We start from the raw sequence: 288,358 nt of genomic DNA on the forward strand, positions 1-288,358 counted from the left end.
TTGCAGAGAAGGAGGACTGATGAGCAAAGGGGTCCATACCAGGCTGGTGAAACCCACAGAAACAGCTGACCTGAATAAGGGAGAGCTCTTGGTCCCCAGACTGATAGCTGGGAAACCAGCATGGGACTGATCCAGATCCCCTGAATGTGGGTATCAGTGAGGAAACCTTGGAAATCTATGGGGCCCTTTGCAGTGGATCAGTACTTATCCCTAGCATAGGGATGGGCTTTGGGAGCCCATCCCACATGGAGGGATACTCCCTGAGCCTAGTCACAAGGGAGTTGGCCTAGGCCCTATCCCAAAGAATATGACAGACTTTAGGTGAGGCCCTATAGAAGGCCTCACCCTCCCTGGGGAGTAGAAAGAGCATGAGATAGGTAGGGTGTTAGTTGGGGGGGGGGAGGGGAGGAGGGAAGGGAGAGGGATCTGGGGTTGACATGTAAAATAATTTTCTTTCTAACTAAAATAAAAAGTAAATGCAGAGAGAATTAGATATGGTGTTCAAGAATTAGGGCTGTTCTTGCAAAAATAAGAAGGGGAAGGTGCTTGGAATCTTGGGGCCCAAGGCCTGTAAATGACCTTGTTCAGGAGGAAGTACAGTGCAATGGCCTGAAGAAACATGGGTGCCAGGGGCCTCTCAGGGATGAAAGTCCTGGTTATGTCACAAGAAAGCCTTTGCTATTGGCTAATTTCAATAGTGTGTGACATATCTGAGAGAAACAAGGGATATGAAATCATGCTGGGGAAGCCTGAGCCATTCAGTTCGTGATGGTAGGGGCATGTGGCAGAGGTGGTTAAAGCATCATGCACCAGGAAACAGACAGCTAGGCTGGAACCTGAATCCAAATGTAACTTTCAAAGGCCAGCAATCAGTTATCAATTCTCCCAGGAAGCTCTCATCTCCTGGGAGTCTCACAATTCCTGAAGCAGCTAAGGAGAAGGATTCAAAACACGTTGCTGTAGGAGACATTTAAGATACAAAATATAACAGACACTAAATGCATCATACATGTTAGTGGAAGACGAGGGGAGTCTAAAATTCAGAGAAGAGGTGATGGGCATCAGCTGAGGCAGTGGCCAGAAGCAGTGTACAAGTCAATGTTGATGCAGCTGATTGTCTTCCTCCACAGACACTCAAGATCTCCTCAATGTCCCAAGGGAGCTGCATCATCTCGAGCTGCTACGAAACAGTGAACCCAAATGATGCAAGGAAGAAGCTGTAGGAGACATGGAGAGATAATGCCTGTACCACTCAGAAAGCTCCGTCTGTCAACCCCTGCAGTGCTTTCTGAGCTGCAGAAGGACCTTTTCTAACGCATGCCTATCCAAGGACTGATGGAGGCGGGGCCATATTTACTGCACAACCTCTTGCATGAGCCAAGACTTTGCTGTTCCTGCATGGTAATTTTGTTTGTCCTTCTCCCTATTCCATTTCCTTTATGTCCTGTTTCCAGCCTCTGGTTCTTAATGAATGTCCAGCACACAACCCTACACCCTGGTATCTTCTGGATAACCCATCATAGCCACAGACCCTGAATTTATCAGTTGTGTGAGCTAACCAAAAGTGGTTCTGCTGGTGTGGATCCTGACATCATCACTTGAACTACCACTACACCCTGTAAACTCTTGTTGAATGGCTATGGATGCAAGAAAGGAGGAGAATACACAGAATGACCTTGCTGTGTTGGGAGGCTTTATAGACCACAAAACAGATGGAACAGGGTTAAATATCTAAGGAGCCACAGATCTTTGCTTGAGTACTTCTTGCAATAGGAATTTGATCATTTTTATGTGATGCTTTCCAATATCAGATGTTTTTACAATCCAGTACATACAGGCAAATATCTACTAGATGATGCTCTTCACCGGGCATTTTCTATCCCTCTTTACTGTAAGTTAACTCCATTTGTGTATGGTCTTGCTTTTGGCAAGACATTTAGACTCTTGGTGTCTTAATTTTCTCAGCTATAAAATAGATATGGTAATAGAAGAAGTGATACATGCAAAGAGCTGAAAATAAGGTGTGCTCCTAAGCTGTTCCATGTTGTCATCATTGTGGCTTGTTACACTCTTCTGTTTAACACCACATCTAACAAAAATAATCTGTAACTTAAATGTGGTTTGGAGAAAACCAGATTATTAACATTATAATGTGATTAACACTGATAATATAAATAAACTCTCAATAGAGATGTTTTTTGTTATTTTAATCACATATACTTTTCCTCTAAAAGGCTTGCTTTATATAACCTATACGGTAATTTATAAATAAAATGGAGGTTTCTAAAGAAGTTAGGATTATCCAGAAGCATAGAAAAAGAAATGGGTAACCAAAGGGAGATGGCAAGACTACTGTAGACAGCAAGACCACATATCCTTGCAAGGGCCATTAATCGTATCCTCGGGTCTGTATCACACCTGAAAACCATGAGATCATCCTTTGACTGCCACCTAGATGAACTCTAAATGACATAGGATATATGGCTCTGAATTCCTTCTAAGCTTCCTCTAAGCATAGCCAAAGCTAAATTCTAGTTAAATACATGGGGGGCCTCATTTTTCTAGACACTTTTCACTGGTCTCAGTGATAGATCCACCCTGCTCTGGAGTTCTCAGTAGATGCCCTGGGACATGAAGCATCAGAAGTGGTTGAGATTCTTCAGGAATGTTCCAGCATCAAGAACTTGGATGCTAAGAGCCCCTGGAGGGCCAGAGCCTGGTGGACCCCATTCCTAACTCTCAAGGCTCTAAGAGAAGCTTGATGTTTTCTGAAGAATGTAGCTATTTTGTGAGATTTTCATTTATTTTGCAATGAAATTTCACCGTATAGCCCAGTTTGGCCAGGAACTTACAATTCTCTTGCCTCAGTTTTCCTATTACGGTAATTATAAGCCTGAATCACCATATCTTCTCTATTTCATATATTTTAAAAATCCATAAACTCTGAACCTACTATTTTACATTTTCAAACATCTGTGCTGTGTGCAGTGTGTGTATATGTGTATGTGCATCTGTGAAGGTGTGTGTGCAGTGTGTGTCTGTGTATATGCTCATTCTAACACTGTGTGGAGGTCAGAGAACAACATGCAGGCCTGGGTTTTCTCCCTCTACTGTATGGGTCCTGAACATTAGAGTTAGATCCTCAGGTTTGGCAGTGAGCACCTTCAGCTACCGAGCCCTTTCACTGGATCAAACTCAAGCTTGCTCCCAAACCTTTGTCCAAGATGGTACCTACACATTTAGTAGTAAGACAAACTGCATGGAACATTAACATGTGTATTTCAGGAAGTCCTCTATTTTTTAGAACATGAATTTGTTTTATTATGCTACAACTTCTAGAACCAATTTCTATAGCCAATTTTGCAACCATAAAACTTAACAATCATCTTAAGTAGTAACAACCACTTGTGTTTGGGTGAATGAAGTTATATTTTTCAGTTTTTTTCTTTGTGGTCTGCTGCACACACTGCACTGATTCAGCTCCTCTTATTTTCCCATAGTTTGTCACAAAGTTAGTCCCAGCCTGCCAGAGGACTCCAGCACCAGAGGCACCAGGCAGCTGGGAACAATTATGATCTCTTTGTGATAAGGACCTATGGTCCTGCCCAGCACCATGACAGACTGAGAAGAACAGGACCCTCACATAGGCCTAAGGCAGTCCTCCCAAGGCTCGGAGGAGAAAAACAGCCTCCCTGTCATATTGTGGCTCTGGCCAGAGGGCATTACTATGGTGAGCAAATGTATGGTGTGGTATGGGAGAGAGACAAAATGGTTCATGTTCTGTGGACAGAGGCAGATCTGAAGAGGTGAAAGAAGTGAAGAGCAGGCTGAGGTGTCACCTAGGGCCATGGTGATGTCTGGGCCTTAGCTCATGCAGGGGCCCATGTCTGGGTTCATGGCTCTGATGCAGCTGAGGTCTCTTTTCATGTCTGTGTCTCCTGATACCACCAAAGGTGGAGAGGATAAGGTTGTAACACTTGGCCCCTCACTAAATGAAGCACTCAGAAGAGAGGGTCCTACACCACACCTGGGCATCGCAATAGAGATGACCCTGTTCACAGGGGCATGGGTGAGCGAGTCCCATCTCCACCCACACACACCCACCTTGCCCCTCTCCAACTGCAGCAGGTGGGGGACCTGACCCCTTCACCAGCTGCAGCACTCAGGAAAGCAGACCCCGCCCCTTGCTGGGCAGCCCAGTAGAGCTGACCCGTGGCAGAGGCACAGGTGAGCTGGTGTTGATGGTGTGAGAGTGAAATAATTGGCTACACCCACCTTGTCGGCCATGAGGTGGAGAGGGTGAGGGAAAGAAGCCCTATTCCCCTTGCCCGTGCCACCTACAGTGGGCAAGGGAGCTGGCCCTCCCGCTTATCAGCTGCAGCGCTAGGGATAGTGGGCTCTGCACCTCTGCTGGGTAGCACAGCAGAACTGACCCTGTTGACAGGTGTACAGGTGAATCAGCCCATAACGTGAGCATGGGAGATATGGCCCCGCCCCTCATCTGCCAAATGGTGGTGTGGGCAGGGGAGAGATGCTCCCCCTCACCTCCCCACTCCACTCCCTGCCTTCAACACTTGTGATGGGTGGGAGAGCTGGCCCTGAGGTCATAAGAACAGGAGAGCTGTCCCTGCCCCTCACCAGCTGCAGCACTCAGGAGAATGGTCCCTCACCTCACCTGGGCAACACAGTAGAGCTGGCCTTAATAGACCTGGTGTGGGAATGCAGACCCTGAGGGTATGAAAGCAAGAGAATTGGCACCTCTCCCTGTTCATTGCTACAAGGGGTGAAGTAGCAATGCTGGAGAGCTCACCCTGGTGGTGAGGACAAGTAGAGATGGCAGGCTGACCAACGCTGCAACTACCCAGGCTCAGAACAAGGTTTATGAGTTGGTCCACCCCAACATCCATCCCATCTATGATCTGCAGAAACACACAAAGGGACCAGTCCTACAGACCCAAAGCTTCAGGATCTCCATGACACAGGGCAGCAACAAGTTATCCAAAAGGAGACCCAGTGAGGGCCCATCATCAATAGTGTAGCAGAAACCAGAGCCTTAAGCCAGACCAACGGCTCTTTGCAATGAACTTTTGCAAGTAAAGATATATAGACAAAAGGGATTACTGCATGACTCACTGTGTCACACTACACTTTCCATCATGAGATCTTTCTCCTTTTTTTCTTTAAATTTTATTTTATTCTGGGGGATTGCAAGGGCAGAGGGTGGATATAAAGGGACAGGAAAATGAATGGGATGAAGATGAATGATGTGAAAGACACAAAGAATAAATACAAAGAAAGTGAAGAAAAGAACATCTCTCCATTCCCCAAACCACACCCTACACGTCTTGAAAGTAGACAGGAGAAAATAATTCCAGCACTGAACAATTATGCTTAGATGCTGTTTTTACAAAGAACTGAGAGAAAAATGGCGGAGAAGGACCCTGACTTTCTGCTCTACTGTACTGTGCAAGCAATGGACAGGCTTCGGTTTCTTGATAACAGTGTGGAGAGATATGAGGCAGCCTTGCCATGCTGATTTAGATGCAGGCAGAGTGTCTTTCAAGATCAGAATACACAGAGACCTGCAGTTTGAAAAGTAATGAAATGCCCTTGCCTCAGACAAGGCTGTGGATTTATAGACCTTGCTGCAGGGTGTGCATAGAAGCAAAGCTTTCTCTATCCTTTTAGGCAGAGTGATCTTCTCCTCTTTCCTGGGCTGGCAACTGACTCCTTAGATGATTCTCCACCCATGTTAGGTCAATACAGGGATGTAAACAGTGCTTAGTTCTCAGTAAATGTCACTCTCCCCTCACCATGTCAAATGAGATACTATAATGTAGTGTCCCCAATTATATGAATGAGTCCTCAACTTCTTGGCTGGGTTGCTAACACTGGTCAAGACAGTGTTCCCTTAGTTTGGGATGAGTGACTGCTTAGAAAGAGTTATCACCTCACATGCTCAACCCAGTAGAATGACGGTAGAGGTTCAGAACCTGTTTCTCGGGTTTCAGAGCAGTCAGAACCAGAGAGGACACTTTAGTCCTGCAAACCTGCTCAGATTTCTGTGGGGGACAGTGGGAGCTTTTATTATTTGTTGTAGTGTGACCAAAGCAAAAGAGAAAGGGTGACTTTCATCTTCATGAGGATCTGGCTTCATGCTACCACACACAGGAGCATGAAGTGTCTAGAGAGGAGACTTCATATATAATGTTATTAGAGGTTTGAGGGGTCATGTTTATAAACTTGTCCCTATGCCAATGAATGAATCCTTCACTAGGGCTCTGTCCTTGTCACTGGAAAGATACAACTTGCTTTGGCTGTGACTTTTTGATCACTCAAATGCGGATGATCCAGCAGAAGACAGTGAGCAGGCCCTTCAGTTTGCTATGTGGATTGTAAATTCCCCAAAGTCACAGGTGATTGGAGAGTTTGTAGCAGCAAGTTATGTTCAAAGGACTCAGAAAACATCTCTATCAACATCATGGTTGAGTTATTATATTCACTTGAGACTAGTGATATCTATTAGGAACCAAGAGCAAGTCAGGGCAATAAATTCTTCCCTAACATTAATGCCAGTAATGTAGCCCTGGTCAGTGTAATTGAGTAAATGATATCAAAGGGTTTAGGGAATTCATTCACTTTGTTTGAGCCCAGGCTGTCCTCCCCCTGCAATGTGGAAAGGGTCCATTTGCTTCCATATTAAGGGGATATAGTGCTTAGATGGCAAATACTCAAAGTTCCCAAGGTGCAGATTCTCAAGGTCAAGTTCAGAAAAGGCCAGTCTCAAAGATATGATCACATGTTGCCTGAGAACAGGGATTCATTTTTAAAAGTGTGAGGTGAGTTTGCCTTGTGTGAGCAGTACAGAGTGCATTTATACAAATCTAGGTAGCATTTGTCTGTCACTCGACATGTCCTGATCCAGTTAAACATTGTCAACACAAGAGGGTGAGGCCACTTCTGGCTTCACATGATATATAATTTACAGCAGCCTTTCTTTTATAAGTACAAGGGCTACATCCTAAAATAAGTGGAATAGAGAGAAGAAATGAACCAGTGACATTGTACTCAGTTATGAAGAATTGTGCATTGTTCATGTCATAGGGTCTCTATTTATATGCAAATAACAGTATGACAAGTCATCTGACCACCCATCTCCTTCACCCACCCTACCCCTGTCACCAAACATGTGAGGAATATGTTGTGTTGTAACTCAGGGCTTAGAATGTGTACAAACTAAGTAGGTGGCAATTTTTCTACTGGATCACAGTCTTGTAGGACTAATAAAATATGCGCAGATCACCACCGATTAAAATGTTATGTGATGGTGAACTGCATACACCCAAAAGTTAAAGGGGAAGGATACACTTCAATGTCCAAATGTTGCCCTGGGTGGTAACAGCACCATCTACCTGAGGTCTTGTGCATGCTATAATTTTATCATAAATATGGCAACTTCTCTGATATTTATTTTTTTTACTAAAAATAACAGAATTTTACCAAGAATATTTACTTTAATTGTGACAAAAGTCTAGGAGTTTGGTGTTATGCTCTTTATTTCATACAAAAGAAATGAAGTTGCATTCTTGTGACCACTTAATTCTAAATGCAGCGTCATGCTCATTTGTGTACAAAGACTTGCCTTACCTGAGAGACAGGATCCAAGCACTCTGCTAGCCTGTGCTGTTGTTGGGAGAATTACATGACCACATGAAACATGGATTGGGGAACTCAAATTGAGAAATGTAGCTAGGTCAGTTTGAAATGGGCTGTCAGTGTAAAAAACACCAGGTTTCAAAGACTTGGTTTGACAAGAAAGAATATATAATATCACAATGATGTCATTTGTTATTAGGGTGAAATAATACTTCTGAATTATTAGTATAACTAAAACATATTGTTAAAAATTAATTTTACTTTTTTGGAACTTCCAGTTGAAGATACCAGGAAAATAAAAATACACACATACTTTATATCATATTTTCACAGAGAGCTAAGCTGATCTGTGTTGCATTCTAAAACATCTTCAACTTTTGTAAATAAACAGAACTGAGAAATTCATTTTCCCACCTGTAGTTGAAAATTGAAAAAGAAAGTGACAGACAACTTTTATGAATTCACTGTTTAGAAAACAATGATGGAACATGCTATTGCCAAATTCTCATCATTGTTTCTCTTTGCATGTTTGTTTTGGTGGAGTGTGCTTAGGAGGGAGAGGTACTCAAGAGCTTTTGTAATTCATTCATTGCTTTAAAAAGATATACACACAGAACTGAGGGTGGAACTCAATGACAGGTGGTCCAGCTTGCATGTAGACTGTTCAATACCCACCAAAACAAACACAGACTGTGGAAGCTCCTTGAACGTTGTTTTAGTTTTTAGTTTTCTGAGACAGGGTTTCTCTGTGGCCTGTGGCTTTGGAGGCTGTCCTGGAACTATCTCTGGTAGACCAGGCTGGCCTCGAACTCACAGAGATCCATCTGCTTCTGCCTCGTGAGTGCTGGGATTAAAGATGTGCAACACCAATGCCCAGTTTATGGAAACTCCTTGTTAATGGTTGCCAAAGAGACAGCTACTGCAGTTTATCAGATACTTAAGAGTCCTCTGCTTACCTTTGGAAAATATGGTGTTCAGAATTTTATAATGTTTCTAACACCTCCCACGCTTACATCTCTCCTGTAAACACCACAGGTGTAATTGGAATAGAGTTCCCACATTATTAGATCACTTGCTGATCCCCAAAGGTCCTCAAGTCTGTGTCCCCACGACCACCTTACAGCAGCCCACTGAGGTACTGTGTCTCCAGACTGCATCTGTACCACTTTCAAGAAAGGGAGATCAGCACGTTCAAAACCATGGCAGTTGTTTGAAATGAAACACCCCACTTAATTCAGTAAAATGTCACCCTATGCTATTGTTGATATCCCTTCGGAGACAGGAATGGGGACCAGTGGGACATATTCTATTGAGCACTGAGTTGGTCATTTTGTTTTCAGAAACAGCTTTAACCTCATTCCTACAGAAGACACCTTGAGGCTGAAGCACACTGGCAGAGCTTGCCCACCTATGCCAGCCAGTGCCTTTCTCTGTAGACTCTGCCTTATCTTATTTTTGAAATAACATTGACTGTATTAACAGCTTCTTAAAGGAAGGTTTTAATGTAGGTTTCAGCACAGGCATCAAGAGAGGCAGACTCATAGAGTGTTACAGGCCTTATAGCAGGCAGCATCTGGCTTATTGCCTGCTCGGATGTGAGATCAAATGGGGGTTTCTTTAATTTTATCATGGGGGTTCCCATATACCAGTTTTTGCTGATCAGATTATTTAATCTTGCTGGATTCTCCGTGTTCCACAATTTATTTTCTGTTCTTTCTCCACGAGTAATGTGGGTGAGGCATCCATGCTTGTTCCTACAAATTAAAGCAAACGAGATGTATCACCATGAATTTGTGTAAAGGACTGAATGGCTAGATGGTTTTCAATATCTCCTGTAATAATCATTTTGCTGATAAATAGGAACAGTAGATAGCGATCCATTTAGGTAAAACTTTCCTGAGACATTGCACTGAGTACTTCCCCTCTCTTACACATAACTCTTTCATTACTGGGGTTCCACTGCTTGGAAAAGTGTTCAAAAGCAAGTTGCAGCTGACATGGACCATTTGCTCTTACGTTAATTATTCTCAAAGGGAGAATGGGGATACAATATTTTTTCTGTATATAACACATATAACCACTCCTTTGCTCCCCACGTGTGCCAAGGAACACTGCTTTCTGTTTTTTTTTTTTTTGTTGTTGTTTCTTTTTTTTTTTTTTGTCTACTAATCCAGAGGAATGAGCAATATTTTCTGTCTGAATTTGGCAGGATGCCTTTATGTATCACCTAAGTAAGCGTCCTTTTTATACATGGATGTTTTCAAATATTTTAATCCTTCACACTGGCAGCCTGTCCAGTTTGATGGCATATGTGTTTTGTTTTCTTTTTTTAGTTAAGCATCAAAGCAAAATATTTCACTAGAGTTCCCTAATGCACACATTTCATGGAATGATTTGAAACAGTATTATCAAAGAAACATGATGTAGCGCGTTGTAATGAATGATATTTATGGTACAGGTGCGATGGAGCGCCTACCTAGACAGTAGGGTTTAAAAGACGCCTTGATTTAAGAAAATCGGGAGCACCTTGGAGCTGAAGTTGCTCATGTGAATGATGGTGGGTCTTCTCACCTTGTGCATATAGTGCCAGGACCCAGAAGCCCACACACCTTCTGCCTTTGATGAGCCCCTTCCAAGGAGGACTCACTTAGGAGCCTGACCTCACTAGGATGCACCATGAAATGCCCCTAATTTTATACTCAACTGAGGGATCAGAGGACTTCTTCTGAACCAAGGAGGGCAGCTGCAGCTTCTATTTGCTCTTTCTAGTCTCTTCACATCTGACACTGAGATAATTTGGGACGAAGATAGAATTACAGAAATTGATTGTGTGCTATTAGCATTATAACTCTAATTTTTCATAGAAAATGCATAAACTACCAAATTGTGGTAAATAATATTAGCCATAAAACTACATGTTCATAGTTCGTAGCATGTATATACACATGCATGAGGGTGAGTGTGTATTAAAATGATTTCATGTTGTTACATGATTAATTTCTCCTCAAATACCAAAGTTAACAAATATATAATTCTTAACTTCAAAACCAAAATAAAATAAAAATAATTTTTTGATTGTGAGTTCATATTTATATAACTTAGCAACTTTATTTGAAAACTGAACTGTCATTTCCCATAGAAATAATAACATTTGCTGTGGAAGATGTTCACATGGTGGATCAATTAACAGTAAAGGGATGTCTTCAAGGGCGTATGATTAACAGTCTAGATCCACATTGCTGTGGCCAGAACTCCCTTTGCTGGTTTACATGCATGCAACCTCACCATATTTCAGCCTTTAAAAATGATGGTAATAATGGTGCTCACCCCATAGGATTGTTTTGAAGATCATCTGCATTGACATATGCAAGTTCAAAAGTATATGTGGTAGATATTAATATAGCTTTTGTGTATGTATGAAATAGGCAGCAAACACTTAGAAATGCCCTAAGATTTGGTGACAGTCCATCTGTTAAAATTAGATAGCAATGCCACCAGGACATCACCATCTTCTTTTATTCTAACAAAAAGTGCTAACCAAATATGCTGGGAGTCCATGGCTAGTATCCATAGGCATCTGAATTCAACACTGGAAACAAATATTTTTGTGTAAAAAAACAAGCCATGGGTCAGAATTAGCCTATAGTACTTTCACTGTTTAAACCTGTATTTATAGAGATTATTCAAGCAGGAGCGACACCCTCTGAGTATCCGTGATTTATAATATTTAGAAATTTATCATTCTTTCCCTGGAAACTCTTTTACATTTATATCTGGAAAGACACAGAGAAAGCAGTTTTGCTCATGATCTGACATTTAAAAATGGAAGACAAACATGCTTGTGGATTAATTTAGACACCAAATAATAACCTGGAGGTAATTAAAGTAAAATTATGGAAGTTCCTCATTAAACAATACTAGAATGAGTCTCTAAATCCCATTTTAATCTTTCCTGTTGTGTAGATTACCCCACTGCAATAAAAAAATTTTCTAGTCTCTGCTTTTGTGTGTAAATTATATGTTCTTCTCTCTGTACTTCAAATGTTATCAGTAAAATCCTCGACCAGTTAAAATGATATTTCCCACGTAAATGCAAGTGTGTCTTAGATACAACAGAGCTTAATATTTAAAATAAAGAATTCTAATGTAACAATTAACACTAGAGTAATTTGTCATACTTTCATAACAAATCTGACTGCCTTCTTAGGAAAGAAATTGTCCATTATATAAAAGACCATTGCCTGAATGAGATAGACATTAAGAAAAATCTTAATCATCAACAGCTAAACATCTTACAGCCAATTATTATTTACAAGAACCAATATAGATTCTCCAGGATTCAGTATGATAGGTAACTGTTTAGAATTGTCCTATGTGTCTATAGCAAAGGAGGATAAATCCAGAAATTTACTTCTAATATTGCTTGAATAATAGTTATTGTGGTTCTATGACACATCATACCACTGACACTACTTGAATGAATGTTGTTGGATGAGGGGATGAAAGTCTTTCCCTTCTTAGCTATCCTCCTGCAGTCCTTGTCACTTGCAACAGACAGCTCACTGTCCATACCCATTAGTTGTCTGTAGACTTGCAGGGCACAGGGTCCCTACCTACCAAATCCCAACTTCACAACAATTAAATGCTTCCTAGGTGACACTTCAAACAAACATAGCTCATTCAGCACTATTCAATCTTTCTTTTACATCTCCCCATCTAGATCTTGATTTCCTTTGTATTTCTGTCAGACACCTGAGTGTGTCTGTTCTCATCTTTGTTGAAATCTTTCACTTTTTCCTACGTTCTGCTAGTCTGTGTATTTAAGAAAATGCACTTATTAGATCCCATGTTTCCTGATGGCAAACCAAATCTCACCATCCTAACCATTCTGTTAATCCTACTTTTTCTCATCTCTTTTCAAACTTTCCCAACAACTGTTGAAGAGTCTTATCCTACAGGGAGTGCTCTTTAAAGCATCATTCTGTAGTCTGGACTAGGCTGGTCCCTTATGTGGGCCTTTTGTAGAGAGTTTTGCCTTTGTCTATTCTGGGGCAAGAAACCAGCAAGAAGGAAGTGTGTCGGCACTGAGGATGTGCCCTCTTCTAGAACTTTTTAAGTCACATTCAGTAGCAGAGGCTCTATAATGAATCACCAAATCATACCCATTCTTAGGGCCTGCCTTGAGGTTTATTACAGTTGTGCTTCAGAGGGTGGCAAGCTGAGTGGTTGTGGTTTAGGGGCAATGTGAACCACTGGGAATGAGACATCAAGAAACACTTGCGAGGAGGCAAGGGGAGAGAGAGAGGTACAGGATGGTACTCAGTGGTTCTCCCTCGGGAGTGTGTCCCTTTACAGAAACCTACTTGGCTTTCCAAGATACTGTGAAGGAATTATTGTCAAAATAAAAGCCTAGAACAAGGCTGATTTCACATATTCCTTATCCAGAGTAGATAATATTTTAAATGTTTAAATGTGACATCTGGTCCTGATGTATTCTGCAGTCTGCGGTGAATTGTTTTCACTTTTACTTGTACTCTTTGTCTTTTAATTTCTTCCCTCTGCCCTTCTTTTTGCTCTCCCAGGATAACTACAAATGCTTTCCTTTCACATTCTTCTCTTCTGGTACTGTTCTCCTTCCATCTTCCTCCACAGTGAACAGTCCACAGTGAATCTGTACCTGGTAAACCTGCATTGCTGACCCAGCTGGTTCATATAACCTGACTAACCCAGGTTCGGAAAAAAAAAAAAAGGATTGCCCTTTTCTCAGAACCCCCAGGCTTCTGATGATTTGTCCCACATCCTGTTGTTGCTCCAGTGGTTATCCAAATCATCAATGGTCAGAATATGAAGCTAAATAATGATACTATATTATTTTCTTTTTAGGAAAGGCCAACACTGTGCTATGATCAACTGGGTTTTTAAAGATTTACTTTATATTTTTAATTATACCTATGTGTGTTGGTTTGTGTATAGGTTTGTGCACACCAATGCTAGTGCCTTCAGAAGCCAGAGGTGTCAGATTCTAGTAGGGCCAGAGGTACAGACAGTTGTGACCCACTGGATGTGAATGCTGGGAACTCAGATGCTCTGCAAAAGCTACATGCACTGGTAAACTCTGAGTCATTTCTTCAGGCCTGTACATAACAACTGGCTATACTGCAACCAAACATAACAACTGTTAACACTGCAACCAAACATAACCACTGTTAACACCACAACCATATATAACCACTGTTAACATTTCAACTAAGCACAACAATTGTTAACACTGCAACTAAAATTGACAACTATTATTAACAGTGCAACTAAATATAATAACTGTTAACACTGAAACTAAATGTGGCTGTTGTTAACATTGCAACCAAACATAACAACTGTTATCATTGCAACCAAGCATCACAACTGTTAACACTGCAACCAAACATAACCACTGTTAACACTGCAAACAAACATCACAACTGTTAACACTGCAACTAAAGACACGGGAAGATAAACTGTATAAATAAATGCTTTTATTTTAAGATATCTTTGCATAATTTAATTTTGTAATTTGTATTTCAATAATTTGCTACCACCTTTTAGTACAGGAAAATTGATATTTTTTTTCTTGATGCAAACAGCATGAGGCTTTATTGTTGTTTAACGAGCTAACCCATGTTAGCTCAGGTCTTTCATCTACCCACCATGGTGGATGTCTAGGAAAAGACAGTTCAAACTGTCTGCATAGAGATCTTATAGGGCAGCATAAGGGGAGTGTCTAGGGGTATGTACAGGCTCAGGATTGGTGTGCTCCAGGCTTGGAGGGTTTGCTCTGTGTTGATTGGTCAACTGGTTGTTATAGCCCATAGGCCCTCCCAGGGTGGTTGCTATGCTCTGCACATCATTGCTGTGGGCTTGTCCGTAAAGCACACCCAGAGCTGTAAAGCATAGTACCACCAGCTAACTTCTGATTGGTTCCTTGCCACGAGGCAGGCATCTGACCTCTTAGTGACTAAGACAAGGTCAGACAAGCACATGTTTGGCTGTTATGGCTGCTGAAATGGGGAGCTGGTCCATTCATTCCCCCATTTTTTTGGGGGGGGGGAATTCCAATCATGGAATTGCTGTCTCTCTAATGTCCCCATCAGGAAATGAGAGATATTTGCATCCCCATGCAAGGGAGTTCCTTTTGACTTAGCATTTTAACCAAGGAAAATAAGTGACGTATTCTTTCTCATGCTACTTCCTGCTGACTTTGGGATGAAGTTAGGGACCTAAGAAGGCTGAAATGCTAGTCAAAAGCAAAAAAAGGAATTTAGGCAATGGGGAATCCATCAGGGGCTGTTGGCAGATTCTGTTGCAGAGACAGGGGGTGTCCATATCAACTGGACTGGTTCACATCCACAGCAAGTCCAGGATTCGCAATCTACTTAGGAACAGCCTGAAGTCAGCAACTGATATTCAGATGTCTGCCAGAAGCAGAAACCTGTTTAAGATATGTTTAAACTAGGAACAGAAGTTAAAACTTATTTACTGAAGCCCACAGTGCAGAAAAAGCAGATATCTGGATATCTGTTCAAACAGCAGGAACATATTTATAATTTTGAGTCCTAGCAAAAATACAGATTTGGTCTAGAAGCATGTACATTTTTCTTCTGTCCAGAGAGCCAGGTATGGATTGGACAGAGGTGCCTTTGGCCTGATGAAAAGCCCTTTAAGTTTATACTTAGATGACAACCAAAATAAACCTAAAAACCTTGAGCTTGTTACTGAACAGAAGATAGTCACTATTTTATCAGCTAACATACTGATTATAGTCTTGTGGATCTGACTGTCTGATGCTGTCAATCTGACAACTATTAATATTCCAGAGATCTGAGAAGGGTATATTTTATCCGAATCTATTAAAAAGTGACAGAAGCCAGTTAGAAGCCAGTCCATATACAGTTAGCCATACCCAAGTCTCTCCATTATCGCTGGAGGCAGATGTCTCAAAGAAAAGCAATCTTCGCCAGGCCTATAAGGTGAGAGGTTTTTTTTTTTTTTTTCTCTCTCTCTGTGGAAGACAGACATGGAAAAGATTGACCTTGTTTTGTCTAGGCAAAGGGGGTGCAATCAATTTTCCAGTGTCCAGCAGCTTTGTCCACAGACTTGGCCAGGTCCTGGCGGGCAGCAGGTATCACATCTGAGCATCTAGCTCACTGGTCAGTGTCATCATTATCCAGGTGCAGGAACTGGGGTGCCTCATAATCTTCTTTAGAGACTTTGGGTCACTGTCAGGATCTGGCAGTCTGTCTGATATCATAAACTTTTAAAATAACATTTTAAATGCCATATTCTGCAGGTCTCTGAAGCACACAGGTGGCTAGGTAAGGTCTTATTTCTGTAATTTATTTTCAGCCTGACTAACTGGTTTTAACTTAGTAAAATATTTGAAACTTAGCACAGCTGAATTTAAAACTGCATAGAGTTACCTTATATTTCTTAAACAGTAGCTACATGTACATATTTTAGCTGCTTGCTTAAACTTAACTTCTTTCTGAGACAGGGATTTTCTCTGGCTTTGGAGCCTGTCCTGGAATTCGATCTGCCGACCAGGCTGGCCTTGAACTCACAAAGATCCACCCACCTCTACCTCCCGAGTGCTGGGATTAAAGGCATATGCCACTAACGCCCTAAACTTAATCTCTGAAAACATAAACTGTAATATCTTATAATAGATTAGATAATCCATTTCCCTGCATACCATGTGTGTAATATCTTATAATAGGTTTTATAAAACAAGAACTTTACATTGTCAGGCTTTGCTTAAAAATGATTCTAAATTGAAGCTCTTTAAGTATAAACATTAATGAAAAAGACATTTTAAAAATATAAACATTAAAAAAAACTGGTTTTAAAAAGAAATTTAAATTCCCTAAATGTCTTTCTGTAATATATAGAAGTATTAACAATTTAAATCTTAACTGAAAAACTTGTTTCTAAGATGGTACCTCTAATTTCCATGCGGTCATCTTTAGTCATGATGGCGGTTCAAGTATCTTTTTTTTTTAAACTTCAGCAAAATGGCTACCAGTTATTTTGTGCCATGTGGTTGGCTACAAAATGGCGGTGACCTGCACCATTTGTTTTAGCTGTATGCTTGTAACAGAACTTAGGTTATGCCAGGAAACAGAACATTTTAAAACAAGCATACATAAATTACTTGAGAAATAAACAGGACTTTTTAAACAGAATTAACTTAATATGCTTAAAATTTTAACTTATATCACCAATTTTTAAAATTTACTATTTGTAGACATGAGAAACCATAGCAAACAGTTTACATTTTTTTCTGACTTTTAACAACCTTTCCTTTGACCTTCAACTTGCTTTAATCCTTTATAACTTTCTATATACCTTTAGCTCATTTCTCTGATTTCCTTAGATATTCTTAGACAAATTTCTCTTTCCCTCTTTATTATTTTAGTCTCTTACATTTTCTCTCATGTTTCAGTCAACATAAAAACTCTTATCAAAGTCCTTTTTATAGTTTTTAATAACTTTAAGGCCATTTCTTTGGAACGTCCGGATCAGGCCAGATGGTTCACCCGCCACAGCTCCATGTGCTCAGGGCAGAGATCTGGGGGTGGGGTGCTGCTGGTAATCCCAGACCCTAGGCTAATGCAGGGGTGGGGAAAAGACCCCCTCCATTTCCCTGCATACCATGTGTGTAGAGCACAGAGAAGGCCAGGCAGCCAGGCAGATGGTGGCCTTGTAGCCACGTGCTCAGGGCAGGGAAACTCCTGCCACAAGCCAGGACCCACGGCAGGATGGCAGTTGGGGCAGAGACAGCCCCACTTCTCATGCCTCACAGACCGGCAGGTGAGGATAGAAAAACAGACTCACCTACTTCAGCCAGGCTCAGCTGTGAGGGCCACAGCAATGATTGGAGTTCAGAGTAGCAGTCTCAGGGGACTCCACCGCAGAGCACTCTAACCTGCGGTGCATGGCAGAAGAACTCCTGTACTGCGCCACATGCTCAGGGCAACAAGAAAAGACCCCTGACCCATGCATGCCACTTGCGTGGGCAGTAAGGACAGAAGGAGATGCTTCACAAACACACAGCACAAATGTGAAACTTGGACAGAACAAAATTAACATAATCAGCAGACCTGAAAACACAAAACTGACTCACCACTGAAAAGCAGGCAGAGAGGGTATGCGCTGCAACACATCAGATAACACAGATAGCAAACCTGCTGCTCAATTGCCCAGTCACCCAGCCCGTTCCAACCCTCAAGGCTTTACAGAAAACGTACAGAAACAAAGACTGGAAAAGAAAGTTACCTAGTGTGGCACTACCTGACTCAACAAAAGGGGGTGTCGTGGTGGATCCTGAATTGAAAGCCAAAGATGAAAACACAGAGATAGAATAGACAAAAAAGAACAGATGCCAACCTGATCCATCTTCACTGCTTATAAGGCAATGGTGCTGGGAAGACGGGCGGCAGAACCAGGTGGCTACAATTGCCACTAACTGAGGAGGGTCCAAGCGTCCTTGGCCCCCATCTGTACCTCCTGGGTGTCCTCAGGGTAGCAGTCTGTGATCCTCCGGGCACATTTGCCAATCACAGTTGAGGTAGAATCTGGAGACAGACACAAACAGCAAAAACAGAAGGACAGACACAACAGACAGTACAAACTGCACGGCAGACCAAATTACAGACACAGACATGGCACCAAACCAAAATTACAGAGCGGGAGGTAAGCGGAGTCGGGGGGCCAGTTGCCCCTCGGAGAAGCAACACTTTGTATCCTTCCCTTCCCCAGACACCTCGGACTTTCGTCCAGGGCAGGACCAAGAGACCCAGAGCATGTCTGCTTTTGGTGAACGTCTGCTTTCCCTATGGTCCAAATCAAATGACCCTCAAGACTTTCGTCCAGGGCGGGACTCATCAGAGTCTCAGGACATGTCTGTCTCCCCCTGAGGTCCAAATTACCAAATACAAGTCCTGCGCAGGCACAGATCAAATCCAAGTTTGGTATGGCAACAAACCAACAAAACAGCAAGAGACATAACAAGCAAACAGAGACATAACATTGAACATATAAGTTGCGAGCTGGATTGATTTTGCCTCCAAGATCGAATCCATTCAGGTAAGGGGTGGTTGCAAATCCAGGATGAGCCCCCAAATGTAAGAACCCCGGAAGCTCAGGCCTCCAGGATCTCAGCCCAGGACCCCAATCACCAGGCGGATTCGAAAGTTTTATGCAAACACCATGAGGCTTTATTGTTGTTTAAGGAGCTATGCCCATGTTAGCTCAGGTCTTTCATCCACCCACCATGGCAGATGGCTAGAAAAAGACAGAAAATTGATATTTTTAAAACCATTATTTACCATTATTTCCCTGATGTAAAGAAGATTGTTGTTCACTTTCCTTGGTACAATTATCATGGGATCCCTAAGACACCTAGCCAATTTTGTCTCTCTCCCCAAGAATATCATGGATTCCATATATCCAAATGTGATGTGTAATTAGTTAAAGAGGATTTAAATTTCCACAAGTCATTTTGGGGTATGCAAGTCTCATTGTAAGATCTTAACTCCAGTGTTGGTACTTCCAATTGTATTGAGATGCCACAGGATTGATTATGACTAACAGAATCTTACTGTGTTTTGTTGCATTATGGTATTACCAGCATCATGCTAGCCAGATAATAGCACTGTTGAGTTAATGGGAAGTTCCCAACCCAGACTTACAGATAATACTCCTTTTCCTAATTAAACAACTCATAGTCCATTTATAGGATGCCCTCCCTCAAGATTAAGGAGGAGCCATTATCACTTCTACCTCACCTCTGATGAGGTGTTTGTCTTCTATCCTCTTTGTACCTCTTTTTAAACTGTTTACCCATGGCATTTATCTCAATGTCCCATGAGTCTTTCTGTGTGCCTGACATCATCTTACCAGTGAAATAACTGACTCTGCTCAACAGACACTTGAAAAAGGACAATTGGTTCTGAAACAGATTGTCATCAACCACCCTGGGTGAAAAGGAAAGAGAACTCTAACTATTCAGGACAAAAGTGTTAGTGTCCTCTAAAAAAATAGAACTATTAGTTATGTGGTGTATAGAAGTTTAAAAATAGATTTACTGGGGGAGTTGGTCCTCGTGATTATGTTGTCTGAGAAGTGTCACAACTTCAATTCAGATTGAATTCACAGACCTGTCCACTAGGAGAACCAATGCTTTCATTCTCCATGCAAAGTCAAAGTCCTATGACATCAGTAGTTACAGATCCTGGAATCTAAAATCACGATGCCCAGCACAGCCAGGGTACAAGACCAGATAAAATAGGTGTTCCCTCTGTAGATAACAGGACATATCCACCTTCTCCTTTTCTCTGAGTTCACAGTAGATTATCTGGAGCCCATCTACACTGAAGGAGGAACATCATTTTTACTCAGTTCACTAACACAAATGTTGATCTCTTCCAGAAACTACACACAGAGGCACCTACAAATACTCTTTTACCACTATGTCCATGTCTCTTGGTCCAGTCAAGATAACACATAAGATTAGCCATCACCTTGACTGAGAATCGCATATATTTGGCTCAGGGCATTTAAGAGAGAAGTCCAAAAGATTTTTAATGTTAGTGAAATTCAAGTCCCAAGAAAGCACTGCAACTTCAAACTGAATCTTCTGAAAGTTGATCAACTAATTCAAACTTTAGTGATGTGGAGAGGTGGTGCAGGGTCAGAGCCTACTCACAACTTATCTTGGGCTATCTCTAGCCCCTTAAATAGTCATTGCTTGCCCTAATCTGTGTCAGGCCTAACATTTTGTGATTAAAAGATTAAAACTTTTTTAGAATTTATTAACACATCTCTATATCCACCACCCACAGGCTAAGAATGCTACCAGATAGCATCTGAGGACTGTAGCTGAGACTTTTTGGGGGGTTGGTAGTTACCCATTTCTCGGATGTTTCTACCAATGTATTTGAAAAGTATCTGGATTTACGACTTTTCTTTATTCTGTTAATATAAAGTCATAAAATGACTTCCATGTTGGATCATGGAATTTGGAGTCACCTAAATCTGTGTTCCTGGGCCATGTAATCACTCACATATGTCTCCAGAATAAAATCTCTGTGGTGGTTTGAAAGAAAATGGCCCTCAAAGGAAGTGTTACTGATGGGAAGTGTGGCCTTGTTGGAATAGGTATGGTCTTGTTTGAGGAAGTGTGTCACTATGGAGGCAGACTTTGAGGACTCATATATGCTCAAGCCACACCCAGTGAAACGTTCACTTCTTGTTGCTTTCCAATCAAAATATAGCCAGCACTACATTGCCTTCATGCCACCATATTGCACCATGATAATAATGGACTAAACCTCTGAAACTGTAAAACACCCCAATTAAATGTTTTTTTTCCTTTATAAGAGTTGTTATTATCATAGTATCTCTTCATAATAATAGAAACCTTAATCAAGACAACCTCTTTTCCCATTTGAGCTGTTTTTGCATTGACAGATATGGTACCCAACATGGGGTTCCAAGCATAATCCATTCTTCATAGGAGGAGTCACTTGGATGGATAAAAAGATAACAGCATGAATCCATTGAATCCAACCTATCTGGCATTATCGCCTTAGGTGGATTATAGTGAGTTCTTTGTGGGAATATCTTGGACCTTGGCTTAGTTGACAGGCCATTTGTTTCTTCTGATCTTGTTATTAAAGTATTTTATATGGTTGATACCTTTGGTTTTGTTTTATTTTCAAAATATTTGATTTAAGATTCTATTTTGACTGGATGGTGGTAGTGCACACCTTTAATCCTGACATCCAGAAAGCAGAGGCAGGTGGATCTCTGTGAGTTTGAGGCCAGCCTGGTCTACAAAGCTACACAGAGAAACTGTGTCTCAAAAACCAAAAAGTAAAAACAATTCTATTTTGTTCATATATTTTGGGTGCTGCCTTAGTTACTTTTCTACTGCTGTTACAAAACAAACAAAATAAATGACCAATCAAATTATAGAAGAGTTTGTTTTTAATTAATGGTTGCAGAGGGTTATAGTCCATGACTGTGGAAGAGAGGCAGCAGGCAGACATGTAGCTGGAGTAGTGACTCAGAACTCACATCATAAACTGTAAGTAGAAGGTAGAGCAAGCTAACTTGAAATGGTGTGAATCATTTAAAACCCCAAATTGTGCTCACAGTGACACACTTCCTCCAGGAAGATCATACCCCTTGGTCCTCCCCAAACAGCTACCAACTGAGGATCAAGTACTCAAATGCCTGAGAGTTCTGTAGGACATCTCATTCCCACATCTTGCTCTAGACATCTGATTTGTCTATTTGCTCGATTTCCCATCTCTAGATACATTTTAGATTTTACTTGGCTTGTCTGCAGCTTTTCTTTACTTCTTGCAGTTTGGAGGCATTTGGATTTCTGTTTGGGATTTATTTCTGCTGGAACATTTTGATTTATTATCACTTGATCTTTGTCTCTTGACATCCCTCCTCAGATACTTAATTGTGCATTTTTCTATATCTTTTCCTGCTTATTGACACCCTCCAGGCCTTTAGCTTGGGAATTATATGGTCACACAATCATGAAGACTCCAGAGATAGGAAGCATCAGTGACCCCAGCTTAACAGGGTAGATGTGTGAAGCAGAGCTCCCACACTTGCAATAGCTTCTATGGCAACACAACAAAATTACTCTGTTGCTCTATCAGAAAGAATTTTATTGGCTCATCCAAGATGACAGATGAGGGGTTTGATCATCCTGTTTCTTGAGCACCCTATGTTTCCATAAATGTGAAGGATAACACTAAGAACCAGTAGAAGAAGATGGTTTTGGGGTAAAAGCTAATAGAATAAATGACCCAAACAATATATAAATCTGATCTAAAACAAATATCCCTGGCTTGCATGAAGAAGCTTGAAATCTTCTAGGAGGAAGAAAAAAAACACAAACCAATGTTTCTAAACAGGGAAAAGTATTTGAAGATAAATTACCATCAGGTGCTCCAGCTAGCTTTATGCAAGGTAATTATGAACCTTCAATGTGCAAGTATATAGAAAAATGAGATCTAACCACCGATGGCTTGGATTTATGGTTCTTTCAATAGAAAATATTTGCTGTTTCCAAATTGGTATTTTTGTGTGCAAAACTAGAAGATCTAGGCAATAAAACAAAGATAATAAGTGGGTGGCCTGTTTCCATTAAAGTGTAAAATTATCTTAAATGGGAAAGAACAAAGAAATTATAAAAACCACTAGAACTACAAAACTAGTATAAGTTTTTAAAAGTTCATGTGAGTTAAAATAAATAAAATTAAAGAATGTTAAAGGTTCTGGATATTAATTGTGAGAGTAAGCCCCTACTCTTATTTCTTTCTTTCACCTTACCTTTTCATTCCCTTTCTCCTAATAGAGCAGAATTCTATATCAAAGGAAAATATTGTGACCAGAGAACCAAAGTCTCTCAAGCTTAGGGGAACCCCCCCCCCACAGACTGTGAAGAATGACCACGTGGTACTCTGTTTTCATCCCTGCACTGCTAGCACTCCCAGCAGCTAAAGCATTGCTGATGACTTTTCCTGCCTGTCCCTTCATTGATCTAGCCTGATAATCATGACTTGAATGTTATCTTGAGTCCTTTTACTTCTTCTTCTACTTCTCTCTCTCTCTCTCTCTCTCTCTCTCTCTCTCTCTCTCTCTTTTCAGAGAACCATTTAGTTTTTGTTCAATGCCATTGGCTGAAAACATAAATCCCCTAGGCTCATCCACACTCTGCTTCTGGTCTAAAGGACCAGTGCATGGCTTATCTGGACAATTTCACAGGAGCTGACATCCACATGTCCTAAGTGTGCCTCCTAAAGCTGCTTCTCTTCTTTTTTTATGATATTTTTTTCATTTTTTAATTTAAAATAGAAAAAAGATTGTTTTACATGTCAATACCAGTTCCTCCTCCCTCCCCTCCTCCCCTGCTCCCAACGAACACCCTATCCTATATCCTTTCTGCTCCCCAGGGAGGGTGAGGCCTTCCATGGGGGATCTTCAAAGTCTGTTATATCATTTGGAGCAGGGCCTAGGCCCTCCTCTGTGTGTGCAGGCTGAGAGAGTATCCCTCTGTGTGGAGAGGGCTCCCAAAGTCCATTCCTATGCTAGGGATAAGTACTGATCTATAACCAAAGGCCCAGTAGAATTCTGAGGCCTCCTCACTGATACCCACATTCATGGGGTCTGGATCAGTCCTATGCTGGTTTCCCAGCTATCAGTCTGGTGTCCACAAGCAACCCCTTGTTCAGGTCAGGTGTTTCTGTGGGTTTCACCAGGCTGGTCTTGACCCCTTTGCTCATCATTCCTCCCTCTCTGCAACTGGATTCCAGTTCGGTTCAGAGTTTAGCTGTGGGAGTCTGTTTCTACTTCCATCAGCTGCTGGATGAAGGCTCTAGGATGGCATATAAGTTGGTCATCAATCTCATTATCAGGGGAGGGCATTTAAGGCAGCCTCTCCACTGTTGCTTAGGTTGTTAGTTGGTGTCATCCTTGTAGATCTCTGGGCATTTCCCAAGTGCCTGTTCCCTTTAAAGCTATAATGGCTCCCTCAATTATGGTATCTCTTCTCTTGCTCTCCTCTATTCTTCCTCCTGCTCAACCTTCCTGCCCTCTCATGTCCTCCTCTATCCTCCTCTTCTTCCCTTCTCATTCTCCTAGCTCCCCCCGCAAGATCCCAATTTACTCAGGAGATCTTGTCCCTTTCCCAATGCATGTCTCTCTTAGGGTCCTCCTTGTTTACTAGCTTCTCTGGCAGTGTGGATTGTAGGCTGCTAATCCTTTGCTCTATGTCTAATATCCATATATGAGTGAGTACATGCCTGTAGGAAGCCGGTTCCTGCATTATAATGTTGCCTGAAGACACCAAGGTGTGAATTACTTCACAGGCGCTGGGTAATCTCCATTCCTTTGATCTCTGCCTATCCCGTGGCTCATTTTTGCCTGAGGAGCTGAAGCCATTCATAGGGTAATACGTCCCAGGCGGCTGGTCAGCCTTTTATATAGGGATGGTTTTCTTGGTTCAATGTCTCTGCTCAGTCTCTATTCAGTCTAATGCATTAAAGCTTGTCTGCAGAAGGATCCGAGTGTCCTGCGTGTATTTCTTGCTGGCGAGGAATACAGAGCGGGCGCGGGACACATGCCATGATTGTCTTTTTGTGACTGGGTTACCTCACTCAGGATGGTTTCTTCTAGTTCCATTCATTTGTCTGAGAATTTCAAGATTCCATTGTTTTCTTCCACTGAGTAGTACTCCATTGTGTAAATGTACCACATTTTCTCTATCCACTCTTCAGTTGAGGGACATCTACGTGGCTTCCAGGTTCTGACAATTACAAATAATGCTGCAATGAACATAGCTGAACAGATGTTCTTGTTGTACGAATGTGCTTCTTTTGGGCATATGTTTAGGAGTGGAATTGCTGGCTCTTGTGGAAGAGTGATTCCTATTTCCCTGAGGAATCACCATACTGATTTCCAAAGTGACTATATTAGTTGGCACTCCCACTAGCAGTGGAGGTGTGTTCCTCTTTCTCCGCATCCTCTCCAGCATAAACTGTCATTGGTATTTTTTATTTTAGCCATTCTGACAGGAGTAAGATGGTATCTCAGAGTTGTTTTGATTTGCATTTCCCTGATGGCTAAGGATGTTGAGCACTTTCTTATGTGTCTGTCAGCTATTTTATATTCCTCTATTGAGAATTCTCTATTTAGTTATGTACTCCACTTTTTAACTGGATTATTTGCTATTTTGGAAACTAGCTTCTTGAGTTCTTTGTAAATATTGGAGATCAGTCCTCTGTCAGATGTGGGGTTGGTAAATATATTTTCACAAAATGGTGGGATGCCATTTTGTCTTGCTGACTGTGTCCTTTGCCTTACAGAAGCTTCTCAGTTTCAGGAGGCCCCATTTATTAATTGTGGATCTCAGTGTCTGTGCTACTGATGTTATGTTCAGGAAGCAGTCTCCTGTTCCAATTCAAGGGTACTTCCCACTTTCCACTCTAATAGGTTCAGTGTGGTTGGATTTATGTTGAGGTCATTGATCTATTTGGACTTAAGTTTTGTGCATGGCGATAGACATGGGTCTATCTGCAGCATCCTACATGCCAGCATCCAGTTTTGCCAGAACCATTTGTTGAAGATGCTTTTTCACATTGTATAACTTTAGCTTCCTTATCAAAAATCAGGTGTTCGTAGCTATGAGGGTTAATATCAGGGTTTCAATTCAATTCCATTGTCTATTTTTGTGCCAATACCAAGCTGTTTTCAGGACTATAGTTCTATAACAGAACTTGAAGTCAGGGATGGTGATGCCTCCAGACGTTCCTTTATTGTATAGGTTTGCTTTGGCTATCCTGGGTCTTTTGTTTCTCCATATAAAGTTGAGTATTATTTGTTCTTTCAAGGTCTGTGAAGAATTGTGTTGGTATTTTGATGGGGATTGCATTGAATCTGTAAGTTGCTTTTGGCAAAATTGCCATTTTTACTATTTTAATCCTATATATCAAAGACCATGGGAGATCTTTCCATTTTCTAGTATCTTCTTTAATTTCTTTCTTTAGAGACTCCAAGTTCTTACTGTACTGGTCTTTCACTTTTTTGGTTAGCATTACCCCAAGATATTTTATGTTGTTTGTGGATATTTTGAAGGGTGAGGTTTCTCTGATTTTTTTCTCAGCCCATTTATCATCTGTATATAGTAGTACTACTGATTTTTATGTAGATTTTATTATTTCTTTTTATTTTATTAGTAAAAATTAGGAACAAGCTTGCTTCACATGTCAATCCTGTCTCCTTCTCCCTCTCCTCCCCCACAACATCCCACCTGCCCCTGATTTTTTTGAGTTAATCTTGTATCTTGCCACTTTACTGAAGTTGTTTATCAGTTGTAGGAGTTCCCTGGTAGAGTTTTTTGGGTCACTTATGTAGACGATCATATCATCTGCAAATAGTGAAAGCTTGACTTCTTCCTTTCCAATTTGTATCCCTTTGATCCCCTTTTCTTGTCTTATTGCTCTAGCTAGAACTTCAAGGACAATATTGAAGAGGTATGGAGAAAGTGGACAGCCTTGTCTTGTTCCTGATTTTAGAGGAATCGTTTTGAGTCTCTCTCCATTTAGCTTGATGTTGGCTGTTGGTTTACTGTATATCGCTTTTTTATTATGTTCATGTAGGTTCCTATTACCTGATCACTCTCCAGGACCTTTACCATGAAGGGGTGTTGGATTTTGTCACAGACTTTTTCAGCATCTAGTGAGATGATCCTGTGGTTTTTCTTTTGCAGTTTTTTTATATGGTGGATTACATAGATAGATTTTCGAAATTTGAACCAACCCTGCATCCCAGGGATGAAGCCTACTTCATCATGATTGATGATTTTTCTGATGTCTTCTTGGATTCAGTTTGCCAGTATTTTATTGTGTATTTTTGCATCAATGTTCATGAGGGATATTGTTCTGTAGTTCTCTTTCTTAGTTGTGTCTTTGTGTGGCTTGGGTACCAAGGTAATTGTAGCCCTGTAAGAAGAGCTTTTCAATGTATCTTCTGCTGCTATTGTGTGGAATAATTTAAAGTGTATTGGTATTAGCTCTTCTTTGAATTTCTGGTAGAATTCTGCACTTTATCCATCTGGCCCTGTTTTTTGTTTGTTTGTTTGTTTGTTTGTTTGTTTGTTTTGGGGGGGTTGGTGACTTTTGATGGCTGCTTCTATTTCATTAGATGTTATATGTCTGTTTAAATTGCTCATCTGTTCTTGATTCAATTTTGGTAAGTGAAATCTGTCCAGAAAATTGTCCATTTCCTTTAAATTTTCAAATTTTGTGGAATACAGTTTTTCAAAGTATGATCTGAAGATTCTCTAGATTTCTTCAGTGTCCATTGTTATGCCCCCCTTTTCATTTCTGATCTTGTTAATTTGCATGTTCTCTCTCTGCCTTTTTGTTAGTTTGGATAAAGGTTTGTCTATCTTGTTGATTTTCTAGAAGAACCTATTCTCTGTTACATTGATTCTTTGAATTGTTTTCTTTGTTTCAACCTTATTAATTTCTGCCCTCAGTTTGATCCTTTCCTGGCATCTACACCTCCGGGGTGAGTTTGCTTCTATTTGTTCTAGAGCTTTCTGTTGTGCTGTCAATTCTCTAGTGTGACTATCCTCTAGTTGCTTCATATGAGCTATGAACTTTCCAATTAGTACTGCTTTCAAAGTGTCCAATAAGTTTGGGTATGTTGTGTCTTTATTTTCATTGAATTCTAGGAAGTCTTTAATTTCTTTTTTTTTTTCTTTTTATTTCTTCCTTGAACCAGGAATGGTGCAATTGCGCATTGTTTGGTTTCCATGAGTTTGTAAGTTTTCTGCAATTTGTATTGTTGTTGAATTCTACCTTTAAAGCATGGTGGTCTGATAAGGCACAAGGGGTTATTCTAATTTTTGTACATGTTGAGGTTTTCTATGTTGCCAAGTATGTGGTCAAGTTTAGAGAAGGTTCCATGTGGTGCTGAAAAGAAATATATTCTTTTGTGTTTGGGTGGATTGTTCTATAGATGTCTGTTAATACCAATTGGGTCATAACTTCTGTTAGTTCCTTTATTTTTGTGAAGTTTTTGTCTAGTGGTGAGAGCGAGGTGGTGAAGTCTACCACTATAACTGTGTGAGGACTTATGTGTGATTTGAGTTTTAATAATGTTTCTTTTATGAATGTGGGTGCCTTTGTATTTGGGGTACAGATGTTCAGAACTGAAACTTCTCCCAGATGGATTTTTCCTGTGAGGAATATGAAATGACCTTCTTCATCTCTTTTGATTGATTTTAGTTTGAAATCTAATTTTTAGATACCAGGATAGCTACACCACCTCTTTTCTTGGGTCCAATTTATTGGAAAATCTTTTCCCAACCCTTTATTCTGAGGTAATGTCTGTCTTTGAAGTTGAGGTGTGTTTCTTGTATGCATCAGAAGGATGGATTCTGTCTTCATATCCATTCTATTTGCCTATGTCTTTTTATAGGTGAGTTAAGACCATTAATATTGAGGGAAATTAAGGACCACTGAGTGTTAATTCTTGCTTGTTTTGATTTGGTGGTGGTGGTGGTATTGTGTATGTATTTACCCTGCTTTTTCTTTTGGCTTTTGGTAAAGTGGGATTATCTATTTCCTATGTTTTTGTGAGTGTAGTTAACTTCCTTAGGTTGGAGTTTGCTCCCAGTACTTTCTGTAGGGCTGGGGTAGTGGCTATGTATTGTTTAAATGTGGTTTTGTCATGGAATACCTTGTTTTCTCCATCTATCCAGGACCTTCTGGGTTTCAGAGTTTCCATGGAGAAGTCAGGTGTAATTCTGATAGGTTTGCCTTTATATGTTACTTGGCCTTTTTCCTTAGGTGCTCTTAATATTCTTTCTTTATTCTGTTTGCTTGGTGTTTTAATTATTTTGTGATGAGGGGACTTCTTTTTGTTGTCCATTCTATTTGGTGTTCTGTAGGCTTCTTGTTCTTGCATTGGCATGTCTTTCTTTAGGTTGGGAAAGTTTTCTTATATGATTTTGTTGAATATGTTTTTTGCACCTTTGAGTTGGGTTCCTTCACCTTCTTCTATATCTAGTATTCTTATGTTTGGCCTTTTCACAGTGTCCCATATTTCCTGGGTATTTTATATTAGGGATTTTTTGGACTTAAGATTTTCTTTGGTTGATGAGTCTATTTCTCCTAGTGTATCTTCAGTGTCTGAGAATCTCTCTTCCATTTCTTATATTCTTTTGGTTATGCTTGCATCTATAGTTCCTGATCATTTACCCATCCTTAGACTGTGTGTGTGTGCGTGTGTGTGTGTGTTTGTGTGTGTGTGTGTGTGTGTGTGTGTGTGTGTGTGTTTTATTATCTCTATTTCAGCTTTCAAACCTTGCACTGTTTCAATTGTTTATTGCAATTTTTTGTTTGTCTTTTCTTCCATTTCTTTGAAGGATCTTCTAATTTCCTTGTAGGGTCTCTATCATCTTCATGAATTTGTTTTTAAGGTTGTTCTCTTCTGCTTCATTTGCATTGGTATGTTCAGGTCTTGTTGGTGTAGAGTCCCTAGTCTCTGGTGGTGTCATGTTGGTTTTTCTGTTGTTGAGTGTGTTCTTATATTGATGTCTTCCCATCTCTTCTTACAGTGGGTGCAGATGGTTTTTCTTCTTCTCCTAGTTTGTACGGGTCCAAGGTTCTCTACAGGTAGGTGCAAGAGGGTTTGATACTCTGATGGGTCTCAAGGTAGGTGCAGGTGGGTCTGAGGTACTCCCTTCTCCAGGTGGGTTGGAGTGTGAATAGCACAGCCACGTCAGCAGACTCATGGTTTCTTGGTTCTCAGGGGGCAAGTCGATCTGCCTGCAGTCCCCAGGACAGGATTTCCCATAGTGGGCAGGTGGAAGTTGGGCCCAAGGCAAGGGCGGAAGCTCACCTCTGCTCTGAGTGGTGGTGGGAGTAGCTCAGCAATCTCAGCAGACTCTGCTGCTTCTCTTCTTACCTTAACTTGGTGTTAAAGGTATACTCTGCTTCCTTGACTCCCTGCCTTTCTCCTCTTCATTCTGTAAATCTAGTTGTTTAGGAAGACGTACACTGCCAGCTTCCCTCTTTATGATGTTCTTAAGAAGAGCCTGACTTACATTACTTCTAAAGTAAAATTAGGTAAATTTAAATTCCATATGTTTTCACTTTATAAGAGGTAAAAACAAAGTATCTACCCATTCATTAGCAGTGACAATGTTGGGTAAATGGCTATGTGCAAAGGGCTCTGTTGCCTCATCTAAGACAAGCCATCATTGCCAGATCTATGAAGGGAACTGTCTTCCTAAATGACACTGAGCCTAACTGAATGATATTCCTATCTGCCTGAACCAAAAGCATACTTCGTTTCTTTCTTTCCTTTTTCTTTTAGATATAAAAGTAAGCATAGGAAGTTTAATTTCACCTCACTATAAATCAAAAGAGAAAAAGCAGAACAAAACAACTTTTGCCTAAAGTAACACTGAAAAAATTAAACAACCATTTTCATAAGGAAAAGTGTTTACCTCTCAGATACTTAGCTGTCAAGAATAGGAATAGCTATTGCTTGAAGTGTACATGAAAATACCTTGGTTTTGTTTGTTTTTTTCATTTTGTTTTCTTTTTTATTTAAATTAGAAACAATCTTACTTTATATTTCAGTCCCAGTACTCTCCCCCCTATCCTCCTATGTCCCCCAACAACTCCCATTCCAAACCTCTTCTGCTCCATAGAAAGGGGGACCATCAAAGTCTGTCACATCATTAGGGGCAGGGCCTACGCATCCCTCATGTGTCTAGGCTGAGAGAGTATCCCTCTATGGGGAATGGGCTCCCAATGTCCATTCGTATACTGTCGATAAATACTGTTCCACTTTCAGAGGACCCATAGACTGCCCAGGTCTCCTAACTGACACCCACATTCAGGGGGCCTGGTTCTGTCCTATGCTGGTTTCTGAGCTGTCAGACTAGGGTCCATGAGCTTCCCCCTTACTCAGGTCAGCAGTTTTTGTGTGTTTCCCCAGCATGGTAGAGAACCCTTTGCTCATGACTCTTCCCTCTCTGCAACTGAATTCCAAGTTTGGACCAGTGCTTAGCTGTGGGTCTCTGCTTCTGCTTCCATCAGCTACTGGATGAAGGCTCTACGATGGTGTATAAGGTAGTCATAAATCTCATTATAGGGAAAGAGCATTTAAGGTAGCCTCTCCACTATTGCTTAGATTCTTAGTTGGGGTCTTCCTTGTATATCTCTGGACATTTCCCTATGGGCAGATTTCTCCTTAAGTTTGTAATAGCTTCATCTATTAAGGTTTCTCTTTTCTTGCTCTCCTCTATTCTTCCCCTGACTCAATCTTCCTGGTCCCTCATGTCTTCCTCCCCTTCTCTTTCTCCTAACTCCCTCTCCCTTCCCCCCATGCTCCCAATTTGCTCAGGAGATCTTGTCCCTTTCCCCTTTTCTGGGTGAACATGTATGTCTCTCTTAGGGTCCTCCTTGTTTCCTAGCTTATCTGGAGTTATGAATTGTAAGCTTGTAATCCTTTGCAGTATGTCTAATATCCATATATGAGTGAGTACATACCATGTTTGTCTTTTCTGTGACTGGGTTACCTCACTCAGAATGGTTTCTTCTAGTTCCATCCATTTGTCTGAGAATTTCAAGATTCCATTGATTTTTTTTTCTGATCAGTAGTACTCCATTGTGTAAATGTACCACATTTTCTGTATCCATTCTTTGGTTGAGGGGCATCTAGGTTGCTTCCAGGTTCTGGCTATTACAAATAATGCTGCTATGAATATAGTTGAACAGGTGTCCTTGTTGTATGAATGTGAATCCTGTGGGAACATGCCTAAGAGTAGAACTGCTGGATCTTGTGGTACACTGATTCCCATTTTCCTGAGGAATCGCCACACTGATTTTCAAAGTGGCTGTACAAGTTTGCATTCCCACCAGCAGTGGAGGAATGTTCCCCTTTCTCCATGTCCTCTCCAGCATAAACTACCTTAGAGTTGTTTTGATTTGCATTGCCCTGATGGGTAAGATTGTTGAGCAATTACATAAGTGTCTTTTAGACACTTTAGATCACTCTATTGAGAATTATCTGTTTAGCTCTGTACCCCAGTTTTTAATTGAATTATTTGGTGAATTGGTGACAAGCTTCTTGAGTTCTTTGTATACTTTATATACTTTGGAAATCAGCCCTCTTTCAGATGTGGGGTTGATGAAGATGTTTTCCCATTCTGTGGTCTGCTTTTTTTGTCTTGCTGGCTGTGTCTTTTGCCTTAGAGAAGCTTTTTAGTTTCAGGAGATCCCATTTATTAATTTTCAATCTCAGCATCTATGCTACTGGTGTTATGTTTAGGAAGCGGTCTCCTGCACAAACTCATTTGAGGATGTAACCTAATTTCTCTTCTAAGAGGTTCAGTGTGGCTGGTTTTATGTTGAGGTCTTTGATCCATTTGTTAAGTTTTGTTCATGGTGATAGACATGGATCTATATGCAGTCCTCTACATGCCAGCATCAATTATGCCAGCACCATTTGCTGAAGATGCTTTCTTTTTTTATTGTACAATTTTAGCTTCTTTGTGAAATATCAGGTGATCTTGGGTAATATCACAATCTTCAATTCGATTCCATTGGTCTACCTGTCTATTTTTATGCCAATACCAAGCTGTTTTCAGTAATATAGCTCTATAATAGAGCTTGAAATCAGGGATATGATGCCTTCGGAAGTTCCATTATTATGCAGGGTTGTTTTGGCTATCTTGGGTTTTTGCTTTTCCATATAAAGTTGAGTATTGTTCTTTCAAGGTCTGTGAAGAATTGTGTTAAGATTTTGATGGGGATTGCATTGAATATGTAGATTGCTTTTGGCAAGATTGCCACTTTTACTATGTTGATCCTATGGCATATCCAAGAGCATCGGAGATCTTTCCATTTTCTGGTATCTTTAATTTCTTTTTTTAAACACTCAAAGTTCTTGTCATACAGGTCTTTCAGTTGTTTGGTTAGCATTACCCCAAATATTTTATGTTGCTTATGGCTATTGTAAAGGGTGATGTTTCTCTGATTCTTTCTCAGCCCATTTACCATGTGTATATAGTAGCACTACTGATTTATTTATTTATTTATTTTGGGTTTTGTTGAGACAGGGTTTCTGTATATTGTTTTGGAGACTGTCCTGGAACTTGCTCTTTAGACCAGGCTGGACTTCAACTCACAGAGATCTGCCTGCTTCTGCCTCCTGTGTGGTGGGATTAAAGATGTGTGCCACCAAAGCCTCATTGATTTTTTTTTTTTAGTTAATCTTATACCCTGTCCCTTTGCTGAAGGTGTTTATCAGCTGTAGGTGTTGCCTGGTAGAATTCTTTGGTCACTTATGTAAACTATCATATCATCTGCAAATAGTGAAAGTTTGACTTCTTCTTTTCCAATTTGTGTCCCCTTGATGTCCTTTTGTTGTCTAATTGCTCTAGCTAGAACTGCAAGTACAATATTGAAGAAATATGGAGAGAGTGGACAGCCTTGTTTTGTTCCTGATTGTTAAGGAATTGTGTTGAGTTTCTCTCCATTTAGTTTGATGTTGGCTGATGGTTTGCTGTATAAAGCTTTTATTATGTTTAGGTATGTTCCTGTTATTTCTGATCTCTCCAAGACCTTTACCATGAAGGGGTGTTGGATTTTGTCCAAAGCCTTTTCAGCATCTAGTGAGATGACCATGTTTTTTTTTTTTTTTTGATTGTTTATATGGTGGATTACATTGATGCATTTTTGTATGTTGAACATCACTGCATCCCTGGGATGAAGCCTACTTGATCATGGTGGATGATTTTTCTGATGTGTTACTGGATTTGATTTGCCAGTGTTTTATTGACTATTTTTGCATCAATGTTCGTAAGGGAGATTGGTCTGTGTTTCTTTATATTACTCTAACCAAACAGGTGAAAGACCTTCACCAACCCCACATCAGACAGACGGCTGATCTCCAGACTTTACAAAGATATCAAGAAGCTAGTCACCAAAACACCAGTTAATTCAATTAAAAAGTTTAGTGGGGTACAGAACTAAACAGAGAAATGCAAACTTTTACAATTATTTTGGAAATCAGTATGGTGGTTCCTCAGAAAAATGGGAACCAGTCTTCCTCAAGATCCAGCAGTTCTACTCTTAGGCATATACCCAAAGGATGCACATTCACACAGCAAGGACACCTGTTCACCTATATTCATTGCAACATTATTTGCAATAGCCAGAACCTGAAAGCAACCTAGATGCCCCCCAACCAAAGAATGGATACAGAAAATGTGGTACATTTACACAATGGAGTACTACTCAGTGGAAGAAAACAATGGAATCTTGAAATTCTCAGACAAATGGATGGAACTAGAATAAACAAACCATCCTGAGTGAGGTAACCCAGTCACAGAAAAGACAAACATGGTATGTACTCACTCATATATGGATATTAGACATAGAGCAAAGGATTACCAGCTTACAGTTCATACCTCCAGAGAAGCTAGGAAACAAGGAGGACCCTAAGAGAGACATACATGGTCACCCAGAGAATGGGAAAGGGATAATATCTTCTGTGCTAATTGGAAGCATGGGGGGGGGGGAGTGAGAGATTTTGGTATATAAAAAAAGGCTATTCCAAACTGGAAATGAATAAAAATAATATCAGAAGATTAAAGTATGTAGTAGAAAGATTGTAAAATTGAAATTTGATAAGTACATACTATAGTTTTAACTATGTTATTTATAATATAAACATTATTAAATGTTTAAGGCAAAAATGCAATACCCTGAGACAATTAATGCTTAATTAATTTGACTGTGGTAATATTTTATTTTAGTTTAGAAATGTTTACAAAATAGCTGGAAAAAGGCCTTTTAAATATGACAACTAAAATTCAAAGTTAGGGACAATAGTTTAAGGGAAATTCTTGAGTATAATGGAAATCAGGTAATCTCATGAGCTAAAGGGAGAAAGGCTTCTATGTAACACTGTTCTGACAGGAAGAAGAGAATTCATTTGGGTTTTCTGCCCCATGGCTGCACTACAGACCCCAAGAACTGTTAGATTCATGTTTCATGTCAAGCAGATGCCCACTTCACGTGAAAACATCTGTGTAGACCACCAAACTGTTGGCCATGTTCCTCTTGTGGTCCATTGATATTTGTGTTTCCAATAAATTAACTCTCATACTTTGTATTTCTTAAACACTTTTATAACCAGATATCTTTAAATTATTTGCAATTTTTAATATTCTACTTGTTATATCCCTTAGTGATAAAATAATGTTAATCTTGTTTTACTGATGCTACAAGCAAGACTATTATGTCCTTTCATCAATCATATTTTTCTGTTCTGTTTAGTTACCCAAAATCCTTTCATTACTAAAACCTAGCCCCCTGTACAAAAAATTCAAGTGTTTGCATTGTCTTTATGAAAAAATATTTTCTTACTGTTCAGTATAATTTGGATTTTAGTTTTAAAATAGACACAGTGGTTCTCAGCTTCCCTAACATTGACCCTTTAACACAGTGGTTTCAGACTCCCTAACATTGACCCTTTAGTATAGTGGTCATCAGCCTCCCTTATACTGTGATCCACTGTGCTAAAGGGTCTCCGAATTACGGAGGCTGAGAACCACTGTGTTAAAGAGTCACAGCTGAGGATTGCTTCCCTGTAACATGCAAAGATGCTTAACAGAATAACTTTAATTCCATGTACTCTAGCTACGGATACTTAAAAATATGTGTTAATCTTCTTATTCAAGTTATACAGAGTTAACAGTCTCTTATGACAAATTCATAATGATAATATCCACAACTGTAGTACTGGTGTTTCTTTATTAAATTAGTATTTAAATTATCCTAGAATAAAATATGTGAGTATTAGATTTTTAACTGAGCAATAATCCTATTTTGGTAATAAAAACAACGACACCACTACAGTGACACCTTTAGTTTCACTTCCATTTCTAACCATTAAAAGTAAAAAGTAATTTTTAGCTATGCTTACAAGGACTATAAAGTTCTAGTTTATGTCTTGATTCTATGCCTGTTGTAATAATTAGCATATATTAAAATGCATTCTTGTTAAAAGAACATTTAAAGGAATGCTATTCTGTTATATAAATTATTCTATCATATGGCTTTCTATTTACCTTTTCAACCTAAATCTGGTATAATGTCAATGAAATAAAACATCCCAAGTGCATATCAAAACATAAAAGCTCTGATTAACTGGAATATTGAAGATCAATCTTTACCAGCATTATAGCTAACAACATCACATGAGGTTATAGCTGCTATAACTAGATAAAAGAAAATGTAAAACCACAAGATGATAGATTTGTGTAAATACACCAAATATTAAGGAAGTAGTTCATAGTGTTCAAGTAACTATCTATATGGAAGGAGGTGTGTAGTAAACTGAGTTTTTTGTTTTATTTAAATTTTGGTTGTATAGCATACGTAATTCCTTCATCTGTTACTTCCTCTCCATTAGACCAAAGAGTATTCTTAATTATTTTTATTTTAAGTATAATTATCTTATTATATGCCATATGTAAATGTTACTGCAGATGCAGAGGACAAGAGAAATATGGTCAAATGCAGATCATGGTGCCTAATAGTTTTGAAATGATTCAGGAGTCTCTCAATGGCTTTACCAGCTATTCCCCTCTCCTAAAGACTGTGGTCTTGTCTCCTACTCAGCCTCATCTACATCAGATCCTGGGGATGAACATTCCTAGCCAGGTAAGACATTACAATACTTAATAATATTACTTAATAAGCATGTATCATGCACAAAATGTGATACTTGGCCAACCGGGAAACAGTGACCAGAAGTTTCTGGAAACAGCTGCACCTTCTGCTGAGCCTCCTGCAAGACCAATTGATTAGAGATGCAGTGGTTTAGAGAGTTAAAGCATTTGCAAATACAGAGGCAAGTAGCAGTTCACTTTGGACTGTCATTGGCCCCTTACAGCCATTCCTTGCCCATTTCTGTGACTGACAGTTAAAAAAATTTTTTGGAATGCATTAACTTAATCAAACTGTATTTCTCACCAATCAAAAGGCAAGAATACTACCAGATAGCATAGGTCTATAGCTGTGATTTTTCTATTGGGCTGTAACCCATCTCTCTGACATTTGCCAAAATGTATCTGAAAAGTATCTTGATTTGTGACTTTGTTTGTTCTGTTACTATAAAATGTTTATGAAATTGTTGCCTCACTGGAACATGGAATATTGATGTGACCTAAACCTGTGTCCCCAGGCCACCATCACTGATATTTATCTCTAGAATAAACCCTCATTCATCCCCTTTGAAACTAGGTCTACATTTTTGCATCTACGTCCCATACTCTTATGCTGTCACCAGTAATATCTATATTGCAGAAAATTGTCATCACTCCCCAAATAAACTGCATTCCTGTTAACAGTTACTATACATTCCCTCACATTCTCCAGCTCATGATTATCAGAGATCTTCCGTCTTTATGACTTGCTTATTCTGGACAGTTCATATCAATAGAATCCATAAATATATTATCATTTTATGCTTTCATCGTCTACTTAGCATACTTTCTAAGCCATTTATGCTGGAGCATTAGTTAGTTCTTCATTATTTTATTTTATTTATTAATGTGTATACACGCAGCTATTTCTGTGTGAGTGTACATGCACGTGGATGTGTAGGCACGCACCTATTTCTGTGTGAGCATGCATGCACATGTGTGTGATGGGAATTTGTGAACTCTAGAATGAGCTGCTAGGACTTGCACTCCAGTTCTTATCACTAAGCAGCAAGTGGCCTTAACAGCTGGACCATCTCTTTGTCCCTTCATCTTTTTTCATGCTTGGATATTATCACATATGAAAATGTCACATTTTACTTTTCAGTCTTAGACATTTTTGTTATGTTTACTACAAAAAATGCCCCTTATGAAAAATTCATGCACAAATGTTACAATGGATATGTTTTTTATTCCCTTGAGCATACACCTAGAAATGAAACTGTTGGTGATAGAATATTTCCCTGTATTTAAGCATAAACAACTGCAAAATTGTTTTCTAGAGTAGGTGTATCATTTTATATTGCTACAATTTCATTGACATTTGTTAACCCCTACTCCCTCCTTTACACTCCAGTGGCTATAAAACGGTATCTCATTGCTTTTTCTTACATGAGAATATTTTAATGCACTTTGTAACCATTTATAAATTATTGCAAGACGTGTTAAGATACTTTGTGTATTTAAAAATTCCATTGTTTTTATTAAGAGTTATCTATGTATAAATATAGATTATATAGATATATAAATCTCTAATTTGACATACAATTTGCTAGCACTCACTCCCATTTTATGAGTTTTCTTAATACTATCAATTGAAATACCAATTTAAAAATTTTGATAAAATGAATGTCATCTGAATTTCTCCTGGTATGTTTGGATCATACCTATGAAACATTGCCAGTACTCAAGTCTCAATGAGTCACAGCTATTTTCTTCTAATAATTTCTACCATCCCATTGTATATATAGATATTTCATTTTAAAATTAATCTTCTATTGGTGCAATGTGGAGATTCAGCTACATCCTCTTGTATATGAGTAACCAGCAAAATTTCCCCCACTGAGCTTGTGAAGCCCTCTTGTTGAGGATAAATACCGCATATACTGTGGACTTTATTCTGGACTGCAAATTGTAGTTCACTGAGCTCTCTGTCATGGGGTCAGTAACGTATTATCTCAGTGATTATAACTTTGTGCTTTTGAATATGTGAAATATGTCTTCTAATGTCTCCTTTTCTTGATTATTTTTGCTTTCCTTAGACCACTTCTATTTTTATGTGAATTTTAAGAGAAATTTGTCAATTTCTGTCTTAAAACGAAAGAAAAAATCATTCCTGTGAGATTTGGATAGGGATGTATTAGTTTTCTTAACCTGCTACATGAACAATATTAATTTTTCTGATCTATGTATACAAGCCCATTTCTACTTACAACTTTTACTAGGAGAATCAATGGTAGTAGGCAGTAGGAAGAATATGACCAAAAATACATTAGCATGTCTAAAAGTGTGAGAATAAAACTCATTTTATAAAATTAATACATGATTATTAAAATAAATATTTTAAAAAACATGTTAAATTTCTTTCAATAAGTTTTCTGTTTTCACTGTAAAATTTTAATTTTTCTTAAATTAATTCCTATTTATTCTTTTTGATACTATTATAAATACAAAACTGAAAGTATTCTTTATTTCCATATTTGCCGTATATATGATTGTGTGTGTGTGTGTGTGTGTGAGAGAGAGAGAGAGAGAGAGAGAGAGAGAGAGAGAGAGAGAGAGAGAGAGTGTAGCATAACTCTTATTAGTGCTAAAAGATTTGTGACTCATAAGGATTTTGTAAATGAGTTACCAGTTTCCTTTATTGTGCTGTCTTTGCTTTTGCTATCAGGATAATACTGACTTCACAGAATGAGATGGGGAATCTTCCCTATTTCCTATTTTTGGAAAGAGTTTGTGAAAAACCTCTCTTAATTCTTCTTTAAGCATTTGGTAGAATTCACCAATAAAGTTATCTGATCCATGGATTCTTATGTGTGAGGGAGATTCTAAATACAACCTAATCTCTTGTTAAAATTCTATGGACAAATATTGATTGATGAATTAACAGATTGAGTCAATATTTATACTTCATATTTCTAGAAATGTGTTGGCTTTATGTGTGTATCCAGCCTGTAAGTAGGCAACTGTTCCCAGTATTCCTTAAGAATCTTTTTTACTTCTGTAAGGGCAGTGGTAATGGCCTGCTCTCATTCCTTACCTTTGTAATTTGAGACTTCTCATTTTTGCCTGGTCAGCTGACCTAAAGTTCCATCAATCCTGCATTGATCTTTTCAGAGCTTTGGATGGAGATTCCGAAGGCTTCCAAAGCAAGTGGTACTCAGGCTCACTGTGGAATGGTGAGGGTATCCCATATCCTTCAGTCACAGCCAGCTTCACCTTTGGCTTCACTGGTGTTTCTTGCATGTACAGAAGCTTAAGAGACAACCTCAAGCTGGGCACTTAGGAGCAGCACTGCTTTTTTCTGTTCACCCACAGCCTTCTAGAAGTCCAGTATTCTCATGTGGAACTCTCATGCCAAAAGTTTTCTTATCAATCAATTTGGTCAGGCTTTTATTTGCTCTGACTTTTGCCATTTGCTTTGGGCACTCACAATACCCAACTGCCTTTGATTGTTTTCAGCAAGTACTTATTAGGAAAAGGTGCTTTGTTCTGGGAAAGCTTGGGATCATGTCAAATGCAGACCCTTTCTGGTGGAAAATTTGAGGAAACAATGGCAGAGATGAGGCAATTAACTAGTATTAAGGCTCAGGAACCCTGGGAGAACTCCATCTCCCAGGTGTCAGCAGTCTTTTGGCTTTCCTCAGGATTTCTGGCTGTTGTTACAGTTTTAAGATTGCTTCAGGGCTCAACAGCAAGAGTGTTGGCAGGAAAATTTGGAGCCACAGAGAACCTGTTCTGGATAAGATTTACTTGAAAAAATGCTCTCCAGGTTGCTATAAAGTCTGATTAATTTCCAGAGTTCAGAAAAAAAATAGTTTCTGGACGTTTTTGCAGGTTTTCATTCCTTCCAGAGGAAGGAGTTGGGGGTGAGTGTCATCTTTACCAGCTCGTTTCTACTTTTGTCCTCAACTCTTTTAATTCTGGTTGGAAATACCAGTCAACATGACCTTTCCTGGTTAATTAATCAGGTAAAACTCTACCTCAACCTTCTGTGCTTCCATTTTTCCTCCTTCCAGGAACCATTTAAATGCCTCCCGGATGTGACTTTTTCCTCCCACTCCTTATTCTCTCTGTTAGGGGAATGGGTACCCAAGGACACTGCCCAAGGCAAGTGCCCTTGTGACACCCATTCAGCATCAGTTGTAGCTTTGTATCTGTCTCCTCAGCCTCTGTCCCCCTTGGGGATCTGGCTGAGCTCCTTGCTGGACTTCTCTATGCCTAGGCAGGAAGTTGTCTCAGACTGTGGTCCTCACAGACTGTGTATCTCCACAGTCCCTCTGGTCCTCACAGACTATGTGTCTCCACAGTCCCTCTGGTCCTCAGCTGGTCCCTGAAAGTTTCAAGCTTTATGTCACACCTCCGATTCCTTATTTATCTTGGCTGTTTTTCACAGGCAAAGGCTTTGAGGCTGGATTCCAGAGAGCCTGGAATTGAGTGTGTGGGGATAGAGGATCCTGGGAAAGGCTGCAGGGGTGAAGCTACACAGCTCAGCCACTGACTAGACCTGCTGGACTGTTATCCCTTATTATGTCTTCTAGTAAGACATTTTAATAAAGTACTTCTTGATAGGAGAATTTTGAAAATTACCTTTACAAAAAAGAATAAATTAAACATATTTTAAAAACTTCCATTTTTGCCAAAGACAGGACAGACAGATGAGAGGACAGCCAACCATTAGACTATTACTGTTCCATGTGATCAGTTGAAAGCTGTAGGATTCTCTAGAACTCCAAAGGACAAACCTTTTATATGGTTAAGGAAACTAAAACCCAGAGACATACATATCCAAGGTCAGCTAATGGTATATGTGGAGTATAAGGCTGTGTTAGTGAGCAGTAGAGGCCTTTCCTATTTGAAAAAAGCATAGTTCTTGGCCATGGTAGTGCTTAACACAGCAAGTAGTCCATTTCTGTTGAACATTACAACATAACAGAATAGCTTACAAGGGAAGGATTGAAAGACCCCTGCCCATTAGCTCTCTCTCTCGCTCTAGCACACTCGGTGACATGCCCGCACGCGCGCGTACCCACACGCCCGGCCGCCGGCGCCCTCCCAAGCTGGTCCACCCCGGCAGGGCCCGTGTCCCCGGCCCGCCTGCCTGGCCACGGCGCCCCGGGGCTGGGCCGAGCGCGAGGAGCCCGAGAGGGCGCGAGAGGGGGCGAACGCCAGGGCAGGCTGGCCGGGGCCCCCCTGCCTCCCTCCCCCCCCCGCCCCCGCCCCCTGCCTGATGGGGAACGCTCTGTCCCAAGGTCAGCCATCTGGACGCGGAGGGAGGAACTGCCGGGTCTGTTGTACCCAAGATAAGATAGAGCCAAGGCAGCTTCGCCTGATTACCAGACCTTGAGAACATGCTAACTTGAAATAACTCTGTGCCTCATTTAAATTGTCCAATAGAATCCCTGTAACTATGCTTTTCGCTTCTGTACTGCGCTTTTTGCTATATAAGGACCCCTCTCCCTTAGCTGGGCGCGCTTGGCCTCACAGAAGCTAAGTCGCCCCGGGGTACCCGTGTATCCAATAAAGCCTCTTGCTTTTTGCATCCAAGTTCGTGGTCTCGCTGATTCCTGGGTACGGGTCTCCTTCTGCGAAAGTACCTCTTCTGGGGTCTTTCAGGATGTTTTATTTGAACTCCATGGTTCAGCCTAAGATTTAAGGGGCCTATACTAGATGGTGTTATGTCAATTTGCCACAACCTAAAGTCATTTGAGAGGGAAACTTAATTAAGAAAATGCTTTCAACAAAATGGGTGGAACTAGAAAAAAAGTCATCCTGAGTGAGGTAACCCAGGCCAAGAAAGAAAATTTGGTATGTACTCATTTATAATAGGAGATCAGCTGTAAAATAAAGGATAACTATGCTATAATCCACAGACCCAGAGAAATTAGGAAACAAAGACATAAGGTTTTTGTTTGTTTGTTTTTTTTTCCTAGTTCCATCCACTTGCCTGCAAATTTCATGATGTCATTGTTTATTTTTGGTTGTTTGTTTGTTTTTTACCACTGAGTAGTACTCCATTATGTAAATGTACCATATTTTCTTTATCCATTCTTCAGGTGAGGGGTGTCTAGGTTGTTTCCATGTTGTGGCTATTATGAATAATGCTACCAAGACTATTGTTGAGTAAGTATCCTTGTGGTGTGACTGAGTATCTTTTGGGTATATGGCCAAGAGTGGTATTGCTGGTCTTGAAGTAGATTGATTCCCAATTTTCTTAGAAACTGCCATACTATTACAGAATTGCTGTACAAGTCTGCACTCACATCAGCAGTGGAGGAGTATTCCACTGACTCAACATCCTCTTCAACATAAGCTGTCTTCAGTACTTTTGACCTTACCCATTCTGACAGGTGTAAGATGGTATCTGTTTTTGATTTGCATTTCCCTATAATTAAGGATATTGAGCATTTCCTTAAATGTCTTTCAGGGTTTTTAGATTCTTCTGATGAGAATTCTCTTTTTAGTTCTGCACCCTTTTTAATTGGATTATTTGTTATTATGATGTCTAATTTCTTGAGTTCTTTTTATATTTTGGAGATCAGCCCTCTGTCAGATGTGGGGTTGGTGAAGATCTTTTCCCATTCTGTAGGCTGATGTTTTGTGTTATTGACTGTGTCCTTTGCCTTACAGAAGCTTTCAGTTTCAGGAGGTCCCATTCATTGATTGTTGCTTTCAGTGTCTTTGCTACTGGTGTTATACTTAGGCAGTGGTCTCCTGTGCCAATGTGGTAAATCTACTTCCAACATTCTCTTCTGTTATGTTCAAGGTAATTGGATTTATGTTGAGGTTCTTGATCCACTTGGACTTGAGTATTGTACATGAAGATAGCTATGGATCTATTTGCAATCTTCTACACGTTGATATCCAGTTATGCCAGTGCCATTAGTAAATACACTTTGCTTTTTCCATTGTACTGTTTTGGCTTCTTTGCCAAAAAAATCAGGTGTTCATAACTGTGTGGATTAATGTCAGGGTCTTCAATTTGATTCTATTGGATGAAGTGTCTGTTTTTATGCCAATACCAAGCTGCTTTTATTACTATAGTTTTATAATAGAGTTTGACGTCTACTTTAAACTCTATTATAGGAGGATGGTGATGCCTCCAGAAGTTCCTTTATTATACAGGGTAGTTTTAGCTATTCTGGGTTTTTGTTTTTCCATGTGAAGCTGAGTATTGTTCCTTCAAGGTCTGTGAAGAATTATGTTGGGATTTTGATAGGGATTGCATTGAATATGTATATTGCTTTGATAAGACTGCCATTTTTATTATGTTGATCCTACCTATCCAAGTTCATGGGAGATCTTTCCATTTCTGATGTCTTCTTCAATTTCTTTCTTTAGAGACCTAAATTTATTTGGTGACACTGACATTACATATCCATCTCATATCAGACAGCTTCACTCCCTGAATGCAAAGATCATTAGGTCATAACAAAGGCCAGTGACTGCTAACTAAGTTCTTACAGTAGCCAATTTTTGAGTGAATACATAGTTATTTGTATCATAGTTCATGTTTTTAGTTATTATAAATAAGAATAAGCTTCTGTAAACTTAACCATGAGCAGAAGATGAAATAATTCTGCCCCATGCAAAGCTAAAACACAGATATGATCAGTGCATGCATCAATGATGCTTCTCCCAGAATCCATGTCTTTAACAAAAATCTCCCCATGTGTTGTTGGCCAGTGAGTCCCAAGAGACTCCCAAAGCATTGAGGTTATTGCCATTGCTCTTGGTCAGCCACCAGAACTAGACAGCACAGCCCTATTACTGAAGACACCATCCATTTTTGCTGAACACACAGATAAAACAAATGGAATGGAAGCTGAAAGCCTCCATCCTGATGTCTAGCAGTCAGTGCTCAAATGTGCTATGCAGGCTGCTGGAAGAGAAAAAGCATTAATGGCATGGATCATCTACCAGCTCTGGTCTCAGTGCATAACACTGGCCTATTAGGCAAGATGGTCTCCCTTCCTTGGAGGCAAAAAAGCAGTTTTGATTTGATTTGAGGCCCACTCCATGGAATCAAATGTATATCTAGTATGTAAACCAGGGGAAAACCCTATCCCTGGATATATCATAGACCCTAAGGCTGAACTTAGTAATATTAAGCTAAATAGGTATGAAGCCAACTGCCTTCTGTATTTATATCCATAGACAAGTACTGCCATCCACCTTGGCCAGAGGAGCTTCTTTTTTGCAGTGGCCAGCAGTTAATACAGAGACTCATAACTGCTCAGAATGCTGACAATGACTGGTTGTTGAGTGTTCAGCTCTAAATAGGCATATTAGTCAGGGTTCTCTAGAGTAAAAGATGTTATAGAAGGAATCTCTCTCTCTCTCTCTCTGTCTCTCTCTCTCTCCATATGTTTATGTATATATGTATGTGTCCATGTATGATGTATGTATGTATGTATGTATGTATGTATGTATGTATGTGTGTATGTCTGTATGTAGCCTTTAATAACAGTGAAAGTATGGACTTGCTAGTGAGAGTAAGAGTAAGCAAGCAAAGAAAGTAACTTCCTTCTTCCCTCTTCCGCATCCTTTATATAGACTTCCAGCAGAAAGTGTGGCCCAGATTAAAAGGCTGATATTCCCACCTCAAAGATCTGGATTAGAAGTGGGCCTTCCAATTTCAATTGATCCAGTTAATCAAATATCCCTCACAGTTGTGTCCAACTCTTCTTGAGAATAGCCATCACAATGTTGTTGTATTTCAGACTAATAAGTCACCTTTTAACTGGCACTTGGACTCATAGTTCTGATCCATGAACAATATTGCTGTTTCTATATTGTGTCAGAATAGCCAGCATAAGCACAACAGGAAATGGACTACAGTTCTGTTATTATCCAACAGGAAAGAAAATGTGTTTATAATTCCCCCATGGAAATCAAATTTCTCTTGCTGTTTAGGTTGGCAGGATGGTGGTATGACTTTTCTCTCTGTATTGAGGTAACATTGAAATAATGGAAATGAAGAGTTAAATAAACAGGAACATTCTTTCATGTCAATCAAAATAGAGACCAAGCTCACTTCTATTGCTAGTTGCATGAATTTCACATTATTCAAAGCATTTAATTTCTTTTCTTAACTATAAAATCCAAGGGTAAGATGCTGGGCTATACTTTTATTATGTAACTTCATTTGAGGAGTTATAGTCTCATGAATTTCCCTTTCTTCATTGTTAACTTAAAAGTTATATATGAAAAAAGTGATATGATGCTTCTATTTGTCTAAAAATATGACCTTAAATCTGTTTAGGCAAAATCTATCCCTTCAATCTAGTATCCAGACTCAGAAACTTTTTACTTTCATTTGCAGAGGCAGTTTTATAATAACTGTGTTCAGAGGCACATTTTGTTGCTTTTTCAGTTGGAAAATATACTCTAGATAACTAATGACCCAATCCACATTTCCCTTTGGCAACATAAATGAACTTAACAACAGAAGGGGCCAATCTAATAACAACATCCCCTTCAGTGGATCTTGCTAAGTGTCTCCATATGTGCTGTGTTTAAGACACTTATAGGAAGAATTTATCAAAACAGCCACTCCATAGGAGAGTTACAGTATGAAGATAAAACAAGGAATGGGTACTCAATGCTGACCCTGGATTATGGATTCTTTAGCTGAAAACTCTCTTCTTCCTGGGGAGGTGTCAATATTATCATTGGGTTTTTTTCTAGACATCCATTGGCTTCTCACTTCTTTTTTTTATTTTAAAACAATATTTTTTTCATTTTACATACCAATCCCAGTTCCCACTCTCTCCTCTTCTCCTGCTCTCCCTACCTTCCCCCCACCTCACCCCATCCAACCCTCAGAGAGGGTAAGACTTCCCATGGGGAGTCAACAAAGTCTGGCACATCTCTTTGAGGCAGGACCAAGGCCTTCCCCTCTATATCTAGGCTGAGCAAGGTATCCCTCAAAGAGAATGGGCTCCAAAAAGTCAGTTCAAGCACAGGATAAATCCTGGCCCCCCTGTCAGACTACCCTAGTGACACAACTGCCACCCACATTCAGAGGGCCTACTTTGGTCCTGTGCTGGTTCCCCTGCTGGCAGTGCAGAGTCAGTGAGCTAACACTAGTTCAGGTCAGCTGTTTCTGTGGGTATTTTCAAAATGGTCCTGGCCCCTTTATTCATATTATTGCTCTTTCCTCTCTTCACCTGAACTCTAGGAACTTGGGCCAGTGCTTAGCTGTGGATTCCTGCATATGCTTCCATCAGTTGCTGGATGAAGGTTCTATGATGATAATTCATGTAGTTATCAATCTGAGTATAGAAGAAGGCCAGTTCAGGCACCCTCTCCACTAATGCTTAGTTATCACTTAATAATCTCCAGAAGAACTTACGATTTCATATCTCCTCCTAGGGCCAGAGCACGACTCAAGTTGCATTTCTTTAGCAAGTAGATAGAGTCCTGGAGTTTCAATCCTTGGTTTTATAAGCTGCTGATTATGAGGAAGTAGTCCAGCCCCAGTGCCCTCTAATCCCATTATCTTACTATCTACTTAACAATATGGTTCATTGCATGGAACTAGAATTTTATAAATGCAGGAGATAAGGGACTCTGGTTGATTAGTCGCTTACATTATATGCTGGACTCTCATTCAGTGAACACAAAAGGAATTGGTTGATAAATACCATGCTAGATCCTGTAGGTACTATCAAAGTATGAAAGGTGAAAATTGGTGTCAGGTACAAATCTTTTATAGACCTATTAGTTTCTTTGGATTATCCCCCTCTTCCTGTCTATAAGTCTGTCTGTCTGTCTGTCTGTATCTACCTATCATCTATCTATCTATCTATCTATCTATCTATCTATCTATCTATCTATTTTCTATTTCATTTATTACCTACCTATCATCTTTGTATCTAGGCACCATCTCTCTACTAAACATGTCTGATGTTTATGAATTTTATTCATGGTCAAGATGATTTTGAAGAACATACTATCAAGAAAATGTTTTCTCCACCACAGTTCGCAGTTTTTCATTATTGATCAGATGACAATGTTGTGGTTTAAAGTACAGCCAAACACTATTTAGCTTTCACTCTAGCAGTGTTTTCGGAAAAGAAAGTAAAGATTTTTGCCCAACTTGTTCTGCCTTCACAGTGTTCTTGCATTTTATGTTTGCTGTATCCTTCAACTTCACATCTTGTGAATGACCTGATGGGGCTTGAAAGAGGTCTATAGTTTTCCCAATCTGTGCACCATTGTTCAGTGTGGTATAGGGAGGACTTACACCAAATAATAGAGCAAGACATTCTAGAACCTATATATGGATCTCTTCACATGGCTAGCTTCTTAAAGGTGACCACATGAAGGCTGCAGAAAAACTCAGTGATAAAGTGTTTGCCCAGACACCATGCTCAAGACTCTGGGTTTGATTCTTAGTACTTCAGAAAAACACACAGAAAACTTAATTATGTGATAAACCAGATGAATTAGAACAGGTCAACCTAGTTATATCTTTATTAGATTCAAAAAGTCTGAGAATGAAAGGAGCGGGTCAACTACAAATGATGGTTATAGTTTTTATTTGTTGATTTTTTTTATTTGTTCTAAGAATTGACTCCAGTACTGTCAGCATGCTAGGCAAGAGCACTAGCTACACTCCCAGCCCCTAATGGCTGTATTTAATACCATCTTTAATCATATAATGTTCATAAACAACACTAGATTATAAATGCCAAACAATTGGCAAATCTTTTTTTTTTTCTTTTGCTCTTCTGGATATTGACCATGAGCCATTTTTGGAGTTATCAGTTAAAATACGATGATTACTGCATGGATGTCTCTTTTGAGATTTTTTACTGCTGGTAGAAGAAAGAGAACACTGGCATAGTCTTTTCCAACTCTTGCTAGAATATCAGGACAAATGAAGGCATCTCAGTGAAATCTACAGGAACAAAGAAACCCTGTAAAGTTAGAGCCCAGATCAGCCTATTAACAATTCCTTGAGGTTGAAGGAATGTGGCTAGTGCTGGCTTTGCTCTCCTGGGGCCAATGCTACCAGGGCCATTGCTATTCAAATGTGGCCCACATCCATGCATTAGAAAAAAATGAATAAGAAATTTGTTTAATTCTGTCAAATATACATGTCAGGTTGGAAACGACTCTGGTTGAAAACACACAGATTTGCATTTGAGAAACAAGCCTTCTCTGTAGGCATTTTTTTTTTCTTCTTCTTCTTTTTTATCCAAAAGACTCAGCAAGGTGACAAAGCAGGAAGCTTAAGTGTAAAAATAAATATGGGTTGTTAGAAGGGACACATAAGTCTGTGGGACATGATTATTTTGTAAAATAGCAATTCCCTGAAAATTGAAATGTTATTGCCTAGAGTCCAGGAATAAAGAACAAATGTCATGCCTACTAACAAAATATCTTCGCTAAGATTTCTTTTCAAATCAGAATATGTGATTGCTAAAAGGAACTTTTCTTAAGAAATATTGACTTTAAAATGCTCCCAGTCCCAAAGGGGAAAGCTGGGGATCAAAACAAATATTTTCAGTTAGGTGGATGGATGGCCAGGCAGTTCTTTGATTTTCACAGTGAATGCTAACATTGAACCATCACTCTCAAGATCTCATTTTTAACAAGGAGCCCCACATAAAATTTAACAATGTGCCTACCACCATCATTATAAAATCTGAAAATAAAGTGTGTTAAAGTTCCAATTGGAATGCTCCCATCAGGCTCATGCGTTTAAAAGCTTAGTTCCAGGCCGGTAATGTTGTTTTGGTAGGCTTTAGAATTTTTGTGACTGTGGCCTAGCTAGCAGAGGTGAATCGCTGAGAGGTGGCCTTGCAGAGGACCATCAACTTCTGATAATGTTCTCTTCTTTACTTCCTTCCATGATGCAGCCCACCCGAAAGCTCTGAGGGCTACAAAGATCCTCTCCATGAACATTACTATTCTTCCCTGAAGTGAGATTATCAGCTGTGAACTGTGAGTCAAAATAACTCTTCCTTCCCATAGATTCCTCCGGTCAGATATTTGCTGAGACACAATGGGGGAAGTAGCCAATAGTGATAGAACCAACTAAATAAGAATAGCCACAACCTTGCTGTAAATAGTCATAATAGCCCATTTCAAACTCAACCTGATGTGACAGATTGCCGAGAACAGCCACACTGACACAAGTGAAGGCAAAGAACCTCTCCAGTATAGATCATATACAGTATATAAACTACCATAGAGCTATTAGAAAGAGGCGAGTTTAAGTACTTACACCTTTTTATATATTATCATAATGCTATGTGTCACTGTATAATTATATCTTAAATAATTTTGAAAAATGTCTATTTTTTTACACCTTAAAAAATCTGGACATTGATTAAGAATTAGCAGTTGATGTTTGTGAATTTACGTAGTCCAATTACAGCAGTTTATGGGAAAGAACTTCCAAACTAATTAGCACATTCCTGAATGAAATATTTCATTTCTAAAGCATGGAAATTTGAAAGTCCTTTAGTTAGCATATTCTGTTGTGTTTGCATACTGCTTTGTAGACATACTTACAACCCAATCCATTCAGCACTTCCATTAAGGTTTATAACATACATCTTTGACAAATGAGAGACACTGAGAAAATAGTTTATGGCACACACACATTCTTTTCCTCCTTCATTACTTTTAATTGGTATACAAGATAATGAGCTTTGTTTGATGTTTTCATATATCCCACTGTTCTTTTTCATAGTGATCCCAAATGCCCTCTCTTGTCACCTTTCCCTTCCCCTAGTGCCCATTTCCATCCAATTGATCCCATCTGCTTTCATGATCAATTGTGTTTAGTATTTGTGTAAATTTAATATCTAGATTCTATATATAAGAGAAACGTTGTTTGTTCTTTTATTACTCTGTACTCTTTGGGGGGTCTGCCACCCAGTTCCCAAATAAATCCTCACAGAGGCTTATTCTTACTTATGAATGTCTGGACTTATCTTGGATTATTTCTAGTCAGCTTTTTGTAACTTAAATCATCCCATCAATCTTTTACCTCTAGGTTTTTTCCTTTTATTACTTCTGTAATCTTACTTTCACTCGCACTCTGTAGCTGGCCCCTTCTTTTCTCACTCCTTTGTTGCTCTTTCTTTCAGATCCCTCTTTTTCTCCTTCTATTTATCTTCTCTGCCTGCCAGCCTTGCCTCTCCTTGCTATTGGCCATTCAATTCTTTATTAGACCAATCAGGTGTTTTACACAGGCAAAGTAACACAGCTTGGTTTAACAGAGTTAAACAAATGCAGCATGAAAGAATGCAACACATCTTTGCATAATTAAACAAATTTTCCACAGCATAAACAAATGTAACATACCTTAAAATAATATTCTACAGCAGAGAAGATGTGACATCATTGGGATTTGTCTTATTTCAATTAACATGATGATCTCTAGTTCCTTTATATTCTTGCAAATTGTGCAATTCTTTTCTTTGTTATTACTATATAAAATTCCATTTCAAATAATTTATTACTGAATATTAATAGTTCATTAATATAGTTCCTCCCTTGATGGTCATGCTTGCTCTTTTCCATACACACACACACACACTTACACACACATAAACTGACACACCCACTGATGCCCCAAGTTCCTCTGACTAAGGCTGCACCTACCTCCAACCTCATAGTTGATATAATATAAAAAGAAAATTTTATAGAGGCACAATACTGCTCTATTTCTCTTTCTGCTTGGTGTGTGTGTGTGTGTGTGTGTTGTGTGTGTGTGTGTGTGTGTGTTGTGTGAGAGAGAGAGAGAGAGAGAGAGAGAGAGAGAGAGAGAGAGAGAGAGAGAGAGAATAAATACCAAATAAACTTCTAAAAGATAAAGAATTTTTCTGTGAACTCCCAGAGCCTCTTATCTATCTTTGGAAAGCTTCCTAGCACATAGCACAACACAGTGTCTCTTTATTGACAATTTAATGAACTGTTCATTGGACAGCTATGGCAATTTCTACTCTGCTTCTTGCCCTCCTTACCAATCTGCACAGTATCACTGGCCTGAGAGAAAGAATCACCCCAAGGTCTGGTATTGCCAACATTTAGGATGCATCTAGTATACTGTAGCAGCTCGCTGAATATTTTTCAGATGAAAGGACATGCAGTCATCCATTAGAGTGATCATCCTAAGCCAGTTGTTGTTTATGCTAAAGGCCCATTTGAAAACATTTTTAATGGTTTCTCTACAGAGCAAAGGTCATCTTTGTTAAAGTGAAAGGAGTTTGTCCTAAGACACATCTGGACTTGAGTGATATAATATGGCTCTAAGTGGTCTCTGTTCAAACCCTCTCTAATCTACCCCAAGGCTGTGCCCTTGTAACTAAGCAACTGAGCCTTAGTCAATTCTATGCCGGAGGTCACCAAATTATGCTCAATACAACAAATACCAAACTGCACCAGGCAGGTAAACTTTGTATGCCATTCCCTATCTTCCTAGCAATTGAAACAGATATGTCACTCTATTTTTTTTTCAGATTTTTTATTTGAGTTAGAAACAAGATTTTTTTTACATGAGAATCCCAGTTCCCTCTCCCTCCCGTCCTCCCCCACCCCCCCAACTAAAACCCTACCTATCAAGGAGATATGTCACTCTATTTTAAGGGGAGGTATATTCTGAACCATATTTGGTCTAGAATGCTACTGAGTTCTAAAACTTCTTCAATCCTCATAGGGTTTGTTAGGTTTGAATAGACTCAGTGTTTCCTTTAACAATTAGCATCTAGAAGCCTCTGCCCTGGTATCATGTCTTCCACCTCTCTTCCTAGACCATCAGATCTCCTCGACATGCTCAGTAAACAGTCTCCCTGTAGTGTGAATTTTGCTCTCCTGCCTTCACACTGCTGTCCTGGCAGCACCTCAAAATAGATCCTTTTCTGTTATTTCAGACCCCTTACCTCACCCTCCAAGAGTTCCATCAATAAACAAATGACTATTGTAGGACCATAAAAAAAGACAAACCACTTTCACAATGCTAAATACTGATGGGACTCATTGTTCACTCTTAAGGGTTGTTGAAAAGCATGTTTTCTACTGTTTCTATATGACTCAATTGTCTTTGTAGGTAGACCATATTTTTTGCAAATAATATACCTCCTGTTTCTAAAATAAAGTGAGGCTGAAAATATGATACCCCAAATGCAGCTTATTACCTCAGAATAGTCCACTCTGCAGTAGCTTTTAGTCTTAAGATGGATATGAACCACTTGGCATTATGCATCTTCTGTATCTTTTTAGGACTCCACTACAACCCTTCTTTTTCTAGTAGCTTCACAGTGAATATTGTTTTATAAAGCCACTTCCCAAACACAAATATTCAATAACAAGAGTATTTTTTTCTTTTGTAAAAATTTGTTTAATTAGAAACAATCTTATTTTACATATCGATACCAGTTCCCCCCTCTCTCCCATCCTCCCGTGCCCCTCACTGACCTCCTATCCCACTCCCCAGGGAGGGTGATGCCTTCTATGGAGGATCATCAAAGTCTCTCACATCATTTGGGGGAAGGGTTAGGCCCTCCTCCATGTATCTGGGCTGAGAGTATCCCTCCATGGGACACTTGCTACTGTTTTCCTGTTCTAGCAATAGGAACTAGAGTCTTTTGAGCTAGGTAAATGCTCCACCCCAGCTAGAGTCTCACTAAACTTCCTAAGTTGGTCCTGAACTTGCTGTGTAGCTCGGACAAGCCTTGAATTTGCTGTTTTCCTGCCTCTGCCTCCTGGGTAGCTGGAATTATAGGCTTGGGCTAAACAGTTTTGTTAGGAGATAATTCTTATCTCAAATAATTTTCCTCTGTAATTTCCTTTCTGAAAATAGGAATTTTAATAATTCGTGTAGTAGATATAAACCCGAACTTTGAAGGGGTCGGCTGTAGTTCAGGATTTGGAAGATCAAATGAGCTTGGACTAACACATGGGCTTCTCCCATATTTTTCTAGAATAATACCTCACAGAAAATAGAAACAGCTGTGCAAATGAAACTTCAAATTAGATGCTACTAACAGCCACTAGCCCCAAAGACTCTAATCACAAATCCACTCTTTCCTTCTGTTGCTGAAAGCAAAAGCTACCTCTGAATCTCCAATAATGAACAAATACCCATCTGTCAAAAAAATTCCCTGCAAGGGCTAAAATATACTAGAAAAACATAACTGTATGTAGCACAAAAAATAAAAGACTCAGAGACTGACAGTGGGGTTCAAGCTTCAAGCTGAAGATCAGAGTAGCAAAACAGCCAAGCCAGTAAATCTTACCTCTACTCAACTGAAATGGCAATCCTGTCTCCACAAATCCTCAGAGGCAAAAAGCTCTGAATTCCTGTCTTCTTCTCTTTTTATTCATTTCTCCACCCAGCCATATCACTCCTGTCTCCATTTCCCTAACATTGGGATTAAAGGTTTGTGATCCCAAATGCTTGGATCAAAGGCATGAGCTCTATTACTCTTCACTCTTGTGTAGGTCAGAGTGGCTTTGAACTCAGAGAGATCCATCTGCCTGTCTCCTAAGTCCTGGGATGTGTCACCACTGTCTAGTTTCTATAGCTAACTAGTGTGGCTAGCTTTGTAAACTGATCTCCAGTGGCTTTATTAGATCATAAATAACAACTGTGGACATACATACATACATTTGTAGATAAACAGTGAAGGATGAGTGTATCACCACATAAAGTGTATCTTGAGAAACATATAACTTCTTGAGAATAAACACACAGATTCTGTCTATACCAACATACATGTATACAGGGTATGTTAACAGTTATTTTATGTTTTCATGGAGTGAATGCGGGAGGTCATGGAAGGTCAGAGAGCATCAGTTGTTCTCCTATACTGCTTTCCACCTTGTTTTTTGGAGGAGGATCTCTCGCTGAATGTGAAGCCTACTGTCTCACTGAGGATGTCTGTGTAGTGACCTGGGACCCCACCCTTCTCTCTCTCTAAAACCTGGGATTACAGTCTCACATGGTCACGTGCAGCTTTTACATAAGTGCTGGGGTTTTGAACTTCTGTTCTCTTGCTGTCACAGCAAGAGCTCTCACACTCTGAACCGTTCTTCCCATCTTGGGGGGTTGAATTTTTAGAAATATATGTCATCAAGCAGAGCAGAAACCAGTTTATTGCATCTGTTCCAGAAGCTTGTTCATCTTCTCTCAATATATAAAGTGGAGAGTGGTCAAGGAAGATACCCAATGTCAATCTCAGTCCTCTATGTGCACAGGTACACATGTGTAGATACACCTGCACACACTTGTACATGCACATGCATGTAAACACACGTAACCTATGTATATATCCCACACATGTATGTGATGTCAAAATAAATACTCAGTATTCCATCATATTGTTTTATAGCATTTCTTAAGCCATTATCTAATTACTGGATACTTAGGCTTTTTTTCTTTTGGCTGTTATAAAAATGTGACAGTGGAAGAATGTCTAAAGAAATGTGACATGGGTACCATGTGTACAAGGTGGATACTTTTTCAGCCATGAAGAATAAATTATATAATTTAATTATATAAGTGGATATATAATTGGATAGAACTGGAGATCATCATGATAAGCAAAATAGTCCGTTTTAATAAAGGAAATATTTTCTTTTGTATATGGAATGTGTGAGGGATATAAAGTACATAGAAATAAGTGAGGAGAAATGGAGACCTTTATGGATATGGGAAGGGAAATGGTGGGGGTGTCAAGGAAGTTCACAAAAGACCCTGAATATGATCAACATATGCTGTAGTTCATATATATGGAAATGTTACAATGAAGCCTCTTACTAAAACATGATTTATGTCAATAAAAACATGATAGTAAACTTTTTACACATAGCCCATCTTTCATCTCTGTTTACTTAAAATAAATTTCTAGACATGTTTCTGAACTAATATGCAAACATATTTAAAGTTTGGATTTTGTCTTAGTTAGGGAGTTCTAGTGCTGTGATAAAACATTATGACCACAAGTGATTCTGGGAAGGACAGGGTCCATTTCAGTTTACAACTTTCAGGCCTTACTCCTTCACTGAGGTAAGTCAGGGCCAGAGCTCAAGGTGGCAACCTGGAGACAGGAACTAAGTCAGACATGAAGAAGTGCTGCTTATTGGGTTGCTCCTTATGGTTGGCTCAGACTGCTTTTTTATACCATCCAGGACCATGGTATATCACTCACATTAATCTACAGTAAAACAAGATGCACCACAGGCTTGTCCACTGGTCAATCTGGTGGGGGCATTTTCTCAATTGAGGTTTCCTTCTTCCAAATGACAGTAGCCTGTGTCCCACTGACAAGAGAATAGCCAGTATTCTATATTAATAGATAGGTGCCTTATCTAGCCATCATCAGAGAGGCTTCCTTTGGCAGCAGATGGGAGGAGGTGCAGAGACCCACAGCCAGGCAGTATGTAGACAGAGAGTCTAAACCGGAAGTCTCTAGCAGGGCTCTCCTCTTGGAGCTCCAGGAACCCCAAGGAAGAGAGGGAGGAAAGACTATAGGAGTCAGAGGGGATGAAGGACACCAGGAGAACATAGTCCACTGAATCAACTAAGCGGGCTCATATGGACTCACAGAGACTGAACTGGCAACCCTGGGATCTGCATGGGTCTGTACTAGGTCCTTTGTGTATATGTTAAGGCTGTTAGCCTGTTGTTTTGTGTGACTCCTAACAGTGGGAGCGGGTGTGTCTCTGACTCTTTTGTCTGTTCTTGAGACTCTTCCTCCTCTTGGGTTGCCTTGTCCAGCATGGATATGAGGGCTCTGGCCTTGTCTTATTTTATCTTATATTGTCCTGTTCTGCTGTCATCTCTTGAAGGCCTACTTTATTCTGAAGGCAATGGAGAGGGGAGTGGATCTGGGGAAAAGGGAGGCGAGGTGTGGGGAGGCTGGCAAGAGCAGAGGGAGGGGAACTGTGGTCAGGATGTATTGTATGAGAGAAGAATCTATTTTCAAAATAATTTTTAAAAAGAGCAGCCAGCACAGATCTTTATGACAGATTTGTAGTTCCTTTCCAATCAACCATTGAAGGCAGAACTAATACTGGAATCTTTTTAACTTTTCCAAACTTGAATGTTGAAATTTTTATTTATTCTAATATTAGTTTATTTTATGCTTATGTAAAGTTGAACATTTTCATGTGCTTATGGGATATACCTATTTCATATTTTCTAAAGCCTCCATGAGATGGAACTGGTATATTTCATGCATATTATTCCACTTTTTATACACTTAAATTTTTGTCTTACTGGACATGATTCTTCATAAAATCTAAGACCTGTTACCAGTGTTTTTAGTAAAGATGAGAAATGTCTAGTCAGCAAGTTCCTCAAGACAGCCATCCAGCAATGACCCTGAAAACTATTTCATTGCCCTAACCCAGTAGTCAAGTCCCTGTCTCATCAGCCTCCCTTCTTTTCCATTACCTATCCCTGCAAGCCTGAGTTATGATTTGGATATGAAATCTCTCTCAACAGTTAATGATCTCCAGCTATTGGTAGTCTTTAAGGTGAGGCTTCTGTAGAGAAAGTTGGTCACTGCAGGCAGGCCTTGTGAGTTCTTCTTATGGTTTCTTGACTTGTGCACACAATGTGACCAGTCACCTTACACCCCTGATGCCATGTCTCCCCCAACCCCCATGATGGCCTATATTCTCTCAAGTCACAAAATAAGCCTTCTCTCCTTCAAGTTGCTTCTCATCAGGTATTTGATCACAGCAATGAGAAAAGTAACTACTGCATCCCTTTGCTGTTTTGAGGTTTGGAATGTCTGTTCTGCACACTCTGGGGACTTGAGAGCTGGGAACTGAAGAGACTAGAACCAGTGTTCTTTGTTTTGGGATCTAAAAATGAAATCTAATACATAACTGACCACATTTTAACTACTGTTTAAAGCCCCCTCCAAGGTTTCACTGTCTGTCTCTGTTTTAGAAATAAATGTACTATGTATAGCACATGGATGAGTCTCACATGGTATTGAATAAAAATAAGCTAATTATCTAACTGTAAATACTACATGCATTCAAGGTTCCATAAACAGAAATTTCCAAGTATGCAAAGCAGACACAGAGTGAGAGAAATGAAAAAAAATAGTGTTAACCTCTGGCTGGGGGTGAGGGGTATTACTTGGGGCAACATGAGAAAGCTTGCTTACTAACAGCAGTAATGTCTAATATAACAAGCCAAAGAAACATGCTATGATAGTGTGTTTCATCAATTTTCCTGGATTTAGAATAACCTAAGAATCAGATTCTAGGTATGTGTGTGAGGGCATCTCACCAGGGGTCAAGTGATGAAATGAATAAAGAACCACTCTGAATGTGAGTGCACCAACCCCAGAGTTGAGGTTATAGACCAAATAAAGGGGCAGACAAAAGAAAGTTTCATGAGCTCTGTCTCCCTCTGCTTCCTGAGAACAAATTGTAACCAGCCACCTACTATTTGCATGACCATATGTTCTGCCCCATGATGTACTGTATCCCTTAAAACTGTGAGCCCAGGTGCTTCCTATTGGGTATTTGGCTGCATCATCTAGAAAAGTAGCTAGTACATCTGCAGTAATATTAATCATTCCATGTGTTAATCTGGATAGAAAGTTCTGTAAGTTCAGCCAATGAAGCAAGTTTTCCTCAAGAAAATAAGAAGCCAGGACTAGGAAACTTCCATTTTTGTAATTATAACTTAATTTTTGCTGTTCAAAGACTTTGTACCTGAAAAAATAATTCTTATCCACTACATATGTAACTTCCTCCCACCCTCCAAAAATGGTGATAATCTTCTGTTATACTTTGGTTATCTTATATTAAACAAAAAAGGTTGTTCCAGCCTATGGAAATACTGCTGACATAGCAGAAAAGCAAGTCTATTAAATTTTATGATATATTATGAAGAAACCATTTTGAAAAGAACCCCCCACTCCCCAAAATAATGGATTTTTATTATAGTTTCTAATCGTGGATGTACCAAAGCAGAGAAGTCCTGATAAAATTTTATGTGGCTGTGGACTGCTGCTGTGTATTCTTCTTGGAATTATTTTAGTGCATACATGTCATAAGGCATTAAGAAAACAATTCTTTTTATCTATGACATATTAAAAAGTTATGTTTTTTAATGTGAGATTTTTTTTTCAGAATTTCACATCATGCATCCCAATCCCACTCATTTCCCAATTTCTCCATATCTGTCCTTTACCCTTGTAGCATCCCCCACAAAGAAAATTTAAAAACATAAAAATCCTTCCCCTATAATGAGATTGGTGTCTACCTTTTTGCCATTCCTAGAACCTTCATCCAGTAGCTGATGGAAGCAGAAACAGACACCTACAGTTAAGCACTAAACCATACTCCTGGAATTCAGTTGCAGAGAGGGAGGAGGGATGAGCAAAGGAGCCAAGACGGTGTTGGAGAAACCTGCAGAAGCAGTTGACCTGACCTAGTGAGAGCATGGAGACCCTAATGTGGAATGCAATTAATGCTGCTAGCAATGGAGTCAGAAATGGTTTGAAAAACAGATGGTTTAATAGGATGTACTCATACAACGGAGTCAGTCCTGTACAACCAGGCGGATGAGGGAACAGAAAGAGCTACATGCATGCTACCCTCTTATTTAAAGTCTTGCTATGGTCACTCTGACCATGCCCAAGTGTGCGTGGTCAGCATCACCTGTGCCAGCCCTCAAGCAGGCATGGCCAGCATTTCCCCCTACAAGACCCTAGTTGTAAAGCTGGGGAACCAGCATTGGATCAAACCAAGCCCTCTGAATGTGGGTGCCAGCTAGGAGGCAAGACAAACTATAGGACCTCTGACAGTGGAACCAGTGTTTATCCCTAAAGCACAAATGGACTTTGGGAGCCTATTCCCTATAGAGAGATACTATTGCAGCCCAGATACATGGAGGAGGGCCTAGGTCCTCTCCCAAATGATATGACAGACTTTGACGGTCCCCTATGGAGGGCCTCACTATCCCTGGGGAGGAGGTGGGGGGTGGGTTGGGGGGAACATGGGAAAATGGGAGGGAAAGGGAACAAGGATGGATATGTAAATATGAATGCCTCTAAAATAAAAAAATGTTAATTAAAAGAGAACAAAACACTTCGCTCCTGTCTTTCTCACCTCTTCACTACCTCTTCATTCATCTTAGTGGCATTGGGAGCTGCCATGTGTCATACAATATACCCTTTTTTTTTCAAACAGCTTTATTAGCAATTGTACATTGTAATGAGTTGTTGTTCTGGTTCAATGCCTCTGACTTTTGGTACATTATCTACATTGGACCCTCCTCTCAGCTATCCTGCTATTGCCCTAGAGTCATGAAGATTCTGCAGATTTCATTCCAGAGGGCCAGTTCCTTCATGTGCTCTAATAGTCCAAAGATGGGATAGACGCTGGGGTAGGCCAACTAAGAGCACTGGATGTGGGCCTGGGTAGTAGCTGAGTTGATCAGTGTGGACCTCTGCTGGTACTGTCCCCACTTAGGCAAGGGGCACAACCAGCTATTGGAGCCAACTCCCCCATGCCCATGGTGAAGGGTGGGGCCAGCTCTTTCTTGTGGGAGGCAGCTCTCCCATTGCAGCAGCCAGATCTTCCAGGAAAGGGCACCACAGCCCTTGGGTTTCAACATACATGGTTTGCATGGCCCCCAGTGGTAACATGGGCCAGAGGTTTCAATATCATAGACTCCAGGGGCAACAGTACCATGGACCAAGACATGGCCCTCAGCAGCAGCATCGGGCAACCCCATGACCCCTGCAAGGCAGCACAGGCCACACAGATCTGCATAGCCCTGGAATCAGCATGGATCTTGGACACAAACATGACTACAGGTGGTGTAGCCCATACTCTGGGCATCCATGTAGCAACACAGGCCATGGACATCAACACAGACCCAGCTGTGGTAGGGCTGTGGGAAGCCGTCTTTTGAGGGCTGCAGTTGAAGTCAGCCAGGCAGCCCACAGTTCGTGTCTGAGAGGGGGAGTGTGGACCAAAAAGGGCTAACTAAAGGAGTTAAAAGATGATACTGAGACATAGGATAGGTGTCAGGAGGGCCATTCCAATCATACTGAATGAACACTGAATGCTTTAGTTTATGTTTTAACATTCTTAAGTACCCAACCATAAGTGAGGACAATGGCATAAGACTTCTATTATCATGTATAAGGGGCAAAGAGACTTACTTCCCTTAATCCTCCTGGTATTTGGTAGCCACACATGCCATCTGGACTACAGGGTCAAGAGTAAACACACCTGAGCCCAAGTCTGCTGTTATTTAGAAATAAGACATCCACTACCAAGGCAAAAACATCCTGCAGCCACTAAGCTATAGACTTAAAGGCATAAGAACAGTTTTTAACTGTTGGAGTGGAGCCAATCTTTATGGGCCCCAACATAGGGCCATGGATGGTAGCCTGGGCCCAGATGTCATTGTGGACCTGGGTGGCAGAGCAGGCCATCCTCCTTCACTTCTTCAGTTACGTTTCTTTCCACAGCATATAAACTGCTCTGCTTCTCTTTCTCTCCCATTTCTCTCCCATATAGTTGCTCCTCATGATGGTTCCTACCCACTTGGTATTTTTCCTAGCCCAGGGCCTTGAGGCTCCAGGCAGTCTTGTGTCTTCCATTCATTCAGACTAAGCAGGGCTGGGTGGGCCTCAGAAGTTAGCAGTATCTAAATGCTTCTGTGAGGCCCTGTTCTGTGGTGTCTGGTTGCTGGGCATTGAGAATGCCAGTGGGGAATTGCTCCATTATTATGGTCACTGCTTTAAATGTCTAAGTGCAGACCTTGTCATCCACATCCCTCATTAAATCCCAAAGTAATTTCTGAATATAATGGAATTTTATGAGTGTAACTAACTTCCTTGCTTAAATCTTGTTTTGTCATGGAATGTCTTGTTTTCTCCATCTATAGTGTTGAAGGCTTTGATGGGTATAGTAGTCTGGGCTGGCATCCATGGTCTCTTAATGTTAGTAGAGTATTTATCCGGGACCTTCTGGCTTTCAGAGTTTCCATGGAGAAGTCAGGTGTACTTCTGATAGGTTTGCCTTTATATGTTACTTGGCCTGTTTCCTTTGCAGCTCTTAATGTTCTTTCTTTATTCTGTATGTTTGGTGTTTTGATTATTATGTGGCAAGGGGACTTTTTTATGGTCCAGTCTATTTGGTGTTCTGTAAGCTTCTTGTTCTTTCATAGGCATGCCCTTTATTCTGGGAAAGTTTTCTTCTCTGATTTTGTTTAATATGTTTTCTGTGCTTTTGAGCTGCAGTTCTTCTTCTTCTATACGTATTATTCTTAGGTTTGGTCTTTTCAATATGTCCCATATTTCCTGGATATTTTGTGTTAAGGATTTGTAGAACTTAACATTTTCTTTGGTTGACAAATCTATTTCCTCTAGTGTATCTTCAACACCCGAGATTCTCTCTTCCATCTCTTGTATTCTATTGATTTTGCTTGCATCTGTGGTTCCTGATCATTTACTCAGATTTTCTATTTCCAGCATTCCCTCAGTTTGTGTTTTCTTTATTGTCTCTATTTCAGTTTTCAAGTCTTAAACTGTTTGAATTGTCTCCTTCACATGTTTGATTGATGTTTTTCTTTGCTTTCCTTGCATTCTTTAAAATATTTGTTCATATCTTGCATTTTTTTGGTTTGTCTTTTCCTCCATTTCTTTAATGGAGTTTCTCATTTTCTCTTTAAGGGCCTCTATCATCTTCATAAAGTTATTTTTAGGGTCATTTTCTTCTGCTTCATCTGTGTTGGGATGTTTAGGTCTTGCTGGTTTAGAACCCCTAGACTCTGGTGGTGTCATATTACTCTTTATGTTGTTGAACATGTTCTTGTTGTCTACCCATCTCTTCTTCCAGTGGGTACAGGTGGGGCCTGTGATTCAGGGGATCTCTTTTCCTCCAATTGATGTAGGTGGGCCTGTGGCTTAGATGGTTGATCTTCTCCAAGTTGGGGCAGGGCTAAGGCTCCAATAGTGGGTGATGCAGAATTAGATGGTTTAGAGTGTGAGGGGGGCAGGAGAAGGTCCAGCAATCACTTCTCCTTGTGGGGGCAGGGCCAAGGCTCCAGTTGACACAGATGTGGCCCTGGATGGTTTGGAGCTATCCCCAGATCTGTGGGGATTCTGTGGATGGGACAGGGTGACACGCCATGGTCAAGGGGCTCCAACCAGGGGGCACTGGGAGTGGGCAGGAGAATGCCCAGCACTCACTTCTCCTGGTGGGGGCAGGGCTAAGGCTCTAATGGCAGCAGATGCAGTGCTAGCCGATTTTTGACTTCCCCCAAGTATCTCTGAATATAATGGAATTTTAATCAATAGTTCTTTGGGGAACTTTTGGAAACTGGCAAAGAATTCTCAGATCTATCCACAAATGTATCTGTGCAATTGATGGAGAATATCTACATAAAGAAACAAAAGGTAGGATACTAGTTGATCATATGCTAAAATAAGACATTAAAGTTACCAATCACTGTTTATTGAATGCCTGTTATGGTCAACTGGATGTTCCCATAGCAACAGTGTCTGTTATGAGTTTCAGTGAAGTGTGTGTGCGCGCGCGCGTGCGCGCGCGTGTGCACGCACATGCGTGCTCGTGCATGCATGTGCATATATATGTGTGTGTGTTTTCATGTTACCATAACTATCATTTAATCTATGGGGTTCAAAATAAAAGACAGAAGTATCATAAGACTAACAATGTCAAGATTGGGATATGGCAAGGGTTTGAGTGGGTTCCTTAAATTAACTGTGTGATGTTTTATTTGTACATAAAGTCATTTTATCTGAAAATTTTAAGATAAAAAGGAACAATGACATAATTTTGACATTTTGGACAATGATGGCTGAATTAACTAATGGCAATCTAAGTTGATGTTTTTGAAGTGATGAGCATATTTTCAATTGTAAGATGGTTTATTGAATTATATATTGTATTTTAACTGCTTTCCATGTGTGTGGAAGAGAAAGAGACTAGACAGAGAGAGAGAGAGAGAGAGAGAGAGAGAGAGAGAGAGAGAGAGAGAGAGAGAGAGAGAGAGTAAACTGTGATAGAAATGAGTAGTTTAGATCAGGTAACATCTATACATCTATGAGGGATTATGTTTGAGAAATTTCTTATCTAAGGCCACCAACTCAGCTTCACTTACAGAAGCTGTGAAGGCTGGATAGTTGCTTTCAGTGAAGGAATGTGCGCAGATCACAGGCCTTGTCAGTCATGTATGGAATTGAAAGTTAGTGATAGGAACCTAATCTAGTTGCTGGTGAGTCATGCGACTGTTAAAGATGTTCCTGTAGCGTTCAAATCCATAATATCATTTTGGGCACTATGTGTGGTCCAGGTGCTGCAATCCCCCCTGACACACACTCCTGTGTAAGTTTGGGTGCTACTCAATGCCCTATGATTACATTTTATTCCTGCTAAATCCAACCAGAGTTAATGTCTTGTAAACTAGAACCAGAATTAATACACATGTAAGGATAATTAAAAAGTTATTAAAATTAGGAAGTTATTTTAAAAATTCTATGAAATCCCATTTTAAGGAGTAGGGAAAGGACATTTACACAAAAAGATAAATTACATAAAAATTCTATATCTTCTATGTGGAATGGGCTTCCAAAGTCCATAGAGGGATACTCTCTCAGCCTAGACACATGGGGGAGGGCTTGGGCCCTGCTCCAAATGATATAACAGACTTTGAAGATTCCTCCATGGAAGGCCTCACTCTCCCTGGGAAGCAGAAAACAGATAGGATAGGGGGTAGGTGTGGGGCCAGAGGAGGAGGGGAGGGAGAGGGAACTGGGATTGATATATAAAACAAGCTTGTTTATAATTTAAATAAAAAAGAAAAAAATTCTACATTTTGTGGGATTAAGTAGTTTTCTTCCTCCTCTTCTCTCTAGACCTTCATCTTACTTTTATTTCTTCCTTGTGTTGTTCCTTCTTTTAAGAAATGTCCTTCTCTGATGTCCCTTTTATATAAATAGAATAAAACACCTCAATTGCCAGGCAAATATGAAGCAGCAGGAGAGCCTCCATATTGGAACTCACTGGTTTAGGGTTAGAAGACTATCAATTGTTCAAATGGTTAGATGCATGTCAGGCATTGTTCTAGGTACTGGCAAAAGGAGAATGAATGAAATCTTCAATTATTATGAAAAGTTAGCAAAACCCACAGAAATACACATGCATTGGGCACAGTCATAGATTGAATAGAAGGCCTATGGGCCTAGAACACTGGGGTACATGGGTAACACACTATAAAAATACTATCGGAGACGTAGAAAGTACTAGAACATTTGTAGTGTTATATACATTAGTTTAAGAAAATAAAAATAGCATACTTGTAGCTTTTTGAACATTTTCATTTGTGGGTCAGTGTTACTTATGATGAAAATGAAACAGATGATGTCTGGTTTAGGCCCGCCTAGGATCCTTAGGTGCTTGTTACAACACAGATGACTAGTCCCTGACTTCATGGTTTCTCACACAGTATTTCAGCATTTTTATTTCTACTAATTTTCCAGGTAACATGGATATTGATGGTCCAGGGACCTCCCTTGGGAACCATTGCTTGTGTGCAAGGCAAGTGGCTATGAGGAATGAAGGTAAGTTTTTTTTTAAATTGACATGGTGATATGAAATAAAGCTAGTGAAAGGACCAGCACGGTTAACTCTTAAAGTCAGACTTGTGCTGAGCCCAAGTAACTGTGAGTGCCTGCCTATATAGGACATCTTTATCAAGCACCACTGTCCATCAAGGCTCAGGTAACAGCAAGGAAGAGGAATCAAAAAGAAAATCAGAGCCAGAGGATGGAGAGGCATGAAGTGAAATAATATCTTCTGGACATGGCACTGCTAACATTCTCATGAATGACCAGCCTCACTATAGCTGTTGTCATCTGCATGAGACCTACATAAGATGAATCCACCCAATGAGTGGCTTCCAGATCCCCCATTCCTGATGTGCTATTGACAGTTGTCAACTGCTAGGAGAGGAGAATCATTCTTTTATGAGAGTGTGGCCATTGGTAGGCTTTCCATGTTCTAGTGGATGACTGACACACATACACTTGTTTGATTTAGTGAGTAATTTAGTGATACCCATACTCACTATTTAATATAGTGAGGAGTAAATCATGCAGACAAAAAGAAAGACACAAGGTTGGGAGGAGGGAGCTGGAGGGATGGATATATAATCATATTTCATTGAATACATGTATTAACTCAAGAATAAATAAATTTTTACAAATTTTGACTTTAATTACAAATGTAATGCCAATTACTGAGCCAGGGAGGACTGGGTGGGGATAGAAGGAATGGGATATGTTGGAAAGTTGATTTAAGAGATGAGATAACAGCATGGATACGAAAATCTGCATGTCATCTGTGCATGCAGGGACAAAACAAGAGCATGGTGTGGAAAGTGAGCTCCAGAGAAGCTCTGAAACACTCCACTATTGCCAGAGTTCTGACAAGAGAGGGCAAAGAAACCTGAGACGCAGTGACCACCACAGCCAGAGGCAGCAGGGGTACATGGCCAAACCATGCAAGCAGCGAAAGAGGTGGTCCAGGAATGAGGAGGTATGTTTCAGAAAGGTCTATTGCATCTGCTACCAGGAAGTCTGTGGCCAATATGATTAGGGTGGTGCCATGATCTGAGCAAAGCCAGCAGTGTGATTCTATTGGGTTGGGAAGCTCAAGAAACAAGAGAAGGCAGAGAAGTCAACCATCAGTCTTGCTGTGAATAAGAAGGATGGGGCAGGGGCTCATCAAACAAGGGACTTACTTTTCAGTGGTGCTTTTAACATTAATGATTTGTATCCCTTGTGAGCAGGTAGAAGACATTACTGGGTATTGATGCCAGGAGGAACCAAGTTCTTGAGTATGCGATTTGTAAGGAGTACCAGGTAGTCAGTTCATACTTTATAACAGGAGCAAGGAGAGGTAGCTTTGGCCTTCCATCAAGAGACATGCTTGTTCCATCTGCTAAGAAGCCAGGACATAAAATACAATAACCATCTGTATCTGTGTCATTCAAGGTGGGGAGCTGTCAGAATAAATTAGTCATTCAAAAGATAGATGACAAGAAGATATAATATTCATTAAATAGGGTAGACTAAGCTAAGATTCACACATTTCTAGTGATTTTAGGAAGCACCAGATAAACTTGATTTAATGTGCTATAAGAAGGGCACATTTTTAGTGGCACAGAGGAAAAATGAGTCCTTTATTGTGTTATATATTCATATGTATGCATATGAATATATATATATATATATATATATATTATATATATATATAATGATGGTAGAGGAATTGGCATAATTTGTTTCAAATTCATTCATCATAAGGAAGAATTTTATTTGTTTAAAAAGGTGCTACCATGTTTTATTTTCAAACTTTCTCATGATTTGTGATTTCATTAGTTAATCAGGGAACAGAATTTAAACATCTCATCAAGGTAGTGAAAATGGTGCACTTTAATTTAAAACATTACTCAATTTGGTATTCAGGATAAAGCAAATGGCCTGGGATTCAGACATTTTAATAAGTTCCATGTTTTTATACCATTAGCCATCTGCTTGCAGCAGACAGATTGAAACTCCAGCAATATGTGTACATCAAATATTCATGGAAACCAAATAAAAGTTATTCTTTAGAAAAAAATGCCAATGCCTCCAGAGAAGTGACAACAAGTTTTGTTCTCAGGTTATGTCTGGGGGGGGGGTTGTCCATCCTATGCTGTTTACTTTGTTGTGTATGCAACTGGCATATGGTGACTCTTTTTGATTGATGGACTCAAAATATCACCTGCCCTCTTCTATAGGAAACTGGTAAGAGCAATGGGGCACATTTACAGTTAAACCAATTTTTAATTCTTGAACTGACTGTGTCTTTCTTATTCCTTTGCTTTAGAACTTTCTGTGTGGCAGGTTCAGAGGTTCAGTTCTGATAGACAGGCAAAAACTGTGGTGTGTATTTAAACCTCTTGGATATGTAACAATCCATGCAGAATTGTTTTAAGAATAGTTTTCTTAGAAGTTTGCAGGTTTCTCAAGTTCATTTTGTATTGACAATTCTAGGAACATTCTCCATCCATTTTGTCCTTTCTGCTTTGCACTCTGACAGCAAAGGGGAGATGAGGGAGCTGACAAACACCCGAATATTGTAAGAGATTACAAACTACATTTGCATGCTGATTCTAATGGCTATCTAAGAGCAAGGGATACCTGCTGCTATTTTAGATTTGAGACATCGAACTGTTTGTGTTTTGTTAATTTTAGTATTAAATCCTTAAAATTAAAGACATTTTTTATTTCAGATAAATTGCCTTGTGTTGGTCTGTTTTGTTGTAGTTTGTTTGTTTGCCAAGCATTCAGTTAGGTAGTATTAATTGCTTATTTGGTTTTCGGAATGAGATTAAGCATTGGGTGGGCACCTATTCCTAGAAAACCACATGCTTAACTAATTCAAGAACTATCTCTGCAGACTCCTCCTGCCATCCTCTTTGTAGGGTACCAACTCTCTGTCTCCACAGCACTACAGTAATTGTTCAGTAAGTATTTACATAACATCTTGTGAGTCTAGTATGCAGCACAGCCAGAAATTACAACTGTAACCCTTTGAATGACACACGTGTTAATTTCCCAGTCACATGCCAGTGCTTGGTTAAGTGTTGATGCAGGTAAGCCTTGCTGAGCTTGATTCAGGTTTGTTCATACGCATCTCAACTTTCTTGGGGTCCCAGAGTTCTTGTTACCATGTGAGCAGATGCATACAGGGCAAGCAGAGCCTTGAGATACACTAAAGGTCTTCCCTGGAAAATCAGCTCTGCCACTGTCATCCTATTGGATAAACAGGTTAGTCACATGGGTCAGTAGAATGGCTGTTCACTCTCTCCTTGGAGTCCTCTTGAGGGAAGTCATCTATAAATCTGTTAGTTGTTCTTTCACAAACACTTACTCTGCACTGACATTTTGTAGGCTCCTAAGGAGTCAGTGCTTCCCAATAAATGGGTGTCTTCAGTTTTCTTGCCGACGAAACCACTGAATGCACTGTGCTCATTGAAGGTAATGTAGGTGGTAGTTAGCAGTTAGCTGTTTGAAATCAGGTAATCAATAAATTCTACTTTTCAATTTACTAACTTCATGATCTTTAAATACAGTTTTATTTTCCTTAAGCCAAGCTCCTGCAGGCTTCTGAGTGTGAGGGGAAGTAATTTAGAGTACACTCTCTCCTCGAAGCTGTTGCAATGGTCTCCATGGGCTGCTTGGCTTATCTACCTAAACTGTGGGTTCAAGTTTCCTCAACTGAAGGCACATGACCTTCACTCAAAGTGTTTTCAGGATAAATACTGAGACCCAGTCCTTCTCCTGCCCTGCAGTGCTGCTGTTAAACTGGCTGTGGTGAATAGGTCCTGTTTTTTGTTTTTGTTTTGCTTTGTCCTGTTTTCATTTTTACTTAGGGTTTTCATTTAAAATCTGTTAAAGACTAGTGTTTTTATATATCTACTCTGTTCAATTAAGCCAACAAATTTGATATCTACTTGGCATACAAGTTAACATTTACTTATTGATTTGTGCTTATATTTTGTTGTTGTTATTGTTTGTTTTTGGAGGGGATGTCTAGTAATACTTTAGTTATAAAAACAAGCAGAGGCTGGGTTTGGAACCCCAGTCAATCCCTGTTCTCAACAGCCTGTACTTATGTTTTTATGAACTAGGAACAGTAAGTTTGTAGGCAGACTGCTGTTCACATACACCAAAGGCCTCGAGCAGTACTACTGTGTGTTTGATGAGAAATTCCAACATCTAAGCATGCACCATATCTGAGAGTTCCCAGATACTTCTAGCAAAGAGGAAAGTATCATTTATTTTGTAAATGGTATTCTCTTAGAACATCCATTTCCAGTTTTCTAGCCATAACTTGGGGATTCCTGTGAAAACACAGTATATGATGTTCAGGTATAGAGATATCAGTCTTGAGCTGTAGCAACTTCAAAGAAATACTGAACTCTTTGTAAGATGGTCTCTATTCCCACTCTTGTTCTTGCTTATAATAGGGACTCTAACCGACCTCTACAAGCAGTCTGTCTATCCTTTATCCTCCCTGATCCAGGTACCACATGAAGCTTTATTGACATCTCAGAGCAGAATGCCTCCAAAATAGTTGGTATCTCAGATTTCACCACAGTGAAACTATCTAGCAAAACTTTCCTTTTTAGGATCTTGACAGTGGTACTTTCCTGTTTAGTGTATCTAATAAAGACATAGGTTTTTAACCCCTAGAGGCTTTTTATATAATGCAAACTTTAAATAGAAATGTAACCTGGAAACTTATGGTTCAAAGAAATGTTTGAAAGACTTAAGATTAGTTTGTTCCAACACTGCTGGTGTTAGGCTTTTCTACTACGAGCTTAAATTTTTTTCTTGAATAATGTGCTAGTAATGTGTGTCTGAAAGAGAGGGTCCTGTGTGAGACTCTGTAACTCTCCCCTTTCCTCATCAATGAATTTTACCATAGTGTCTAAATCTATTTAAAGTGTGTTGGCAGCAAAACAGGTAATTTTTAACTCCATGATATCTGTACACTAGGTTGTCTAAATTGAACCTGATAATACAACAGTGAACAAGACAGAGGCTTTTTGTTTTGGCTTTTAATTTGGTTCCATTGATCAATGTATTTGTCTTTATGCCAATACCAGGCTGTTTTTATTACCATAGCTCTTTGGTACAACTTCAAATCTGGAAGAGTGAGACCTCTACTAGTTCTTCTACTATTCAGGTTGTTTGAGCTATCCTGAGTTTTTTGTGTTTCCATATGAAGTTAATTTTTTTCAATTTCTGCAAAGAAGGGGTATTGGAAATTTTATGGGTATTGCATTCAATAGTTAGCTTGCTTTTTGTCAGCTAATATTATTCCCATCAATCCATGAGCATGAGAGAGCTTCCCGTCTTCTGATATCTCCTTCAACTTCTTTCTTCAACATCTTTTCTTCAACAACTCTTTCCCTTGCTTGGTTAGGAGTACTTCAAGGATTTTTGTTATTGTTTGTTTTTGATGATATTATGAAAGGTATGTCCTTGTATCTCCAGTCCCTCTAGCACTTCTATCATGAAGAGACGTTGAGTTTGTCAAAGGCCTTTTTTTGCATTTATATGATCTGTGGTTTTTGTCTTTCAGTCTGTGTATTTGGTGGATTACATTTATCAATTTACATATATTGAACTATCCCTGCATCTCTGGGATGAAATCAACTTGATTATGATAGATAATTTTTTGATGTGTTCTAGGATTCATTTTGCAGTTATTTTATTGAGAATTTTGCATCTACATTCATAAAGGATACTGGTCTATAATTTCCTTTTTTATTGTTGGGTCTTTGTGTGGTTTTGGCACTAGGGTAATAGTGGCCTCATAAAAAGAATTGCGAACTGGGCGTCTGTGGTGAATGCTTTTAATCCCAGCACTCGGGAGGCAGAGGCAGTCAGATCTCTGTGAGTTCGAGGCCAGCCTGGTCTTCAGAGCGAGTTCCAGGATAAGCTCCAAAGCTACACAAAGAAACCCTGTCTCGAAAAACCAAAAGAAAAAAAAAAACCCAAACAAACAAAATCAAACCCGAAAACAAAAAACAAAAAAGGATTGAGTAATGTTCCTTCAGTCTCTATTGTGTGGAATAATCTGAGGAGTACTAGCATTATTAACTCTTCTTTGAAGGTCTGGTAGAATTCTGGGCTGAATCCATCTGGCTCTGGGCTTTGTTTCAGTTGGGAGACTTTAAATTACTGCTTGTATTTTAGCAGAGGTTATGGGTCTATTTAAACTGTCTATTTAATCTTCATTTAAATTTGGTGGGTCACATATACCAAGTAGTTCATCCATTTTATCTAGATTTTCCTGTTTGGTAGAGTACAAGTTTTTAAAATGTCTTTATGATCTCTGGATTTTCTTGGTGTCTGTTGCGGTATTCTTCTTTTCATCTCTTATTTTACTCACTTGAATCTTCTCTCTGTGCCTTTTAGTTAATTTTGCTAAGAGTTTATCAATCTTACTGATTTTCTCAAAGAACCAATTCATTTCATTGATTCTTTGCTCTGCTTTTGTTTCTATTTCATTTTATTTTAACCTTGCATTTAGTAATTTCCTGAAATTTTGGCTGCTATTTATTTTTGCTGTTCTAGAACTTTAAGACGTACTTCTAATGTACTAACTTTCGATCTCTCCATTTTTTATTACTCAGGTAGGCACTTAGTGCTATGAACTTGCCCCATAGAACTGCATTGTGTCCCTTGGTTTGCTGACTAGCTTTATGTCAACTTGACACAATCTAGAGTTACCTGAACCTCTATTGAGTAAATGCCTCCATAAGATACAGCTGTAGGGCCCAGCCCACTGTGGGTAGTGACATTCATGAGTTGGTAGTCCTGGGTTCTATAAGAAAGCAGGCTGAGCAAGCCATGAGGGGCAAGGCAGTCAGCAGCAACCCTCCACAGCCTTAGCATTAGCTCCTCCCTCCAGGTTCCTGCCCTGTCAGTTTCTGTCCTGACTTCCCTCACTGATGGACCGTTACCTGGAAATATAAGGTTCCTACTTACACTTGAGGAGGAAACACATCCTTTCTTCCTCAAATCGCTTTGGTCATGGTATTTCATCACAACAATAGTAACTCTAGTTAGGTATGTTGTCTTTTCATTTTCATTTAATTCTAAAAGCTTTTTAATTTTCTTCTTGATTTCTGTCTTGTCCCATTTTTAATTCAGAAATGAGTTATTCAGTTTCTGTGAGTTTGTATACTTTGTGTTGTTCATAGCCAGCTTTAATTCATCCAGGATGCAGGGTGTTACTTCAATTTTCTTATCAGATAATGATCTTTTTAAAAGGCTGACAAATCAGTGGTGGCACAAACCTGTGAGCATTTAATCCCAGCACTTGAAAGGCAGAGGCAGGAGGATAGTTCAGATCTACAGAGAGAGTTCTAGGACAGCCAGGGCTATACAGAGAACTGCTATCTTGAAATGCCAAAAAAGTTTTTAAAAATAATAATAGAAGACTGACAAATATAAAGATGGAAGAACATGTGTCTTCCTTACCACTAGGGCTTATTGTTTTCTTATGTATTTTATGAAAGGAGACCTTTGAAATTTGTATTTTGTAGTTCCTGATCACCTGGTCCTGTTCAGGTAAGGGAATAGATGTATCTCAGGTATATTAACTTTGTTCTGGCAATGCTCTTATAGACAGTAACCTGCGAAGCGGTAACAGAAATGCCCAATGTAATTAGTGCTTTACATATTCCTAAATTGAGGTGATAATGTTTTTTAAAATTACTAAAGTTGTACGGTTCTACCATACAACTTTAGGAACCATAGGAACATATGTTTTTCAGCACACTTGCTAGAACTCATGCATTTAATGTGACTTACCCCAGAGTCGCTTTTGTGGGGGATAGCATAGTCATCCCTCCAAAGGTGTCATTTCTTAAAAGAGTTGGGAGCTCTGTTTTCAGAATGGTGCCAGGATAACAGCCTGAGAACTATCAATGTATCACTTGTTCTATAATTGTATCTCACTCTAAATTAAAACCATGATTCAGTCATTCACATATTCTCATTCTGTTGAATCTAATTTCTAATATGGATTTCAAGAGGTCCAGCTTCTAAATATGAAGTGCTCTGTAGAGGCTGTGATTTAGCCTCCTTGAGGTTCAATTACCATGTAAAGGACACTCTGACATGGAGACCAGGGCTCAGGAGGTCACCATACCACTGAGATTTGATCCTTTGGTAAAGATGGTTGGAAAGAAGAATAAGTACTGAGCAGCTCAGAGAAGCACAACCCGCTACACCAGGTGATCGCATGCAGTGTTTATTGAAGTTCAAAGGGCAAGTAAGTCTGGGAGCCAAGAGAAAATTCAGGGCCTACTGCAGTGCCAACTGCTGCTTGGAATCCCACCTGAGCTTCTTGGAGGCAAATGAAGTGACCTCAAGGCTGGGCAGACACAGGGTTCTGGCTTCCTGAGTGCCAGGCATCATCTCTAGCTGCCAGTAGCCTCCTTTGTTTCTTGGTGCTTTGTATATTTGGTTTTTCATGGAGACTTTGGCATATTGTGACATTTAACTATCCATTTATTTATTATTTTGAAGGGTTATTGTGTCTGAGGCATGCATATGGGTAGATCTTTTAATTATAAAAGTGAAGAAGGCAGAGTTTCTGCCTGTGAGTTTAAAGGAGAATAGGAAAGGCCACTGTCCCCACCTTCATGCATGATGGGAATTACAGGAGAAATCCTGTTTTCAATCTTCTCTTTTTTTTTCAGCTTTCTATAAATATTGTGCATTACTCACATACTAAAAACAAATAAATCTATGCCCTGAAGTCCCCATAATTTGTACGGGACAGTTTGCCCCTATGGAGGGAGACTCTAGAGTGGGCTGAGTGGTGGTCTTTGACCAAACAGTTCTTAACCATTCTATTGATCTTTTCCTTGGGCCCTGCTGAGCATGCAAATGAAATTTGCATCTGAACATAATTTCCAAAGGGAACATGAGTCTGAGGGACTGACCCCCTGATCTACATAGTTATTCACTGTCTTTAAACTAACACACTTAAACAGCACTACATGTAGTACTGCAGTTGGAGTTTTCCATCCTGCCCGCCAGTTCCCAAATAACCATCCAGAGACATATTATTAATTATGAATGATGAATGCTTGACTGACAACTCAGGCTTGTTACAGTGAACTTTCACATCTTAAATGAACCCATATTTCTTATCTAAGCCCTGCCACATGGCGGTATCATCTTTTAGCACAGCACAGTTCACCTTGTTTCTCTCCGTGTCCTCTCAAAACACCTCAGACTCCTTCCTTCTTCCCAGCATTCCTCTGCCTCAAAAATCCTGCCTAGCCATTAACAAGTCAGCTCTTTATTAATCAATGAGACTAATGCATTTTCATATTGTGCAAAAAGATAGTTCCTCAGCATAGTACTGTAGGCAGCACTCTTCTAAAAGTAGCAGCAGAGCAATTGAAACTGACTGACAAAAACAGGGAGAGGCATGGGTTTTGTTTTGTTTTGTTTTGAATCTCTTGCAGAACTGAAAACTGGACAGGTGACTATGACTGGACTCCACTCCTGTGCCCTGGATCAGCTTCACTCTTCTGGGAGGTCTCATCAGGCCTCCAGTTACCTCCTCCATCAAAGTGCAATCTACCCTGCTACTGAAGAGAAGGACTTGGACCTTTTGTGTGGTCGGGAGCATGGGCTTGCTCTGAGTCACAGGCACCCCATCAGGTTGTGATCAGATGGCAGGGAGCTGGATGGAATGACAGCAAATGGGTAGATCACCTTAGGAACTCCAGAAAATTAATGGTAGTGTCTCCCTGCAGAAGAGGAGAGGTGGACAACTTCACAGGAAAAACCAACAGTGTCCACAGACAAGACTTTGGAGGACACAGAGCCTTACCTGAAATTAATGTGCTTGGAAACAGGCAGCTTGTGATTTCTTCATGGAAAATAGAACAGAAACATGGGATCAGAAAAGGACAGTGGCACAGGAGCCTTGCTTTGGATCTTCCTTATGTGACAACCCATGGACATAGAGCCTGGTGTCTTTTGCAGCTGCCCACATCTGATACGGCAGTACCCTTTATTGTCAGCACATCCAGAGTACTAACTTCTAAGTAGCAACATGCCTCCTTGACAAAATGTTTCGGCATTTGTTTTGAGAGTAAGGAATAGTCATCAGAGAGGAAAATACTCTGAGCACATGTGAATCAAAACAGAAACTAAACCCCACCACAAGTGAGGATGCATCCTGGGACTCCCTGTGTTCAGATGTGTGCACACCCTTCTTGGATTCTCTGGTCCCTCCACCTATTCCTAGGTAGCTGGTTGGTTCACACTCCTTAGAACAAAGTCTTTTTCTTTTGTTTGGGCAGCAGTACTGTGTGTGTGTATGTGTGTGTGTGTGTGTGTTCCAGCTGCCATTACTCTGTCACATACTCTCCTCCAGCAAAAAAAAAAACAAAAAACAAAAAACAAAAAACAAAAAAAACAAAAAACTGCATCCATTTAAAACAGCATTTAACTTACTTTAAGTTAATAACTGCATTAACCTAATTAATTTAAAAATGAATTAACATTGCATTTCAGCATCAGTGTTTCCTCTAGGTGACATGACCAGGGCTAACAAAAAATCTTGGCCCACAGTTCTGTCGGGGAACTAAGTAAAAGGTACAGTGAGAGTTGAACATAGCAATGTAATCGGGTGGGTACCACTCCCTTGTGGAAGGAGGAAGATCACCAAGCTGGTGGCCATCATTCTCTTTTGTCCTTAGAATGCTTGCACTCTTCTGGGTTCTAGAGTATAAAGGAGGTGGAGACTTTTTAGTGGTACATATTGCATGTATGTGTGTGTGCATGTATGTGTGTGTGTTCATGTGTATGCATGTGTGTGAGGAAGCCAGGGATTGGCATTAGGTATCTCCCTTTATTGTATTACCTCTTATTTTTTTCAACCAGGGTCTCTCCCCGAACCCAGATCTCACAATTTGGCTATATTGTCTGTCCAGAAATCCCTTCTTCAACCCTAATTGTACTCCACTTGTCCTTCTCTCTCCCCAGTGTTATGATTGCAAGCATGTACCACCATGCCCTCCTTTTGGGGGTAAGTGCTAGACATCCAAATTCATGTTCTCATGCTTTGCACAGCAAGCACTTCACTGACTAAGCTATGTCCCTGGTCCCTAGTCCCTGGTATAGATTGTATGTTCTCACCCATGCTGAGGTGAGACTTTGGTTGATGCGTCTGCTTTTGAGTCACCCATGCCCTGTGTGTAACACTAGGACACTCATTGGCTGGCCAAGCCTGATTTGGATGGAAACATTTTTTTGCTCTGTTCTCTATCTGGGGTGAATAGATGCTTATGTTTCACATGGTGGCTATCTCACACAGAGATAGGAATCTAAATAACTTACTTAGGCAATTTTGAGGAAGGCAAGAGTAGGAACAGCCCAGTGAGTTGTGGTTTCTCCCCTTAGAAAAGGTGTGAAGGGTAAAAACTTTCTCTCCTGTGAGTAATATTCGCTCGAACACATCCTAGTAGGAGAGATTAAAATAAAGGAACAATAAAATTCCAACCAACTCAATTTACCATCTTGTATGTATCTATAATGGAGTGTAGATATACTTACAATTTGTGGCATACGGCCTGGTCTATACATGTTCAAACTGTTGGGAGTTACATAGCAGCCAATTGGGCTGTAAAGATACAGCCCAAACTCTGTCGTGGGGATTGGCTCCTCTGTCTCTGCAGACTCATCATGAACTGTGCTCTTTATCCACACATTTGTTCCATCCTGCTCTCATTCTGTCTCCTATGCTTTTGTTTTCACTTTTAATGAATCAATACTTGGACTATTGCTATTCTGTACTTTCCTCAACTCTCAGTCCAAGACACAAAGAACTCAGACATTGTATCACATAAGACCTCTGAACAGCCTCTGGTAACTGTGCTTAATGGAGAGACCAGACCATTGCTTTTTCTGGCTTATGATTGGCTGGTTGGTAGGGAACAGACCCTTGAGGGCCTCTGCAGGAGCCATAATCTGCTGTTCGGTTTGGACCCTACCTTCTGTGTTATCTACAGGATAATTCATTTTGTCTGTAAGGTCTCTGATGAAAATTTCATCAGTGTTCTTAAAATGCCAGCCCAGAAGGATGAAAGTGAAAATTAACATAGCAGGTTACTATCTCTCCTATTTATGCTTTCAATTCCCTGAATGCTACAGTAAACTTTCTCTTATATTACAAAAGTAGGAACACACACACACACACACACACACACACACACACACACACATACACACACACACACACACACACACATGCACACATGTTTGTATAGAAACATTCCGTACCCCTACCCCCTCAACACTTTGGGTATCAATACTTTGATATTTCCCACAGTGTTTACTTTCCAAGGGGCTCTAGAACACCAAATGATTTGCTTGGATGACCCCGAATCTCCTTAGTTTTTCTGGGCCAGGCTGTGGGTCTTCTTGTGGGTACAGGTTTCACTCAGTGTTCACTCCTGGCCCGTTTAACAGAAAACTGCTTGCCAGGGACTGAATGTGTTCCCTTAGAATTCATATGTTGAAGCCTTAATCCCAGCATGCTGGGATTGGAGATTTGGGGTGGGGTCTTTTGGAAGAACTAAGGGTTTGATGAAGTCACCACCAAGGTGAGACTTTTGTGATGGGATTTCAGAGGGAAGAAAGGGAAGTGGGAAATGGTGTCATTATATTACAATCATCATTTCAGGATGAGGCCGAAGACAATCACCTCAAAGCAAAGAAGTGATTCTCAGATACTGCCTTGCCAGCACCCTGATCTTGGACTTCCTGCCTCCAGAACTATAGGAAAGGATGTTTGCAGCTTAAGCCGTCATGTCTGGTACTTTGTAAAGCCCACACTGACCAAGACACTGCCTTTCCTTTGTTTCAGGTTGAGTACTATAAAACAACTCTACTACTGTGTCCTAAATTACTATCAACAGACTTGAAACGTTAGTGTCAATTATCTACTGGGCATAAACCAAATCAATGGCCATGAAAAGTTGTGATAAATAATACAATAACATGTTCTATTTCATCAATACAAGCTCAAAACTATACAATTGTCCCCCATACACATGGTCATAGAATCCCATGCTGATACTAAAATTTATGGATGTTTCTGCACACACACAGACACACACACACACTTATCTATCCTCCCATAGATTTTATGTTACTTCTACAATACAGAATAAATACTACGGGACATTGTATTATTACTGTTTAGGAATACTGGCAAGATATAGATTCTGTCCATATTCAAGATAAACACATTAAAAATATTTTCAATCCAAGCTTCACTGTATCTACAGATGAGGAATCTGTGGATATAGAGGACTGTGCAGTATGCAGGTAATTTTGCCTTTTCTCCCTGGCTCCACTTCTTTAATTTCCTAACATTCTCATTCCTGTAAGAAGGACGTGCCAAAAGCACCATGGACACCTTCATTGCTTTGACTGTTTCTTGTCTCCAGGCATCTGAAAGATGTGGAACCTAGGTCCAGGGAGGCCACCTAAGACCTTAATTAACTACACATGTGCACGTGTTTCTACACTCCATTGCAACCAAAACACAGTTAGAGCTATAGTTAGTTTGTGTAAATTAATAACAAAACAAGTGAAGGTGCTACAGAGTAGCAGAGAAGGGGAAGTTCCCCACATGAAACATGGTCCTGATGTTTGCATGGGTGGGTTTTCCATTGACTTGCCAGTGGGAAATTTAAGTAAGTAACTCTAGATTTAAACAACAATGTTCTGGCAGTAATGGAAGACATGCCACTAGGCTGTACACAATTGATTTTGAAGTGTTCTCTACCGGGAATAACTGCCGTCTGTGTACAGAGTTCACTGCCTGTGGACTGTAAGAGCAGTGTGTCTAGGAAAGAAGGTGGTTTGATCTGGGTCTCTGCAGACTTTAACTAGAACTGGAAGAGAGGAAGGAACAAGGAGCTCCAGGTGGTCAGATTCCCCTGAGCCTCTGTTTTCTCCAACTGCTACTCTGTCCTCTGATGCTTCACAGAGCCCAGGGCACTGGCAGGAAGGATAATTCTTTATTTCAGTGAGTAAGGGGTCCTGAAGCCACCTTTTTCAACAACTGGTGACCCCACCATAGAGGCCACACATTACATCCTTCTGAGAAATTGCAACCCCCTCAGGAAAGGTCTAGCAAGGAGGAAGAAGAAGTAAAGCCCCTCTGTGAATGGAAACTGAACCCTCAAGAAAGGACTAAAGGCTTCATTAACCCTCACAGAAGGACAGCTCACAGCCAGAACAAACGATAGCTCTGTCTCATAGATGGCAAATGGAATCCCAAGGAATTGTAGGAAAGCTTGATGGCTCCTAGGTGTATGAGACAATTGGTAGTTGAATCTTCCAGTCCACAAGTCAGCTCTTCTCAGTTGGGAGGAGAGGGGAATGAGCAGTGACCACTGGCTGTGAGTTGCTGTCCCTGGCTGGGAGCAGAGAGGAGTGACCACTAGCTGTGAGCTGTTGTCCCTGCCTGTGAGCAGAGAGGAGTGACCATGACCACTGGCTGTGAGCTGCTGTCCCTGGCTGGGTTGTTGAGTCTCAATCATATCTCAGAAATTCTACAACCAAGTTTGGCTCCCATCAAGGTTCTGGGTTTTTACTGGCTTATTTACGGATCTCCACTGCTTGGTGTATTCTTCAGGTGCTGCCTGCTGGTATTCTCTCTGTCTTGCCACTGAAACACTCAGCTCTGAGCCTAGGTAGATTTTTCAGGGACAACCCGGGACACAACTATAACCATGTTTCTGTGAGCAGCTACATATGTGTGTATGTAGTATATGCTACATGTTGTATGTATACTCTATTACTTTTAAAGATATGAAAATTGTGTCTATTTCAAGTCATTCCTTATTATCCATTATCTTTATTTAAAACCATCCTATATTATTTATTTTTCATTAACCCTATGGTATTAGTTAAACAAACAAAAAGATAATAAACAGTGGCAACAGCAGCCAGTAATAGTAGATGAACTGGATGGTGAGGACACGTGACTCTTCAACTCTCTTCTTTCTCTTTTCCAGTACTTAAATGTGGTGGCCTTCATTAGGATGGTCTTGGGACCTTGCTTGTGACAGGGTATGGCACTGGGTTGGCCTCCACTTCCACTTGCTCCCCAGTCTCTCAACTTCTGTTGTTCAGAGAACTGGATTATCTAAAGAGCTTCAGGCAGAAGGAGAAAGAGACACACTAAATTCCCCCAATGAGAACCCAGAGGATAGGCTTCAATGCATTTCACCCAGATTTCTGTCTTAGTGATGTTTGATGACAGAACACTGAGTTGCTTCACATAGACATTTATTCTTAAATAGTCAGGGGAGCTCGGCCCTCCTTATCCTGCTTCCCTCCCTAAAATTGGCCAGAGCCTGAATGGCTTTTCTGGATATTTCTACAGGGTACTTCCTTCATTTACTTTTTTCAGGGATGCCCTTAGTCCAATTCCCATTTTTTCCTGTTTTATCCTGTTTTCCTAAGAACTTATTGCCATCATATATCCTGTACATCTGACTGTCACAGTTTACTTCACCTTCTCTATGTCTCTATTGGAAACTAAAGTTCCCACAAAAAAAGCCACATACATGTTAACAATTCTACAATACTTTATGGCACTTCATAATCATCATGAATAGAATGTTTCTGATTCAGAACCAAATTATCTTCAGCTGTGTTTACTCTGCCCAGTAGCATTTCATTGGCCTTCTCTGTGTGTGAGCTGAATCCTTGGGACTCTCACATAAAAGCTTTCAGACTATAGTAATAGAGCACTGGTTAATATACTAATAGACTGCTAGTTAGTATAGTAATAGACCACTGGCTAGTATAGTAAAAGACCACTGATTTCCACCAACCCCAAAGCTAACAATGTTATCAGACAGCAACAGAAACAGCAGAGATTTCCCTGACTTGCTGTGATCTGCCTCTGGAGGTTTCTACTAATGCATTTGAAAATTTCTCTATATGTAAAACATTGAGGCAACCCGGATTTATGTTCCTGGGCTGTTGCCATTTCTATCTGGATCGATAATAAACCATCAATCATTCCCTTTAAAAGCGAGAGCTGTGTTTTATGTTAACACCATCAAGGCTCCCAGTGAAGAGGGTGCAGGGACTCTTCTGCCTAGTAGGCTCATTGCTATATCCATAAGCCTCAAAGCCAGGTCTGGAATTCAGTAACAACAAAAGAAAGGGAAATGGAATGGAGAGGCATGATTGTATGAGCAGTGGGTGGTGGTGGTAGTGGGGAACCATTGTTAATGGGAAGCCATTCCACAAACATTTCCCTGTCTCTTCCTCCCAGCTTAGGAACTCTAGAATGATCCTGTGTTCTATTTACCCCACATTTATTCACCTCACATCTACCTCCAACATGTGACAGGTGATCCTCTAAGGATGGGATATGCAGTAGTAGGAGGCAGTGCCTATCTCTGTGGAGGGTCTTTGGGTGGGCACATGCCTGTGTACAGAAAGAGGAAGTGAGGCAGAGCCATGCACTGCAGTAGCTGCCTTGTCTTCTCACCAGGCAAGATGCTTGACTGACATGATTTTCTTTTCTCTCCTCCCAACCTGTGTGGAAATAAAAGCAACTCACTCCTCAGCAAATGCAGAGAGCTTAAGAGAATATATACTGTACATTCATTTTCCTTTCCGTTTAAAATCAGCCTTTCTCTTGGTGGTCAAATACCTATTAGTGGATATCCTTTTTTTCTTTCTTTCTTTTTTTTTTTCAGGATTTTAATTTCTGAAGTATAGTGTAATGTGACCTGAAGCACATTTGTCTGAAGCAAATTCCTGAAGACTCCAACATATGTATGCATATGAATAGATAATCATTTAAGGGCAGAAAATACAAAAACCCATGCTAGCTATTAAACTGGCTTTAACAGGCATCAGGTGGTGTGTTAAATGTGGAGATCAACTGAGAATGTGAAACACTATCCAGATCTCAATTCACAGATTCTTCACACCCAAGAATTCTCAACAGATGGAAGCAGCCCATAAAACTAGAGCAAGGGTCTTCAGGGAAGCCAGCCGGTGGGCGCTACAGCAGATGCCTGAGCATTGAGCTGCCCTAAGAAATCTGAAACACTGGGCAAGATACACTGGGCCTTTGTCCAGAGCAAGCAGAGCAGCAACCCCAACACCCCTCCCCCACCCACAGACAGGAGCCGTGAACTCCCAGGCCACATGCAGCTGTCAGCACACCAGGAGAAAATAAAAGCTTTTAGTGAACTAGCTACCAGGCCTACGATGTTACCAAGGAGTGTGTTTCAGCATTTTCCTCCAAATTAAAATGTGCAGTAGCTCAAGTGACGGCCTTGAACTTGCCAGAGAAGAGTTTAGGGACAAGGATATCTTCGGGCTTGGGCTTGAGATGCACTCAACTCCCGTGGAACTCCTATGAACTGATGAACTCACATGGCTGATGTGATAATCAGAAAGAAAAAAAAACACTAGAAATAATTATGAGTCTACCAATACTTGAAAATTTGCTTCGAGAAGGCAAAGCATGCAAAGCCGTGCACTCTAGGAGGATGTAGTGAGCTCTCTTGCTTCCTCCAGTAAAACTCGATGTTGTCAACTGCAAGCCACTAGTGCAGTTGTATGCCACTGAGGGAACGATTGAATTCAAATATGGCTTGCTCCTCCCTCCTCAACCCTGTTATCAGAACTCCAGAGAACAGGAGGGTGAACCTATGGCTGACACGTCAGTGTGCAACCAGTGAAAGGGTAAATGGGAGGCTTCTGAGTCAGCTGCTGGGATAGTCTGCTGGGAGATGTCCAGCCGTTAGCATCCAGTAGCTCGCTGTGGAAGCCATTCCACAAACCTCCTGCTTTTTCTCCAGATTAGGAATCCAAGATTCTCATTATCTATTTATCTCACAACTTGCAACACATACCAGACAGTCTCCTAGGCCTGGGCCATACCATAATGAAAAACAGTGTCAATCTTCAAGGAAGGAGCTTTTGGGGAAATGAGGCAGGGTGATGCCTTGGCAGCAGCTATGGGTGAAGAGTGAAGACTATGAGGATACAGTAGGTAAGAGATGCCTAAAGTCTGGTAGACAGAGAAATCAGGCCTGAAAAATGACTCACGAGGACCAGTAGGCATCTATGGATGAAGTATTTTACAGAAACAAGGGTTAAAGTATAGGTAGTAACTTTTAAACTTCCCTAGATTTCTTAGAGTGTTTTCTTTATCTGTGAAATTTTATGACAGCTAGGGTTAAGCAATAGGTAACTTATCCTAATAAAAAAATTCTGAATCAAAGTAGCTGATATAGGTCTTTTTTTTGAGATAAGAAGCACTGGACAGAAATACAGATACTCCAGACTTACTATAATTTACATTACAAGCCCAAGTAAAATATGCAGTGTATGTATCATACTCCAACCTACGAACAGTCATATCTCAGCAACCCAGTGAATTTCAGAGCCCGACTCCAATGCCCAGACTTTTGAGAGGGCATGGAAGCAATCTGTTGCTAGCCTTTGGAAAAATCAAAATTCAAACAATTTCTACCAGATGTTTAGGTTATTGCTGTGTCAACATCATAAGGTAGAAGAATTGGATATCAAGGATCACCTGGAGCAGATTGCTCACAAACTGCTGCCATTTCTACATAACAGAATAGGCAGGCTTGGTGGTGCCCATTCTGCCTCCTTGGTGAGGTCAGAGCACCAGTCTCCCCCATCACAACTCCACTCACCAGTCTACCTGACCTTTGTAGCCACTTTGGGTTCCTTAACCTTATTTCTCTGACTCTGTTTTCCTTCTGTGCAATAAGCTGAACAATCAGTCGCTCCTGAAACCTCCAGAAGCTGCAGTCCTGATGTGATTAAACACAATGAATTGTTGTAAACTCCTCATTACCAGAAAGAATCACAAATCAGTACACAATAGTTTTTATCGTCTAAAAAATTTCTGCAATGCAACTTAACTGTCGAGGGTCAAAACTGGCTTCTGCCAGACTAGACTCAAAGATTCATTTTCATACATACAAATGAAGTCTTATGATATTTTTATTAACCTTCGTTTGTTTTCCTTTTTTTTTTTATTGGATGTGTGCCTTTGAGAAAAAGCTTAATTCTCAGATACTCTGTCAGCCAGTGGATTCTTATTTAATCTGAAAGTTCTTGAGAATGAGATCATGTGACTGACACTGATAGTTTTTTCACAACTGTGAGATGAATGGAGTGTTCAGGTAGTGAAAGACTCATTTTCATCCCCAAAGCACTGTGACTTAGTGAGTGCCTGGCTGCATCCCATCTGTCAGCTTCTGTCAATCAGAAAAGCTAATGAGTCTCTTTGGAGGTCCCTAGCATTCAAGAAGACTCATTTGCTAGAACGTATTTCCCTTTTCAACCAACACTTGATGGCAGCTAGGGCATGAAATGCCACACATTGCAGTGTCTGACTCCGACTGGGACTCATCCACCCCCTATTCACCAACATAGAATAAAAACAGGATTTTCATATGTGTTTTAATGCTTTAAACCTTGTACTGTCAGGAAACAGTCATCAGATGACCCTGCCCAAACAAAGGTGAGGGAATGGAGGTTACCTCTTAAGCAGATGATGGCTGGCAGATAGTGGAGGGAGGGGATGTAAAGACTGAGCCAATCTCTCCATGGCATTTGCTTCTGCAGGGTTTTGAATACCGCAATGGTGTGAATCCTTATGAAGGCAACTTAAGCAGAGGCACATATGCAGCCCCAAGGCAGGGGTCCTTACAATGTAGTGTGTGTCAGGCAGCCCTGCAGCAATGGCAGACCTCATAGCTATTTCCTGAGGTGATAAGTGGATGAGTTAGGTGAGATTAGTCCTCTTTAGTGAGTTAGGAACCCATTTGGCTTTAACTGGGACATTCTTGACCCCTTTAATCATTTCCCAGTGTATCTATCTGCTGGCCAGAACAGCACGCACAACCTCAAGGTTAGGAGAACAGAGAGATGCTGGTTCCTCAAACAACCAATGTGTTTCCTGACTGTAGATTTGTTGCTAGTTATCTCGGCTGTTTAGCCTTCCAAATGTCCTTGGTCCAAAAAAGACAGGATGCCACTTAAAAATATGTCAAGGAAGAATGCCTTGTCTCTCTGAACTCCGTGGCTGTATGCTACTCATATTGGAGCAGCTGAAGTTTTTTTTTCTGGATTTACAGGCTCCCATTTAGGTGAGGATGGAATTGCTGAAATCTGAGACATGTTTAACGTGTTTAATACCCTAGCAGTTTCAATGGCCAAATGAGCTGAAGGTCTATTCTGAGTTATACACAAACTCTTGCTCTGTCTTCTCTGTCTTGCCTAGTTTTAAAAAGAACTCAAAGACAAGTGGGGCTTGGATAGCAGTGTTGAGTTCAAGTCCATTCTAGAACTTGCTTTGCTAAAGACTTTAATCTGAAGTTCTTTACCGCTAAAGTGGGGCTAAACTTTGGGGCTCCCTGGGATTTCTAACATAGGTTATAAGTTAAATATGATGCAAGGGGTATATAATTAATTCAAAATCAGAAATTCTCTGAAATTTGAGGCCAACATGATGCTCAAAGTTTCCTATTTTGAGGCATTTAAGATTTCAGGTTTTTACATTATGATCCTCAGCTAGTGAAGTCCATGCAAATATCTCCAAATCTAAAAAGTTCAAAATTGTAAACACTCTGATCCCAGGCATTTTTTATAAAGGATCTTCAAATGAAGAAAAAGCACCCCACCCCTGCCCAGTGCTGCTGCAAAACAAACCCCACCAATACCAGTAAATATGTGTTAAGCATTAATTATATTCCCTGTGCTATTGTGGTCCACACTGTCAAATCTAGGTCTGTCACCCAAGATCTCTGTGTTTGTTAGGACAGTCTTTTTCCTCTCTCATAAGGAATATAGCTATCAGGAAGGTGTTGTTTAGGCTTGCACAGGCTGGGTTTGTGGCCAACAACAACATAAAAATCACAAGCTGGTAGCCTAAAGACTACCAAAATGTTACTGAATGTACTGTTGTCTTGAAAGAGCAAGAGACTGAGAGGGAACATTCCTCACAAAATGAACAACTACTTAGCCTCAGCAGCACATGGTTTAAAATCATAGCCACAAGTTTTTTGCATTCCTGTTAGCATCCGTCCTTGCAGGGGATACAGCCCAGTGGTAGAGCTTTTGTTTGGCATGTGCAAGATTATGTGTTCAAGTCATAGCATCATCAAATTAAAACAAAATGAAGTAAAACAACCCAAACCCAAAGCTTCATCCACAAAATACATCTCACTCTTCTCCTTATGTGGGCTGAGAGATCCAGTCCTCTAATGCTCTGATTGTGGCAGAGATGTAGGACTCAGGACAGGGCTCTCTCCTTGACTCACTCTTTACTCGTTCCCATTGCCGATGCCAGAGTAATGGTACTTTAATGGTGTACCATTAAAGACTCCCAGGCAACCCTAAGGATACGTGATGGCTATTCTTGATTGTCAACTTGACTGCATGTGGGCTGGGCACGCCTGTAAGAGATTTGTTTTCCTTAATTAAATCATTTGAAATGGAAAGACCCACTTCTAATCTGGATCTTTGAATTGGGAAGACCCACCTTTACTCCAGGTCTTTTAAGGTGGGATGATCCAACTTTAATATGGAAAACACTTTTTGCTGGCAGTCTATGAACATGAAAGTACATGGAAGAAAGAAACTTTCTCTTTGCCTACTCACTGTCACTAGCAAGTCCATTCTTCCACTAGTATTAGAAACTACATCTTTGGGATCCCAATAACAACAAGTGGCTGAGACATCCAGCTTTGTGAACTGAGCAACTACTGGATTTTTGGACATTCTGTTGGTAGATAGCCATTGTTGTATGAGCTGGACCACAGTCAGTAAGGTATTTTAATAAATACAGTGTGTGTGTGTGTGTGTGTGTGTGTGTGTGTGTATCTCTATATATGTACACACACATAACATGTACATATATATGTATATATACATATATTCATAATGAATATATATATACATATATTCATAAGAATAATATATATATTATATATATATATATATATATATATATATATATGATACGTTCTGTCCTTCTGGAGAATCTCAACTAATGCATGAAAGCATTTTCTCGTGAGAACTCGAGACCATTTGCCATGGTAGCCATATTAGAGGGTGCCTCCCTAGCCTGTGAATACTGATGCAACTTCAGCCACCACCATCTTGGCAGCAGCTTCATGAAACATCCTGTCAGGAACCATTTGGCTGAGCCAGTCCAGAGTTCTTGAAACATAGACAGAGGTAACCAGCTCTTATTGTTTTAAGTTACTGAGTTCTGGGACAATTACTATACCATGTGTTGTAAGTGCAGAAACAAATGTGATTAATGACAACTAACTTGTCTTTTGTAGGACCAGGGAGGCCTGGACATGTCTGATATCTAAGTAGATATCAAACATTCTCCCTGTGTGAAGAAGTTAGGATTTATCCTCTCAACAATCCACTCCATTAACTATCTATCAAGAGGGTGTTTGTTTTATAGAGGTGTGACAATGGAATGGGTGTGGCTGGCTGAGGGGAGGATCCCCTTTATAAAGTTTTAGAAATACTACTTCAGGTGAGATGGGGAAAGCCTGAACTAAGGCAACTGCACGACGATGGATATTTTAGGACTGTTTATAAGATTTGGTGGTGCAATCAATTACCTTATATTGTGAGTGCATGCCTACATAAAACCTCCAGGAGCTGGAAGAAGGCACATTTTGTAGAAATGTTTCCTGGGATTTCACATTAAACTTCTGAAAGAGTCTTTTATAGACACTTGCATTACAGAAAAGGAGGCTCTTCCATAGGAGCAAAAAGCCTCACATTGTCCTTTATAAAATGAGGTCAGGAGCTGATTTTTTAGGGATAAGTAGATACTGGAGGTTGCAAGCACAATCTGCAACTACACTAGCATAAGAAGTGAGATGCACTTGGCCAGGAAATGCCCAAATCCCCAAGGGTGGCTTCCTTAGGAAAATACATTTATTTTCAGTTTTTTATTAGCTCTCAAAATGGATCTGTAAATGCCAAGTCACCTATGTCTTAAAAAGCCACATTTCCAGAGAAGTTGTAAGGAAACACACTTTTGTTGTTAGTTTAGACAATTTCTTATTCTATTAATTTGAATATGTATCATCATCATTCACAGCTACATTCCCAAATGTTTCTTATGGAAAAGCAGGGTTCTAGTTTCAGGGAATATCAGTGAGAGCAGTAGGAAGAGTTCAAGAGCAGTAGGAAGATTCAAAGAACCAAATTTGCCTTTCAGGAGAATCATATTTATCAAAAATTAGTTTGACAATCATTTTTATAATGCTTTCTTAAATTATTAAATATAACCTTAACCTTAAATTTTCTTCAAATAGCTTGATTCAATAAATACTCTCTGAATACTCAGCATTCAAGTAAGAGGAGAAAGGACACAGCCCCTGAGGAGTAGTCTAAGTCCTCTGAGGCAGAGGCTGATGACCATGGTGGTTCTCGGTTGGCCACCTTGAAAGATGAGTAAGTGGGCAAATTCTTGGCCACACAGAGTGGTATCGATCTTCAGCCTGAACAAATGAAAACAGGGCTTATCATTTAGAAGACATGCTTCTGCAATAAGAACTCAAATATTTCACCAGAAGAATATTCTGGAAAATGTGAAAAGTCCTGATGTTTAAGGAAAGGCAAAAATAAAAAGTGTGAATAAAACAAGTGAAGAGGCAGCATATTTTAGGGAACACACAGTAATTATTTTAGCAAATGCACACTAAAGCAACATCAATTAAGACAAGTGCTGTTCAGAATCATTGCGATAGGGTGAGAGCAATTTAATGAAATAATGTTTCTTGAAGACGATAAAAAATGAGCTTCTGGCCCACAGCCCAAGTTAGGTATGTATGAAGAAAAAAAGTAAAGGACAAAGAGAAATCACCACAGGTAGAGCCTACATCAGAGCTATTTATTAGCATATCTTTTCTTCTTAGATTCCAGAACAACTGAAGTATGTACAAAGTCTTACAGCATTCACACCACTTAAAGGCTCCTAGTAGCTGATGAAGACCAAACTAAGGTGGTTCTGCCAAGAGCCTTGGGCCAGACCACTGCCTGGTGCCCTTTGCTTTCACTGCCAGTGCTTTGGCAGCTGGCTCCCAGTTCCTAAAATCACCTGGAGGGCAAGTTATTGGGGAAGAGGCAACAAGAGACAACAAGGTGGAAAGCTACAGTGTTTCTACAGTTTTCTACAGCTGTAACAAATACCCATAGCCTGAGAGAAGAATATGAGCCAGATGACAGAATCACTGCTGACTTGTGACTCTGCTTCACATAGACCACTGTGGAATGGGAGACTGTACTGACAGATGGTAATCTTACTTCCCTTCATGTCCTCAGTGCAAACCTGCAGAGGTACAACCAACCCGCCCCAAATAGGACAACTACAAAGGGAGCAAGGGAGAGAAACAACATGTGTTAGTAGTTCTTGGCCAAAAGCACAACAAAAACAAATAAGATCCCACGAAATAACTTTGTTAAACAGCATCTAGTATCAGCTTTAATCATCTTCAGGTGGTTCCTCCTGTCAGATTAATACTAGATATTTCTGAATTATCCCAGTTTGAACAGCATCAACAGTCTCCCCACCTTCCTCCCAATATTGAACCTCCTCCATTTGCTCATCGTGGGTTTTATCTGATTGTCTTTCCTGGGGTCAGTACTGCAAAAATACCATCAATATATACACTGAATTGGACACAAGGCAGCACTGTTGCCCCTTAATGCTCCACAAAGTGGCAAGAGAATGGCACCAAGTGGGCAAGGCCCACCACTTGATTCCATATAAACAACTCTAGCTTGGATCTGTTCTGTCAAGTCATTTTCTGGTAGCAGGTCCCATACATCTCCCCAGTGTTATGATCTCCCATGTAGGCAAAGTGGCTTTTTATTTCAAAAAGATTCTGTGTTCAAATTAAAAGCCAGTTGAAAGAATTTTTAATTAAGACACAATAGCGCAGGGTATAAAAACACAAGAACCACATAAATATTAAAGAAATTGAAAACTTTTTCCCCCTTGTAAACAGTTTTGATTAAGAGCAAGGCCCTAGTCAGTCAGATTCTGGCTGGAAACTTTTGGCAGATGAGTGTTCAGCAAGACTCTGCAGAGATGTGAGAAGGAAGCCAGGCCAGTTGCCATGTTGACAGGCATGCAACTTGAGAACATTGCACAACAAGCAACACAAAGAGTGGAGAAGCTCACAACACTTCAAGGAGACCTCACAACCTTCACAACTGTGTATGCACAGACAGACCCCCCCTCCCTCCTTTCTACCACTGTGCCTCTTACACATGGGACACCTTCTGTGACTCCCTAGCTTGTTTGATGCTATATAGCCACTTGATGATTCTAGCATTTCTTTCGATGGCAGAAATGCCATATGGTACCCGGTCATTGGCACTGTCATCATTTCTAAGGTCACTGTTACTGTCCTGAGACTGTTCACAGTCTGAGCTGATCATGCTTGCGCTGCGGAAGTTGAGGGATATGATGTCAGAATTAGCCCTTGCAAAGTTCTCCATGCCCAGGTTTTCTAGCTCTTCCGGGTCGAGTCCACAGTAGTTGAAGAACCTCTCCACATCTGCATCTACTCGAAAATACCTGTCACTCAAGTCTGACTTGGACCTCTGAAGGGAAGGTCTCCGGCTGACCCCACAGGCTGGTTCCACCTGGTCAGCCTCAGGGGACTTCATGGCAGCCACCTTGGGCTTAGGAGGCAGGGGAGGGGCAGAACTGCTGCAGGGGATGGCTTTAAGGGGCTTCACACTGGTCACTTTGCGGATGTCGGAGGAGCTGTGTGAGACGTGCAGGAAGGACTCTGCAGACTGCTCCAGCAGTCTCCTGCTCACATGGGAGCTACTCTCTTGCGGGCTGCCTCGCCCAGGCGTAGGGTACACCTTCAGAGACTCTGCAAAGGAGTGTCGGTGCAGGTCAGTGGTGTCCCTGTGAGGAGGCCAGTTTCGGGAGCTGTGCTTGTGGCCAGAGCCAGAGCTGGAGCCCTCGGAGCTGTTGATGATATTCTTGAGGATTTCAAGTTTGAGGGTCTCACGTTGCACACCGCTCTCGGTCTTGGCATGGTTGCCAAACACCTTAAGAGTGGGGCTGCCCAGTGTGCGCTTGGCTCCTGGGCACACTGGAGGCTTGGCCAGCACTGCCGGCTTCACCGGCTCCTGCTTGGCATTGATCACCTCCTGGCTCTTGACATACTTGGCCTTGTCAGCCTCCAGCCTCTCTACCGCACTGAGTCTCTTGGGGTTGGGCTCAGCCTGCCTGCGGAAGTAGTCGGGTCCTTTGTTCAGGATGCGGAGGGGTACCGCCGATGTGAAGGTGCCCGCGGGACTGACCGGCTTCACCATGCTACCTGTCTGTAGCGTCTCCGTGGGCATGGTGGGCGGTCTTTCCCCGGCAGCCGTGGTGGATGCTCTTCTGGGCGCCTCTGGCGGGCCTGAACAGACACATGTACACGAAGCACAAAGGGCAGACGAAGGATCCTGGAAGCAGTGTCAGCTGCAGCTGCTCCTCATCTCACAGCTCATTAACCGCCGCTGTGGCTTCAGCACACTTTTCTCCCCTTCCAGGCGGCCCCTGCACAAAAGGCCACAAGCCACAAGTTCCTTTTAATCGGCTTGGCTGCCTCCTTTCTTCTCCCTGAAGGCTGTGGGAGTCTCCTTCAGGTCTTTGTGCTCAACTGCAGGCAGAGCTGAAACACAAAACAACCAACCGCGGGTTAGGAGGGGCGGGTGACATCACGGCTCTAGCAACAGAAGAACCCGCAGTGCTTCCACCCCTGTGGTACCCCGCCCGCCAAGGGCCCCCCAAAGCTAATGAAGCCTGCAGCTGGCAATTCCCGGTTAACCGCGCAAGGAGGGCAACCCGGACCTCTCCTGGGGCCTGCAGCCAAATGTGGGCGTTCGCCAGAAAGAAAGGGGCTGAGGCTTCCCACGGAACTCTTCCAGCTGCCTCCCCATTGGTGAGAACCGCCTCCTGAACACGCCTGGCTGGCATCACTTAGAGTGAGACCCAGGAAATACTCGTGAATGGAGAACGGAGGGTTCAGCCAAGCCCTGTTCCGTTCTGTAGCTCATTATTAAATGCTAGGGGCTTCCTAGGACCTCCTTCAGCTTTAGTGGTGACATGAGCGATTTGAGCTGCTGCGTCCCTTTTGCAGTAAAGTACAACTTGTGACTGCTTATGGCCAATCTGTTAGTAAAACTTGGAGCAATCATTAATGATTCAAAAACTGGAAAGGTGGTGAGAGATGGGAATGGCAAGAAACACACAAACAAAAGCTACAACCTGTTTCAGTTTGCTTTCTTTAAGCAAGCAGTATGTTCAAAGCACTGTCCTGGAAACTAATAATTCATGTGAAGTTTATCTCATTACAATGCACTTCTTTTTTGAGTTAAAAATAACTGTTATAGAAATACTTGGATGGGAACCATAGGAGTGGAGAGCTAATAATGAAACATCTTGCTTCCTTTTGCTAGTAGGAGAGCCTGCTTTACCATCAATCGGTATTCCAAAACAGCCAGAGAATGACCTCATCAGCATTGTCACTGTAATGGGGAATATTAAGAGTGCAATACATGTACTAACTGACATGTTGAGTTACAAATGTGCACAATATATAAGGTGATGTTACAGAGTTTTTTTTTTTTTTTCTTTTGTGTGAGAAGATGATGACAGGAAGGAAATAACTGGTATTTCTCTTGATAATCTTCTCAAACACTTCATCTCTAAATAAAATCCATCCTCCTTTATTGGAGCCAATCTTGGTAATCTGCAGAGGGATTTGTTCTAATAAAAATGTGTTCCTATGCAATATTTGAGAAACCCCAAGGCGATGACTACATAATGGTTTTCCTTAATTGTGCAGTTCTATTTTGATGCCTCAATTTGGAGAAAAAAATAAAACAAAACACAATAACCAACCTCCTCCCATGAAAATTAAATGAGATTCTTTGAATGCAATTTGAAAAAAATTGCCTGAAGGAGCCCCAATTCCTTGAGTCTCTATGTTGACTAATCTACTACTCAGGGTCCATCTCACTGGGTAGGAGACCCAGGGGCTGTCTTGGAGAAAAGGCAGCATCTCATTACTCCACTGAGTGGACCTTGGAGCAATAGCAAGGCAGGGCTGGGAGGCAACCTCACAGTGATCAGCATAGGACATGGGAGAGAGGGATGGCCTCAGACAGCCTGAGTAGGCTGTCACTGCAGGCCTTAGAAATACTTTTCTCTGTAACCCCCTTCTTTCTAACTTTTAATGCTTAGACAAAAAAAGCTAGATACCTCCCCTCGCCCCCGCCCCCGCCAGAAGCTAGTGTTAGAACCCACAACCCACTTCCCCCAAAGGAGTCACAAAATTTAAAAAATCTAACTCCTCTAGAGATCGTTCTGAGAAGAGTGGGCCATAATTAAGTTCTCTGATCTACCTTGCCTGACTGTGGGTAGTAAGTCCTTATTCCAGAAGGGGGCGCTCACAGCCAGGAGGAAGGAGTAGTTCAGAAAGGGGGTGCTCACAGCCAGGAGCAAGCAGTATTTCAGAAAGGGGGTGCTCACAGCCAGGAGCAAGCAGTATTTCAGAAAGGGGGTGCTCACAGCCAGGAGGAAGGGGCATGATGTAGAGAGGTGTGCTGGGCTTCCTCATTCTGTTGCCATTAGGACACACGCCTTTAGTCTAATCATGTATATATTTTTTTCTTTTTTGGTTTTTCGAAACAGGGTTTCTCTGTGTAGCTTTGGAGCCTATCCTGGCACTCGCTCTGGAGACCAGGCTGGCCTGGAACTCACTGCAATCTGCCTGCCTCTGCCTCCCTAGTGCCGGGTTTATTAAAGGCATGTGCCACCAATGCCCAGCCCAATCATATATTTTAATCGGCTCTCTGTACATCATCCAGTCTAAGCATAAAAATGACAGTTCATCTTGGCTCTGACTTTTTAATCCAAAGGCTCTGGAATAATAGTAAACCTATGACCAAATGTCAGGTCTTCTGTTTGTCACCTATGCCCATGTGTGAAAGGATTATTCGTTTTAGTGCCATCACCACTGGTTACCTTTAACACTTTTATTTATTTATTTTGTTTTTTCTCCATTTTTCAATTTAAATTAGAAACAAGATTGTTTTACATGTCAATCCCAGTTCTCTTCTCCCTCCGGTCTTCCCCTACCAACCCCCCCACCCCCACTAAAACCCTGCCTATTACATATCCTTTCTGCTCCCCATGGATGGTGAGGCCTTCCATAGGGTGTCATCAGAGTCTATTGTATTCTTTGGGATAGGGCCTAGACCCACCCCTGTGTGTCTTGGCTCAGGGAGTATTCCTCTATGTGGAATGGGCTCCCAAAGTCCACACCTATGCTAGGGATAAGTACTGAACTACTACAGGAGGTCCCGTAGATTTCTGAGGTTTCCTCAATGAAACCCATGTTCCTGGGGTCTGGATCAGTCCCATGCTGGTATCCCAGCTATCACTCTGGGGAGTTGTTTCTGTGGGCCGTTAACATTTTTAAATGCCACTGTGTAGGTGAAAAATGCCAGAAAGTTGGGCAAAAGTGAAGAGGGCCTCAGAGCTGTGCCTAAGGATCAAAGTGACCCTCCCAAGGCATCCAAAGATGGACCCATTGGAGGGCAGTGGCTGAGTGCCTTTTCAGGGGAATGAGTTAGCTGGCTACAATTCCTATAATCCATTCCTGCTCTAAACCATTGTGGCTTAAGGAAAAAAGACAGGGACTCATTTTCAATTTCAAAATGGGATAACAGCCTATTGGTGACTGCCTTAACTCCTGCCTTTGCTGTTCTTAGGGAATTTTTCTCTGAGTAAGAGAAGGGGTGATCAGGTAACACTGACTGGCATTAGCATTCTTGCTGGCCCATGCTTTTCTTTGCTATCATCTCTTCCAGTCTCACTCTATTATGAACAACGGTACAAAATGTTCACATCATGGCCCAGCATTTCTGCATAATGAACTACCTATGAAAGCAGGCTTTGGTCGCCTCTGAAACTCCAAATAAACATCATTTGCTCTGAATTCACAAGACTGGGGAATACCAAAGCATCTTCTAGGAGCTTTCCCTAGGAGAGAAAAAAAAAATCTCCCTTCTGCTATTCTTATTGCTTTTTCTGCTCCTGAAACTGGCACCCTTTCAAAGGCTCTTTGGGCTTCCTAGACACTGCTAGACACTTATAAAGCCAGCATGAAAGGATTACATTCAAAAGTGATACCTTGTAACGGCTTCATATTCCCCTTTCTTTCCATTTCCACTTCCCTTTCTCCTTGGCCATTCCCAATTTCTGTAATAGTTTTTAAATCATAATGGGAGAAAATCAAAACAATCCTAGGGTCTTGTGGGAAGACTCCGGGCAAGGGGAAAACCAACATAAGTGTTTGGTACTCTAGGATAATAATAGGCATACTTGATGTCTGCTACCTGTGCTAGCCAACAGCTGGAAGTAATGTGGTGGTTGCTCTCCCTAAATCCTTAGCATCTGCTCCCATACTTTACATGGGGAGTTGCTGTTAGGGACACAGCTTAGGGAGAGATAAGCTGAACTTTTACAGTGTAGACCAGTCAATTGGAGAAGATGCAGCAGATACCCTGGGTCTGCATCTCAGTGTCATGCACCCTTGGTGGTGGTGGGGGATAGAATCCCAGGCGTATGCATGCAGAAGCACACCCTTTATCACTGGCTACACTCCCAACCACTGTACACTCTCAGACTCTGGCATATGGCTGAGGATGCAGGTCACAAACCCGCACTTCCACTTAAGTGGAAGGGAGGCACTTCCACTTAAGAATATGTTGTCTGCATTCTATCCCATGGAATGTGCATTGAGCCACCTGAAGGGCAAAAGACCAGGATAAAGAAACATGGTCGAGTTACACAGCAAAATAGCTGGCTACATCAAGACAGATGTGAGCTCCAAAGTTATTGTGGGTGGAGTAGGTCACGACGTACGATGGAGTCTGGTCTGGGTGGGAGGCCTCTGTGATGGAGACTGGTGGTGAGATGGAAGGAGATTCCTGGTTGCTGGCTCTGTCCTATTCTTGGGATAATGCATGAGAATGCCAGGTCTGACTCAGGAGATGTTATTGCCATAGAGTAGCAAGGAGGGAGCAGAGGAGGCCCACATCCAGTTGCATGTGTATTACAGAACACATATTCCTCCATCACAGCAAATGGGTAAAGCTACCTCAGGTTTTCAAAGCAAGTGTTCTGAATCCTTCTAATTTCACTTTGCCAGAAGCTGACAGGGCTAGGTACAGCCCTGGGCCCTCAGCTGATGTGAAGTATCTGGGAAGATTTACAACCTGGGGGGTTAGGGCTAGAAAATAACCTCCATGCACACGGTTCATCTGAAGACATACTAAAGTCAATATAATATGCCTGTAAGCCAGGCAAAGCATGCCTCTGTTCCCTGGAAGCCAAGCTGCTGAGGTGAGAGTGCCTGGTCCTAACAAGGAGCCCCAGTTCAGGGCTGCCCAAGAACATGGCTCTCTGTTGCTTAGGAACAAATCCAGAATTCTGGATAACATTCTGTCCTGTGAAGCACTGTAAGCCAAGCCTGCTCAGCTTAGTGGTTTCTTCTCCTTTATTTCGTACTTCTGGTAAATAAAAGAGAAATACTGTCTAAATTGTAAGTCGGAAAGAAAGCCACCAGAGAGAGCACAGCCCGTGGGAACTGAACACACCCACAGAGGTTTCCAAGTGTGAAAGTGGGTCACTCCTCCTGGGTGCTATGGCAGGGGCGGGGGGCGGGGCTTTAGAGAGCATGCCTTCCTATTCCACTCAAAATCTGCCTAGCAGCTCAGTCTTGACTTGTCTATGTATAGAAGCAAACATGTTGTGCTAGTGAGCTGGAAATGTCCTGTTCATTCAAGGGAGTACGTGGCAAAAGCAGCTGCTGGCCCTCTGAATTGAAGATTGTAGTTCTGATACTCTCACTTGTCCAGGTCTGATCCCACACTTTCCAGTGCACGTGTGCCTGCATCTACTGAACACACTGTCCAGTGCATGTGTGCCTCCTTATACTGAACACACTGTCCAGTGCATGTGTGCCTCCTTCTACTGAACACACTGTCCAGTGCATGTGTGACTGCATCCACCTATCACACACTGTCCAGTGCATGTGTGACTGCATCTGCCTATCATACACTGTCCAGTGCATGTGTGACTGCATCCACCTATCACACACTGTCCTGTGCATGTGTGCCTCCTTCTACTGAACACACTGTCCAGTGCATGTGTGCCTCCTTCTACTGAACACACTGTCCAGTGCATGTGTGACTGCATCCACCTATCACACACTGTCCAGTGCATGTGTGACTGCATCTGCCTATCATACACTGTCCAGTGCATGTGTGACTGCATCCACCTATCACACACTGTCCAGTGCATGTGTGATTGAATGTGCCACACGGTCTCTGGGCTGGAATCTCTGCCTTTGCATGTTGGTTCTGGCAAAGTTTTCTTTTTTTCCTCCCAACCTTTTTCTTTACATTCTGACTTTAAGCATAAAATTCCAACATGACTAGGGGAGCACTGGCCATATCTACATCCTGGAATGTCCTCATTTGAAAACACAGTCACATCAATTTTGTGCGACAATGTGACCTTCTGAATTCTTTTCCAAAGGAAGGAATGCACTCAAAAGTGTGAGTACTCACTGAAGTATGCACTGTGTTCAACCCAATGGCTCTTATCTGTTGACTGAGCAGTTATGTGGAAGACATCATGCAGAAAAGCCACACAGTAGGAAGAATCAGACTCACCCTATGAAGATTAATTATATAATGTGGTGGAAATGTCATCAGGCAGTAACAAACTGAGCTCATGGCACATTCAAGAAGTTTGAAAGACTGACCAATGAGAGTGACAGGGGACAGTGGGAAAGGGCTGCTGGGAGGAGGAATGGAAGGGTGTTAGGCTTTACAGATAGTAATGAGAGCTCACTAAAAAGAAGTGAAGCTATAAAAACACGGTCATGTTTGATTGTTTGTTTTAATGCCCTGGCCAGTATAGGGACAGTTTGAAGACTTAACAGGTACAACAGCAGAAGACACAGAACTGTTGGGGAGGGAGCACGGCTGTGGGGCTTGGAGAGTTTCCAGAGTGTCACTGGCTTGAGTGCTTAGTAAGAACTGCGTGGCCTTCAGCTTTCTGTGTTTCAGCCTTCCCATTCAAGAAAATGGGGTAATAAAACAGCTAGCTCTCCATATCTGTTGATTCTAAACCCAGAGATCCCTCGCCTGCATATGGAAAACCTCCACATCAACTTTCATAGAGTTCCCCAAACTACACCTGGAATATCCAACTCAACTTTCACAAAGCTTCCCAACCTACACCTGGAAAGTTGTCCATGCTTAGCACCTTGCTGAAGCAGTTGTGGTGCAGCAAGTCAGTCTTTGTCACAGGTTGTCTTGTGTCTGTTGTCCCATGCAGGTGATTCTACTAAGGCTGTGAACAAAATGTTCAGACTTGCTTTCCTGTTACCACCCCCCAAAGGACAGAGCATAGCTACTTATACATAGTTTACCTTCTGTTTGTCCATATTACTTTTCTGTTACCATGACAAAATATTTGACAGAAACAAATTAAGAGAGACAAGGTGTATTTTGCCTCACAGTTCCTGAGGGTTTCAGCCCATCATTGAGGGGTAGCAATGCACAGCAGCTCAATTTGTGATGGCATAAACACATGACAGAGATTGCTCACATGGCAACAGTCCAAGAAGCAGAAAAGATGCTAGAACCAGGGGATGAGGACAACCTTCTAAGTCCTGTCCCTAGTGATCTACTTCTGTTAGCCAGGCCTCCTGCCCTCTTAAAGGTCCCACAGTTTCCCCAAGTAGCATTACTAGCTGAGGAACACATGTTTAAAACCCAATCCTGTGTGGGATATGTGAGATTCCAAACATAACAGAGGTATTCTGTACAACTGAGGGATGATTTAAGTCTGTACAATCTGTGGCCAGCAAGCTGCATGTACCCTATGGTAGCTATTTATATAGCTCAACAAAAATGTATAAATTTACTTAAAACATATTAAGTTGTTTGTCATCTTTGTGTAACTTGTAGACCATAACATTGTGCCACAAAGTCAAGCTAGACATGCCCGATAGGAGGATGAGGGTAAATTTTATGCAAGTAATTCTTCCATCTTACGTAAGTGACTTGAACATCTGTACATTTTGGTATGTGAGGGGCATCCTGGAGCAGCTCCCCCATGAAAACCTAAAGAGGGGAGAAAAGGGAGGGAGAGAAAGGATGGGGGAAATGGATACATGGATGGACAGATGGACAGACAGACCAGTGGATGGATGGATGGATGGATAGATATCTGGGTTTTTGATAGGGTTTGTAAGAGCACACAGACATTTTCTGTTACAGTTAGATCTAGGATAAGAAGGTGGCAGTGTTCAAAGGTGTTTGTGATGCACACCAGAAGGGACCTTGATGCAGATGAACAGGGTGTGGATTCCAGGCTGGTTTCTAAGAAACACACACACTGCACTTTAACCCTCTCTACTTGCTTTCTCTGATGGCTTGTCACACACCATCCTGGCAGCCTATGCTTGTTCCCACATTTGCTCTCCACCCCTAACAGGCTTACAACGAACTTGTCCCTGTACACATATCACAGTTAACAATAACGTGGTTATAACAATTGCGGTGGAAGTGTACTAAGAAATCAAGCTTCCTATGTGGGAGTTAAAGGAGGCAGTGTTATCGCTTGTGAAAAGCATGTATTCATTTCAATGAATAAGATTAGCCACGTTTTTCACATCTTCCTTTTGCTTTCCCTTCCTAGTCCAAATGTGCTTTTATCCTGTGGCAGTAACATTTAAGGAATGCAAACATACGATGGGTGTGGTGACACATGCTTGTAATTCCAGCACTCGGGAGGTGGAGGAATGAGGACAAAGGAAGATGGAGCTTCTCAGTGCCTAGCTCCACAGCAAGTTCAAGGCTGCCCTGGGATGGGGGTGTAGAAAATGGATGCAAATGTGAAGGCAAAGAACAACAAAAGGGAAAGCAAACAGGAATGAAAGGTGTTTATGTATGTTATCAAAACCAACTGAATTTGCTCACTATAAACTGGGCAAAGGGAAAATTTTCAAACCAGGTGGAAAGTTAAGGCAAATGAACCTTCAGGACCTGCACTATTTCTGTTAGTGAATGATGTGTTTGCTCCTTTCTTATTACAGTGAAATCCCTCCTCATTTATAGTTCTAAAAGCCTTCTCTCTTGGTGTTGCCATCAGCAATCAGCTTCAAGCTCTACATAAACTAAAATCACCTTCTTTCAATACCACCATCACTTTGTAAATTCTTTGAAATTCCAAAGGCTTTCTAATAACATTGAAACCTTTGATGGCAGTCATTTTTAGCTTATTACTATCATCATCATTATTATTATTAACATTGTTGGTTGTAGTCAGTCTTCCAAACAAAGTACCTCTCTGGGGAGAAAGCTCAGTCAGTAAACTGGCAGCCACATAAACATAAGGACATGAGGTTCTTTGATCTGTAGCACTTTGGTAAAAACATAACAAACAGCCAGGGTCAGGGTGCTACCTACACCCTCAGCATCAGAGTGGGTTGGGAGATTCTCTAGAGCTTCCTGGTCAGCTAGCCTAGTCAAACAAATGACTAGCCCTCCATAAACATGCACATACATACTCGCACACATGTGTGCATATAGCCATGTGGATATCTACACACACAACAAAGGCCCCCAAATTCCCTGGCCTTAGATTTCTATTTGTTTACTCTAGTTATATTTTATTTTTTCATAACATGGGCAAACCACTTTCTCACAGTTTATTTTTATGCCACACCTCACATCTGGCTGTTTTTGACACACGAATTTTATATGACCAGAAGATGGAAAGCAAATGTTGAGACTAGTGTGTAGATGCCTGGAAGTCAATGCTCATCTGTCAATATTTTATAAATATGGATCAAGGAATGGAATATTTACTCTGATGGTTCATATATGGTAAGCCAAGGGACACAAAGATGTGCCATAAAATGTACCCTCTGAGTTAGGAGGCCTGGGCAGTCTATGGGACCTCTGACAGTGGAACCAGTATTTATCCCTAGTGCACAAATGGACTTTGGGAGCCCATTCCTCATGGAGAGCTACTCTTTCAGCCTAGATACACAGGGGAGGACCTAGGCCCTCCCTCAAATGATGTGACAGACTTTAATGATCCTCCATGAAAGGCCTCACCCTCCCAGGGGAATGGATGAGGGGGTGGGATGGGGGGAGATTGGTGGGAGATATGGGAGTATGGGAGGGAGAGGGAACTGGGATTGATTTGTAAAATAATATTGTTTCTAAATTAAAAAAAAAAAAAACACCTACCCTGTGGTTCTGCTCAGTGTGGGGGAATTATTTAGATGTGGAGTGTACACATAGGAAGAGTATCCTTAGTCTAAAAACCTGAACTGTCCCAAAACCTTAAGTTTCTTAAATGTGACGTGATACTACAAGTGGGAAATCCCACACCCAACAAGTGATTAGCATAAAATTCCCTCAGGCTATGGGTATATAAAGTATATAAACAAATCTCCAGTTTCGAGTAGATCTTATCCTCAAGCTATCTCATCATATACAGGCAAATATTCCCCCACCCCTAAAACAGCAGAAATCTTAGAAGTTTCTGGTACCAAGTGGCTGAAATAAGGGATTTCAACTGTACTAACTTACTGTCATTGCCTCTGTGTGCTGTTCTAACCTGAGATTGTCTGGAGAGAGTTTGCTACCCACAAAGTTCTCCCATGACATCAGGCAGGAGGAAAGCAAGATTCCTGGGTTGGGGGAGGGGTTGGGGAAGAGTGCCTCAGGAGACCAGTAAGGGAAGTCTAAAGTTCTCTGCTCAGAGCTAGGGTGTGCAGCAGTGGGGCCACACAGGGAGCCTGACAACTCCTTTGGGGCTCAGAAGCCTGGGAATTAGCTTGCAAAAAAACTAGAATGTGGGAGGTCAAAGTGGTAGACTCTAAAACCAACACACAGCAAGAGGAAGCTGCCTTTCCATAAGCACCAGGGGAAAGTATACTAGGGGAGAGGTGCAGCCTGGCCATCAGAGGCCTGCAGCGAGATTGCCAGAAGCTTGGAATGAGGAAACACTGAGTACCCATTAGTCACTGCAGACCCAGCTGCCTCCATCCAGAAAGCCAAGAGCTCTCAGAGAGAACCCGCTCTGATATGTGTCATGGCCAGGGATGCCACATCCCAGCAACAGGAACCCAGAGAAACCATGCCACTTTCCCTTAGACATGTTTTCCCTTTTTGTATGTGTCACACACCTCCACAGGATTTTCTCTGGATGTTAGAAGTATAAGAAAAAGGGGCCAGCTAAAGAAACACACCCTGGGCAAAGCCAAAGAAACACACTTTGGCCCTGCAACCAGAACCAAAGAAATTCACCCTGACCCTGAAACCAGTGCCAAAGAAACACACATTGTCTCTGGAATCAGAAACAGTGAAAGAAATACAACCTGGCCCTAAAATTAGAGCCAAGAGGCTAAAAAGGATCAGTGAAAGAAACACACTTTGGCCCTGAAACCAGAGCCAAATATGACCCTAAACCTGTGCAGAAAACCAACCAATCCCTGAGAAGGAGATCTAGCAATTCTGAGCTCAGGGGTTGAAATCTGACCAACCTCACCATGGAAATCTCCCTGGAAAACTCCACCCCCTAAGAATCCCTATATAAACCCTGTGCCCATTTTCCGGCTGCCTGGCTGTCCTCTGCCATCCTGGATGCAGGATGGCAGAGGACAGCCATTCTCTTGGAGTCTTGCCTCCCAATAAATCTCTTGAATGAGGTTTGGGTGAGACCTTCTTTCTCAGAGCAGAGATGACCTTGGGCAGAGTGGAGAGGAGCAGAGCTGTAACATTTTTCACTGAGGGAAAACTTCCCTGGTGAAGTGAATTTGTTACACTCCACTCTCCAGGGGACTGGAGCCTAACAGTAACAACTTTTCTGGGAAAGTCCTCTCTTGCAGGAGCAGAGATGATAGGGAAACCTTTCCCTGAAGCAAGGCTGTAAACTGCTTTGTTTACTGTGACCTGTGGTATTCCTTGGCTCCCAAGTGTCAGAATACTCACAAAGTGTCAGAATACCTTTCCATGGAGCCAAGCTGTAACACTCAGTATTCTGTGACTCCTGAGTGCCAGGATACTTTCCTTCCGAGCTGTAAGACTCAGCATTCTTTGGCTCCCAAGTGCCATAACCCATCCCTGTCCATCCCATCCAACCACCTCAAAATGCTTAAAAGAATTGACCCTAATGATGAAGGGAGAGGAACTCACAGGTGGGAAGGGAAGAATTCAGGTAAAGTGTCCTTTCCAGGAAAAGTTCTAGGCCCATTCTCAAGGTAGAGCTAGAAGAAGTAGAAGAGAACTACCCAGACACCAGGGTGGAGCTTTCACTGAGATAGGAAGGTAAGAGTAAGACCCCGTGACTGAAACTAAGCTGAGGACTCTAAATTATTTAAGAACTGCAAAGGCCATGTGTCCTGTCTGAGATATGATTCAGTGGGAGAAAGGAGAATTCAGAGGAGCATGGGAAAAAAATACATCTTGCATTTTACTCCTGTAGGGTTCAAGCCAGTAAACACTAGGCTCTCCCACATGTTTGAGTTGATGTTTGCATCAGGCTTCTGAGAACTGCCTATGGTTGCAGCCCCTGCTCTTGTCCTCACAGGCAGCAGTGTGAGGTCTAGAATCCAGCTGCCTTCACTAGTTGGCTTGGCCTGGCTATTCCTACCATGGAAATATGGGCAGGTACCAGTCCCTGAGTTTCTTAAGGCAACATGATGATCATGACTGGCCCAGCTCACAGGCTGAAGCTGGAATTCAGTAACAACAGTTCAAGTTGGCACCCCATGCATTCAGCCAGTGCAAGCCTATACTGACTGGTGTGCCTGTGTCCAAAACTTGTTATTTATCGTCACCTTCATTCTGCTTCATGCTTTATGACCACCTAATAATCCTTTTCTTCTTTCTTTCTTTAAACAAATATTACACACACACACACACACACACACACACACACACACACACACACTGAACTCAGGACCTCTGGAAGAGCAGCCAGTGCGCTTAACCTCTGAGCCATCTCTCCAGCCCTTCTTCTTTCTTAAAACAATTCCATTGCTCTCCCATGATGGAGTTAATACTACTTTTGTCAAACTGGATTGCCTGCAGTTTCTGCCTAAGGAGGTTACATGCATGCCCCCATTTTTTACTTGAGGTCTAAAGAAAATATGGGTTTTCAAATTTCAAAGCAAACAGTTATGTGAGCAAAATAGGCCAAAGCAAAAAATAGAGCCATTATTATATTATAATACAGATGGGCAGGGAACAGAGCAAGATGGATCTCACCTTTTGGTGGATTTTTATGCTTCTGTCCTTCTCCAAGGTGCTTTAGAGACCCTGTGCACATGCTTTAGTTTCATAACGAGTGAATCATCATTGAACAGTAATGTGCTCCTCTTTACACAGAAAAACAAGTGAAATTAAATCACAAACCAAAGTCACATTTCTGGTTCAACATTCTTCCTTAGTTTCAGCAAGGAATAGGTGGTTCTGAGGCTACCAACCTCTATTCAGGAGCTCTGCCTTTTTCCTAAGATCACAGAAACTGATGCTCTGTGTAACTGGTGCCAAAAGTCCCATGGAAACACAATGACAAAAATACTTAACTACAATGTGAGGTTATCAGAATTCCTAATGAACATTCACTCGCATAACCATCTTAACTAAAACACACACAAAACGATGCCACTGCAGACCAGTTTTGCTCTCTCACGTGAGCTCTCTAGAGCTCTGCCTTCACCTCTAAAACTGTGTGTAAGTCCATGAGTGACAAAAGTCCAAGGGCCTCTGCCCTCTGCCCTTAGTTATTGTGGGTCTGAGAGTGAGCTGGCTGCCCTCCACCTGGGCCAGGGAAAGCCACCGGCAGCAGTAACTAGGTGAATGCTCCAGAAACTGGAGAAGAACGCTGGTGCGAAGGCTTTGTTCCAGGCTTCTGAAGAAGCCTGTTGGGCCCCCTTTTGGGAAAAGTGTTGCCTCATGGCACACAGAGCCCAGACCAAGGTTCAGAGCTGCTTGGGTCTGGCAGATTTTGTCAGTGCTCCTTCCAACATTGACCTTATGTATCTACATTTTGCATATCATTGCTTTTTCCTTTCACTGTATAAATTTGTACTCCAAGGCTTACACACACACACACAAAAAGATTACTGCGGCAACAGATAAACAGAATACTTCTGCACAATAGTTCTATTTCTAGTGCACACAGCCTTTGGGCAAAAGAGAACATCTGCTCTGAAGTAACTATTAAAATCCATGTTACATGAATACGTGAAAACATTTAAAGTTGAAGGTCACAAAGTAAGGCAGCATTTTCTTTAGGGGGAATCTAGTCCTTCATGACTACACCAGGGACTTTCTGTATAATGATCATTAAAATTACCTGTTAATAATGAGCACATCTTCCCAAACACATGCGACATCCTATAAACGTACTGACGACTTCCAGGCGCTTTACCCTTCATCTGTTGATACAATAATCCTCATCTCACAATAGGATTACATCCCAATAAGCCCGTCAAAACACTGAAGGTATCCCATGGGGAAATGCACTCATCCACGTGCTACACTGAGCCTTTTTTCTTAGCCACATGGCACTGTAGAAAGCCAGCTGTGACCCTGAGACTGACTGGAAGCTGTGGCTTGCTTCTTGTTATTGAGAACCATGGGAAAGGCCTTCATGGCACTTTGCTAGTCCTTGGGAGATCAAAACTCTGTTCCGTGCTCAAGGTCTACTACATGCGTACCTCTTTTGCGTCATCCTATAGGCAACAATCAGTAAGTTAAACCATTGGCTAAGAGGGCCTGTGTTTCTGAAGCAGGTATCACTAACTCTAAATTTTGTCTGAAGACACTACAGAAATGGTCTATGATTCAGTGTCAGGAACTTGACTCATGTCAGAATAGGGATAGCCTGCTCTACCTGACAATGTCATACTGTTACTATGCTCCTAAAATCTGTCTACTAAAGCCCTCATCTTACTCTATAGTAGGTGCCCACTAAAATGCTCTCTGAGATGAATTAAAATGATAAATATTGGGCAGAGTAATTATCAAGTGAACCCTTTTATAGTTAAAGGGCCCAATGAGGACAATGGATAGAAAACTTGGAAAATAGGAATATTTATCAATTTGGAATGATACTTGAGATATGTGCCCCTGGTTAAGGATCATAGTACATTGGCACACAAATACACAGAAACCATTCACAACTTAGCAAACATTGGCATTGTGCTATGCTTAAGACAAAGTACAAATGGGAAGAAGGCTGTATGGCAGAACCACTGGGTTCATCTAAAACAATACTGACTACTTTGTCAATGAACACTAGGCTTATTCTTGGCTTTTGGCAGAGCAGCTGCTGGACCACCCAATCCTCTGCCTTGACTGTCCTCTGGAAACAGTTACATTTTTCTTTTTCCATTTCTAAGGATTCTGCCTCAATGGTGGGATAAAAATATCTTCAAAATAAGACTCATGACACCTAGTTCTCAGAGACTATTATTTTCATCTTTTAGCACCTAACATATTTTATATAAAATAATCTTTGGCTTAGAATGGTGCAGAGAGAACATCCAGCATGATTCCTACTCACATACTATTTGGGGTTCAAGTAGCTAGGTGCTCAGGAATGACTATCAAGTTCATTTCTGCTTGCCCAGGCCCTTCCAGCTCCTAGATCCTTGGGAACAGGCAGCAGATATCAGAATGATGGCTGCTATATCAATCAGCTTGATGTGTGGACAGAAGCATGGCCTTGGAGGGACTTAGGCTTTGTGTAGGGTACTGGATGAGGTCTACGGCCACACATTCTCTCCCTTCTATGGGCTCACCTGCTGTCCTCTTCCCCATTCTGCAACCCCCTTCATTCTGCTTTTCTCTGTAATACCTCACCCTCTTAAGCTGACAACCCACCAAACCTCTGGGAATCCCTTCTGTTGCTCTAGCGGCTGTCCTCTGGCCCAGGCAATCAATTTTGTCCCTGTTACGGAACAGTGATCCCAACTCTTGTCCCCAGCAGTCACCTGACACAAAGCACCCAGCACAGCACCCAGTGCTGATGGGAGCAGAGCCTGGAACCTTTGGGACAGATTGCTTTCTGGTGTGCTCAATTCCCTTAAGACAAACCAGTAAAAGTTTACATGGTGTCAGTTCAGATGGCTTTGATCCCTACTCTGCTGCAGAGAGAAAAATTAACAATGGGGTAAGGGGAGTGGGGATGGCAGAGCAAGCTCACTTGAGGCTCCCTAGGGATCCTGATCACTTAGATCCCTAGAGTCTAAATTAAAAGTAATCTGATAAATCCTTAAAATTAAAAAGTACAGATCTCTCTGGGAAGAGCTTGCACTAGACCTGAAAACAGAGGCCAGGTCACACAGCGCTTCTTCATGACAAGACACCACCAGCCTCTGTCTCATAAGTTTAACACTTTGGATTCCTATTTATTCAAGAAAAATGACTCCCAGAAATTGGGAGGGGGGCTGCGGTTTGCTTTGGAATAGCTACTCTCCTCCTGTAGTTTGTAGATTGGTTTTTGTGTATTGAGAGGGCGTTTTCTGTTGTGTTTTAAGAGAAAAGGGTATCTTTGCTCAGGGCAAGAGGTCAGAGCTGATGTTTAGTGCCTCTTTGTCTCTCCAGCTTTTGAGTCTGTTCACCATGGCCTCACAATAGAGAAACCCACTAGCAGCCAAGCAGCAGCTGCCTCTCACCTACCAGTACCATGCCAGGTAGGGCACAGGCTCTTTACTGTCCAGTCCTGGTCAGCATGATTCCTTGTACCACTTGGATGAGGAAGTAGAGGCACAAATGTTTGGGTAGCATTCTTGAAACTGCTGCATTGCTATGTTTCTGCACATCTCAGGTCTGGCTACATTCAAGCCTGTTCCCTGTGCTGCTCTGGGCTACCATGGGAACACTGGTGGTGACATAAGCTGCAAGCAAGGAAGGGAGAAAGAATGTGGCCAGTAGCCTTTTTACCAGTCTGTATGGTCTGGCAAAACAGTGAGGAGAAAGCCCTATTGAGCACTACTGCCTATGCCACAGGATAAAGTAGGGAAGGAAACTGGAGGCAGGGAGGCGCCCTGAAAACCTGGTGAGCAGTGCCATGAATAAAATGTAAAAACAAGCCCAACGACTCCAAAGGTAAAGACAATGCAATCTCTTTGTTTGAAGAGAATCTCCAAGGGGCTCTCAAAATCACAGCATCCTCCTCCATGAAAAATAAACACTCAGGTATCTTGCTAAAGCAATTAAAATATCTTCTGAGCAAAGGAAACAATAACAGAATCAGGACCTGACAGATAAAATCAGAGCATTCTAAGGAGTCCATCTTCCCAAGGCTGTTCCATGAGGAGCCAGGGGTGGCACAGACCATGTGCTGTCACATTAGTTAAGATACACAAACAGAGGAACTAGAAGGCAAGAAAACACTAGGAATGGGCTGTTGATTCAGAAAATATTGACTGACCCTCTGCTACATGGCAGGCAGGGGGAAAATGAATGACATATGGAGCTTACATGTATGGTGCAAATAAATATTGTATGTGGCATGATAGGAATGGATGTTGAATCAAGAAAGAAGAGCAGAGGTTTGACATGGTGGGAAGTGCTGTTAATGCCCACAGGAAGAGACGTGATAAAGAAACAAGTAACTGAGGAGGCTTGTTTCTTGAGTTTGGAGATAAAGGAAGAGCTAGAGGTAGGTAAGCAGAGCCAGAAGAGGGTATTTATTTCAAGATGGCAGACGTGAGTTATTATGTGCTGATGGGAATGATGCAGTAGAAAGGAGCACACAGGCTGCAGGAGAGACCTGAACACTGAAGGTGGGGGAATAAAAAAAAAATCAACTGCAAATTGAAACAGAGGGCCAGTGAGTTACAGGCATCATAAAATGGACGAGGACGTTAACTGTCTGTTGACACCAGGGATTCTGTTCTGAAGGAATTCACAGAAAGAGCAGTGTAGGTGTGTGCCATCCCTCAGAGCATTGAAGTGGCACAGAGAAGGAGTATGTGCAAAGGTTACAGGCTGAATGAAAAGTTGTAGGAAGGTTCTTAGAGGCAGGCAAGTCAACAGTTACTTAGTGTAGACTGTGAACTACAGAGGCAGAGCCTACTAGGCTTTGGAAGCTTTAGTTCTCCATCTGCTCTAAGTCTTCTGCCAAAAGCAAATGATCTGAATGAAAATTCTACCTACAGAACAGGGGAGGGGGAGATTACTTTTGCAGATTTAGAGTTTACCATTGGGGAATCTGAAATCCTATGCAAAAGGAGCTGAACACTCAGAGACTCAGCTGTGTGACCCCTGGCACTGTGGCAGGTGCTAGAGACACTCACATGAAAGGGACAGATGTTACCCCTTGTGCCATGGCATCGTGGGGCATCCTTACACATTTTAGGGAGCAGAGTGCACAATTAAAATTTGACAAGGTAAGAGTTCCTGGCTGGATTCTCACAGCAGTGTGGCCTGTGTCCATAAGGAGACATAGTGAAGATATGGAGGCTCTGATTTGGGCTTTCCCACTGATTGCCATGTGACCCTGAGTAATCATCAGTTCATACTTTAGGCTCCTTACTCTCAAAGGAGGATGGTGTGGGTGAACACATACTGGCTTCTGTTGCTGTGGGACACACAGAGGTTCTTGAGGTCACAGATAAGCACTGCAGAAACCAGGGATGATAGACACATAGGGTTGTCCATCCAAAGAGAGGGGAGAACAGACAGCTTTCTTCCACAGAAGGCTTGGAGAGGACACGATTAATAGCCTGGTGAACTTTGTGCTATATGTGTGGCTGAGACCATACCAGATCAGATCCTCTCCCAGATCCTTATCATGAGCTCATCAATCTATAGAATTCATCTTTATGGAAGGTACCACATGTAGTTAATCTATAGAACCCATCTTTATGGAAGGTGTCACATGTAGTCAATCTATAGAACCCAAGAACCCATCTTCATGGAAGGTGTCACATCTAGTCAATCTATAGAACTCATCTTTATGGAAGGGGTCACATGTGATCAATCTATAGAACTCATCTTTATGGAAGGGGTCACATGTGGTCAATCTATAGACCCATCTTTATGGAAGATATCCCATGTGGTCAATCTATAGAACACATCTTTATGGAAGATATCACATGTACTTTATTAAGCATTTCAATGTAGTCACATCTTAAACTTTAGTGGAGACTGAGTTTAGCACCAGAAAAATTTTCACCAAATTGTGCTGTGCTTAAATATGTCAGATCTCTGCTAGGAGATAAAGTAGGTGGCTGCAATCTGGAGGTCTCTGACAGCCTCTGATAATGTTAGGAGCTGATGTTCTCATACTTGACAGTGTTAAAATGATGTGTTATATTTACCTGTAACATGTCAGCTTACAATGGAGCTCATACTATCCACAATGCATTAAGAAACATTTAGCCAACAACTGCAGGCCAGAAACGAAGCCATTAATACCTCCAGTCAGGACCTAGTGCACTGATGCAGGAGGCCTCAGGCTCAGAACTGGGTAGTACATCCTCATCTCCAAGGGAATGCTCTGGGTAGCACAGTTTCCCTCCATTAGCTCTGAGGATCAGACTCCTCTGTGAAAGTCTTCTTTCTTTATTGACTACTAGTGGGAAGGCATTGGAGTTTTCCTTTCTGTGTAGAATCTTTGAAGATAGGTGGTAGTTTTTATACATTTATCCGTGTGACTTACTAAGGCACTCTGCATTACTCTTGAGTGTTATGTATAAAAAGCAAGGAGGCTGAGTCTTCCTGTGTTTACATCTGGAGAAACATTTTAGTAAATGAAGCTGGCATAACTATAGAGTCAATTACTCCACCACCAGCCACCAAATGAAATTTATCCCAGTGAGACAAAGAAAAGAACAATATCTAAAGATATTACTGCTTGGTTCAGAAAGTTTCTCAGTAAGAATATTTCCAGTCTGAGGACAAAGAACTGTCAATACACAGTTTCTTATTTTTCCATGGCAGCTTTTTCAAGTAGTATGACAGACAGCACAAAGTGACCTACTTCACAGCTAAGAAAGTCATTCTAAAGTCTGTCTCTTCACACACAGGGAAAAAGACAGACACTTCTCTAGTCATTCCTCTCTAACTGATGGGAAGGGCTCTTTCTGGCAAAACTCTTAAAAAAATAGTGTGTGTGTGTGTGTGTGTGTGTATGTGTATGTGTGTGTATGTGATTTTCTTCCCTGAAAAGCATTTATCAAATGTTCCTTTATGATAGGACCATTTGACATCCTTGGTTTAGCTCTCAAACAGTATCTAGCAGGGCTCTATGGAATGAAGGGATATACAGATTGCAATGATTTCTTTTTTCAGAGACTAGCTTTCTCTGGGTGAATAACTCACGTAAAAGTAAGACTGGTCCTAGTGTCCTCTAGTGATGTGTAGAAGGTCATGGCACAATGAATCACAGCAGATGTTGGCCTTAACAAACCATGCCTGGGCCCCATTATTCTCAAGTGACTGCAGAAGGTCATAGAACAATGAATCACAGCAGATGTTGGCGTTCACTGACCATGTCTGGGCCCCAGTATCCTCTAGTGATATGTGGAAGGTCATGGTACAATGAACCACAACAGATGTTGGCCTTCACTAACCATGTCTAGGCCCGGCATCCTCTAGTGGCCATGGAAGGTCATGGAACAATTAATCACAGCAGACATTGGCCTCCACTGACCAAATCTGGGCTTCAGTATCCTCTAGAAACTGCAAGGTCATGGAACAATGAACCACAGAAGGTAGTAGCCTTCATTGTCCATATCTGAATCCTGTTTCTTATCTTCTCTCTGTGACCTTGAACTAAGAAATTCTCTGGGTGTCTGCATTTGCCAGCTGCCACAGAAAACAGGAGCACTTTCTTCTAAGGTAGCTGGGGAGGTGACAGACAGGCTGGAAGCACTCAGCATATAACCTGACACACCAGCAGAGAAGTTATTTTTAATGGAAAGAAAGTCAAAGAACCTTGTGGGAAAACTACTTCACTGGTCAACCCAACAGTTGCAAAAGAATAAAACAAAGCAAAACAACAAGTACAATTAAGTTTTTCTTTTAAGGTGAAACACACCAAAATGAAATCCATTATTTATAAGTGAATCTTCCTAGAAGCTTGGGAGGTAGTACATTAAATTTGTTAATCTGTTTAAAGATAATGCTTATGTATGCTATGCTGCCTTCCAGCCCCTAATGTGATTTTTCTCTCAGTGTTTTTTGCTTTCTCATTATGTTTTACATATCTCCTTATATTGACATTTAGGGAGTTTATGTTTTAAAACATTATGAATGCAATTATACTCTTAATGTCCACCTTCCTGCACTTGCTGAACTACTTGCAAGCTGTAGGGACTTATATATAAAGTTTTGTAGTTTTTCTCCAAGTTTTCTATGTATACAATCTTTTCCGACAAGCTCAACAGCGCAGAATAAGCTATTATAAGAAAAGCAGGCTAATAACATGGAACCAGTTTAGATTCCCACCAGCAGATGAATGGATAAAGAAAACATGGGGTACATACACACTTGAGTTTTAGTTAGCCATACAGAAAAATGTAGTTTCCATGCTTGCATGCCAACACTTTACTGACTGAGACATCTACCCAGCAACACATCTATATAACCATATCTACCTACCTACCTACCTACCAATTTACCTCAACTTAGAAGTAGGAAGGAAGTTATTTGCAGGGAGGAAGGAAACCAGTGAAGGAGAGGGTGACAAGGGCAGGTACTGGGAGGTAAACACAAAGTGCAATGATGTATGAAGATAGCACAATGAAGCTCATTTGGATGCTATTTTAAAACAATTAAACTTGATTTTACAACTTCCTGCATAGACAGAGACATCCACACTGTATGGGACAGTGGAAGGACAGATACACAGATCACTAGAATAGTGTAAAGAACACAGAAACAGCCCCACGCCAGTACAACCCACTCACTCGTGTCAAAAGTGCAAAGAGAATACATTGGAGGAACAGACTGTTCAACAAACAGTGCTGGAGTAACTGGATTCTATAGGTCAAAACATGAACGACTGTTGACATCTCACACAGAAATTAACTCAGAGAAGCTAATTTTATACAGTCAATCGGAAAACTAAAAACCAAAAAAGAGGGGATCCAGGAGTCAGATTGAATGACACAGAAAATGTGATCCACATAGGAATGAAGAAAATGGATAAAACGCCCAAATCAGGAAGATGGAACTGTGATTATTAAATCACTCCAAAGCTCTAAAATGAAACTTTGTTGTTGTTGTTTGTGGGAAATCATTTCCTGTTACTATGAATCAGGATTTGGCATGGGGAGAAATGCATTTCGATCTAGTACTGAAGGCAAAGGTACTGCCATGTAACTGCTTATGCCTCACCTCAAGGTGGAGTATATGACAAGGTGGGCTTTGGAATAAGGGATCTGAACATTTGCTGTTCAAAAACACATTTCAGTGTAGCATGAGATTCACTGTGTTCTTTCAATGTTTCTGTTCCCAACAAGTATTTTCATATAGATGATTCCATGTTACCAAAGCAGTCCCAAGTTGCAGGCAGTTCTCATTGCAGACTTCCTCACTTGCTATTTAAGAATGTGTTGATAAGAGGTTAAACAAATCAAAGAAATAGGAAATTGCCCAGAACAGATCTCTTATCTATCAAACCTAGAAGACCAAATCACTTTTCTGATTAAATTTCCCAGTATTTTTCTAACCAATGTAGAATAAGAGTCAGTGACAGCATACTTAATATTTCTAACTTTCTTCATTTGTTCTGTGCCCTAATATTTATTTAATTATGTATTTATTTATGTAATACTTTGACTTTTTGAGACAGGGCCTCACTATCTAGCCTAGCCTTGCCCAGGACTGCCTCAGCAACCCAGACTGGTTTCAAGCTTGTAATCCTCCTGCCTCTGTTTCCTAACTGCCGGGATAACACTCACTAGGTCTTATATTTTTATTAAGTTATCATTTTAATAGAAATAGATGCAAAAGTAAAGAATACCCTGATAGTTAATGCTCCATTTACACATAAAGGTCTGTTCTAGTAACAATGACAAGCATTTTTTTGTTGTTAAAAATAACAAAAGAATTCTATTATTTCTTATATCTCCCACCCCTAATTCTCTCTGTAGGTTTAGAGTATATCTTACTATATGGACTAGAATGTTGGATTTAAGGACTATTAATAAAGCTAATGAAAATGTGCACTGAAAAATACATATACAATGCAGCATGAATCATATCTTAGTGGCCTATTTTATCTGTTTGTCTTTGAGACTAAAGTATTTCTGGTAAAGAGTGCACACAGGCTGAGAGTGGAAGCCAGAACTCATCATAACCATGACCTATGGCAGTCTCATAAACTCAGACAAACCAGGGCCTTGAGAGATCCATGCTGACCATCATAGCTTACTGCAGGATGACTAAGTCCCCAAAGAATCGGGCGTAAGGGTTTGGCCAACATACACAGTATCTCATTGGGAGAATAAGGGCCCAGCCCAACAACTGAATGAACAATAAGACCAACCTGGTTTTTCCCCTTGTTCCTCCACTAGTTTGACAAAAATAACCAGACTCTTCCCCAAAATACAAATGAAAATAGATGAAAAGGAAGTGACCTAAAGACAGGCAGGTGCAGAAGCAGAGAAGCTCCCTTCACACATCTCAGCCTCCTCTTTCTAGAATAAGAAACACGTTTCCCTCATAAATAGAACAAAACTGAGCCCCATGTCACAAACACTCTTAATTAACTTTCTGCTTTCATTCTGTCTTCTGAAGCGATTCTGCGGGGTGAGAACTGTATTTCAGAACCTACAATCACAACAGCTACGAGAATAAGTCTGGCACAACTGACAAATTTGTTCTCAGTTCCTATTTATAAAGCAGAAGCTGTGATAAGTCGAATGATTCCTGATTACTTTCTGTATATAAAGCAGTTAGCAGATCATGCTCGCTTGAGACAGAATTCAGCATCTTCTGCACAATGGGCACTGAAGGCTGTACACAGAATACAGTTAAGGAATTTGCCTGTCATTACTTGAATAACATACATAAAAAGTATTTTCTATAATGATACAAATGTTCCTTTTGGTTCAAAAATGACAGCATGGCTTTTGTGGTTTATCATTCCAGTCTCTAATCCCTTAAAATGAGAAGTTAATAATAAGAGCTGCAGAAAGAGCAAGGGAGATACAAAGAGGTGTTTTAGCCATCTGTCCTGTTGCTGTGACAAAACCTCTGACTGAAGTGACCTAAGGGAAGAAGAGAAGTGGTCACTTTGGCTCACAGTTTGAGAAAGGCACCTCAGCAAGCACGACCACCAGAGCTGGTCACACTGCACTCAGGAAACAGATGAACACTGTCTCCCACACTCCTCTCTCAATCTCCAGACCCCAGTGACACAAACCACAGAATCAACAGACCCCAAGGACACAAGCCATGGAGTCAATGGACCTCAGTGACACAACCCATGGAATTTGCAGACCCCAGTGACACAAACCATGGAATCAACGGACCCCAGTGACACAGACCCCAAAGACACAAGCCATAGAGTCAACAGATCCCAAGGACACAAGCCATGGAGTCAACAGAACCAAAGGGTGCTGCCAACTCAGAAACTACCCCACAGACAGGACCAGAGGTTTGTTTTCTAGATCATTCTAGATCTTGTAAATTTGGCAATCAATATTATCACAATAGGTGAGTGTGCTAGAACTAACCTAACAAAATACAGGTTAGGTGTCTGAAGGAGGTCATGGTGAAAAGTGAGAACATTTGCTTGGCACCATGTCCCAAAAATGCAGGTCTTGGAAGCAAGAAAGGAACAGAAAGGCCAGAAACAAAGCAGAGAACATGTAGCCTGTGAAGCTCCAAAAGCAGCCATGGTGGGCCCCAGAACCCATCCTACCACAGCTGTGAGTGAAGCCTTTCCTACAGCACTGAGGGATTCTGGGTGAAGGAATACACTGAAGGCAGTAGGCCAAGGGCATTGACACAGCTGTGGGACTGTGTTTGTTCATTGCTGAGTATGCCTAAGGCCAAGAGAAGAACATCAGACACAACAGGAAGAATTTTTTGTCCTCTGAGGAAACTGTCCCATCCTAGGAAGATAGTTTTAGAGGGATACCTGCTGAAGTTAGGAATACCAATGTAGAGAAAGCTGGCTCAGCATATGGTCTCATTTGGTACATACATATGACCATCAATAGCGTCCACCTCCATGCACCAAGATTCCTGACTGATTCGATTCTTAGGAACCTCTTTAAAGTGCTAAGGGACAGCTGATCTGAGCCTCTGACATGAAAGCCAGAGCCCAGATAATCACACAGAAGCAAAGAGGCCTATAGAAGATAAGATATTCAAAGGACATTTGAAGATAACTTCAAAAGACCTAGAAAATTTTCCAGAGAAATCAGTGGAGCTACTGAAGGCCCAAAATAAAACCAAATGATCTTAAAAACATAAAAAGTAAAAAAATGACTTTAGAAATTAAATATACCCTTCAAATAAAAGGACTCAAAATAACGTTTGAAGAAAAAGAAGAGTGTTTCTTGGGATAACATAACTGAAGTCAGAATATACGGAGGAAGGCCATCTAGCTGGTCCAATACTCAAGGAAGAAAACTGTTGGGAAGAAAGAATACTGACCTAGAGCAACTACTGGGAACCTAGAAATGCCTGTGAATGTACAGCCAGATTATCAAAAAGCTCAGAGTGAGGCAGGCCACTTTACAACTTCAGAATATCAGGGGCAAAACCTTAATTTCAGGAGAAAAACATCTCCACCCTGGACACAGAGGAATTGAGACAGCTCTGTTATTTTAAAATCAGCATTTGTGTCTTCAGAATTGTGAGAAATAATTTTTAAATGGAAGATGATGATTAAGTTATAGTTTTGTGCTCAGACAATCCTTCAAATGTGAGGATAGAATAAAGAGTCTTGCTGACAGAAAGATTCAAGAATAGACCACACAGAAAGCTTATGAGGGCACAGCTCAGTACAATGACAGAATAAGCCTAGAAAGAAGAGGCTTGGTGTCCAAGCAAGAGGGACTCTCACCCAGAAGAGCAGCCACAGGCAGGTCCAGCACTAGTTTGCGAGGCTGTAGCACCACAGCTGCTGAGGAAGGAGCCATGGAGTAGAGTGCGGCAGGATGAGGTAAAATGCACGAAGTATTACTCAGAGGCATGTGTCAGAGAGCTGTGTGGATGGGACTCTAGGTCAGAAAGCAAGACAAAGGACAGACTAGGATGTATTTACTCCAGACTGGGAAGCCCTGGACAGAAAGGAGCAATGACTCCCAGAATGTACAGCTCTGTCCTATTGATACAAGCTTAACTTCAAAGCAAGCTCGGAACAAAGATCTTACATTTGGTAAGCATTTCTGCTTCCTATCATATTCACCCAGCAACTCAAGTATAAAACCAACCCCAGATGAGTCAAAACATGACTATAGGTTTTGTATATATGCAGATTAATTCACAAATGATTTACAATACACAAATATTTACAAACATTTGTGAGTAAAGTATTTTCAGATGGGTACATTAGAGTCTGGGAAGTAAATGTTCACTAACACTCAAGTGCATTCCCCCTCTTTGATGAACTCTGCCAGGCTTCTGGACCCACATCAAAGGCGTTCTTATGCTACTGTATCAATGAGCATTTCAGATGCAGCCCTGGTTTACTTATGGACAAAGGAGATCATTGAACCCCTCTGACTCCCCTCATCCTGGTCTCATTAAGCCTCCTGTCACTTTCCTATTGCAGGACTGGCTTTTCTGTATGAACGTGACATCAACTGAATCATCTAAATTTCTTGTCTGTGACCTGCCCTAGAAGCCAAGAAAGCTTCACTGACCTATCAAGACACCCACTGTTCACCCCACAGCCCTGCTCAAATATCCAAATGTCCGAATACACAGCACATCTAGAGGAAAGAAAGACATGTGTGCTCCGTCCCCAACCTTCTTCACCTTGACTATCTCTGAAACTGACACCTCCTGGGGCACTCCATAGCACTACCAGACAAAGCCTCACCTTAGGTGCTGGCTATGAGGGAGAGCTGGGTCTCAGTGGATTCGGACTTCTGAGTCCGAATAACTGTTCTCTAGGTTCTAGGTGAAACCATTATAGCCATCCTTTTCTTCTCACCCTGGGAATTTCAAGGATCCCAGAGGCATGTACTTAAAGTGAAAGTAGTGTTAAGATACAGCACTTGGGCAACAAGTCACCATCTCAATGATGTAAGTTGGAAGTGCCACCGTGGAACTGTCTACCCGTCTGTCTGCATTGGAGGGGCAGTGACTTCTGAGGTGGAAACCAGAGATCTGTATGTGTGTGTTCCATTTAAGAAATTACACAGAACGTTTTCATTTCTTGAAATATCACAGGCATGCCTAAGCTGTCCTGCTTGGAACTGACATAAACGTCTTTTCAGCTAGTGGGGTTACTCTTATTTTCCCAATTGAGCATCACCATTATGCAGTCCACTGGACAGCTTATCAAGGAAAGAGGGACAATGCACATGAAAAAAGGTGACATATCATGACCAAAGCACTCTGAAAGAAGGCAGAGTTACGGAGGACAACGTACTTATGTATAAATGCAGTCTGGCTACTTTCTTAAGTGTGCTCTGGCCATCTGTCCTTCTTCACCCACCCATTTCCTTAGAGTTCATGTACCCTTTGTGAAGCTGTCCTTGTTTCCGTACAGTAGAAGACTTGCATCTGTGATATGGGTCCTGCTCACTTATTTGTAGTCAAGTTCAAGTCTTGACTGAAAGTATGAGCTACAAGTCGGTAAGGTCTTGCCTTAACCCTGACTCTGCTGTATCCTGCATACACGATCCTAAAAAAGGAGCCTAGGTCCTGCCTTCTGTAATGGTAAAGGAATGGTGACTGTGACTTGCCTTGCCAGATTGCTGGGGACATAAATGGAGGTAAGTATATATAACTGGCAGAGTGTCAGATAGAGGACAGAACCAACTAAGCTGGGAACGTTTGAATGGAGAAGTGAGAAGAGCTGTTGCCATTAATGTGCCATACAGTATAGCAATTCCAACAAGACTATAAGGGTTCAAAGAGAAGATAAACTACATTTAAAGAAATTTCTAAAAAAAACACTTGGTAATGATAAACAAGTAACTTTCAAGTTAGGCCTTGTCACAACAGGCAATTTATTCATCATGATGACAGAGTGATACCTGCCATCTGCTGGAGTCTAAATGTCTGCATCTCCCCTACCAACTATTGTCCCTAGCTGTGTGTGGTCTGAAGATGTGGGTGCTGTAGGCGAGTAGATCAGGATACTCCACCATCAGACAGGCTTTCTGCATTCACAAGAAGATGAAGAAACTGGAGTCTCCACCATCAGACAGGCTTTCTGCACACACAGGAGGTGAACAGACTGTGTCTCCTCTGTTGTGTGAGGACAAAGTTATGAAGCAGAGACATCAAGAGATACATCTGCTTGTCCATTTATCTTGGACTTTTCAGCCCCTAGAGCTACAATAAATAAACTTTAAATTAATTTCTCAGTTTATAAACTAAGTAGATAAACCAGGGAGGCGGGCACATGCCTGGAATCCCAGCACTTGAGAGGTAGAGGCAGGAGGTCCAGAAGCTAAAGGATAGCCTTGGCTGCATAATGAGATAAAGGCCAGCCTTGGCTACAGGAGACACGGTCTCATTGAAATAAAACAAAGCAAAACAAAATTAACTATCCAGTTTAAAAATTTTGTTATAGCAAGTGGGTTGAGAATGAAGTACAGGAATGCTTGTGCGCCGTGGATGCCCACCATCGACTGGCCAGTCAGTTTGAGCCAGTGGGCAGAAGGAACGGAAGTTACAGTGTGATTGTTCTTGGTTTCCAAAGGAGATCATTGCTCCAGCTTCACAGAAGTTTCATGAACAATGCTAATTTATAATGTTTAAAGGAATATATAAGAATAATGTCTGTAGGCAAGATTGAAATGAGAATCTAGAAGTGGAACTGGCACAATATGGTTGAGTAGACTTGTAAATTATCATGATTGTTACTTTGTGTTTCAGGCTCACAAAGGGGAACCATGTTTCATAGGCTGTACCAAACCAACATCTGGAGTATAGCCACAAAACAGAGGTGGTTCAAATACTTCTTCTACGGTTCAAAAGGGGATTTTTGGAGTTTGCAACCCACAAATAACTTGGGACATGTTAACTGATGTTGCTGCAAATCCTTGGCTGATTTAGGTAACAAGGGAATGGAGGAAAAAGAACAGATACACAGACACAGGTAAAGAACAGATGGGGTCCTGTGGGCCCACACTGATGGAGATGCAAAAACACAGTTTGTAAACTCAATGCATTTATTTTATACACCCAAATCAAGGAGTTGGAATTACTGAAACAGTTGAACAAGAAGGCAGGTCTGTTGTATACAGCTGAATGAAGAGGCGGGCCAATTGTATACAGTTTGATGAGGAGGCGGGTCTATTGTATACAGCTGGATGAGGAGGCAGTGTTAGTTGATCTCTCTAGGGCTCTTTATTGTGGGGCAATCTCAGCTGTATACATCTGGGAGGTGAAGTTGTGGTAGAAATGTTCTGCACATACTGTTGGCATCTGCACAAGGGGAGGGAAAGGCTTTGCTATTTCCCTGAGCCAGACCTGGTGATGGCTTTGCTATTCTCAGGAGGCATTCAGATTCTTGACATGGCCATGCTCACATTAATGACACACATTCTCTCAGAACTTCATCTGTTTCCCCACATTCCTGCTCCCTGAAGTACAGCACAAATCCACAGCCTCAGCTTCCATGAGAAACAGCATTGTAGAAGTGAGCACCAACAAGAAGCATTCTGGAGGAAGCCCCTCCTCACCACTAATCCAATAAGCATGGGACCAGCAAATGATCTCTTCTTTCTCAGGCAAAACAGACAGCGGGTTCCTGAGGGAAGAGTGCTTGAAATCTGAGTGCCCTGGAATTCAGCTGGTTTTCTCTCAGGGTATGTCTATCTGCAAATTAGTGCTTGTTCATTCTCTCTCTCTCTCTCTCTCTCTCTCTCTCTCTCTCTCTCTCTCTCTCTCTCTCTCTCTCTCCCCCTCTCCTCCCTTTCCTCCCCCACCCTCTCTTTCTCAGGAAACACAGGTTTTATTCAGGAGCCACTGCAATAAGGAAAAAGAGACTTCAGAACAGACCTGGATTCCATTCCAAATACGTCATGGTTCAGTAAGGGAGACTGACAGCAAAGTAGCAGAGTTGGAGCCAATGAGTCCAAACTACTGAGTGGACAGATCAGGGATGCAGGGCCTCAGGTTCAGTGGACCTTCTATAATTTCTACTGAAGACATTCCAGTTGAGGTAAGGAGGGACATCAAATAATGATAAATTGGATAATGGTCACACAGAGGATGTGGGTAATCTCTAAACTGAAGTAGCAAAGAATGTTGCTATCACAGTGATCCAGGTGCAAGATAAGGAAGGTGAGGTCATGGCTTTCGGTCTTTTGAGGCTTGTGGAAGCTGGCCGTCCTGGTAGTGGCAACTGGTGCTTCCAGTACAGAACATACTTCTATACAGATGTATAAACACCACATCACAGAGCCATGCTCATGGTGGAAACAGAAGGGCAGCAGAATAAACTAAGTCCTTTGGGATTATGGAAATGGTGTTATTACCGATAAAAACATTAGTGTCGAAAGATAAATATTTTCAAAACTTAAAGCTAATGGCATGCATAGACCCAGAATCTATCCATAGGCAAAGCTCTCACTCTATAATCTTTCAGATGTTTTAAGAAGCATTACACAATTACTTATAAGACAAAAGCCTTTTGGTATCAATGTTTAAAAATGATACATGTTGTTTTACATGTTTCTAAGTTTTAAATACATAAAATACATTTACTCTTTCAGGATTTGGAATGGAATTAACAGAAAAACTAAATCTACTAAGTTTAATGCAGAATAATCAAGGAAACAGCAAAATCTGACTTCTGGTTATAAATACAGATTATATTTACTAGTATACATATTCATGAGGTTCACATTACACAACGGTTGCAGAAATAACTCTTGGTACAGGGTGCTTCTTGTGAATCAGAACTGTCCATGGATATTAACATAGTAACTCCTACTATGTATGAAGTGAGGTCTACAAGGCAGGGATGCTGCATTTTATACATAAAGAAACCAAGGTCCCAAGATGTCAGGATGCTCAATGATTCATCCAAAACAATGCTGTTTTCTTTGCTATAGTTCAGAAGCCTCTCATGGTCAGCACAGAAGAAGATGAAGCACTGAAGGTGATGGTCTCCCTCCTCTGATTGCCACCCCTCCTCCTGGGCTGTTGTTCCCAGTCTTGGAGCTTACTCACAACAAAGGATTTGAGCACTGCTCAGCTTCCTCCTTTCTCAGTTTCCTCTCATCTGTTCTTAAATATTGACTTTCACACCATCTCACTGGGGACAGCACTTGAATCAAACCCTCTTTGTTCTGTATTTGCAGCTCACCAGAAAGTACCACATAGAATGGTACTAATTTACTTTGGATATCACAGCTTGCCTTCTGTTTTATCAGACCTAAGGAAACAATTTCACTTGGATTTTCTAATGGGCTCACCTGCTATTGATCCCCTCCCCCCCAACCCCACAAACACACCACTTAAAGGGTTCTGAAGACAACTGCACTAAAATGCTGTAAAATAAAACTGGCAAGAAGGAGAGACTCTTAGCTTCTGGCCATTCCAGGAGGTCTTGAGAGATGCCCTGTCTGGTCTTTTCAGCCATGCTTCCTTAGGGCTGACAGAAGCACAGAGACTTGCAATCCTGGTAGCATTGCTGTGAGCCTCCCAGTATGGAGAAGCTAGAGAATGTTTAGGGTAACAATTACTCCTAACACTCTGTCTCATTCTGTCTTTCAGCCTCTGGGGTTGAGAATGACAAACCTAAAGAGAAACATACTCTGGATAAGAAGATACAAAGTAGTTTAATTGCTGGTATCTGACTCCCTCATAGACAAACATGCAGGCCAAACACCAATGCCCATAAAAACAAAAGAGAGGAGAGGGAGGAAGAGAAAGAGGGAGAGAGGGAGAGAGGGAGAGAGGGAGAGAGGGAGAGTGAGAGTGAGAGGGAGAGGGAGAGGGAGAGGGAGAGGGAGAGGGAGAGGGACAGGGGAGGAGAGGGAGAGGGAGAGGGACAGGGAGAGGAGAGAGGGAGAGGGACAGGGAGAGGGAGAGGGAGAGGGAGAGGGAGAGGGGACTGACTACAGGCAATCTGAAGGAAGCAATCCCTTAATTGCAGTTCCTTTTCCCAGGTAGCCCTAGCTTGTGTTGAATTGATAAGCACCAGAACAAACAACTAACCAACACGGGGGGGGGGGGGGGGACACGACCATTGGTCATTTTCTGGAGATAAGAAATGTAGGAATTTTCATGCATTTATAGTCTCCCCTTCTTTGCACAGCTCAGTCAGTCTGTTGTGTTCTCTGCATTCCTGGAGTATATATAATACAGTGCATGGTGCAGGGTTTACAAGTATCTGTTAAATTAGTAAACCAAGTGACCCAGATTCAAAACTCTACCAAGAGGCTGTGTTATCATTCCAGCCTGGACCTTTATGACTTTTGAAGGCATAGTTCATGAACACTGTAGCATTTTGTCTCCTTTTACACTGTATGTGTGTGTGTGTGTGGGGGGGGTTCAGGAATGACGTTTACTCTGCTCTAAGGTATACTGGTGAAATACATTTCCTAAAGTACTCTGCAACAACTAGTGAATATATATATATATATATATATATATATATATATATGTAGAGAGAGAGAGAGAGAGAGAGAGAGAGGAGGGAGAGTGAGCATGGAAAATGGGGGTGAGAGATAAGTTACAAGATTGTAGGACTCTCTCTGTGTGTACACACCTGTGTGCTTATGCACAGAGTTAATTGTCTACAAAAGCAGTAAATGAGCATTATTCTTTTACTGGGAAAATGCACAGAAAGGGAATTTGTTTCTTTAGTTCTAAAAAATAATAAATGAGCTAGGAAGGTCATCTCTGAGAAACCAGACAGGGCTGGGCACCCCAGTGGGCTATGGAATATTTAGAGCACAATATTTATCAAATGAGTTACAGATTTTTGAGCTAAGTAGATTGGTCTAGAATTTATAGGGATTCCATTACAAGTTAAAAGAAAACTGTCTTAGTTAGGATTTCTATTGCTATAATTAAGCATTATGACCACAATGCAAGTTGGGGAGGAAAGGGTTTATTTCATCATGCAGCTCTCAGGTCACACTGCCACTTCAGCAGTTTCTCGGTTCTCTGTAACTCAGTTTCTCTTGTCTAATCAGACAGAAAATTCCTCATCTCCTAGGATTGTGAAGTGAATGAACACATGGGAATTGTATAGAATAGCCTCTCACTTATATGGCTAGTTCACCCTATTGGACATCCTACATGAAACCACTGTGTTTTTCTCTCCTACCCCTAGTCAGCAAATACAGGACTGGCCCTAATTCACTGAAGCCCAAGAAGATTAAGGTGAAAATTATAGGAATAAGCAACCCGTAATCTTTAGATAATTTTTGGTATACTGTATTGTCATAATTATTCTACTTTAACATATTGTTTTTAAACTCTTACCATGCCTGATTTATAAATTAGATTTATCATAGGCTTTTATTTATTTTTAAAAACAGCATTATAGGATTGGAGTTATCTGTGACTTAAGGCATCTGTTGAGTCAGACTGGTGGAAGGGGAGAGGGAGGAGACTACTCTATACCTAAATTACACAACTTGCTTAGATAAACAAGAAAAATATCTGTTTTGGTTTTGAGACAGCATTAAGTCCTGAATCGGATGCTTGAGTTGAAGGGGTACAAGCTTAGAGAGCACAGGGTTTCTGAAGCTACTGTGAGGCTGTGGTGCTGGAGGCCACAGGGGCCAGGGTGAGAATGCTAGCTACATTATATATAAACCACAATATATAAGGGAAGTTCTGATCTTCATAAAAGTATGCAATTCTTTCTGTGTCTTTACCATTATGGTTATTCGGTATAAATCTATTTGGCGCTTAAGTAACAGCCAGGATAGATTCTAAGAACAAGGCTTTTGGAATAATAGCATCCCTTCCCACAGATGTATTCTAGCAGGATGACTATGTCTGCCCCACATCATAGTTCTATGCTAGGAAAAACAGTCTCTCTGCACAAATACAGAGAGTTATTTGTGAGTTATTAGAGTTTTTCTCTTCTTAAGTGACAGGCCATGTTCATTAAAGGCCCAGAGGTCAGGCCAGAGTGAACTTATTATTAAGTGCTCAGATGACACTAATGACAGGGCACAGAGAGACACTCTCAAGCCCAGACTCTTAGAGTGACATGGACTATAAATGACCACAGGCTTCTTAAACAGGAGGTGACACTGAATGTCATTTGTGCTCCCTTCATTGCTTCCTAACATTTCAGCCAAGATGTCAACCTGAAACAACTACAGCTCAGAAATCCCATCAAAGACGGTCAGATAAATAGCCAGGATGCACTCTTTACTAACCAACCATTCCCTAGGTCCAGATTTACTCCTTGAGTGTTGTGCTCTGAATGTGACCTGCTAATATTTCCAGGTTGAAATCTAACCATTGGTGCAACAGCATTAGCAGATCTGGACTGCAGAAGGCCAGCATCCCAGGAAGGAAGAGCCTTAGAAAACTAAGTTATTTATGCATTGTGAAGAACCAGCAACACTGCCCATCTCTGAACCAGGAACTGCTCCCTCAACAGGTAGCAATCTACTCTCATCGTGACTTACTCCCACAGCATTCTGAAGTAGACTTCTGCTGTTGGCGCCACTTTGATTACGATCTTCAGTTACAGAAGCCCAGATGAACTGTTGCTGAATTTAACAGAAACCTTCAAAAACCCCCTGGAATCAAGAAGATGAATGCACCTGTGTGTGCATTTGGGAACACATTGCTAGAAATGGCTCCCAGATTTATGGGAATAAATAATGGGAGAGACTAAGTCAGGAGGAAGCCAGAGATGCATGCCAACAAGGTGCTGCTCACTAGGAGAATCTGGGACTCAGTGTGGCTAATCTTCAACACCACTCTGCACCATGAGAAAGCTACATGTCACCTCCCAGGGGATGAATACAGGTTATTGCTAGTGCTATCAACATAACCTCAAAGGCCACACTTTGATAACTTGGACATTGAGGGTTTCTCTTTTTAAAAGATGATAGTTTTCAAACAAAAATGAATTACAAGTTCACAGAAATAACGATGCTGCTGAAATAAAGATACTAAGTCTAAACTTGCATATGGTCATCCTAAATTGTACTAAGAGTTATGCAAGCAAGATTAAATTTTGTCACCAATGACTTGTGCTTGAAGTGTAACCAAGCCAAACTGTAAATATTCATGGGCAAACTTATTTAACTTCTGTCAATTAAGTAAGATGTGGCACGTGCCTAATACAATGTCAAACACAAAGTGGGTGCTAAGTGAATGGGTGAGAGAACACAGTACACTTCTCTCCATCCCTACCTGCTGTTGGAGAGAGGACCTTGTTGGCCACAGAGGGAGATTAAATCAAGCTTTAGCTAACCAATCCCTTTTATTTACAGGCTGAAACAATTCATTCAAATCAGAATTTCTGATGGAATCACTGAGAAGCAATTATGAACATGAATATGTAGATCCCATCAACTACAAATAAAACATCTGAGAAAAACTTCAGTACAGACCCTTTCTCACCTCTTTCCTGCACACAGCAGAGTTCAACAATATCTTACATAACATTTTCACTTTCTTAGGCATTCTGTGTCTAGGAATGATATGCACTCTACAGAAGGATGTGCAGGGATTATATACAAACAGTAGAGAATGTCATATAAAGGATGTGAGCACCTTTAGATTTTGAAGTCTGAGGGGTCCTGGAACCAGTTCTCAGTAGAGCTAGTTTCACACCTCTGCTTATTGATCATTTATACCACTGCATTATTTCAACAACATAAGCGTTTTAATATCTATTATTTAGATTCCTAGTGTTCTATATAAAATCCGGCTGCTAGTGATGGTCATTACTCTCATATCCAGAATTCCCAACACCTGTCAATCACACCTGCTTCTATCTCTCCACCTCAAAGCTACTGCTTCTAATCTAGTGAGTTAAAAAAAAAAGCCAGGTAATTAAAATGTTTAAATTCACATTAAAGATAAACAAATAACAATGCACTGTATGAAAGCTTAGTAGCGCAGAAATAAAGTTGACAGTTCCATGCTGGCTCTAAGCTCAGAATGACACATGGGAGCCGGGGCTGGCACTGCACTAACTAATATGCACATCTAGAAGATTGTTTTCTATTTGCAAGAAGGAACACTCAGAGTGGTAAATAATACAACACATAAAAGTTGGTTTATTAAGATGAATACATTCACATTATTCAAAAGCAGTATTTTCCTAACATGAAGTTGAAGAATTATTATAATCATATAACAATGTCCAATCAATCAGTTTATGGAATCATAAATGATGCTACACTGAGAACAATAGAAGTCCAAATAGAGCCCGAGGTAGCTCCATGCTGGGCTACTGCACTTTAGACTCTGTTCTCCTTAAATGCCCTTCATGTTCATTTTTGTTTCCCTTTCTATATCTCTCTTTAAGATATTGGACACAGTCTAACCTTGCTGTTTTAATAAGCTAATCGTTTTGAGTGTAATCACCTGTATTATTTACTTTTCTGTTGCTGTGATAAAACCCATGGCCAAATTTCAGGAAGAGACAGTTTATTTGGCTTATAGTTCTAAGGGATGAGTCTACCGTGGTTGGGAGACTTAGCAGCAAGCAGGCAGCATGGTAGCAGGAAGCTGAGGGCTCCCATGCCAGCTACAGGGTTGAAGCACCCAGAAAGAACTGGATGTGGAGTAAGACTACAAACACTCAGAGCCCAATCCAGTGACATGCTTTCACCTCTAAGGCCACACCTCCAAAATCTCCCCAAACAGTGCCACCAACTGAGGACCAAGTGTTCACACATGAGTCTATGGGAGACATTCTTACTCAAACTGTTACATAATTCCGTGGAAAATTTTCTCAAACAAAGAAAAAAATTAGTTCTCCTATTTTTTGCTCTGTTAACCTGCATTTGAAGGAAAAAGGAAGTCATGATATGTGACCAAAAATGAAGTTTAAATCAAGTTTAGAATTTTCCAGAATAAGAAGCAGACCTTCCCCCCTGGTTTCCAAATCTCAAGGATGAAATTTGTTTTTAATATTGTATTTCCCAGTGTGAATATAGATAACAACATGCTATAGATTTCAAAATTACTAGTAATTAATTTCAAATACTCTAGCCATACATGCACAAAGTTAGATATTTGAGGTAATAGGTACATTAACTGACTTGATTTAGTTATTGCACTGTTTTAGTGAATAATGCCACTTTGTACCTCAGACATTTAGGAGATCATAAATTGTCTATATATAATAACAAATAAATTATAAGAAAGAATACCACTAGGTAAGATAGCATTAATGTACAGATGCCTTTGCTTAAGTCCCAATGAAATGCTTACTGTACATAAAGCAGTGCAAGTCTTATTTTATATTTTTAACTATGGTGCCAACACTTACACATTCTATGTGACTTACACCCATCATTGATTTTCTTAAGACTTAAAGGTTTAAGAATCTTAACCAGTTTCCTTTTCACTCCGATAGAAAATGTATAATAACGTCATAAAGTCTCTCTATAAGCAGATATCCCCCCACATTCTAATCACAGAACTTAACAGTCTTCCAGTTTACAGCATGTTAAACCATAAATACACAGCACTAATTCCTACTCCCACCACAACGCCAGGGGTGATAGAGAACCATCTACCTTGGAGGGTTTCTTAAATAAATAATTCTGATCAATTCTTTTTTTTTTTTAAGATACCCAAAAGCAGAACAAATTTCCATTAGTTTCAAATCATAAATTATTTCTGTGAAGAGAAACTTCAGGTCTTTCTGGTGCTCATGTAGCCATTCTTGAGGGAATTCTGTTTCCCTGTGTTGCTCAGCAGGCAGCAGTGGAAGAGAAGCATAGGCACAGGAGGGCGTGGTGTCTACAGTTTCCCTGGGTCGCATCCCTGGGCTTCCAATAATTGCCCTGAATAAATCACAGTAAGTGTTTGCTGCAGGCTCCACTCACTCCCATAATGAGTTGACTGCATAAAAGGGCAGGTTAATGGCATGAAGACTGTAGGATGTTATTCAGTCTGAGAGTGAAAAACCAGGGCAGCCTGCCCTGCTGGCCTTGGCAAAGCCACAACATTGTGTCTCTGGTGGCACTGAGAATGCCTGATGGCCTGTCAGTGTCCTGGGCATCTTGCCACTGTCCAGGATTCCTAACCTCCTTTCAGGACAGCCCTCCTACAACTGCTGCAGTGGAGCTTGGGTGGGGAAGAGTGTGAGCCACCCCAGCCTCCAAACTGCCCTCCTACCCAACCATCTCATTCAGCTCGGGCCAGAGTTAGTGCAGCCTCTGGGCAGGATTAACACCTTAGAAAAGGAAATGTCATTTTCAGGGCCATTGTTAGGAACAGCTACTGTGTCTTTCTTAAAGACTAATAAGTGAATTAAGCCCTGGAGGCTTTAATAGTTCTATTTCCACAGACTCTTGCTATGGTCAAATTTGTGCAGCAGAAAATTATTCTTGTAAATATTATGTTAAATTTGTCAAATTGGAATTCAGTCCTTCTTGGTGCCTCTACTGTTAAGTACTTGGTAACTGACCTAATCATCTACTCATTCATTTGGTACTTTGACAAACAGTTATTTGCAGAGCAGGGACTGTGAGCCAAGTTTCAGACTTCATGTTAGGAGTGGTATGAAATGTTTTACATAAACGACACAGAGGTCGTCTAGTAGGAAAAGAAGAAAGTGAAGCAGGCTGCCCAGAGATGATATCTGCACACTTGAATGAGGAGTGCTGTACTAAAAACATACTGTTTGCTATTAGCTAGGTCCTCCATAACCCAACGTTCCCCATGAGTCTCTAATAGGAACTGAAAGGGTTAAGTGAGCTGACATGCTGTCTATACTCATGCCTAGTGGCCAACTTGCAGACAGAAGGCATTCTTTGCAGAAAAGAAGTTTTCATTTTAGCTGTAGTTCACTAAATGGTGAAATAGGAGGTGGGATAGGCACTCTGGGTGTGTGGAAACTTTTGAGCAACTTCAGGATCTATGGAAAATCAGATTAATGAGGGTGGGGAAGTCAGTGATGACGGATGGGGAGAGAACAGTGGGACTGATACACTCCTCACACCCTGAGGTGGGTATTTTGGGGTAAGAGCAGCAGCAATTTCAGGAAGGCCATTGTCCTCAGTATTACACAAAGTAGCATCTTGGATTCAGTTAGGCTAGGCCTCACGTTCTTTTGAGTCAAGTCTGAGGTTAAAGCTGTCCAGAAATGACATTAGCTTTCTGTGCACTTATTAGCATCCTGGAGATCTCTCATATCTACACCTGCAGCTCCTAGTTCCTCACTTTTCCTAGTCACCAAATTGCTCTTGGTTACAGAAGTGTGGACAAGCGGAATCTGAAAAGTGGAACAGGGTCATCTGGTCACCATGTCGTCCTCCTTCACTGTGAGCAGGGGATCTCCTAGTCATGACATCTGTGTCCCTCGATGTGAGTAGGGGATTTTCTAGTCACCATGTTTGCCTCCTCCACTGTGAGCAGGAAAACTTCTGGTCACCATGCCTGCGTCATTCACTGTGAGCAAGGGACCTTCTAGTCTCCATGTGTGCCCTCCATCACTGTGTTGCAGAGGGTCATCTAGTTTCCATGTCTCCTACCGTCACAGTGTTGGAGAGGATCTTCTAGTCATCAAATCTCTGTCTATCCTCCTTGAGGAGCTTCCTTACAGATCAACCCTTCCTCACAGGCATCTTCATTCAAGACTCAGAGAACATTTTGGAATACTTTTGAGGGTTTTATTTGGGTGGGAGAGGGTAAAGTTGGTGAATATACAATATATTTCACAAAACTAACTATAAGTTTATGTTTATAGGAGGACTGATACGGGGAAGACCAAAACCAGTGGACTGCCTTGTGGTGTTATTCCTGGGCTGGTGGTCCTGGGTGCTAATATAAGAAAGCAGTCAGAAAAAGTCATGAGGAACTTTCTCAGTAAGTCATGGCAGTAAGCAGCTCCCATCCATGGCCTCTGTATCAGTTCCTGCCTCCAGGTTCCTGCCCTGACTTTCTTCAATAATGAGTAGCAATGAGGAAGTTTAAGCCAAATAAACCCTTTCTTCCCCGACTTGCTTTTTGATCATGGTGTTTCATCAAAGCAACAGAAACCCTAACAAAGACAAGTCACAACATTCCCCATTCATAAGCAACCTATCTGGCTTTCATTAAGTCACTCTTGTAGGGCAAGAGTCTGTGGGGACAAGATCTAGAACACTGGCAAGCACCTATACACATGTGGTTCAAGTTTCACCCCCAGAAGCACCACTTTTTCTTATTCTGCTGCATCACCACTCCACACTGACCTGACTGTTGGCCAGTCTTCTCTTGTGTCTGTTTTTGCACAAGTTCACATGAGTCAACAGTAAGAGACAAATAGGCAACACAGCCATAGCACTCTCATTTGTGGGAGCTGAGCCCAAGATGACCACAGCCCCACCACTGATGGGGCTTCAAACCTCAAAGAACTGACATCACCACCCACTGCTGAGGATGGACACCCACTATCTACACACTAATTTATGGAAGAGCTAACTCTGAGGTTTATATTTTTTGTAAACAATTATCACTGAACTATGGTGTTGGAAAGCTGGTTTGTTGAACTAGAACATAGTAACTGGAAATCATACAGACTGGAATTCTGTAAGCAAAGAGTAATGATTAGGAGCAATTTAAATCCACTGGGCACATTGTTTTAATCCAACAAGCTGTAATAGAGTACTGTTGCTTTATTTATGATACTAAAGAAACCACCAACTTTTCAAGCTTTGCACAAATATTTGATATTGAAAAGGATATCTGGATATAGGAGAAGGAAAAAAGAATCATCTGAAAACTAACCCATTCTTTCATATTCAAAAAATTGGTAAAAAAAATGACACAGCAGGGAAGGTACCCATGAACTTAAACAGTTTATAATTAAAAAACAAACAAACAAACAAACCAAAAAAAAAAAAAACCAAAACAACTGGCTAGCTCAGTCAGTAGAGCATGAAACTCTTAACATCAGGGTCATGGGTTCAAGTTGGGCACCACATGTAGATAGAAGTTTCTGTCCCACCTGGTCCTGCCCAGTACCAAAGCCATTTAGTCCCAAACAAATATATAGAGGCTTGTATTAATTATAAACTGTTTGGCTGATGGCTCAGGCTTCGTATTTGCTAACTCTCTCTTAATTATTAACCCATTTTATTAATATGTGTATGTCCACATGGTCTTGGCTTACCAGTGATGCCTACACCCCTTTCTTCCTCAGCAGCTACATGGCATCTCTTCCTAGTAACTCACTCTCAGCATTCCTCCTCCCAGAGTTTTCCTAGTCTGGTAGCCCCACATATACTTCCTGTCTGGCTACATCCTGCTTGTCCATTGGCCAAAACAGCTTGATTCATCAACTAATGATTAATCAACCAATAAGAGAAACATATATTCACAGCATAAAGAATGATATCCCCCATCAGAGGTTGTGACAGCATGTGTGTGTAAAACCTGTGCAAGGCCAAGCAATACCAACTCCTAGCATGGCTACTGTGAGCTCCTAGGAAAAACATTAGTTTTCTATAGGATGGAGGCCCAATTAGTCAACTGTGCTCCACTGTAAGGCCACATACCCAAGAATGTTTGGGCAAAACAAAACAAACTGGCTTTGATGGGGGGGGATAAAGGACATAAAACTGGGTAGGAAGAGAAGTGGGGTTAAGTTGGAGTGAGTGAATATAATCCAAACACGTTGCATGAAATTTTCAAACAAAAACAAACCCCAAACCTGAGCATCAGCCCATAAAACTTTTGTTGCTATTTTTGGAAAAAAACAGGTAGTGTCCTTTTCTGCCATAATTCCACATTAGAAGCCAATGTGCACTTACCCAATTGTGTTTATTGACAGGTAAACCTTGCAAGATGAGTGCCATAGGATATGAGCACTCTGGGAAAAGATGTCTCCTCTTAGTTTTTTCAATAATTTACTTAGCCAACACACAACTTATGGCAGAAAAAGTGATTCAAAAGACAGTTTGAACTTCTATTAAGGCTGACTTCTCAGTGAGCAAGAAAACAGACAATTAGAGAATGAAAGAGAATGGGGAGGAAAGGGAGAGACAGAAGCTTGGGGACAGGAAGAAAGGACAAACTTCAAAGATAGACACTGAAGGAACAGTGCAGGGCTGGAAGAGGGGGGACAGGGGCTGTCTAAAGCAATGATGCTGGAGATGGACTTTCAAAGACCCAAGCTTCACCTGACCCTCCATCCACCTTCACATACAGTGTATGGAGAGCCAGGATTACAGACAGGGTGTGACGGAAAAAATGAGCCATTATGACAAGGTTTTGAACCTTTATAGCTCCAAGAAGTTAAAGTTTATTATCTAGGGATTTGCTGTCAGAGTTGATTGGCTGGAAAGGCCCAGGGTGTCTGCTATAGAAACAGATGCCACCTCCAAGCATTGCATTTATTAAGCAAACTGCACAACCTTCTCTGTTCACTCTAAGTCCTAATGATCATGAGAATCGGATATTCCCTTAACTGAAACAAGGATTTCTCATTGCTATGCAAAACTGTTTTAATTCAGCAGTTTTTAATTAGGAAGTATCACACTGTGTCCTACAGCACAAATGATGACACAACAGGCTTTCCAACAGCACAAATCTGATCTTGCTATAGGTTGTGCACTTCTCTCATGGTTTTGAAGGTCCTGGCCTGAGTGACTGCTCAATGTCCACCCTGGTTTCTGGCACACCTACCACATCTGGGGCTTTATGTGCAATACAAAGGTGGACATGTGCAGCCCCTGGGAATGAAAGACAGAAGAAGTTGAGAATATGGAGACATTGGCACCAGAAATAAAAAGAAAGAGGATGCCAGCAGGCAAGGAAAGGAAGAGGAGAAGGTGATGTAGGAGACAGACTCGGCTACCTGTTGCATGCTGTGAGCTACACTGTTAAACCTCACATGAAAATCAACTCATTAATAAAAAGAATTAACAGTAACATTTACCCAATAGATTCCTTCTCATGGTTAGGAATCTTATCACTGAGTCTATAGTTGTTACCATATTTAAAAGCATATTCTTAGTCAATGAATTAGAATATATTCTGAAGCAATAGTCATACATGGGGAACATATAATATTTTTTGAAAATCAAATTATAAAAAAATGAGTAAGTCCTGTAGCATTGTAATCAAAATCCTTATTGATCTTGTTTGTAGATTATATTTATTTGAAATTTGTAGTCAACATTGTTATCTTCCAATGCTTTTGCTCTCAAGCATAATTTTAGGTTGAATTTTTTCAAGTTCTGACAATTGTACCTTCTATTTCTTCACATGGTGCAGGGTGACTGGTTGAATGACACTGACACAGTGGTGGGTTTATTTGTAATCTGGCTCTTTTAGCAACTTCATTCAGCTTTCATGTAAATACACACTTAAAAAGTGTTGGTGAAGAAGTTAGAATTACTGAATTAGAAGATGCAGTGGTCTCGAAAATGACTAAAAGTAGCACTCACATTGGAGATTTTAAGTTTTAAATGTTGTCTGGAAAATAGCAGAAGTACCAGTTGGCCACTGCTGCAGCTCCAATTATGGCTCTGCTGTCTCCTGTGGGACTCAGAGGAACCTGTGTTCTGTGATTCTCTCTGAGAGGGTTGTTACTACCTCCTGGCTCCAGGTGCAGCCTGCAGCTTAAAGGAAACAGGCAGCGAGAGGTACAAACAGTGCTGAGAGGCAAGATGTACTTTGCTATTTAGAATCATGGCTGCTTGTTGGCTGGAAATATCAATCTACCACATTGAAATTACAGTGTACTATCACGTAATAAATTTTAACAATGTGTATATTAAATAACAACTGTCTATTACTGTGGCACTAAAAATGCCCAGAAGGGACATAGATCAGAGCTGAATTATGTATTAAGGAAGAATGGAGCAGACTGAGTAAATAAACTTGCTTTCCTAAATTTCAAAGACAAGTTTAAATACTGCCATTCATTCTACATTTAAACAATTTTATATCTGCATTAGTATCACTTTTAAACTACATTTTTAAATGTTTAGCTGCATCATAATTCATTATACCATTGAAGATTTCAGTTCACCTCCTGAGATATTTCTCCCACCTTTCAATTAAGAAATGAACTAGAGCCACGAAGTGGTTGCACATGCCTTTAATCCCAGCTCTGGGAGGCAGAGACAGGTGGATCTCTGTGAGTTCGAAGCCAGTCTGGTCTACAGAGAAAGTTTCAGGACAGCCAGGACAACACAGAGAAACACTGTCTTGGAAAACCAAAATCAAACCAAAACAAAACAAAAAAGAAGAAACTAGAATAGAAACACTGCAAACAAAACCTATTGTCAATGGGGAATCATATATGCTTTCCTGGAACTGACAGCGTGTATCCATAAGGCTGTTAGGATTTAAGTAAAAAATAATGCACAAACAGTAATGTTCAACTAAATAAAATTACATCCTTCCAGATGTTCTGACACCAATCCTAAAACAGTGGTGTGAGATGCTAGCCTTAGTCAGCTGCAACAATGGCAGAGCCCACCTGGCAACAGCAGGTTTGCCTTAGTGCTATTAGTTACATCACATTAGTATTGCCATTTTATGCTTTAGAAAAAAAAATAAAACCAGAGTCTGATTCTAGATGCATTTTAACTTATTCTAAAACTAGTATAGAGTTCATACTCCAGGTACAAGCCAGAAGGGTTTATAAAGTACTAAGGTGTTTCTATAGCAACCAGCTGCTTTGCAATAGTGAAATCTGTTCTCATAGTTCTTGTATCCCAGAGACCACACAGTGGGGAAAGAGATGCCTGAATTTTGGATTTTCAATCTTATAAAAATGTCAGTTGGGAAGCCGGCATTAGCATTTGAAAGTTGCCTAATCTTAAATGTGTCCCTATTCCTTGGTTTGCCTAAGACCATCAGGACATCAGCAATGCTTTCTTTGGGGTATTCTGGTGCTAAAGTGAGGCCCAAAATTCACCATAAATCATGCTATGACTTACAGATCATCTGACTGCAAACTTCTGTTGCTGAATCATGGAAAGGGGGGATGATGGGGCAAAGACTGGACCTTCACAACCCCACGTGTGCTGCAATGAATGACCATGGTCCCCCAGGAGATTCCTGTATGCTGAGGGTGAATGATTCATGGTCAATATCTTGTGGTGACTTGCACACCCTTCCATTCACACAAGGCAGGCGAGGCTATCCTTAGCTGGAAACAAAGGGAGACTGTCATATACCTCCTGAAGTGGGGAGGAGAAAGTCTTCATCGGGCATAGTTTTACAAAGAAATGGGTCCATTCTACTATGCTTCAAACAATTCCCACTGGGGACACACACAACAGCATACCTATGACACATGTTACTTTTTAGAGCAACACTGACATTTGGCCAGGGTATGATGAAATGATGAGTATGATTAGCAGATGGCCTCACTCAGAGGGGAAGTTAACTATGCCTGCAAAGACTTCTTCTTGAGAAGAAGACAGCACCACAGGGATAAGCCTGGCTCTAGTGTTCTGATGTGTCTGGAGGGGGCATAGTGAGGATTAATGAGAACATCTTGGAAATGTTTTACGAAGGATACATGTCATAATGATTGCTGTTATTTATCAGTATTACTAATATTAAAGCTTAGACAGTATCCATTCCATCCTCGGCTGTGTGTGTGTGGTGGGGGAAGGATGACACACATCTATCTTTACAAATGATAAAATGAAATTAATGAGGTGGCTCAAAGGAATGTTTGAAGAGAACAGACACCTTAAGCTTTGTTTAGAAAAAACTAGCAACCTGGAGGTGTGCTACCCAACTTTGTTGATGTATGAGAAGGATAGAAACCACATCATACATGTATAAAAGGCAAACTTTTCTACATGTGTCATAATGGCAAATCCTAGGTCTCTATCTCGTTGCCTCTGTTTCTCCCAGTGGTGGATCAATCTAAGCACCCTATGCATGCTTGGCTAACTCTAGCACTGAGTTGCATCTGGTCTTAGAAATTCTTCTAAAAGTTACCTTATGGTCTAGAGTAATCAAGAACTATCTAAACTATTCTAATAAATAACTCATTCTCTATAATATTTCTTAAAGCCTATATATAATAGACTAGGTATAATGTTTAGTTTTTCCCCAATGAATGTTGTCTTACTTAGGGTTTCTATCGCTGTGAAGCAACATCATGATCATGACAACTCTTATTTAAAACAAAAACAAAAACAAAAACATTGAATTGAGACTGGCTTACTGTTTCACAGGTTTGGTTCATTATCATCATGATGGGAAGCAAGGCAGCATGGATGTAGTAGGGTGCTGGAGAGGTAGCTGAGATTTCTACACCTTGATCCACAGGCAAAAGGAAGAGAACTGTTATAGTGGGTGTGGCTTGAGCATATATGAGACCTCAAAGCCTGCCTCAACAGTGACACACTTACTCCAGCAAGGACACAGTTACTGCAACAAGGCCACATCTCCTAATAGTGCCACTCACAATGGGCCAAGCTTTCAAACAAATGAGTCTATAGAGTCATGCCTATTTGAACCGCTACATTCAATCACCTAGGCCCCATAGATTTGTAGCCATATCATAATGCAAAATGCATTTAGTTCAACTTCAAAAGTCCCCATAACCTATCACAATCTCAACAATGTTTAAAGTCTAAAGTTCAAAGTCTCTTCTGAGATTCAAACAATTAACGATAACCCCCCTATAAAAATCAAAACAACAAAAAGATCACATACTTCCCACATAATGGGCCATGTATTACCATTCCAAAGTGGAGGAAAGGGATGATAGTGAGGAAATGTAGGACCAAAGCAAGACTGAAAACCAGACGGGGAAACTCCAAACCCTGCATCTCCATGTCTGATGCCAAAATGTTCTTCAGCATTCCAACTCCTTTCAGCTTTGTTGACTGCAATACACTATTTTCTCTTGGGCTGGTTACACTCCCTGATAGCAGCTTTCCTTGCCAGGTATCCTATGGTTTTGGAAACTCCAACATCTTGGGGTCTCCAATGCAATCCAGGCTTCACCTTCACAGCTTCATGCTTGTGTGGGGCTTCCACACAAGGACACCCCAGCTACATACTTGACCTTAGCTGGAACACGGCTTCCTCATTCATTTTTGCTTTTTGTTTTCAATGATTTTCTTCACTGCCTAAGCTTGATTGTCCTGAAACTGGACGTATAGTTCAGGCTGGCCACAAATTCAGAGATCTGCCAGCCTCTGCCTTCCCAGTGCTGGGATTAAAGATATGTACCACCACACCCAGTTCTAAACTTTTCTTTAATTCCTTTTCACAAGTTGGAAACTTAGCTGGGTAGGGATCTTGCCCTGAGGTCACTACTCCTTTTAATCCATTTCTTAATCAGTTTATCTCCTTGAACATAGGATATAGCACCATTCCATTTCCTGGTGACTCTTTTCTTCTTAAATTGTACATGTTGTATTTTTCCTTGTTCAGCTTGCTCCTTTTCATTATAAATCTTAGAGTTACCATTAATAACCACATAACAGAATCTACACAAGGGCATTTTGAGATTTCCTCTGCCAATTGAACTAATCCAAATCTCTTCACTTTAGCCTCAGATTCTTCAGACAAAGGCAAAAAGCCAGCCACATTCTTCACCAAACTATCTCAAGAACAATCTCAAGGCAACTGACATGGCCCATTAAGCAATGCTTAAAGCATTTCACTGTTTTCCTAACCCAAATCACCAAAGTACAAATTCCTCCAAACAAAACCATGTGTCAAGCTTATCACAACAATATCCCAGTCTCCAGTACCAACTTCTGTTTTAGTTAGGGTTACTATTGCTGTGAAAATATACCATGACAACCACATATCTTATAAAGAAAAACATTTAATTGGGTGGATTATCATCATGGTAGAAGGCAAGGTAGCATGGAGGCAGACAGGGTACTGGAGAGGTAGCTGAGAGTTCTACACTTTGATCCATAGGCAAGAGGTGTAGGTTGAGCACATATGAGACCTCAAAGCCTGCCTCCCCAGTGACACACTTCCTCCTACAAGGCAAAACCTATTCCAACAAGGCCATATCTCCTAAAGTGCCATTTACTATGAACCAAGCATTCACATACATAAGTCTATAGGGGCCATACCTATGCAAACCATCACAAGTGTCTTTTCAAAATGACATTAATTTGAGCCTTATTTTGTTTGTTGTCTATATATCATAGGAAATTGAATCCTAGAGCAAAATCATAGCCTCTAATATGAAAGAATGAAAAAGGAAAGAAACACCCTTCAGATACTCAGCAGAAGGTAATGCCTGTGAGTTCAGATTCCATTATAAATTGCCGTGGGAAGAAAGTCCACCAAAGCCCTCACAAATTTAGCTATAAAACTGAGTCAGTGAGACATGAAGACACTATTCCAGAAGCACAATGGAAGAAAGCAACCATCAAATAAAAACAGCCATCTACCTTTAGATCCCCAATGCAAACAACAAAGTTGAGAAAGAGCCCCAATTTCCTCAGTACTGTAGAAATAATAGCCTAGACACAGAAGGCCTTCAAGTGACTAAATACTTTATGATCCCTTTATACCAACATCTACCAACTCCAGTGGATGATGAAAGGAGGTGCCTATGATGGACAGGATTCAGACTCCATAGTAGATGTGAAATAAAAATCACTCAGCTATGAAGGTTTTCATTTCAGCTTCTCCTGTCCTTTGTTGGACCATTTGATTGTCATCCTAAAACTTCAGAGCCATACTGAGAGGTTTTACTGCTGCTAAGAGAATATTCATGGCACTGGTTTGTCATGCTGTCAGAGAAAGTATTCATGCACACAAGAGTATAAAACTGTTGTAAAGGCAAAACCACAATAGATTTACAATGGACCCTGGTTACAAGGCAGCTGATGAGCATCCAAAAGTCAGGGTTAGAAAATAAGGGGAATACAGGTAGCCTTTATAGTAAGAAAGTTGAATTCACACTTCAGAATTTCACTATGAAAGATGAACATTCTTGTCTAGAAATATTTTATTGGAGGCATTATAAACTAGATATATGACTCCAAATGTTATTTGGAACTGGGAATTTATCAAATTTGTCAAATAATGTCTATAGGTGTACTGGGGAGAAAGAAGATTATTTTTATATAGACTGGATGTACACATACATGCAATAAAGTGAGATTTAATGGAGAAACTAAATTATGATCATTCTTTAAACTTAATTAGGAAATGGATATAATCTGAGCATATTATATTGGGTTAAATTTTGACATAAAGTGTGCATTTCCTAAAATATATAAAATATCCTTAATTCAATTTTATCAGCATTTATTTGACATACCTCTGAGCCACTCAAGGTTTTAGGTACTGGGGACTAAGTACTAGGTATTAGAGAATGTTATCTCTGGACAAGTCATTTGACCTTACATTTTTGGAAAGTTACAAATTAATGTTATGAGCCAAATCATATTCTGCTCATAGCAACTGGCTCATGCCTGTATTAATTTCATTTTACCTTTGTGTTGGTTCTTAACAAGCTTAGGATGTTAACTTGGTGCTCAGTGAACTTCAAAAGTTTTTTTGTTGTTGTCCTTTTGTTTCTTCTGTAGAAGGTTTCTCTAGAACAGTAATTCTTAACCTGTAAATCCCAACCCCTTTGGGGGTCACATATCAGATATCCTGCATATCAGATATTTAAATTATGTCTAGTAATAGTAGCAAAATTAGTTATAACGCAGCAATGAAATGATTTTATGGTTGGTGGTCACCACAACATGAGGAAGTGTATTAAAGGGCCACAGTATTAGAAAGGTTGAGAACCACTGCTCTAGAACATAGATCACATGGAAAATCAGTATGTAAGACAGACTGATACAGAGCAGTTTGGGCTGGAGGAGCCCTGAATTTTACATTCAATCCCCTTACATTCCACTCTGGGAATCTGGGTCTTAAAAACAATAGTGGCATGTCATTTACCAGTTCTATTGATAAGCAGGTGCAGCTCTTGTTCCAGGTGTCTAGTTCTGGAACTGTGATGAACAGGAAAATAGATGGGCTTGCAGCTTAGGTTTTCTATTATGACCCATGCAACCCTAAAGGATACATTTCCCTGGGCTTCTACCACTTCATTTACAAAGAGGAGATGACAATTACCCATGCCTGCCACTTAAGACTCTTGAGTGAATGTGCTTTGTGAATGTATAAGCCCATGAACAAAGCACATTGCAGCAGCAGCTGGACTCCTGAAAGCTAGATGAACCCACCATAGACCTTGAGGACATGAGCATGGCCTCTCTGAGAACATATAACAAACATGCCTAAATTGGGACTGCTGATTTGCATATTGGCTTTTGTTTGTGTCCTGTCTTGGTACCCTATCAAAAAGGTCTGTCTGTTGATGGACACTTCCCACCTTGTTTGAGCATTGTTGCCACAGTACACCATGGTGGACTGTGGTAGAGAGGCTGTGTTTATCTCATGGTGACTGGGAAGCAAAGGAGAGAAAGGGAATGGACCCCATGCTAATGGCACTGCCCTCATAGTCTAGCCCCTTCACACTGGGCTCTTCTTCCTACAGGCTCCATCAGTACCCAGCCCATCACAGGCTGGGGAGCACACCTTCAATATGTGGGCCCTTAAAATCCAAACTAGAACATTTAATATCCAAACTATGGGAGTAGATATCTGCAACAACTTTCTTGGCTCAGAAAAACCTTCCTGAAATCTAATCTTACTAAACAACATGGGTTCCAAATCAGAAGAAAATGTTCACTTCCAGGAGTTGTAAAGCTGCTGACATCAGAAATCATCACTCCTTTGCTTCCTGACAAGGTGACTAAGAGGCACAGGTCTGCAACCAAACAAGGTGTGCTGAAACCTTAAATCTTGCCCCCTGATTACTCAGTATTGGTATTGTAAGAATTAAGTGAGCAAATACATATAACTAGCTCTTGACCATGTCTAGCCCCTGGGAACTGCCAATGGAGGCAAAGCAAAATAGAAACTCTAAAACTGTCCTTGTAATGCCTGGTAAGCCACTGCCACATGAAGCTGTTTGTCCATTTACATCCTATTCTCTATACTGGGAAACACAATACTGACATTTTCTCTTAAGGAATCCAACTCCACCAAGGCAAACAAGAGCTAAAGCCCAAAGGTGGCAGTTGTCAAGTATTTATTTCACCCACTGTGGCAGTGCCTCACAAGTTTGTGTTTCTTAAGTGCACAGTGGTCTTATTGACTTATGAGACCAAATGCCAATTCAAAGGTGACTTATCAGTTTGAACTATAACAACATGTGATTGCATTCTTGGTTGTCAACTTGATTACATCTGGAATTAACCAATACCCAAAACTGGCTGGGGATATGAGGGATTTTTTTTTTCTCAACTGGATCATTAGAAGTGGAGAGATCCATTTCTAATCTTCATCTTAGAGGTGGGAAGACACACCGTTAATCCTTATCTTTTGAGGTAGGAAGACAGTCTTTTAACTTTTAACCTGGCTCACATCTTCTGCTAAAGCCTATATAAAGGACATGGAGAAAGGAATCAAAATCTCTCTCTCTCTCTCTCTCTCTCTCTCTCTCTCTCTCTCTCTCTCTCTCTCTCTCTCTCTCTCTCTCTCTCTCCCCACTTCTCCCACCCTCACTAGCAAGTCGATTCCTCCTTCACTGGCACTAGAGCCCACTTTTTCTGGATTCCAGTATATACTGAAGACTAGCTGAGACATACAGCCTCATGGACTGAATAACCACTGGGTTCCTGGCAGCCACTGTTGATTAGCTGGATTATAGGCCACAACTCATTCTAATAAAGCCACCTTTGTGTGTGTGTGTGTGTGTGTGTGTGTGTGTGTGTGTGTGTGTGTGTGTGTGTGTGTATTAATCTGTAATTTCTGTTACTGTAGAAAATCCTGACTAATACAACACTCAGATAGTAGTTCAAAGCCAGGTTTCAACAGTCTTAAAAATAATAGTATCAACCAGATGCAAGTGTCAATCATCATAGAATACCCAGAAACACAACTGTGCATTTAAAATTAATAAGGCACACAGCTAACATGAATGTTAAGTATCATTCCAAGGGTACAATGGGAAACCCCAATAAGCTACAAATTTGGTTTGAAATGTCTTCAAGTGATCTCTTAATTTTCCCATTTGTTAAAGCAGATTTAAAGTGGCATACCCATAATCATTTTTCTGTATTGCACTTATCATCTCTTAATCAAATGCTTAATAACCAAAGGCTGCTAAAAATAAGAATGCTCTCAAAGGATCTAACTGAGGCAGGACACCTTGCCTGATACTCTTGTTGACTGCCCTTAAGAGCGTAAGTGATTACATTATGAAAATGACGCTGTTGTCAGATGAGGTAAACTGGAGTGGGTGCTACTGAATTTGAGTGGCCAGTGCCCAAGAACAGCCAGTAGGACAAACCACTGCTGGAAAACACAACAGCAGGTACATCACAGAGACATTGATTCTGGAGGGGGAGAAAAGCACACAGCCTTCAGATGGTTAATAGAAAAATATGTCAGGGATGTTCCTAGACAATTCCTCATACCTTCTAAAATCAGATGTACAGCCCCTTGGTCCAGAGTAAAACACATTTTTTTCTGAATTGCAAGATGATTGCAAAAGTCATATGTCAGTTTTTTAAGACTCTCATTGGCTAACTAAAAGGTGTCACTCTCTCTTCCTAAATAAAAACACATTTTTTGAATTAAAAAAATACACTATCAATTCTTGAACTAGAAGCAGGAAAAGAAGCCCTATCTATCTTTCCATCCCTGTTTTGATAGGTTCAGATCTCCATCTAACCCAGAGGTATAGCCAACACTGGACCCATGAAGCATGAGTTAACATACAACTGGGAGCCGAGAGGAGGTGTGAACACTGGGGAAGGCCATCCTTGAGCTTTGATGTGGGTACTTTTGAGATGGACCTCTCACAGTCTATATATAGAAGGCAGCTCTGGATCTTGGGCCAATCACTAATAATCCAGTATGAGTGGTGAGACCTTTCCATCTGAAGGAAACAGACAATTGAAGCTAAAAATCACAATTCTAGGAGAGCTGAATTCTGAACAAAAGTAATATTTGAATTCAGTTGAGTCTGCATTCCAAGCATCCCCTCATCTTCTCCCACTTTTCAGTACTGGAGATCAAACCCAGAGCCCTGCAAATAGTAGACAAGTGATATCCCCAGCCTTCCAAAGAGCATTTGTGACATTTGTGCTTTGATTGCTCCTTCATTTGACTTATTTAACGTTTAATCCCAAGTCCTAAAAATTGATTTTATTTTAAAATAAACTTGATTGTATGCATTTGGTATATACAACATGATGTTATAAGATACATATCATTACTAAAATGGTGACTGTCCCAGACCAAATAAAGGGATCCATCATCCTACAGTTACTAGTTTTTGTTTTCTTCCTGTGGGAAGGGCAGCTAAAACATACTTAATTAGCTAAATTCTTGGATGATATACTGCAATGAACTACAGCCCTCATAACTATACAATGATATTTGGTGTACAACCACCTATAGATAACACAAAGTTTCTGGATTTTTTTGTTGTTGTTTTTTGCCTTTTTTATCTCTGACTTCACTGTCCCCTTTCTTTCTGCACAAAGGGATTGGGTGACCAGGAAACCCTCCTTCACTGACATGTGAGCCCCAGATACTGGGTTTTACTCAAGCTGCTGCTGTCAGATTGAGGGAGGCAGTTGAGAAACACTGGCCTCTCTTTTCCTGTGTTAGTCCTAATGTCCCAGACACCTGAATACTCTTTACTGAGCCAGGTCCATAGATCAAGAGCTAAAACCAACTTGTTAATCATAATGTGTTTTTTATCTACCAGATGCTGCAGAAGAAATGAACTACAGTCAGATGCATCATGATAATGTCCTGTTATTCTCATACACTAACGGACTAGGCATGCACAATCTCTCAAGGTAGTACACAGGATGCTACCTTGAGCAGGTTCGAATGTAGGGCTAAGAAGCCTTTCCTAGTGGAGGGAAATATGAAGTGAGACTTTCCTCACAAAGAGGGCCTGACTCGGGTTCAGGTTCTACTTGTAGCTTTCTCTACTGTCAGGAGTCTCTATGATTTCCATAGGGAATGATGTTATTATCATCCACATTATACTTTCTACATTAGGTCCATGAAGATGCTATTCTAGCATGGCCACTTAAGAACTGCCAAATAAAGTTTCCATTCCAAGAATGGCTCCTGAGCTGCAAATGCAATCTGCTTCCATCCACTTCAACAGGATGGTATGTTAATAGGACACTGTGATGCTCAGGGATTCAAAAGTTGCCAGGACTTTTAGCCAAACCCGCAGGGTTAGAAGAAATTCATACATGCTTCCCTGCGTTCTCTGATGTGTTTGAGTCAATGTTTGTGGTCTTAATGGCAAATTTTGAAATGATCTTATTATATAATTTGAGATAAAGCATGAAAATGCTTAAAGGAAGTACTAATTTCAGCATTACTTATACACAGACAATGCTACAGCTAGAATTTGGGTTTCTAAAACCATGAGCTAAATAGACTCTCTCTACTCTTTAAGTAGCCTGTCTCAGGTACTCTGCTATAGGCAGAAAGATGACCAATAAGCATGTTTTATGTTAAGTTTTAAAGACAATTCTTGTATGATTTACAGATTTGCTAAATGGGTAGACATTCGTGGGTTCTGATAACACACAGGAACAAGTGTGCATGTGCTGATACTTGTACACACACACACACACACACACACACACAGAGAGAGAGAGAGAGAGAGAGAGAGAGAGAGAGAGAGAGAGAGAGAGAGAGAGCCAATCCTAAACTGCAGTGAGCCAGGCATACAGAGCATAGAAGAGTTAGAAACTGACTTGGGATAAGACTGGAGAAGTTAGGTAAGTGATGGCTCTATAACTTAAATTAATCAATACAAAGGTAACATTGTTGAAAAAGTTAGGAGCAGGAATATGAGACTACAAAAATTTCTGATTGGTAATTGGCAGGCTAAAGGTAGAAACAGGCACAGGGCTAAATCAGTAACAGCGTTTCTAGGAGGAAAGATGGTCACAGCACAGGCAGCCTAGGGGAGGGTCAGCAGGACCTGATGCCTGAAGGGATATCATGGAAGATCAGTCACCTACGAGGCTTCTTCTTTAAAGGCTTCACCACTGGCAGCCATAAGGAAAGTTGCCTGTCTGGTCAGGGTTGAAATGATAAAGTAGCTTTGAATGTGTCCTTCGGAGTTAGATCCATTGTCTTAGTTTCTTTATTGCTGTTCTGATAAAGTATCCTTCCAAAGCCACTTAAGGAGAAAGGATTTATTCTGCCTATCATAGTGGGGGAGTCAAGGGGCAGGGCATGAAGAAGCATGTCACACAGGATCTGCTGTCAAGAGCAGACAGCCATGCGTGCATGCTATTGCTTAGCTCCCCTTCTCTACTTTATATCCTCTAGTATCCCCTGCCTAGAGAAGGGTTTTCTCACATCAATTATCCTCATGAAGAAACTCTCTTTCAGGCATGCCCAGATGCCTACCTGCCAGGTGATTCTAGATTCTGGCAAGCTGACAATTAATACATTACCATTTCAAGACAGTGATGCCTGGAGAGTATAAAGACCAGGCATAGAAGCAGTAGTGTCTCCTCCGCTGACAAAGAGGAAATACTTTTGGGCTTTCTGCCACATCTTCAAAAATGGATTTCTTTATTTTTAAAGCAACTACTTTATTTTTAAAGAACTGAGTTTTTAACACATTTTCACCTTATGTTATCGAAGAGAAAGACCAGAGGGGGACTGGGGAGAAATTGGCTTTTGCACTTGTGTCTCCCTGTGCATTTCAGTACATAGAGCATTCTTCTACTACATACCTAGAAATGGCACTAGACACCCAGAGGTTTGGAAAAAATAAGCTTTGCATTGTTTTGGACCACAGCAGACACTGTATCTGCCCATTTTTTCTAATGTATATATGCTTACAGGCTCATCTCCCAGTTCTTAGCTTTATAGTCTCTTTCTTTCCTTTCTTGAATATATGGAATCATGCTAATATCAAACCAGATATTCCCATTTCTCTGTAACCTTTCCATTCTATTTTCTTCATTGCACAATTCCCACAACCAACGTTTCTGTTGTATGTATCACTCCTTTACTGTAGAGAAGTCAACTAACTGGTGTGAAGGTTAGAGAGGTCTGACATTAGAGCACTGGGTTTAATCACAAGGTTGCCCTTTGGTCTGAGGTTTGATCTCTTTGATCCCTGCTACAGTGTGAATTGGATGGTTGATGTTCTCCATAGGCCTGTGTGTCAAAGGCCTGATTCCCAGGGGATGATACTGCACAGTGACATGCCGGGTAGCAGGAAGTCAAGTCATTAGAGGAGTATACTTTAGGAGATGGTAGTAAGTCACCCTCTTCTTCCTCTTTTGCTTCTGAGTCATAAAGGGGCCATATTGCTTTGTCACATTACTACCAAATGACACTCTCACTTAAAAATAATGGATCTGCCAATCAGAGTCTGGAACCTCCAAGTTGTGAGCCAAAGTAAACCTTGTCTCTCTATATTATACTCCAGGCATCTTTTATATTGTTAAAAGGCTGGTGAACATAGCCCCTCCTCCCTCAACCTCACATGAAGATTCTAAGGCTTGCTTTTGGGGGCATGTATGAAGGACAGCTGCATATGAGTCACCTCCAGCACAGTGCTCATTTCCACACTGTGGGCTCAAATGCAGCCTGACCATCCTTTCTGTAGATTCCTGCAAAGGATCTAGTGACTACAATGACCATGATACTAATCACAATCTGTCTCTATGGAGATAACCCTGAATGACTGACATCGGTGTACACAAGGCAATAGAATTAGTGTTTTACTAGATTAACAAAAAAAAAAAGAGACTTGATTGGTCTTTTACTTGATTTTAAATGTATCAAATATCTTAATTGGTAACTTAGTAATTATAATCGATAGTTCTTGAACCTCACAAGAAATATATGCCAAGTCTTCAAAATGAGAGTTACATTTTCTATTTGGCAGGTCAATTTTCTTTTAAAGCACAGGCTATCTGTCATCTTGCTATCTCTTACAGAAGCCTCTCTAGAATAAACACCGAAAACCTAGCTGCTTTTCTAAGAGAATGCCCTATCTGTTCCCTCCTCTTAAAAGCTCTGGCTGGCCCGAAGGCACATGAGTCTCATTAGAGAAGCTGACTTGCCCTGGTTCCTGAGGAGATCTTGCTCAAGGTCAGCTGAGAGGGCCCAAGTGGTGCCCCACCTGACTGTGCTGGGGAACCTGAGCTCTGAGTCATGCTCTTGGAGAAGAGCTGCTCTGGGAAGAGAAAAGCCAGCGGTGCTGGTGTGAAAGGAAGCTGAGTCACCACTGGGAACACAGGGCTCTTTATGGAGGAAACTTTGAATCCAGAGAAAAAAGGGGGGTTGAGGAAAATGCACATGACTTTTGAGTGTGTACAAGTTCACGCCCAGTGACTTCTCAAGCATCTAGTAGGCATGATATGAAAGAATACCACCTACCACACACAAGGTTTTAAAAAGTTAACTTTTCAAGGAGAAACTGACTTTATCAGTTACTGAAATTTGATTAAGATAGCAAGAAATGAAAAACAAAGGGACCTTTAAGCATGCTTCCTGAAACTGCAACCTCATGAGGGCCTCTCGGTAACTGATGCCCTCAACTCTTTTAAAATGACTTAGGTCACATGCTCAGGGGTTCTCATGTTCTAGAAAAATTAAACTTAAAAAAAATGACAAAGAAAAGCCTATAAGATCATTTTATATCCTATTACTTTATGACTTCACCTCTCTAGTTTCTATGAACAGGGAATCATCTCAAACACCCAGTGTGTACTCTAAAACAATGTCATCCTAAATGCACTGTTGAAAACTGCTAGTGATGTGACTACATATGTACCCGTCACGCTGCCAACCCATACATAATGCAGGCACTTAGGTAAGAAAAAAGGTCAGTGAGGCTGAGATAAACAAGAAATCAGTAGCTTTGCATGCCATTTATGAGAACGCTGCAAAAGGTTATAAAGACAATTCTAAGTGATTTTTACACACTGACCTGACCCTATCGGAATTAACCAGAGGCAGGCTAAGTTCTGGTGCCTATAACACAGCTGATATGTGGAATCTTTCTAACCTTACACATACAGAATCTGTCTCAGTGGCTCCGATAAAATACCACACATTTATTTGGCCCGGGAAGGGAACTGACTGCTATCTTAGACAGCAAGAAGGGGCCAGGTCTGTGGTTTGGTTGACCTGTGGTATCTATCTGGTGCTCACTGTCCTGGTCCCTGGGCTGGAATTCTGGCTCTATCCTCACCACTCTGATTCTCACGATGATCATCAGCAAAGCTGTCCACATCAGCTCTCGGGATCCACCTCATCATCTCATGCCTGATCTCAGACAGTCTACTCATTCAGGAGCAGAGATGTTCACTTTATATGCTGTCTCCAAATCTAGGCACATAAACGGAGTCTTTTAAATACCTGGGAGGTGAGTGGAAAGTACCATTGTACATATCAACTGTAATTATTAGCACATATGCGGCAAAGATATGAAAAACCTTGGTGGTGGTACCTTGGTCCTGGTGGGGCTTATCTGTTTATTTAGAAGCTGAGAGCAAAATACTTGAAACCTCAGGCTCTTTGTCTTAATAGAATAATGACACAGGTCTCAGAGACAATCAATATCTGCTTCTTAGAATGGATCAAAGCAAAGCCATCACTTACCGAAAAGGCAATGAGTATTTTATGGAATGCAGGCGAAGCCAAGGAAAGCCTTCCTTGCTTAAAGTGCTCTCCGAAGCAGGAAATATCTGCAAACACAGGAAGAGAAGGCTACTGGTATTTTTATTTGGCAAAAATAGGGAGATTATTCAATGTATTTAACATCATAAAATAGTAATTCCATTAAAAATTAGTCAATATGTGTTTAAATACTAGATAGCAGACATGTAAGTAACACAAATGCATTCATTTTGTGTATTTTATTTATAGGACACCTCTACTCTTCAACTCCTGCTTTTATTTTGTTCTTAGAAGAGAGTTAACCACAATAACAATTTCAAGCCACAAGAACCATGTAAAGTGAGGTTAGAGAAATCACATGAGCATAACCTCAGGGCTGGCTGGGTCTCCCCATCCACAGAGCAGGAGACCCAGGCCCACTCCAGGGAGAGCCTGGGTAAGAACTGATCAGCAGCCTGTAGCAGAGATCCTGGTTGCCACAGTACTTCCATGCTACAAGTAATTTGTTCATTTTCTCATGCACTTACTAAATCATTCATCAGTCACTGGTTGAACATTTTCCAGGAGGCAAGTACTGTTTAAGGCTCTGGGCATTTAAGACTAAAATCTGATTTCTTGGAATTTACAACCCAGAGAGGAGTGACCAGGGAAGAAAGACAAAATAAAACAATAGATACTATCTCAGAACATCCTGCTGAGATGCATCCACTAATTAAAGCCTTATGGGAAGATGCTGGAAGACCTGGGGAAGCAAGTTCTAAGCAGAGGTAAAAGCTAAGGAAGGTCCTGAGGCCACCTAGCTGTGCAAGAAATCCAAAGGGCCAAAGGTGAGCGGATGTGAGGCAGGTGCACATGAGTGCCCAGTGTGTACGTGACACCGACAAGAAGTCGAAGAAAGGCAGAACCTTGGAGAATATTAACTTAGAAGATAGGCTGGGCAGGAGCAATCAGACACACCAGGCCTAAGATGAGAATAGCTTCCAGGGTCACCACGCCAGGGTGCTGCTGTCTGCCCAGGCCAGTGGAAACAAGGGGCAGTATTGTAGACTCAGCCTGTTGGGAAGCAGAGGCTGCTACCTCCATGGTTCCAAAAAAGCATAAAAGCTGGTTCGGGGAGGCTGGGGCAGGGGGTTGGTGCTAGAGGTTCCTTAACTGAAGGCCACAGGAAAGGTAAACAGGGTACCCATTCCATGTAGAGATTTTACACATAGTAAGATGTAGCAAAAATCCTTGGCCTTTAAAGAGATCCTCCCTTACCAATTCACCAAGACTTAAAGGATATCTAAATTTAAAGTACATGGCATTTTCAGAAATTATTTTCTACGTACGCCGGAAAAGCAGATGCCTTAGTCATGGCAAGGTGCAACGAGTGCTATAGTCCAAGGCCTGGTTTTACAAGCTTGTCATTACTAAGTATCTAGAAACTAAATTCCAAATTAAGAGTCTTTGGCACCCAAAAGCAGAAAGAGTATTTTATGGCAGTGTGAACACATCCAAAATTAATCACTGAATTATTCAGGATACAACAGTCATAAAAGTGTTTGGTGATTCTTCCTAGGTAAATTTCAAATTAGTGATACATCCTTAAAAATTTCAAGTCTACTGTGATGCAGACATATTAACAATGACGTTTTTGTTTTTTGTTTTTTGTTTTTCCAGGCAGCAATCACATATGAGTTCTGAGACAACCGAGGCAGAGAGTAACTGATAGTTTACATTTCTTATGTATCTAAAATAAGACACGATGATACTTCAAACCACACAGAGATCTGAGGCCACACACATGCCTTACTGGCATGAGTAGCACATGTGTGGAGAACACTAGGGAACATAGGTAGGCAGCATCTCTTCTGATTGCAAGCCCTTCTTGCCTTCTTCCTAAGGACCTGGTCCCTTACACTGGTATCACCAAATGCAAAGCCCAGGTGTGCTCTCATGCTCCCACTAGTAGTTACTTAAGGCCTGTTCCTCAGAAAACACTTCTTGCAGAAAGGACTAGTATTTTCATCTTTGTCAAAAAAACAAAAAACAAAATAAAAAACAAAACAAAACAAAACAAAAAAACAGTTAACAGAGTCTACCTCATGGTAAAAACCACAGAGTAAAATAATGAAAGAGGAATAAATCTATTAAAAATTTATTTTTTCAGATCCAGGGAACTTCAAAACTGAACTGGTCATCATCTGCAAATGACATCTCTCCCCATTCTTTTGGAATCACAGGTACCCAAGGGGCCAGTCACAAGCTCCCGACAGCCCTGCCTTGGAGTCCTGTGTCCAGCAGCCTACAATTCCCTTTGCTCTATTTTTGACAATTATTTTTTCAGAACCTGTTGAGTCCTGCTGTTTTGAAGTGTATCATAGTCTATGCTTTCTACATTCAGACTGGTTCCTATGTGTGTCATTGTAAGCCTCCAGAAGAGAGACAAAGTGTCAAATACTGAAAATGCTTTATCTGTTTTTGGTTTTGAGATACTAGGAATTGGACCCAGTGTCTCCTGCATAATAGCCAAGCACTCTACCAACTAAACTATGTCCCCAACCCCCGGAAATGTTTTCTTTCTTTCTTTCTTTCTTTCTTTCTTTCTTTCTTTCTTTCTTTCTTTCTTTCTTTTTCTGAGACAGGGTTTCTCTGTGTAACAGCCTTGCTGTCCTGGAACTCTCTTTGTAGACCAGACTGGCCTCGATCTCACTGAGATCTGCCTGCCTCTGCCTCTCAAGTGCTGGGATTAAAGGTGTGCACCACCACTGCCCAGCTGCTTTAATTCTTAAAATAGTATATTTCATACTCACACTGATAAACTTATTTTTGATTTGTCAGAATTAGTACTTTTCTTTCAATGACCTAGAATGAGAAGGAGAATGAACAAAATTTTACTGTGTCCAAAAAATCCATTTTTCTTTTTCTTTTCTCAGGATAGATTCTCCATAATGTATTAAGAACAAAAAGAGTTAAGTGATAAATTTGAAGATAAAAGTGCACATTGGGTTACTTTGCAAAAACATGAAGTTCTTTTAGTTTACTATTAATGTAGCCAGAATATGTTATTTGGCATCATTGGCCATCAGCAGGCAATAGTGATGTCCCTTCAATGCACAATGAACACATCATCCTTAAGGATGTAAGAAGTTGCTTCAGACATGGTGATTCCTGAAGAGCCAGCCTCAGCCCCTGAGAACAGACACCACTTTCTAGCTTTTCCGGTAGCATACAGCACTTGGGTGCAGCTCTCAGAAGGTGCCCTGTTCAGTTTTACAGGTGGAGAGTGCTTTGGCAGTAAATAAGGAAAAGACAACAGCAATCTATTTTTAAGGCAAACTCCTTAGCAAGGTACGGAGTATTCTAGGAGACTAAGAGCTTGGAAGGAAGGAGTTAGATCACATGATCCCAACCCTGAAAATAAATAATAGTTGCACATACCCAAAGATATCTGAGAATATTACAGAACTGCATCAGCAGTGCTTCCCTCCCCAGACAAGTGGCCAAGCCTAAGTTTTAAAAGGCAGCAAGGTTCTGTGTATGTCTGCAATAGAGTAATGTCAGGCCAAGAATGATGAGACAGAAGGGATATATAGATCTCCGAAGAAAACCCAAACCCTCCCGCCTAAAGCTGCCCTCTCTGAAACAGCCGGAGTGTACCAGGGTGGGCACTGCCCACATGAGATTGATGGTGCTTACACCAGGAGTAGAATGGCTGTGCGTTTGTTTCAACACCCAGAGTTGCTCAAGGCTGAAAACATTCCCCCCACTGCCTCAAGGCACAGAGACACAGTATAGCACTGCTTAAAGGCCATCAAACTCCACACAGTATAGCACTGCTTAAAGGCCATCAAACTCCATCATTCCAGTACCATCCAACGAACTTCCACAATGCTCCTACTTTCCTCTTGGAACTGCTAACCTAAATGCTGACAATGGATAATTTATTCTCTCTCAAACAGATCTGGGAGTGATGTATAGTTAGGAACCTGAATTGTTCCGCTACCTAAGACAACAGACTGACCCGCTTGAAGCAGGACACAGAACTGGGTGAGGGCAGTTATTTGCACAGACTATGTAAATTGCAACCTAGGCTTTTGGGGAGCAGGAAACAATCCCTGACAGTTGTCAGAACCTGCCTGATTCTCTGTCGATAGCAGACGCATGGTGGCAGCTGGCCAGCCCTGTGACTGGTGACTCAGGACAAGTTTCTGTAGAGTCTGTGGTCTGTTACGAAAGGACATCAGTTTCCAAGTTTAAGGACTCCAACGGAAGCAGGAGCTCTGAACCCACCACAAAGCTGCTGGTTTTGAGGATTTTGGGAGCCTCGGGCTTGCTAACTCTTTTGTCCTTCATAGTAGGCTACCTCCATTACAGAATTTAAGATTCTTTACTGCCTTGTCTGGAAAATAAACCACACAATCCTTAGTAGAAACAAATACGTTAGGCAGCAACCAGAGCGTGAGAACCCATCTCCCTACTGTGACATTTCAGCTGCAAGAGTGGCATCTTTTAAACAAAGCCAAGAGTCAGTAGTTGCTCAGGCGTGGCTGATAAACACCTATATGTGCCTATCTCTCAGAATGGGATCTGCTAATCCACCCTGTACTAAAGAAGCTTCATTAAAACTACAAAAGGTAACACAAAGAAAGCTATCCAAAATGAAGGCTGTGCACATCTGTAAAGAAACAATAGCACATTACTTCTCCAGCTAAGAGCCAGATAACAAGTCAGGAGCCTACTACCTTCTACTAATTTAAGTATGATCAGCTATATTCTCCTTAATTTTTAATTATTCAGGAGTCATGACTCAAAGTGAAGGCAACAGTCCAGACACACACCAACAAAGACACCTGGCTGGAAGCAACATCAGCTTCCCAAACAGAAGAGAACCAATAAGATCACTCCCAAGCACAGGCACCCTTGCATTCAGGTGAAAACAATGCTGCTTCCAGCACAGAGGGGCTGGTTACCAGGCAAGCAGTCTGCAAGACTGTGTGTTAGGACAGAACACAGGGGTACACACAGAGTCAACAAAGCAAGAGCAAATGAGACAGATGACACTATGAGCACGCTTCATTTCATGCATGATTGTGTTTCTCATAAGAGAGAAAGACTCAAGTAATTACCGTGAACTGAGACTCCTTCACTGACCTCCCCCTGCAGCTAGCTGCAAGGTCCTTATCCACCGAGTCTTTGCAACAAAGAACACCTGCTCTGTCGGGTCGTACTCCTTCTTTAATATAACCCACCAAACACCTTGCCTATGCTCTGCAAGAACACAGCACAGTGCTTCTGTATCTACATCCCTAATGCAGCATAAAGATTACTGTGGAAACCTATCGAACGGGTGAGCAGCAACGCCAGCCAATGAGGATGAGGCACATGCAGAGTCCAGCACATGCTCTCTGAGGCACAGGCTGTCACCAGCACTGAGCAGGCTGCTAATCTAATTATAGCTAGTTTGCTAGCACAGGAGCTACTGGAGCAAGGCACAGGAACAAATTAAATTTTAATAAATTAAACCTCACAGACACAATCATCTTGATTTTCTGTCATTTTTAAGGATTAATGTATCACCTCCTAAACCATAAGTGATTTTTAAAGTGCATTCTTATTTTCCCCCAATCTAGACAAACAAAGTGTTTAGATCAATACATAGTGCTACCTGCTGACTTATACTCAGACTCCAGCACTGAAGATCAGTCATCAATTTGGAGGCACAGACATATTAGTGAGAGAGCTAGAAATTCACGTCTCCCTTTATTTACCGTGGTTAGTAATTTGCCACTAATTGTTAAAAGCGTTAATCAATTTCTCCTCAATATATTTTAAATGCCATTCAAATTCCCAACCATGGTGGAAAAATGTCAATTAAGGTGTCAAAGATCATCATCTTGACTATAATGATTAATAATTCACAGTTCAAAGAGAGAAAGTGATCTTAAGTCACTGTAAAAGAAACAAACTAGATAAATTTACCTATCACACAATTTCATTGGAGTCAAATCCTATGAGAGGCAGCCTGGCACAGGGCAAAAAGCATGGCCTATAACACAACAGCAGGCTCCCTGGGCTTAAGTTCTAGATCTTCCATTTGCAGGCTGTATGATCTTTGGCAAGTATGTTGATGTCTCTGTGTCTGAGACATATTACAAGGAGTCAACTCGAAAGATTATTACCAGTGAGTTCTAAGCACTTAGCACATGAGGTCAAAATTAAGCAATCCTTTTATGGATCTATTTAGTCTGCCTGCCTTCCTTCCTTTCTCCCCCCTTTCCTACTTCCCTTCCCTGTATCAAGCCCCTAAACTCTTTACCATTGTCCAGCAATAAACGGCAATAATGCTAAGGCAGGCCTAAGTGACCACACAGAGCTCTCACAGGCACTCACTGGAATTAGAATCATTCTGCTACTCTTGTGTTGATATGGAGCATTCTTGGTTGTGTATAAAGGAACTAAAAGGGAATTTTTAGGTAAAATGTAACTGAATTTCATTTACGATTTATAGTACAGATTATAAGATACACATTTCAGAAGTATTTGGATTTGTAATGAGAAACTGAACTTTAGATGACAAATTTACATGAAGAAGGGGAAGAAAGAACGCAGCTAGCAAATGCAGTGTTAGCCCTGAGACTCACCCACCCATGCTTTCCCTGAGCATGGGTTTCCTTCTTCCAGACAGGTTCCTGACAGCTAAGCAGGTCTGCTCACCTTTAATTCCTGGACAACAGTATGTTCTACAAAGTCACCTTCCACTCCAAGGATGCAGTGAAAATCTCTACCGTCACACATTTCATTCTTTTGATTTTCAGTGAAAACTGTTACAAAAAGCTATCTTGGTCCACACGTTGCAATTTGCTCAGATATTCCTGAGAAACTGTTGAGAGCAACAGTAAACAAATACTGACCAAGAACACACAACTCTTTGGCAAAACAAACCAGTACAGGGAAAGGCTTCACCCATGCACCGCCAGGGAAAGCACAGACACTCAGGTTCCATATATTCACTCATGAGTGAGACTCAGCCAGGAATGCTGATATCCACAAGATGGAACTACAGGATGGAGAGAAGTGTGCCAAAGAAAGTAGCTGCTGTATGTGCTATGGGGAGGCATCACCATGAGAAATGATCAGACCCCATCACAGCTCAGACTCTATCACAGCCATCACTGGGCGAACTCTATCATGGCCATCACTGGGCAAACTCCAGAAGGGGCCAGGCTGGTGCCCTGGTCTCAAGCACAGCTCCTCACAGGCTGTGAGATACAGACTAGTAGCACATGTAAGAATCTATCTAGGAACTATCTAACAGCTTCTGCCTTCCTCTTCAGTTAACAGACTGCCCACTCAAAGCAGGCACTAAAGAGCTGTTTGATTAATTTGTTCCACGCTTATTTTGTTGAAGACTTTAAACAGTTCCAAGGAAAGGAAACAACTGTCCTTTCTTGGATCTTAACCTCCAACACATTCAGAATGGATATTTGTTTGAATCAGCCCAACAATTCATCAGTATTCTTTCATATGGCCACTCTGTGAGGGGAGCTGAGTTAATCTATAATCTACACACACACACACACACACACACACACACACACACACACACACACACACACAGAGAGAGAGAGAGAGAGAGAGAGAGAGAGAGAGAGAGAGAGAAGAGAGAGAGAGATGGAGAGAGGGAGGGAGGGAGGGAGGGGGATAAGCACTTGTCTGTGAATTTGAGTCAATTCATCCTCCATTTTGATACAGCATTCATTCACTGGGATTCCTTTCAAGCACCTATAATACTATAGGGTTTGAGGAATTTCCACCCAATGGATGAGGGAGATGGTCTTTGGATGACTAATGAATGAGTGAGCACTAGGACCCAGTAAACTGCAGTGTAGTGCAGGAGACTGAAGGAACCTGTACTGGGGACCATATCTCTGCTGACTAGGGGTGACCCCAAGGCAGTGGGAGGCTACAGAGGTTGCATGGTGCAGCAGAAAAAGAACCAAGAACAAACTGATGTGAGAAGAGTGAGTGGCTGAAGCCCTCGGGACGTATGGACGATAGGTTGATTCACTCTTGTAGATATTCCCTGCCTAATACTCCCAGGATCCTTGTCCTGTTTTTGTTGTTGTCTGCTTCTTCGACTTGACACAAGCTAGAGTTAACTGAAAAGAGGGAGCCACAATTGAAAAAAATTCATCCATAAGATTGGCCTGTAGGGAAGTTTGTGGAGTATTTTCTTAAGTAGTGTTTTATTCAGGAGGGCCCAGCCTTCTGTAGATGGTGCCACTCCTGGAGCGGTGGTGGCCAGGCAGCGTGAGGAAACCATGAAGAGCAAGCTAGTAAGCAGTGATCTCTGCAGCTCCTTCTCCAGTTTCTACCTACCTATCCTGCCTTGCCTTCCTTCAATGGACTGTGGTCCAGTATAAGTAAAAAAAGTAAGGCAAATTAATCCTTTCTTCCCCAAGTTGCTTTGGTCATGGTGTTTTAGTGCAGCAAAAGAAACCCTGACTGTGGAAATCCTCTAGCACAGATCACTGAGCTCCCCATGTGGCACAGAGTGGGAGATGGCATATCCCCCACTGTTGCCTTGGTGTGGGGCAGCAGCCAGCATGGAGTCCCAGGCTCACCCAGTTGTACCACTTTCCTCAAGTTCTGTTTTGGTTCTACAAACTTGGAGAATGAGGACTAGAAAGCAAGTGGCTTGATTTTTTAAGACTTTCCAGACAATTCCATTAGTTTTCAACCCTGGGAAAAATGTTAAGACTTACACTTAAGAACACTTTTGGTTAAAAGCCAGGGTTCTCAGTTCATGTTGATTTGGAATGTTCTTGTTCTCCCCAGCTAGGAAACTTCCCCAAATGGTGCCAGATGAATATTTTCCTTATCACTTCCATTGCAGTTAGGAGAACACGGGCTCAGGCTGGTTTAGACTGTGCTCTGACTCCAGATTCTACTTGTTCCCACATGGCCCCTCTCTTCACTAATACATTTATTCCTTAGGAGAGAGGTTTGAGGATTTATTCTAGGGCCTCTTCCAGTATGCTGGACAACTGCTGCACCCACAGGCACAATAATCATAGAGTACTAGATAACCTACCATAGAATCCTAATAATTATTTGTAATAATCTAGTAATAATAAGACATTATAGTTATTTTAAAAATTAGTATTTACTACGCGCCATAAAAGGTAGTAGGTGTCATACATTGTCACTCTGTCCTTAAGACACAGAATGCTTTGGATGCTCGCAGCATCTTCATTTAACTTCTGTGTGTCTAAAAGGATCTAGAACTGGGCAGCTAATATAGTGACCTTGAGAAATTTCTAGATGGGCAAATGTCTGAGCAGTGTGTGCACACTGTAATCCTAGCACTTGAGAGGCAGAGGCAAGACATTGCAAGTTTGAGGCCATTATGGACAACAAAGAGAGGTCAAGGTCAGTCTCATATACAGAACAAAATTCTTTCAAAAAGGAACCAATTAAACAAACAAACAAAACACTCACAAATTTTACGTGGGTTTGATGTGTCTCAGTTCCATGAAGGCTCCTGATTTTAGCCCTGTGCAGATTCAGCACCAACCTGCTTTTAATGCATCTCTGAATGTCTTATTCACCATTGAGGCATGAGTAATGCACACTGCTCCTTTAAGAGGATACTTCATGGGAGCTTTTGGGGCCTGCATACTCACATATTCACATAGGGTGTTTGAAGATTAGACTTCAATCAAAACAAGTCTATAATGACAGAACATCATTTTTTAATTTGTATGAGGACTTCCCAAAAGCTTTAGGGACTAGCAAAGCCAAAAGATCACTATCTGAAAAGGGCCATATAAAGAATTTCAAAGTTATACACTAAGTGCTTTAGGAGACATTGTACTGCTAGACTACAGTAGTATCGTTATGTATATCCCTGATTTCTTTTCTAGTTAATAACTTTACAGGTTGCCTAACTTCTGGCTCATGACAAAATGAAAACATCCATGGCAATTGATACAATACTGCTGGAAAAATAATGTCTAGAATTATATAATATAAATATCTTTCCCCTAGCCCCTCAACAGAACTGCTATGCTGTAAAGAATTTGATGTGTCTTGAAGTTCTAAAGCACATCCTTTTTTGAGTTAAATCCCAGCCCTGCCATGGGCACGGATGTGCACCTATCCACTGGAGCATGTAGTGGGAATTTGTTTCTGCCAGTAGTTTCAGAGTCTTAGGGCGTAGCTTCAGTGTGGGGGCATGATCCCTTATAAGGAAGAGGAAAGATGAGCACTCACACACTGAAAGGTAAAGCACCACAGTGGTCTTCTGCCCTTGGAGGCCAATGGTGCTGCGATACAGGATGATGGTCAGGTCTCAGACCATCACAGAGAGAGAGAGAGAGAGAGAGAGAGAGAGAGAGAGAGAGAGAGACACAGAGAGAGACAGAGAGAGACAGAGAGAGACCTTATAAGGTATCACAATTACACACCAAAGCTAAGCCCTAAGACTCTGAAACTATTCTATTGGTGGAAAGGAATTCCCACTATAGCAGGTTGTGACTCACCAGTGGCTATATCACTAAAGATGACTCCCTCTCCCACAGCAGCTCTGGGGCTGTTAACATCTTGGGGAGAGATCAGGGACACACAACCACCTCCTCCACCCATGACTGAACACTGGAGGCCCCAGTCGTGTGCAGGCTCTGTGTGGGTAACCACATGTGCTGAGTTCATGAGTGCAGTGGCTACACATTTCATGGCCCTCCCATCCAGCTTACATTATCCCTACCCCCTCTTCCACTAGGACAGCAATTTTACCAACATTCTAGTACGTACATGTATCTCTACGAATGTCTTAGTTAGGGTTTTTATTACTGTGAAGAGATACCATGACCAAGGCAACTCTCATGAAGTAACAGTTAATTGTGGGGGAGGGCCACTTTATAGTTTCTGAGGTTCAGTCCATTATCATCATGGCAGGGATCATGGTGGTGTGCAGGCAGACGTGCTGCTGGAGCTGAGAGTGCTACATCATGACTCAGAGGCAACAAACAGGAAGTCGACCCACTGTCATACTGAGTAAAGCTTGAAAAAAGAGATCTCAAAGCCTGCTCCCACAGGGACACACTTCCTCCAACACGGCCACACCTCTTAATAGTGCCACTTCCTTTGGGGGCCATTTTCTTTCAAACTGCCACAATGAATGTATACATAAAGGTCTGGCAAAAATGCAGCCTGTGAGTAGCTCTCATATCTATGTAGTAGCAATGATGGATGTGTCTGAATTGTTTCATTTTGTACTACATTATTAACAACATTAAGCATAAATGATTTATAAAATGGTAACCTCCCATTCAGAACCAATAAAACTATAGAAGGCAGCTTTGAGAATGAATAAATACAGACCCTTCTGCATGCCAAGCCTGAGCTCTAGCACTGCACTATACCAATGTCCCCTAGGTGGCAGGTCCTGTAGGCCCTGTGCCACCTCAGGCTGGTGATGAGGCTTGCTTTGATGGTCTTATCTGGCCCATCACCAGTCTACAAGTGGAGGGTGGCTTTTCTAAACAATTTGCAAGGACGACTTTAGGAACAGGACTTTAGGAACAGGAACCATTCCCAACTATCAGTCCAACAACCAGGCTGGGAACCAGACACTTGGCTCACAATGGCCTGCTGGCACTGGTGCAGTGCTCTCTGTTACTTCATCACTTAGCTTTCTACATACCCTCTCCTTTTACCTACAGAGATCTGCATACACTTGGATCATAGAGCCCACATTAAGTGTCAGGAGAATCCAACAAGTCTAAGTGACAGGGAAATGGAAAAGAATTTATTTGCATATAAAGTTAGAAATATTAGCATGAGCCAAGCTGGACAGGAACCTTGGTGAGCCACTGGGGCTTTACGGTTTATTACTAGTGTCCTAGGAATTGAATGTAGAATGATGGAAAGAAAGCCAATGGCATTACTGTGTTAGCTTACACTGACTACATTTTTACTTCCACAGTTTTGAAAACTGTGAATCATAGCTCAGTAACATTAGCAGATAATAGTTCTCTGTGTCTCAAATATCATAAAGCTATTTCATTTATGCATGCTTTATGGTTAATTTCACTGCTCCTATGAATCTTTTTAAGTTCTACAAAAGAAATAATGAGAAAATGGGACTTCCTTAACAGAAATTTTCCTTTAATCAAATCGAGCTGTGTTCCATCTATCTGGTCATCTTAGTCAGCATTACTAATGCTGTGATAAAACACCATGACCAAGAGCAACTACGGGAGGAAAAGGTTTATTTCTCTCACAGTTCTATATAACAACTCATCACCAAAAGTAGTAAGGGTTGGAACTCACACAGGGCAGGAACCTGGAGGCAGGAGCTGATGTGAAAACCATGGAGGGTTACAGCTTACTGGCTTTCTCATCATGGCTTGCTCAGCCTGCTTTCTTATAGAACCTAGGACCACCAGCCTAGGGATGGCACCACCCAGAATGGGCTGGGCCCTTCCACATCAATCACCAATTAAGAAAATGTCCTAAAGGCTTGCCTACAGCCTAATCTTATGAAGGCATTTTCTCAACTGAGGTTCCCTCCTCTCAGATGCCTCTAGTTTGTGTCAAGTTAACATAAAACTAGCCAGGCTTAATCCCAGCACTTGGGAGGCAGAGGCAAGTGGATCTCTGAGACTTCGAAACCAACTGGGTCTACAAGAGCTAGTTCCAGGACAAGCTCCAAAGCTATACAGGGAAACCCTGCCTCAAACAAACAAACAAACAAACACAACCCCCCAAACACCAAGAAGAACAAAAAACAAATAAACAAAAATTACCCAGTACAATGGATAAATATGTAATTACCTATAAAGCCAAAACAGTTTTTTTTTTTTCTACTGAAAATTACCACCGACAGTTAACTTCAGAATGCTGTGTTTCTCATGAACTATATCTGGGTCCCCTATGTCTCCCCTGTTTATACAAAATAATACAGGTCCTGTTCCAAGTTCCTTTTTTTTTAATTCTTTAATTACTACTCATATTTACATACCCATCCCCCCATTCTCTTGCCCTCCCATCCTCCCATGTTCCCTACCAACTCCCCCAACCCACCCCCCAACTCCTCCCCAGGGATAGTGAGGCCCTCCACGGGGGACCTTCAAAGTCCCTCATATCATTTGGGGGAGGGCTTAGGCCCTCTTTGCTGTATCTGGGCTGCAATAGTATCCCTCCATAGGGAATGGGCTCCCAAAGTCCATTTGTGCTCTAGGGATAAAGACTGGCTCCACTGTTAGAGATCCCATAGACTGTCTTGGCCTCCTAGCTGGCACCCATATTCAGAGGGCTTGGTTTGGTCCAATGTTGGTTCCCCAACTTTATGACTAGGGTCTCCATGCTATCAATAGGTCAGGTCCATTGTTTCTACGGGTTTCTCCAGCCCTGTCTTGGCTCCTTTGCTCCTGCCTCTCCTCCCTCTCCACAACTGGATTCCAGTAGTATAGTTCAGTGCTTAGCTGTGCGTACCTGTTTCTGCTTCGAACAGCTACTGGATAAAGCTCTAGGAATGATAACCAAGGTAGGCGTCAATCTCATTATAGGGGAAGGGCATCAATGGCATCCTCTCCACCACTGCCTGGCTTCTTAGATGGGGTCATCCCTATGAATCCACTAACATTTTCTCTGTGCCACACCTCTCTCCAAACCTGTACTATCTCCCTCTGTCAAGGCATCTCCTTTCTTGTCCTCCTCTATTCCTCTCCTGTCTCAGTCCTCTTGTTTTCCTCCCCCCTCCCTTTCTTCCCTTCCTACCTCCTTCCTCTCACCCACTACTCCCTCCCACTTTGGTCAGGGGTTCTTGTCCCCATCCCCTTCTTTGAGGGACTATGCAATCTTCTCTTGGGGTCCTGCTTGTTTCCTAGCTCCTCTGGCAGTGTGGATTTTAGACTGGTAATCCTTTGATCTATGTCTAAAAATCAAAAATGAGTGAGTACATACCATGTTTGTCTTTTTGTGATTGGGTTACCTCACTCAGGATGGTTTCTTCTAGTTCCATCCATTTGCCTGCGAATTTCAAGATTGTATTGTTTTTTTTTTTCCGCTGAGTAGTACTCCATTGTGTAAATGCACCACATTTTCTCTATCCATTCTTCAGTTGAGGGGCATCTAGGTTGCTTCCAGGTTCTGGCTATTACAAATAATGCTGCTATGAACATAGTTGAACATATGTCCTTATTAAATGAGTGTGCATTTTTTGGGTTCCATGACAAAACCAGATTTAAGCAATACATATCCACAAATCCAGCCCTACAGAAATTACTAGAAGGAAAACTCCAACCCAATGAAAATACCTACGCTCAAAAAACCATAGGCAATAGATAATCCCACTTTACCAAACACCAAAATAAAAAAGGGAGGAAATCCACACATAATAACACCAACAAAAACAAATCCAAAACAAACAAAAATCGACAATCAATGGTCATTAATATCACTGAATGTCAATGGTCTTAACTTGCCTATAAAAAGTTACAGGCTAACAGATATGAAGACAGAATCCATCCTTCTGCTGCATACAAGAAACATGTCTCAACTTCAAAGACAGACAGTAACTCAGAGTAAAGGGTTGGGAAAAAATTTTCCAATCAAATGATCCCAAGAAACAAGCTGGTGTAGCAATCCTAATACCTAACAAATTAGACTTGAAACTAAAATCAATCAAAAGAGATGAAGAAGGGCACTTTATACTCATCACAGGAAAAGTCCATCAAGATGAAGTCTCAATCCTGAACATCTATGCCCCAAATACAAAGGCATCCACATTCATAAAAGAAACATTACTAAAGCTCAAATCACACATAAAAACCTCACATACTTATAGTAGGAGACTTCAACACCCTGTTCTCACCACTAGATAGGACCACCAGACAGAAACTTAACAAAGAAACAAAAGACCTAACAGAAGTTATAACCCAATTGGGATTAACAGATATCTATAGAACATTCCATCCAAACACAAAAGAATATACTTTCTTCTCAGTGCCACATGGAACCTTCTCTAAAATTGACCACATACTCGGCAATGTAGCAAACCTACACAGATACAAAAAAATTGGAATAATCATTGTATTTTATCAGACCACCATGCTTTAAAGTTAGAATTCAACAACAACACAAATTGCAGAAACCCCAAGTTCCTTTCTAGCAAGGAAATAATTGTATTGGTTACATAATCCTGTTAAAAAGTGGCAGCAATAATTACAGTACCTTTTTCACTTCAGAACTGTTAGTCTTCTACAACATTCATCACTCAGTAATGTGAACAAGGAAAGTATTGTGTCCTTCAAGAATCATGAAGTTATATAAAAAGAGGTATTCTTTGGAAAGTATGAACCAGAAAACATTTTCTAAATAAAGAGGAAAATCTGTGTCATGTCTTTAAGGATCTCTCTTAGGTTAACAATATATACATTATGGACATAATAAAAGGGCAATTCCTTCAAACATTGTTGGGACAATCTGTGTGTCTCCTTTGACATCTCAAAGTCATCATTTGAGCTGTGGGTTGTCTCTGCGTAGGTAGGCACCTTTTCTAAGCACAGGATCCCCAGCAGAATCAATCCATGACAAAGACGAATTTTGCTGTTTTACTTTTCTAATGTGTGTGTGTGTTATACTAGCCTTGAAACAAGTTACTTGAAGGACACTATGTCACCTTATAAAATAAACATTCTTGGGCTTCTCTTTTACTTTATATTCAAAGTCAGATTGCAAGTGAATGCAAAGTATTTGATTACACCCTTCTCAAATGACTGTTCAAGGTCTCTCATAGCCAATGCCCTGCTCAGAGAGCTATTAATTCCACTGCAGAGAGGTCCCCTCAGAGGTGAGGCTTTCTGTTTCTCTTACATGGAAGACAGTGTGATGAACAGTTTTCATCAAAAAAATGTCCCAATCAAGCTCACAAAACTGACACTGTACTAATCGAATATAGGCTTCAAGTTAATATTGCAGAAACATTCTTTAGTGGGCAAGTGTCCAAGCACCTACCAGAACAATAGAGAAGTGACTCAGGGATTCAGAGGGCAGTGATAAGAACTGTCCATGTCACACCCTAATGATACCCCACATGCTATAGATCAGAAATATTTTTGTGGCTTTGTATATCCTCTCCAAATGGGTAAGCAGGAACTTAAGTTTATTTCTGTTTTTACAAATAGAGGCCATGTGATGTAAGTCCACGATTGACCATACAAAGAAGGTACCTGGTGTCCCCTACACTGAGAACATTAGACTGGGGACACTGGTTGTGTTAGTTTTGAGTTTCTGTAACAAAATATTGGAGATAAATCAACTTAGTAGGCGAGGGTTAACTTAGCTCACAGGTTCCAGGTTTCAGCCCATGACTATTCCTATGGCTTGGGTCTTATGGCAGCATATGACACCTTGACAGGGTATAAAGCACTGGGGAACTGTTCACCTCACAGTGAAGGGGGAGAGCTGGGATTCTAGTCTTCCCTCTGCAGCATGTTATCAAAGGAACTAAGCTCTCCCACTATACCTCTTTCAGGCTTCAGCTACTGTCTAGTAGCATTAAAGTAAGAACTAAATCTTAATGCGTGTGCCTTTAGAAGTATTGCTGATCTAAACAGGAACAATAGTTCATTTCACTGTATCTGCAGTGGTCAGACCCATCAGAGAGGATTTTGACTGCTCCAGGGAAGGTAAGAGATTAAGGGCCTTGCTCCTCCAGCAGAGCAGAGGAATGTGGTCTGGATCCATAGAGTAGGTGCTTCGGATCTTACATTTGGATGCCTGACATCACAGAGGCTGTGTTCTTACAGACCTATGCCTGACATCACAGAGCCTGTGTTCTCACAGACCTATGCCTGACATCACAGAGCCTGTCTTCTTACAGACCTATGCCTGACATCACAGAGGCTGTGTTATCACACACCTATGCCTGACATCAGAGCCTGTTCTTGCAGCCTATGCCTGACATCACAGAGGCTGTGTTCTCATTGGCCTATACCTGACATCACAGAGGCTTTGTTATCACAGACCTATGCCTGATATCACAGAGACTGTGTTCTCATGGGCATATGCCTGACCAGAGGCTGTGTTATCACAGGCCTAGACCTGACATCAGAGCCTGTGTTCTCACAAGCCTCCTTTCTTGTGAGGGACAGAGAAGGAAATCTTATTTTGATTTGCAATTGTCATTTTCTTAAAAATGCCCTCATTTCAGCAGTTATTACACATAATTTCTCCTTTTTCTTTTTGTAAAATCATTTATGCTCTCCCAAAATATGTTGTACACTCTGTGCCTTTTGGGAGGATGTATTTTACATGGAAAAAATTCTCCACTCCTAACCAAGGAAAGCAACACTAAAACAATGTTGATAATACTGGTCAGTTTAAGCATTCCTAAATTAGCTAGAATTTCCATAAATTTATCTACTATATCTTCCCATTTGATTTACTAGTGTGGGCTGCTCTGTAATCTGTGTTCATTCATGCCTTCACACACGTTTCCTATCGGTATAACTCTGACCTAAATCCAAGAGAAATGGAATGCACTGCACCATTTTTTTCATAACTGAACAAACTGAAGTCATTCAACTGCAAAACACACACTGCACCTGCAAAATTCAATGTCAGAACCATGCGTTAGTGATGGGTGCCATGTGGTGGTTTGAGCCACTAGGAGGAGTCCAGATGGGTGGTACAGGTATCTACACTAATAAGAAAGCATTCTTCTACCTGAGGAGGATAACCAAGCTGCCACATAAAAGACAAGAATCTGGACATTCAGCAGCACGTGTGCAATAGATTCCAAAAGACACATGCAGACAATTCAATGGCATTTTCAATACACAGCAAGAGAAGAACCAAATATCCATTTGGAGAAACAGTAAACTCTGATCCCTACTTCACACCAGAAATGGCCACCTGAGACAGACCCAACCTGAAAATCACCCTCATGGTTATTACTCAACACACATGAAAACATATATCCCACAAAGACTCATTCAGCAATATTTACAGTCACTTCTGGGAATGCTCAAGAAAAAACAATCAGAACAGCATTAATAGGAGCACAGCTACACACATGGTGGGATGTGCACACACTGGAAAACTGCTTTCAACAGGGAATACCTAGGAATCAGATATAAAAGATGATGCTCAAAGATACCATCCTGAACAAAAAGAGCTACCCCAGAGATGACTTGCTGTTTGCTTTCCTTTCCACACATTTAAAGGTAGATCCACTGACTTTTGCTGTCAGTGAAGGGAAATCACAGATTCCTGCTCAATGTCAAGGGGCAAGAGAGAGATGTTGCAGGTGTCTGTTCTGCAGCAGTTTCCTTCAAGATTAAACCATTCGTCTTGAAGGGAAGCTTCTTAAGACACAGGATGTCTACAGGGCGAGAGAGATGTGTAATAGTCACAGTGTGGCAATGACAGTGGGGACGGTATGAAAGTAGGGCTGGGTGAGAGGGGATCTGAAAATATCACATTGGAACATAACCTGACAACAAAGAATCACATCAGTTCAAAACGAGAGGAGTCTGAAAACTAGTTAGTTTATAGGAATAAATGTGGAGATCTCCACAGATGCAAACATAAACCTGTGTATACACCACATACATACATACATACAGACAGACAGATACACACACACACACACACACACACACACACACACACACACACACACACACACACACACAGGAAACAGAAAAATAACCAATTTTAGTCAAAGCCAATCCAACTTTCACTTTATGACATGAACATGTCACCTTGTACAGGAATCAAATACACATAATCACTTGCACATAAATCAAATACAACACCATAAGAATTTTAGTTTTAAATGTTATCAAGTTCTATGAACTGAAATCTAACTTTTTAAACTTTTCTGAGGTAGTGGTTATTAAACCTAGGGCCATGTACATGATTAGGCAAACACTTTACTCCTAAATTATATCCCCAACCTGCTCCTTACTTCTTATTTGAGACAAGGTACCAATAAGTTGCCTAAGGTGCCTTTGAAATCATTCTGTAGCTTAAGTTTCTTTTAACTTGCAATTCTTCTGTGTCTACTTTCTCAATATGTGGGATTACAAACCTGTTCTATCAGACCCAACAAAATATCAGTGTATCCTTAATCTGACCTGACATTTTTTTCTTTTTTAGGTTTTTCCACCATTTTTAAATTTTAAAATCTGCAGAAATTGAAAAAAATATTAGAAATCGAAGTAACAATGAATTATTATTTTAGAACTCATCCTGGGAGTTTTAAAAGCTAAAACATGAATTATTCCAAAATTATTTTATAACTAACAGTTTTAGCTTTTAAGAAGTTCTATGTTACAGGCCAAGGGTTAGACCACTTTTCATTAACAATCACACAGTAAATATTTTTCAAGTATTTATAGTATGAAAACAATTCCATTCAAGGCCTACATAGATGATCATATATGTGTGCCAATAAATTTTTACCTGTGTAACAGAAGACTGAATCTGTTCCCAGGGCCATAGCTTGGGAAACACTAATCTAGATGACACTAAAACATTATGTTGAATTCAGCAGTGGGGATAGATTGAAACTGAAATGTCAGAGAATAAACATAACTGGGCAACTGTTTGCCTTCACATGTACATTAGAGGCAGGAAGTCTCTGGCAGTTGCTAATTTTAGCCATCAGGAGATTCATAGTGTGCATCTTTTCCCACACAAAGCATGTGAGCTGGTGCTAACTTGGATCACAGCTGGAGACAGTACACATCCTGCATTTGACTCAAGAAGGCTACAGAAAGTGTTCCACTTGCAGAAGGATGGCTCATCTGCCTGGGATCAACTTTCAAAAGGCCCACTGCACACGGAAAAGAAAAAAATTCAGGTCTATCCCTTAAGAGCCCAATTCACTAGACCACAGGAAGGCACTTAAAATACCATGGTTTGAAAACCACACAAACTAATAAGGAGAGCAGAGGAAAATCAGGGCATGTCTTCCCCAAATGACACAAAAGGAGGCATGTTCACAAGCATAAGAAACAAAAACAAATCCGAAAACAAATTATAACATAATCTTTATATGAGGAACAGTCCCTGACATACACATAGCCACTGCACTGAATTGGCCCAATTATCCAAAACAAGGGCCCCTTGGAGAATTGCCCACCACTTTCTTTAGGCTGCTACCCACCGTGCACTGCAATACATACATCTATCCCAGACTCATTTTACCCTCATGATTAGAAATTCCAAACCTTTTATAGATGTTTTCTTTCATATTCTCAGCTTCATCCCACTGACACAAATAGCTCACGAGAACAGAACCCTGTCTCTTTCCTCTTGCCACATGGCCTTTAGAGCAGTGCTTGACAGAGCAAGTTATCAATAAATCCGTACGTAGGTCCACTAGGCATCTTTTCCACACAGCTTTGAGATCTAACAATTTTCATTCTTCTGGATGGTGGGATTTCTGTTACTGAATTTTGCTTAGTACAAAAGATGACATTAAATGTTGGCCTTCCCGAGACAACAGAGCAATAGTTTTATTTAAAATCCAAGTTCCACTGTGAACACGGAACATTTTAGTCAACTGTGTGGTAAGAATTCTACAATGAGTGTTTGAAAGCTAGCATTTTACTCTTACATAAAAACAGATGTCTCTACTCTCGGGTTCTCAAGGTTGAGACAATTTTTACTGTATTTTTTTTTAAATTAAAAATTATTTAAACAGTAGAAAGAACAGGAAGTAAAACCCAAACTTCCTTTGAATACAAATTTGCAGAAAATCAGAGGAATTTGATTAGGTGTGTGACTTCAACAAAGAGGCATAGGTGTCAAAAGAGGTGTACAGCCTGTCACTAGGGTGGAGGGCATCAGGGAGCCATTGGTCACCTCATATAAGCAAAATCACTTCCTTCCTTCCTTCCTTCCTTTTTTTCTTTCAAGAGGCAGAGAAGAAAGTGAGGCTAGATGACAGAGCATGAAATACAGCTCCTTGTAAAGTAGACATTTGGCATCTATGGACCACACATCTCTGGCTGACAACTTCTTTGAGGTGATTTCCAAGTATATGTGAGTAAAACAATACCCAGGAACCCACAAGAAGCTCCAAAGTGAATTCTCTCATGGCTGTCTGACGACACGCCCTGAAATCCCCTCCTGTGTTCTCTCCCAAGTGACTCAAAGACTACCCATGTCAGCAGGGTCCCTAGAAAGCAGCAAGACTTCTCTTCTTATGATATAGTTATTGTCTTTTTATCATCACTGATAATAACACTGTCATTACAATACATTAAATGTGCCAGCTATACTGGCACATTTACATTCCTGGCTGTTTTCTGCTTCTAGCCTTTTCCCACTTACCATCATTAGTTCCCACACCAATCAGTGTTTGACAAGTCTTTCTTGGATCACCAGCTCACACAAGCTCCCTGTAAGCCCATCTTGTCAAGTGCACTGTTCTCCCTAGGATGGATCCTGCCTGTTGACAATAAACCCAGGCTAACCCTTTCACCTGGTCCAGTTTGGGTTCAATGGTAACTGCACAGCTGCATGACAGACTCCAAGCCTTATCTGGCCACCGCTGACTCATGGGCAACCTACTAAAGTATACAGATCATGACTGAAAATAATAAGTTCGAGTCCCTCAGTCCTGTTAACTAACAATGACATGTACAGGAAGGGCTACTTTACCTTCCCACAGAAACAAATGAGCTTATGAAGAAAATAATGCCCATGATGAGCTGCCTCCAATACGTTTAAAGTATTACAGTTATGATGATTCAGTCAGTGATGATCACACAACACAGGGGACTCAACACCTAGAACCTCTGCAGTCACATAAAGCGGTAGTGCAGTGTAGTGATGTGTTTGTGGTGAAGTGCCGGTCATATGACAGCACAATACAGACAGTGATGGGCTGGGCACTATTCTTGATGAGAAATGACTGTCACTGGTGTATGCACTTTCCTTGCCAGTTCTGAAGATTAAATCTAGGGGCTCCCACATGCTAGGCAATTTCTCTAACACAGAACCATATTTCAGACCTTTAAAATAATCTTTTACCTGTTTACTTTAGAGACAAGCTTGCCCAGGCTGATCTCTAGACTGGAGTCACCTCTGCCTTAATGTTCTAGACTCAAGGAGATAATACGCTTTTTGCCATTAGGGTCTATTCCTACAGATATCTTTATCATGTACTCAATATATAGTTTCAAAAGGCAACTTCTGAACAGTCTGATGTGTTACTAGTAGTAGCCTCACATATCTGCTATCATTTGCTTATTGTAAGGCCATGTGACTATCAGCCTCACCATTTCCATATACTAAGCAGACAGCATGATGCAGACAGAATTACCCAAGGACAACCTTCTTTGAGCAAGTGAAGCATGGCTATGTGAGCACTGAAGTAAATTTAGCAATTCCCAAGCAGCTTACCTGAGCTTTCTGGGAAGGCAGAATTCTTAAGTGACTCTACAATTTCCCAGTCTCATGTGGGTACCCTGCAAAAAGCCCTGAGATGGTAACTACCAGGAGTTACATTGTAAGCCAACTGGCAGACAAAAAGACAGACAGCCCCAGGCTAATATCACAAGCCCTTTAAAACAGCTTTCTCTGGTTGCTCACATATAAGGAACCACAGAAATATTAGCTCTGGGGAGGAATGGACAAAGGATCTGCGGCTGGCTGTAGTGCTCCTGAAAAGGCCCACTGGACAGACCTGCAATTAGTTTCCTGTAGAAACTGAAAGCAGTCCCCCAGACATCAGGCAGAACTGGAGTCACAGCCCTGTCTACAACCTGAGCTTAGACAGATCCTTCACAGAGGCCTTCCCTGAGAACTTGTGCAACACTAGCAGCACAGGACCTAGCTGGCTGTAGTGGGCTCTGGTCCTCAGAACTATCTGGGGGGTATTGAACTAAAGAGCAGTAAGAACTAATGTGCTTCCCTGTATTCACAAAGGAATAAGACTATTCCCAATGTACTCGAAACACTGCTAACTGTCCCCACAGACCTGAGCACTCAACCAATGGCAGAAGAGAAAGTTCGAGTCACCATGAAGGAGGCACTGGGGTGATGGCTTTTTGCTTACTGACCTATGTTTTTATAGTGATAGTTTGAAAGACAATAATGGACAAGTGCTCAAACAGGAATTTGCCCTTTTGATATTATTTATTAATTTTATTTATTTATTTATTTATTTATTTATTAATTAATAGTTTATTAATGTTATTATCAATGACAGTAACAAAATAGAAGTTGTTACAAGTCAGTGGTAGAGAATGTTTTGTCCATTACATTTCTTCAGATAAATAATAACTACTAAAATACAGATATTTTTATATGTGAAATTACTGTTCTGTGTGTACTTTGTGGCAGACATTACAGAGCACAAACAAACCAGCACTTGTTCTCTGACAGCCACAGTCCATTAAAAAAGAGAGAGAGAGAAGTGTATTTGGATGGAAACAAGCAATCCCTATCAGTGCAATAGAGGTGATATTTAAGACACAAGGTAGTCATATAAGTCACAAGACTTCATGTGATAGTTCTGAGAGATTAGTTACAAAATGTGTATCTTCCCTCACCCATCCACTTGTCCATCCATCCATCTGTTCTTCCATCCATACAAATTCCATCCATAATTTTGTGTTTAACAGAAACATCTGATATTTCTGACATTCATGTGTGCTCAAGCATCCAAGTACATGTTGCTTGATAAGTAGCTTTCCAAAAGTTCATATCTACCTATGGAAGACAAGAAAGGCAACTGGCAATTTTAAATTTATGATTATGCCTCATATCCACAATGCAACATTCTAAATACCATGAAATTTTGTACAGCTATGCAAAGACAATGCAATGTTTTTTCACTAATCTCTAAAGTGTCCCATACCAGAAAGTCATATGAAAACCAAACCAAATCTTTACAAACACAGTATGGTACAAGAGCATTCTGGAACTTGAAAAATATAGCAAACAGTTTCATCCCTGATCCAGAAATGAGAATACCTGTATTCATTAGATAAGAAATTAAACAGAAAATGGCAAGTGTTAGAGTTCTAGAAAACAGAGACATTTATACATACACACAGAGATACATATATATGTAATATTTATCATACTGGTCTTGTTGGGAGGGAAAAATCTTAATACTTAATTGTTTAATTTTATTTTATGTTCATGAGTGTTTGCGTGCACACGTGTGCATGTGTGCATGTGTGCATGTGTGTGTGTGTGTGTGTGTGTGTGTGTGTGTGTGTGTGTGTGTGTACACACACGCACGAAGTGCGAACACACCCAGCACACCAGATGCATGCCTGGAGTCCAAGGAGATCAGGAGAGGGTATTGAGTCCTCTGGAGCAGGAGCTGTGTTGTAGGTTGTGAGCTGTGACATAGGTGCTGGCAATATTAACTGCTGAGAGTTATCTCCAGCTCCTAATGCCTATTGTTTTAGAAATGACCTTATTTCTAGTGAGAAATTTTCTTGTTATAAACCAGCTCTACTTTTCTTCTTTTAAACTCAAAGTTTTTATGTAGTGCTGGTTGTCCTGTAGATCTCAATGTAGACCAGTCTAGCTTTTATATCATAGTTTAGCCTGTGTCTGCTTCCCAAGTGCTGGGATGGAAGGTGTGCGTGATGCCTGGCTTACCCAAGTACTACTCAGCATCAATGTTTGAAAGGTCAAGAGAGGGCTCTTTACACAAACTGCTTTCTAATTCACTACTGAAAGTTATTCTCAAAAGAAACATCTTAAAGTCAGTCATCAGTGGCTCAGCATCTACTGTGTGCTAGACAACATCAAGGATGCAAAGCAGAGTTCCTGGACACTTTGGCCACAGCCACAGTGGATGCAGTGACCCCGCAAAAAAAAAACAAAACAAAACAAAACAAAAAAAACCAAAACCACACACAGCCATCAACCCCAATTAGTTATGGTTAGAATGAAAATGTGTCCTGTGCAAAACTAAGAAGCAGAGGCATGAGCTAGGTGTAATGGTCTGTGCCAACAGTCCCAGACACACATAGGCTAAGGCAGGACTCATGCTAAATAACAGTAAAGCACTACGAAGAAATATGTATTTACAAATAAGTAAAATGATATATTTTATATTACTTTTTAAGGAGGACTGGAGTTTGAGGCTAGCTCCACCCCAGTGATGGAAAACACTGTTGGGGATGAAGCAGATCACATCAGTGGGACCTACAATTCCAAGGACCACAATGGTGAAGACAAAGACAATTCTTTTTCAATAACAGATTACTAGCCTCCCCAACAGCCTCACAAAACCTTCCCTTGAGCCTTCTATTTCTATCCTCATAATATGAGCAGATGATTTTCCTAAAACAATATCTTTACAGATACTTTTGGGAGGATCTAATTAGATAGAACCACTGCAAGGCACCGTGGGTTGGACATCTCACTGCTGACCGAGTTTTCATAATGCTGATCTGTGTGTAAGCAGCCTAATGACAGAAGCAGTAAAAGGCTTCCTAGTCCCAATTTTCTGCAGCTCACAGAAACCATGGACTGAGAATCATGAAGCTTTCATGCCAGCAACTCTTCTAAGGAGTAGGAAGATTAAAAACAAAAGTCAATTCTTTTAATTCTCAAAGTGGTCACCGAGCACACCAACTCCTACAAAGGGAAGCTAGGTTTTTGAATTCCAAAATCTCATTATTCATTATGTGCATAAACAAGCCCATAAAGCCCTTCATGTTCTGTAATTAGCTAGTCACCAAAAAAAGCAACAATGTGTGAAGATAGGATCCTCTATTACCATGAGATAAAAAGTATGATGTGGTCTATAAAGAGGGAGATGAGAGAGAGAGACACAGACAGACAGACACACACACAGAGAGAGAGAGAGAGAGAGACTTAAAAAGAGAGACAGAGTGAGTTATAGAGGGATAGAGACACACAGAGACAGAGAGACCAAGAAAATATAATTACAGTCTGATGAACAGAGAGCCTCTGGCCAACAGCTGTGTATTAGTGAACCACAACTTGTTCCCATGGCCCCCAGGAAGCTGCATGATGAATGATGGTTGAACAGGAAATTACCATGGGCCCTTGCAAAGAAACAAAAATGGTAGATTCCAGACACAGCTCACAAATACCTCAGTAAATGAAATTACTCAACAATCCTCAACCCCATTATAACATACCCCCAAACACACAGCACATAGCTTCAGGCTTGGAACACGTAGCTTTCCCTGGTTAGGCTGGACTCCTTGAGTGGGTTTGCAATCAGAGGGAATAAGCTGGAATTCTCCAGCACACTGGCCCTGCTTTGAAAAACTGAAGAGGTTTTTATTCCTCCTCTACTGTCTCCAGTGTTTGCACAGGAATGATACCCACTGGTTTTTCATAATTTGACTTAATTAGGTTAGTCCTAAAATACAATATTTTTCGAAAACGTCCCTACTATCACCAATATTTTCTCTACATAACTCTTCTATCCAATTTTCTTCTGTTTGAAAGTTCATGATCATTATAGATGGCAACACCACCTCTAGAAACCTGTTATATACCCAAGTCTCTTGACTTCTACCCTGAAGTCCTTAGAAGTCTATATACTTACTATATGTAAAACTAACCAATGTCTGTAAAACCAAACACTCGCAGCTATCCAGGACAGTCACAGTAGATCATGACTCCACAATCACTGTACAGCTGAAGATCACAGTGGACATTAAATTAGACTTCAGTATTTAAACCTAGCCACTAGTGGCTGCCTGACTCGGAATCCATCACTCTTCCTAGGAAAATAGTGTGAGGAGGTAGTGCATGCTGACACTAGTACTGCTGGGATGGGTATGGGCACAGCTCAACAATAGAACAGCTGCTTAGCACAGGGCCTGGTTCCATACACTGCAGCACCAACAGAAAGAAGAAGAAAAAGAATGGAATGCTTCCTTCCTGGGGTGAGACCTGGACAAAGGTTTCCTTCTTTGGACCCCTGTAATATGAAAAAATAAATGACTCAGAGACTGATATTGGGGTTCAAGCTGAATATCAGAAAAACAAAGCCGCTGGCCACTGGCTTCTTACCTCTACCTCAGGCTGAATGGGTTGGTCCTGTCTTCAAGAGCTCTCACCAAACCTCAGACTGTAACTTCTCATCAGCTTGGCTGGAGTATGAATGCCTTGTATTGAGACCTGGCTTCTGTCTTATATACTTCCCTAATGTTGGGATTAAAGGTGTGAGCTATAATTCTCTTTTAGACTGATTCAGTCTTGTGTAGATTTGGGTGGCCTTGGACTCACAGAGATCCATCTACCTCTTATTCCTGAGTCCAAGGATTAAAGGTGTGTACCACTTCATCTTAGCTTTTAGCTGCTGAGATTAAAGGTGTGTGCCTGGCTTCTATAGCTTATGACATACTTTGTTTTTTAAATCCGCAGTCAAGCTTTAATAAATCATAAAAATCACTACAATCTCCCTTTTATCTAATATAAAAAGAAGGCTACATCTAACATAAAAAAACTATATACAGTAAGTACAATAAGTATATACAAGCAATAAATTTGTCAAGAATGTCTAGTCCATTTGCATTGACAAGTTCAGAGAAAATATCTAGTCCCCTTACATTTGACACATTCAGAGAAAATATCTAGTCTACTTATATTTGACAAGTTCAGAGAAAATATCTAGTCCATTTTCTGTTCCACCTGGTCCTATGGCCTTTTAGTCCCAAATAAACACAGTAAGGCTTATATTAATTATAAACTGCTTCTTTCTTTCTTTCTTTTTCTTTTTTTTTTTTTTTTTTTTTTTTTTTTTTGGTTTTGAGACAGGGTTTCTCTGTGTAGCTTTGGAGCCTATCCTGGCACTCGCTCTGGAGACCAGTCTGGCCTCGAACTCACAGAGATCCGCCTGCCTCTGCCTCCTGAGTGCTGGGATTAAAGGCGTGTGCCACCAACGCCCGGCTCATAAACTTATTGGCTAGCTCTCTCTTAGTTACTAACCCATTTCTATTAAACTATGTATTGCCACAAGGCTATGGCTTACTTGTAATGCTCCAGCATGTTACTTTGGCAGCTACATGGCATCTCCCTAGCGACTCTCTCTCCTTCTTCCCAGAATTCTCCTACTCTGGTAGCCCCACCTATATTCGCTGCCTGGCTACTGGCCACTCAGCATTTATTACTTAACCAACAAGAGAAACATGTATTCACAGCAAATAGGACATCCCCCATCACACCCCTGTTTTAAGTGAGCAAGAAAACATCTATATACATAGAGAGTACACCGATAGGGTCAAAGGCTTTCTGGTCATTTAGGTATATTCAGGGGAGATTGTACTGTAATGAGAATTCTTGATACATGCTTACACCCAGTAAAATACACAATATGTGGAACCAGGACTCAGACATTAATTTTTGATGATTAATGTCTGGATACCACTTAAAAACTCTGCATCTCATTATCATAGGCTGTAAAATGGGCACTTTTCAGAATGACCCAAGTTATACAAAGTATTTCTGAATGAATTATGATGACTTTATATTTCTATAGTTGCATATTAATATCTAGAAAAGAATTTGTTTTGATAACTTTTATTGAGTTATGAATACATTTAAAAGCAATATTTTACAATATAACCCCAGGTGGCCTTAAATTTACTCTCCTAATGCCTCAGCTTCCTAAATACTTAGATTATAAGTAAAAGCCATCAGGCCAGGCATGTTCTTCTAATTTAATTACATAAAATATAGAAATGCAATTATAGCTAATCTGCTCAATGAATATCACATTTAATTTCCTTATATTAAAATATTCATAGCTGAAAGAAGAAAAATTTCTCTGCTAGTATCTGATGGTTTATGTTTCTACTAAAATACACACATTGAAATCCAATGACCAGGGCAGTGGTACTAGAAAGGCCTGAATGGTTCTTAGGTCCCCAGTCCTAGGGTGAAGCAACCCTACAGAAGGATCCCAGCTGCCTTTCCCATTCTGCCATGTGAGAACACAGAAGCTTGATGCTTGAGGAACCAGCTGGTCCAGAGCCTATTGATGACTTCCTGTTGTTTCCACATTCCAAAGCTGTAAGCAATAAACCCCCATTGATTTTAATTCACTTGGTCTAATGAACTTTGTTATAGCAGCCTGAACATATTAGCTATTCATTTTAAATTTTTCCCTTTTTAAAATATTGGTAGGTATTTTACCTGCATGTATGTTTATGCACCACATTCATGTAGTGACTGCAGAGGTCCGAAGAGGGCATTGGATCCTTTGGGAGTAGGATTACAGATGGTTGCAAACCACCATGTGGGTGCTGGGAATTGAACCTGTGTCCCCTGGAAGAGCAGCCAGTGCTTTTAACCACTGAGCCATCTCTCCAGCCTCAAATCAAATATACTTTTTAAAAGTGTGCCTATCCCCTATCTGGTACAACAACCTAGATATAGTTTCCTAGGAAATATACTCTTTGATTTGCATTTCACATTGTTGTGGCTTTCACAGATGTCCAGAGGCCCTTGAATTTTAGACAAGACAAAATCTGAACTGATACAATCAATAAATGGGCCTGACCATAGGATGGAACTTAGAACTGTGTGGCTTCAAGGCACAATACAGAATTGTTTGCAGACACATGGAAGAGCACGTAGGGAATGCAGTCTGACTGTTCACCTTCTTTACTTTGTGAACATTTACTGAACTCCAATAGATGGCATGCTCTACAGACAGAAAAGCCACCAAGAAGACAAAACCCCTGGCCTTAGTTCCCATCTCCTTCTTTTGGGGGAGGAGGTGGATTTTGTGGGTATGTTTGTTATTATTTTTTTATTTGAGGTAAGGCCTAGGCTCAAATTCCCCAAGTGGTCAAGGATGACCTTGAACTCCTCATCCCCCTGCCTCCACCTTCTAAGTGCTGAGATTACAACTGTGTGCCATCATGCTGGGCATCTGTCAGTTAACAATCTGAGAAGAGCTACAGTAGCAAGAAAGACTAGTAATGATGTGAGGGACAGGGTTGCCACCAGGGATCCTGATTTCCACTGGCATATCACACAGCTTGAATGCAGGCTCAGCTGTCACATCACAGGCTACAGGCTCATCCTGAGTGTGGAGTTCTCTAATCTAACTGCACAGACTTGCATCCACCATCTTGTCATATTAGTAAGCTCCACTCCACTAACAAAATACTTCATTAGCAAACTATTAAGCTTTGACTTTTAACAAATTAACATTCCTTAGAGAGTTTTAGTTTTAGCCAATTAACTCACTATTTTTTAAAACTAAGTAGGATAAATTCTACATTGTCCATTAATATAGGACATGTTGAACCAATGAAAAGTTTGAGGGTTCCACTTACATCAATGCATGAAGTCTTTTGCCAGTTCCAGGGCTTTAACCACACCAGCATTTAGTAGAGTTTTCAGGAGTCCCCAAAGTCTGATATATCACTGAACACTGAAGGTATATCACAGCTCAGAAAGTGCAAGCTGACCTTTATTCTGTGATGCAATCTAGTGTGACTATTCTTAGAAAGTTACAAAGATGGTTAGCTGTTAAATATAATATCCAACTAGCTGACTAATACCCATCTAAATTACAAATCACAACAGATACTGATTTTGACTGTTCTGTTACAACCTTAACATCCTTTTATTTATGTAGTAATGGCTGTTTTGATGAAGACATTTTAGTACAGATAAATCTGCCTTGTAAAATTATGTATTTTTAACTCAAAGGTATTTTTGGTGCACAGAAGTAAGCCTATAAAGCATGAGTCATTATCTAAGGTATAATACATTCATTTTCATACTTGTTCATGAGCATTCTGAGAGGCAGTCAGCTATGAAGGGGAACACATGGAGCTGTTTCGGGACAGAGTACCATCTCAGGCTGTCAGGCTGTGGTAGACTGCATGAAGGCTACTGTTCATGTGTACAAAAATGTTTTTATGGTTCCAAGAGAACTCACAATACTGGAAGAACTAATTCTCAAGTATCACAGACAAGGAGTTTCATGTAAATACTAGCAATCATAATTTAAGTCCTTGAACAACCACATACGTCCCACCCACCAAAGGGTGAATGTAGTCATTGGATCAAACCAAATGTGAAGGATTCTGGGACTCTCTAATAGCTCTTCATTAAATAAAATATTTCAGTGGCACTGCAGTACAGCAGGTAAGAGAACAGAGTTCTAGAAAAATCCCAGGGGGCTTAACTTCTCTTTCACCTCTTGTCATCTGCAGCCTTGGACAAAGGACTTTACTTCTCTATACCCTGGTTTCTCTATATATCAAATGGAGCTATAAGATCTGGACTTAGCACTTGGAGGACTAAGGAGAAAATACAGAAGAAGGCATATAGTAGCTAGAAAGGCCCCTGAAAATAGTACACACTATGCAAAAGAGTGAGGGTGCACGGTTAGTATCACTAAGATAACTAAGGGATATGAAGGTGAATGTGGGAAAATCAGAGAGGGCTTTAGCTGAGGAAAAGGAAGGAGGGAGACCAATACAGGAGAAGAGTGAGGGGAAAATAACACTAAAGATGTCTAAAATAGTCATAAAGAATGATATTTTTATTTACCTAAAATTACATATATTACATGTAAGTACCTGTGTATACATATACATGCATAGTTACCAAGAAGTTAGCCCACTTAGGCTGGCAATGCTCCTACAAGTACCACTGACTCTCTTTCAAAGACATCAGTACCAGGCATAAGAAACCTCCTTTTAATATGTTAGTTAGGAAGGTCCAAGAGACCCTCACATCAATAGAGGCTGCTAAAGGTAAGTTCCTACTGCACAAGAAACCACACACTTTGGATACAGGGCTCAGAAGATTCAACTTGGATCTTAACTCAAAGTTTCCTTCCTGAAGACAAGCTTCCATAGTTCCACTGGGTATGAAAGCTGCCAAGGGAGGGAGGCAATGAATTGTCCTACCCACCTGTAGCATCTACTATGAACCATGGGGGCAGCCAGCACAGTCTAAGAATCATAAGGGGGCAATGGTGACTCAGATCTTAGTGGTAACAAACAGATCTCTAATGGGACTTAAGACCCATTCAACAGGTGGGAATTCATGCCTGGTTCTGGAAAGCTAGCCAACTACCCGGGGCGTTAAAGAGGTCACAGATCTTAGAGGAGCCACAACTGCTACTTTACTAAACCAGGATGATTCCTTAACTTCATTCAAATATTTATCTTTGTATCCATAGATAAGTGTAGCTCTCATCACTCATCAAAAAACTTCTCTTTATAACAGAGAGAGACAGAGAGAGGGAGGGAAGGAAAGAGGGAGGGGGAGGACAGGAGAGAAAAAGAGAGGGAGGGAGGGAGGGAGGGAGGGAGGAGGGAGGGAGGAGGAGGAGGAGGACAGTAAAGAAAACAAAAAATGTTCAAAATACAGAGAACAAGTGATCCTGGCATGCCAATCCCCAAAGGCATGTCTACAACACAACTCCTGCACCTAATGTTCAGAGAGCATCACAGAATTGGGGGGGGGGGGCAGAAAGATTGTAAAAGCCAGAGGAAAGCTGCTGTGAGATTCTGTCTCCTAAAAATGACAGGGAAATGCCACCCATGATACCTCAACAATAAGATAGCCGCCTTAACAAAACCTGAACAAAGTTAGCAGCACCCATAAACATGCTACTGTGGAAGAGGGAAATCTCACTGGTCCTCACCCTTAGACAAAGAACTGCATGCAATTAAGGAATGCTGAGAGCATTAGTAGTCTTCCCCAGAGATGGGCCCTCAGCTAGTTATACAGTACCATGTGGTCAATCCTGAAAGTGTGTGTGTGGGGGAGAGATATGTTTTTATATATATATGCAACACTAAATGGATTCAGCAGCTACTATTAATATGTCTGAATGTGTGTATTATGTGATGTGTGTGTGGTGTATGTGTATGTGTATATATATATATATATATATATATATATATAATATATATATGTGTGTGTGTGCATATATATATGTATATATATATATATATATATGCAACACTAAATGGATTCAGCAGTTACCATTAATACATCTCTGTGTGTGTGTGTGTGTGTGTGTGTGTGTGTTTGTGTGTGTGTGGTATATGTGTATATGTGTGTATGTATATACATTTATATATATGCAACACCAAACGGATTCAGCAGCTACTATTTATACATTTGTGTGTGTGTGCATGCGTACACATGCACACATGAAATTAAAGAAAAAGAAGTCATGAATTTGAGAGAAAGTGAGCAGAAGACTTGGAAGAGTTGGAGGGAGGAAGGTAATGGGGAAATGATATGATTATGTTTTAATTTCAAAATTTTTAAGTCTAAAGGTCTAGAGAAAAATTAATCAGTGATTTATTTCCAAACAAGAATGAAAGCCCCTGATATACAAGAAAGTTTTGAGGAAGGAACAACTTTCTGGACATGACCAAATCCCTAATATGTAAGACATCCTCTAGAAGGCAAAGCCCATACACCACAGGCTCCAACACATGCCGGACAGCTGAGGGCACAGCTGTTGCCAGCACCTGGGCTGGCCCTTTCAATTGCTTCCCCTCACAGGGAGAGACATACTAGTGGACAGACATCTCCACGTTATGTAATCATCCATGGACAAGACTCCAGTCCTAGAAGGCTGCAACTGAGCCCTGAGGCTCTTATGTCCTGCCTGCCTAGTACCTGCTTTCTTTTCTTTGAGTAGCAGCTAGCCCCCAGGGTACTGCATTTCCATTCTGAGCACCATCTCCTCTGAGTGTAATCAGTGTCTGGATCCTGGGGCCTCAGTGGGTAAGAATATTAGTACAAGATGCAAACCTTCACAGGATGCAGGGATCCAGGCTGGTCTGAAGTATGAGATACACAGCTATGAATTGGAGATTAACCCGGCATATTAACCAGTTGCTCTTTATTTCTTTCAGCTGATTTTGATGTAAATAGGGTTTTTAGAAAACCACAGGCACACATACACACACAATTTTAAAAGGGAATTAAATGTAGAAATATAGATGTGTAGTACTTCCATCATCAGGCACACTGATATCTACTATGCTACACAATTGCAATCCTAGGCATGAAATGCTGGCTTGTGGGTGGGGCATGTGGTACAAGAATGGCTGATCAGATTACCTAAGTAGCTCTCCACTCTTTTAAAAAGATATTCTGTATTACACGTCTATCTATCTATCTATCTATCTATCTATCTATCTATCTATCTATCTTCTATCTTTCTACTTAGTGTGTGTGTGTTGTCGGATGTAGATTCATGAGTAGATGTCAGAGGAGAAGCTGGGGGAAGTTGGTTCTCTCCTTCCACCATATGGGGATCGAACTCAGGTTGCCAAGCTTGGAAGTAAGTGTCTCTAGTCATTGAGCTAAATGGCAGCCCTAGTTCCCCGCTTTTAAGCAGTCTGATAAGAGGATCCCACTGGGCAAAATTAAAATAAGCATAGTAAAGGAGTCCACAGAAAGTAAGTGTCTGCCTCTGTAAAACTATCTGCACAGGAATGAACCACAAACAAATGTGTCCCTGTGGATGTACTGCTGTGTGTGCAGTCCTCTTTAGTACTGCAGCTTCCCGAGAATGCACATGCTCTGCTTCAGATTAATTAACATCTACAATTTTAGAACTTGTTCATCATAAATGCAATCAGTGCAATTCACTGAACAGAGTATGTGGAAGCAAGAAGGACTGAATAGGAGAGCTCAGTCCAATAGTCCTACCCTAGCTGTTCCTTCCGCTTAGCAGGGAGATAGGAAGAAAGTAAGGTGGGGGGAGGGTTGGGGAGCCAGGCCTCTGCAATTGCTTAAGACAGACCAGTGACATTCAATTCTGAGCACTCTTCCTAGTGGATGCCAGTACCAAACACTACAGCTGAAAGTGAGAGGAGAAGGGAAAGCACACTGGTTTGGGCAAAGTCCTTATTTACTAGATGACTGATGCCACAAAATGCTGTTGACCCCAAATCTTCCTCTGTCAATTAGTGTAGCACCAAACAGTGTCACAAGTTGTTGATGTGGTGGCCAGTACTATGAGTGGACTTCATCCAGAAGAATGCTCACATTGTCTTAACCTAACTGGCAACAATACTCATCACCTGCTCTGGTGTTCTTTGATTATGGCTGACCCCAAAAAGGCAAAATACCAAGCAATGACAAATCTGCCTGTGGGAGGGGGATATGAGATTGTCAGTTTACATGCTGGTAGAAAGATCACCATCACCTACTCATCACACCTAATCACTGATCACACCTAATCAATCATAAAAAGGAGAAAGCAGGTGAAAGAGGAAAGCAGTGCATTTTAGACAAAGAGGGTGTGTCCATTTCTTGAATTTATGCTCACTTGCTCATTCATGTAGTTAAATTGCTGTCATGTGCTTGAGCCAATAAAATGGTTCCCATGGATTGCCATGGGGAATGACATATCATCTTCAGCCAATGAGATGGCCCAGTGGGACTGGCCTAGGGTAGGATAGGTTGGCCTGTGCCACATAGTGAGCTCTTTACCCAAATGGAATCCACTTCCCATTCCTAAATGTACTTCAAGGGGAAAACATGTCATTATCAGTATAGTTTATTTTGAGAATACAGAATCACATAACAACAAGATTCTGAGGCAAGAACAGCAGAGAAGGGAGAAATATCCTAAAGTAGACCCTTGCAGACTTAATTCAAACTGAGGGGGGGGGCAGACCTGACTGGTTATAATTCATTTTCCATGCATCCTAGTATGTTCTAGATTTTCAAATTTAAAAACAATTTTAACATTTGTAATATAAATATTTGCAAAAAAAGAGTTCAATCCCTGGGGCTAAGCTTTAACTCAGATTTAATATTTAAAATTATGTGGAAATTGAGGGAGGAGGTTTAACTCAGTGACAGAATGCTTGCCTCATATACACAAGGTCTCAAATTCAATCCCTAGTACTGTGAGGAAAATAGTAAATGAAAACTGGTATTACTCCCTGAAGTCCTCTGGAGATGCTGTGCACATAGTCTTGCTGCTCAGATGGCACTAGAGAAGCTGGGTTTCTTCCTCTCTGAGGACCAGTGATGGGAAGGGTAATATGGGAGTCCTGGTCTCCAAAGTGGGGTGTCACAGTAATAACAAAGAAACCTTGGTGAGCACTACCCTGCATACAGGTCACTGACACAAGCTTCTCTGGTCACTCTTCAAGTACCAGTAAATGAACTGTTTAGAGAAGAGCAAAGCGCCTTTGCCTTCTGCTTGCTGGATGAGCAATCATCACAGGCTATGGGTGAATTTGCTCTTGGGACAGAATTGTTCCTGCCCACAACAATAAATTTTGAGAAAAGAGAGAGGAGGGAGCTCACCAAGCAGACCTGCCTGGGTGCAGTAAGACCTTGAAGAAGTGACCTTCAAACGACTAGGCCAACTCCATCTAGGCACTTAAATCATCAAAGATCACACCAGAAAGAGCATTAGAATTCTGTGATCCCTCAATCTGTGCACCCAGCATGGCCTCATTCACAGAAGTAGCTTCTTAACTGAGTGTTGGATAGAACTTTTAGAAAGCGTAAGATGGGATTTCAAGACCATATAAATCTAGTAGAATTTACAACAGTATAGTATTTAGTATGTGTATGTTATATGAAATCGAAAATGAAGGAATAGGAAACAGAACTGGACAAAGGCTTTTGGGACCCTGAGCACAGACCCTCCAAAAACCTCAAGTCTGCCTCTGCCAGCCAACAGTCACACTAAGACTGCTCATGTCATGTTCACATGGGGGACCTGACTCCATGGATACCACATTCCGGCTGTCAGACAATTCTGCATTGTCAGCAGGACACTGGCAGCTCCAGAAAAGATGATCAGGATAAGAGAGTCAGAGAGAAGCTTGTGTGAGTGTATACCATCAGCCCCGGTCAGATCAACCCCAGCCTGAATGTAAGCCTATGACACCATGGGTGAGAACCACTCAGAAGGGGCAACAAGGGGCCACCTCTTTAGCTCACTCATGTAACTTCTCTCCGAATAACATGCAAACATCCCACTGAATGTAAAGAGTTACAGCACAGAACAACGCTGGCAGATTAGCTATGGACTTCTTAAAGGTAAAGGTCAAGTCTTTTCACCAATGCTGCTGGGCACATACCTGTAGGTAGAGCCTCAGGCAACTCAGGAACTCCTAAAAGCTAAGCACGAAACTTCTTCCCCTCTGATCTGTGTGGCCCAGGGGTTGGTTTGTTTAATGTATAACTTGATGCACCTGTTACTTCCATAACTATCTACATTAGGTGAAGAGTACCTTTGCTAAGAATAAGTGTAGACACCCCCACTACATTCCTATAAACATGCTGAAAGAAGGCAACAGCAAAACAACCCCAATTTTCTCAATTGGTGTTAAATATGGTACCTGTCTGCCTTAAACATTTCACAACTTCAGGGACATAAAATGACACAGTTCTCAGCAGCAATGCCCCAGCACTGATGGCCAGAGATGATGGCAACTGTCACCAGATCTACAATCAGTATCAACCGAGACTTAGTGTTTAAGCAAAAAAGACTAAGGTACATCTATGCATCACCACTCATCTCCTTGTTAGAGAAGGCCAGCATGCTTCTCTGTGGGTACAATTATCTCTCGAAAGTACACATAAGTTCGATGAGCTACTGAGCAGAAGAATCTAGAATTCTACATTTGATCTAAAGTACCTTGAATTGCAACCCAGTCAGTCCCAGCCTGGGCTGTTCTGCAGTGATGCCTATCTGTCTAGTGACAGACTCTAAAGAAACTGGAACAGTCTAAGATCAGACGTACGTTGCAATGGGCAGAGAACAGAGGGACAATGAAGACACCCAGACTTGGTGACCTTGGCACCAATGAGAAGAAATGGCAGCTAACTCTACTGAACTGAAGAATCAAGTCAGGACACTGCTAGGAACAGTGCTCACTGGAAAGAGACTCCAAAAACAACAACAAAAAGAACAGAAACAGCATTCCACATGAAAACATAACTTCATTTATGACTGGCATGTGCCTATAAATCAAAAAAATTTTTAAGTCTACACGTAAAAAAGAAGGAAGACAGAAGTATACACCTGAGTACAAACACCTGGGAAAAACTAAAGTTTCTTCTTTTTGTTGTTTTGTTTAAAGGGAATCCTGTAAAACAGGAAGAAGCTGAGCAACTTCTGCAGATGGCTATTCAACCGACATTACAGACCATGGAGAAAAAAAAAATGTAACACACCATGGCTTTACTACACTGATATTTAAAGACCTATCAATATACCAAGGTCTCAAAAGAGGCAGGAAAATAAAAATATACCATTATGTTATTGTCTTCTACCAAACATAATAAAGGCAGACTGTAGTGCCCCAGCCATGGCTTCATTTCCCACAATTTCAGGGGCCGGTGGAAAGCCATTGCAAAAAAGTATTAAATGGAATTTTCATACATACAACATCCCCAGTGTTTTAAATCACACAACTCTAAAAAGGGTCACGAATCCCCATGCTGTCATTTCACCCAGGAATTGATTAGCCTTTACGATAACGTCCAGGTATATTCAAATCACCTGCTAGTCACTTACTAACCAGCATCACCTCAATTATCAGCTGCCCAGGTAATTCAGTGTCTATGCCAGAACAAACTTTTATTTTACTTAGTGATGGCCTCAAAGTAGAAACAGGTACTGCAATATTGTTACATCTGTTCTTATCATATTATTAGTTACTGCTGTAAGTATTTTACAAGTTAAAACTTTGCCAGAGGAACATATGCATAGGACAAAATGGCAAATGCAGGGTTCCTTACCATCTACCATCTTGGGTGCCCACTCAGAGTAAAACATAACCCCCTATGGCTAAAGGGAACCATGATAATAAGACACCAATGCCAAAATTCAGTCTAGGACAATCTAAAGTTGTATTCTAGAAATTTAAAAATTAGTACACTCAGAGAAGAACATTCAGATCTTTAAAGAACTTCATGTTACTACATGGTAAATTCGTAATGCTTAATTTGCTCTGATGACACACAGGGTAGACTGATAACAGCATATAAGAAAAACAATGAAAGGTGAAATCAAAGATCCCTTGGAGTCTGTCTGCATTGAGATAAAAATCCCTCATAAAAACAACTTAGAAGGATAAAGATTTGTTTTTGCTCAGGTTTCCATCCTTGTTGAGTAGGCCAACTGCTCTAAGGTCTGTGGCAAGGCAAAAAAAAAAAAAAAAAAAAAAACACAGTGGTACAGCAGTAGAGAGGAAAGCAAATTGCCCTATGACAACCAGGAAGCAATGCGACAAGAAAGGGCTATGGAAAAGGTATGACCATCAAGGATTTGACCCCAGTAGCTCACTTCCTCCAACTAGGCTCTACCATTTTTTTAGGATTATTTTCAAGATTTATGTCTATCTGTGTCTATCTTTTTGAGGTGTGTGGGTACCTGCAGAGGCCAGAAGAGGTTGTCACATTCCCAGAACAGAAATTATGGGCAGTTGTGTGACACCTGGTATTGGCACTGCGAACCAAAGTTCTGTCCCCTGGAAAAGCTACAAGTGTTCTTAACCACCAACCCATCTGTCCACTCCACTAGACTCTACCTTCTAATAACCCACTGGGTATGAAGTCATGGTTGGATCAATCCATTGGTGAAACTAGCACCTCATGATCTACTCTTCCCTCAACAGCACCAGCAGCCAGGGGCTAGCCTTTGGGGAATTTGTCATATGAAAACCATACTGTCTGGGAAGGGAAATTTAGGTGTTGGGAGAGAGCCATCTTTACGACTCACAGAACGGCACCTTAACTTCTTGATTTTCAGAAACTTTTACTTTGTTCTCTTCCAAATGTTGAGAATAACTTGTGCTTTCCTCACTTGCTAACTCATGGGACAAACCATAACCTATCACACACAACCACATGTTTCCTCACTCTAGAGGTGGTGGGACCTGGGAGAATGGAGACTATAGATAAACGAGGAGGACTAACGTCTCATGCATTAGCCAACTTTATTCAGAGTCCCAGACAATTTATACTTTGAGAGTTAAGAAAGGTCATGTAAGTAAAGTTCTCATGAGTATAAGCTGTATACAATCACAGGGACATGCCATATATGCCAAACATGTTTTTCCATAGAGGCATCTAAAAGATATTATAAACATTTAATTGGATAATAACAGCAAGCAATAATGAGTAATCTGAAGTAAACTCACTCCTATCCACTACACCTAGGAGGAGCATAAAAACACACTCCAAGAACAATTTGTAGTTTTGAAGAACCCGAGGTCACAAGAGTTTTGTCTTGTTTTCTTAAAGTGTTCTCACAAGCAGTCAGAATTCTCACACAACCCTCTCCATTCCTTTACTGTGTTCTTATAATAATGAAGTAGAAATGCAAATTTACTTTTAAAATCCTAATGAAAAGAGGCTGGTGTCTATTGTTGAGGAGAGCACTGTGTAAGTCCAGCTCTAGATCTCTATTACAGAAGCTAGTGACATCCCTTAAGGTTAGTAAGTCTTCATTTCAACAGAACATACAACTCCTGCCCAAGCCTGGCCCTTCCTTGCAAAACACAGAGATTTGCAAAAGTGCAACCATAATACAGCTCCCTGCCTGGAAATACTGATGAGGACAGAGACAAATGCTTTTCTCCAAAATCAGCTGAGAAAAGATGGATCTAAGGGCACCAATGAAACCACCTTCAAGAGCAGAGGCCGAAAGGCACCATCAGGGATTCCCCACAGGGTGGGCTACCCCTTCCTCAGGCACAGGCAGGTCTGCTGGAGCAGAGGCCCCAGCAGCAGAGACGGCAGCAAAGGGGTATGGTTGCTCAAGCTAGCCACCACTCTTGGGTAGGACACTCATCAGCCTCCCCTCTGGAGGCAAGCAGCAAGGGGACAGCAGTGTTCTCACACTAAGGTCTAGAAGGATGAAGAGCCAGCAATCAGGAAAGGGGGTGGGGGAGGGCAGCAGGGAGACAGCAGAGGAAAGCAAACAGACTCCAGCCGTCAGCATCCCAAACGTCAGACAGAACTGACATTGCTGCATTCAAATGCACACATCCTCCCAGGGACATGACTTTCTTTGCAGTTCTGTTTCACAGGGCTACTAGAAGCAAATCTGAAAGTCATCATGCCCTCAGGATTTTAGCAAATGGGTTCTTATTCACTCATCCCCTCAAAGTGTTTTCAGTTCAGTTCTCATTTGTACTGTGCATGTCCAATGCTGGCACAGAGACAAAGAAAGGTTCAGATGGAGCTGCTTGCTAATGTATGAGGCTCATAGTGAATTATATAATTATATACTCTTTAAATGACTGGTGTGTGTGTGTGTGTGTGTGTGTGTGTGTGTGTGTGTGTGTGTGTGTGTGTGTGTTTATTGCTAGGGATAGAATTCCATGCCTTGTGCATGTTGAGCACAAATTCTACTCCTGAGCTCCACCCCAGCTCTATACAATAGTTGTCTGCCTGGAAATGTCATCCATTTCAACTGCACACAAAGCAGATGCTATGAAATGAATGCTTAGGAAATCTCTAATGCAATAGATGTAAATATGTGTTCAGTTCAAAGAACAAGGAAAAGAAAGCCAAAACTTAAGTAAGTTGCATTGAATTCATGTTCAGTTTAAGTATTGTTCAATTTCAGGTTGGTTTGCTCCTTAAAGTTTGGGCAAAGAAAATATAAGAAAGTGGTATTTCAGAACATTTCATATTTAATAAGAGAACAAATAATTATTCATATTCAATTGCCTTTAAACTAATATAAATATAGACAATGTGGTAAAAATAGTAGGAACAAGGAATATATAGCATAACTAACTACCTATTCACTCTGCTTGCCAATCACAGCCAAAGCTTTTATGGATGAACCTTTGTGATCAAAGTGGGGAGAATTATTTAATGAACATAACAATGAGATTACTGAACTTGTAGCTCTTCTTCCCTCCTACTGTTAGGCTCTCATCAGAATTCGGGGTCATGGCATTTGTCCTATTACAAACACATCATGATAACTCTATTATTGTTTTATCACTGTCAGTGAGGGCTCCCTCTCACAAGATACACACTGTGTGCCTGGGACACTGTATTTTGTATACACTAATTAATTCAGTACTTGCAGAACCTCAAGAAAGAAGTGCTACTATCTGTATCCTGCAGAAGAACAGAGTATCAAGAACTGTGACATGTTCGGGTTGTGTCTACATGTGAAACGTGTTCTTGTTTGACACATACCTTGCATATGAACAGAAACTGATTTTATAGACCACTTCGGCAACCTGTTATTTTTACTGTGACATAAGACAGAAATTGAAAAAAATATTCATCTTGGAACTGTCATGTCAGGTCTCAGGTCCAGTGGGAAGTGTTGGGAAGTGTCCACAAATTAACAAATTAAGATGGGTTGGAGGCTGTATCTGCTTATGTAGCAGGCTTTCCATTGGTTTGAGAAAACAACAAATTAACTGGCGGGGGAGTTGTACTGTTGCTTCTGTGTTTATGTGTAATTCTAACAGTCCTAATTGTGAAGATTAAATACAAACAGAAAGTAGGTTCATGTAACTCAGAAAAGGCTACTGTATGCAAACACCCAATCAGTACTCAGAGTGCAGGAGGGCAGTCGTTCCAACACGATGATGAAGGAAGGAGAGTGGGTACTGGGACAGCTGTGGCCTTGTCGTCAGACAGTCAGACCATCACCAGAAGCACTGGGAAAGAGACAGGGGCTGCCATTTTCAGATGTGCTTTCACCAGTCCCTCCCATGTCACCCAGGCTTCTATGTGTGCCCCAATTACTGGCTGGCCTTGAAAGGACTCCACTCAGCCTACTGAGTGAATACAGAGAAAGGAGGAAACAAACAGGAGGGCAGGAAAGAGGAGAAAAAAGAAAAGCAAATGAAGCTGGAGAAATAAAGAAGGGTTACAAAATTCTGTACAACACATAAAAATGCATTCATTATGGGTAGATTTATATGTGAATTTAATAATCCATTTTAAAATATGATTACCTTTTATTTCCCTTATAGGCTGTAGGGTTCTGGCAGCTTTCAATTCAAGACTCAAAAAGTAGGAATGATGTTCTCAGTGTTCAACTCAGAGATTTCTGAAATGCAATGGACACAGACTAAGCATTCTGATGGACAAGAAAAGAGATTTCAAAGAGCATTAAGACGAAACAAGTCTTCATTGAATAACATAGGGCACTGCATTTCCTAAAACTCAAGAGGAAAGATGGGTTGGAGGCTGTATCTGCTTATGTAGCAGGCTTTCCATTGGTTTGAGAAAACAACAAAACCAATAACTGAGTGGGTTTGCTCTGTGCATTCCACCAGCCACAAGAAACCTGAGAATCACCCTGGGTGTCACATGCCTCCAAATACAGCATCCCTTGTAGAACTCATCAGGGCTCCAGCTCATAGGATTGGATGCTGCAGGAAGGAGCTGCTGACACACAACAGCAGGACTGGGCAAGGGAAACTGCCTAGGACTGGGTGCTTGCACTTTTAGAACTCAGTACTTATTATAAAGGAAGTGTATGTGTTGTGGCTTTCTCTGTGCCAGACATGCAACACTGACCAGGACTCAAAACAAGACTGTTCCTATATGTCATAGAAGGTGGCCTGACCTTGGGTTAGGTCAGGTCAGATTTTGAGCATACTATATATCTCATTTTCAGGAAGGGAAAAATGAACTTTGGCCATGTGGCTGTCCCTAACCAACATGTTGCATTTTGAAAGATGATGAGAAACAGAAGATCCCTGAGGGAAGTGGCTCTGCACATCTCTTGTGTGTGTGACTGCTTTCACTGTATTTGGGGATAACTGGATGAATCATCAAAGTGATGTTTATCCAGACATCTGGCAACTCATGAGAAGATTCAGTGCTGGAAATTTTAACTCCCTCTTCCTCCCACATCTGCTTTTGTCAGATGCCACAACAGCAAAAGACTGCATCTTTGCTTGAAGTGGGAGGCACCAGGCAGGGAAGGAAAGTCCTGGTTGCATAGGTGTCTTCTTCATTGAGAGGCACTTGCTGTGCATGGATAGAAGAATAACTAGTAACTAAGGAAGTACTAGCAACTGCAACAGATGATGGTTAAAAACCCACATCACCTGGGGTCTTTGCCAGATTCCCAAGCATCACATGCCCCTTTCTGGACTGATGTATGATAAATGACAATAAAGTTTATTAGTAAGGCTGTACATGTTGACCCAGATTTCATATGGCTTTAAAAACTGGACAGAACGCCTGAAAATGTCTACTTTAATGACAGCCAAGAGTGATTCACCCCCCCACACACACACACACAGTCACCTAGAAACATTTCCAAATAGTCTGCTTCTGTTGGATCCATCAGGGATGCTCAGCAATGGTATGAAATAGAACTTAGCACTAGACAGAATAGAATGAAGCCCCAGCTTCACATTTCTCTTTGGTTCCTTTGGTGCATGATTCTTAATGACATTATTTTATATGGGATTCTAGGGATTCAAATCAATAAAATCATATACTTTTAAAATTATTTTAAAGCACTTTTAACCTAGAAGATTTTTGAGCCCAATTGAATAGGTTGTGACTCAGAATAAAATAGTTTTGTACTATGCTATTTTGCAACTAGTGTTTTTTTTTTTTTTTTGGCTCAAACATTCTTTTTCAGCTTTATGATTATTCTTGCCTACTTTCATACTTTTGAAGATGGAAAAATGAAGAACCAAACTCCATTATGAATCAGAGATATTAGAGTCATATAATTATGGCTGAGATAGAATACCACAAGTAAAGAAATTCAACATTTATTATAAATGAAGAAATTTATCTTCAGAGCTGTCATGTGAAATCAAAGCCACCCTACTAAAACAACTAACATCATATATGCCTGAGCCTTAGACGCCTTATGGTTACATGCACAGTTGATCCACTTTTACTAAGGAAATGAATTGCCAGAGAAGTTATATACCTGCTCCAAAGTCACAGAACACACCTCAGATCTCAGATTTCCTACATGCCAATTCAATTCTCTATTACATCACTGTTAATTCTTAATTTCCATCTCTAAAGAGCTTGTAATTGTATGTATTTTGGTGTAAAATAAAAATATTCTATGGTATTAATATAAAGTATTAATGCCACTTCATAAGGTAACTTAACTACTAGAGCATAATCTAGATTTTGTTCTACTGTTCATACTAGCTGACATGCTGAATACCCATGGGAAACTAAAGTAAATTGTGGGATATTCTAGATTTCTGTAATCCCAAACCACAATTTCTCTCTTGTTCTTAGTCACATCATAATGGTAGGGTTTACTAAAATACAGTTTCAAGTGATTTCATAGCCATCTATCAAGTGAACTCAATGTGTACACAAGCAACATGTAACGTAAGAATTTGAGAACTATTCAGTATCAGCCCCACCATTAAGATTTTGTGTTCTCTAAAACTTCAGAAGTGCTCAGTTCTCTCAGACCAGCAGTTGCCTGTTGACTCCCACTATTTATATCAGTTGGTGCTGAGTGCATGTGATCCAAAAAGCTTGAGGCAGTGACCAGCTTACCTCATATCATGCACACAGGGCTTCAGGGTAGCCTTCTCTGTGGCCTGGAGGTTCCAAGGGGATGAGTGTTTGTGTGGGGGGCAGGTATAGCTGAGCAAATCTAATGGTGGTTTCTCTAAAGAGTCTGAGCTGATACATACAGACAAGTAAAGGGTGTGTGCAAGGATGAAAGAGAAGATTAGCTCACCAGAGAAGCAACGGACAGAAGCCTCCACACATGTTACAGAGAGTGAATAGTCCAGGAAAGAGAGCACCCATTAAGAGAGATTTATTTCTTAAAATTAGGAGGCAATTAAGCACAGCCAGTCCTCTGTAGTCATTGATTCTTATCTTTGGATTTAAGCAACGGGTCTTAGAAAATATTTAGACGAACAATTTCAACTTCACTGAACAGGTACACAATGTTTTGTTATCACTCCTGAACAAGGTAATGTAACAACTATTTATACAGTATCTACACTGTATCTGTATTCTAAGTCAGCCAGAGGTGATTTAAAAGGATATGGAAGATGGCTACAGATTCTCTGAAAATACAACACTATTTTATATGAGGGTCTTGAGCACCCGAAGACTTTTACAAATGATGATTGTCTGGGAACCAACCCTCTGCAGAGACCAACAACATTCAACAGGGCCAGTGTCTTCAAGAACAGAATCCTCAACAGCCTGTGCCCAAAGCCCACTACCAATGAAGCAGGCTGGTAACTGAAGAGTCGCAATTGCTGGCTGAAAAAAGCAGTAGATTAAGGCACAACCACTGTGCCAAATAAAAATAGTTGAACATATATTTCCCAGGGGGCTTCCAGGTGTTGGTTGCTATCTCGATAGAAACAGACACTAAGATTTTAGGCAAGAAAAGCCCTTGTTCACACAAAGTCCACTGTACCGAAAATTCGATGTTTTCTATGGGAGATGTGATGGGGAACGTCCTTCTGTGTATATGTTTATCTTATTGGTTGTTGAATAAAGCACTGCTCGGCCAATGAGGCAGAAAGTTAGGTGGGACTAGGAGTTGAGGAGGATTCTGGGAAATGTAGAAAAGAGAAGTCTGGTGATCCAGGCAGGAAGTGACATAGCAGGCAGATTCAGAATATAAGCAAAGACAAGAAGAAAGTCGTTCCTTTTCTCTTCCTCCTGCTCTCTGCTCTGGAGCTGCCATGTGATCCCAGGAAGAGGACACTAATGGATGGCATCCTCAATAAGATAAGTCTTATAAAATACATAGATTTATGATAATTAAGAGGGAGCTAGCATATAAGCAATCCTAGTCAATTGGCCAGCAGCATTGTAAACTAACATAAATCTCTGTGTGTTATTTAGGGCCTTAAAATGGTGGGCAGAACTCAGGCAGCCAACAGAAAGTGTCCATGGAGTGGCAGGGCTTGGTTGGCTTTGGCAGAAAAATGTAGGTATAAAAGACCTATTATTTCTTGAGATAATCACTCAACTGTATATCAGAGTAACTATAGGCTGTAAAGTCAGAAGTAGAGTGCTAAGAAAAAATTAGTTCTACTGTGTGGTGTAACTTGTCAGCCCAAATACTGTACCATATGAACTGGTCAGCCCACGTAGGGTTCTGGTATGCCTAGGGTTTACTCACAAGCTACCTTCTAAAGGCCATCTTAGGTCTCTTGATCTTTTACAGTGATAATGACCCTCCACTACTAAAATCTAAAAATGGGCATGAAACAAAAATGACCCAGTACCTACCAAGCTAGTAATAGTGCTGGGGACTAACAGATCTTGACAAAGGAAGACATGGGCAGATAGAAAGGTGTGGTGGTTTGAATGAGAATAGCCCCCATAGGCTTATATATTGAATACTTGGTGGAATTGTTTTGGGGAAGGATTGGGAGGTGTGGCCTTTTGGAGGAAGTGCATTACCAGAAGTGGACTTTAAGGTTTCAAAAGCCCACTCCAGGCCCAGTCTCCTTCACTCTTTACCTCCAACTTGAAGATAAGATGCAATCTCTAGCTTCTGCTCCAGTGCCTCCCTGCTGCCATGCTCCCTGCCACCATGGTCACGGACTCACCTTCTGAAACTGTAAGTGGCTCCCCAAATTATAAGTTGCATTGATTTTGTCTCTTCAAAGGAATGGAAATGTAACTAAGACAAAAGGAGACCTAGAAATATTTAAATCAGCTGCTAAAGCTCATTAGCATGAAAATGGAGCAAGGTACTGAGCATGGAGAGACAGCCAGCATTCTGAGTAGAAGTGATAGAGAAGTAATAAGACTCATGGCAAGCACATTCTAGTAACTGAACAGCCTAATGTTTGAGTAGGCTACCTCACAATCTGTTTCCCAAAACTCAGGTTTTCATCCTGATCAACAAAACTGATCATTCCATGTTGTGCTCACACCCTTTGTCCCAGACTCACCATCTAGGGACACCAGTTCCCTCTCCATAAGCTCTTTTACAGCTCCCCAAACTTTGGATGATAGTGGACAAGGCCTTTTATGGATGAGCCTCACCAGCCACTGTCCCTCATGAGGCTGGGTCCCAGACACTCAGAACCATGAGCAGAAGACACCAGCTGGCCATGCTTTTTCTTTTATCTTGTGTGCATTCTGTCTGTTGTCTGAATACCTCTTCTGTGTCCTGGCATGTCTCGAAACTTCAACCCATTTAACCTTAGCTCAGATCGCCTTGCTTTTTGGTGTATTTCCCTGGCCTCTCCAAACTTTAACTCTAAGCTCCTTGCCATGCCCTGGCACCTTGCTAGGTTTCAGGAAGACACTGAGTCCAGGTAAAATCAGCTACCATTTTAAAGTCACACTAGGCCATAAACCCTTCCTGGTTATCACAGTTCCTATGATGAAATCCAGGAAGTTACACCTCACATGTTTGTGAATGACAGAACACTTAGCTGCATATGTGGCATGTCTCATCTTATCCATTCAGTGCTGAACCAGCTTGGGTTTTGTGACAGCTTGAGAAAGCCCAAGCACGTATTATTTTAAAGCTATTAAAGGTGTTAAAGGTTGGCAACTCTCAATAAAATAAAATAAAATAAAATACCTCCTTTAATTGGGACACAGGGGAAATGGCTAAAATGATGAACCATAGAGCATTTCAAACATTCTAGTCACTTGGATTTAAATCATGCCTCTATAGCATGGTGTGACTCATTTCCCTCTAAAGACCCAGCTCCATGTCCTTACCTAAAAGGGTCATAACAGGGATTAAATATCTATGAGTCAGCAAATGACCCACAGGGCTCTATCTGCTCAGTGCTGGCTCTCTATGCAGCAGCGGCCCTGACAGAGGCAGAACCAGGTCACATCCTGGCTACTACTATGACTGATGGACTGAGAGTCTCCTTGGGCAGCTGGTTTCTTCATCAACAATTTTTATTCTAGCTGAATAAAAATGGAAACCATTTTTATTCTAGCTGAAAGTATTGTGACAAAATATGTAAAAATGTTGTTCATATAGGAGGCGTGTAACAAAAGGGTTTTTTGTGTTGGCTGTTTTGTTTTTTTGGCTTGTTTGGAGTTTTTTGGTTGTTTTCTAATTCTCCTATTGAGAATTGATTTCTGGGCAACTTGGAAATTTTCCATCATGCTCCAAAAGGGACTATACAAATTAACAACAGTTTGAAAGTCAAACTAAAAAGATGATGAGGTGGTAGTACACACCTTTAATCCCACACTCAGGAAGCAGAGGCAGGTAGATCTCTGTAAGTAAGGACAGCCTGGTCTATAGAGCAAGTTTCAGGACATCCAGGGTTACACAGAGAAACCCTGTATTGAAAAAAAAAGACAAAAACAAAAACAAAAACAAAGAACAAAACAACAACAGAAGACTGTGAGCATCTCACAGGAAAGAAGCCCTTTGTTTCCTGGGGATTAATTTATTTGGACTAAGCTGAAAGTGAGTTCCATAAATATACAATTTTGCAGAAAAGAAACAGCACACTAAAAGTTTCATTAAATACACTCAAATTCATCCAGCCCATCATTTATATTCATGGATTCTCTATAAACAGCATTTAGCAAACCACACAGTCAAAGAAATGTTAAAATTGTGTAGAGAACCACTTGATGGAAAAATTTATGAAACTTGCTGCAATGCCAACATCACACATCTTTTGAGGACAATTATGTACCCAGCTGCAAATTAAGAATAGATGCATCCAGTTGTATAGAACACACCTTTTCAAAGGAGCACTATATATCTCAAATATTCACTTCCCAGACCCCTATAAATGGTATGGAGTCACACAGCTCATCACAGTAACACAAGATCTTAGGTCTAGCACATTATTAGCTGTGTATTATTCAGTTAATAATTATATATGCTCCAGTCAGAACCTAGAAGTAACTCAGTCAAAAAAATTACAGAAATTATGAACCAAATCTAAAATTATAAACCAAATGGCCAGAATTGGCTGGGAGGTCTATTATTTATTCTAGATAGGTGAATATAAACACGAGCCTGTGGAACAGTCAGAACAGTGGGGATGGCTGGAAAGAGGGTGGCAAAACCTCCTTACTTCAAATGTTTATACTTGTGAAACTCTGATATTTTCTAAATCCAAACTACATTCAGAGGTATTTTTGTCATGGTCAGGCTAGTCTTTCTCACAGTCTCTACACTTACCTATACAGTAGACACTGTGCTTTGTAGCTGCTAAATTCTCATGTGTAAAATCCCTTATTAACTTATAGGAAATATTTCTTTAAAGAAAACACATGGGTAATGAACCCCCACCCACCTAAGGCAGAAAGAATTGATCTTGCCTTGAGGGTGACTTTAAAGTATTATTTTTAAAAGACTAGCTATTAAATTAGTCACTGTGTTGCTTGAAAAATAAAAATTACAGAATATTATTTAAGTCAACTTGGATATAATGCCAAGAAACTGTGTCAACAAGTTTCTGCTTCCTATTATCATACTCTGGCAATTTTCCACCCTTTGCAAGCATCTCCAAACAACAAAGAGGTAATTTCAATAAAATGCTAGTCTTTCTTTTTTCCTTAAACAGTCCAGAATAAGCTATCTAATGAAGTCAGTGAGCATCAGTTAAGAGAATCTGTCTCGAAAGATAACACAGACAGCAAGCATGTAAACCACTCAGGTGACCAGGCTCACATACATGAATGCAAACACAAACCTGTGTGTGTGTGTACACACACACACAAACCATTTTGACTGGGGATAAAGCTCAGTGGCAGAGTGCTGTTCTAGTGTGTATAAGGCCCTTTGTTCTATACCAATGCTACAAAAAAATTCTCTACAATATACTTATCATGGGGTTGAGGACACAATGTCTTAGATCACTGAAAGACAACAGGCTCTGACGTGCATCGCTTCCAAGGACATGGCTTTCCCACATACTTCTGTTCCCTGAGAGATATCACTAACAACCCTCCAGCTTGGCTCTCTCCTCTATGCTAGATATGTAATTGGAGCCCTCCTCAAATGCTTTTCTGAGCAGGTGGCACTAATTCCAAGCCAAAAAAAAAAAAACTCTTGGCTTTCGAGAGGATCCTAAGATCCATTCATCTCTTTCAGAAGCAAGTATAAGAAGACGTCAATATCAACACCAATATGTTCTGCTATCCTACAAAATTAAGTATAGCATAAGCAAAATGTAATGTAATCTATTGGGCACAACTTTTCTTTTAAGGCTTTGGCAGGTTTAACTGAAACATGTTTTTAATATTGTACATTTTTAATTGGATAAAATATGCATGACATGAAATGTATCATCTTAATCATTTTAATAATATGATTGGGTGGTGAAATGCACTCACTGTTCCACGAACCAATACAGCATCCATGTCCAGAACTACCTTCCTCTTACAAATCTACATGCTCTGCTCATTAAGCAATTCAGCATTCTTTCCTTCCCAGTGTGGGCCATGTCTGTTTCCCTTCTTAACTGACTACACTTGATACTGGGTACAGATAGGATCATGTAATAATGTTCTTTCATAGCTAGCTTATTTTAGGTTGCATAATTCCCCACAGTTCAGCCATGCTGCAGTGTATTTCATAGGACATTTCTCACTACCTATACCGGAATATTCAGCCTTCATAACCACAACAGAAGACCAGCTTCAGTAAATCCTCACCAATAAACCCTTGGGAATGGAGAGCTGAAGTACCATTATGTAAACCAAAGCAAGGGCCTCCCTGAATGGCCAGGATCTAGAAACAGCACTCCAGACTCAGAATGCTATTCATTGACACATGCCAGAACCTTGCAATGAGGGTCTGCAAGAGGAGTGTGTTAGCTCAGCCACACTTCATGTCTATAAAAAAAAAAAAAAAAAAAAAGTAGAGGTTTCACTGTGGTTCAACTTTTGATGCTTAATGTTTGCTTCATTCTGTCTCCAAGGCTCCAAAGAAATTAATGTCAGGAAAAATGACTAAGCAGGAAAATTGAACTATCCAAACTAATGTCTCAACAATATATACTTCAAACCCATGCCCCCATCATATTAATGGTGACTTGGCTATCTTAATAGTAAAACCAGTTAAGAATCTCATACCCAAAAGACTGAAATCCCAGAAGTGATTCAGATTTCAGATTTTCATAGAGATAAGGAATGTTTTTATAAGGAATTCAAGTTCAGATACCAAATTCACTATGTGTCTTATGTAAAATGTTTCACAACGTAGCCTTTGAGTTCTCTCATGCTCAACTTGCTGTACTCCCAAATCAACACAGGTCTTAGGAAAAATCTACCAGTTAGACAATAAATAACTGGTTGAAAAAAGTTAGTGCTTATAGTTTAGAAGTCGAAAATATTTAATTGCCATTAAACAACTCAAAAATGGAATTTCACTTCTTTTCAGAATTTTCCTTCATACCAAGTAACACTATACTCACTATCACCAACAGAATATGTAAAATAGTAAGTAACAATTACATTTTAGTTCCTAGTAGTAGCAATGCTATATATTAGTTCTATACAAGGATCTTCAACTTTCAGACTTTCTAATTCCCTAAGTATCGCAGGAAAACCACTTTTTCTGTTACATGCTTCTTCCCTGACTGACACTACAAAATTGAACTGCTCATGATCTCAGGTGCCACGCTGTTTAATACCTCAGTCCTTGGGTTTGAGGTGTCCTGCCTGCTCACCTAGCTGCCAATCAACTTGCTTTAACAAGTAGCTGATCTGGGCTCTCATCTGATCTCTAGGACAGCCCTCCTAAACACATCATCTTCATGCCCCAAGCTGTTAGTCCTCTCTAGATACCACAGAGGCCTCCTGAAACACTTCCTGGCACAATGCAGCCCCTTATGAGAGGTTGATGAATAGCCAGAGTCGGGCAGTTTAACCATTCTGGGACATAATGAAAGACACACCTAAGCAGGTTCACTCCTGATCAAAAATTTGACCTATAATGAAGATAGATCAAACAGTGCCAGGAAGGGGGAAGGGCCTGAGCATATCTCTCACCACCACTGCCATCAGCACTCTTGTCACCTCTCTGAACCACTCCACCTGTAGAACATGCCAGCAACCTCAGGAACACATGGATTGAAGCCTGGTTGGAAACAAAGAGTCTGGATCCCAGAGCAGAGTTCCAGAGTCCCCACTGACACACAAAGGGAAATCAAGGTCATTTCTACTGCTAAGCTTTGAGGACATCATTATGCAACAAGAGATAATAAAGCTTTTACTTCAACCTCTAGCTTTCTTTCTTCCCAGTAAAATCTTTTATCTGAAAGTATCTATTTCACAGATTACAAAAATAAGCAAACCCCATCAAAATGGCATTGGGACTGTTCCGCTTCCTTCCAACCACACTCACCAAAGAGAAGTCAGTCTTCTCAAATGACAGCACTGATTAAAAGATACTCTACTTGGTTTGGTTGAGTGGGACAGTCAGATTAAATGTGTCAACTACATCATTAAACTATAAAAATAGAATGGGTTTAGTAGTGTAATAATAAATAGTTCAATATTGTGGGGTTAAACTGGTTTCCAAATAAAACTCATTTCCATTGCAGAATACACATTCCATCAGAGTTCTACTTGAAGTCCTCATAATTCTGCAAAAGCTTTGATTTGGTCCACTGAGGACTTTTTGAAGTAAAGAACTGAGACAAAGTTCAGAAATTGTTACATATTTCCACATATTTAGTTAATTTAAAAGTGTCAAAATAAACTTTTGCTGGAAAAAGAAAAATATTTCAAATATGCAAATTATGTCAATTTAACATATTTAAAATAAAATTACCAAAGCCTTTTGAAAATAAAAATATCAACCTGCAAACCCAAAACATATTAAAATTCTAAGAAAAAGAAAGACTAGATTTTCAGTGTAGTGTCTTGATTTTCTTATGTTACATTTAAAAATACTTTATTGAAGTAGCATATAGTACAAGATACATTTTCCTTTAAAATAAAAAAATGAAGATAACTAGTTTACTTCTGTGTACCCAACTGACCCAGTGTTTTAGCTGTGAGACTCTGCACAGAATAAATGCAAGTACAAAGTACTTCAGCAAAATCAGGTGGCTTACTAAGAAGAGTGACTCTATAAAAGATAAGGAACACTGGTACCCAATGTGATGGGACAGACCATCATCCCAGCAGTGGGGAAGCAGAGGCAAGAGAATCACAACTTAAGAGCTCATCTTGAGCCAAACACAACACTTCATTCAAGCCTCTGCTATCGAGCTAGGATCTGTCTCAAAAACTTACATGCATGCATTCGTACATACACACACATATGCATGCATGCCTACTAAGGAATATGGGCTGCACTGGAGGCTCTTGAAGGGAAGGCTGAAGCCTTCATCACAAGGCTATAACTATCCCACAGGTCCTCTGTAATGTTTTCAACCAGGGAACCACCTTCAGACCCCTCCTTCCAGCCCGAGATCCCCAACTGAATACACTTGCTGCCCCAATTTTAGCACTGACACCTCACAAGTAAGATCTCACCAGAAGTTTAGAATCACAAGCAAAGTTATGGGAAATCCCAAGAGTCAGAAGTCAGGAAAGATTGGTAAGTCTGTGCTTAAAGAGCCCTCCAGGTGACCCTAACTACAGTGCAAAGCATTTGCTAGTTCAAGGCTTCCTATAGTGAACTGTATATAGGTGTACTATGGAGGGTCCCAGCAGCTCTACTCCAGAAAAGAGGTCATTCGACAGTTGGGACCACAAGGCAGGTGACCTTGAATAGCCTTTGCAAAGAGCACTAGTATCAGTCCTGCCACTTTAGCTCTGATAGCTCTAGTTTTGCTTGGGTCTCTTCCAAGCTGGAGAACAGAAGGCAAAGCTGTAACACTTCCCAGCAGGCACCAGGACACTGATGCACAGTCAGTCAGTCCCCCTCACAGGAGGCCCATGGTCCAGTGGCAGTCACAAAACAGGAAGGGGTGTCCTGGGACTAAAGGTAACAGCTTCACCCCTCCTGCACTTATGTTCCAAGTGTTCATCAGTTTACAGTGGTGCTAAAGAGAGAAGTGACCTTATTTCACAACAAAGAGACTGAGAGGGCTCTGAATAGACTCCTCGCTAATTCTACCATGGAACAGGCACAGAACCTCAAGGGCCTGATAAAATCATCCCACAGGAGAAGCAGAAAAGAAGTGTTAGAAACAAAGCAGCCACTATAAGGAAAGGGCAAAGCCAACAGGTCCCAGAATGATGCAGTGATCGCCTAGGACTGAGAGACAGAGAGATGACTGCACTGGATCTCAAGTTTTCACACACCCAGTTACCCCTTGCACAGCAGTTCAGTCTGGACTGAGGCCCCTTTGACCTCACAGTAGGCTGATACTTGCCTTCCCAGCATTCTCCTGCATGAATTCTGCTTCAGTATTTTATAGAAGATACATTTCAATAATTCCTAAAAGGGCCTTTCTGATATAGCAAACTGCTATTGACTCAGCCTAAGAAGTGCCAGGCTGGGGCAGTTCCCAAGGAGAGAGGGCACAGCACCCCTCTTGCACTGAAAGCTCCCAAAGTGGGCCTTAGGACAGCTATGGACACACACACACACACACACACACACACACACACACACACACACACACACACAATTTGTGCTATTACAATGGTTTCCTGCTATGATATATCCTTTACCTTCACAGGGTGAAGACACTATAACAGCCTCATATCCAGAGCCAGCATACTGATTCCATACTACACACAGACTCTAGCAAGGCAAGTCCTGTGAAGACACCAATGTGAGGGCCCTCACCATAGAGGTTGGCATAGATAGGGCCAAGAAAGGGGACAGTCCGGGTAGACCCAAATTCAGGGCTGGAGAGAGCTACTCCATCATGACAAGCTCAAGCGCACAAGTCCTCGGACACCAGTAAAGAGAAGACACTGCCCAGCACATGACCTCTCCCAAACAACCTGAAGGCTGTCTTATCTCTACACCGTGCCTGTGTTATCAGAGGAGGACCAGCTGAATACCCTTGGCTGGAAATTCTTGAGACCTAGCTTTCCCAATACCTAGAAGAACTTCAGATGTTGGGAAGTGATATTTTCATTTTCAGATTTTGGGATACTCGCACAACTTGACTGAGAGCATCTCAGGGGATAAGATGCTTCAAAATCTCAAACTGTTTGGAAGGATAGATTTCTCAAATGTTCAGATTTCAGGATATTCGGATTGTGGAGGGAATAAGGGAAAGTCGAATGTGTGATAACAACTCCCAAAAAGTCCAGTAAAGTATAGAAACCCAAATACGTATCTATGAAGCCCTTCTTATCTTCTAGCCTAGTAACCTTATGAAAGAGAAGAGGCATGAAGCCAGCTTAGCGCAATTTGAGCTTTGGGAACCCATTCTTGCTTTCAGTTACTACTACTTTCCCTTCTACTAGTACACGGCCATCTGCTTAGCAAAGTGCTGCCAAGAACATGGAGTCAAGGAACTGCAGAGTCTTGCATGGCAGCACTCAGGGGAAACAGCAAGCCACAGCCATGAAGCACATACTGACTTCATTCAGTTTTCTGACAGCCACAAGACAGAGTAAAACATAAACAAGTAATGGGCAGTATTATGACTTTAGTCTAAGAAATCTAGAAAAGACATTATTCCAGCTAGTGATTACTATAAAAAGTGATAGAGTTACCATTTTGTCATTTTTTTTCAAGTTAAATCTTCAAACTTGAGCATAGTTTCACACATGCAGGATGTCTCAGTTCAGGATGGCTACATTTTCAGTGCCTTGGGAGTAGATGGGGCCAGTGGTCCCCCTATAGCAGCCAGCACATGTGTGGGCTGCCAGTGCTTCCCAAAAAGATCAAGGCATTCACCTCCATGGCAACTTGTCTTCCATGCTCCATAATCTCTCAGGATGTAGTTCCACATTCCCACTGCAAACTCCTTAGCACATGAGGGATTACAACACATCTATGCTCCATAATCTCTCAGAATGTAACTGCATTCCCACTGCAAATTCTTGGCAGGTGAGGGGCTGATTACTCACCTTGACCTACAGATAAGGCCCCCACACAACAGCAGATAGTTGTCTGAGCCAGATGGCCGGCAGACTCAGCTGGCTCCATTATGACTGACATTCTCTGTTTATTGCCAGGCAAAATGTACTTTATGCCTCTCTCTGCGTTCAGGCTACTCAGGCATCATGAAGATATGATTGCTTCCTTTGTTCTTTTTGTTCAGAACACAGAAGGTCAAAGAAAATTAGAGAGAAGACGTCGTAACAGAAAGTTTTTTACAATGGCCAAGGAGCACAGGATAGAAACAAAACAAAAGGAGCTTCAGGCCAAGGAAAGAGCAGATGTGGATGTTGCGATGCTCAGGAAGAGGACTCCAGATGCCAGGACCAAGCCAGGGAAGACCCAGACAAGTGCACAATACTTTGTTCTAAGCATGGCAGCCAGGGCTTTGAGCGGCCTGGAAATGTGACCAGCTGGTATCTCAGCTGACTCAAAAGTGAGTTCAGCAGAGGCAGGAAGGATAGGAAAGCAAAGATTTGCAAGGTAGCAACTAAGATAGGGGTACCCCCAAAATACAGAAAAACAACCTGGGCAGAAATGTCAGGATTAGGGCATGGGGATTACATGGCTGAGGGATCCAAAGGGCTCTCAGTTTCCAGTAAGCTGCCAAGCATTATCATCTGAGGAGTCTGTCCTGTCCTCAGCCTGTAGACTGGAGACCCTGGCTCATGGGTGATGCTTTCTGGGAACCTGGCTCAGTCATGGGAAAGAATTCACCCCTTTCGCTGGGCGTTGGTGGCACATGCCTTTAATCCCAGCACTCGGGAGGCAGAGGCAAGCAGATCTCTGTGAGTTCGAGGCCTGCCTGGTCTCCAGAGCGAGTGCCAGGATAGGCTCCAAAGCTACACAGAGAAACCCTATCTCAAAAAACCAAAAAAAAAAAAAAAAAAAAAAGAAAAAAAAGAAAAAAGAAAAGAATTCACCCCTTTCTAGGCAAAATGTCCTGGATTTTTTGTTGTTGTTGTTGCTGCTGTGATAAACACTATCATCAAAAGCAACTTGGGATACAAAGGGGTTTGTTTGGCTTACAAGCTACAATTCATCCTCAGGAGTAGGCAAAGCTGGACATGAAACTAAGTTCCAGGCTTGCTCAACTAGATTTCAAAGACAGCCCAGGACCACCTGCCCAGGGGTGGCACCACCTACAGTGGAGTGTGCCCGCCCTCCCATATCACTATGTAGTCAAGTAGTCAAGATAATGTCCCACACACATCCCCACGGGCCAGTCTTGTGGGGGCAATTTTTCAAATGAGACCCCACCTTCTAAGGTGTTTGGAGGGTTTGCTTCAAGTTGACAAAAGCCAGCCAGCACTGTGGGATTCCCACATCTCCCAGAGATGCAGCTGATCCACTGAAAACTCTCTGAGCACAAAGTGCTGCTGCCATATGGGCTGCTGCAGGCTTCAAGAACATCTCTCTCATTTGCAGAACAAAGTCTCTCATAAGCTTTTTCAGTTGCTTTGCACATCCAAATCAGTGGAAATGCATTCTGACACACTGTTCCATATGAAGTACTTGGGGGAACCTTAAATCACTTAGGCTGCTACTATAGTGGTTAATATTTTATAAAACACCCTAAACGGGGTGGCTTATAAACAGAAATTTACTTCTTAGCGTCTGTAGATAAGAAGTACAAGGCCAAGAGGTCTACAGATCTGCTGTCTGGTAGGGGCCAACTTCCTGGCTCATATACTGTAGCTTACTACTATACCCTCAAGATCAGAAAGATACAGGATGGCTCTCTGGCTCTTTTACAACAGCACTAATACCATCTGTAGAGTCCTCCTCCCTCCTGACTTACTCACATCCCAGAGCCCTCCAATACTAGCACTTTGGGGATTAAAAGCAAAACTATATCAAGTGCATCAAATACAGTAACATGATGTTCTGGGCTAAAAACAGTGCCAGGAACATACGCACAATTTTAAAGGTCTGTCTCATTTTTGTATGTATTATGATTTTTAGATGGACTTAAGGAGGAATGAATCACTCATCAATAATCAAATGCTTTTAATTTAGTGATATGGAAAAAAATACTAAAGGACCCCTTCTTTGTGTAACTTCCCACATAAGATTAAAAATGTTCCCTATTATCAGATCAAATCGATTTGATAGTGAAATCAGATAGTGTGTATTTATAAGTTTCAAAAGACTGCCCTCCCTGTTCTAAACCTCAAAAACAAATGAAAATAAAAACAATAAATCGAGTATAATTATGAAAAACAGCTTTTATACCTTAAACTCTAATGGAAGCAATACCAGGCATTAACCATAAAGTAGACAGACACCTGATCTATATGGAACTGACACCAATTTGTGAACATGATCATTAACACACCCTTTGAAGAGTATAGAGAGAGGTACCAATGACACTTCTTTTCCTTTGCCAGACAAGCTATACCAGACAAAAACATGTGCACACTTCTGTCTCACAGAAGAGAGACACAAAACGAGAGCAGTGCTATAAGATGCAGCTGAGAGAAGCTCTGTAAGATGCAGCCATCGCCTGAGTTCATGGCAGATGTGATAGAGGAAGGGAAGTGATGCAGCAAGACAGCCCAGAAGGTTCTACAGAGACCCAAGACTTAGGAGACCTAGTCAGCTCATTTTGCAGACTGGGGAAACCATATCTTCTAGGGGATGATTTAAAAACATTCACCTAATTAGTGAAGCACACTGATCAGACCATGGTTACAAGCTAATCTAAATGACCAACAGGGTGACCAGCTATTTCAGCTCCCTGTTTTTACCAGTTGTGCCAGTGTTTTGAGAAGAGGTTATCACTGAATTGGGGGACTGGATACAGCAGTTGACCCACCACAAGCGTGTGGGCATTCCATAATCACATGGAACAAAAAGGTTCAAGAAAATTGAATTCACACATATTCTTCCCCAGTTCCCTCTCTGCCTGGCTGCTTGAGCTGAGCCATCTGTTGGCCTGACCTTAGTGTGGAACCTACACTACAGGTTGCCCTTGTTTTCCCACCTTGTAGACAGTAGACCATGGGACATATCACCCTCCCTAGTCACATGAGCCACTTTCTTGTGTATTCGCTATTGGTTCAGTTTTCTTGTAGAGCCCTGACTACTGCAAGGCATATGCATTACCACTGTCAGAGAAAATGCAAAACTGGAAGTAAGATGAAAATACTTAAGTATTTCAGACACAAAATGGTGAAGATTTGTTGCTGTGTTGATGTGCTTAATAAAAGTTCCTGTGATGGGGTTTCTTTATCTCCGACTCTCAGTTTCTAAGAAGCAGAATGCTTCACGTGGAGAAATGGCTCCAGAAAACCCTGGGGGAAACAGCAACAGAGGATTAACAAAGAAAACAGCCCAGTCCTGTGCTAGTGACTGCTGAAAGGAGAAAACCTGCAGGAGAAATCAGATAAGCTAGGAAGGAAAGTCACATGAGCTGAAACACAACAGGCTTCACACTGATGGGAGGGCAGAGGCACTTCTAGAAAAAAACAAACAAACAAACAAACAAAAAACTGCAGTATGGATGCTCATACTGAACATGGAGCATTCTCTCTCTCTCTCTCTCTCTCTCTCTCTCTCTCTCTCTCTCTCTCTCTCTCTCTCTCCACATGTCTCCTTCCCTCCCTCCCTTGCCCCCAATCTTGCACATATGGAACTCTCATCCATTCTAAGAAAAAGTTCAGTTTTTAGAAAAATTCAAGCAATTCTGATAGACCACAAATCTTTCCTAGTACGACTTAAGAATATTGCAAGAAACTGCAAAATATATATTTATATAGTGATAATATTCTCCTCCAGCATGAGCTATAAATATAGATTTATATCCAAGAACGACCTTAGAATCTTTAATAAATCAAAGAACTAAGTTTCTATACAATCAGCCTGTCCCCTCAAAGCTGAAAGCCATCTTGGCCAAACATAATGGGTTCGACTGCAACCCATAGGCCTCTGAGCCAGGTCTGCAACAGTGCTGGAGCCATAGACACTGGAGAGCATCAACAGTTAGTCAGCTGGGAACCAATAGTCACTTCTCTCAGTCACCCATGGTCACCAAGCAAGAACAAAGTTTGATTAGGAAGAAAAACACAGCATTCCAATTAATGACCATTTGAAAGAACACAGGGCAGTGGGAGGTTAAAGGGGTTTTAAATGCACATGGCACAGGCAAACCTACAAACAGCCTCCCAGTTCAGCAGTGTTCCCTTTACACAGTGAAAAGACATGTTATCATCATTTGTCACCAGTCCCCACTCACCGAGTGCCCAATTTCCAAAAGTATATCATTCATAGTGTTGCAGTGCTGTGTGTGGGTAACATCCAGGGCCTCTGCACACTAAGCAAGTATCTCCAACTCAAAATGTTTCCAACAAGAATGGGAATGGTGGCCCTTGGCAAGCCAAGGAAAGAAAGGTGACTGATGTGGCTGCACGAGTGTGGTGACTAAATGTGCACATCCATGATTATGGGGTGCTTGCACGGGGTCTGAACTTTGTGTCTTCTTTATCAAACTTCGCAGAAAAAGTATTCAGCAAGCAATAAGTAAGCCCTTTGAAAGACAAAAAGGTCAGAGTCATACAAATATTGCTACTTCTAAAATCAGCATGGTTTCCTTTTGAAAGCGGTTGATAGCATTGAAAACAAAGCACCTACAGGTTATAGGGACAGGAAGCAACAACTAAGGAACTGGGGAAACAATCCATAGTCCAGAGTAGCATCTGACAAGGTCTGGCACCCAATGTCAAGGTGGGGACAATGCAATGGCTCAGTGTCTTAGGCAATGGGAGTAGTTTAATGAGCACTGGCCACTTTTGCATGGGTGACACTTCCCTATTACATTCGCTCCCATTGCTTTTTAAAGATTTTATTATGGGTATCAGTGTCTGTGTGAACGCATGTCACCTGTGTGCATGCTGGTGGAGGTCAGAAGAGGATGTCAGATCTGGAGTGGGAATTACAGGCCATGGTGTGCTAGGAACCCAGCTCAGGTCCTCTGGAAGAGCAGGAGTGATTTCGGGGAATTACCCCACTCCCATGATTTTATTATGTAACAATCAGGTATCTGTAATCAGTACCTCAGGCCTTAGGTGACCTGTGGTGACATTTAGCTCAAAGAACAAACAAGCCTTAGTCTCTGCAAGCTACTGCAAATCTACCACCCCCAAGAAAACCATGCTTCTAAGTACAACCTCTTCTTCCCTCCAACCTCTTATCCCCCAGACTGAGAACAGGTATGCTCAGCTCAACTGAAAAGTCAGCCAGTTCATAGCATATGCTGTGACGAAGGACAAGATCACTACTTGACATCAGGCTTTTGGGCTGTGTCACCAAGATCCCAGAGGAAAAGGGCCTTTTGCCAGGAGCAGGGCAGTGCAGCCAGCACCATGTAGCCAACCACAGAACCAGGCACTCTACAACCTGCAGCTCAAATGAGAGCATGGGTTGGGTTCACCTTAAGGAAAAGGTGCACTCAACACACAGACAAAATGTATGTGAAGTTTCGTCAGGAATGAGCACTGTGAATGAAATCCACCAGTGCAGCTGGCAATGGGATACTACACTAGCTTCAGCAGCCATGACAACCTATACAGTATCTTTTGTCCTATTACCCATATGGTGAAATCACATGCCTGGGGAGGAATAAGGCAGGAATAGAGTTCTGCACTTCATAGGCTTCTCACCTAACTTCCACAGTGGTCTTGGAAGTAGGCATGTTAGCCATCCCCATTTTGTAGACCAGGAATTGATGTCTTGCAGCCTTGGAACTAGCTGAACTTCACAGAGCCAGTCTGCATCCCCATATTGAATGGACTGGGAGACCCTTCCCCTTCTCTAGGAACCTACTTGCTGTTCACTGGCTACAAGTACACATTTGACCTGGGATCCCTAGGACCTCAGACAGTGACATAATAGAGGAACACTGTGGATCTCACAGGCCTGTCCCCATTCAGGGCAGACACAGGCAGTGCCCAGAACCCAAACACACACAAGGGTCAGAGACTCCCTGAAGTGTGGCAAGTCTGGCATTCCCAGATTCCTGGTCTCTGTGATAGCAACCGTCTAGACATAAATGCAGTGCACAGCTCCCTCACATGTATGTGAAGCACACAAGAGTATTCACATCTGGTATAGTTTTCTGTAGCAGTTTCTGAGTGGCAGGCAGGTACTTCCTCAAGGCCTGGCCTTTCTCCCACAGTCCTCCCAAACAGGGCTTCACTCACTTCAGTCAGTGACAAGTGGTAAGATACAAAGCCAGCAAGTCCTCCCAGCCTGATCTGCAAAACAGGCTGAATGTCACTGATCACAGCACACACCTATTTTCCTGGTATTGTGTCACCGTCCAAGTGACACTGTAGTTCTATCCCAGTGGCATGGAGAGTGATATGTCTCAAAGTCAGAGGTGTGTCAGGTGAGGAGGAGAGTTCAGAATCCCACAGACACCAGGTCCCTCCACTTTTTCTGCTTTCTTCTAGTCTAGCAAACACTGCTCCTACCCATCTCAGTACCTTGTTAATGGCTTTCTGCTTCCACTTTTCTCCAAAGATCCAGTCTGTCCCCCTCCCCACAAATGAGTTTCCAAATCTGCAAATTAAAACCAGGTCCTCTTGGGATTAATCTACCAGCTCCTACCATACACAGAGTAAATGGAACACTGATGGGGGATATCCTTCTGTATACATGTTTCTCTTATTGGTTGATGAATAAAACACTGATTGGCCAGTAGCCAGGCAGGAAAGTATAGGACGGGGCTATGAGATGAGGAGAATTCTGGGAAGAGGAGGTAGAGAGAAGCCACCAGAGAGATGCTATGTAGCTACCGGGAAGATAGGATGCTCCAGGAATTCTCTGGTAAGCCAAGACCATGTGGAGATACACAGATTAATAGAAATGGGTTAATAATTAAGAGAGAGCTAGCCAGTAAGAGGCCTGAGCCAAACAGGTTATAATTAATATAAGCCTCTGTGTGTTTACTTTGGGCAAAACAGCTGTGGGACCAGACAGAATAGAAACGCACACACACACACACACACACACACACACACACACACACACACTCACTCACCAGGGTCTGCAAGGTCACCAGTTGACCTGGTTCTTTTCTCTTGTTACAAAGGTAGTTCTGTCTGTCACAGGGCGGCCTTTGCCATCCCTAGGATCAAACATCCTTCAAATGTTGCTTTGATTGCTTTTTTTTTCCAGTTCTCAGTACTCACTAAAGTTATCAATGAGACTCTCCAAAACCACCCAGCCCAGGTGGGAAATTTTCCCCATTCTTAACTGCAATTGCTATTCCTTTAAGCTGGGGTTTTGTATATTCAATTAGTTCAGTGGTTCTCTACCTGTGTATCGTGACCTCTGTGGGGTCACATATCAGATATCCTGTATACCAGATTTTACATTGCTATTCATAACTGTAGCAAATACAGTTATGAGGTAGCAACGATAATAATTTTGTGGTTGGAGGTCACCACAACATGAGGACCTATATTAATGGGTCAAGTGTTAGAAGGTTGAGAACCTTTGATTTAATTTATTATCTGTCACCCCTACTTTGCCCATTAAAGTCTCATGAGGCTAGTTTTGATTGACAGGGTCTGGAATCACCTAGGCAACGCACTTCAATCACACCAATAAGGGCTTATTTAGCATAGCTTGGCTCTGAACATGACTGTGACAGATGTGCTTGATTTCCGATTAAATGCAGTGGGAAGACCTACCCTACATGTGAGCAGCACCATCCTGGGCTGCCATCCTGGACTGCATAGATGGAGCAGCACTACCCTGGGCTTCCATCCTGGACTGTATAGATGGAGACAGCCAGCTGAGCAGAATCCCCAACTCCTCCTGCTTCCCAACAGCAGCTGCATGTGACCAGCTGCCTCATGCTTCTGCGTCTGTGACTTTCCTGGAATTGTGAATAAATCTTCTCCTTTAAATTGCTTTTGTCAGATACTGAATCATAGCTACAGGACTCACAGTAAAAGAAAAAGTAACTAATAACTCAGGCCAGGAACAGGCAGGGATCACATCTTTCCTGGCTAGTTTTTACAAAAAAAAAAAAAAAAAAAAAATTCTGACGCACAATAAATCCTCTGTAAATAATTTTAAATATATTTACCACAATAGAACAAATGATTAACTATATTCTTTTGCATAATTACTTCTTTTTATTACTAATTTTATGGGGCCAAAGCACTGTTGGCAAGAATGGTCATTTTGAAGTATTACCCATGATTCTTTTTTTTCCAACTTTTTTTATTTGAATTAGGAACAGGATTGTTTTACATGACAATCCCATTTCCCTTCTCCCACCCGTCCTCCCCTACCTGCCCCCCCCCAAGATTCTTCCTTAAAAAAGACAACTAAAAAGATGGGAAACAAAGTCTAATTCAATAGAAGGGGGTGGGGCAAAACTGCTTTTCATTACAACACAAATACCTAAAAATCCCATATGCTTAGGATTGTGTTTTTAAAGGCCTTATCTGGAACTGGACAATTTCAAGCCACATTGATCTTGGCCTGGTGTACAAACCACACCATGGAATTCTTACAATTCTTCCAGAAACCAGTCTACTAAATGACAATTTCCTCGAGCTGAGGTGTTCTTTGAATTTGCATCCAAAACGTTTACAATTTTAGAATCCCATTCTGGTGCCTGTTGAAAATGTGTTATGTGCACGTCCCTCCCCCTGTTTTGTCCCTCCCCCTGTTTTTTTCACTGACAATGCTGGGGTGGGGGAGGAAGCAATTTGTTTGGCTACTAAGCTTTAAAAGAACGGAGGAGGGGAGCCAAGGCTCACAAGCATAGGTCCTTGTGCAGTCTTCTCCTGAGATAAACTGCATCACATGAAAAAGATTAAGGTCCTATTCTGCCCCTTCTCATACATAGGAAGAAACTGAAGGTGTCAAAATAGACATATGCATTGCATAAGCTTATTAATTTTATATCACAGGAGCATCGTTAACAAACCTGTCCAAGTTGTCTACAAACAAGATGAAAAAGTACTGTGTCAGAGTAGAAAGGTTGGCCCCTATCTTAATTGTCATCATCAGTATGGACAAAATGAGAAAATACATTCCCACGGCTATCATTCAGTTCCTCCATGTCCATCATGGAGGTCCATATCGGACCTTTCGTTACCCAGAATCACAGTTCCATCACGCTTTGGGGACAGAAGGACAACACTGTGCTGAGTCGCCTCCTCTTTTTAGGGGTTACTGAGTACTACTTGTTTACATTACTATTTGTATTCCTGTAGGGTGGTCGACTCAGAAACATCATTTTTTTTTTTTTTTTTTTTTTAGTTAAGTTAGGTTCCGCCTCAACTGTCGAACAAAACAAGCAGTGACTGGAAAATAGAAAAGGAATTTGCTTCAACCCTCACAGTCCTATCCAGCAGATGAAAGTGATCATCGTAAACAGGCTTGGAGGGAGAGAACATCATAATGCTAGAGGAGGAGCTGGGGCTGTCATGAGCCCCAGACCCAATGTCTAAGCCGCCTTTATTAGCCTTTTATCTAATTCAAAGGCACTCAACTGCTATCTTCCTCAAAACCTAAAATAAGTCATCTTTGCCACGCATTAGGAAATTCCTCCAGGGTTAAAGAAAGAAAAAGCTGAATTTCTCCTACTTTGGGACTGTTTGATGATCAAACACTGCCCAGAAAATCCAAATCCCATCACTGAGTGATGATGAGATTTGTTGATACTAAAACCTCAGAGAAAGGAGCAGTCAGCTCCAGCAGCTGAAGGAAGGTGAAAGCTTTTCCTCACTGGGATCTGGTAGTCACACGCATCGCAGTACTTATTAGCTATGAGTCAGACAAGTCACTGAATTCACTCAGAGAAAGCAGATAACAGCAAAACTACTGGCTGTTAAAGGCATAAAGAGAAAGTCTAGAGATATGCTGCTTGGAGAACTGGCCTTCAGAGATAACTGATGAGGAGCCAGAAACCCTTTCCTGACCGCACTTATTCACTTCCTAGACTGGGTGCTCACACAGCCCAGGTCCTAGGCAGCATTGTAAAAATTTCAGAGTCTTTACCCTGAATATCAGTGCTCATTCTGCATACCAGGCGCCAGGAAAATAATAAGCAGCAACGGTAAAAGCAGAGGGGAAAGGACCTAATACAGGCTTCCCAATGTAACAGAGGCTTCCCTAAATAAGCTCAAAATGCTAATAGGCTCCTTACCATTTATTTTCCTGTGTTGAAAGTACATACTGGAAACAGAAAAAGTCAAGGGTAGCTGGAGACTCTTGCCTTAGGTTAGCCCACCCAATTCTAACATGGAGAAATGAAAGGGAAGAGTACAGCTGATAATTATCATAAGCAATAGACATTTTGTGTGCCTACATGGTAGGGCACACAAAGAGAACGCATTTCCTTGGCAAATGCCCAAAAGATTTAAAAACACAAGAGGAAACTTAAGAAGCCATGCCATTCCTAACACTAATGCAGGTGTCTGTATTGTGGGATTTTTCTCTAAGAAGCAAACACTGCTGCAGATTAATCAATCCCCAATTTTCCTTTAGTACCTGAGCAGTGGCTGGGCTATCAGTCCCCCACAGCACCACCTACTGTTGCTGGGCTGTACCTACAACGGCTCCACTTCTGGAGGACCGACCCCAAGACTTCAAAACATTGAAAAATGAAAAAGATTGTCACTTCAAAGTCAATGGTGGAGATAGAGGGTGAATTGATAACTAACAGATGATCACATAAAATATCTAAGTTGTTAGTACCATGTTTTAGTTGCTGATAATGGCAAGTGGGTAATTTTATTTTTTTTCTCGACTATTTAGCCTACAGATCTTGATCCCAAGGATTTAAAACTAGAGTAATGACATGCTCTGAGGGATACCCACACAGTGAATACATTCATCTTCCATTATCGATAGGCATGGTGGGTGGGTGTTAACTAGCTCCTATGACCCCTTGAGAAGGGGTGGTCTAAAGACTAGGTTCACAGCATGGGGTTTCCTCATGTTTAAGCCCTTTATAGACAACCAGGCCCCTTAGAGACAACCAGTTTCTATTATGAAACCCACTAGGCCATGGCAGGATTCAGACTCATAGACCGACCACTAACAAATCTTCCCTTCCCAGCCAGCTTGTCAGTCTCCTGCGAACAGCCCAATCTCAATTCTGATCTAAAATTAAATCACAGACTCAAAATAGACCACGATTTAAAAGCTCTGGGATGGAAACAAACAAAAGAAACATTTTTTTCTGAACAGCAAAAACACGAATTGAAAATAAAACCAAAAATAAATATAGCTCATATTTCTCTAGTTCTGCTTCCAGGCCCCATGTTAAATAAGGCCTTTGAAGATTTTCGGGTTCAAGAAGTAAAGTCATCCCCAAGTTCAATTCACGATTTTAAGATGAATAATCTAAGAAGTGTCACAGATTAAATGTATTGTGGTAAATCAATAGCATGTTACCATCTACCTACCCTTATTGTTAAATAACTATGCTTAATAAACAGCTCTTTTGAATGACCAGGTCTCAATAACACAAAATGAATACAAATACAAATAACAACACAGTACAGTCACATGACTTAGAATGGTGGATGCTAAATAACTCTTTAACGCTAACAGAGGAAATGAAAATGGAAGTCATATTATTCATACAGAAAAAAATGCTGATTCTGCTATCATACTCCTCTCTGTAAAAATAGACTCCGCAATCCTCACAGCCAGCCATGCACTGTTGTCACAGATGTGCGCCAGATTTACACAGGACATAACTTGGCTGGGGAGGCGGGGGACGCGGAGTTTGCTTGAACCTTAGGCAGGAAAGAATGCCTGTTCTTTCTGGGAGAGGGTGACTGTTAATAAATCCGAATAGCAACTTGAAAGGGTTAAAAAGCTGGGCGTCAGGTGGTTTTATTTCCACTTTGGGAAGTATAAAGCAAAGTTATCTCCTCTTCCTTCTCCACTAGCCAGGATGGAGAGACTTGTCACTGCCATTTACACCACCAGGCTCGGCTCCTGCTCTAACAAAAGGAGGGCAGCGCAGACACCCAGCTTCCCACAGCCTGGCATTGTCGCCAAGTTCTGAGCGCCGCTAGGTGACAGGGGCACAAGTGAGCCAGGACCAATTTTTCCTATTTCCAAGAAAGCAGAGACAACCGAGCTGTGGGAGGACTGGAGAGTGTTTGTGTGTTGGGGGGTGGGGGAGACAAACAAACTTTCAGAGCCCCGGGTTCTGCATTCCCGCAGGAACTGGCAGCACCCTGGCGCGCCCACGGGATGACCTGGGTGGGTGGGGACGCAGTCCAGAGAGGGGCCGGGACGACCGAGTCCTCGCCCACCCTCTCCCCTGCAGCTAGAGCTCCTACCGAGTCTGGGCCTCGCCGCCGGTCCAGGCGCGCAGCCGGGCTCAGGGCGGACAGCGGGGCCGGGCTCCCGGCGTCCAGGCCCGGTCTCGGAGCAGGACCTTGCGCTGCACTCCCCACCCGCCAGCGCCCCTGCTTACCTTAGCCGTTCTCCGGCCCCTGCAAGGCGTCCAGGCCAGGAACCGGGCTCCGGAGACCGCGAGGAGAAGCTTGGGCCCTGCGGGGCACTGCAGGCCGAGATGAAGCAGCCACCGGGTCCTCCCAGCCGGCTCCCAGCCGACCGCGGTGGCCGAACGGGCCCAAATCGCGCGGCAAGGCAGGCTGGGCTGACCGCGGCGGCGTTTGCACCTCCGCACCGAAGGGGCGGGCTCAGGCAGGCTCCGCGGGAGAGCGAGGGTGGGAACTTGGAGCCAGTGGCAGCAGGCAGAGCTAGTGTCCCCGCGCAGCCGGCACGCCCCCAGAGCTCCCCGCCCCCAGCCCACCTTCCCGCTCCACCCCCTCCGCACTCTGCACTCCTCCCCTCTCACCTCCTCCCCGCCCACCTGTCCCCAGGCTCTGCTCCCATCAACCCCACACCCACCACGTGCCCCACTTCCCCATTGCTCCCACCCCTGAGAAGCAACCCTGACATGTGACTCTCCCACCCCAAGACAGTGCAGACCAGGCTGTGCTGGGTACCCAGAACCTGTGTGCAGATGTGTTGAGCCCACCTGATATGCCCTTGTGGAAGATCTTGGCGCCCATTTCCTAACTCCATGTGGTCAGTAAGGTTTTCTCCATGGGCAGGAAGCATCCAGGAAGACTAAGCCCATTCTAATTGAGTTTCGCTAGTAGGAAATTTTAACGTTAAAATCCATGCTTATCAAAATGACCAAGTTTAAAGGAGATCGGAAGTCACAATGTATTTCTCGCAGAAATATTAAGCAAAATTTCTTTGTTTTTAACCTTTAGTACTTTGAAATGTAATGACATTTGTGTGGTTTTCTCCAAAAGACCATTTATACATATTTAAATTATGCAACTCTTAATTCCTTATAGTTCAGAAACTATAAAAGTCCGACTTCTATAATAAATTTCTGGCTATTTGCAGGAGTATTGTGCTAATAAGTGACGTAATGCTAGGCTTTGAGTGGAACTTTGGCATGCAAATGAGCTCCTTGTCAGCAAATTACATTGTCGCCTCCATTTCTACTCCAAACCCAGTGACAGTGGAATGAAGCTATTTTTCATCATTATCATAGCAAATGCAGGCAGTTTCTGGCCAGAGCACAACCCCTCACCACTCCACCACCACCACCACCACCCACCCCCCCACACACACACACTTTTGCTTATTTGCTCCGAGCCTCTTCCCATTGTGTGTGGCTGAGACACAAACCTCCATTTGCAGTTTCCAGGGCAGAGTAAAATATATCTTGTCCCCTGGACATAGAGATGGGAGACAGGAGGCCTTTATCTACTTAAGAAATACCAAGGTCCTTTCTCCTAAATGTGTCATGAAAGCCTGCAGCACCTGTATGTACCCCATCGAAGAACAAAACCTAGCCAGAAGAAAATCCACATACTAACCACTTTAGCCAAGCCCTCTCTTGAAGTATCGGAACACGGGGTCTGAAGATGTGCACAGTGAATTCCTTTCTTGCTCAAAAGTTTTGCCATAGGCTCCCTTTCAAAATGTTGACTTATAAAATTATAAGAGATTACCCTGTGCTTTGGAAGTCAGAAACATAACCAGTGAGTTCTAGTTTTTGTGTTGCCCAAATCAAATTATTTCTCGCTAATGAAGTATGGGCCAAGAAGTCACTTAAAGTCCTGAGTTTTAACAGGATTAAAGTTCTCATTGAGGGTAATCTTTTACTTTTCACCATAGAATTATCGTACTCATACTGTTCTTAACATAAGTAAACCCAATGAGATGTGGTCAGCAGACAAGAGGCAAGTAATAATGTCTAAACCAGAACCTCCTAGTGAATTTTCTGTCCTATGAGTTAGTACAATAAAATGTACTTGTCTTTTCAAGACAGATTCTGAAGGGCTACTATAGTCTTCTGGGGATTCACAGCCTAACTTTTGAACTATGAATGTTCCTGTACTTGAGTATGGTTCCAGAGAAGTGGGCTATTGGCCTATGTGTGGAATTCATTTGTTTCACAACGGTTTTTGTCTCTGAAAGTACCCAAACAAGCATCTACAGATGAAGCTGTCAATGTTACCCACAGCCTAATGGCTGGATTTATTTCGAGTGGGAGAATAATATGACATCTAAAGGATGGGGGATCAGGGCTCTCATTGTTTCTTTGCATGAGTAAGAACCTAGTCTTTCAATCATTAGTGAAATTTCAAAAATATAAAGGCCTGTGAGCTGAATAGCAATGAACTGTAAACATATGTGCCTCCCACAGGAGAGACACAGAAGAAATCATGACTCAGCAGTTTAGAAGCAACCAGAAGAAAAGATCCTGGGTATCCAAGCCCAGCCCCCAGGGACATCTGGGCAAATGTTTGTAACTCTGCCAAACAAGAGGAGTTCTCCAACACTACAGAGAGAGTCCCATAAGGTCTATGCTGTTTCCTTTTCTCTTTTAGTTAGGTCTTTTAGTTAGGTCCGGCTCAGGCCACTCCATTTGTTCAGAACTCCCCCTACAAGCACAGCATAACAGAATGGTTTCTGGCAGGATACAGAACTATCTAGAGAGCTTCTGACCTTACCAGGAGAAGGGAGAAGACAAGCATGAAGCAAAAACTTAAAAATAAGTTAAAAATAACTTCTCCCAAGAGTGTTTGATGGTTGTTTGAGGTTAACTTGTGCTCTTCATTCTGTAGAAAAGCCTTGGGAAATCCTCAGCCCTCAGACCAGACTCCTACAACTTTGATTTGTATGTAAAATTAAAGATATTGGTTGAACAAACTCCATTTGTCTTTTCCTTCAATGGTTACTTTAAAGTTATAGAAAAAGCAGGGAGGAGAGGAGTATATTTCTGGAGTGGGAGGGTGGGCTAGAAGCTATTGCCCTGAGAAAGGACAGCTGCCAGCAAGCAGAGATAGGAAGACCTTGCCGGTGGTTGCTGAAACCATGGGTCAGTTCAACATAGGCAACATCCTGGGTTTATCTAGTGTTTCTGGTTTCACAGTTTACTTTGCACTCCTGCATATGCTCAGGATGGTGATGGGTGTTTGTAGACAACATCCAGGACCGAGCTTAACTCCAATAGCTACCATTTCCTAAATAAACAGCCTGTTAGGCAATTTACCACTTCATTGTTAGTTAACAGGAGCCACTAAACATAAATATTATGATGTCCATTCCATGAAGAGATTCAGGCCAAGGAAAGATGAGTGACATATCTAAGGTTAGAGTTAGTAATTAGAAGATTTATGAGCTGACCCATGTGACCTGTAGTCCATATATCTTTTACTCTAAACCAAACTTGCTCATGGACATCACAAATCATCTCTCCAGTGAGGCAATCTAACCACAAGAGGCTATTTGAATATATTGAATTAAAGTTTCAACACATCTAAATCCCTTGAGTTTAATTTGACTCACTGAATTAAACTTTTTGATTTTAAATGTCAATGACTTAAAGTTTTCTTAGCCACAGGAGATATTATTTTCTAATATTATTTTCTAGTGTTCTGTAACAACAAGTGGCTAATAGCTGCCCTGCTGGCTGGCCCAAATTAAGAAAAAAAAGCATTTCAATTGTTAAAGAAAGTTTTGCTGGATAGGATGGCCCTTCAGTCTTTTGTCTGTGTCATCAGGTAAGGCAGATTGCTTTGTGATTCAATTCCTGAGTATGTTTTTCCAGCCTACATATGCTACTGTTATTATGGAATTGTGTGTGTCCTAAAGGTGTAATCTCTTTCTGTACCCACCCTTCATCAGCAGGGCATGCTCTACTGAGGACCACAGGTAGGCACAGAGGGTGAGAAGTCACCCTCCAGGGACACACATGGCACACCATGAGGCCCTATGCTTCCAGATCTTCCCTCTGGCATCTCCACATTGCATCTCCTTGCAAATACGTGCCAGACATTGGACACATTATGGTCCTTGGTAGGCTTTTTCTCCCAAGTCTGGGTCTGGTATTCATGTGCTCTCCCTATGACTTTTCCTTTTCTAATTCCATGTCTCTTCTGGGATTTGGTGGCTATGTCTTGGTGTCCATTGGATCCATGACCTCTACAGATACAAAATTCATTGTCAGGTGATCATGTTTATTATATATTATATAGTGTAGTACTTGTATATGACCTATGCATAGCCCCCTGTAAATGGGAACTCATCTCTGAGCTGTTTGTAATACCTAGTGCTATGTGAATAATTGTTGTACTCTATGGTTTAAGATCTGCTTTCTGTGTCATTTTTTAGCCCATTGTTAATGGCTGTTATGATATATTGTTTAAGGAATGATAGAAAGGAGAAGGTATGTACAGGTGCACGTAAACTGTTTTCTGGATATTTGTGATTCATGGTTGGTTTAATCCCAGAATGCAGAACCCATGGGTATGTGAGCAAAGTGTACCACTGACTTGGAACTTTGGAATTTTAATACCCAGTTTCCACCTTTGTACTTCCCTTCAGAGAGATATTTTTCCCTTGCTTTCTCCTAAAAGAGTCTATCTATTCAAAGAGCAGCAGTGAGTAGTTTGTAACGAACATGACATACACTTAAACAACGGAAACTTCCATTCTGACACTTTTATAGCAACTTCATATCATCTGATGATGCAGTATGATACATGTACATAAAATGGTTGGTAAAGTACAAGGGTTTGACATTGAAAATAGTTGTGCCTGGTAATGCAGTCGTGCATGCCAGCAACTGATATTCTAAAGCACTTAATTGAAATGAGCAAGTGCAAGGTCAGCCTAGGCAATTTAGTGATACCCTATTTCAAAATAAAAACTAAAAAGAGGGGTTGAGTGCTGTGGAATAATCCTTCTGTACACTTTGAATATGTATTATTCTCATTGGTTAATAAAGAACTGACTGGTCAGTAAGCAGGCAGGAAATAGAGATAGAACAATCAAACTAAAGATGCTGGGATGACAGAGGGCAGAGTCAGAGGATTCACCAGTGATGCAGAGGAAGGAAGGAAGGAAGGACTTAAAAAACACACCACACACACACACACACACACACACACACACACACACACACACACACACACACACCTCACTCACATGGGGAAGGGCATTAAGATTGAACCACAGATATTTGAATGATCAAGGAAGTTACTAGAGCCTAGACATGTAGGTAGGGAGTTAGATAGACAGACAGACAGATAGATATCTCTATACGCAGAATTTAATAATAGTTGATCTGATGCACCTATGAGTAACCAAGGCTACCATGTTGGTATTTAATGCTGGAGACAGAAAACCACAGTGCAGCTAATCACATAGACAAGATAAGCAGAAGTGGAAAAAAAACAAAGTTTAACCCTAACCCAAAGGAACAAACTGGAATCTCTTTGTGTCAGATTCCTGAACCCCATGAGGACCTGCCAGATGTCTGCCATTTCTCATGGTCTTCACTTACGAAATGCATGCCCAGCATCCACCTGGCTCAAAAGTGAAAGCTGAAAGAGGATTCAAAGAAAAGAGGAACAGTTACAGAGTGAGGTGTTGCACAAGCCAATGAGGCAAGCCAGTTAATGAGCAACAGGAGGGAGCTACAGACAATGTCTAGCCTCTCAACAATGCATACCTAATAAACGGAATCTTTACTTCTGCACGAAAACATCTCTTATGGCCCATGTTATGTGCATGTAGATATGGAACCAACCAAAGAAATAAACAGCTCATTCTGAACAGATTTTCACGTTATAAAACCCATCAGTCCCTTCCTTGTCAGCTTGTGGTCAATGCACATCTCTCTAAACCATGGCTTGTTTCCAAGTGAAGATAATAAAATCATGTTTCCACATGACTTGAAGCAAACAACAAAATGATACACTTTAACCAAAAGTAATAGGATATTTGATATCCTTTAACAAATACAGAAACACGGAGCTACTTAGTAATACATCTTATATTAATAAGGGAGACTGAGAAAGAGAACAAAATAAAATTTTTGTTAACATATAAACACAAACATTTCTATAAAAATACAGACTAAATTCACAAAACAATAATATGTGATCACCTGATCACATGATTATAGCCTTCATGTTTTTAATTATAATCTTTTCATCTCACTGTCTATTTTGTATTCCCTTGTATTAGAACTCTTGCTGAATTGTGTTTTTGTAGTTTCCATTCAGTTTTATTTCAGAATTTTCCCTGAGAGACTGCCTGCATTCCAGACATATTGCTCCCTATCCCCCAAGGTGCAGAAGACACTTAATTGTCCCCTAAGGGTCCAGATCCTCCCTCCAGTCAAAGCAGTAAGTGTCCATCCTTTGCCCACTGACTTACTGGCTAAGACCCCAGAGTGACCATGTGACACTTCTGGAATCCATTGTTGTAGACCTAGTAGAAATTCTACTCCTTCAGAAATTAAGACTTCTAGAAAAACAGGTTCCTGCACTGCAGGAATCTGAGGCACAGCTTTGTGCTCATGCCTCACTAAAATTAGTAAAATTGTTCCTGATTTCCCTGGGTTTGAACCCAGAGTGACAGAAACATATATAATAGCAAATTTACAATTAAAGGGAACAAGAACTAAATCATCAATCACTATTAGTAGAACTGGGTGTGAGAAAGAATAAACTTGGAGCAGTTAAACTAATTTTTCTCCTTCCAGGAAAGTTTACTCTATACTAGCCTAGCTCCATTGTGTCGCTGGAGCATTAGTACGCACAATGATGTGTACTTGTAGCTTTCTTGAACACTCTATCTTACACAGCTCCATCGTCCTATCTATCTACCTCACACAGCTCCATTATCTTATCTATCTACATAGTTTCATATTGTTATGCCATTGCTCTCCTTGTGTTTATCAAAGTCCAGATTTTTATTTCATGGACTTACGTTTGCCTCTATCTATTTCCTGGATATGCCCCTTTGATAACATTAACCTGCACCAGCCTGTTCACATCTGGACTTCCTTGTCATAGAGTGTGCACTGTGTGCTCCACATTCAACCCTTCCCTCTTTTCAGGGAATTACAGCCTCTAAGCTTTTTCTCCAAATCAGAAAAAAGAACAAATAGGCAGGCCATTGTATGTTCTCTGGATGTGCAGGCTGTTCCTTTCTCTTCTAGTTGGCAGCATGGGAAGGAGAAAGTATTGCATTCTAACTTTTATTTTTGCTCTTAGCTTTGTTCCATTCATCCGATCAAATAGCTCCAGGCTAGCAACTACACTTCTAATTCAAGTCAACTGATTTTCAAATACTTCCTGGAAAATTACCTCTAAGGGCTGTCTTACTTTTGAAGTAAGTTGATTGACATTCCTGGTTTTTCATTCTATTTTCAGCATATTTATAGCTGTTTTAGAGAAAGGTTAATGAAGTCACTGAGAACTCCTGTATTATCCATGGCAGCTCCCTGCTCACATTTCTGACTTGTTTTAGAGACACTTTGTCTACTTATGGCTACTGTATTCATTTCTCCAGAATGACTTTGTGATTTTACCTATTAAACTTCACATTGCAGATTTCATTTATTTTCAAAACCTGTTGAAATTTCCTTAATATTTATTTGTATTGTTCTTAGGTTAATTATAAACAATTTTGTAGTTCTTGACATGTAATAGAGTACAGTGTTCATAATTAGAAATTTTGAAGTGAAGTGATTTAATTTCCCCTTTTGTATATTAGAAGTAAAATCCTAACAAAAGATAGCATATGCATATACCTTATATTTGCATCTGCCTAATTTACATGTAACTTATTGGTTTACATTATTGCATTATGTGTTCAGTTTAGGTCTCACTTAATGTACAATTCTCAAGTGTAAGCTTGCTAAATGATCATAAAGTGAGCTCTTTGTAGTCACTGCTCATTGCTAGAGCCTCTTAGGCCCACCATGAACTATCTCCTAATTATTAATACCAATGTATTCTCCAAAAGCAACTCATGTCCTCACTTCTTAAATCATAGACAAATTTTCCTTGTTACATATTACACATTATCTAGGTGGGATCCCATGGTTCAGTTTCTTTTCTATCTGATTTCCTTTAATGATAAGCTTATGGGCTTCATTTTTGAGGTTGCATACCCCACTTACTAATTTATTTTCACTCTCTTTAGAACTGCATAAATGAATAGACCACAATTGCTTTTTCCATTATACTGTTAGGAGATAACAGCTTGTTGCCAGCATTTGCCTTCTGTAAACAGTCTTGGTTCACATGCTGGCCTATTTCTCTAGAGTATATGGCAAAGAAATCGAATATCTAGCTCGTAGAAAATGGGGTGGCTCAGCTTTTGCACACATTGACATAGTGTGTGTACACATCTGTATTCTTCCTCTGGGTATCAGGGTTGGAGATGTTTTGCAACCAGTCCCTTTTCCTTCATGTATATATTACAGTCATGAAATACCACACCCAGTTTATGTAGTGCCAGGGTGTGAACCAGGAGCTTTGTATGTAATAGACAACTCAGCTACATCCCCAGCCTCTTTGTCACCTCTATGTAATAACACCTTTCTCTTTCTGCTAACTAGATTAAAATCCTGGTTAGGCCCTAAATGGAGTGAACAGCATTTCTGATGTACTTTGGCCTATACTCAATCACAGCTGGCAATGGGGAGAGCTTTACATTCACTCAGTGGACATATAAGCTTGCTTTAGCACTGGGGAATCCTGTGGTCCTTAGCATTTGATAGATGGCCTTAATTACCCGGAACTAATTATTTTTCTGACAGTCTTAGAGAGCTACAAGACCCATGGGGATACTGAAGTAATTTACTTCTCAAATCTACTATGTTCTTCTTCATGGGCAAAACAGAATGCTTTTGACTTCTAATTGATGTCACTTTATGCCTAAACCTTTATGGAAATGGAGAATAACGTGTGTCAGTGTTCTACTTGCTCCAGCTCCAAACTCTCAAGAACTTGAGGCATTTTTTTTTTTCTGAGTGCTCCTGGGACTCATTTCCACTTACTTTAAGTTTGCTACCTTTACCTAGTCATAAACACCAACAAAACAGAAAAGCTGTTTGTCAGACAGAAATAAATGTTTATTCTGAATATATATTTCATTATTATATTGATCCAGCTCATGGTCACCTAGATGAGGCTGACTATTACTGAGGAAGCACTTTGCAATGGCACTCTCCTAGTAGAAGAGAGATTGCAGTAGCTTCCAGATTATTTACCTAATGGTGCAGGCACCGTACATACGAGATTTCACAGGACATCCTTTACCATAAGCCCAATATTACAGAGAGGAGTTTCTTACCAGCACTCACTCAACCTACATTTATTTTGAAATTTCTATTGATAGTTTATGTTTACGAGCTATTATTTTCCTTTGCTGTACATTCTCCCATATCTAATATACAATTTGATGTTTTAGTTTGATTAACTCTACTCTAAATGTACAACCTGGAACTGAAGTGGTGCTTGATGGGTACAATGATTGCCGTGTAATCATGAGGGCCAGGGTTCAGATTCCCAACATCTACATAAAAAACTAAGCATGGAAGCATAGCCCTGTGATCCCAGCTCTGGGAGATGGAGACAGAAGGATACCCAGGGCATGTTGGTAAGCTGGTCTAGCCTCTTAGTAAGCTCCAGTTTCAGTGAAAGACCCTGTCTCAAAAGACAAGGTGGAGAAGCATAGAAGATCCTTGATGTCAACTGTTCCCTTTCACATGTGTATGCATAGGCACACACTTCTCCACTACCACATGAATAGATACACACACACACACACACACACACACACACACACACACACACACACACGCACACACACACACAGAGAGAGAGAGAGAGAGAGAGAGAGAGAGAGAGAGAGATTAAAAAGTACAACTACAACCAAAATTCATTAAATCTTCATTTTTTTGTTGCTGTCAATTATAAGCTGCCTTTGTTTCCCTATACCACTGTGTATGAATCTTTTAAACTTGTTGGTTTCCCGGCTTCTAGTCTCATGTAGTCCTAACCTAATTGTTTGTGGCACCAAGAAAGCTGCTTTAAAGAAGAGGAGGTCTCTCACTGCATGTAGAATAAAATGCAAACTCTTCTGTGGTCTTTTTTCCTCCAGCCTCACTTGGTGCAACTCTTTGACTCTAAGTTCCAAATGCATTGACCTTTTTCTCTGTAAATTCAGTCAGCACTACCAAAGGGCTTCTATGATAGCTCTTCTCCCTATCTGATATTAAGGTGGTTCTCTTCTTTACTTGGCTAGTTCTTTCTACTTCCTGAGGCCTCAGCTAGCTTAAATTGCATCTCAGAGTGAACACTTCTGACTATGTAAACCTAACTGAATCCCTTGCCTCAGAATCACTTGTTTTCTATAGTACTATCTCATTTAAAACAAACTTATTTAAAATTGTCATCCATTTTAAATATAGACTCTATTTATGTATTGTACACATCTACATAACATATAAAGTAAATATGTTATATATACTTATAAATTATAGTTTTATATATATGGAGGGTTTTGTTTGCATTTTTGTTTTTGTTTTTGTTTTTGTTTTTGTTTTTGTTTTTGAGCCAGGGTCTCACTATATAGCTTGGCTGTCCTAGAACTCACTATGTAGACCAGGCTGGAGTCGAACTCATATAGATCTGCCTGCCTCTGCTTCCTGAGTGCTGGGATTCTATTTTCCCACCTTGAGAGCAGGAAGTTCTATGCACGTAAGAACCTTGCTTCTGTATGTCTAGAGCAGTGGTTCTTAACCTTCCTAATGCTGTGACCCTTTAATACAGTTTGCTTGTCCTGACCTCCAACCATAATATTATTTGTTGCTACCTCATAACTGTAATTTTGTTACCGCTATGAATCATAATGTAAACATCTGATATGCAGATGATTTTAGACATCCCCTGTAAAAGGGTCATGTAACCCCAAAGGGGTCGTGACCCACAGGTTGAGAACTGCTTGACTAGAGCTTTTAGCAGAGCCTAGATTAAGAAGCTATGGAATAAATGCCAGAAGGGTGAGTAAGTGAATTAATGAATGGCCTATAAACTCTCCTGTGGTAGGCCTATTCTTTTGGTATTCTGTCCTCCTCATAATTCTGACTTTCTATTGAAAAAATATTACCTATAGTTTATTTTTAAAGATTATCAGGTATGCCAGAGAAGTTAGGAAACAAAGAGGACTCTAAGAGAGACATACATGGTCCCCCAGAGAAAGGGGAAAGGGACAAGATTGCCTGAGCTAATTGGGAGCATGAGAAGAGGGGAGAGGGAGTTAGGAAAAAGAGAAAGGGAGAAGGGGAGGTGAAAGGAGAACATAAGGGAGCAGGAGATTGAGTCAGGGGAAGAATAGAGGAGAGCAAGAAAGAGACACCATAATAGAGGGAGGCATTATAAGTTTAAAGAGGAATCTAGCAGAGATCTACAAGGTTGACCCCAACTAACAATCTAAGCAATAGTGGAGAGGCTACCTTAAATGCCCTTCTCAATAATGAGATTGTTAACTATCTTATATGCTATCCTAGAGCCTTCATCCAGTAGCTTATGGAAGCAGAAACAAACACCCACAGCTAAACACTGAGCTGAACTCTGGAATCCAGTTGCAGAGAGGGATGAGTGATGCACAAAGTTGTCAAGTCTAGGCTGGAGAAAATCCACAGACACAGCTGACCTGAACAAGGGGGAGCTCATGGACCCCAGAGTGATAGCTGAGAAACCAGACCCCCTGAATGTGGATGTCAGTTAGGAGGCCTGGGCAAGCTATTGGGCTTCTGGTAGTGGATCAGTACTTATCCCTAGTATACGAATGGACTTTGGGAGCTCAATCCACATAGAGGGTCACTCTCTCAGCCTAGACACACCGGGGAGGCCTCAGCCCTGCTCCAAATGACAAGACAGACTTTGAAGATGCCACATGGAAGGCCTCACCCTCCCTGGGGAGCAGAAAAAGGATAGGATAGGAGGTCCGTGGAGGAGCATGTGAGGAGGGGTGGGAGATGGAACTGGGATTGACATGCAAAACAAATTTGTTTCTAATTTAAATAAAAAAGATTATCAGGTGTATGACTATAAGGTCTCATCTTTCTTTGTGAATTAAATTTCTATAAAACAGTGCAAACTTTCTCCCCAGAAAATAAATATTTTACATTCTTTCATCTTCCATCATTTACACAAATACTCATCATTTAATAAAACATCAAATGCATTTCCTGTTATTGTGACCATCTAATTGGTTTCATAAATTTACTGGGATCTCTCTAATCCAAAATACTTTTAAGTCCTCTGTTAAGACTCTTAGAGCTTTCCCTATCTCTGTAGAGGACAGAAATCTATGAAAGTCTAATGGAGTAGACACTGGAAATACACAGGTATTTTTTTAGCTGGAATTACTCCCCCGTTTGTTTATTACATGGTTGACCTCAGCATGTGAAAAACATAGTAAGTCCTTCACTGTATAGTATATAGACACAGTATCATAGAACATATGGCTATTTTATGAAAATATTTTACAATGAGCACACCATGTGTTGAGGTCTTTTCTAATAATTAATATGTTTACCACTAAAATGTAAATTTGGCCATCTCACCACAACCGAAATAGTTCTAATCCCACAAATGTGTAAAATGTTTTTACTTTTACTAAATTTTTCTCTTTTGCTATTTTTCTATAATAGATTCATAATTTATATAATATGCTTAATTGCCCTCCTTCATCCCCCTCCCTCTTCTGCTGAGGCCCTCCTTCTCAACAAGACACCTCTGACCTTCATGCCTTCTTTTGTGTGTGTGGCCACTGACTTTACTTAGAGCTTCTTGCCTAGGCATGGCTAAGGGGTCATTTACTATGGCAAGGGTAATGTATCAGTGGCTACACCACTGGGGGAAAAAAGACATGTGCTCATCTAACGACAGCTAATTGACAATAGTACCTCAAGAACATCATGGACCCTTCCGTCCTTTATGATACAGTGTTGGGGGGAGGCACACTCTTGTGCAGATAAACACAGATGCTACAAGTTTTATCTGTAATGTCCAGAAGACATGTTTTCACTGCTCATCTCCCATCCTCTAGTTCTTACATTCTTTCTGGCTCTTCAAGGTTCCCAGAAACTTGCAGGTGAGATACATATTCCTATTTAGGGCCCGGTACTCCACCATCACTTATTCTTGACATGTTGGCCAGTTACAGGCTTTCTGTAGTAAGCACTGCCTGAGAAACTTCTTTGATAAAGCCTGGACACAGCATGTATGGGCTATTTACAAGACAGTTTGAAAATGCATCCATTCTGTAAAACAGTAGCAGTAAGTCCAGTCCCCAGGGCTTATGGTTCCCCAGCCCTGGGCTCTTGATCAAGTTTACAGAATAAGGCTTGAGTTACCTCTTGTCTAGTAGGCTCAAACCCAACTATAAAACAGTTTGTTTCCCCTACACAGTCAGGTCCCCATCACACTAGAAGACAGTGACTTTTCTGTTTCAGCAACTTGTGCAGTAACTCTGTCACTATGAAGGCTAGCCAACAAGGAAGAAGTTTTCAACTCAGTTCTTGCTTGATTTCTCAATGTCCTATGACCAAAGGATTTGGTGTCCTTACCAATAAGGTATTGCCCCCAGGTTCTCATGGGTAACCAAGTGCAGTAGTGATAGTTTACATTGTTTTGGTGTCCTCTAGGCTCTTCCTGGCCAATACCTCACAAGGAGTTGTCTTATATTCAGCACCAGGACTTTCCTTAATAGCCCATGGCTTCTGAGAGGAGGACTGTCCATCCATGAGTAAAGTGGACGAACATGAAATGAGTCACATCTGTTCATCAGGAAAGAAAGAAAGGAAGGGTCATGAGTTATTACTATGCCAGACTTGCTTGCAACATTGAACTTATATTATTTCTCTTCTCAATAGTGTTATTCTATACCACTATTAGAATTACATTGTATATCACATTTAAAATTTAAACTCTATATAGTACATTATACAATATGAAATACTTTTTAAAATAGTTACCAGACTCCATAAAACTATTTAATTTAATTTCTGCCGGTTTCCAGAAATTTTTAAAATATATTGTCTGGTACCATGGCTCCTCTGTATATTGTCTCAGTGGATGCTGTCTGCAGTGTGACCCATGAACTTGGACAATACAGGTTATTTAGGGTATAGGTCAGCCTTGCAGAAACAGGGAACTTATGGAGAAGGTATTGCAACCCTGTGAATAGTCTTTAAAATCTTGTGGATGTCCGATCAACCTGATATTTTTCATGATGTCAAAATTATAATGCTTCTCATCAGTGATCTTATTTTCAGAAAGAAAAACACAAAATACAGCATTTAAACTTTAAATATAACATAAAAATAGTAAGTATGTGAATAAAATTGAGGGAAACCAAAGCACAAATTTATATCCAGTGCCTAAACATTAAATGCTTTTTATGGGCTAAATTATCTACATACGCATCATGGTCATAAGATTTTACATTGTTTTATATGAGATTACATCTAAAAAATTTAGTAAGGTCATTTTAGTTTCCATCATTTAGAAAAGTTAAATTAATTGTTCTATACTAAATCAATGAAAGGTTATGAACTTTCATATTCCTAATGTATTTTGGATTATTTCTCACATATATAACAATATCTTTTGGACAATCAACCACATAAAGTATATTAAATACAAAAGTTATTTTTATATTATCAGAAAAATATACTTTCTTCTAAAATTAAAAATAGATTTTTCTTTCATACAGTACATAGCTCTCTCCCACTTTACCTCTCCCCCAGATCCATTGCTCCTTGGTTTCCTCCTCATAAAAGAGAAGGTCTCCAAAGAAAACAGCCAAACAGGACAAGACAAGTTATAAAAAGACAAGACAAAAGCCCTCAAGTTGAACAAGGCGACCCAGTAGGAGGAAAAGTCTCAAGAGCAGGCAAAAGAGTCAGAGATACACCCATTCCCATAGTTAGGAGTCCCACAAGAACACTTAATTTAAAGCCATTTTTAGATTAAGGCATAGGAGTAGGTTGGTTGTCCCTGGATATGTGTATCTCTAAACCATCACTACTTATACCCTACATATACTTGGAATTACTGCTATTATTTTATAAAACTGTCACATTGTCAAACTGTCTCCTAAATATTTATATACCCACAGATTGCTACTGTGTCCAGGCTTCATCATGGGAGCTTCTTAGGCAGTGCTTATGCAGAAGCCTGTGACTGGCCAAAATGTCAAGAATAAGTGATTATAGAACTAAACATATGGCAACTGTGGAGATTTGTACATGGAAAATACAGTATGATAGGCAGTTTCCAGATTGATGGAAATGGTGCTTTGTGTAGAATCAACAACATAAACTGTATATTGTAAACATAACCATCTAGAGCCATTTTAGGTAACTCAGGCTATATAGGGAAACATCTTCCACGTTGTTGCTTTTGCGTCTACTCATTGATACTTCAGGCCTACATTTCTTTTTGCATTGGTACCGTGACCATTTAAGGAAGTACTAGAAATGCTCCATGATCTAGAGGATGCTGCTGTGTGTGTGTGGGGGGGGGGTAGGAAGCAGAGTTACTGAAAGGGCAACGACATCCAGTGGACATCTGTGCTCTTTTCCTGTGGTTCCTTATCATGACCTGCCTAGTGATTCTTTTCGTCTGGTTGGTTTATGAACCTTCATCATAGTTCAGGCTTCTTACATATAGTTTTTGCATTTAGATAAACATAATACTTCATTTGTTGCAGATACACAGGAATATTCAGATCCTTAAATGTGTAGCTTCCCAAATCTTTCCCCAACCATGGGATGGTCAGATCTACCAGTAAAGCAAATTCCCATTCTCTTGTGAATTGTGATGTATGTCCTTGGAGGGACAGGTGAGTTGGAAGCCATCAGCAGCTGCATTTGGATTAAGGACTCCAAGATATCTTGCTCTGGACTTGGCCATATAGTAGATACTGCAAAGACTCCATAGCAGTGTCTGTGCATACACATGCACATGATGCACATGGCATGATGACTGTGTCATAGTCAGATATGTATTATGTCAAGGAATGTCTGGGGAACCTTTGTCTTTGCTTAATACTACATTTGAAAAGAGGGCTTGCCGGCATCTCCTGCCTCCATGCAGCTTACAGTGTGGAAAGGGTTAATAAGGAGCAACCAGGAGCATATTTATTATGAAAACATTTGGTTGCATGGGTCACTTACTAGTACATAATGCTATGAGAGACAAGCTATGAAGTCCAACATGACCTAGTAAGATCCTTTAAGAAGCACATAATTATGACACATTCTTGGAGTTTGGGAATCCAGCCAATTCATAAATTGTAAGGTTATGATTTATACTTATAAGAAAACTGTACCAATATTTAAACTATTTACTATTTAGCATAGAATTAGAGGTTATTTGAGGAAGATGTGCCTATAAAGAACATCATAGTTACTTCTCTAATGTATGATATTTCGTATATCTGTATTTTTATCCAAAACACTAAATTGCCAACATATGCTATTTCCCTCCAGATATCTCAACATACCATGATTAGTCTTCTATTTCTTTTACCCCCTACAGTTGATTGAACACAAGGTTTCATATATGCCAGAGAAGCACTCTCCCATTCAGCTACATCTTTGGCCTTTCCCGAATATTCTTTAGCACAGTTTAAATGAAGAATTTGGGGCTGGGTGGAAGGTTAAGCTAAGCTATGCAGTCTCTCCCCCCATCCCCCGACTCTGCTGTCTTTTCTGACCTTCTTGTTCTGTTTGTTCTTCTGTCCCATTCCCCTTCTGTAACAACTTGCATGGGAAAATTTCAAGTTTTGAAAATCTAAAATCTTATCTACTTCAAAGCTTTGGTGCTCCAGCTAGTGCAAAATTAAGGGAGTGTGTGAATAAATAAAATGAGTCAGTGTCATAGAACTTATGTTCAAAAGAATATTTTAACTAGTTTTGAGAATGGAAGAATAATCAAAGGAGAGGTGGGACAGAATACAGTAGCCTGTTTTATGATTAACTATTACACCTGAGGCAAGTAAGACGCGAACTACAAGATTCAGGAGTAAAACTGAGAGATTAGGTGACAATGAGGAATGAGCACATGAATACTGTCAAGTTCACGTCTGTTCCTAAGGCACCCTAGTATTTTAAGATTCTCTGATAATTTGCAGGTGATTTCCACAAATATCAGAAATGTCATTGTTCATCTTTGAATACCAGATGGCTGAAAAATAAACTGTCTACATGAAACTTTGAATATATCCTCACCACAACATTTAGAAACTCTCTCTCTCTCTCTCTCTCTCTCTCTCTCTCTCTCTCTCTCTCTCTCTCTCACACACACACACACACACACACACACACACACACACACTCTAAAAAACGGTTTAGAAGAAGATGCACAGCAAGCCCCCAGTCTCCTAAGTGTATGCCAGGTTAAAGGTATTTTAAAGAGAAGAAATGGTTAGTGAGTGCTGGTACTATCTGTCCCTCTTCGCTGCTAATTATCTGTTTCACTCACTCGCCTCTTCTTTTTTTTTTTTTTTCACAACAATCCACTAAAGTACCACTCACTAGAATTTGAATAGGAAGAGGTTTGGATGACATTAGGAGCTTCAGCTATTCATTTCACCTAATTTCCTACTCCAGAAAAATGCAGGAAGCGTGGATTCTATTTCTATTTACCACATAACTTAATGTTTTGAGTTCATTTCACTGTGAGCAGATTATAAACACTCTATACACATGGTATCATGTTTCATATTATTTATGAACTGCAAGGCTATTTATTAAACTAATGTTCATATTAGCAAATTCTGAAGACATAATCCTCTCAAACTATTTTAAAACCTGAAAGTTGTGGAAGTCTCAGGCCCAGTGATAATGAGAACTCATTTCAGCTGTTGCTAGAGCATCCTAGTTCTCATGCTTAGATCAGTTTATGGATCCACAGCTTATTCGGTTCAGGTCAGCTTAGTCAGAAGGACGTACCTGTGTAATCTCATGGCCTTGGCCTCCAGAAGCATGCTTTCTTCAGGGAGCATGCACTCTGACCCCTGGGTTAGCAGTGTCATCACCTGCTTTGCATTTGCTCACAGGGAAATGGCATCCTGCCCTTGCCTAATCTTTCAACAGTTGAGAAGACAAGCTCCGATATATCTACAACAGAATACAACCCAGGGAAGAAAAGAGATGAGCTACTGATGTAGGCTGCAATATCGATAATCCCAAAGTCATTATGTGTGGAAAAGGTTCTGTTTATACAATGTTCTAGAATGTGTGGAAAAGTTTGCATGGTTGGGAAACACACCCATATAATGGATATAGGGAAAATAAACACAATGAGGCACCAGAGAACCTTCATGGATCAGTAACTTGCTTATTCTGCTGACTCTGGTGAGGATTTCAAGGCCACATACACATATCAAAACTCTTCAAACATTTTAAACACAGGAAATATATAGCATTTTGATCACACTATTGGTAGTGTTGGAAAAGATAACAAAGATGTAAAACAACAAAAGTACTTGTGTCATAGTTTCAATCCAAAATGTCACTGAACGGCCCATTTGTTACAAATGTGCACCCAACTTCACACTATTCAATGGCTACTGGAAGGTCTTTGGATGACTGACATGTACCCTCAGAGGCACAGAGAACCTGAAGTTTTCCCCTTCTCCTTTACCTTCTTCTTTCCCCTTTCTCTCCATTTCTCTCTTGTCCTCTCGCCCCCTCCCCCCCCCGCCGCCCCTGAAGTAAGTTTTGCTCTGTTGCAGATTTCTGACCCAATACTGACTTCCTACAAGCCCCAAAGCAATGCAACCATGTGATTATGGACTGGAATCTATAAACTGAGCCAAAAACCTTTCTTGCTATAAGTTGATTATCTCTGGTCATGTTATAATGCTGGACAGTTGGTATAACTTTTAAAATTAGCACAATTTCTGACTTAGCATTTCTGCTACTTTTCAGGGAACACATTGTTTTACACAGTTTTTTTCTTTTCCTGTGTGTGTGTGTGTGTGTGTGTGTGTGTGTGTGTGTGTGTGTAGGAACATTAGAGGAGGATGTGATGAGTTCCCCTTCATCACATTCTGCCTTATTCCCTGGAGACAGAGTCTCTCACTGAACGTGGAAGTAACCTTCTGAGCTAAACTGACAGAATTCCCAGCAATCCTCCTTTCTCCAGCCCAGCAGTGCCAGGGCTATATTCTCAGACTGGGCTTTCTACACAGGTTCAGAAGACCAGATGTGGTCCTCATGATTGGGCAGGGAGCACTTTACCCACTGAACCACCTGTCTAGTCCTTCACTCTTTTGTCTAACAGCACATCTTCCTTTCTGTGGTGAGTACTACACAGTTGAGTGACGATTCTCTCTGGGTCAGAGTATGCCTGTAACTAAGATTCTTGCTTTGCTTTATCACCCAAACAGAGCTGTGTGAGACACTGCCCCTTTGCATAATTTTAGCCTTAGTATGTGAGCCCAGGACTGCCTGAAGGGTCCTTTCCACAATCTGTCCCCACAAAGAACAGAACTGACATGTAAAAAGGAAAGGTTGAAAGAAAGAATACAAGGAAGAAGTGGCAGTGGCAGAAGGGACACAAGCAGAAAAACAGGAAAAACAAAGGAGAGAAGGAGATGGGAAGAAGGGAAGCAGGCCAGATCCTTGAGTATAAGAGTCCCCACGCCCCAAGGTCTGGCTTTTTGCACACAGATGAACTGACCCAACCAATATCCCAGTTTGGAATCATAAGATAATTGAGGTTTCTATTCCTTCCAGCAGGAAGCATGGCTGATGTATTATTTATTCAGTGTCCCTCTTTAAGATGGACTTGAGAGATGTGAGATTTATATTTCTCTTTCTCAGGCTGGGAAAGTGACCCTTTGTGGTCTGGATTCAGTATATAAAACGTAAGACTCTGTATAGTGTGCATTTTCCTCAGAAATTTTTCTTTTCTGGTTCCTGCATAGTGAGTTGTTCTTTTTGCCCTTGAAGTTTGTTTGCCTTATACTATAAGGCTTGTAGGATGTGGGCTATAATTTTCTAGACATTCAGTCTCTGGTGAATTGTAGAAATGGAAGTTAAAAAATGCATGAGACAGATAAAGGTTCTGATTACGGTCCCTGGCCATTTGGTATGATTCTGTTCCTCAGATGAGTTCTATTAATGTAGGAAATAAAACGATTGTTCTAGACTGGGGCATGTTATCTGTCAAACTCTTTCAATGAGGATACAAAACAAACTCTGTTTCAATGTGGATACAAACTTTTGTATTTGCTTATATATTGCCTGAGGATACCAGTGAAAATTTGGGGAAAAGTAAATCAACTAGTTCTTATCTTTCCTTGTTATTATGGAAGCTGGTAACTCAGTCTTTTAAAGAACTACTCTCTGTTTCCATGGGGCCTGTAAGTTTGGAAACAATTGTAGCAATCAAATAGTATTTGGAAGCTCTAGAAATTCCAGAAAGTGAGTTGAGTTTCTGGATAGAGAAAGTCCCAACATACGTGTTTGTACACACACACCCACGCACGCACGCACGCACGCACACGAGAGAGAGAGAGAGAGAGAGAGAGAGAGAGAGAGAGAGAGGGGGGGGGAGGGAGGGAGAGAGACAGACAGACAGACAGACAGAGAAGAGAAAATGAGCAAGAAAGAGAAAGAGAATGCATAGATCTAGTCTGTAGTCTGCCACATCTATGAAGCTGATCCTGTTTTGCAGAGACAAAGGTGAGGACTATTCACTCCTTTCTCAAGGAGACTCCAGGTTACTTTTGTGGGCTCATGACAACTGCTAAGTGAAGAAGTTTGTGATAGTCAAAGGCTGACTGAGTGTGTGCACAGTAATGGTGAGAGGATCTTGGAGAAGTTGGAGGGGAAACCATGATCAGAATATATTTTATAAAAAAATTTCATTTAAAAAATAATAAAAAGAAAATCAAATTGAAAAGAAGGAAGGAGCAAGTTCCTTCTAGGTTATTTGTAATTGGGGTGTTTGCATGCTTTTTTGTTCCAATTCATAATTTGGTTCTGTGTACAACAGCATAGCCTACCTGAATTTGGAATTTAGAACATTATCTAATATTTCTATTTCATTTCTGTGCCTCTTGTGTTGTCTTCTCTAAATGGAGGAACCGACTCAGAGACAAAAGAATTCACAGAATATGTTTCCAGAGTTTAGATGGACACTGCACTCCATGGAGAGGCCCAGACATGACCACCTACTTTTTCACACCTCAGATATGGAGCTGTAGACTTTGCACTAGCATCTTACCCATGAAAAAGAAAGTCATACAAAAGATATAGTCAAAATAGTTGTTATAAATATTGAAATAATTCTTCTGTTATTTTTTACTACCCATTTTTATAATAAACATTTAGTTAATTACCCTGTCTCTTGATGCTAGCTTGGTATTTATAACATTATGAATCTCCTGTAGTTATGCTCAGAGAGAACCTATCCTCTAAGAATGGATTTGTAAACAAAAACTATTCATTCACTGTTGAATTCATATCATGAAGGGACATGCAGCAAACGTTTACTCTTGATAATGTCATTTCCATATGCCATGAATAAAATGAGAATATGGTATATAATTAATTATCTATGTAAATCATTTTTATTTTAATGAAATGTGCATCAATATATTAGATAGTAATTAAAATCAGGTCAACAAATGGAGCGTTTCCTCATAAACCCCAAAATAATTATAGGTAAATTTACTAAGAAATCTTGAATATAAATCTTAATTACAATGTTTCTTGTAGTCACCATTTATTATGTGGCTTAAAATAACACTCTACCTTGCTAATGTTTATAAAACTATTGTTAATATGATTTATTTATAAAGAAAAGTGAGAAAGCCATATTGCTAATCCCTGTGACTCAGTCATAAATCTTAAGTGTTTTATAATAATACATATTTCCAATAACACTGACTACATTTCCACTCTATTTAATTATCTTGAGTTTTAGCCACTCCACATTCTTGAGATTATATACATGCTTGAAAACTAACCAGATACTCTTTAGACTATGAAATGAAAGGTCCTCTTAAAAAATGTGTGTGTGTGTGTGTGTGTGTGTGTGTGTGTGTGTGTGTGTGTGTGTGTGTCAGGGTTCACACGCTGTGCTGTCTTTTGAAGGGTTTTATTTTTCAAAGATTACAGACACTAAGAACCTTCAAGTATTTATTTGCTTATTTATTTAATCAAAGCAAAGCTCTATGGGAGATAATACTGGATAAAATGTTGAGGACAAAATTCTACTGGTAGTGTCAGGGAACTATGTCAGCAGTGACATCTGAATGGTACTTCTTTTCAGTCTTGCCTTCCTTGTTTTTGCGTGTTTTCAAACATTTGGCCAAATCTACTATGGACCCCTTGAATATATTTGCTAAAACTTAAAAAAATGTTCTCTGCAATAACAGTAAACAATTGAATCACACAGAAAGATCAACACATGGGAAACAAATAAAACCATCAGTTCAAAGAAAGTATGTATGCATGTACTGACCACAGGGTTTTATGAGATGGTTTTATCTACAGTAATTTTTTAAAAAGATTTATTTGATTTTTAAATTTTATGTGTATGTGTGAGTGCCTGCATGTATGTGTACTACATGTGAATCTGTTGTCCAGGAAGATCCTGTAGAACCAAGTCACAGCACATTATGGGTGCTGGGAATTGAACCCTAGTCTTCTGCAAGAATGCAGTAACCTCTTCATCACTGAGCCATCTCTTCAGCTGCCTTCGGAGGCACGGATAATGATACACATGACTAGGTTCAAATATAGGTTAAATATAATTTATTTCAGGGAGAAGTCACTTATGTAAGAAGCAGATGGCTGCCACAGGTTCCCGATCTAAGGATCCGCACAGGCTGCTCTCCATGACCAGACCTGATGCAAGACAGAGCCACTTGCCTGGACCCCAGATCTAAACTCACTCCCCATCACGTCCTCACCTGTGACCATACCCAAGTGGGCATGGTCAGTGCTATAGGTGTGGGTGGGGTGAATATCTCACTACAGCTGCCTGAAGTTATTTTTATGTTACTTTGTAGCATTCCAGCATTATTAATTTGTTAGCTTCTTAAAGGCATTTGATGCATGTTCAGATATATAGAAATGAACCATAGGCTGGAATCAAAACATCTTTGCACAAACTATTTCCACCTTAGAATCCATATCAATTAAGTGATAGAGGTGACAGGTGTAAGACAGGCAGGTAAGAAGAGTGTGACCCAGTCAAGCGTCATCCAGGAAGGCCACAGGAATCCTTGGCTCTTGTTCTAGGTAAGATAGGGCAGCTGGGGTGTTTTCTAGGAGTGTGATTCTTAGCACAGTCTCACCTGCTTCTCAACAGAGACTCTCAGTTAACAGTCTCCTCCCTACTCTGCCTTACTTAGGGCAATCAAAAACAGAAACATCATAGGCTGAGAGATACAAATAGCAGATACTTATTCTTACAGTGGATGAAGCATGAGGACTAAGACTAAAGAGTGAGTCTGATCAGTTTCTGCTGAGAAACCTCTTCTGGGCTGCCTGTTTGAGGGAAAGAAGGAGAAAGAGGAAGAAAAATATACATGCATACATACATATGTGTGTGTGTGTGTGTGTGTGTGTGAGAGAGAGAGAGAGAGAGAGAGAGAGAGAGAGAGAGAGAGAGAGAGAGTCTCAGTTTCAATCTGTTATTTTTAGGAGAGCAGAAACATGCTGTTCATAGTACTTCTGTGAACATTAGAGGCTAACACTATTTCGAATTAATGCTCTGCTATTGGTATGAAGACACTTAGGATTATGAATTTATTTAACATGAAGGCTTTTATCAGTAATTATCTTAATATTTCTCTATGGTCTGGTATATCAAATTAAAAAACCAATTTTTGAAATATCCTGTTAGGGTTGTTAACTTTAAAAGTTAAGCAAAGCAAACATTAACCTTTGGTTCAGTGCATTCAACTTTCCTGACAATCTATGTGTTCAGCCAGAAAAGAGTGGCAGTTTCTGTCCACTCACAGGCTCTCTTTTATGAGAAATTGGAGCACATGAGTTCTCACTGAATCTGTCACTGTAAGCTGGGCTCCAATAGAAGTGAATTATGGGTCTTCCTTGTGGGAATTAGAAAACAGGAAACTGGATATTAGAAACAGAACAGGGGTTAGGGACTAGCAAAGGTTTTCAAAAAGGAAAGGGTGGGAAGTGGGGAAACAAGGATGGCCCGAGTGTGGTCACCTCACCTTTAAGGCTCTCTGCTCTCTCGTGTTTGAGTTTCCATTATTCTTGAAATCACTCTGACTTATAATTTTTAATGCTGGAGTTGTCACATGATTTTATTTGGTAATGTGCGACAGTGTGATACATGTTTATGAAATTCATGGTCCAATTGACATTTTAATATACTTGTCACCTTAGATACTGATCATGATCATCGTGTTGGGGGCATTAAAAATTCTTCTAGCTAGTTTAAAAGATAAAACTATTGCTAGCTGCAATCACTCTTCTGTCTGACAGAACATTAGAATTTAATAGTTTGAATTAACTATATTTTTCTTTATATGCTACTCAATCCCCTGTGTTTCTCCCTTTTCCTTCCCACCCTTCTACCTTCTACCTCCATAAAATTAATTTATTTTAGTTTCAACACTTGAGACAACAGTTGGTCTTGGAGTTTTGTGTCTGGTTTATTTAATTTAGCAGAACACTGTCCCATTCAATTTATTTTGCTTCACATGACAGAATTCCATTCTTTTTATGGCTGACTGATATTTTGCTATGTCCACATGCCATATTTTATTCTATTTGATTTGAATGTATAGTGTCCCCTGGAAGCTCCTATGTTGAATGCTTGATCTTTAACTGGTGGTGCTGCCAGTGGCTGTGGGGGTGGAGACACAGCTGTACCTGCTACCCATTGTTGTCTGGGCCGTTCTGATGGCCTCTGGGGACTTCCACTTCAGTAAAGCTGGAACCCTGACTTCACACAGGAAAGGATTTTGGGACAGCTTGTATAAAGTTGTAATTTATCAAAAGATATTTTAAGCATAGTCTAAAGAGGAAGAGGCTCAGTGAAAGATTAAAACTCACCTGAGAGCATGGTGTGGACATCTTAGGAGAGCCACACTCCATTTTCTTTAGGCTAGTCATGTATAGTATTTGGATAGGTGTAATCGTTACTATCTCGAGAGGGTTGCTAAGGAATGGAATGAGATGACACGGTGGTTTCTGAGGTGTTCTGATAGAGTAAAAAGAGGTCACACAGCTGTAGGAATTTGGGGTGTCTTCACTAGATAGCATGACAGCAGACATGTTTGTGTGAGTCCTAGGATATGTGGTAGAGGATTCAGGTCCTAGACAAATGCAGGACTTCAGCCAGGGTGGTTGCTACTCTATCACTCTTCTTTGAAAGTGTTTCTATATAAAATATTCAGGCTGGTAGAGGCATTTATTGTCAAGCCTGATGACCCCGTTCAATCCCTGGCACCCCATGGTAGAAAAAGTATCAACTTCTAAAAGCTGTCTTCTGACTTCTATATACACGTCATGGTACACACACACACACACACACACACACACACACACACACACACACACACACACACATACACACGCACTCACACACTCACACCACACAAATACACTCACACCTCACACACGTTTGGCAACAGCACAACATGTTAACTGTGCTACACTTCCTGAATGTCAGCTGCTAGACACTTCAGGAAAATTCGAGGGAAAGATCCTTCCTTCCCTGCATCCTCACTCACTCAGGTTTCCAAGTCGTTCTTTTCAGCTTTGGTTATGTTTTGAGGAAGTTGTGCAAACTTTAGGAAGAAATTAGGTCACTGTAAGCAGGTTCTTGAGCATTGCATTCTGTTCCTTGCCACTTCCAATCTGTTTCCCTTTTCTTGTCTTCCAAGAGGTGAGCAACTCTTTTCTGCCATAGTGTTCTGCCCCATTACAGGGCCATAGTCAACAGAACCAAAGGTGATTCAGAGAAATCCCGGGACCAAAATATCTTTTCTCCCATAAATTAATTATATCAGGTATTTGGTCATAGTGTGGAGAAGAGTAATTCACACTGTCACAGTGTATTTTCTGCCTCATCTGTGGCCATGTGACATGGTCATCTGACAGTCGTTTCAGCAAACAGTGAAAAAGCGATGTAAGAGAGGTGCATTCAGGCCCTAAGCCAGGTTTGCTGGTATCTTAACACTCTCATTTGAAAATGTGTCTGTATAAAATATTCATGCTGGCAAGATGGCTCAGAGAGTAAAGGCAGAGAGATGTTCTGGTAGAAGGAGTTGGCGTACTGCAAGCTCCTCAACTGGGATTCCCTCCTCTATGCTCTCCTGCTCACCCCTCCCCCAGCTGCAAATAATCTTGGGAGAAGTCAGAATATAGGAAATGGCAGATTAACTGGAGGGGTACTTCATGCCTCAGCATCCATATGAGGTGGGACATTTTGGTGGCACAGCTGTTTTTGAGTCACCCACATTCTTGTTAATAACTCTTCATGCAATAGCTTGATGGCAGCTCAGTGAAGTTGTTGGTTCATTAAGTAGTACTTGGGTAGAATCTTTACTTTGTTGTGTCATCATCTTTCCAGGGAAGTGAACCCCACAATACAGATCACTAAACCAAGTGCTGGATGTGACCATTGATAATACAGCTGCAATAAATATGAGTGTGCAGTTGTGTCTTTGGCTTACTGATACCTTTTCTTTTGGATGCACATTCAGTATTAGAACTCATTGATGATACTCCACTCCTGTTTTTAGCTTTCACTTTCTATGCTGTACTATGCTATACTAATTTTCATCCTTGTGCTAATATACAAGTGTTCTGCCTCCTCTGTGCCCTTGTCAGCATTTGTTGCTCTCCATCTTTTGAGTAACTATACCTTCTCTTGTTTTCTTGTTGTCTTTACATTTATTTTGATGTAGTTTTTCTTTAGGAATTGTATTTTTCTTGCTACTTTTGAGGTCTTGTTAAAGATATTTTTTTTTCATATCAATGTCCCAAAGTGTTCCTCAAATGCTTTTTCTGTCAGTGTTAGAGTTTAAATCTCTCATTTCAGTCTTCAGCCTACTTGGATGTGATTTCACCTTTGCTAAGAGATGGAGATAAAAAGTGTATCACAATATACTATACAACTTGCCCATTGAGAATGCATAGTTGAATTGCTTTTAATACAATTTCAGTTTTGGAGATTCCTAAAGTTGTGATGGCATCTGCTTGGCCCCAGGAAAGCCTTGGGGCAGATGGTATCACAGTGTGAGAGAGATCACACAGCATGAGAGGGAGCATGGCTTGCCAGTGAGCTGTCAGTCTCTTGTTCTCCAAAGACCTTGAGAGCAAGAATGAACTGTAAGAAAGACTTACTCTTTCAAGACCAAATCTCCCTGGAGCCTATTAATGTTCCCAGCAGCTTTTGGTACACTACACTAGCGTTACCCTCATCTAGTGGCTTCCAAAGTCATTTTCTAGGGCCCAAGGATAATAGGTAAACACAGGCAAGGAGTATGCAGAGAGAACATACAGTCATTAGGGAAACGAAAGAAAATAGCTCCTGGGAATGGGAGAATATCCCAGGGAGAGGTTCTGCCATGCTGTCATGTGCAATGGGCTTTTTCAATTCTTGTAGTAGGAGACTCAGGTAATATTTAAACTAGTCATTTTGTAGTGGATCATGGGCTGATTCACTAAGGAGTCCACACCTCCTAAGCTTGCCTCCTTGCCCAACCACAGAATTAATTATTCATCCACCCAGGAGGGGTCACCTGAGTTGCTTAACTACCTCGTGGTCCACCAAGCCCTCTCCATGTCTGTCTAAGTGGAGCTTAGCTGTTGTTTCAACTGCCCTTGATGGTTGTCTATAGTCCCAGTTAGTCTATAGTCTCTGTTTCCCAGGCAAACAAGCCTGTAAGCTTTCCTCCACGTGTTCCAACTGACATGTGCTGGGTTACTCTACCATGCGGTCTCCCATCTGAGTCCCTGAGCTAAAATAAGTCCTTCATCCTTAATGTGGCTTCTGTCAGCTTGTTCATGACAACAATGAGAAAGCAAGCTGATGCTCATACATTGTAGGGCCCCTTTGTATCCTGACAAGACCCCTGCACCCAAGAATACTCTTATAGCTGACTGGCATTGTCCAGTGACTCCACAGTAATCCCAAATTCTTTTGCCCTTCATCACAGGGCTTCATTTGTATTTTTAAATATCATTCCTTCCCTCTTTCCTCACCATGGATCCTAAAACTTCCTGCCGTTATGTTCCAAACCACTAGACATATAATTTTCCTTGTTCCAAGACTTCTGCTTTTCTGTCTTTGCTGCCTAGGGAACGCTTCCACATCCAAATGTTTCACAGCCAAGCATGACATCAGCTGGTGCAGTACAAACTGCCTCTGAGTTGTGGACAAGAGCCCATTCCCATATGGGTTCTGTTGCGCAGTGATTTGCTCCACACTGGTTTTAACTGCTGAGGGGAAGTTCTTCAAGACCAAAGACTATCCTGTCCAACTCATTGTCTTGTATCCCTCTCAGTTTATGGTTGGACTCAGGTAGTGCTGAATGAATGACGACCTGTGTCCTTTCTCAGACATTTTTACTTGAATAGCTGGTGGCACACTTATTAGCTACTAGCCAGGTCACCAAGTTAGGATTGATCTGGTGTGCAATTTTCAAATTTATGGTTACTTCTATTTCTCATTTCTTCAGTGTTTAAAAATAGCTCTCCCAGCAGTCCAGAAGTAAGACATCCAGCTCGTTTTAAAACTGTGGCAACTGAGGAAAATGAAGGAGCCTGTCTCTGATATTCACATCTCATAGAACCAGGTATCTGTTTAGCCAGTGAGGTAGAGGAGAGGGCAGAGGGGACTGAACATAGCACTAGAATCAGATTTCTTAAAGATTTAGAAAGAGTAGCGACGAAGGGAGAAAACCATCATATACTGTGAATGTAACATTATATTTTGAGCATAAGCATATTTAAAAATCTGTTCTTCAGTAAATGTCTATAATATACCAACCAGATGGTATTTTTGCTTTTTATGATATTTAACCTTTACATGTATGCTGAATTTATGAGATTTATGAGGAGTTCTTTGAATTTTAATCATCCAGATATTAAACAGAAGCTAGTAACTGACATAGACCCAGTGTCTGTAACCTGTGCATATAAGTATAGGGCTTGTCTTCCCCACTCACCCAGACTCTTCTACCTCCTTGGTGATTTTTATGGCTGCTGTTTGGTTACCATGATTTAATATCATCCGTTTCCTCTCCATGGATAGAAAGTGACAAGCATTCCAAGGTCAACTGTTCCCTGAAATCCAAGTGTGATTCCAGCTTATGAAAAAAGTGGGAGCAAATGGAGTTTGTGTCATTTTAAGTGAGGCACATTGAAGGAAATTGCCAGGAACTCTGCAGAGAGAATCAAGTTGGACAACCAGCATGACTGAAGTTTGTACAAACTGCAAAGAGTCATGTGTAGATAGATATTTTAGTTTCCTTTCTATTGCTGTGATAAAATTCCATGATCAAAAGCCTCTTGGAGAGGAAAGGGCTTATCTGATTTTACAGGAGGCAGGAACTGAAGCAATGGCTATGGGAGAATGCTATTTGCTGGCTTGCTTCTATGGCCTGCTTTCTCTTTAACCCCAAACCACTTGTCCAGTGGTGACACTACCCACTGTGGGCTGGGTCCTGCCACTTCAGTCTTCAACCAAGAAAATGACCCCACAGACTTGTCTACAAGCCAATCCAATGGAGGCATTTTCTGAATTGTGGTTCTCTCTTCCCTGAAGATGCTGGCTTGTGCCCACTTTAAAAAACAAAAACAAACAAACAAATAAACAACAAAACCCCCAATAACTATGGGGTTATTGTCAGGGTTATATGGGGTTATTATAGTCAGGGGAGGGGGAAGCAGAAGCCAATGCACTGACATTGTTCTGACTGCTGTGAGGCTGTGGCAATGCAGTTCCCACAATGACTTACAACATTACTCTATTGTTCTTGGTAGAGCTGTTCATTGTAACCTATAAGGCCCGAAAGAGCATCAAGCTTCTTGTGAGTATTCTCTGTATTTTTACTGGAGCAAAGTTAGCAAGGTGAAATGTCCCCAGGTCAATATCTTTTGAAACTGTCTTCACAGTGGAAACACTGTGGACCACCACACTGGACTCCTCCTGCTGTGAAACACCAAGGCATGCAGTAGGCCACCAGCTTGTATCACACTTTTGAGCATGATGAGGTGTTCTTATATCAGAACGAGAATCTTCTGTGTCTTCTAGGAGCAGCTGCATGCATGTGGCAGTGTGTGGTTATAATGGCAGCCACAGGCACCATCACTTCCTGATGTAAAGAGGCATACGTGTGTGGTATTGCTGCCATTTAAGGGAAGATATTTGCATTACTTTGGGCATGATTTCAGTGTGTCTTGAGCTTTCTGTGCTGGGGCTTGTTCCCTAGAATGGAGTACCGAAAGCTGCTGGAAACTTTAAGAGGCCCCAGAGTGACTTGGCCTTCAAGGAGTAAGTCTTTCTTGCAGCTTATTCTTGCTCTCAAGCTCTTGGGAGAACAGGGGCCCAGCAACTCACTGGTGTGCCATGCTCCATCTCATAATGTGATATTTTCTTCATGCCCTCTCTCACACTGTGGTACCACCTACCCCAAGGCTTTTCTGAGGACCAAGCAGATTCCAGTACAGCAGGAAATCTCATGGTGGGATAAATAAACCTCTTTTCTTTAAATTTTACCTAGCCTCAAGTATGTTATTAGAGCAACAGAAAATGGACTGAGGCATCTCTAAGATAAAACCTAGTGGTACCATGCTAGTAGCTCAGAGTGCTCCTGGTCACCATGTGTAATGTGTTCACAATGGTGTTGTGTGAGTGTTTCTGGGGAGGCACTGACAAGAATCTGTTCACCCCAAACAAGGCACTGGCAGCAGGCCAAAGAAAGTATTTTATGGAAGCTTAACTTGGATAGAGAACCAACAAGTTTGCTGGAGTTACTTATTGGAGTTTTAGTGAGAGGTTACCTGTAGAAGGATGGATGTCCCAGAAGCACCTGCTTCACCATAAAACCCATACCAGCCTGCTGACAACTCAGGCATGCTGTATCCCTGGAGTTTCCTGTACAACCTGCAGGCAGCTCAAAAGGTGGGAGTGTCTCCTTTACCCACTAGTGGTCTTTGAGATGGGCCCTGGGAATCTGGAAAGTCCCAGGAACTTCCTGAGGTTTACATTTACATTGCAAATGTTACAAGATATCCTCTTATGATAGAATGCTCAATTTGGAGGAGATTGTCACACAACAAATGACCAAAATATTATTATAGTTTATTTTTGTCAACTTGACCCAAACTAGAGTCAGCAGGGAAGAGGGGGCATCAGTTGAGGAAATTCTTCCATCAAATTGGCTTATGGACAAGTTTATGGGTCATTTTATTGTTCAATGATTGATGTGAGTGTGGGTAGTGTCACCCCTGGGAAGGTAGTTTGCTCCCCATGGCTTGCTCAGCTCCTCCATGGCCTGGGCTTCAGCTTCTACATCCAGGTTCTGCCCTGAGCACCCACTCTGGCTTCCCTTAATTGCAAACTATGACCTATTAGCTAAAATAAGCCATTTCCTCCAAAGTTTCTTTTAGTCATGGTGTTTATCCTAGCAATAGAAAACAATTAAGACACATATCCAGTTGCAATATCTGGGATCTGTAATTAAAATTTATAAAGAGATCATTTCTCAAAGGGGACCAAGTGACAGACCTTGACCGAGGAAGTTAATCTGGTTTGTTCTGGTGGACTCTGAGTCCCATCACAAATGTCTTCTGAAAAGAATAGAGTGAGGTGAACCAACAGAGAGGAGGAGTTGGCAATGTGGCCATGGTGGCAGAGACTGATGCTGTTATAAACCAAGGAATGCTGGCAGTCACCAAAGCTGGAAAAGTTAAGAGTCTGTGGAGAAAGCACACCCGGCATACCCCTGACACATGGATGTTGGCCCTATGAAGCAGATTCTAGCTGTCTATGCTCAAGAATTCTAAGAAAACATGTTCCTGTAGTTTTGATTCACTCATTTGCAGTTCTGTGTTCTAGTTCACCATGGAGTAACAGGCTGCAACTGTGGAGAGGCTGTGAAGGCCGCTGATGTCTCTTGGCATACACAGCAGATAAAGGATTTCCTCCAGCATGTCATAAATATCCTGAACCTGGTGAGCCATGCTGAGTGCCAGGCACCTCACAAACCCTGTCCAGGGCATCCTGGGGTGTTGCAGTGTCTTTCATCAGGTCAGTATGAGTCTACAGATATTCTTTGACTGGAACTCTGTGTTAAATGCCCATGACCTGTACAGTCCAGGAGGCTGTGGTTCACATCCATCAGAGACAGGTGCATGTGGCAGCTGCTGGCACAGCAGCTGTGGAGGTCTGTTGTACAGTGGGCCATGCAGGAATGTGATATTGGGTATTATTGCCTTTTTCTAATAATTCTAATTTCATCGTAAACTGTGGTGTTTATTGTAGGCTCAACCACAGAGTCTCTTTTGTCTCTAGTTTGTTAGGATTAACATTCCTTTTTCCCTATAGACAGGATTTGAGTTTATTATAATAGTTCCTCTGAATTTCTTGAGAACATCACTCATATTTACCCTCTTAATTTATTAACAGATTGAACAGTTTGAATGTTTTTCTAACATTAGATCAACCTTGAATTCCTACAGGAATCTTCATTTTTAAGATGAGACTCAAGATTTGTAAATTAATGCAAGAAAAGCAGTCCACTTGAAGATAGCTGTATGACCCTGTTGTCAATGATATGAGTTTCCTTGTTTAATTGCAAAGCCTCTTACTAAATCATATTTACATCAAAGATACATCTATACAAAGATATAGCTATAGTGAAGAGTGTTGAAAGAAGACTAGTATCTGAAGGATCACTGTAGTGGAGTTTCTTTCACACTTTAAAATTCTTGGCAAAACTCTGTGCAATCTGCTTGGATTCACTTAGCTATATACTTTTGAGTCTGTGTACATGAGTCGGCCAGCTTATAGTTTAATTTTCATTTACTGTCCTTGCATATTTTTGCCACAAAGGTAATTTTAGTATTAAAACACGAAAGCTCCTGGATGCTCCCTGTTTCCTACTTCTCTGCAAAATTAAAATGAATGTAACCCATAAATGAACTGGGCTTGGCATTTCCTTTGGGTAGGGATTGCTAAATACCAATTCTTTCTTGGAATATTATATACTGCTTAGTTTTTGCATTTCTCCTTCAGACAGTCTTACTGATCTTTTCATAACCTATTTTATGTTTTAAATATAATAGCTATACTGCCATCCATATTGTCCTCTTGTTTTTTAATCTGTAATGTTTGTTGCTACATCCCTCTTATATTGTTACAGTGTGTAAGTTTTTTATTTTTGTGTGTGTGTTTGTGCGCGCTCGCATGTGAGCATAGTTATTTTTCTTTTTATCAGTTTTGTACTTTACTGGGCTTTTCAAATTACAAGTGTCCAGCAGTGCTAACCTGTCATGGCTTACTTCTTTACTTTCTGCTCTTATTTACTTCATTTTTCCACTTTCATTTCATTTAGCCATTTTTTTTTTAGTTTTTCTCCAATGTTTTCACCTTGACAATTAGCTTATTGGATTTCAGTCTGGTTTCTTTTCTAAAATAAGAATAGTCTAAGCCTTACTCCCTCATAAATGTTAACCAACCGATATCCAAGAAGTGTTGATATATAGTATTTTCTTTAAATTCTAAATATTTGCTATGGTTTCTTAATGAGTTTGTTAAAGTATAATTTGAAATTTCTAAGCATGTAACTATGTTTTGGGGATGCTCCCTTTGCTTGGTAATGGATATACACTGTTATGTTTATATACTGATTATGCTCCATTTGTAAATGTATCATGTACATGAAGTCTCACCAGTGTGACTGCCTAAAAATAAGCTAAACAAGAACAACAATAGACATGTTAAAACAGGTGCAGAAAATCCCCAGTGGCCTCGACCCTACACAAAGAACTACAGGCAACTAAGGAAAGCTGAGAACAGGAGACAGTCTTCTCCAGGGATGAGCAGGCCAATTAGTTATCCACACCAGATGATAAGGCCTGAAAAACACACATGTGATTAGCGTTTTACTGACTGAGCAGATTATATTTACATATTTAGGCATATATATGTGTATGCATATATGAATGCAACAACAATTCATGAAAAAAAGAGGTTATGAATTTGAGAGAGAACAAGGAGAGGTATGTGGGAGGGTTTGGAGGAAGGAAAAGAAAGGGGGAATGATGTAGTTAAAGTCTCAAAATAAAAGAAACAATAAATAAACAAAAATAAAAATAAAAAGACAAAATTTAACAGGTGAAGCAGACACACAGACATAGGCACACACATATTCTTTAATCAAGCTAAACGTATCTGGTGATTGAAGCCTCTGCCTAGCTTGTGGGCTCAGGATCCCAGGGCCTGCCTCTGTCGTCATCTCTATTTCTTGGAGAAATGCTTCTACTTGTTATCCAGAAAACAGTGGCATCAGAATCCCTGAGATGCTTGCTAAATATTCAGCTGATTTAAACTGTTCTGGGAGCTTTGGATTCAGGAAGGAAGGATTCAGAATTTGCATTTTAGAGGTGAGTTTTAAGGTTTGAAAAAGAATGCCATAAAACCAGTTTACTGGTACTGGTTCTGTAAACCATGTTAAATCCGGATATTTTTCTTGCTTAATAAGAAAATCTCTTACTTATTGAATCAGTGATCCTTCCTCAAAGCATATTTTATTAAATATAGTACAGATTTTAAGATTTAAAAAAAAAACACTACAGTGGATTAAATGAAGTACAAAGCTAGCTTCCTATGCGAAGGAAGCAACAAGGTCAGAATCTTAATGCCTTCAGCCTCTTTCTCTGTGTGTCTCCCCATTTTTTGGTGTGTGTGTACACATGTGTGTATGCATGCAGATGCTAGGCTAATGACTGATGGCATGTGTTTTCCTCTGTGGCTCTCCACCTTTTTTTTTTTTTTTTTTTTTTTTTTTTTTTTTTTTTTTTGAGACCCAGTGCTTCACTGAACTTCACAGAACAGCTAGATTGCCTCACCAGTGAATTCCCAGAATCCTCCTATCTCTAACTGCCAGTGCTGGGTTATAGTTATGTGTTTCCCTACCAAGACTTTTTTTATGTGGTTGCTGGGCATCTGAACTTAAGTCCCCTTGCTTGCAGCACTCTGGAAGCACTTTACTGACTGAGCCATCACCCTAGCCCTGTTTCTCACAGCCCAACAGACCTCTTCTTTCTTATTAAGAAGCTATTGTTTTACAATGGAACCAAGGAGCCAAGAAATTCTTGGGAAATTTAGTTTTTGTCAGTGTGTGTGTGTGTGTGTGTGTGTGTGTGTGTGTGTGTGTGTGTGTGAGAGAGAGAGAGAGAGAGAGAGAGAGAGAGAGAGAGGGAGAGAGGGAGAGAGAGAGAATATGTGCATGCTGGTGTGAGCGCATGCAGATGTGCATACATGCCTAAGTGCATATGTGGAGATCAAAGGACCACTTTTGGGAATCAGTCAGTTCTTTTGGGAGTCAGTCAGTCTGTTTCATTTGAGGCAAATGTTCTATTTTTTCCCCCTGCCACTTCACCATTTACCCCAGGGGAGCTGTCCTGCAAACTTATGGGTGATTCTGCTGTCTACATTTTTTTTTCATTTTTCATCTTCACATAGGAATGCTGGGATTATAGATGTGCTTTACTGTATCCTACCTTTTAAGTGATTCTGGAGATCCAAACTCAGGCCATCAGCCTTGAGTGGCACATACTTTTACATATTGAACCATCATTGTGAACAGGAGTGCTATTCTGTATTGACATTAATGTATTTGCACTTGTATAATTTTACCCTGGATTGTGAAATCAGGTATTACTGCATCTTCTAACTATTTTGTCCTTTTTGTCCTTGTATGAAATGTGTATTTTCTGAGGTTAAAGGTTAGAACAACTAATATTTACAAATATTCTTTAGTTTGAGAAACATTTCTTAATGTTTTATTCTTTGGTCCTAACAAAAATCTTATGACTACCTTTATAATCTCAGACTGGTTTGGGAAGATTTAAGACCATTTCCTAGAGTTGATGAGATGGCTCAGTGATTACAAACATTTGCTGTTTCTGCAAAGGACCTGAGTTCAGTTCCCAGCACCCACATAGGTCCTCATAATGTCCACTGTTGCTCTAGGGGATCCAGTGCTCTCTTTTTGTTTCCATGGGCACTAGGCATGCACATAGTGCATATACAGATGCAGACAAAACACTTATAAACATAAGATAAAAAGAATTTTAAAAAGAATTTTTAGAGCAAGCATGTATTGTTTGGATGGCTTCCCATCACAAGTTTCTCACCTATGTGTTGAGTACAAGAGCCTCAAACTCTGACCTGACAAACATATTCCACAGAACAAACAATAAGAATGGATTGAATGCAAGTAGGAGACAAAACCAGGTTTGTCATACTTGCTGAGCAAGAAAGGTTTATATCTAAAAACACAAAATTAAAATTTATAGATAGAAATACCTGAAGGGTGGTCTATAGGAAGAAAGGAACTTTGTTCTGCATTCTATTTCTAGAGAGTCAAAGCTGAGTATCTTCAACTGTGCTAATCTGCTTACTATAATGAAGAATGTAAGATTACAGAGTATCACATGGAAAGAGAAAGGGGAGTCTATATGTTTGTGGACCTCTGACTATGAAGCCACCAAGCTCCATTCATGGGCACTCAGTTCCAATCACTTTAATTCTAATCACTTGCCAAAGACCACCTCTAAATACCACAAGAGGACTGCATTTTGTCCTTTGAATACTATTGTGAAACTAAACTGTTCATGAGTTAGGAAAATATGGCAGATAGAAAGCATAGCACGGTTTCTCCAAACAAGGTGTGAGTTAACTTCACACATATTACATGTATTGAATAGACAGTGCTTTGATTGGCTCTGATGTGAGTGGAGGGGTTATGAGCAACTCCATCAAAAAGGAACCCATAAGTCCCAGGCTGGTAGGGCTGCGCTTGTGCTGGGTGTCCTATCCCATTTAAGTACACATCTCATCTCTTTGCTGATAAGGTCTACAATACAAATGTTCAAGCCCAATGGCTTTAACAACGAAACCTTTTGATACCACATCACTGATGCTGATGGGATTGACTAGAACAAAGCTTGTTAGTGTGCTAACATTGTTAGCCAGAACAGGTTGCACTGATTTGCTCTGTGTATGTGTGTGTCCACAGCATCTTGTCATTAGCTGCAGTAACTGAAACAGCATATCAGGCAACTCCTGTGTATGTTAATACAAAATGGATGGCAAACAATGGCATACAGACTCTCAGTATTTGGTCACATGTGTATGCTCATGCTTACCAGGATCCTTGGCTTTAAACTAGCAGTACCCTGGTGACAGCAGAGTTAAACATTGCTTAGAGAATTCCTTGTGGCTGTGTCTGAATTCAGAATATGATGGAACTCATTTCCGATTAGCCACTTGGCCACAATTACCATGTCCCTGTTTCACTGAGACAATTCTGAAATGCAGCTTCTCTAAAGGACCCTTTGCAAATCAAACTGATGCCATAGCTCAGGGAAGCAAAGAAGCTTGAGACCTAAAGTAAGCTACACAAAACTGCCTAGTGCTTCTGTCCATAGTCTAGTTATTACATCCCACTTCTATGGGGCGAATCATAGGAAAAGAGGTAGGCTTTTTTTGAGGGGGGAGGAGTCACAGTTCTAATTGAAGGTTGGGGGTTACATTTGGAAATTGCCATCTTTATGAAAATATGATTTTTAAATTCTTCTAAATTTTAATTTAAGAATAATGTGTATAGGTATTTTGCCTTCAGGCATGTCTGTGGCCATGTGTGTATTCAGAGCCTGAGGAATCCAGAAGAAGGCACCAGATGCTCCTGAAACTGGATTGTGAGCTGCCATGTGCATGCTGGGACTCAAACCCAGGTCCTCTGAAAGAAGGAAGAGCAGCCAGTGCTTTTAAGAGCGGATCCATCTCTCCATCCTGTGATTCCTTGCTTGGTGGCAGATATGTGATACAGAGGGAGGGAATGAAGAAGATCCACCAGCATTAAGAGCTCTTGCTTCTCTTCTAAAGGACCTGAGTTCAGTAGCCAGCTCTCATGTCTGGCTGCTCACGAATGCCACAACTCTAGGTCCAGGGGATCTGAAACCCTGTTTTTCACAGGCACCTGTACTCCCATGTACTCACGCATGCAGGCACACATCCTGTATACACAAGAGTGAAAGACATACACAATAAATAAATGTTTAATTCTTTCTCTAAATGTTGAAAAATTTAAAGATAATTTAGTTTTAAAAGTAAGTTATAGACATTATATAGACCTTTAACTCAAAGGGATTCCCCCTGCCTCAACCACAACCTTCAGAATGTTAGGATTAAAGTAATATGTCACCACACCTGGTCCCAGATTTCATTTTTAATGAGAATTTATTTAATTAGAATTTTGATGTGAAATGTAGGGATGCATCCTGAGTTTTGTGTTATAGCCAGGATAATTGCTCACATGATTTGTACATGTGAACAGGAACTGACAAGAGGCCTCTTCAGGTACAATGGTGTAAATATCCCCCAAGGCTTCTGGAATTGAAATTTAATCTAGAAGAAGAAGGACGAGGAGAAGGAGGAGGAGAGAGAAGAGGATGGGAAGGGGTAGGGGGAAGGAATGGATCAAAGAGAAAAGGAAGAAGACTACAACAAACTCTCCAACTCTAGTGCTTAGAGGCAAGGTTTTGGGGAGCTGAATGTGACGGCTAGATTGAATCACAGTGGTTTTAAATGAAGCAGAGAGCCCAAAGGACTGCACATATACAAAGGCATAAATGCACTTTTTGTTTCTTTTCTTCTTTTTAGTTTGATTTGTGAGATTCTAATGTAATTAGAATGTTTTTCCTTTTCCTCCCTCTAAGTTCCCCCCACCCCATTCCTTGGAATTCACCGAATCTCTTTTCACTAATCGTTATTACATGCAAATATATATACATATACATATTCCTAAATATAATTTTCTCAATCTATATAGTGTTATTTATGTTTTCAGGGATGAGCATGTGGCACTGGACAACCAACTGGTTTGCTCTTCCCTGTGGAAGACACCTCTCCTGCTCCTAGCTTTCCGTGTGTGTGTGTGTGTGTGTGTGTGTGTGTGTGTGTGTGTGTGTGTGTGTGTGAATGTGCTTGTCATGATGTCCATGAGGAGGTCAGAGGACAGCTTGTTGCGGTTGGTGTTTTCCTTCTACCATATCCCAGGGCTTGAATTCAGAACTGCAGTTTTGGAGACTAGAGTCTTTACCTGCTGAGCCATCTCACCCATGCTTATTACATCTTTTTTTTTCTTTTTTCTTTTTTTTTTTTTTTTTTTGGTTTTTCGAGACAGGGTTTCTCTGTATTGCTTAGGAGCCTCTCCTGGCACTCGCTCTGTAGTCCAGGCTAGCCTTGAACTCACAGAGATCCACCTGCCTCTGCCTCCCAAATGCTAGGATTAAAGGCGTGCGCCACCAATGCCCGGCTTATTACATCATCTTTAAATGAATCAAACTCAGGATTTGTGAGAAGGAACTTGATGAAGAGCTTAAATGTTAACTGTAGTTTGCCATCATGACTCTTTTGAGCTCACAGTCATCTGGTTTACGTGGGTTTTGAATGGACTACAGATATGGAAATGCAAACACAATTCCAAAGCAGCTTTGTTTCGTGTATAGAGCACTCAGGAGGCAGAGGAAGGTGGATCTCTGTGAGTTCAAGGCCAGCCTGGTCTACAGCTCGAGTTCCAGGACAACCTCCAAAACAATACAAAGGAACCCTATCTCGAAACACCAAAAAAAAAAAAAAAAGAAGAAATATTAATTTTAAAACTGTGTAAAAACAATCATACAAGTGAAGTTATACAGTGCAATATACATACATCAATTTTACCCAAGAGCATTCTTCTAAGTTAATGATGCTTCATAGACCACTGAAATATTTTCATAAGAGGATTCTTTTCAACTAAGAAGCAGTACATCAATATTTCTAGTAAAAAAAATCATTGAAAATACTTTTCCTGTTATTTGAGTGTAATTCAAGAACTCTCAACTGATTCTTTTCTCTCAAACTGCCTCAATGAAGACAGAAGAGGAACATTTGTTCGGTCTGCTGCCAGTTTTTTTTTTTTTTTCCTTTTTTTTTGTGAGTGGCACTTACTAGCACAGCTAAGGAACTCATAAATCAATGATGTATTTTATCCATTTAGAAAATTAAAATTTTTTATAAGGTGCAATTTCAGACAATAGAACTTACCATCTTTATTAACTAAAAGTCATGAATTTAATTCAAATGAAGTTGTAGAGACTTGAGTTCAGAATATGCCAGATTTGATTTGAAACCTTCCTGGGTTTCACCATATCTGGCTTTTGGTTGAGGAGGACATTGAGACTGATCGAAATTCTGAGGGTGTGTGGCAGCTCTAACTGCCTCCAATTCTCCCAGGTCCTAAACTAAGTCAAGCCGAGGTTGGGCGGTGGGGTTGGCCAAGAATGTGTGTACATGTATGACTTTGTGTGCATCCGTGGATGCTTCCACACACATGTACCAAGTACAAAGGAAGTTTCACAGATGGAGCCAGCTTTACTTGGTGACAAGATTGAGTTTGTATCTGCCACAGTGGGCTGAGAGAAAGTTCCCATGCCTTTGACAGGAGACACTTTAGCAGCACCCTGTCTCTGGGAGTGGGGTTGGAGGAGTGTGAGTAGGAACAATTTTGTTCCAATTCCTGTGGCAGAAGAGCAAGGAAGAGAAAAGCAGCCCCTCTGACAAAGCTAGGGTCAATGTTCCTCCCTGCTGCCTCATCTGGGAAAGACACAATGAGGTCCTTCACCAAGAAAATTGTAAACCTTGAGGAAAAAACATTATAACTAAACTACTTAGAAGCTAAACAATTTTGACTTTTGGTGAGTTTGTAAAGAAGAAAGCAAAGGGAAAGAAAAAAAGGAAAATAAATGAGAGGGAAATGACAGAAATCATGGGCAATGTTCTTGAAAACCTAAATTCAACTTTAAATGAGCATTACACTTCAAGGGAGAAAATGTGAGAGAGAGGAAAGAATTGGAGAATTGGGGTGGGTTTAACTTGAAGCAAGTTTCATATTTCATTTCTCAGCCCCCACTATTTCCCTTCCGTTTGAATGGCTGTAAACACTGCTTTGGCTGTGTCTCCCAGTACTAGTACTTAAAAAGTTAGGCTGGAGGAGGCTAAGGTCTTGGTTTCATCCCCAGAAGGGCTAAGAAAAACATGTTTTGTTTGCTTTTATTTTTAGATTTCATGGGCCACTCTCTTCATTTTTAAAGTTGGAATTATCTACAATGAAAAACAACACAGAAGAGTAGGAGTTCTTCTAGTACTTTACTGTTAAGGGAAAATAGGATATATTATAACTCCTGAGGGAAAAGTGCAGACTTGAGCTCTCTCCTAACTGGAGAACTACTTTCTCAGCGGAGTGCTGAGGTGGTGTTTGGGGAAAAGAGTGGACTGGCCTACGAGTTTTACACTGTTTCAAAATAGGTGGTGAATCTGGATACAAAGTGGTTTACTGTGTTCCCTGTGATTTAAAACACAGCATAAACTGAAGGACAAAAGAAGAATCAGGTTCCTGAGACAAGGTCACCAACTATCTTCAAACTCTAGATTACAGGACTATGTTTGCAAGAGTTTTCACAGAGTCTGTGTTGTCCTGTGGCTACCATGGGCATCAGAGAAGCAAAGATTTGTAACCGAGCAAGGCAGAGACTCACTTCTTTATTAGTTAGGCACATGTTGTCCAAGACTCCCTGGAACAACGTAAACAAGGAAGGTTTGGTGTTGCATCATGGTTGGAGGTGCAGACAGATGAGGCAGGTTGGGATAGAGGCTGACTCCACAGGGACAGGGATGCATAGCAGCTGGTTACATGGTGTTGGCAATCAGGAGGCAGAGACTGGAGAGGCACAGATGTGGGGTTGTGACACAGAATGCCTCTTCCCCCACCCAGTGACTAGCTTTCTCCAACTAGGATGCATCTCTTGAAGGTTTCCACAACCTCCCAAAGCAGTGCCACAGGCTGGGGACCAGTAGGTCTTCAAATATGTGTTGGTGGCAGACATTTCAATATTTAAACCACAATAACACTCAAGATGTCATACCACAAAAATTGATCCTGCGAGCCTCCTGTAACTAAGGGTGTCATCTTTGACATGTTACAAGACAAGAAAAAGTGATCCATATGAAACTGTGCTATCAAGGATGTTTTAAGAAAGCACATTTTGCCATACAATGATTTATCTCATTTTTCTGAGATAAAAAGTGTGGAAAGTAGAGTTCTCTCTTTTATGAGACTTGGGGCTTTCGACAAAACTCATGAGAGCTGTGAAACCTTTGCCAAAATCAATGCACATGCATTTTAAAAATTTCATACAGTATGCAATGACTAGCCATTGCTACAGGCAAGACACCACTATTGGTGCTGGGTAGCCCCAGATTTGTGAGAGAGGAGACAGTGCTCAGGCTTAATGGCATGATTGTGTGAGTGGAACACTGGTGTGGGAGCCTTGCTTTGACCCTTACTTGTCAGGAAATAGGTTGTGGAATAACATAAATATTTGCTAGTAAGAATTGGAGTGGAGATTATGAAGTTTCCCCTCATTTCTTGAATAGCTTCTGGCTTCACAGAGTCTTTCCCAGAGCTCTGAAGGGAGTTACAGCAATGCTCAGTCATCAACCATGCCTACTTTGGTAGATATTGCCAATCCACCTAGAGCCTCCTGACCACAGATGGTGCATATGGCCTCAATAGCCCTGCCAACCAACCCTGTGGAAAGTCACCAGGGAACCAGATTCATCATGAAAAGTGGGGCTTTTGCCTTCTTGAGATTATACAACTAAAAAAGAAGCTCAACAGACCCCCCCAACTCAAGGAGGGGTTAGTGTGTGAACTTGTATGGATGGCAGCTCATTTGTGTGTCAATAAACCATTCTTTCCATAAAGTTGTGGTACAATATACTTTGGAAAGGGGGTCTGAGCCTGTTCGCTCAGTTCTGCCCCCTTGGGATGAGCTGCCTATCACAAAGGATCATTCCACAAGACTGTCTTTCAGGGATAGGGTTTGTGAAGCAGAAAGATAGACAGGCATTATCCTGGACTTGGTTCTAAGCTGCTCTGGATGGATTATGAAGGTCAGTATTAGGTAGCTGTTATAGTTTCTATCTGTAATGTCCCACATAGCCTAATGATCTAAACACTTGGTCCCCAGCTTGTGGCACTAGTTTGAATGATGTGGAGTCTTGAATCACCAGAAGTAGAACATTGAAGATTATACCTGAACATAATTCTACCCACAGGCTCTCTTTTCTGGTCTGCCAAGTTGCGAGGAGCCTCCTCCATACACTGTCACCACCATGGAGCTGCACCATACAGTCACTACCATGGCTCCTTCATGCCGTTCCTACTGTGATGGGTCCTTCCCTCCTTGCTGGTGTGTTTGTTAGGTATTTTATCACATCAATGACAAAGGTAATTACGGCAGAAGCATATATAATAAAGGTATGGTCTACTTTCTCCAGATATGCCTCATTCTATTTAAATTTTACTTATTTTTAACTGATATGACAACAAAAGTGTTCATATAAATGGGTAAAGTGGTATTTTGAAACATGTTCTAGTAATATAATGCTTAAATGATGCCCAAATCATGTCCCCAAACCTTTGTCATTTCACAGTCTTATTTCTTAACTATTCAGAATTGTAGTAGAGACTTTTGTTTTATTCCCATAGGTAAGAGAATATGAATTAGATAAGATACAAGGCTTTGAAGCCTATGCTCTGTCCCACCAGGAAGTAGGGGTTAGTTGAGTTGCTCAAAACCCTAGGCCTCCATCTCCATGCATTTCCTAGGTTGTATCTGAGCAGAATACTGTTATTTAGGGCACTTCTCATAATGACTCCTTTTTTTTTTCTGGGCAAAGTTGACATCAACATAGCCCCCAAGATTCCCCAACTGTACACTATATTTTCCTCTCTGCAAAAAGTGTCTATCAGTCTCAGACAATCTACTTATCATAGATTCAAGAGGAAGACTCATAAATAAAATAAAAATCAAACATTTAAGTTACTAATATTCCCAGCTTATTTACCTCATCAGTTTAATGAACAGATTCAATTATTCTTTAGCAATTCCTCAAATACATTGATTATACTTTAAAGAATGATTTTGTTTTTATTTTTCAGAGAAGACTTCTAAAGAACACACTACTGTATTTTCTATTTCCACAAATGACTGCATTAGTTACTTTTGTTGTGATATTTTATATCACAACAAAAGTAACTACTAGAAACACCAGCTTAATTTGGCTTATAGTTCTGAAGGGAGTCTAATGATGGTGAGTAGGCATGGCAGAGGTAGCCAGAGCAGAAAACTGTGAGACTACATTGCCATTCACATGCTGGAAGCAGGGAGCAACTAGAAAGTGGGGAAGAACCATGAACTCTCAAAGCCTTCATCAGGGACATATGTACTCCAGCACAGGCCTTCAACATGCTCAAGGACCCAGAACCTCCCCCAAACAGTGCCATCAATGGGGACTACATGTTCAAATACCTAAACCTGCAGGGACACCTCTCATTCAAAACATCACAGTAAGTACAGACCCATGTGGGAAAGATAAAAAATTATGCATATATTTTTGCTTTTATTTTTACATCTTGGCTTTCTAAATCATCTTTAGAGTTGCAATAGAGACCCAATTTATTGAAATATTGTGAAAACCTCAATAAGCAATGATATATTTAAAAAATCTTTAGAGTTTTTAATTTATAGGAATACACATTGTCCTCTTTAGAGTAAGTAAATTTCTATTTGAATGTACCTGGAGATCTTAAATAAAAATGATTCAATTTTAGGCTAGGAGTATAGTACAATGATAGAGCACTGCCTAATATGTGCTTGATCCCAAGCAACATAGAAAAATAGTTTTAAAGCCCTATATTGTAAACAAATGAAGATCTGCATGTGAATTAATGCATTCACTCTTAAGTGTGATTAAGGACTTACAAAGGGCTATCTGGTCACTCATGCTTCCCCACAGCATCTCTTCTTTCCCCTTGCCTCAGAAATACCCAGCCTAAGGGATGAGATCATAACCATCCAGAGTTTGCTGTGAGCACCCATGTCAGGTGAATTCCCTACTGCATTCCAAGCCACACTTGCAGCAGATGGGATTTTCTATGAAGCCTCTTTTAAACACAGTATTAAGAACAAAAGGAAAGAGACCTTTGGATTCTAATTTGGGCATGACATGGAGCCAATGGATTCATTTTCAATCAAAGAGCCATTTCATCATTTACAGGTACCCTTGTAAAATGCTGGCCGTGTTGGATCATTTCAGATAATACAATTTTCCCATTGGAATGATATTGAGGTTTATCATCTCTCATAAGAATGCAAACAGTTGAAAATGATTTAGCAACCATCCTACATGTTGTTGGATAAATTTTCTGGAGCCTGTATTCCCTTATCTTCCTTCTACGCATAAACACATACATAGTGTAAAGAAGGCTGTGTGTGGTATTACAGACACAAAGTCAGTATATAATGATTTAATCCCCAAGTTCAACAAGTACTGGGGGAACTTGTCTGAAATTACTATAGCCCTTGTGGTAGTTTGAATGTAATTGGCCCCTGTAACTCATAGGGAGTGGCACTGTTAAGTGGTGTGGCTTTGTTGGAGTAGGTATGGCCTTGTTAGAGGAAGTGTGTCTCTTTGGGGGGTGGGCTTTGAGGTTTCCAATGCTTAAGATACTGCCCAGTGTCTGCTTCTATTTCATATTGCCTCCTGATTAAGATATAACCAGAACCATGTCTTCTTGTATGCTGCCATGCTCCCTGACTTGATGGTAATTGAGTAAGCCTGGCCTTCCTAGTGATTTCTTGTTATGATCCCTTAAAGGGCTGTGCTAGCTAAAGAGGCAACATGAAGACAAGGGAAAGCTTTACTAGCTGCCTTCAATTCCACCCACTTGCTAGTGAATGGAAAGCTCACCTCCTCTGCTGGAGAATACCTATTGTCCTGAACACAGTTGCTGTGGACTGGTCACTCTGGTCCTGATGCAGCATCTGGTGTTCTACTAGGCCGACAAGATACTTTAACTTGTCTTGGAGGAGGTACACATCCTCAGCCTGTGATACATATGTGAGCTGCTTTGCAAAATGAGGGAGGGGGAAAGATTGAGGAAGAAAGAGAAGGTAATGAAAGAGGAGTAAAAGGAAGGAACAAGATGGGAATGGTGGAGGAAGATTGAAAAGGAAGAAAGAAGGAGGTGGATAAAAGGGGATGGGAGAGGAAGGTAGAGGGATGAGGATAGACTAGGATTGAGGAGAAAAGCGGAGGAAGGAGAAGCATCCTTTGTGTCATCAGACTTCCTAGGCAAGTGTAAGGATTTCTCCCAGTGTCACAAAGCAAAGACAAGAGCTGGGAAAGGAGAAAAAATTCAAGGGGGTAAAGAGCATAGATGAAAATTACACCTAGGGGCTGCACCATGTTTGGGGTTCTTCCTGGAAAGCTTGGAATGACCTACTGAGGAAAGATAGATCTCTCATCAGGATCTGCGAAAAGCTTCTATTGTCTGTCATCAGGGCCAGAGACTCCCTGTAAGGGGGGGGGGGTGACCTGCTGGGGTTTCATCTATACTTAAGATGAAACCCTAGCAGGTTTCATCTATAAATATAGTCCAGAAAGAAACAAAGGTCAGGAACCTGGAGCCTGAATCATGATGAGAAAAATACCCAAATAAGTTTGTTTTTAAATATGAGCATTAGATAGGTGCTGTTAACGCTGATTTATCTGGTTTTCCCCCAGTAAGTTGCGTGCGCGCGCGCGCACGCGCATACACACACACACACACACACACACACACACACACACACACACACACACACTTATTTTCAACTCATAAAATGGAAAATATTTTGGATCACATCTGTTCATACATGCATGCAAAATGGAATGTTCAAATCACCCACATTTCTGTAGTGATTTTTGGAATTTAAACTACAGTAAAAGAAAACTGTAAAATCATCCATAAGCCTACCATCTAGACATAACAACCATAATATCTATACTTAAGATTTGTTTTCAATTTTTATACATCCACTTTTAATAAATCAGTTCTTTGATGTGTCATTTATGTGTATTAAAATACAACTATTCTGTTGTGTGTGGATGAGTTCTGTCAAATGTGTACCTCATGTACCTACTACAATTATTGAGATGGAGAACATTTTTATCACCTCCAGCACTGTTCTGACAGTATTCATCACTCTTACCTGCACAAGGCCAGCACTAGATCTGTCTTCTGTACTAGACAGTGTTTGGGGTCTTTTCTTGAGTTCTATCTTAGCTTCATTCACATGATTGCATGTTTCAGGATTTCATTGAATGAATGATTAAATTCATTATATTATCTGAATCTATGACTCTATATTATCTGAATCTATGAATCTACTGCCTTTTGGTCATTTGTTCACCTGACCATTAAGAATAGCTGGCTGAGGAAATTATCAAACTGAGGGTGAAATCTCTAAAAAAGAACAATACAAAGAATCAATGAAATAAAGAGTTGTTTCTTCAAGAAAATCAACAAAATAAGCCAGGTGTTGGTGGCGCACGCCTTTAATCCCAGCACTCAGGAGGCAGAGGCAAGTGGATCTCTGTGAGTTTGAGGCCAGCCTGGTCTCCAGAGCAAGTGCCAGGATAGGCTCCAAAACTACACAGAGAAACCCTGTCTCGAAAAACAAAACAAAACAAAACAAAAAAAAAGAAAATCAACAAAATAGATAAAACCCTACCCAAAGTAAGTAACAAGCAGAGAGAGAATATCCAAATCAACAAAATCAGAAAAGGGAGACATAACAACAACAATGGACTCTGAAGACATCCAGAGAATCATTTGTTCATACTTCAAAAATTGATGCTCCACAAAATTGGAAAATCTAAAAGAAATGGATAATTTTTTAATAGATAATACTTACCAAAATTAAATCAAGATCAGATAAACTGTTTAAATAGACCTATAATCTCTAAGGAAATAGAAGCAGTCATTAAAGTCTCCCAACCAAAACAAACAAACAAAAAAAAGCTTAGGGCCAGATGGTTTTAACACAGAATTCTACCAGACTTTCAAAGAAGAGCTAGTACCAATACTCCTCAAATTATTCCACAAAATAGAAACACAAGGAATATTGCCAAGTTCTTTCAATGAGGTCACAGTCACCCTGATAACCAAACTATACAAAAACCCAACAAAGAAAGAGAATTACAGTCTAATTTCAAACATGAACATTAATGCAAAAATACTCAATAAAATATTGGCAAACTAATTCCAAAAATGCATCAAAAAGATCATCCACCATGACCCAGTAGACTTTATCCCAGAGATACGGAAATGGTGAAACATATGAAAATCTATCAATGTAATCTACCATATAAACAAACTGAAAGAAAAAAAAATCACATGATTATCTCATTAGATGCTGAAAAAGCCTTTGAGAAAATCCAACGTCGGGCTGCTGAGAGGCAGCGGAACAGCTTCCATATGCTCGCACCGTCTCAGTGCTTCTGGAGTTTAGACTCAACATTTCTGAGATGATAAAGACAGATCCAGATAAAGAAATACCTCTAAAGGTTCACACTGCATTTAAAAATATATGTAGCCTTGTGAGAGAAGGAAGCAGAGGCAGGAGGATTTCCACAGAGAAACCCTGTCTCAGAAAAAAAGAAACAAAAGGAAGTAAAAGTAGAATAGTAAAAAGCCACCTAGAGATGAAAAATACACAGAGAATCTGGATACTATATGCCATACTGTTGTCTTTAAATTGTTTGATTGCCAAGGAAAGATTTACCGCTGCTAAAATACATTTGATTATAAATGCTGCTAAATTAATCCAACTTTGCTTTGACTTCAAAATTTAAGTTTAAGGACAGGCTACTTAGAAATAAAGGTTTTGCTTGTATTTACACAGAAAATGAAAAGCTGTGGTTCCTTCCAGACTAATATGGTTTGATCAAGCAAGACCCCCTGAAGCTGAGATGATACAGCCTTACAGACTACAAAAACAAGGACTTGGTCAGGTTTCTATGTTCTATCATGATCCCTATGGTATATGAACATCGTCCCCAATCAGCAGGAAGCAGTTTGGAAAGAATGACGCCCATATACTCAAATATTGTTTATAAATGTTTGTTTTCATTTAAATGGGGTTAGTTATAAATGATAATGAGCACAGTCAATCTCTTTTTAAAGAAAGAAAAGGGGAATACGATATAGGAATGAATACTTTGCTTTGGTATAGGTTTTCATTTATTGATACAACTTTAAGGTCAATTTTTGTGATATGTATATGTCTCCTCTTGTTTAGGTATTGTGTTTATATAGATCTTTTACCTATAATAGTCAGAACTTATAATTAGGTTAGTTAGGTTTTCTAGATATACAGAGATGTATTTGAGATGGTTAGGTATTCTTCAAACTTTCAAAGACCTACAGAAATGTGGCATTAAATGGTTTAGGGTTTTTCTTGGTAGTAAGACACAACTGCTCCTGGCACACCAATTACATCAGAAAGGAGAATGGGCATCGAAGAAACTCGTTATGGAGTTTGCTTTCAACATGGCAAGATTAGCCATTTGGGCAAGAAACTGCTCTTGCCTGGACTGTTTGTTGCTGTATAAATTGGACATACAGGACCCACAAGAAAGTGACTGCTGAACTTACAAAACAAGACAGTACTGAAAGGTTCCTGTTGAAATGGATAAGTGTGCCAGACACACTGTGGTCTATGGGCTGAAGATGGATGCCCCAACGTTACAGAGAAGCTTTAGGTGACTGTCCAGGTAGCAAGATGTCCTGTCAATTCTAGAGTTTATATATTATCCTTCTGTGGTTTTTGATAGAGTTGAAGACAGATAGTTATGGTTATAGTTTTCTTCAGTTATTATAAAAGATAAGTTATCCTTCTTTTATTTAGACAGAAAAGAGGAGATGATGGGGAATGTACTGTGTATGTTTATCTTATTGATTGTTAAATAAAATACTGTTTGGCCAATGAGACAGCAAGTAGACGGGACTAGGAGTCAAAGAGGATTCTGGGAAATGTAGTAGAGAAGTGCTGATCCAGGCAGGAAGTGACATAGCAAGGAGACTCATATTTAAGCGAAGGAGAAACAGGAAGGGCCCTCTTTTCCCCTCCGCTCCTGCTCCAGCGGCACAATGTGATCCACCAGCCAGGAGGGACGCCAACAAGGCGTCCGATAAGATAAGTCTTATATAAAATATAGATTTATGATAATTAAGACTGAGCTAACAGATGAGGAATCCTAGTCATTGGCCAAGCAGCATTGTACCTAATACAAGTTTCTGTGTATTCATTTGGGCCTAACTCGGGCAGGCGGCTGGCGTAAAGCTCACACGTGGCGGTGGGTCTCAGGCAGCTTTTGGTGGAAAGATTTATCGTAACAGAATCACATCCAGAAGAAGGCATCTCAAAGCCCTTCTCCTCATCTTCTGACTTTTACAGAACATTCCAGAGCCTTAGAGAAGTACTGTAACTCTTTTGTTTTGGGCTTAGTCCTCAGTCTTCAGTTATGCTCAGCGCCTCAAGTCTGAATTCACTACCATCCATGGTAAAGTGGGCTGCTTCTCTTATTAAGGCTCAGAGTAGCATTTCCCAAGAGATATAAAACTAGATATTTAACATACATAAACAGACAATTTGAGGATATGTCAATTTAACTGAACAGTAGCAAGTTCTCCCCTAGGGCCACTGACTTCTTTAGCCATGTGTTTTTGATCAAATTACAGTACCATGTATGGGTTCCCTCCTGTTTTGTAGCCCTTAAATCTAATCAAAGAGCACTTGATAAGTCCTATAAAAGTCATGCCACTATTGCACAAATTAACTTACCTTTTCTTGTAGGTTTGTGTTGAAGTTCATAGGGTTCTCAGTTGGGAAAGATCTCTCTCAGCATCCCTTGTAGCACCTTCCAGCACAGTGGAAGCTGGCCATTAGGGAGGGGGTGTCCAGCTTTGATACAATTTTATTTTTCTCTATCATACAATCAAAATGTGTGTTGTCTTCAGAAGAAGAGTCCTATCCTCTAGACCTGATGAGCAACAAGAAGAGGCAAAGCCTGTGGGTACTTGTGAGACCCCATACTGTGATTCTTAGCTACCAATCCACAGTTTCTTCTAGCAGCACTGCCAAGCCTCACAGGACATCTTCCTTCCAATTCCTTTTTTAAGAAATATTTTTTCTATTTTCCTTTTATTGAAAATAGGTTTTTTTCCATACAATATTCTTGTAGTATACAATGAGAATTCCAGCTCCTCTGAGATCCTCCCCACTTCCCATTCCATCTGAAGCCATGCCTTTTCTGTCTTTCCTAGAAAAGAAACAGGCATCTAAAGAATGATAATGAAATGAAAATAAACGTAAATGGACCAAAATAGGACAAAACAAACAGACAAAAAAGAGCCAAAGATAAAGCACAAGACTTACCTACAGCTGAGGAGACACATCTTTTCACACAGAGGAATCCTATAAAGACACAAATCTGGAAACTGTAATATATACACAAAGGACCTGTAAGGAGGAAAATGCCCCAACAAAACATTATGAGGCAATAACTGCCAAAGATGCCATTGAGTTTATTTTGTGTTGGCCATCTACTTCTGGGCATGGGGTCTGCCTTAAGAGTGGTTTGTATCCCCAGTAAGACTCCATTGGAGAAAACTAATTATTGATTTGTGAGTGATTTTCAATTGGAGATAGCATCTGGGTTAGGGATGGCAACGTGTGTCCACTTCTCCTTTCAGTGCTGGGACCCCCATCTGTCCCAGATCCATGCAGGCCCTGTGCATGCTACCACAGTCTCTGTGCATTCATATGTGTGATGGTCTGCTGTGCTTAGAAGGCCTTGTTTCTCTGGTGTCCAGCATGTCCTCCAATGCTTACAATTGTCCCACCTCTTATCCCACAGGGTTCTCGGGTAAGGGATTTAAAGAAGATACCCGGTGAGAAACAACTTGAGGGAGGAAGGGTTTATTTTAGCTCTGAGGTGTCATGTTCATCACTGCAGTGATGTAAAGGCATTAGAAACTTGAAGCAGGTAACAATATATAAGTCAGGGTCAGAAAATGAGTGCATGCATTCTTGCACTGGGCTCACATTCTCCCCTCTTAAACAGTTCAGAATCCAAACCTGGGAATGGCATGTCCCACACTCATGTTGGGTATTCCCACATCAATTAATATAATGAGGATAACCCCTTACAGGTTGTGCCCAAAGGCCACACTGGTCTCTTCTCAGGCCAGTCTAGATAATGTGAAGTTGACAGAGCTCACCATCACACTAGGCACTTGTGTTTCTCATTTTGAGAACTCTCTTTTTAGTTCCATAGCCCATAATTTAATTGGGTTGTTTGTTTTTGAGTTTTTGTATACTGTAGACACTGATCATCTGTCAGAAGTAAGCTGGCAAAGATTCTCTGCCAATCTGTGGGCTGATTCATTACTTTATTGACAGTTTTCCTTTTCTGTATAGAAGCTTTTAGATTTTATAGAATCCCATTTGCCCATTGTTGGTCTTATTTTCTGAGCTACCAAAGTCCTATCTGGGAAGTTCTTACCTGTGTCTCAATGTTGAAGTGAACCCTTATTTTTTCCTCAATTGGTTTCAGAGCATAATGTCTTATGTTGAAGTCATGGTCCATTTGGAGTTGTTTTGTGAAGGGTAAGTGATAAAGATCATGCATAATTCTTCTACATGTCTATTTTCTGGTTTCCTAGAAACATTTGTTGAAGATGTTTCATCTTTTGTACAGATAATTTGGAAGCATATATCTGAATTTCACTATCACAAGTAAGGAAAGACTTGAAGTATTCAAGAAGGAAAGATTTTTCAGGAAGAAGGCGGAATCTTTGAAAATAGTAGACACAGAGAATAAAAATAGCCAGGACCTGGTATGAACAAAACACCAACCTTCAACACCTGGGTGTCACAGAATTGGATACCTTGAAGTTAGCTTTTTTTTTTTTTGTCATCAGGACCTTTGTGGAAATAAGCAAGCTGGGAACATTAGTGAGTCTGTCTTGTCATCTGGGAAGATGAAGGTGATATGAGTATTTCTTAGTACATTAGAGAGAGCTGGGGTGGGGCATAGATGTAGGTATAGAGCACACATTCCTGTGGTAAGGAGAAGGCACTCTAAAGGTAAGTGCTTTTCCTTGTCTTGCTTCTGTAAAGAGGCAGAAATGCTAGCTTCTGAGAACCTTGATATTTTGTGCTGCCACCTGGTAGAATGCAGATAACACAACAATTGTTTGGTTACTTATAAACATCTGGCTAGAGATACTGAAACTCTTAGGCTGACTGATAAAAAAAAATGACAAAGTTATCACTTTTGGATTTTATTGGGTAGATTCACTAGGCTGACAGAATTGGAGAATGTGAAGAACAAAGATAGGCAACATGGTCTGTGAGAGCCAAGTGTAGGATTTGTAGATGGAGTATCTAAGTTTGAACTCTGCCTCTATGTGGAGAACTTCAGTAAGTTAATTAATCATTTTGAACTCTGCTCTATGTGCTTTCAAAACAGATGATAGCACAGCTTGATTTTTGAGTGAGATAAAGGATCAGGAAGCAAAACACTGTAATCCTGTAATTTTAGAACATCCTCATTCACTAAGCCCATTCTCAGGTCATGTTTTGTGTGAAAAGAAACAGCTCTCGGGCTGGCTCTGCTGTTGTCCTTAGATAAAATGTGACATATGCAATGCTGTATCCTTTTATATACAGTAAGGGAGTTGACAGCAGTCAGCTAATTCATTTTTTATTAGTGTTGAGACTTACCTGTGAAAATAAGGATCAGAACACAGATTTGACATGGGAGACTTCATGGCAGAGGAGGTGTCATATGTCAAAGACCCTCAGTATAACTATATACGTATATAGACACGGCACACAACTCTTGTTCCAAAGTGAAGAGGACACAGTTTATTGTGAGCCAAATATGATTGTCCATAAGCCAGGGTCATAGTTTCACTGTGGGAGAGGAAACGAATTTTATTTTCATCGGAGAAAGGGAAGTCATGGAGTAGTAGCTTTGCCAAATCCATTGGTAGGGGATTCAGGTTGGGTGATCTACAGTGGAGCATGAACCTCTCTACTGTAGGTTTCTGAAGTTTTCACTCTCAGATTCAGAGTTGCTGGAAACTTGTGGTCTGTTAAGTGCAGTATTTCATCCCAAACATTCACAAAGATTGTTGTGTGCAGAACTTAGTGGCAAGTGCTGTCAATGGGACTAACAGTAGCTCAGTGTGATTTGGACAAAGATCTGCAACATGGATCTCTTCACAGTTATGAAGGTCTGGTCAGTCAAGTAGTTTTCAGGGTCTTTATCATACATGTGCTTCTTCAGAGATGTTCAAGTCTTTACAATATGAGCCAAAAAGCAGAGGTGAGTACTGTCCAGATGTGGACAGACAAGCTCCACAGGTAACCTGCTTGCCCCATTGTTGTACTCCGGTTGTTGCTGCTATCTCATTTTTTCAGTTGAAAGGCTGTCCTAATTTCTATTTCATTCCTTTCCTTGAACCTAAAATTAAGGAGCGGGAAGCCATGCACAACAATTCCAAGAAAAACTTTGCAACAGTGGCCTGGGAACTGAAAAGGTGTTGGAGTTTCTGAAAGGCATTGAAAACATCATAATAATCCTGGTTCATACCACTAATGTCAGTGGAACACACATGGCAATGTTCCTAAGATAGGAATACAGATAAGATGGAATCAAAGATTTCAGAATTAGAAGAACTTTGAGTGTGTGCTTGCTTTCATGAACACAGCTAATCTTTTTGTGAACAAAGTTATCCAGAGCTTTGGTTTGCAGAAATTCTTAGCATCTTTCATGTGATATATTTTAATCCATTAGAAGAAAGGTGGTTTATAATGGTCTATGTTGCCAACTTGACAGAATTTAGAATCACTTAGGACACAGCTTCTAGACAAGCCTGAGAGGGATTATCTAGACTAGATTAGATTCTGGGCCTATCCTTAAAGGATTACAGAGATTAGGTTAATTAAGGTGGGAAGACCCAATGTAATTGAGGGTGGCTCCATTCTGTGGGCTGGGGTCTTGTACTGAATAAAAAAGGAGAAAGGGAGCCAGATACTTACAGTTATCACTCTCTGCTTCTAAAGTGGATACAATGTGGCAAAGTGCCCCATATTCCACCACTATGCTTTCTCCAGCATGATGGAGCATACCCCTCAAACTTGGAGACAAAATAAACACTTTCTTCCTTATATTGCCTTTGTCAGGGTATTTTAAAACAGCAACCAGCTAAGTAAGTAATTTGGTGTCCTAGACAATATTGCCTAAACTTGCTGTAGCAAGAACCTTTCCCCTTCCCTGGAATGATGTTTCTTATGATACATTTGGGGATTTCTTTGACCCGTCTAGGATCCATTTATAGAATTCAGGAATTCGGTACATGAATATCTTATGGAGGATTCTTTTATGTTTGAATGCTGAGCAATGGGAATTTATTATCTTATAAAAGTCACCATTAGTTTCTATGTTTTTAGTTTATGTGCTTGATATGTGCTGCTTAAAGCTCATGGTCTTAAGCACACTTACAGTTAAGCTGATCTGGTTAGTAAACAGATGCCAGTCTTTGCAAAGGCCGGAGATTTCATCACTTGCCTTAGACCTAGGCCTGCCATATTTGATAGGTTTATCAGTGAGTCAATGGAGAAGTTGGCACACTTTTTCTGAAAAGAACCAAAGAGCGTGATTTAGGGCTTGTTGATCAAATTGTCTCTGTTGCAACTACTCAAATTTGCCACTTCAGTGCAAAAGCAGCTATGGAGACAAATAAGCATGGCCATGTTCCAATAACACTGAAAACAGGAAGCAGGCAAGGTTGGGCCCAGGGTTGTCAATTGTCAACTTGTGACTTTTAAATGAAGATAAGGAACATGATGATCAGATCTGCAGAGGACACAATGCTCCAAAGCTACAAGGGATATGTATTGACGTAGCACATTATCTGATATTATAAAATCCGATCTTACTTTTGCTATTGCCATTCCTAACATGTGACTCAATTTACTAGTGATCTTAAAAGGAGAATGATGAATAAAAAGCACATAATTAGAATTTAAAAGGATATATGCGATTTAGTTACTGTCTATGTTCCTGGGACTCAATGCCTAACAACAGTAACTTAAGGAGGAAGGATGTCTTTGGCTCAGTTTGAGGGCACAGTCTATCACAGAGGGGAGATACGGTGGCAGGAGCTTGAGGAAGCTGACATAGGACATCTGCAACCAGGAAACAAAGAAGTACAATAGTGCTTTCCTTCTCCTTTTTATTCGTGAAATAAATAAATCCCAGACATAGTGCCACCCACAGCTAAGGCAGGTATTCTCAACCCCATTAACCTAATATAGACAATATGCCCAAAAGCTAACCTGATCTACATATCCTGTCATAGCCAAGCATGCCCTGAAGCTTGTCTCCTAGATGAATCTAGATCTTGTCAAGTCTTCAGTTCATTTAAACCATCAAATCTAACTACTTAGTTGTAACCTGAAAATCTGGGTCTCAGGCATAAATACCTCAGAATAAGAGCTGATAGCTGTAAAGGCCTAAAGGAGATGGCTGAATGCAGACTTATAATTTAAGAGTCTAAGAGTCTGTAAGTTCGAGACTACCCTGGTCTACAAGAGTCTATGAAAGTTTCTTTAAGCAACTCGCAGAGTACCTGCTGCATGGATAGAAAACTGCATGTTAGTTTCTGGGGAGGATCAAACAATGGGTCACTCCCTGCAGAGGACACATCAGGTCAGGTAGCTGTCAGGTCATATGCCCTGCTACAAACAGGTAAAAATCATAGGAAGGTCAATGCATTGGGACTACAGAAGGCCATTTACTGCACCTCCAGCATCATTCCTCAGCTAGACAGGGGGGTATGCCCCCAAAAGGATATGTTAAAACAATCCTTTCTGTTAAATTGAATTACCTTGACAAAAAGACTCAAGGGCACTGTCACTGGAGGTTATCCAAATAATTGTCTTACCCAGATCTCCTGACAGTGAAACTCATAATTGACATCTCACTCCCCTGCTGAGTCTCCAAACACCTTTTGGTATGTAACAAACATGAAAGGAGAGAGAGAGAGAGAGAGAGAGAGAGAGAGAGAGAGAGAGAGAGAGAGAGAAGCAAAGCTATTAGGAAGACCTAAAGATGATATAGAATGTATAACTGAAATGAAACATTTAAAGGAGAACTGGAAGATGTACATCACTCTGAAACAAGATTGGGCTCTACACATAAGGAGCATCGTCAAAGAAGTGCTATTGGGTGACTTTGAAGATTCTCAGCACTCTAACATAATGTTTCTGGCCCAGGAAAATCCCACCGCCCTTCTCAGGAATGAGGGACCTACAACTCCTATGCCTGCTACATCTCTGCAAAGAAGAGAGTGATTCCCTGTTTGTCCCTGCTTATATATTGTTACTGCCCAGCTATGTCACTTCCTGCCTTTGTGTACAGATTTCCAGACCTCTATGGTTAGCTAGTGGCAGTTTCTTCCCTGCTATGTCACTTCTTGGGGTTACGTGGTGATTCCTTTCTGCCTATAATTCCTAGAATCCTCCTCATATCCTTGTCCCACCTATCTTACTGCCCTATTGGCCAACAGTGCTTTATTCATTAACCAATAAGACAAACATATACATGGAAGAACATTCCCCATCACAGCACAAATGACAAAGAGTCAATAAATAGAAATGCTAATTACCCTTATTTCATCACAATGCATCACATATACATGTTGAATTATCAACAGTACTTCATAAATATGTGTAGTTATGTTCCAATTAAAAGATTTTAAAGACCCATTGATCAGTTGGCAATAACTAAGTTATAGTTATATAGGAGAAATTATGGTATGTTATTCCATAGTAGTATACTATAGATAATGGTTATGCAATATATACTTGAGAAAGTGAACAGAGGACCAGGAAGATGGCTCAGTGGATAATGGTGTTTTCCACCAAGCCTTGTAATATGAATTTGATCCCTGAGTCCCACATAATAGGAGAGAACCAGTTCCTACAAGGTGTCTGTCCTCTGCCCTCCACATGAGTGCCTTGGCCCATGTACCTCACACTCCCATATGAGATAAGTAAATAAATACCTATTAAGTTAACAGGATTTAGATATTTGTACCATAAGAAAGTGATGAATGTTTAAGGAAAATATATTTAATCTTATATAAACGTTACATAATGCTTTCATGTACCAAAACATTACATGATACAACCATTACAGTTAAGAATAAATTCAGGGAAAAAGGAAGAATGCAGTATTATGCAGTGTTGCTTAAAGCAAGCCAGGCCAAGGTCCTAGTAGCCCTTATAGAAATTTTTCCTCTACACTAGGCATTTTTTCTGTGCACTTGTAATTATTTTTTCTTCTGTGAAAACAAAAAATTACAATATTTTGGTAGGTACAAAGTGTTTAAAATGTTCTCTTGTACACAAAAATATAAATTCAGAAATGAACACAATATTATGATGATGGACTGATAAAGTTCTGAGAAAGCTCAGCAGACAACAAGCAAGCAAGTATACACAGGGGAGTAAACATAAGAATAACATTACAAGCTAGGCAGAAGTCTTTAAATCTGAATAGAAGACACAGGGAGAAAGAAGTATGTAATGGTGAAGGAAATATTGAAGAAAGAATTTCAGGCCTCAGAATAGAAAGTCTCAAGTTTTCAGACCAAAGGTGCTGTTGAGCAGTAGATGAACATGGCTATAGATTTAACAGAGACATCATTGTTAAATTTCATAGTACTGATGGCAGAGAGATCACAATATTTTTCAGAGGGAAAAATATAAGTGTGGTGATATCTTACTTGTACAAATAATATATCATTGTACATAGTTTTTCTTATATTAGTTATAACCTTTTTCAAATTTTAGATAAAAAGGGATTTATGTGGTAAAATCTTGCTTGCACAAATAAATCCTGTTGGAAGTTCAGAGAATGGAGCTTGGCACTAGCTAACCACATACAAGAATGAAAGGCCATGACTGGAAACCAAAGGACAGTGCATAATACTGTCAAATTTCTGGGGAAAAATGATTCCTGATGGGTACATATAAAAGACATTATTTGGAACATTTAAAATCTTAGAATATTTTCCACGTGCTTCTTTACAGCAAGCTATAAAGAAATGAGTTCCAAAATAATTACAGAAATTAATCAGAACAGAAAAAAGTGTGGGATCCAGGAAACCAAGAGGCAAGAAAAGAGAGGAGACAGAGGATGGTCAAGGTGGCTTGGTGTGGGCGACCAGGTTTGATCTGAGACAGATGTTCTAAGGCATGGTATATACACACACTAAGCTTTTAAGATTTTATTTTTATTTTTTATTTATGTATATGTGCACATATGTAAGTGGAGGCCCACAGAAGCCACAAGAGGGCACTGGACCTCTAGAGCTTGGGTTATATGTGGTGATGGAGATTGAACTCTGGTCCTCTCGAAAACCATCAAGTGGTGTAATTTCCGAGCCATCTCTGCAAGCTTCTATAATTTTTAACCAACACATAAGAATTGTGTGTGTAGTGTGGTACTTCAATACATGTGTATGATGTGTGATGAAGTCGGAGTGATTGATGTATTTATCACTCCAACACCACTTTGAAAAAATATATTTTTATGTGTAGGTGTTTTTCCTGATTGTCTGTCTGTGTACCATGTTTTATAGCGCCCCCAGAGGCTGGAATACATCGGATCCCCTCGAACTGGAACTACTGTGGTTTTCAGCCTCCACATGCGGGCTGAAAATCAAATCCAGGTCCTCCGGAGGAGCAGCCAGAGCTCTTTAACTCTTGAGCAATCTCTTTAGCCGCCACTTATTATTTCTTCATGGTGTATTTCAAGATGTACAATTTATTATCACCAAGGGTAGTTATTCTACTCTGCTACAGAACATTAGAAGTGATTTCTCCAATTTACCTGCATCTTACAGCCATTAGCTATCTTACCTTGGTAAAAGGGGGATTCTGGGATCGCTAAAGCTCCTTTTAACTTTAAAATTCTCCTCTCTGACCTCTTCAGATATTGGCAGTGACCTTTAAGACCTGTTAGCATGATGTGCACAGAGGAGCCATTATCCACAGAGTTCGTGAACAGTTGTTTTCAATTTCCACTGTTGACAGACTAGGAGGAAATGGCCTTTGGTTGAAGTGGTGGAAATGTCAGAGGTGAGGGAACATGAACAATGAGAATCTGACACAGTACAGTAATTCCTAGGGGTTTAAGGATTTGTCTACTCCTAAAGACCCAGACACATTCCCCACTCAGCTTATAGAAGCTATATGCAATCACTAAGCAATAAGAAAACTATTGGATGCTAATTCCACTCTATTCAACACAGCCCTGTGTAGGAAGTCTGATTATTTGAATGAAAAAGCCCGTCATTCACAAGCTTCACTTCTCTATACATTGAGGAGGTGGCACTTTATCCTGCTTTGATTATCATGCCTCAGGTAAGTACTTTGCCCATCTCCAACGAACTGTCCAAGCATCTCTCCCGTGCTTTTAATAAAGTCTTACAACAAATCTTGTTCAGTTGTCTTAAAAATAGTCCCCAGGAGAAACTTCATTTCTATTGTTGCTACACATGAACATTTGTGCTTATGTTGGATGAAACTGTGAGAACTCAGATTGAAAATTATTATAAGCCATCATAGGCTATGAAGCTGGGAGGGATGCTAGTGTCTAATCATATATGTATCATGGGTGAGAAAACAAAGATTAATTTTTAGACAGTTGTATTAGATCATTTCATTAAGTATTTCACAGAGTAAATTCTACTATCACTATGTCTCCCTCATTCATTTATATGTCCTATACTAAATATTACTTAGTGTTCTATACAATAAAAAGGCTGGTGTGAGTGTGTGTTTGATTTTTCTTCACAATACAGAGAATTTTCAAATATGCATAGTTCATCAGCACAATGTGACTCTGACCAAGGGTGTGTCCTACTTATCTCAGTGTATTCCACCTGTCTTGCTATCTCTACATGCTTATCTCACAAGCGTTTTAGCCATAATATTGAAATTATTTTACTAAGCATTATTATTGGTAATCAAAGAAAAAGCCAGAAAAACTAATACATAGTACATTACATAAATTCTCTTTTTTGTAACTAAATGGTAACATTTAGGAATATGGTGTTATCCATAGTTGTCACAATATCTGTCACACACACAGAATGTATATATTTATGAAGGTATATATAAACACAAAACAATTATTGAATAATTGAACACAAACATGCATATTCCATCATATACAATTTGATAAAAATATTCACATATTTCAGCTCATCCAATTCAGTATGTTTACAAATTATAAAGATATATAAAATAATACACTTATTGATTAAAAATATTTTAACTGAATTTAACTCCCAGTTTTAATGTATTTGTTATTAATAGGTAATGTGTGGAAAATACACGTCTAGAATAATGAAACTCCAACACAAAAATTAACTTCTGACTAAGAAAACGTCCTGGAATTTATCTTTGAGGGTCAAACGTGTGTGGCTGGCAGTAATTTCTAAGATGCCTCCTAGGATTCCCTTCCTCTGACTATCCTACCCAAAGCTCATCTAAATTCTGCTCTGAAGGGGGTTCAGATCGGATTTAGGTTTCTAATCTTTAACATTGGGGGATTATGCAGCTTTATCTGGATAGATTCCTTAGGATCCTATGAGCGCCTAAATGGTGAAACGGAGGGAGGCATCACAATACTTCAAGTGGAGCTCAGAGATGGTCCAAGAGTAAAAACACCTAGTCCGTTATTACGTTGACGATTTGCTGATGTAGCATGGGCTGTGAGTGGAGACTGAAGACATCTACAAGCTGAGAAAAATGCCTCCCTCCCCCCCACACTGCAGCCAGAGGAAAGCCTGTCTTAAATTAACTGCATCCAGTCAGCAATTGACTGAAACAAGCTCATAGCCAGAGCCTGCCAAAAGTTAACAACTGCAGACACCTGCCTTTGAGCTGTGAAGAGCCCTTGAGATGGACCATTGATGTCACTAAGTTTGTGTTGATTTGTTCTGCCTGCAACAGAACACAAATACCAATGCATAGACACAACCATTTTACTACCAAAGCGAAAAGAACCAATATTCTGAAATGGAAAGGAAAAAGGTTATTTTTCCCCTGAGAGCCCAAACATAAGAGGTACTAGAGACGTAACTTTTTGTCCCACAAGTAGAACAAGCTATGCTTTTAGTAATGCACAGTTAGCTTCACTAGATACTGCCAGGTGGCCTGAATTGTGCTACAGGTTCATCCCCACTGTGCCAGAATGTCACCAGTCTGGCATTGTCTAAACACTGAGGCCTACTTTGTGTTGTTGAGACTCCGGTCTCACACAATAATATTTTCTACAAGGCTAAGGGGCTGTTAGCAAATTCTTCATGCTAATGTTGGCAGTCAGTCAAATAGAAAATCTAGACAGGTTGACAATGTGATTGATGTGCAGAGGATAGGCCATAGTTTAGCATGTGCCAGCCCTGTGATCTGGGGCAGGGTTCCTGATCTTATTATGCTTCTGTTTCAGCTGGCACATGGTCATCAGGGTACTCAGGTATGGAATGGAATTTTAAACTTATTAAAGGTATGTGGGAATCTAAAAACTGAAGATTGAGTTCTTTTTTTGTAGGGAAAAGGCTGTTGGAATGCATTCCAAGTACTATAGGATGGGAGAAGACTTTCTGAAGAGTATCTAGAGCATTTGAAAAGTGGTTACAGTCAGATAAAGTAGCTGTCATCAGGAATGCCTTCCAGGAGGAAGTGGCAGTGTCCCTGGGACTTCAGCCTAGGCAGCATGCTGAGTAGATGGTTGAGTTGGTTGACAAAGTGTGTTAGTCCATCTGATGAGACACCTGAGCTAGGCTGCTTACTAAAGCAAGGTTTATTTAGATTCAAAGGTGTATGCCAGTCTCAGCTCAGTTCTGATAAAAATCCTCCTGGCTGGATCTGGAGGAAGAGATCATATTGGCAAATAGGAATAAGAAAGTGGGGCTCACTTCTACAAAGTATTCAAGAGAATTAACTCAGGGTCCCAGAACCATACAAGATCCAATAATATTTAAGCATCTCTCTCTAACTCTTCTTGAAGGCTGCAGTACCTCTTATATAACATCATTGGGGACCAAGCCCTCCAACATGGGAGCAAAGCAGTTCCAAACTGGAGCAAAGACCCACAGTCACTGTGGAGTGCAGACAGACCCTTGCTTCTTAGAACCTGACAATGAGCCCACACATTAGATCTCACTCGGCTTTCTCAATGCTCTGCATTGAATCACTGATTTTAATTTAAACTCATTAGCATTATGATTCCCCAATAACAATATTAGAACTCCAAGGGAGCTGTCAAGCCCTTTAGTGGTTTTCACAGCTGACTAAACTTATTAGTCTAGGGAATTGCTTACACCTGTGCAAAAATAAGATTTACTTGTGACTTTACTAAACTCACTGAATTCTAAATTAAAAAATAATGCTAATATTTTAAGAAGGAAACAAACATTTTGTTTTTGCACTCTCTGCTCTTAGAAGCTGTCATGCCAAGTGAAGAGAAGTCTGTGTGAATATCTAAAGGTTTGTACATGTCCCTTCTGCCTTAGATGTCACTATGAAAGCTGTAATTTGCCAGGGGTTCTCCATAAGCCCTTCACCCCTCTCCACATTTTGGATGCTTTACTGTCTCTATTTTCTGTAACCCATTACCTCTTTAGACACCTGAATTTACACATAATTGTTCCTGGTTGAGAATATCTTGACATAGACTATTTAAGATTACAGTTCCGTTTCTAATCTTCATCTTCATAGGCTATTAATTAGTGATCAAGGTAAATAAAATTAATGATGAACTTTATGAAAAGCTAATATTTTGCACACACAAATACTTACACCCATACACATATATGACAAATATATGGTAGAAAACAAGTGTCTATGTGGTCGACCTTTCTTGGAAATGATTGAATAATCCTACTTCTTTACAGTTCTAACAGTACAAACAGGAGCCACTTTCTAGTGTCAAGTGGGAAAAAAGCTGACATTTTATTGATGACCAAAATTCAAAGCTTCAAAGTAGTTTTTAGATCAAATGTTAATATCAAAGAACCACCATACTGTGCTAAGCATATATTGCAGCTGAACTCTCTATGTAGATGAAGGTGACCTTGAACTTGCAGACCACCTTTCTCTGCCTCCTCTCCTGAGTGCTGGAATTAAAGGAGTGCCCAGCTTTATTGATGTATTTTCACTAGACATGCCCATGAATAGTTTCTTTGCTGATTTTAGGATTTCCTCTGAAGTCTGTGTATTAACTTCTGTTGTGCTAAAACACCATTACTGAACGCAAGTATTTTAGTTTATACTTCCAGAGGGTCCATCATGGCAGGGAAAGCTTGGCAACAGTTAGGGAAAGTGTGGGGTGGGAACAGGAAGCAGGTTGATCACAGTTCACCTACACACATGAAATACAGCAGAGATAGATGGGAAGTGGGACCAGGCTGTAAAACCCCAAAGCCTGTCCCTAGAGATGTACTTTCTCCAGCAAGGTTCTGCCTTCTCAAGGGTCCACATCTTCTCCAAAGAGTCAGACCAACTGGGAACCGGGTATTCAAATGTGTGAACCTATGGGGGCATTTCCCACTCACCACTGTCTGTACAATTGGTGAAATGTAGTTTACCACTGAAAGAGCCTAGATTTGTATTTCTATTTCTGGTCTCTCTTTGAGTCTCTCTTGTGTTTGGGTTGCTGTGACACAATCCACACATCTTAAATGATGTAGGCTCCACCACATGCCCTATTAGGGTGAACAAAGCTGGGGCTTAAGGTTCAAAACTACAAAACCTTTCTCCTTTCCACCTTCCCTCCCTCCCTCCCTCCCTCCCTCCCTCCCTCCCTCCTCCCTCCTTCCTCCCCTCCCTATCTCTGCCTTTCCTTCTTTCTCTCCTTCTCCCATCCCTCTCTTCCATTCTTCTGTCCTTTCTTCTCACCTTTTTTCATTCTTTAACTGTACTTCATGATAAAGAAGAAATGGTTAAATCATTTACTCACACTTTAAAATGTTTTCAGCACAATAGTTGGTTTTCTTTACACAACTCTGCTTTTGCTCCTGCCACTAGTGAAATCACTTTTATTTAGAAAATGCAAAAAGATTCCTAACTAGCAGTCCTAGCACTCTAGGAGATATTGCTTATCTCTAGTTCTTAGGAACAAAATGATCTTCACTGTTCCAAAAGGTCCAGTTATCAGACACTGACTTCAGCCTGGTCACGCACTCACTATCAGTTATTGGTAATCAGCCTGAGCAGATAGCCCCCCCCCTTTCTACTCTGGAGGAAGGCTAGTTCAGCCTCAAAGCCCTGCCTGATTGTAGCTGTCAAGGGTACAGATCTCCTCTAGCAGGTGTTCCTCCAGTGAGAACCTCAGACTCTTAGCCACAAATCGCACAGTGGCTGCACTGTGCTCAGTAGTAACATAGAATTCCTCGGGGAGACTATTGGAGCTGTTTGGCTGGATCCAGCAGTGAAGCAATTGAAGCAGTTGCCAAGCTGGAAGCTGTTCAGCTATGATTTCCATGAAGCCAGCAATCTAAATGCTTTCATGTGACTTTGCCAAGGAGAAGAAAGGGCTGCAGGTGGGTGAATGCACACTACAGGAGTCTCCATTCCCTGAGAAAGTGTAATTTACTTCCCTGTGGGGAATTCAGTCCATGGCCTGGAGAAGTTCACAGTTTCCTGTGGGGAAAATGATAAAGAGATGGTTAGGAAGGTATTAGCATGGGAAAGTGTCCCCACAATCTCCCCAAAACAGCTGGGAGCCAAAGAGATTTTTCTGTCTCTTCCGGAACTGGCCTTGAATGTATATGATTTAGTTGCTAATAGAAGAAGCCAACAGCTCCCAGGAGCCACAGTGTTCACCCATCCCTTCATGAGGCTGACACTTTTGCAGCAGATCTGTGAGATCGAATGTATGCTAATGTTGCTTGATTTATGCTAGCCCCATGACAACTAACATACAGAATTTTAAAACTTTACTGTCTTCTGGCAGAAGAAGAAGAGGAAGAAAGAAAGAAACATTGTTCCGGAGGTACTTTTAGGAGAAGGTCTGCCAAATTACTTCCTAAGGAATAACATCCTGGCCTGCAGCTGGGCTGATGTCATGCTGAAGTCTGAGCAAATTCCCTTATACTTATCCCCTATTAGGAACCGAGTTAGGCTCCTGGTCCTTTCCTTTCCATTCCTGTCCTGTCCTGCCCTTCTTCCTTCCTTCTTTTCTTCCTTTATTTTTTTTTAAACAGCACAGAGCTGAGTGGTTGGCAGTGAAGTTCAACTTTGGTAGACATAGTCAGGTGACTTGCTCTATCACCTATGGTGTATAGAATCTACTTTAAACACTCAACAGTGTATATCATGAGACTAAGTGTTTCTGTCGATTAAAGATGGGTCAAAGCGTGGCCTTCCCCATGCAGCCCTCACCAGCAGTGTGTTTTACTCAGGGTCCAAAACACTGGCTACAAACCATTTCCATTTGCAATAAGTTCACTTTAAAAACAAGATTTTTCTTTCTTTCTTTTTTCATGTTTTTGATCAGAATAAGCTGGGTTATCCTTTATTTCCAGCCAGGAGATAATAGGAACTACCCAAAATAATGAAATACTGTATTTTGTGGGCAAGGGCACACAGACACAGAAAGCATACCAGTTCTAATTTTCAGCTTGATGTGAACAACATAAAGAGAATTGCAGTACATTTAATTTATAGTTCAGTGGAGAAATTGAATTGTGATCTAGTAAGCTGAACATCTTAAAAATTATTTCATAGTTGGGCAGTGGTGGTACATGCCATTAATTCCAGCACTCAGGGGGCAGATGAAGGGGGATGTTTGAGATCAAGGCCAGCCTCATCTACACAGTGAGTTCTAAGACAGCCAGGGCTACACAAAACAAACCAACAAAAGTATTTCAGATATTAAAGCCACAAAATTACTCCATTGGACAAAATGTGTTTACAAAATTAAAATGAGACAGTCATAAGATTGCCAGGGGGGGGAAATGGGGCTGCAGGCTTTCACCTCTTACATTTTAGATATTGTTTGAAGAAAGTTAGTAGAACTCTGGGAAATGAAATAACCAACACAGGAGTCACAACTTTACAAATGCCAAATCTTTTGGAGACTGAAAAACACCGAATGTAGGGTTTTTTTTTGTTTGTTTTTCAAGGCAGGGTTTCTCTTTGTAACAGTTCTGGCTGTCCTGGAACTCACTTAGTAGACTAGGCTGGCCTCAAACTCACTGAGATCTGTCTGCCTCTGCCTCTCAAGTGCTGGACACTTGGGATTAAAGGCATGTGCCACCACTGCCTGGTTGAATGTAGGTTTTGGAGAGAGTTCCCTGTGAGACTGGTTTATGTGCCCACCAAGAGAGGGACCCCAAAGGTCCAAGGAGCCATGACACCCAAATGCAAATACAAGAATGTTTTTATTTCCAAGAGAAAACAAGCTACCTGGGGTCCCAACCCTGTCGGGAGAGTTGAAGCACCCAACTACAATGTTATGTATTTTTAAAGAGAAAAAGGGGAAGGGGACATGAGACTCATGATCTAATGTCTCAAAGTTTCATGCAAAGTTACAAAGTTATATAAGGTTATACAAAGTTATACAAGATTATCACAAGATAATAGGTATTGAGCAAAACTATAACTGTCATTTGTTATGTGCCCTCTCTTGGTGGGCACATAAACCAGTCTCACAGGGAACTCTCTCCAAAACCTACATTCAACCAGGCAGTGGTGGCACATGCCTTTAATCCCAAACACGTCCTGTGGTCTCTGGGGGATTTATGACCAACAGATCTAGAGGCCATCTAGTTCCTAGTTTTTTAGAGACACTGGCCTAGGGGCCAGTGTCTACACAGTTGGTGATGTGCTGACATTTCCTTTTCTTTTTTTTTTTGGAACTGCTTGTGACCTCCTGTCTC

At 40.8% G+C, this 288,358-nt stretch overlaps 1 protein-coding gene across 8 annotated transcripts; it reads right to left on the bottom strand.

Moving 5' to 3' along the window:
• Positions 1-9,139: 9,139 nt before the first annotated feature.
• On the bottom strand, positions 9,140-220,522 carry Fam110b (family with sequence similarity 110 member B). 8 transcript variants are annotated; one of them, XM_027398902.2, is made up of 5 exons: positions 220,212-220,507; positions 193,749-193,843; positions 150,796-150,881; positions 106,187-106,268; positions 89,582-92,393 (listed from the first exon to the last, which is right to left on the bottom strand). In XM_027398902.2, the coding sequence occupies exon 5, from the start codon at positions 92,077-92,079 to the stop codon at positions 90,979-90,981; it is 1,101 nt and encodes a 366-aa protein (XP_027254703.1). In that variant the 5' UTR covers positions 92,080-92,393; positions 106,187-106,268; positions 150,796-150,881; positions 193,749-193,843; positions 220,212-220,507; the 3' UTR covers positions 89,582-90,978. The 8 variants fall into 8 exon arrangements, 6 of the variants coding, with proteins under 6 accessions (XP_027254703.1, XP_035295917.1, XP_027254702.1 ...); XM_035440026.1 differs by lacking the exon at positions 106,187-106,268 and adding an exon at positions 137,043-137,254; XR_004768310.1 differs by lacking the exons at positions 89,582-92,393; positions 106,187-106,268 and adding an exon at positions 9,140-9,410 and having other exon boundaries at positions 220,212-220,521.
• Positions 220,523-288,358: the final 67,836 nt, after the last annotated feature.

This window comes from Cricetulus griseus, chromosome 2 (assembly GCF_003668045.3).
Source record: "Cricetulus griseus strain 17A/GY chromosome 2, alternate assembly CriGri-PICRH-1.0, whole genome shotgun sequence".
NCBI classification, from domain to species: Eukaryota; Metazoa; Chordata; class Mammalia; order Rodentia; family Cricetidae; genus Cricetulus; species Cricetulus griseus.

Excerpts from the sequence above, each read along its gene's own strand:
- Fam110b (XM_035440027.1), bottom strand. The coding sequence starts at position 92,079 with ATGCCCACGGAGACGCTACAGACAGGTAGCATGGTGAAGCCGGTCAGT.